This window comes from Bubalus kerabau, chromosome X, assembly GCF_029407905.1.
Source record: "Bubalus kerabau isolate K-KA32 ecotype Philippines breed swamp buffalo chromosome X, PCC_UOA_SB_1v2, whole genome shotgun sequence".
In the NCBI taxonomy this organism is placed as follows: domain Eukaryota; kingdom Metazoa; phylum Chordata; class Mammalia; order Artiodactyla; family Bovidae; genus Bubalus; species Bubalus kerabau.
In genome coordinates this window covers 164251282-164539639 of record NC_073647.1, presented here as the reverse complement: position 1 = coordinate 164539639, position 288358 = coordinate 164251282, and the positions used below count along the sequence as shown (strand labels likewise).

The window sequence follows — 288358 nt, the reverse complement described above, 5'->3', positions numbered from 1 at the left end:
GAGTTCTTTGAAAGGAATGATGCTAAAGCTGAAACTCCAGTACTTTGGCCACCTCATGCGAAGAGTTGACTCATTGGAGAAGACTCAGATGCTGGGAGGGATTGGGTACAGGAGGAGAAGGGGACGACAGAGGATGAGATGGCTGGATGGCATCACGGACTCGAAGGACCTGAGCCTGAGAGAACTCCAGGAGTTGGTGATGGACAGAGAGGCCTGGCGTGCTGAGATTCATGGGGTCGCAAAGAGTCGGACGCGACTGAGTGACTGAACTGAACTGAACTGATGGCTGATTAACAATGCTGTGATGGTTTCAGCTGAACAGCAAAGAGACTTAGCCAGACATACACGTGTCTCCGTACATCTACACGGATCCCTTCTCCTTGCCGCCTGTGTCTTCCTGCCCCACTTTATCCCTGAAAGGGGGTGGAGATTCTCCCAGACCCCATACAAACAGCTGAGTCTAAACTGGTCACTCTCAATCTGTGGGATTCTGCCTCGAGGGGACGCTTGCCAATGTCTGGGGGTCTTTCTGCTGCTCAGTACTTAGCAGGGAGAATGCTTCTGCCACGTGCTGGGTGGAGACCGGGGTCGGCACTCCACACCCCACAGGTCTAGGATGCCACCCCACATCAGAGAGTTGTCCGGTCTGCCATGCCTGGTCAGGCTTTCTCAGCCTCAGCCGCCTGGCGTCTGGGGCTGGACGAGTCTATGATGGGGGGTGTCCTGGGCCCTGTTTGGGGTGTGGAGGAGTGTCCCTGGGATCCCCCCACCGCACGCCAGGGGCAGCCCCTGCCCCCATCACTGCCACGGCCAGAATGTTTCCAGATGTTGTCATATGTCCCCTTGGAGGGTAAAGCCCTCCCAGTCTGTGAACCACAGCCAGAGGTGCATACGTGGATGGATGGGTGGATGGAGGGATAGACGGATGGATGGATGGATGATGGATGGATGATGGATGGATGGATGGATAGGTACATATATGGATCAATGGTTGGATCGATCGATGGATGAAGGTGGATGGATGATGGATGGATAGATCAATGGATGGATGGATGATGGGTGGATGGATGGATGGATACATGGATGGATGGATGGATTGATGGATGGATGGATGGATAGATGGATGGATGGATAGGTTAGGTTATGGATCAATGGATGGATCGATGGATGGATGATGGGTGGATGCATGGATGGATGGATAGATAGTTAGATGGATGGATAGGTACATATATGGATCAATGGTTGGATCGATGGATGGATGATAGATGGATGGATGATGGATGGATGGATGGATAGATGGATAGGTACATATATGGATCAATGGTTGGATTGATCAATGGATGATGGGTGGATGGATGATGGATGGATGATGGATGGATGGATGGATAGATGGATGGATGGATAGGTACATATATGGATCAATGGATGGATCGATGGTGGATGATGGGTGGATAGATGGATGGATGGATGGATGAATGGATAGATGGATGGATGGGTACATATAATGGATCAATGGATGGATCAATGGATGGATGATAGGTGGATGGATGATGGATGGATAGATCGATGGATGGATGGATGATGGGTGGATGATGGATGGATGGATGGATACATGGATGGATGGATGGATGGATGGATGGATGGATAGGTTAGGTTATGGATCGATGGATGGATGCATGGATGGATGGATAGATAGTTAGATGGATGGATAGGTACATATATGGATCAATAGTTGGATCGATGGATGGATGATAGATGGATGGATTATGGATGGATGGATAGATGGATGGATAGATGGATAGGTACATATATGGATCAATTGTTGGATCGATCAATGGATGATGGGTGGATGGATGGATAGATGGATGGATAGATGGATAGGTACATATATGGATCAATGGATGGATCGATGGTGGATGATGGGTGGATAGATGGATGGATGGATGGATGGATGGATGATAGATGGATGATGGATGGATGATGGATGGATGGATGGATGAATGGATAGATGGATGGATAGGTACATATAATGGATCAATGTATGGATCGATGGATGAATGATGGGTAGATGGATGGATGGATGGATACATGGATGGATGGATGGATAGATGGATGGATGGATGGATGGATGGATGGATGGAGAGGTAGATATATGGATCGATGGATGGATAGATAGGTGGAGAATGGATGGATAGATAGAATAAGTGGATAGATGGATTAGTAGATACTTAGACAGCCATGCTAGGTCAGGGTTTTCAGCCTCACTCTGATAGATGCATGGATAGATAGATGGATGGATAGACAGACAGATAATTAGACAGTCGTGCCTGCTCAGAGTTCCTCAGCCTTACTCTGATAGATGCGTGGATAGATGGATGGATGGACAGACAGACAGATAATTATAACAGTCATGGCTGCTCAGGGTTTCTCAGTCTCAGCAGGCTGACGCCCGGGGCTGAACGTGTCTCCCATTTAGGTGTCCTGTGTCCAGTGGGGTGTGCAGCAACACACCCAGTCAGCCCCCACCACACGCCAGGAGCACTTCCTCCCCTACCCCATCGCGGTCACAGCCAGAATGTTGTTTTATGTCCCTGGAGCGGGGTGGTGGGCAGGTCATCTCAGTTTCCAACCAGAGCCGGAAGTACATACACAGATGGATGGAGAGATGGCTGGATGGGCGGGGGGATAGACACGTACATAGACAGATAGGTAGATGGCCAGACGGCCAGACAGGTGATGTCTCTCGTGCTTGGTCAGGATTTCTCAGCCTCAGCACTGCTGAGACATGGGGGCTGGACCAGTCTCTGATGCGGGGCGTCCTGGGCACTGTGGGCTGTGGACCAGCATCCCTGATCACCCCCCACCACCCGCCGGGAGCATCTCTGCCCACCCCAAGTCATAACAATTGTCTTCAAGCATCAGCAAATGTCCATCAGGGAATAAAGTCACCCCATTTGGGGTGGTTCTAGTGGTAAAGAACCCTCCTGCCAGTGTAGGAGACTTAAAGAGACTCGGATTCGATCCCTGGGTCAGGAAGATCCCCTGGAGGAGGGCATGGCAACCCACGCCAGTATTCTTGCCTGGAGAATCCCATGGAAAGAGGAGCCTGGTGGGCTGCAGTCCATGGGGGTCGCAGAGTTGGACACGACTGAGCTACTCACAGTTTTTCTTTCTTTCTAGTCCAGATGCCTTTCTCTAAGCAGGGTCTTGGTGCAGTATTCATACAAGATTTTCTGAACAAAACAGGAACTGGCTCAGGAGGAATAAAAAGCAAAAACCCTTTGTAATTGGGTTATTAGGCAAAACTCCAGAGTAGAAACAGGTCATTAAAAGAACTCTGAGTATAGGTGACATTTCTTTCTCTGGAAACAGTCGTTTCAGGACCTTAATTCTTTCATGGTTGAGAAGTTTCAATATTAAGATGTTCCCGGATTACACACACTCTCCCCACAGCCACCTGCATGACCAGAATTTGTGATGAGCTCTCGGACGGGCATTTTCCTTTTACAGAAGTTTCTGTGCTGGGTTATGATGGTTGTTCAGTGGCTCAGTTGTGTCTGAATCTTTGCGACCCTATGGACTGCAGCACACCAGGCTTCCCTGTTCATCACCAACTCCTGGAGCTTGCTCAGACTCTTGTCCATCGAGTCGGTGATGCCATCCAACCATCTCATCCTCTGTGGTCCCCTTCTTCTTCTGCCTCCAGTCTTTCCCAGCATCAGGGTCTTTTCCAATGGGTCAGTTCTTCGCATCAGGTGGCCAAAGGATTGGAGTTTCATCTTCAGCATCAGTCCTTCCAATGAACACTCAGGACTGATCTCCTTTAGGATGGACTGGTTGGATCTCCTTGCAGTCCAAGGGGCTCTCAAGAATCTTCTCCAACACCACAGTTCAAAAGCATCAATTCTTTGGCCCTCAGCTTTCTTTATGGTCCAACTCTCATATCCATACGTGACTACTGGGAAAACCACAGCTTTGAGTAGACGGACCTTTGTCAGCAAATTGATATCCCTGCTTTTTAATATGCTGTCTAGGTTTGTTGTAGCTTTTCTTCCAAGAAGCAAGCGTCTTTTAATTCCATGGCTGCAGTCATCATCCACGGTGACCCTGTTACTTCGGATGGGAGGCTGGCCGCCTCCACAGCCCCTGGGAAAGGCATGAGTTTGCTATGTTTGATGACCATCATTATTCCATTTGCTGCTAAAGCTTGGTCGATGAACAGGCGTGAGTCCAGTCCTGGGAGGTGAGGTGCGGGGGGCGGTGGAAATTCCAGGTTTGATTCCTGACGACTCAGCACAAAGAACCGCTTAGGGGCTTGGACTTCACGGCCGTGGGATGCTGTTCGTATAAACTGAATCTCTGGTTGTGTCCTGTTCTGCACTGAAGTGTGTGTGGCCCCTAACTCCTCACTGCCCCCACCCCCAATAGGACCTCAGGTTGTGGTTCTATTAGGAGATGGGTCTTCATTTTATTGTTTTTTTAATTTGTTTTTAACTGGAATATAACTGCTTTCCAGTATTGTTGGTCTCTGCTAGCGTGAATCAGCCATGTGTACCCATATATCCCACCCCACTAGGTCATCACCGAGCCCTGAGCTGAGCTCCGTGTGCGATACCCTGGCCTCCCGCTGGTGATTTATTTTACCCGTGGTCGTGTGTATATGTCAATGCTACTCTCTCAGTTTGTCCCCCCCCCCTTCCCCCTCTGTGCCCACAAGTTTGTTCTCTACGTCTGCGTCTCTGTTCCTGCCCTGCAAACAGGTTCATCGGTATCATTTTTTTTTAGATTCCGCATATATGCGTTAATGTACGGTATTTGTTTTTCTCCTTCGGACTGACTTAACTCAGTATAACAGGCTGTCAGTTCATCCATCTCAGTTCAACTGAATCACACTCATTCCTTTTTATGACGGAGTAATATTCAATTGTGTATACACACCACCTCTTCCTTATCCATCCCTCTGTCCATGGATATCTTGGTTGCTTCCATGGGCTATTGTAAAACAGTGCAGGGCTGAACACTGGGGGTGCGTGCATCTTTTTGAATCCCAGAGCCATCATTTCTTTTTATTTTTGTAATTGTAGGATAATCGCTTCACTCTCATTTCTTGATGATCTGAGCAAATCTCTGAAGAAGCGGTCCGGGTTCACTCTATGTGGACGTCTGACGGTTATTCTGACAGTGGGTGTAGCTCTTTTCCGTGAATTCTAGCCGTTACTTTGATCTCAGCGTTTGCAAATCCCCACCCAGGAGCTGGTTGCTCGCGTTCTACAGATGGTCTAGGGTGTAGCTGTATATCCGCTCTGGGTCCTGTTTTCTACAACCACCTGGTTTTCCAGACAAAGCTTCTTCCCCTTCCCCGTTTCGGGTTCTGACTCTCGGCTGTTTTTGCAGACAGGCTGCCAAAGCATCCCCTGGCTGATGCTCCTTGGTTCTGTTTTCTTTGCGATGTAGGTTTAACCACCGCTGTGAACTGGCCGTGTGTGACCCTGAGCTGTCTCTCCCAGGCAGTGACTCACAACTCTGGCTTCCCTTAAGGGACCCCTGGCAGGTTTAAAAAAATCCTGATGGCAGGACCCAGCTCCAGATGCTCAGATATATTTGATCGGAGGTTTGCAGGGTGGCCAAAGGAATTCTAAATTTTCTGCATGGGGTGGTGAAGGGCAAACAGGAGCTGCTGAGGTGGGTGGGCGTTCCTCACTGTATGCTCTCTCCATCGTTGCTGGGGAGGGGTATACCCCCAGGACGCCCAAGGAATGAGAGTCTCTGCTGTCCGAGCCGCCTGTCATCCCGGCTTTACAGCTGCAAGGAGGCTCTGTCTCAGGGGACCCCCTCTGACAGACTTGACAAGGAAATGGGGCAAGAAGGTGATGTCATTAAAAAAAATTTTTTTTACATTGAAGTATGGATGGAGGAGCCTGGAAAGCTGCAGTCCATGGGGTCGCTGAGGGTCGGACACGACTGAGCGACTTCACTTTCACTTTTCACTTTCATGCATTGGAGAAGGAAATGGCAACCCACTCCAGTGTTCTTGCCTGCAGAATCCCAGGGACGGGGGAGCCTGGTAAGAGGCCGTCTATGGGGTCGCACAGGGTTGGACACGACTGAAGTGACTTAGCAGCAGCATGGTTGATTTGCAGTCTTGTGAGACTTTAAGGTGTACAGCAAAGTGGTAAAGTGTTAATTGTTCAGTCGTGTCCAACTCTTTGCGACCCCATGGACTGCAGCCCACCAGGCTCCTCTGTCCATGGGATTCTCCAGGCAAGAATACTGGAGTGGACTGCCGTTCTCTTCTCCAGGGGATATTCCCAACCCGGGGATTGAACCAGGTTCTCCGGCATTGCATGTGGAGACTGCTGAAGACGGACATGACTGAAGCGACTTAGCAGCAGCAGAAGCTGCCGCTGCAATTAAGACCTGGTGCAGTCCAATGGAGGAAAAAAAAAAAAGAATGCTGGAGTGGCTCGCCATGCCCTCCTCCAGGGGATCTTCGCAACCCAGGGATCGAGCCTTTGTCTCTTCGGCCTCCTGCACTGGCCAGCGTGTTCTTTACAACTACTGCCGCCTGGGAAGCCCTAAACGTACATTACAAGGTGTGAAACAGATAGCTAGTGGGAAGCTGCTCTAAAGAAGTCAGCTCAGGGCTCTGTGATGACCTAGAGGGGTGGATGGGGAGGTGGGAGGGAGGCTCCAGAGGGAGGGGGTGTATGTATACATATGGCTCATTCACTCCGCTGTACATCAGAAGCCAGCACAATATGTTAAAGCAACTACACTCCAATTAAATATTTAAAAATAAAGAAAGGATGGAGTTTGGATCCAAAAGGGGAAATAGGAAATCAGTCCCCTCTCTGTGGCTTCCCTGGTGGCTCAGATGGTAAAGAATCTGCCTGCAGTGCAGGAGACCAGGGTTTAATCCCGGAGTCGGGAAGACCCCCTGGAGAAGGGAAGGGCAACCCACTCCAGTATTCTTGTCTGGAGAATTCCATGGATTGAGGAGGGCTACAGTCCATGCAGGCTACAGTCCATGGGCTTGCAAAGAGTCAGACACGACTGAGCGAGTAACACTTTTTCATTTTCACCAGGCTTCAGATTAGAAGGTGCGGTTGACGGCATGAGTTGCTCACAGCTTTTTTTCTTCCTCCATGCCTTTGCCCTGATTCATTTTTTCACAAGAGGACCACACCTCTCTCCTCTGTGGACTTTGGAGTTTGCATCCATTTTGCTTTCTCTTTTGGAACGTCAGCAGAAAATGCTGCAATCCCAAATGGTTCGAGTTGTCCTCTGTAGACTACATTTCAAAAATATGTCCAAGATAGCCACTAGGTGCAAAAATAATAAAACCATGTGGAGCAGACATGAATTTAAACCATTGGATTCTGATTAGCCAGAGTCGGGAGAACCCAGCCTAGATCAGCCCAGCAGTCACTGCTTAAGAGACTCATAGGTCTGAAAAAATAACTCTTTATTGTGGTAGGGGTTTGAGATATAGGACTGTTTGTTACGCAGCATAGTCTAAGTCATACCTGACTGATACAGAAAATAAGAAACTTCTAGGCACGCAATGGGTCTCAGCACCACGTCTATTTTGTAAGGAAATCTCCTGCAAATGGTCTACACTCTAGACCATTCTCTATCCTGTTTTCAACAGGATGGGGGATCGAGATTCAGGGAAGTAGCTCATAGGCTTTTCTTTGTAATCAAATATACGGCAATGGGTATCTTCCCCTGGACATTTTCACATCTATTGTATGCATGATAAAATTTTAACACTCTGTTGCCAGTGATGGTTGGGTGCATGGGATAGGAATGGGTGTGTGTGTAAGAGTTTTAAGGCCAGTCCTCCCTTGACCCTCTCCTCTTCAGATATCATAACTACTGTGAACTTAGAATGTATCCTTCACGTGTGTGCCCTGCCATGGTCTTCATACATGTACTTATCCCTACAAGTAAAAGCCAGAATTTATTTCACAAAGAACCCACAGATACAGCAACCTGTTCTTTTATGCTCTGAGTGGTTTGGCTTAGTCGCTAAGTCATGTCCGACTCTGTGTGACCCCATGGACTGTAGCCCGCCAGGGTCCTCTGTCCATGGAATTCTCCAGGCAAGAATCCCGGAGTGGGTTGCCATTTCCTCCTCCAATAGGCTGACTAGATGTCACAAATAATAATTCAAAATCTTTTCCTGAAGCTGTTTCTATGATTCCCCGACACTTTACAAATGCCTGTTTGATAAATAGCGTTTTTATCAGCTGAAAGAAAAACAGACGAAAATTACCACAACATCCATTTTCGTGCAGGAAGTTTGAGGCATTTTGTGTCTACTTAACGGATGATAATTTTTCGACTCCAGAAGGAAGCCGTTTTCCAAAAAAGATGTTTTTCCTGCTGAAGTCAAACTTCCAGTAATTAAAACCAAACAAGTGACTTGATTTGGAGGCTGAGACCATCCAAGCTGTGTGCACACAGCTCTGTTTGTTTGTTTTTGGCTTTCTGGGTAGTTGGATGAAGGGAGGAAAAAAATGAGCCATTTCGAAAATAAATCCTGCAGCGTACATTTGTAATTAAGCTCTGAAGAAGGACTTGTGTAAATGTGAGCTAAACCGTAAACGCCTTAATAGAACCCAATTAGTTATGCATTTGGAAACTTTGGTTTTGTAAATGTGGAAATCTCTGTTTTGGTGATACGTCTGCTCAAAGAAACAGCATTTGAGTGCTGCTGCTCTGGGGTGGATGAAGCCAGTATGTCTGGGTGGAGAGAAGGGTGCTGGCTGATTCTGGAATTTTCTCTCCAACGCTGGCCCCAACTCCTTCTTAAAAGACATCTGATTTCTTTATCTTTTTCTGTGTTCCCCTCCCCTGAGCCCGTACCCCAGGACAGCTGTCTCTGTCTGCCCTCCAGGGCTGGTCCTTTGATGGGGATTGTATTATAAAAGTCAGGCAACCCAACCAGGACTATGGATTCTTTTGGGAGAAGATTCCTACCCCCTCCACGTGGGGGATGGGGGCTTGTCTTCTGGGGACTGTCTCATCCCTCCTAAGGGGAGACCACAAAACAAGATCGTCTTCTGGATTCTCTCAACCTAAGAGCATCTGGAAACCTTGCCTCCGAGGCTTACCCAGTGGCACTTCCTGAAACAGGTGTTACAGGAGAAGATCGGGCTCAGAAATGGATCAGGATTTTGTTTTAGCGACCCGTCCATGAGTTTCAAGGCATCTTCGTGGGCTGCTGCAAAGATGCTGTGTGCATTGTTGCCTTTCAGTCGCTCAGTGGTGTCCAACTCTTTGCAACCCCATGGACTGCAGCACGCCAGGCCTCCCTGTCCTTCACCGTCTCTGTCTATGGGAGTAGAGATGAAAGGCAGTGGGCAGAGGGAGTTGGGAGTTGTTGGAGAGCATAGATGAGATCACCTAGGAAAGAGACAGAGGTGGGGAGCTGGGCTGGAGACTGAAAGATGGAAGAATGTTCTTCTAAAGGAATGAAGACAATGAAAAGTCAGAGGAGCCTGGCTGTCCCAGAAAGACCGCTGAGGAGTTACAGGAGACAGAGATGAGAGATTAGAGCGAGGGGGTGTCTCAGAAGAAGGCGGACCTCGGTGGTCCCTGATCCACTGAGATTCACGTCGGAGGAGGGAAGGGAAAGCGGTCCAAGTTCATCAGAGGCAAAGCAGGAGCAGGCTTAGTGGACACAGAGGCTTTGTCTGTTGCTGTGCTGGGCGACAAATGAGTTCAAGTGTGTTGTTGTTCAGTGGGTAAAGTCGAGTCCAACTCTTTGTGACCTCATGGTCTACAGCACACCAGGCTTCCCTGTCCTTCACCATCTCCTGGAGTTTGCTCAGACTCATGTCCATCGAGTCAGTGATGCCATCCAAACGTCTCATCCTCTGTCGTTCCCTTCTCCTGCCCTCAATCTTTCCCAGCATCAGGGTCTTTTCCAACGAATAAGCTCTTCCTATCAGGTGTCCAAAGGATTGGAGCTCCAGCTCCAGCATCAGTCCCTCCAGTGAATATTCAGGACTGATCTCCTTCAGGATGGACTGGTTGGGTCTCCTTTCAGTCCAGGGGACTCTAAAGAGCCTTCTCCAACACCACAGTTCAAAAGCATCAATTCTTCGGCACTCAGCTTTCTTTATAGTCCAGCTCTCACATCCATACACGACCACTAGAAAAACCATAGCCTTGACTAGATGGACCTTTGTGGTCCAACTCTCACATCCATTCATGACACCTGGGAAAACCACAGCTTTGATTATATGGTCATGACTGCAAGTCTCTCAGTTCAAAATTCCGCACTCATGATCTCATAGTTTCCATAGGTAGGAAGCCTGAAAGGACGCTGTGTTCTTTGGTCAGGGTCTACTGAAGCTGTGTTGGTGATGGCAGCATGGTTTCAGGACCCTCGTCTAAGTCCAGTGGTTGTTGGCAGAATGCAGCTGCTTCCCACATTTTTTTGCATGGCCATTTCATCCTCAAAGCCAGCAACAGCCACACAAGACTTTCTTATGCTTTGAACTGCTGACTTTCTCTTCTCTGCTCTCAGTAGGTAGAGAGCTCTGAATGCCGTAGCTCCCGTGGCCCCATGGAGGGGGGCGGTGACCTGGGTCATCGAGGACAGCCTCGGTGGGGTTAGCAGGGAGGTGACCTTCATTACATCTGCAAAGGAGCTGATACTCCGAGGTGTGAGTGCAGACGGGAGGAAGTTCTGAGAAGAAGCACGTCCCCCTACTCCGTCAGAAAAGGGGTAAAGTTAGGAGGAAGTGCAGGGTGAGGCTGGAGGACAGCTGGAAGGAGAGAAAGGTAGGGAGATTCAGATGCGGAAGCAGGCAGGTGATGGGTGTGTTTTTTTTTTTTTTGGACGGGGTGTTCTCCAGTTGGGTTAATCTAGGCTGTGGGGCGAGGGGCCAGTGCCAGGGTGTGATCGGGCCATACTGCCTGGTCGCTGGTGGACCGTGGAGAAGTTCCTTAACCTCTCTGAGCCTCAGCTGCTCAGTATGCAGAGGAGGGTGAGGGAAGGAAGTGTCTCTCTTGGGTTTTGAGCCGGAAGTGAGGTATTACAGACACAACACATACAAGCGCATCCGGGGTATGGCAGGAGCTCGGGCAGTGCTGGCTGGGGATGCCCTGAGCGTCCCTGTTATTCTGCTCCCGGGAGGGTGATGATGCCCGTTGCAGGAGACGGGGAGGAGGACGAGGAGTCCTGCTTCCAGGGGAGGAAGGGGGACACAGCCTCCATGGTGGTGATAACGGTGACACGGCCACCGTGGGAGTCAAGTATTAATACACGGCCACCGTGAGCGTGTAATGCTGATACAGCCTCCATGATATCCAAACCATGTCCACTGTGAGAGTATGGTAGTCATGTAGCTACCGTGATGGCAATCATAACACAGTCCCCATGACAGCGGCGTGGTAATACAGCTCACATGCCAGTGATAATAATAGTAATACAGCTACCAGGATGGTGATGTAACAGGCTGGCTGCCATGTTGGAAGAGACCTTGATGCTGGCAAAGATTGAAGGCGGGAGGAGAGGGTGACAGAGGATAAGATGGTTGGATGGCATCACCGACTCAATGGACAGGAGTTGAGCAAACTCCGGGAGATGCTGAAGGACAGGGAAGCCTGGCGTGCTGCAGACCATGGGGTCACAGAGAGCCGAACACGACTGAGCAACTGAACAACAGCTTCAACCGTATTCTCACACTGGTGCTGCCGGCATAAGATTCCAACGGTGATCCAGCTCCCATGGGATGACCGCAGTAGACCTGCCACCCCGGGAGGAGGAGTGATAATACCGCTACCAGGAGCATAATGACAGGAATGAGTCAGCCGTCTCTGTGCCTCTGGTCCACTGCTGAGCCCTGGACCGTCTGAGGATGGTGAGCCTTGCGGGAGTCAGGAGCCAGCAAGGAGAGACTGTGACCCATCCTTGCAGAAGCCTGGAGAGCGGCAGGACACCAGCAGGGCTAGGCAGCCGTGTGTCCCCTGGTAGGCAGGGCTGCGGGCAGCAGGGGCCAAGCGGACATGGCTCCGGGCCCGTCCAGGGTCCACGCCTGGGGATACACTAGTCTGTGCTCCCCCGGGGTCACCCCCTGAGGTCGCTTCACGGCCGTGACTGTGGCCTGCTGCCTGTGAGCTGTCCACACCCACAGTGAGTCCTGAGGGTTGGTTCTCTCCCACTGTAACCGCCCTGTCTGTGCTCTTCACGCTGGGGTCCCCGGCCCAGGCTGGAGGCGAGGCGGGGGTGTGCAAAGATGCATCTCCTGGACGCTGTGCAGGGCCTCTCCTCAGTGCTTTGTGGTGAAGCCACTGACAAGGTCTGCAGAGTTGGTGCATTGTGTACATTGGTTTGGGCTTCCCACGTGGCAGTAATGGTAGAGAACCCACCTGCCCATGTAGGAAACGCAAGAGACACAGGTTCGATCCCTGGCTTGGGAAGATCCCCTGGAGGAGGAAATGGCAACCCACTCCAGCATTCTAGCCTGCAGACTCCAGTCTTCTTGCCTGCGGAATCCCATGGACAGAGGAGCCTGGCGGGCTACAGTCCATAGAGTTGCACAGAGTTGCACAAGACATAAGTGACTTAGCACGCTCATACAGGGGTTTAGGGAGATGTCACTGCTGTGCTTTTAACGCTGTAGTTCAATACAAAGATGGTACGTCCTCTGTTCCTTTTCTCCTGATAAAGTTTCTCCTGATAAAGTGGTTTCTGAGGCAGTAGAAGCTTACACCAGTCTGTCCTAAATGAAATCAACCTTAAATATTTACTGGAAGGACTGATCCTGAAGCTCCAATCCTTTGGCCACCTGATGGGAAGAGCTGACTCATTGGAAAAGACCCTGATGCTGGGAAAGATTGAAGGCAGGAGGCCAAGGGGACGACAGAGGATGAGATGGTTGGATGGCATCACCAACTCAACGGTCATGAGTTTGAGCAAGCTCTGGGAGATAGTGGAGGACAGACCATTAGACATGGTCTACATGCCGTGCTATAGACCGTGGGGTCACAAAGAGCTGGACACGACTTAGCGACTGTATAGCAACTGTAACAAGCTAATAGCCAGAAAAATCAAAACCATTTTTTATGGAAGAACAGTTGATACACAACATTAGGCTAGCTTCAGGTATACAGAAAAGTAGTTCTGTTATACACAGATATACAAATGTTTGGATCCATATGTCTTATTGATTACTGCATATGTGTAAGCTGAGTTGGGTCCAACTCTGTGCGACCCCATGGACTGCAGCCCACCAGGCTCCTCTGTCCATGGGCTTCTCCAGGCAGGAACACTGGAGTGGGTTGTCATGGCCTTATCCAGGGGATCTTCCTGACCCTGGGATCCAACTCATGTCTCCTGTGTCTCCTGCATTGGCAGGTGGATTCTTTACCATGAGCAGCACTTTATTACATGATATTGAATATTTTCCCCTGTGCTATTCAGCAGGTCCTTGTTGCTTATCTATTTTATGTATGATAGTGTGTGTGTGTTAATCCCAAATACGCAATTTATCCCTCACCCATCTTTTCCCTTTGGTAAACAGAAGTTGGTTTTCTGTGTCAAAGAGTCTGTTTCAGCTTTATAAATAAGTTTATTTGTATCTTTTTTTTTTGAGATTCCACAAATAAGTGACAACTTATGGTATTTGTGTTTCTCTGTCTGACTTATTTCGCGTAGTGTGATCATCGCTAGGTCCATCCGTGTTGTTGCAAATGGCATTATTTTGTTCTTTTTCATGGCCGAGTAGTATCCCACTGTCTGTGTGGACCACATCTTCTTAATCCATTCCTCTGTCGATGGACGTCTAGGTAGCTTCCACGTCCAGGCTATTTTGAATACTGCTGCTATGTGAATGGGGGTGCGTGTATTTTTTTTAATTATGATTTTGTTGGGAGTATATGTGTCCACGAGTGGGATTGCAGGATCATATGTCACTTACCATATTATTAAAGTTATTACAAAATCTCGTAAGCATTTTAAAGTCAGATGAAGGAACTCTTAATGCTGCTCATGGTGAAGGGAGCATCTTTCTTTGATGGATGACCGCAAGAAATGGACAAGATACAGACCGCAGGCATTGTAAAGCAGCTGTGTTGTTCAGCTGCTCAGTCGTATCCGACTCTTTACAACCCCATGGACTGTAGCCCGCCAGGCCCCTCTGTCCATGGGATTCTCCAGGCAAGAAGGCTGGAGTGGGTTGCCATGCCCTCCTCCAGGGGATCTTCCCGATCCAGGGATCAAACCCGGGTCTCCTGCATTGGCAGGTGGGTTCTTAAAACACTGGACCGCCAGGGAAGTTCTGCCACTCAAGTTTTAATGGAGGAATCCGTGTGCCGGGCACAGTTCTGACTCCAAGCAAGCAGTCCAGAAGTGATGATCTTGACCTTGTGGGTGATGAGTTCAGTTTTCTTGTAGCGTATTCTGCCAAATCCAGAGCGCTGTGGTCCTCATAGCCAACTGAACATCTGCATAGATTGTGTTTGTAAAATATGGCTCCAGGGCAGGGATCTTCCTGCTATTGTATTTATTGCTCAGGAACATAATTAAGAAACTTTTTGAACATGACATAAAGTCATCAGTGTGTTTGGCAGATTCATTGAGCCTTTAAAAAGGCTTGGACAGGAGATTTAATGCCTCAAGAAGCCACTTAAAAGGAAGAGTAATAGGTTCATTGTATCCATGCCACAGTATCTTAGGAAAGACGGTCAGCCTCAAAGTATACGTCACTGTCTGTTTAATAAAAATCAGGTTGCAGGGAGCACGCGAGGAAAAATACAAGTGCGTGAAAATTTGTAAGCAGCGGAAACGGCCAAAGTAGTTTTAGGATCATTTGCAGAGCAGAGCTAGAGGCGCAGATGTAGAGAACAAACGTATGGACACCAAGCGGGGAAGGGAAGGGCGGGATGAGTTGGGCGATTGGGATGGTCACAGATACGCTGCTGATGGGTGCCTGCGTGACTTCAGTCGTGTCTGACTCTTTGCGATCCCGTGGACTGCAGCCCGCCAGGCTCCTTGGTCTATGGGATCCTCCAGGCAAGAAGACTGGAGTGGGTTGCCGTTTTCTTCTCCAGGGGATCTTCCCAACCCAGGGATGGAACCCAGGTCTCCCGCAATGCAGGCGGATTCTTTACCAGCTGAGCCACCAGGGAAGCCCAAGAAAACTGGAATGGGTAGCCTATCCCTTCTCCAGCAGATCTTCCCAAGCCAGGAATTGAACAGGGGTCTCCTGCATGGCAAGTGGACTCATTACCAAGTGCGCTGTCAGGGAAGCCCCAAGGTCTTTATTAAATTTGTTACAATGTTGCTTCTGCTTTATGTTTTTATGTTTTGACCTTGCCGCACATGGGATTGTAGCTCCAAAACCAGACTTCAGACCCATAGCCCCTGCATCGGAAGGTCAAGTCTTAACCATTGGACTTTGAGGAAAGTGCCTACCGTGTACTTTTAAACCCTGGGATCTCTCTACTTCATTCTTGATGGTTTTTTTTACTCTTGCAGTTTTATCCACTGCCTCAAATTATGGCTGTGCACCTCAGATGGCCGCGTCTCTGATTTCTCTGGTTTCTGTTTTCAATTTCTGTTACGGGGCTGAAAACACCCAGGTCTGGATTATCTGCCCGTTGTTCCTCTTCAGGTCAATGCCAGTCCTGTGCTCCATACTTTTTCTCAGCAGAGAAGAAAATGCATTTGGTTTAAAAAAAAAATGCATCGTGACTTCAACATGTCTCTTGTACAGAAAACGTATTAATTGGAGTTATAAAGCTGCCAGTGCGGGCAGCTGAATTCCCCACCCCTCCATTGCTCAATTATTAACTGAAGCATACCTTTGTTTTTGCCAGGTTTGACAACAAAAACCATAGTTTTATTTAGTGGGATTTTAAAAATCAAGACGGGAGTAAATTACACAGCTAATGTCAGAGAAGTGAGCTAAGACATGACATTAAAAGGGTTCATTGAACTTCCCTGGGGGTCCAGTGGTTAAGACTTCAGCCATCCAATGCAGAGCGTGTGGGTTTGATCCCTGCTCAGGGAGCTGAGATCCCACACGCCGCCTCCTCGCCAAAAAATATAAAACAGAAGCAATATTGTAGCAAATTCAATAAAGACCTTAAAAAGAGTGCACATAAAAATCTTTAAAAAGAAGCAGGTTAAAAAATACAAGATGATTTCATTCTGCAATCGTGGGCTCATGACTCTGAAATCTCATGAATCATCTGAAATTTGGTGCAAAACTTTGTTTATTGCGAGTAAATATGCCAGCTCTCCAGGCATTGATGGTTTCCATTGAGGAGGGAAAGGTTCTTCACGAGTCATCTGTTACTATGATATGCTATACAGACTAAATGAGGATCTTTGCAGATTTCTCACGGAAGAATCTGATTCATTGTGCTGGACTGTGCTCAGTTGTGTCCGCCTCTTTGCGACTCCATGGACTGTAGCCCTGCCAGACTCCTCTGTCCATGGGATTCTCCAGGCAAGAATGCTGGAGTGGCTTGCCATTTCCTCCTCCAGGGGATCTTCCCCACCCAGGGATCGAGCCCGGGGTCTCTTGCATTGCAGGCATATTTTTACCATCTGAGCCCCCAGGGTGGGGGGCAATTAGGTGGGCTGGGATGGAAAGGTGGCTTAGGGTGGTCTGCCTACCCGCCTTGGGGGGGCCCATGGGCACCAAGGCCACCCTGCTTTTGCTCCCAGCTCCTCAGAAGTGGTCTTTTTGTATCTTATTGTTGATAATTGTCTCAACTGTGCATGCAGGCAGTTATTGTTAGTCCCTTATAGTTTCTCTGTATTTTTTTGCTGCAGACACTCTAGCAAAGTGTCCCAGGGTCCTAGTCTCTTTCACCGTGTGTGTGTGTGTGTGTGTGTGTGTGTGTGTGTGTGGTGTCTGACTCTCTGCAACCCCGTGGACTGCAGCCCACCAGGCTTCTCTGTCCCTGGGATTCTCCAGGCAAGAACACTGGAGTGGGTCGCCTTTTCCTTCTCTAGGGGATCTTCCCAACTCAGGGATCGAACCCGGGTCTCCCACTTTAACAGGCAGATTCTTTATCCCTGAGTCACCTGGAATGAGGCACAATGCCAGGAAGGGGCCTCACGGGTGTTGTATAGAGTCGGCTCTGGATACGACCGTGCTTATTCCCAGCTCTTGCTTACAGCTCACGGCTGGGTTTTCGTCCTCCTCACCCGGCGAGCTCGACATGTGGCGTGGCCCGTCCCTCAAACTGTGAGCACCAGTGTTGACGTTTTGGGGCCAAAAGACTCAAATGGTTTTCAGTTCGAATACAGATCACAGAAATGTGACCCATGCATGGCATTGCTCGCAGGGCATGTTCTTGTCCGAACGCATTCTATCTTGTCTCCACGGTGCTTTTCAGCTGCGTCCCGTGACTCAGCTTTTCAGGGTTACGTCGCGTTACATCGCTTTTTGGGTTTTATGCACTCCAGAATGAAGTCTGCCGCTTCTATTCCACAAACTGCCATATGGGACCTGCAGGGCCTGCTGATGGCTATAACCCGTGAAAGCGTTTCCTTGGAAAACTGATGCATTCGTGGGCTGGGGCTGCCATAAAATTACCCTGGATGGGGCGGCTAAGACAACAGACATTCACCCTCCTGCAGTCCTGGAGGCTGAGACCCCCAAGTGTGGGCAGGGCTGGTTCCTCCCGAGGCCTCTCTCCTGGGCGTGTGGACAGCTGTCCCCTCCCCGAGCCCTCACGTGGCCATCTCTCTGTGTCTGTACCCTGATTGCCTCTTTTTATATAAGGACCCCAGTCCTATGGGGTCAGGACATACCCTAATGCACAGAGGTTGTTTAAACTCGATGACCTGTGAGTTTCAATAAGTCCTAATTCCGAGGGATCAGGACCCATGGTGATGACCTCGTGTAACCTTCATCCGCTCTCCAAAGACGCTTATCTCCAAATACAGTCTCAGTGTGAGGTCCTGGGGGGTCGGGGCGTCAGCATGTGAGTTTCACGGGGACACAAGTCACTACATGGCAGGTGGAGTTTTACTACGACCGGGTGTAACGGTCCCCTCCCTGGGTGTGTATCCAGCCTCCTGTGTCTGCTTCTCGCTGCAGGTGCGCTGACCCTCACGTGCGTTCAGCGCTGAGCCTGAATTCCTTTCTGAGCCGCAGGCGTATCACCCGCACCAAAAGTGTTACCAGGATCCCAGTGAAACAACACGCCCGGCTCTTCCGTTGTTCTTACTAATCGGGCCTTTCTGTGGCAGAGGCCGCTCTGCTCTCCTGACTTGGTTTGCTGTTCGTGAGTGTTTGCGTCTGTCTTCACGTGATTTGAATATTCACAGGCTGCTCCTGGGTTATGGGGGAAGCAGGGGGCTCACTGGGGAAAATCAGGTTAGTCCCTGTTCCCGGACTTGCGAAGCCAGACTCACCTTATTCCATCTTGTTGTATAGTTGCTATCTTGACTCTCTGCAGCCCCGTGGACTGTAGCCCGCCAGGCTCCTCTGTCCATGGGGATTCTCCAGGCCAGAATACTGCAGTGGGTTGCCGTTCCCTCCTCCGGGGGAATCTTCCTGACCCAGGGGTTGAACTGGGGTCTCCTGCTTGGCAGGCGGGTTGTTTACCACCGAGTCACGTGGGAAGCCCCCATCTTTCACTACCATCTTCCTTGTTCTGAATCTCATGATTCACAATTGATCATCATTGGATTGTTGGGGCTTTTCATCCTTAGTATCCATTTAAGGATGAAAGACATTTGTGAGTATAGGCATCTTCAAAAGTGTCGAAAGTGAAAGTCACTCAGTCCTGTCCGCCTCTTTGCAACCCCATGGACTGTATAGCCCAACAGGCTCCTCTGTCCATGCGATTCTCCAGGCAAGAATACTGGAGTGGGCTGCCAGTTCTTCCCTGGTGGCTCAGCTGGTAAAGAATCTGCCTGCAACGCAGGAGACCTGGGTTCAATCCCTGGGTTGGGAAGATCCCGTGGAGAAGGGAAAGACTACCCACTCCAATATTCTGGCCTGGAGAATTCCGTGGACTGTACAGTCCATGGGATCGCAGAGAGTCGGACACGACTGAGCAACTTTCACCTTCACTTCAGTTTGTCCAGGGGATCTTCACAAACCAGGGATCGAACCTGGGTCTCCTGCATTGAAGGCAGATTCTTTACCACCTGAACCGCCTGGTAAGCTCTATATATTCACCTTAGAAAAATGGGAAAATATTATGTCATAAAGCCCAGTTTGTCTCTTCTTCCCACTTTCTGACTTAGTCACACAGTTTTGAAAGTTATGCACACGCAGTGTGTGTGTGTGTGTGTGTGTGTGTACAAGCTGTATGTGTCTAATTATGTAACTAATTTAAAATATATTTGTTTACTCACCTGTGCTGGGTCTTAGTTGTGGCATATGCTACCTTTTAATTGCACCATGCAAACTCTTCATTGAGACACGTGGGATATAGTTCCCCGACCAGGGATTGAACCTAGGCCCCCTGCATTGGGAGCTCAGAGTCCTAGCCATTGGACCACCCGGGAAGTCTTTGTATAAATAACAAAATATGTCATCTGTGTTTTATATTTCTGTACATCACATCATGTAGATGTGTGGTAAGACATTTCACATTATGTTGGGAGTTGTTGTCTTTAAAGAAACTGCAAAGTACGTTTGTATAATATTTGTTACAGGAGTAGAATGTATTGATTCACATTCGGAGTTTAATTCTTTTTTATGTCGTCAACTTCTTGGTCTCTCTTTGTTTCATTTATTTTCGGGGTATAATTCTTGACATTTATAGTTATTATGTGATATTGGCTATGTTCCCTGTCTTGTACAAAATGTCCTCAGAGCTTATTTTATAGAAAGTAGTTTCTATCTCTCAAGTCCGCTGCTGCTTTGAGATAGCCACTATTCTGTTGTATTTTTTCGGTGCTACATATAAGTGATATCATATGGTATTAATCATAGTCTTTCTGACTTAGTGCGAGAACCTCTAGGTCCGTCCATGTTTCTGTAGTTGGCATCCATTCATTCTTTTTTCTGGCTGAGTAATATTCCCTTGCACACACATATAGTCTTCTTTATCTGCTCCTTGTCGATGGATTTAGGTTGCTTCTGTGTCTTGGCCATTGTGAACAGAGCTGCTCTGAACATAAGGGTACATATATCTTTTCAGAGTTTTGTCCGGATGTGTGCCTTAGGCTGGGGCTGCTGGGTCGTATGATAACCCTGTTTTTCATTCTTTGAGGAACTTCCATAATGTTTTCCACGTTGGCTGCACCCACTGACATTCTCACCGGCAGTGTACGCATATTATGTGGTTTTTACAAGAAAATTAAAGAGCACCTAGTGAGTTTCTCTCAAACCTGCCATGTAACTTGCAAAGAATTGCTTTTCAGGATAGAATAGACTCTTCTTCACCTCTTGACAGGTGGGCATAACATGGCGATAGGGCAAAGAATCTGCCTGCCAATGCAGAAGACGAGAGAGATGGAGGTTTGATCCCTGGGTGGGGAAGATCCCCTGGAGGAGGAAATGGCAACGCACTCCAGTATTCTTGCCTGGAGAACCCCATAGACACAGGAGTGGGCTGCAGTCTGTGGGGTTGTAAAGAGTCAGATATAACCGCAAGCGACTTAGCATGCATAAAAATTATTCAACTGACATTTCTATTCCGTTCACTTGAGTTTTGAACAGTACATGCTGCTCGGGGTAATGAAAGCAATCATTCAAATCTTTTACCTGAAGTTATAAGCAGTGAGAAATTAAGGAGAGGCAGCTCAGTTTACTTTGCATGTGGACTTGTGTGCATTTTCTAACTAAAATAAGGGGATGTGACTGAACTCAGAACGCTCTGTGTCCAAGTACACTTTGGAAACTGCCCCGGGAAGAACGGACAAGGAGTAAAGACCTTCCGGTCCGTGTGCCTCGGCTCACATGGTTTCAACATTTGGTTTCCCGTGAGAAAGCTAGGGGACGGAAGAGAAAGCGCCAAGGTAAGGTCAATATGTGGAGACGGAGAAGAGGAGCACTTTATTCCCACAGCTGTGTGTTCTGTTTTTGAAGTCGGCTTGGTTTGCAACATTGTGTTACTTTCAGAGATACAGCAGAATGACTCAGTTACACCTACACAGATACATTCCTCTTCATATCCTCCTTGATTATGCTTTATCACAGGAATATTGCATATGGTTCTGTCTGCTACACGGCACGACCCTACTGTGTATCACTTATATTTATATCTGAATACAATAGTTTGTCTGATGGCTGTAATTTTTGACTTTCTATTTTGCATTGGGATATAGCCAGTTAACAGTGTTTTGATGGTTTCAGGTGGACGGCAAAGGCACTCAGCCATCCATATACACGTATCCCTTCTCCCCCAAACTCCCCTCCCAGCCAGGCTGCCGCGTGACACTGAGCAGAGTCCATCGAGCCGGTGATGCCATCCGACCATCTCATCCTCTGTCGTCCCCTTCTCCTCCTGCCTTCAATCTTTCCCAGCATCAGGGTCTTTTCTAACGAGTCAGCTCTTTGCATCAGGTGGCCAAAGTATTGGAGTTTTAGCTTCAGCATTAGTCCTTCCAATGAATATTCAGGACTGATCTCCTTTAGAATGGACTGGTGGGATCTCCTTGCAGTCCAAGGGCCTCTCAAGAGTCTTCTCCAACACCACAGTTCAAAAGCATCAATTCTTCGGCGCTCAGCCTTCTTCACAGTCCAACTCTCACATCCATACATGACCACAGGAAAAACCATAGCCTTGACTAGACGGACCTTTGTTGGCAAAGTAATGTCTCTGCTTTTCAATATGCTATCTAGGTTGGTCATAACTCTTCTTCCAAGGAGTAAGCATCTTTTAATTTTTTAAAAGAGTGGCCATTACGGGAGAAACACAAATCAAAACTACAGTGAGGTACCACCTCATACCATGGTCAGAATGGCCATCATCAAAAAGTGTCTGTTAAGTTCATGGCTGCAGTCACCATCTGCAGTGATTTTGAAGCCCAAGAAAATAAAGTCTCTCACTGTTTCTGTTATTTCCCCATCTATTTGGCATGAAGTGATGGGACCAGATGCCATGATCTTAGTTTTCTCAATCTTGACTTTTTTTTTTACAAGCTACTTAATTTATTTTTTAATATAAATTTATTAATTTTAATTGCAGGCTAATTACTTTACAATATTGTATTGGTTTTGCCATACATCAACTGGATGGGAAATACATGTACACCCGTGGCAGATTCATGTTGATGTATGAATGTTGACTTTTAAGCCAACTTTTTCACTCTCCTCTTTCACTTTCATCAAGAGGCTTTTTACTTCCTATTCACTTTCTGCCATAAGGGTGGTGTCATCTGCATATCTGAGGTTGTTGATATTTCTCCCGGCAATCTTGATTCCAGCTTGTGTTTCTTCCAGTCCAGCGTTTCTCATGATGTACTCTGCATATAAGTTAAATAAGCAGGGTGACAATATACAGCCTTGACGTACTCCTTTTCCTATTTGGAACCAGTCTGTTGTTCCATGTCCAGTTCTAACTGTTGCTTCCTGACCTGCATACAGATTTCTCAAGAGGCAGGTCAGGTGGTCTGGTATTCCCCTCTCTTTAAGAATTTTCCACAGTTTGTTATGATCCACACAGTCAAAGTCTTTGGTGTAGGCAATAAAGCAGAAATAGATGTTTTTCTGGAACTCTCTTGCTTTTCCTATGATCCAGCGGATGTTGGCAATTCGATTCCTGGTTCCTCAGCCTTTTCTAAATCTGGCCTGAACATCTGGAAGTTCTCAGTTCATGTACTGTTGAAGCCTGGCTTGGAGCATTTTCAGCATTACCTTGCTAGCGTTCTCCATTTTAAATATAGCGGTGTGTGCATCCGATGGCTGTATTTTCTCACAGAAATCTCTGAGAACTCACCCAGCGACGGCACCTCAGGTGATCCGTCCTCCTTGTTCAGATGGCCTCATTTCCTCTCCGGAGGCCGCGAGGCAGATGTCGGGGAGGATTAAAAATAAACGCAGTCACAGCGAGGCACCCCCACGGGAGCAGCTGGGACCTGCAGACAAAATGCACCCTGTGGGCTGGCTCCCCTGCCCCCGCCCCAGGCTGGGTTCTGCACCCCGGGAGGGAGGCAGCCCTGCTGGTCCGGGGAGAGGGGGCTTTGGGAGCAAGAGGGCAGGTGGGCTTCCAGCCTAGCTCAGCGCCTTCATGAGCCTTCACGTCCTGCTCCGAGTTTGACCCCAGATGGATGACTGACCCGGGGTGGGTAGTGCATGGGAGGGTTGGGGGGTGTTTTCATCCTAAAGCCTGTGCTCCAGGAGTGGTTCAGTGTTTCTTTGCAAACGGGGCTTTCTGTGGGCAGAGAATGGATACACGTGTGTGTTTGGCCAGTCCCTTTGCTGTTCACCTGAGACCTCACAGCGTTGTTAATTGGCTCTACCCCGATACAAAGTGTTTTTGCTGTTAAAAATAAGCTTCCTGTGAAGGGGTAGGAAGGTGTGGCAATCACAGTTAAGGTAACTCCAACAAATAGATTCTAGTGTCTTGACGGCAACGTGGTGGGCGTGGGGGAGGCAAAATTGGGGGGAGATAAAGGCAGGAAAATGGGGGGAAGGCAGGCAAAAGTGGGGGTCAAGGGAAGAAAATGTGGAGACAGGCGGGCAAAACGGGGGTGTTCCTGTTAGTCGCTCAGCCGTGTCTGACTCTCTGCGACCCCACGGACTGTAGCCTGCCAGACCCCTCTGTCCATGGGGATTCTCCAGGCAAGAATACTGGAGTGGGTGGCCACACCCTCCTCCAGGGGGTCTTCCCGACCCAGGGGCTGAGTCTGGGTCTCAAAATTGCAGAGGAGAAAGGCAGGCAAAAGGGAAAGTGTAGAGAGAGGCCCGTGTAGACACATCCAGGGTCGAGAGGGGAGGGGCCCGTGTGGACACTTCCAGGGTCAGGAGGGGCATCCATCCGGTCTCCCTACATACGTGTCACTGGCGGGAACGCGCAACCCCCACTTCCTGCCTGGAGCCCGTGACCCCACGGAGATGGGCAGTCAGTCTGGGTCAAGTGTGAGCCTGGCATCCGTGTGTTGCTTCTGCTTTTGAGCCACCCAGTTGAGGGCTGCTGGAGAGGTAAGAATATCAAAGAAGAGGAAGGAAGGCATCTCAACAAAAGATGAGAGGGACTTCCGTGGTGGTCCAGTGGTTGAAGACTTCAGCTTCCAGCGCAGGGGAAGCAAGTTCAATCCCTGGTCAGAGAGCTAACATGCTACATGCTGGGAGGTCAAGAACACTAGCCCCTAAGACAGAAGCAATATGGTAACAAATTCAGTAAAGGCTTTAGAAATGGTCCATGTCAAAAAGAAATTAAAAGAAAAAAAAAGAACAGACCCTAAAACATACGAAGCATCACCATTGATCCTCGGCCGGCACTGGGACCCAGAGCCGTCGAGGTCAGACAGCTAGTAAGGCCAGCTCTGTCTGTGTGGAGGGCAAATAGCAGATGCTTCAGATGGTTGGGAATTCCATCTGTCGAAATCCAGGGCAGGACCACTTGTCGCCTGTGGCAGAAATGCAGGAGTCTGTTCTAGTGCCCAGTGGGTTTGGTCAGAACGTGAGAGCCTCCGATATAAGCCCAGTGCTGTATTTTCTATCTTATCTGTTCTCCCGAAGTGAAAGTCATTCAGTTGTGTCCAACTCTTTGCGACCCCATGGACTGTGGAATTCTCCCAGCCAGAATACTGGAGTGGGTAGCCTTTCCCTTCTCCAGGGGATCTTCCCAACCCCAGGGATTGAACCCAAGTCTCCTGCATTGCAGGCAGATTCTTTACCAGCTGAGCCACCAGGGAAGCCCAAGAATACTGGAGTGGGTGGCCTATCCCTTGTCCAGGGGATCTTCCTGACTCAGGAATTGAACCACGGTCTCCTTCATTGCAGGTGGATTCTTTCCCAACTGAGCCAGTGACAAGTGTGTGTTTGAGGAGTGGGGGATTTCCCTCCTTGGAAAAAGTGGGGCAACTGAAGACAGGAACTGTTAGAATCCAAGGACTGCCTTAGGACGGGCAAAACACCAGATATTAGAAACAAGAGCTATGGGGTGAATCAGAGGTTTCGTGTGTGTTCATGCCATTATCCATTTCTCAGACGTGAGTCCACGTTTGAAAGTGAAAGTGTTAGTCGATAAGTTGTGTCTGACTCTGTGTGACCCCCTGGACTGCAGCCCACCAGGCTCCTCTGTCCATGGGATTCTCCAGGCAAGAGTGCTGGAGTGGGTTGCCATTTCCTTCTCTGGGGGATCTTCCCGACCCAGGGATCTTCCCGATCCACGTCTCCTGCACTGCAGGAGATTCTTTACTGTCTGAGCCACCAGGGAAGCCATGAGGGAGTCCACATTTGGGGACAGGCTACTGAGACTCTTTGCATTCAGGAAACGTGTGTGTAAGGGCAGGGGTTGTGTGATAAGAACAAACTTAAATCTACGCAGCAGTTGTTTCAATGAAGAGTTTACAGGTCAGTAGCTTAGCTTACAAAGATGAACTACATCACATCTCTTTGGCTTTTTCTCATGTTTGATGTGTTAACATTTGCAGAACATCTTTGTCAGCGATAATGGAGAGCCTTCTAAATTAAACTGGTGTTTATTGTGTCTAAAGTATTTGTAAATCATTAGCGTTGTTGTTCATTTGCTCAGTCGTGTCCGACTCTCTGGAACCCCATACTGCAGCACAATGGGCTTCCCTGTCCATCACCAACTCCCGGAGCTTACTCAAACTCATGTCCATCGAGTCGGTGATGCCATCCAACCAGCTCATCCTCTGTTGTCCCCTTCTCCTCCCACCTTCAATCTTTCCCAGCATCAGGGTCTTTTCAAATGAGTCCGCCGTTCTCATCAGGTGGCCAGAGGATTGCAGCTTCAGCTTCGGCATCAGTCCTTCCAGGGAACATTCAGGACTGATTTCCTTTAGGATGGACTTGGCCAGAGGATTGGAGCTTCACTTGATCGGTGAAACATACTATTTTGTTGTCTCCATTAGTGTTTCTTCAATTGTAGCAACTTGTCTAGCATCTGCAAGATAGAAGCATTTTAAGGCAGCTTCAGTTCCCTAAAATGTTTTAATATGCTGTCTTTTAGGTTCCCCACCAGGAACAAGTCATGCTTGGAATTTCTGTGGTGTGCTAGTCTTTCTTTGTTAATTGTCTTCTTCCTTCTTCCCTTCCTCTCTCCTTTCCTTCCTTCCCTCCCTTCTTTCCTTCCTTCCAGATAACCAGCATTTTTTTTTTTTTGCCTCACCAAGTTCAAATATGGGCAACTACCTATATCAAGAAAGTGGTGCTGAATGAATGCAAAGTAAAATAATTTTAGCCAGTAGAACTCTTCCCTGCTCTCACACAAGACCTTTGCTTTTGCACCTGCTGCTGCTGCTAAGTCGCTTCAGTTGTGTCCGACTCTGTGCGACCTCACAGAAGGCAGCCCACCAGGCTCCCCCGTCCCTGGGATTCTCCAGGCAAGAACACTGGAGTGGGTTGCCATTTCCTTCTCCAATGCTTGAGAGTGAAAAGTGCAAGTGAAGTCACTCAGTTGTGTCCAACCCTTAGCAACCCCATGGACTGCAGCCTATCAGGCTCGTCCGTCCATGGGATTTTCCAGGCAAGAGTACTGGTGGGGGGTGCCACTGCCTTCTCCAGGGGATCTTTCCAACCCAGGGATCGAATCCAGGTCTCCTGCATTGGCAGGCAGATTCTTTATTGTCTGAGCCACGAGGGAAACCCATAATACATATAAAATACATACAATTGGCGTATGATATGACATAACATATAATATATAACATAAAATTAAATAAACATCCTGTAACCACTTAAACTATGTCCATCCCATCTCAATAAAGCTGGAAAAAAAACCCAGAAACCATTGCTATTTCAAAAAAAAACCAAAAAAGCCAAGCAAAATATGGCATGGGCCCAAAGGTTCCTTCGGGTTTTGAACAAAACGTTTTGGTGGACCCAACGCCAACGAAAGCCCTGGTCCAGGCAGGGGTGACGTCCTTTCCCTGGGAGACCCTTGAGCTCCTCACGTGGGAGGAAACAACAGTCAAGTTTCTCGATGCTCACAGACCTGTGGGAAGGGCTCTGGTTTTTGCGACGTGAGCACCAGGGCTGTGGATTCCGTGAGAGGAGACCGTGGAGAAAAGCCGTCATCTAGGTGTGATGTCCCTGGTACACGCCGTCTACTTCTTAGTGGCGTGGCTTTCTGTCTGAATCCATGTCTTGGAGGAGAAGCTGTGCTTTCCAGTCTTGGACGCTGAGGCTAGATTTTTCTGAAGGAAACCAGCTGTCTGTTAAGCCTTGTTAAATGCCTCGACACGCCCGCCGGCAGAAACGAAGGAATAGTGATGGGTTATAGAAAACTTTGGTGGGAAATTAGTTATGACAATAATTGTGTCTGAGGATATGGGTCTAGATACCAGCTATGTCCCCTCTTTTTTCTTTTAAACTTTTTATTTTGTATTGGAGTGTAGCCTACTAACAATGCTGTGACCGTTTCAGGTGGACAGAAAGGGACTCAGGCAGAGACACACATGCATCCCTTCTCCCCCAGCTCCCGTCCATCCAGGCTGCCACCTGACACTGAGCAGAGCTCCCTGTGCTGGACAGCAGGGCCTTGCTGGTTCTCCATGTTAAACACAGCCGTGTGTCCACGTCCATCCCAGACTCCCCAACTATCCCTACCCCATCCTTTCCCCTGGTGACCCTAAGGTCATTACAGAGTATTGAGCAGAGTTCCTGGTGCTGGACAGCAGGTCCTTCCTTGTTGGTTCTCCATGTTAAATACAGCCGTGTGTCCACGTCCATCCCAGACTGTCTATCCCTTCTCCCAACCCCCAGCAACCATCAATTCCTTCTCAAAGTCTGTGAGTCTCTTTCTCTTTCTAAGTTGGTTCATTTGTATCTTTTTGGATTCCTCATGTAAGGGCCGTCATAGGATCCGCCTCCTTTCCGTGTGAGTCCCTGCGCTCGGTGTCGCCGCCTCTAGGTCCATCCGGGTTGCTGCAAGTGGCACTGTTTCATTCTTTTTTACGGCTGCGTGGAGAAGGCGATGGCACCCCACTCCAGTCCTCTTGCCTGGAAAATGCCACGGACAGAGGAGCCTGGTGGGCTGCAATCCATGGGGTCGCTGAGGGTAGGACACGGCTGAGCGACTTCCCGTTCACTTTTCACTTTCCTACATTGGAGAAGGCAATGGCAACCCACTCCAGTGTTCTTGCCTGGAGAATCCCAGGGACGGGGGAGCCTGGTGGGCTGCCGTCTATGGGGTCGCACAGGGTCGGACACGACGGAAGCGACTTAGCAGCAGCAGCAGCACAGTTGACATCATGGTGTGAAGTTGTGAGAGCTTAACATTGATCAAGGGTTAAGTAGTTCCGGCATGCAGGCTTGGCTGCCCCTTGGCATATGTGATCTTCCTGGACCGGGATTCGAACCTGTGTATCCTGTGTTGGCAGGCGGATTCTTAACCATTGGACCACCAGGGAAGCCCGACCGTAGGCTTCTAACCTTACATTTTCCTTTGTGCTCCAAAGGACCAATTTTGTCTCTTTGGCTGCCTCGGCACTCTCTATGAAAGTGCGAGTTTCCATCCTCCTGGGTCACTTTGCGGGTCTCTCCAACAGACAAGAACTGTTTTTCGGTTTCCATCGTCTGTGCTGAGCTGGTTTTAAGAGATCCTGAGAGTGACAGCTTTTAACAGACTCCTCGCTGACGCTGACGGGCTTGGATGTCGGCGATCAGCTGGCTTGCAGCATCTCTTGCCTTCAAAGCTGTCTCACCGAGAAGGCCCGATGCCCAGGGCGCCGGGCGACTCCAGAAAGCCTGCTAGGATCAGTCCCGGTTGCAGTGGAACGTTAATTAAAAGTCAGCCCTGATGGGCACACGTCTCGCTGTGTCCCATCCCCTCACGGAGGACGCTTTTAATCACGCGCGGTTCTGCCATATCCGCAGTGACCCATTTCACAGCATGTTGTCATCCTGCGAGCCGCCGTCTCTCCACCGGGTGGAAGGACTGAGTCATAAAATGTTCTGCAGTCGTGGAGAAGGTGTAGGCTTTTGACCTCTGAGAGCCTGGACTCCTACTTCAGGCTTTGCTGCCCCTCTTGGCTGGGGTGTCTTCTCGGAGACCCTCAGCATTGCTAAGCCCCAGTTTCCCCCCGTTTAGAATAGACCACCGTCATTAGCTTCAGGCTTGCAAAAAGGATTAAAATGAGGCTTCCCTGGTGGCTCCGAGGTGGAATCTGCCTTTCAATGCACGGGACACAGGTTCCAGCCCTAGGTATGAGAGGATCCATCACACGCCTTAGAGGAAGTGAGCCCATGCACCATGGCGATTTGTTTTTAATGTAAAATGTTTTTTTAAACTGAAGGGTATTGCCTTGCAGTATTGTGTGGGTTTCTGCCAAATGTCAACATGAATCAGACATAGGTTTACCCATGTCCCCTCCCTCTTGAACTTCCCTCCCACCTCCCACCCCATCGCACCCCTCTAGGTTGTCCCAGAGCCCCCGTTTGAGTTTCCCAAGTCACAGAGCAAATTCCCATTGGCTATCTGTTTTACATCAGTTCAGTCGCTCATTCGTGTCCGACTCTTTGTGACCCCATGGACTGCAGCACGCCAGGCATCCCTGTCCATCACCAGCTCCCAGAATTTACTCAAACTCATGTCCATTGCAGAGAAGGCAATGGCACCCCACTCCAGTACTCTTGCCTGGAAAATCCCATGGACGGAGGAGCCTGGTGGGCTGCAGTCCATGGGGGTGCTAAGAGTCGGACACGACTGAGCGACTTTACTTTCACTTTTCACTTTCATACATTGGAGAAGGAAATGGCAACCCACTGCAGTGTTCTTGCCTGGAGAATCCCAGGGACGGGGGAGACTGGCGTGCTGCGGTCCATGGGGTCACAAAGAGTTGGATACAACTGAATGACTGAACTAAACTGAACTGATGGTGATATATCCCCTTTTCTGGGGAAGATCCCCTGGAGGAGGGCATGGCAGCTCACTCCAGTATTCTTGCCTAGAGAATCCCATGGACAGAGGAGCCTGGTGGGCTACAGTCCATGGGGTCTCAAAGAGTCAGACATGACTGACTAAGCACAGCACAGCACGTGTGTGTGTGTGTGTGTGTGTGTATATTTGTGAATATATATTCTTTTTTTAGTTTTTTTCCCTTGTAGGTTATTATAAAATATTGGGTATAGTTCCCTGTGCTTTACAGTAGGTCCTTGCTGATTATTTTATACACAGTGAAAGTGAAAGTCACTCAGTCGTGTCTGACTCTTTGCGACCCCCATGGACTATACAGTCCATGGAATTCCCCAGGTCAGAACACTGGAGTGGGTAGCCTTTCCCTTCTCCAGGGGAATCTTCCCAACTCAGGGGCGAACTCAGGTCTCCTGCATTGCAGGTGGATTCATTTCCAGCTGAGCCACAAGGGAAGCCCAAGAAGACTGCAGTGGGTAGCCTACCCCTTCTCCAGCAGATCTGCCCAACTCAGGAATCTAATCACGGTCTCCTGCATTGCAGGCAGATTCTTGCCCAGCTGAGCCGTCAGGGAAGCCCTTATACAACGCAGTGTGCACCTATTAATCCCATAGTCCTTGTTCATCCTTTTTCTCTTTCTCTCTGGTAACCATAAGTCTGTTCTCTATGTGTGTGAGTCTATTTCTGATTTGTAAATGAGTCCATTTGTACCCTTCCCCCCCTTTTTTAGATTCCACATAGAATTGATAGCACGTGATATTTCTATTTCTCTGTCTGGCCTACTTCACCGAGTATCACCATCTCTGGGTTCATCCACATTGCTGCGAATGGCATGTCCCCGCTCTTCGTGGGTGAGTAATATTCCATCGTATGTGTGGGCCACATCTTCTTTACACGTTCATCTGTTAATGGACACTTAGGTTGCTTCCATGTCTTGGCTATTGTGAACAGTGCTGGTACATACACACTGATATACTGTATCTTTTCAGCTGTTTTTGTTTTCTTCGGATATATATGCAGGGGTGGAGGAGACTTGTGTTTTAGAAAATGTAGCACAGTTTTAGGTTGTCAGAAAGGTTGTGAAGATCATACAGACAATTCTTACAGTGTCCACAGCAGTTTGCCTCATGTTATTTACATCTTTTGAAAAAAATTTTATTAAATTAATTTCTTTGTAAAGGAAACAAAGATGAATAGTTTTAATGAAAAAACGTACAATTCAAAACAAAGATAGACCTCATAAACCACTGGACACCTAACAACAAAGAAACAAAGATACGTAAAGCCAAAAATCAGACGAAATATAAGGGAAAAGAAAAATATACATCATGATAGTGAGACATATTAACAGTTCTCTGAGAGTTCTTTATCACGTGCAGGAAAGTAAGAACAAGACCATCTTGAATGATCTCAATGATAATTAAGATGTATTTCTATGTGTATTTATTTATATTAACATTATGTCTGTGTTAGTTGCTCAACTGTGTTCCATCTTTGCTATCCTATGGACTGGACTATACAGTCCATGGAATTAGTCAACCCAGAATACTGGAGTGGGTAGCTGTTCCCTTCTCCAGGGGATCTTCCCAACCCAGGGATGGAACCCAGGTCTCCTGCATTGCAGGCAGACACTTTACCATCTGAGCCACCTAGAAAGCACAAGTTAATCTTATATCCTGCACAAATATATGGAAAATTTTGTACATCACATGTTATTAGATGTCTACAGGCTATTTAGAAAAACTGGCAGAAAGAAAGGCATCACTAAATTTCAAAAAGCAAAATTGTTTTTTTGTGTGTGTGTGATTCAGGTATATATAGGTATAATTTTTGGAATCGTTTTCCATTACAAGATACTACAAGGTTATTACAAGATACTAACTAGTCCCCTTTGCTACACGGTAAGCCTTTGTTGCTTGTTGCATATCTTTTCTTCCCCATGTCAGTTACATCTTATCTGAGCCCGGTACTGTCCTTACAATTCATGGACCAATATGGATACACGATCATTCACTCAAATCCATGCATTATTCAAAAGTCCTTCGTTTTCCCTAATGTCCTTTTTTTCTGTCCCAGGAACCCCATCCCAGCTCCCCTGTGACATTCAGTTTGCTTGTCTCTTTGGACTCCTCTGGGTTGTGGTGGTTTCTGACTGTCTTCACCTTTGATGACCTTGACATTCCTGGTTCTGAAGAGCATTTTCTCGGACGCCCCTGCGTTTGGGTTTGTGTGACGTTCTTCTCGGGGCTGGGCTGGAGTTACGGGTTTGGGGGAGGAAGGTCACAGAGACGAGGTCCCCTTCTCCTCGCATCATGTCCAGCGTGCAGCTGGCCGTGTGACTCATCACCACTGATCTCGACCTTGGTCATCTGCTCGTGGTGCGTCCACCAGCGTCTCCACCATCGGGTGTCTCTTTCTCCCCCTTGGCGAGGAAGTGACGTGATCCGGCCCAGCCTTCAGAAGTCAGGAGCTACACCCCATCTCCTTATGTCCTTGGGATTTACATAAATTATCGGGACTTCTTCTGCATGGAAATTCTCCGTGTGTTTCTTCACTCCATCTCCTTTATTTTTTCTTTGGAGGGTCACTGCTTTGGGTTTTCCTGGTGGCTTAGTGGTAAGTAATCTACTTGCCAATGCAGGAGACGGGGGTTTGATCCCCTAGAAGAGGAAATAGCCACCCACTCTAGCATCGTTGCCTGGAGAATCCCATGCACAGAGGAGCCTGGTGGGGCTACAGTCCGTGGGGGTCACACAGAGTCAGACACGACTAAGTGACTAAGCAAAATAATGGCTTTACAAGGTTGAGTTGGTTTCTGCTGTAGCCAACGTGACTCAGCCTGGTGTATACATGTTTCCCCTCCGTCTTGATCCACCCACCCATCTGTCTCCGCCCCCAGGTCATCACAGAGCCCCGAGCTGGGCTCCCTGAGCTTCGAAGCAGCTTCCCACTGGCCGTCTGTTTGACACGCGGTAATGTACAGGCGTCACGGCCACTCTCTCAGCTCATCGCTGCGTCTCAGCTCGTCGCGCCCTCTCCTTCCCCCGCCGCGTCCACAGCTCTGCGAGAATCCCAGCGCGCCTCCCGTTTCCATCCGTGCAGACTCACGCACGCACGTTCTGTTCTTTGCGTGACCGTGCGTCACTCCCTGCTGTGCCTGGCGCTCAGAAACCACGAGGCTCCAAAGACAGAACGGAGCGTCGCGGCCAGGCTGGAGGGAGTCCCCACGGCGAACCGCGGGCAGAGCGCGGCCCTGAAGGCGCCTGGCATCCCGGAGGCCGCGTTCTCCATGCGTTTCCCGAGGGAACGATGATGACACCCGTCTCGGGAGAGCAGCTGGATGTCTCCACCGAGAGCTTCACCGACCTCCTGGCGCTTGTCCACGACACCGGGGAAAAAAACGCAGATGGTGCTGACCTTTCAAGGTCGTCAACGGGCTCACTCAGTTCGAGGATCCGGGGTCGCATAGTCTGACGTGCGGTGCCAGGCAGCAGGCTTTTAATTCTCTCCTTAGATGCTTGCATGGCATCACCCACTCGATGGATGTCAGTTTGAGCAAGCTCCAGGAGTTGGTGATGGACAGGGAGGCCTGGCGTGCTGCGGTCCACGAGGCCTCAGAGTGTCAGACACGACGGAGCGACTGAACAACAGACAATTTTATGTCTCTGGAGGTTTTAATCGACCCACGGGCATCATGCTGGTACAGGGACATCTCAGCTCCTTCTTCCAAATGCCTTTTAAAGAAAATGATTTTATTGGAATGGAGTTGATTTATAATACTGTGTACGTGTATCGGTATGGATATATTCTTTTTCATATTGTTTTCCATTAGGCTTTATGATAGGATATTGAATATAGTTCCCCGTGCTGTACAGAAGGACCTTGTGGTTAATCCATTCTCTATATAGTGGCTTACATGTGCTAATCAAGACCTCCCAGTCCACTCCACCTTCTTCTTGTCAAAGGTGTCTGTTCTCTGTGGATCTGTTTCTCTTTTCTTAGTTAGTTTGTAACTTTTTAAAGATTCCACATATAAGTGATTGTTGTTCAGTCACTCAGTCGTGTCTGTTTGTGACCCCATGGACTGCAGCACGCCAGGCTTCCCTGTCTATGACCATCTCCCAGAGCTTGCTCAAATTCATGTTCATCGAGTCGGTGATGCCATCTAACCATCTCATCCTCTGTCATCCCCTTCTCCTCCTGCCCTCAATTTTTCTCTCAGCATCAGGGTCTCTTCCAGTGAGTCAGCTCTTCACATCAGGTGGCCAAAGACTGGAGCTTCAGCTTCAGCATCAGTCCTTTCAATGAATATTCAGGACCAATCTCCTTTAGGATGGACTGGTTGGATCTCCTTGCAGTCCAAGGGACTCCCCAGAGTCTTCTCCAACATCATAGTTCAAAAGGATGAATTCTTTGGTGCTCAGTCTTCTTTATGGTCCAACTCTTACATCCATACATGACCACTGGAAGAACCATAGCTTTAACTAGGTGGTCCTTTGCTGGCAAAGTGATGTCTCTGGTTTTTAATGCGATGTACACGTGTGTGTGTGTGTGTGTGTGTGTATGTGTGTAGGCTTCCCAGATGGTGCAGTGATAAAAGAGTTCGTCTGCCAATGCAGGAGGTGAAGGTTCAATGCTGACTTGAGAAGAGTCTCTGGAGCAGGAAATGGCAACCCTATACTTCTTAAGAATCTCTTCCAGTATAAATTATTACAAGATATTGAACAGAGTTTCCCGGGTTGTACAGTAGGTTCCTGCCATTAGTCTATTTTATACAAAGTAGTGTGTGCGTTACAAATTCCTGACTTACCCCTTCTTTCTCTTTTGATAATCGTAAGTTAATTTTCTGTCTCTGTGAGTCTGTGTGTGTTTCATGGATAAGGTCATTTATCTTCATTTTCAGATTCCCCATATAAGTGATACCATATGCTGCCTATCTTTCTGTGACTCACTCAGTACAACACTCTCTAGGTCCATCCGTGTTGCTGCTGATGGCATTATTTTATTCTTTTTTATGGCCGAGTAGTATTCCATTGTATATACATATCACATCTTCTTCATCCATTCATCTGTTGATGCACACTTAAGTTGCTTCCACGTCTGGCTAATTGTAAATAATGCTGCTATGAATATTGGGGGGTGGGTATGTGTACTTTTTTCCAAAAGTAATTCAGTGGTTTTTAGTATATTCACAAAATTATGGATCTCCCATGTTAAACACAGCAGTGTGTCCATGTCCATCACAAACCACCTAACTATCCCTTCCCCCATCCTTCCCCCTGGTGACCATAAGGTTATTACAGAGTATTGAGCAGAGTTCCCTGTGCTGTCCAGCAGGTCCTTGCTGGTTCCCCATGTTAAACACAGCCGTGTGGACATTTCATTCCTTTTATTGAAAGTGTTTCATGAGGTAATCATAGCACCTTTTACTAATCCATTCATCAGTGGTTGGGTATTTGGGTCATTTCTGTTTTTTCATTATTATGAGTCATGTGGCTATGAATATCCATGCACAGGTCTTTGTGTAGACACGTGTTCCTTTTTCTCGGGTACAGAAATAGACATGGAATTGCTGGGTCACACGGTAACTCTATGTTAAAACCTATGCCAAGTGGTTTTCCAGAGTGGTGCACAATTTTATATCCAGACAAGCACGACAAGGTTTCCAATGTCTCTCCCCCGTAATACTTGTTAATCCCTTTTGTTTATTATGGCCACTCTAGTGTGTGTGCAGGGCTATCTCATGGAGGCTGTGCATTTCCTTGGAGGTGAACGTCTTTTCGTTGGCTTATTGGCTATTCTTTGATCTGGGAAAATGCCCATTCCTATTGTTTGCCTACCTTAAATTGGACTATTTATGTTTTTCAAGGTGGTTTTGTTTTTTTTGTTTTTTTTTTTTTGATGTAAACCATTTTGAAAGTCTTTCTTGAATTTGTTACAATGTTGCCTCTGTTTTATGTTCTGGGTTTCTGGCCAGGAGGCACCTGGGATCTTCCCCACCAGGGGATTGAACCCGTGTCCCATACGTTGGCCAGAGGATTCTCCGGCACTGGACCCCCAGGGAAGCACTGCCTCTCTTGTTTAGAAAGGGCCTTTTTCACGTCACCATTATGCCCATCAGTAGTGTGGTCTTTCTGAAGAACAGTGTTTCAGCTGTATCAGGATCATGAAAAAGGTACAAAGTTAGTCCTGTGCTTTTCCCCCACTCTGCCAGTCTTCCACTATAATTTGAGAGATGACTTTGAAACATATGTATCACTTTGTATGGATGTGACAGCTGGACTATATCACTTTGTACCGCCATGAGAGTGGGACTATAAAGAAAGCTGAGCGCCGAAGAATTGATGCTTTTGAACTCTGGTGTTGGAGAAGACTCTTGAGAGTCCCTTGGACTGCAAGCAGATCTAACCAGTCCATCCTAAAGGAGATCAGTCCTGAATATTCATTGGAAGGACTGATGCTGAAGCTGAAACTCTAATACTTTGGGCACCTGATGTGAAGAGTTGACTCGCTGGAAAAGACCCTGATGCTGGGAGTGACTGGGGACAGGAGGAGAAGGGGACGACAGAGGATGAGATGGTTGGATGGCATCACCGACTCGATGGACATGAGTTTGCGTGAACTCCGGGAGTTGGTGATGGACAGGGAGGCCTGGCGTGCTGCAGTCCATGGGGTGGCAGAGTCGGACATGACTGAGTGACTGAACTGAACTGTATTATTTTTAATACCACCGACAAACACATTCTTCAGGGCATGGGGGCTTTAGCAGATCCTCTGTACAAATGGCTGTCTTTGGTTCCACCAGACGCCCGTCAAGCTTGTGGGGTCACTCACACGTTCCCGCGTCCACTCCTTCGACACAAAGCTAAGTCGCAAAACCAAAGCCCTTGCAGGGTCTGCTCCGGGGCCTCTCTCATCTCCACACCATCTGTGAGTACACCTCATCTTCCAGAACGTTCTCTTAAGCGCTCAACCCAGTTGCAAAGCTCTGATTGCTAATGATCAGGTTGTTCTTTTTTTATTTTTAAATAAGGGGAATTTGCTGTAGGGCCCAGGAAAGTCAAGCAGGGGCTCTGTATAAACCTAGAGGGGTGGGATGTGGTGGGAGATGGGAGGGAGGTTCAAAGGGGAGGGGATATATGTATACCTATGGCTGATTCATGTTGAGGTTTGACAGAAAACAGCAAAATTCTGTAAAGCAATTATCCTTCAATAAGAAAATAAAATTTTTAAAAAAAGAACATAAATGCAAAAAGGAAAGAAAACAATAAAAATCTGTAAAGCAAATTTCCTTTGATAAAAAAAAATAAAGAAAAAAAGAACATAAATGTAAAAAGAAAAAAAAATCAACGCGTTCTCTGGCAGGTGCTGAGGGGACGCAGTTTCACGTCCCCTTGTGGCTGCATTTTTTTTTTTTTTCCGTCTCGGGGAGCTCTGGGTTTCAGCTTTCGCCTCTCCCTGTCTGTCGGCTTCTTTATCTCTGCATGTGTCCCCGGCTCCGTCAGGTTCTGTCTGTCTGCTGGTCTCCGTATCTCCCTGTCTGACTGTGTCTCTGGATCCCTGTTTCTCTCTGTGTCTCTGACTGTGTGTCTGTCTCTCAGCTTCTCCGTCTCTCTTCTTCTGTGAGTGTCTCTGCTTCCCTCTCCGCAGATAACGGTCCCTGTACCTCTGTGCTTCCGTCTGTCACTCTGCTCACGCCTCGGTCTCTCTGCTTCTCTGTCTCTCTCTGCATCTCGCTCACTGCTGTTCTGTCTGACTCTTGCCTCCTCTGTCTGTCTCACTGTGTCCATCTCTGTTTCTCCCTCTCTGACCCTCTGTCTCTGTCACTGTCTGTGTCTCTCTCTGACTCTCTGTCTCTCTGCATCTCTTCTCCGTGTGTCTGTCTGCTTCTTTAACTCTCCGTCTGCCTGTCTGTCTCCCCCCATCTTTAGCTCTGCTCTTCGGCCCTCTCTGTCTTGCGAGATTACTCTTCTCTCATTCTGTCCCTCTGACTCTCTGTCTCTCCGCTTGCCTCCGTCATTCTGTTCATGCGTCTGTCTGTCTCTCTGCTTCTCTGTCTCTGCCGGCATCTGACTCACTGTCTCTGCATCTTGCTCACCTTCTGTCCCTCTGACTCTCTGTCTCTCCGCTCGCCTCTCTCCCCTCTGCTCTGTCTCTCCCCGATTCTCTCAATCGGTCTCGATGCCTCTGAGTCTCTGCTGCCTCTAGCCTCTCCTCTCTGCGTCTCTGTGTCTGGCTCTCCTCCTTTCTCTGTTTATCTTGCTCTCTCCGCTCTCCTGTCTGTCTGCCTCTCTGCATCTCTCTCTCTCTCTCTGGGTCTGTGGATGGCTCCTTTCTCTGCTGTGTCTCCTTGCTTCTGCGTCTCTGTCTCTGTCCCCGTCTCTCTGCTTCTCTCTGTGTCTGGCTCTCCTCCTCTCTCTGTTTATCTCGCTCTCTCCGCTCTGCTGTCTGTCTGTCTGCCTCTCTGCGTCTCTGTGTCTGGCTCTCCTCTTTCTCTCTATCTCGCTCTCTCTGCTCTCCTGTCTGTCTGCCTCTCTGCATCTCTGTCTCTGGGTCTGTGGATGGCTCCTTTCTCTGCTGTGTCTCCTTGCTTCTGCGTCTCTGTCTCTGTCCCCGTCTCTCTGCTTCTCTCTGTGTCTGGCTCTCCTCCTCTCTCTGTTTATCTCGCTCTCTCCGCTCTGCTGTCTGTCTGTCTGCCTCTCTACGTCTCTGTGTCTGGCTCTCCTCTCTCTCTCTATCTCGCTCTCTCTGCTCTCCTGTCTGTCTGCCTCTCTGCATCTCTGTCTCTGGGTCTGTGGATGGCTCCTTTCTCTGCTGTGTCTCCTTGCTTCTGCGTCTCTGTCTCTGTCTCTCTGCTTCTCTGTCTGTCTCTCTGCTCGCCTCTCTCCCCTCTGCTCCATCTCCCCCCGATTCCCTCGCTCTGTCTCGATGCCTCTGAGTCTCTGCTCCTGTTCCTCTAGCCTCTTTTCTGCCGTCTGCATCGCTGTCTCTGTCTCTCCTCGCCTCTCTGCGTCTCTGCCCCTCCCAGATCTCTCTCTGATGCTCAGTCTTCTCCATCTCTACGTCTCTCTCTCTCTCTGAGTCTTCCATCTCCCTCTCTCTGTGTCTCTCTCTGCACTCCGTGGTCTGTGTCTCGTGTCTGCTTTTGCTTCTGTCTTTCTCTCTGTCAGTCTCTGTCTCTGCTTCTCTGTCTCCATCACTCTCTGTGTCTCTCCGCATCTCTCTCTGTCTCCCCTGACGTCTGTCTATGCTTCTTTTCCATCTGACATTCTCCTGCCTCTCTGCCCTCTGTCTCTCTCAAATACTCTGCTGCCTCCCTCTCTGTCTCTCAGTCTGTCCCCCCCCCCCTCTCTCTGCCTCTCCCTGTGTCTCTGTGTGCTGTCTGTATGCCTGCCTGTCTCTGTCTTGCCGCTTGTGACTCTGTCTCTCTCTGTCTGTCTCTCATTTCCCTCACTCTCCGTTTCTCTTTCTGCTCCTCTGTTTGTCTGGGTTTCTGTCCTTCTCTCTCTGCCTCTCTCTGTCTCTCTCTTGTCTCCCTGACTCTCTGTTTCTCTTCCCACACCTCTGATTGTCTGAGTCTCTCTCTTGTCTCCCTGGTTCTCCGGGTCTCTCTCTCCTTCTCCGTCCGACTGCGTCTCTCCCACCTTTTCCTCCTATCTCTCCGCTTTGTCTCGCTGATGCTCTCTCCCCCCCTCTTGGGCTGTCTCTGTGTGTCTCTTAGTCTCTCTGCATCTCCCCCTGTGTCTCTGTCTCTCCTTCTCTCTCTGTGTCCATCGCTGCCTCTTTATCTTGGTTTCTCCCTGCCTCTCGGCAACTCTCTGTCCATCTGCCCGTGTCTCTGCCTCTGGCTCCTTCTGTCACTCTCTGTCTCTCCACTCCAACTTCTCCATCTCTCTATCTCTGCTTGCCTGTCTCTCAGCTTCTCTCTCTCTCTGCCTGTCTCCTCTCCCTGCCTCTCTGCCTCCCCCCGTCTCCTCCTCTGTCTGACTCTCTCTCTATATATATATCTGTGTGTCTGTATATAATTTATTTAGGCCTGTTCCCCTGATTCCTTCTGTCTCTGCTTTTCTCCATCTCTCTCTCTCTGCTTGTCTTTCTGTCTCTGCGTCTCTCTCTACTGCTCTACCCACCCGCCTCCGTCCGTCTCTTCTCTGCGTCTCCCTCTATTTCCCCTTCTCTTACTCTGCATTTCTCCACCTCTGTCTCTTGAGCTCTGCCTCTCTCTCACTGTCTCCGTCGCTCCTCCCATCTCTCTCTCACTGTCTCCGTCGCTCCTCCCATCTCTCTGTCTCTCACTGTCTCCGTCACTCCTCCCATCTCTGTCTCTGCCAGGCTCAGTCTCCGTGTGCGTCTGTCTGTCCTTGGCCTCCTTGTCTCTCTCCGTCTCTCTCTCTCTTCTCTCTCTCTCTCTCTCTCCAGACTTCTCTCTCTCTCCCCATGCCCCCCTGTCTCTGGTTCTCTGTCTCTCTCGACGCCGCGTCAGGACACACAGACCAGGCGGCATCTCTCAGCCCCCGACCCAGTCCCACCTGGGATACCTGTGCCCCATGGGGTGTCTGTCTGGGCCGCCTCTGCTGACAAATGCCCACGCCTGTACGTTCTCAGATGATGAAGCCCGTGTGAAGTCAGAGACGCTTGGAGAGAAAGGAGGATCTCACTGACAGAGGAGGGAACGCACAGTGATGGTAATATAACGTTGCAACTATATGGAGGCTGACATTTTTACGTGTTGTATGTATTTCTCTTGGAATCAGAGCATCTTTTAAGTTCACCCAGAGCGTACCCTACTAACTCGCATGATTTCTCTGGCCCCCTGTCTGTAATTATACAGTAAACCTCTCTCTGGTGGCTCAGATGGTGAAGCGTCTGCCTGCGATGCAGGGGACCCAGGTTTGATCCCTGGGTAGGGAAGATCCCCTAGAGAAGGAAATGGCAATCCACTCCAACGTTCCTGCCTGGAGAATCCCACGGACAGAGGAGCCGGCGGGCTACAGTCCATGGGGCCTCAACGACTCAGACACGACTGAGTGACTCACGCTTTCACTTTCACACACGCCCCTCATCACACTCCTATAAAAGCATCTTTTCAAAGGATTATGCTGAGCCTTCTGGACTTTTTTTCCAGTAGCATTTTCTGAAATGCTTTTTCCTTCTTAATCTCATTTTCTATGGGAGTGATTCAATCCCTGGTCTTGGAAAGACTGATTTGAGTTTTTGGCAGAGACCCAGATATCTTCTTAAAAGACGGAGCTGGCTTTGCTCACAGCCCTGTCAGAAGTCAGCCCACACCCAGCTCCTACTACATGTCTGATGAGCCTTCCTGGCTCCTTGGAAGGTCAAGGGCAGAACCATCTTCACATACTTCCCAGGTAGCTTTGGCATAAGCATCCTACCACCAAGGGCTCTGCTTGTCCGGTAACCTCAGCTCTGCGCCTTCTCCGAATTCCACGGATGAGTTCCGCGTCGCGGACAGAGTGCAGCTCAGCTCGGGGATGCTCAAGACAGTCCCTTCCAGGGCGGGGAGCAAAGGGAGCCCTACTGCAGAGTCGGTGGGAATGGAAATTGGTGCAGCCATGAGGCACAGAACAGCACGGAGGTTCCTTAAAAAAACTAAACAGAGAGGCACCACGTGACCCCACCATCCCACTCCTTGGCACAGACCCAGACGAAACCATGATTCAAAAAAAGATACACGCACCCCAGCTGTTCACAGGAGAGCTATTTACAATAGCCAGGACATGCAAAACAAGCTACGTGCCCATCAGCAGGTGAATGCAAGAGAGGTGGTCCATAAAGACAATGGAATATTACTCAGCCATAAAAAAGAATAGCAATAATCGCTTTGGCAGCACCATGCTGGATCTAGAGACTGTCACACTGAGTAAGACAAAGACAAAAGTGATGATGTTACTTATGTGTGGAATGCAGAATATGAGAGAGATTCTTACATGTGGAATGTAAAATATGAGACCAAGGAACTGACTCACAGGTCAGAAAAAGAGTCACAGGCACAGGAAAGACACTTCTGATTGTAAAGGGATAAATGAGGAGCTTGGGATTGACAGATTTAGTCTAGTATACATATACCAGATGGCCAACAAGGACCTACGGTACAGCTCAGGGCACTCTGCTCAATGCTATGTAACAACCTAAGTGGGAAAGGAATTTGAGACAGATTAGATACATATGTATACATCTAACTGAATCACTGGGCTGTCCATCTGAAACCAGCAACACTGTAAATCGACTCTGTTCAATAAAAAAGTTAAAAATAAGTAACAAACGCTGAGTAGATTACAGATTAATGTCCATGAGAAGATTCTTAGGTCTCTATGGACCTAGGGATGGTCATACTAACTGAAGTAAGCCAGACAGACAAATACCGTGTGATATGACTTACAAGTAGACTCTGAAAAAAAAAATGATACAAATGAACTTATTTACAAAACAGACTCAGAGACACAGAAAACAAGCTTGTGGTTATCAACAGGGAAGGATACATTAGGAAGCCGGGGTTAACAGATACAAACTACTCTATGTAAAGTAGATAAGCAACAAGGACTTTCTGCATAGCACAGGGAATGTATATTCAGTTCAGTTCAGTCACTCAGTTGTGTCCGACTCTTTGCGACCCCATGAATCGCAGCACGCCAGGCCTCCCTGTCCGTCACCAACTCCCAGAGTTCACTCAGACTCACGTCCATCGAGTCGGTGATGCCATCCAGCCATCTCATCCTCTGTCGTCCCCTTCTCCTCCTGCCCCCAATCCCTCCCAGCATCAGAGTCTTTTCCAATGAGTTAGCTCTTCGCATGAGGTGGCCAAAGTACTGGAGTTTCAGCTTTAGCATCATTCCTTCCAAAGAAATCCCAGGGCTGATCTCCTTCAGAATGACTGGTTGGATCTCCTTGCAGTCCAAGGGATTCTCAAGAGTCTTCTCCAACACCACAGTTCAAAAGCATCCATTCTTCGGCGCTCAGCTTTATTCACAGTCCAACTCTCACATCCATACATGACCATGGGAAAAACCATAGCCTTGACTAGATGGACCTTTGTTGACAAAGTAATGTCTCTGCTTTTGAATATGCTATCTAGGTTGGTCACAACTTTCCTTCCAAGGAGTAAGTGTCTTTTAATTTCATGGCTTCAACAGGAAAAGTAAATACACATTCCAAAAGCGGAGTGGATTACAGAGAAATGTTCATGGGCAGATTCTTATGTGTCCATGGACCTAGGGATGGTCACACTAAGTGACACAAGCCAGACAGAGAAAGACAAATACCATGTCATACCACTTATATGTGGAAATATAAGTGGAAAAGTAATACCCACGAACTTATTTGTGAAGCAGAAACAGACTTGGTGAAATAGCAAACAAACGCATGGTTACCAAAGTGGAAATGGGGAGGGATAACTGAGGAGTCTGAGATTAACCTACACACTCTACTCCAATCCTTTGGCCATGTGATGCGAAGAACTGACTCCTTGGAAAAGACCCTGATGCTGGGAAAGACTGAAGGCGGGAGGAGAAGGGGACGACAGAGGACGAGCTGGTTGGATGGTATCACCGACGCAATCCAGGAGTTGGTGATGGACAGGGAAGCCTGGCGTGCTGCAGTCCATGGGGTTGGGAAGAGTCGGACATGACTGAGCCACTGAACAAGAACATACATACACAATAAGCAATAAGGACCTGCTGTATAGCACAGCGAACTCTACTCAGTATCTTGTCATGACATATAATGGAAAAAAGAATCTGAAAAAATATATATATATGCATCTGTATTCCTGATTTACTTAGCTGTACACTTGAAACTAACCACGCTGTAAATTATGCTTCCATAAAAAAGGAAAATAAGGAATACCAGACTCTGGGTGGCCTGCAGAGGAACGTCCACCAGGAGTCTCCCCGTCTGTGAGCAGAGAGTGGACAGGGAGTCCAGGTGGTGGAGAGCGCGATGGAGACATCAAGTGTGCGTTCTCATCAGCTGCTCCGCCTTCTGTGTTCACCCCCATCCCTGCCCCACAGAGCTCACCTCGGGCAGGTGATGGTGGACCTCAGCCCCGCGGGAAGGCAGAGAGAGACAGTGAGGGGCGCCCCATCTCCCGGGTCGCCTGGGGGCCTGCACCTGAGACCGGGGTTCCCGTGGCTGACCGCCTCCCGCCCCCCGGAGCCTCGGACGTCCTGGGATGGGACGGACCCGCGCGCGCGTGCTGTGGTCCTGGGCGCTGGCCCGCAAGTGCTGGGCCCCGTGAGCCCTGAGCAGCCCGGGTCCTTCCCTGATGCTGTGTCCTTGGCTGTCCCGTCGGCGTGCCTTCTGCTGGCCGCTCACCTGGTTCACGCGCAAGCAGCAGCGTCTGTGAGTCAAGGGGTCAGGAGGCAGCAAGACGGAAGGCGCATAAAAGTTTGATTTCAGGGAGGTGGGCGTGCAGGGCTTGAGGAGGGGGAAGAATCGGGGTGGGGGGGATGTTCTTCCTTCCCTGCTGCACTGCGTTAGCCTCCTCATGCTGCAGTTCGGTACAAATGATACGGAGTGATGCCATAAATTGACTCATCAACTGATTCATCACTTTAGTTATCGATTCCCAAACGATGATGCAAAATGATATACATACAAAACTGATAACAATGATGTTTAAACGATAAGGCTCTTTAAACGACAAAAATGATTCTTAAAGGACAAGAAGGAATCAAAAATGACAAATTGGTAAGATGATTTTTAAACGATTTTAAAAATACAAAAAGAATAAAAGGAACTGGTAAGGGTAAGAACAACTTTCTAACACCATAGACAAAAATAAACTCAAAATGGATTAAAGATCTAAACCTAAGACCAGAAACTATAAAACTCCTAGAGGAGAACATAGGCAAAACACTCTCTGACATAAATCACAGCAGGATCCTCTATGACCCACCTCCCAAAGGAAATAAAAGCAAAAATAAACAAATGGGACCTAATTAAACTTAAAAGCTTTTGCACAACAAAGGAAACTATAAGCCAGGTGAAAAGACAGCCTTCAGAAAAGGAGAAAATAATAGCAAATGAAGCAACTGACAAAGAATTAATCTCAAAAATATACAAGCAGCTCCTGCAGCTCAATTCCAGAAAAATAAACAACTCAATCAAAAAACGGGCCAAAGAACTAAACAGACATTTCTCCAAAGAAGACATACAGATGGCTAACAAACACATGAAAAGATGCTCAACATTACTCATTATCAGAGAAATGCAAATCAAAACCACTATGAGGTACCATTTTTTAAATGATTTGAAATGACAATACAAAGATTAAAAGGAATTTTTAAGTGATAAAATGACTGAAAATGATTACAATGAGAAAAAGAGTGTAAAACGATTTTTAGATAGAAATAGGCATTAAAAAGAGATTTAATACGATAAAAATGACAAATGTGACCAAACGATGTTTAAAAAGTAATTTGAAATGATAATACAGCAAAGATGAAAAGGGATTTTTAAGTGATAAAATGACTTTGAAAAATGATTTTTAAATAATTAAAAATAATAAAAATGCCACACGGGGGGATATATGTACACCGTATGGCCGAGTCACGTTTTGCTGTACAGCAGGAACTGACACATATTAACAGAAGAGGGGAGACTGAGGGAACCGCGCGACATCATTTCATTCATATGAAGCTGAAAACTTGGAAACCTACGTGACCTGTTTAGGGCTCAATATGTAAGTCATCACAGTAGCTCAGGCAACATTTTTAAAACATAGCAGCATGAAGTAAAATCCTTACACATTATTAAGTGAAAGCAACAGAATAAGAAAGTCATGCTTACAAAGAAAAACTCCATATCTCTTATTTGTAAAATGTATATACTTCCCTCATTGTAACAGCATGTAAATAAAACCAAATACTAATTTTTTACTTACAAAATATTTTGAAAGGGTTGAGAAGCAGCAAATCTGCTCAATCCGTTTAGGCTTCAATAAACACGTGATCACAGTAGCTTAGGCAACACGTTTTAAAATCTAACGGCATAGACAGGAAAACCTAATGTATAATTAAGTTAAAGGAACAGAATCAGACATGCACGCTTAAAAAGAAAAAGTCTTGTCGTATTTCGTATCTGTAAAATGTATATGCTTTCTTCACTGTAGTAGAATATAAATAAAACCAGATACAAATTTTTTTAATTAAAAGATAAATCAATAAAAATGAGTAAATGATGCTAAAATTTATAATCATCCCCCCCAAAATAAAGCAAACAGAAATGATACTAAAATGGTTTTTAAGGGACCGCATTAGGCATTTTGCATCTTGTATTTCTGTGGACAGTGATATTCACATAATATTAATTTATTACATTGATTATTAATATAATTATTAATATCATATTAATAAATAATAAGCAATTACAGAGTAAACCCCCAAAAGAAGAGAAAATCACCCCCAGCTCAAGACTTACCTGCATTTCCTTTGCACAAGGAAAAAAACACAAGGAGAGGCCGGGGAAATTCACTCACAGGGGAATCTTACAGTTGCTTTTTGTTAACACATGGTAATGTATCTGTTTCAATGCCACGCTCTCAAACCGTCACAGCCTGTCCTTCTCCGAATCCACCAGAATTGAAAAAGACACATCTGTGCTTGAGCTCAGTCGCGTCTGACTCTGTGAGACCCCCCTGACTGTAGCCCCCACTGGACTCCTCTGTGCATGGAGATTCCCCAAGGCAAGCATACTGGACTGGGTTGCCATGCCCTCCTTCAGGGGATCTTCCCGACCCAGGGATCGAACCCAGGTCTTCTATCATTGCAGGGAAATTCTTTACCATTGGAGCCACCGGGGAAGCCGAAAAGAGAGACACGGATTGCAACGTTCAATGCACCTCTGTTTACATCAGCTGTGACGTGGAAGCAACTTTTCATTTCTGTACACTTGTCTTAATACAGCTGCCTTTGCTCATGGGTGCTAAGCGGATGGAGTTTGATGTCCCAGTGTGCTTGCCTTTTTTTTTTTTCTCCTCTTGGGTATATATCCAGGGCACATTTGATTTTTCTAGGAGCTCTGTGGATGGTCTTGGGCTGGGAGGTTTCCCAGGAGGCAGAATGTGGGCTGGGATTCAGTGGGCATTTGGGGAGGGGGCTGCAGACAGCCCAGGCAGCTCAGTGGGGCGGGTTAGACTTCACTGCTCAGGAAACGTGGCGTCCTGTAAAGCAAGTGGCAGCAGCTGGTCGTGGGGCCGGGGGACTCCTCGTCCACCTCCCCCGGGGGGCTGGTGGGCCTGGATTCCAGTCTGCACTGACTCCTGCTTCCACGGTGGCCAGTGGGCTTAAGGAACCGGAGGTGGCTTCAGTCACCAAGTTGATTGTCACTCACTCGTGTCTGCCTCTTTTCAGACCCCATGGACTGCAGCCCGCCAGGCCCCTCTGTCCATGGGGATTCTCCAGGCAAGGATACTGAAGTGGGTTGCCGTTTCCTCCTCCAGGGCATCTTCCCGGCCCAGGGATTGAACCCGGGTCTGTCACACTGCAGGCAGATTCTTTACCGACTGAGCCACTGAGGAAGCCCAGTCACCAAAGCCAGGGTCAAGTACAAACTGCCCCTTACCACAGACGCTGGCCGTCTAACTTCACAAGGATTAGATCAAGTGCTGCAGCTGTTGACCTTCCACACCCCCTGAAGGGACCTCAGGGCGGACAGCAGAAGGCCAGGTCCTCAGAGAGATATTTTCAGGAGCCCATTCTTTCCGAAGCCAGTTCTCATATCTCCTCCTACCTAGAGAAGCCCTGAAACCATTCATGGTGATAACTATTCCTCGGGACTAGAAGAAGTCCCTGTTCAGGGGCCACTTGTCGGGGTCCAGCCCCGGTGGATCCAGGGAAATTTGAAGGAGAGACAGCTTCGGCGATCAGGATACAATAGCTTTAATTAAATATTAATTAGAGATATAAAGAGTAATAGAATAAAGATAGCTCAGTAGGAAAATTTAGTGGAGAAAAGAGGCTGAATAACTTGGTTTATGTGGAAAGCTAATAAAATTCTAAGGCAAAGAATTTACGTCACCTACGTAGGCTGCAGGCGTCCTCCCATTCTCCCGAAGGAGAGGAGACACTAAGGCCTCCTCGGTCAGATCTTAGAAGCCCAGACATAATTAGTAGGCTTGACGAGCCTCCACGTTTCAGATGCAGATTCAGCCAAAAGGTGAGAGAAAAAACGACATGGGGAGACCAGTCTTTTGAGGAACTGATCCAATTTTTTATTTTTTCAGGGTCTGTTTTTATACACTGAGATGTTATACAAAAGTCACGCGGGGTCAACAGTCCTTTTATTAAAGTCAGGTGCTTTATACAAATGTATACAAAGGTCTTAGGGGTGTTACATCATCTTCTGGCCAGGGGACCTGCTGACAATTTATGACCCTCTCCTTGTGACAGCGGTCAGTCAACCAAAACACTTATTTCTCCAGGGGTGATTATTCTTAAAACAGACGCCACCTTCCGAAGGTACCAGATAAAGTTACATTCCTATAAGGTGGGGGTGTAGTGGGTTTTAATTAAAGAAAAAATTTGCTTAGCCTAAGGTCCAACGTGATTAATATCAAAGGTTAATACTTATTTTTTCCATATATTCATTAATGTGTATAAAGACAGGGGATGTAGAGACTTAACAGTAAACATTGGCTCAACAAATAAAAATCCCTTCACCGATACAATTTCTAATCAGCCCACTATACTTATACTAATAGTTTTCTAACTTCTCTAAAAAACCTGTTTTTAAAAGGTTTAACACATCTCGTGCCTCTCACGGTTGAGAGGCTGTGAACAATCACATGTGGCCAGACAAGCCTGTCAGGAAGGCTAGAGAACCTTCAGAGGAGTTTGTAGGTTAAAACACTCCTATCATGCCCAGAAATTATTATTAACTGGAGCTCTAAGTTAACTCCTTCTCCGAAAGAGGTGGTGGGGGACAGCCCCCCGTAAAGTCAGAGGTGTAGGTGAGAGCACAAAGTAGTAAAGTAGGCAGACTCTGGTTTTGCAGGTAGATACTGGAAAATTTCCAAGGGCACTCCTGAGGCTCGATCCCTCCTTTGCGTATGTCGAGCCTCCTTCCTCGTGACCTTTGCCATGAGCGGAGGTCCTCATGCTGGCTCCCGACAGTCGATGAGATCAGCAGAAACCTTTTTGCAAAATATTACCCCTTTGATTGCACAAACTCCCCATTTGGCTTCCCTGGTGGCTCAGATGGTAGAGAATCCACCTGCAATGCAGGAGACACGCGTTTGATCCCTGGGTTGGGAAGATCCCTTGGAGAAGGGCATGGCAACCCACTCCAGTCTTCTTGCCTGGAGAATCCCATGGACAGAGGAGCCTGGCGGGCTGCAGTCTAGGGGGTCGCAAAGAGTCCGACATGACAGAGTGACTAAACCACCCCCATTTACCAAAATCACATCTGTACTAACTTTCCCCCTCCCTGCCTCTTTGGAGCAGTTTCTCAGAGCTGTCTGAGGTGCTGTCTCCTGGGCTGCATGCCTCATTTCGTACCCAAATCGAACTTAACTCACAGCTCTCACGTTGCACTTGTTTTTTTTTTAAAGTCGACGCCAGGTCCTGGCAGCTGGGATCTGGGCGGTGAGGCTGGGGACGGGGCTGAGGGACACAGCAGGGCAGTGGACCTGAGAGGCATGAAGGCTCTGCAGACACGGGGAGGGCCTGGGCTGGCTCCTGCAGACAGCGGGTTCCCAGCGGGGTGGGTGAGCTTCCCACTGAGTTGCGGAATGAGGTCAGAGCTCAGCTGCGCGTGCCGGGCTCTGACAGTCCTGCATGGCTCTCTTGAGCTTGCTGCTATGGACAGCTTCAGTTCAGTTCAGTCCAGTAGCTCAGTCGTGTCTGACTCTCTGTGACCCCATGGACTGCAGCACGCCAGGCCTCCCTGTCCATCCCCAACTCCCGGAGCTTGCTCAAACTCACGTCCATCGGTCCAGGTCCCTTCAAAGTTCATATGTTGAAGCCCGAACCCCCAGAGCAGCTGTATGTGGGGCAAACAGTACATTCAGGTGAAAAGAGGGAATGCCTCCTACACTGTTGGAGGGGTTGTAATTGGTTGCAGCCACTATGGAGAACACAATGGAGGTTCTTTAAAAAACTGAAGACAGAACTACTGTGTGAGCCAGCCATCCCACTCCTGGGCAGGTACCCAGAGAAGAAGCATAATTTGAAAAGACACACACACCCTAGTGTTCATAGCAGCCAGGACATGGAAGCAACCCAAGTGTCCATCAACAGAGGGATGGAGAAAGAAGATGTGGTACATTGACACAATGGAATGTTACTCAGCCATGAAAAGGAGTGAATGCCATTTGCAGCAATGTGGATGGACCTAGAGATGATCATATGAAGTGAGGTCCAATAAGTCAGAGAGAGAAGCGGAAGTATTGCGTGACATCACTTATACGGGGAATCTAAGAAGAAATAGAGAAGGGAATGGCAACCCACTCCAGTATGCTTGCTTGGAGAACCCCATGGGCAGGGGAGCCCGGCGGGCTACAATTCATGGGGTCGCAAAGAGCTGATCACAACTTAGCAACTAAGCCATCACCAAGAACAAATAATACAGACGAACTTACAAAAAAGAAACAGACTCACAGACGTAGAATATGAACATATGGGGGTAAGGATGTGGGGAAGGGATAGTCACGGAGTTTGGGACAGACATGGACAAACGGCTGTATTTAACATGGAGAACCAGAAAGGACCTGCTGGACAGCACAGGGAACTCTGCTCAATCCTCTGTAATAACCTTATGGTTCCCAGGGGGGAAGGATGGGGGAAGGGATAGTTAGGGAGTTTGGGATGGACATGGACACACTGCTGTGTTTAACATGGAAACCCAGCAAGGACCTGCTGGACAGCACAGGGAACTCTGCTCAGTGTCACGTGGCAGCCTGGCTGGAGGGGAGTCTGGGCAGAATGGATCCATGTGTACATATGGCTGAGTCCCTTTGCTGTCCACTTGCAACTTTCACAACATTTTTTAAATCAGCTGTACCCTAATATAAAATAAAACATCCACATAAAAAATAAATACAAGGATTGTGCTCCATCTTCTGAAATTTTTTCCAGTAGCATTTTCTGCAATGCTATTCCCTTAATCCCATTTTCTTTGGGCAGGATTAAATCCTTGCTGTTTGCAAGACTAATTTGAATTTTTGGCATAAAGACCCAGATGTCTCTTTCTGGTCAACACTGAGCCGGCTCTGCACACAGCCCTTGCTAGGAGTCAACGCACAGCCAGCTCTCCAGGCATTTCTGATGAGCCGTTCTGGCCACTGGAAGGTCACTGACAGAACTGTTTCCATATATTTCCCAGCTGGCATTTTGCATAAACATCCTACAAACTGAGGGTTTTGTTTCTCCAACAACATCAGCTCTGCGCTTTCTCAGAATTTCAGGGCCATGTTCTGGGTCACAGATAGACTGCAGCTCGCCTTGGTGATATCAAGATGGTCCCTCCCAGGGTGTGGGGAGAAGGGAGTCCTCCTGCAGTGTTGTGGCAATCTAAACTGGTGCAGCCGTGATGGAGAAAACCATGAAGGTTCCTCCAAAAACTAAAAACGGAGCTACAATACGGCCCAGCAATCCCACTTCTGGGCATATTTCTGGAGAAAACTATGGTTCAAAAAGACACATGCACCCCTATTTTCACAGCAGCACTATTTGCAATAGCCAGGACATAGAAGTGACCTAAGTGTACACCAGTAGAGGAATGGATAAAGAAAATGTGGTGCATATATACCCAGTGGAATATTACACAGTCATAAAAAAGGACTAAACGGTGGCATTTGCAGCGATGTAGATGAGCCTAGACAGAGTCACAGTAAGTGAAGTAAGTCATACAGAGAAAGACAAATACACGTTATCACTCATGTAGAATCTAAACTAAGACAAATCTACAAAACAGAAGCAAGCTCGTAGATAGAGAGAACAAATATGATTACCAAAGGGGAAAGGGCTGAGGAAGAGGTAAATCAGGATTTGGGGATGAACAGAGACTTTATATAGTGGAATGAACACTGCTGTATATGAAATATGCAATCAACAAGGACCGACTGGGGTTCCTAGGGGTCCAGTGGTTAAGACTCCGCACGTCTACTTCAGGGCACTGGGGTTCCATCCCTGGGCAGGGAACTAAGATCCCACCCATTGACAGTGAGCAAAAATGTTTGTTGTTTCAGTAGCTAAGTCGTGTCCATCTCTTTTGTGACCCCATGGACTGTAGCCCCACTAGGCTCCTCCGTCCATGGGATTCTCCGGGCAAGAATACTGGAGTGGGTTGCCATGCCCTCCTCCAGGGGATCTTCCCGACCCAGGGATCAAACCTGAGTCTCTTATGTCTCCTGCACTGGCAGGCTGGTTCTTTACCACTGGCACCACCTGGGAAGCCACAGGGAACAACTATATTCAGTATTTTATAATAACGTGTAAGGGAAAATAATCTGCAAACAATTACTGAGTCCCTCTGCTGGACACATGGAACTAACACACTATTGCAAATCAACTATACTTCAATTGAAGAAAAGAACCTCTCCCTGGGACAGATACCACCGTCCAGCCCTGAGCCCTGAAAGGTGAAAGGGTTACTCACTCAGTTGTCTCTCTTTGTGGCCCCATGGACTGTATAGCCCACCAGGCTCCTCTGTCCATGGGATTCTCCAGGGAAGAATACTGGAGTGAGTTGCCCTCCTCCAGGGGGTCTTCCAGGCCCAGGGATTGAACCTGGGTCTACTGTATTGCAGGCAGATTCTTTGCTGTATAGTTAAAAAAAAAAAAAAAAAAAAAAAAAAAAGCCTGTCTCTGGAACAGAAACCACTCTCCAGCCCTGAGCCTTACTATCCCTGACAATCAGCATCTCGTTGTGTCAGAAAAATGCCCCGCGATGCTAGACTCACTCCTAGGATCACTGTTCCTCCTAGAGCTGTGTTTCCCAAGCCACATGCAAGGACTGTGAAATCCTGGCAGGGCAAGGCTGAAAGGCAGTGATGCCCCTGTGACATTGAGCTGTCCACGCCGACATCCAGCTGCACTCTGACGATGGCTGAACACTCACTTTCCCAGAAGGCTCTAAGACATGAGGGTCTGGAAGCTTTGATCTCATTTATCGGTGATGATCAATTTGGGATGAAGGATCAAAGAGGAAAGACCTCCCTTATTTGCTGGCTGGATCTGGGCCAGAGGTGGAAAGAGGTGCACTTTAGAATATATTGGGTTTTTACAAAATCCTGTGTTAAGAGCTGTCCCAGACATCTCTCACGATGAGCCAACACTTTCCAAATATGTATCCTTAGCGATTTCATCTGGTGCACCTTGATGGTTCTGGTCCAGGTCTGCCCTTGGAATCCACTGCTTTTATCCTTCCCGACATCGATCAAAAGCAAATCAGATTACAGAAATGGCTGAGCTGCCTGCAGAGTAGTTAGGATGCAGGGTTGGGCGTGTGTGCAGGAATGGGGAGGGGGACCGGGCAGTGGTTTACAAGGTCTGTGGAGCTTGAGGCTGCAGCAGGATTCGGGCTGGCAGGAGGAGAAGGCTGAAAAGAGCAGTGCTGGAAAATGGGGGGCATGTGATGTTGTCGCATGTAAAGGTCAGCCCGAGGAGCAGTCCAGGGCTGGTGTCAGTCCTCAGAAAGCAGGGTTCTTGCATTTCCCTGCTCCTACACCCTGAGTTATGGTCTGTATCCTTGTGGTCCAGGGGGTGGTTCCCCATTCCAGGGGGCAAGTAGGGAGAAGACGAGGAGAGGAAAGGGCACGCTGCGTCTGTCTTTGAAGGACGGCTTCTGGCACGTGGTACACGGATGGGAAGAGAGAGCCTTGCGTTGGGAAGGTCTGTGTGTGAATAACGATGTCAGCTCCGTGACCGTGAGCGAGGCTCCGCTTCTGTAACACGACGATGGTGTCGGTGGCGCTGGTGATGGTGATGACGGTGGAGGAGGTGACGGTGGACGTGATGACGCTGAGGATGGTGGTGGGGACGACGGTGAGCGCGGTGCTGGTGGCAACGTGGAGGGCGGCGGTGAGCCTGCTGGTGACGGTGGCGATCGTGATGTGAGTCATCACGGAGGTGACGATGCTGACGGACGCGACGGTGGCCACACTGATGGTGAACCTCGTGATGACGGCCGTGAAGGCGCGGATGGGCAGCGTGACGGGGATGAAGACGGTGAGCGTCATGACGACGACGAGCGTCATGACGACACAGACGTCGTGACGTCGTGACGTCATGACGGTGGGCGTCATGGCGGCGATGCTGAGGACGATGGCGGTGAGGATGAGGGCGGTGATAATGCTGATGCTGGTGAAAGCCATGGTGATGATACTGATGACGGTGAGGCCGGTGATGGTGATGACGTGGTGGTCGCGGTGGTAAACGTTGATGACGGTGATGAACGCGGCACAGCCACTATGCAGAAGAGTACAGAGCTTCTTCCAAACACGAAAAATCCATCAAGCCAGTCTGCTCCTGGACACACATGCAGAGGAAACGCTAATGCAAAACGATACACGCCCCCCGCTGCTCACTGCATCACTATTTACAACAGCCAGGACGTGGAAGCAACCCAAGTGTCCAGCGACAGATGATGGATCAAGGAGATGCGGTACATATACAAATGGAATATTACGCAGCCATAAAAAGGAAGGAAGCCATGCCATTTGCAGAAGCATGGCTGGACCCAGGGATGATCCTACTGACTGAGGTGAGTCAGAGGAAGGCAAATATATCACTTATATGTAGACTCTAAAAAGTAGTACAAGTGAGCTGACTTACAAAACACAAACGGACTCACAGACATAGAAACCAAACTTATGGTCCCCAGAGGGGCAGGAGGGGATGACTTTAGGAGGTTGGATTTAGCAGATGCACACTACTGTATGTAAAATAAACAAGGACCTACTAGTAAAGCACAGGGAACTATATTAATAATCGATAATGGAAAAGAACCAAAAAATATATGTATATATTCATGTATAGACGGAAGGCGGGAGGAGAAGGGGGATGACAGAGGATGAGACGGTTGGATGGCATTACCGACTTGATGGACATGAGTTTGAGCAAACTCTGAGAGTTGGTGATGGACAGGAAAGCCTGGCGTGCTGCGGTCTGAGGGGTGACAGAGTCGGACACAACTGAGCGACTGGACTGAGCTGATTCATGTGTAACTAAATCATTTTGCTGCACACCTGAGACTAATACAATATTGTAAGTCAACCATACTTCAATTAGGCCAGTGGGAGTTTGATATATGAAGCAGGGCACCCAAAGCTGGTGCTCTCAGACAACCTGGAAGGGTGGGGTGGGAAGGGAGATGGGGGAAGTTAGCAGGGAGGGGACATGTGTATGCCTATGGCCGATTCATACTGACATACGTCAAAAACCATCACAATACTATAAAGCCCTTATTGTAAAATTAAAAACTAAAAAAAAACTAGTCATAAAGTCAGACAGAGAAGAAGAAATATCACATAACATCCCTTATATGTGGACTCTAAAAACAAATGACACAAGTGAACTTACAAAACATAAAGAGACTCACAGAGTTATTAGAGAACGAACTTACGGTTGCCAGCGGGGAAAGACACGGTAAATGGATAGGGAGTCTGGGATGGACATGGACACACTGCTGTATTTAACTTGGAGAACCAGCAAGAACCTGCTGTTCAGCACAGGGGACTCTGCTCAATACTCTGCAATAACCTTATGGTCACCAGGGGGAAGGGTGGGGGAAGGGATAGTCAGGGAGTTTGGGATGGACATGGACACACTGCTGTATTTAACATGGAGAACCAGCAAGGCCCTGCTGTACAGCACAGGGGACTCTGCTCAATACTCTGCAATAACCTTATGGTCACCAGGGGGAAGGGTGGGGGAAGGGATAGTCAGGGAGTTTGGGATGGACGTGGACACACGGCTGTGTTTAACATGGAGAACCAGCAAGGACCTGCTGGACAGCACAGGAAGTCTGCTCTGCTGCTGCTGCTGCTGCTAAGTCGCTTCAGTCGTGTCCGACTCTGTGCATCCCCAGAGACGGCAGCCCACCAGGCTCCCCCGTCCCTGGGATTCTCCAGGCAAGAACACTGGAGTGGGTTGCCATTTTCTTCTCCAATGCATGAAAGTGAAAAGTGAAAGGGAAGTCGCTCAGTCGTGTCCGACTCCTAGCGACCCCATGGACTGCAGCCCACCAGGATCCTCCATCCATGGGATTTTCCAGGCAAGAGTACTGGAGTGGGGTGCCATCGCCTTCTCCAAAATCCTCTGTAATAACCTGATGGTTCCCAGGGGGAAGGATGGGGGAAGGGATAGTCAGGGAGTCTGGGATGGACATGGACACACGGCTGTGTTTAACATGGAGAACCAGCAAGGACCTGCTGTCCAGCACCAGGAACTGTGCTCAGTGCCACGTGGCAGCCTGGCTGGAGGGGAGTTTGGGGGAGGATGGCAGTCTGACACTGAGAGTGAAGTCGCTCAGTCGTGTCTGACTCTCTGCGGCCCCATGGACTGCAGCCCGCCAGGCTCCTCCATCCCTGGGACTCCAGGCCAGAATACTGCAGCGACTACCCATTTCCTTCTCCCCCGATACAAAATAAAAAGTTCAAAAAACAAAAACAAACCCCACTCCTCAGCAAAGGCTGACAAGTTCTGTTTCCCCAAACTCACGCTCACAGGAGACAGATTTGGTACCATTTTACCGCATATCCCGATGATCTCTGGCATCTGTTCATCACACCTTGGGGCTCCGGCAAGGGCTCATTTCTGTCTGCCCGGTGCCTGGCCGAGTGTCTGACGCCTACACCTCGCTCCCCAAAAGCCTTCAATGGTGCGATGGTGTCAGTGAGCCAGACCGCGGTGACGGGTGCCAAGGCGGAGAAGTGGAGATGGCAAACTGAGAAGACATGGAGTCATCGGGAACCAGAGAGGATCCACGGGAGAAGGAGAAGGCCAGACAAGCACACATACTCCCTTCGTATATGCGTGTGGCTCATCAAAGCCCCAGAGAGGGTGCTTCTCCCCACCCACCTCCATCTCCGGGATGCTCAAAGTACCAGCCTCTCTGCTCAGACGTCCTCTGTACGCAACACGGGCCATCCCCGTCTCCAGCATCATCATAGACTGTTCTCGACACAGCAGGTGGACGCATCCCGTCTCCACCGTCCTGCTTCCAGAAACTCAGCCTGGGTTGTGAGCTGCACGCAGGCTGGGACAAGGGGCTCTAGCAGAGTAGGTACGGAGGTCGTTTGCTGTTCGGTCAGCAAGTCGTGATCGACTCTTTGTGACTGCCGAGGGCTGAAGCACGCCGGGCTTCCCTGTCCCTTTGCTATCTCCCGGAATCGGCCCAAATATCACATCTGAGTCACTGGGAAAGACCCTGATGCTGGGAAAGATTACAGGCAGGAGAAGGGGGCGACAGAGGATGAGATGGCTGGATGGCATCACAGACTTGATGGGCGTGAACTTGGGCAAATTTGGGCAAAGTCCGAGGAGGTCACACAAGGATGGAAACTGGCCAAGGAGCGGGAGGAATTACCGAGCCAGCCCCGTCAAGGTGACTGGGGAGGGTAGTATCGTGGTGATGCTGTGAGAAACGGTGTAAACGAGTTCCCAGGGTGATCTGGGGGACAGGTGTGGGAGGTGGGGTATTTATACTCCTTGTGCATTTGCAGGGCTTCCCAGATGGTTCAGACGGTGAAGAATTTGCCTGCCAATGCTGGAGACCCAGGTTCCATCCCTGGGTCAGGAAGATCCCCTGGAGAAGGGCATGGCAACCCACTCCAGTAGTCTTCCCTAGAGAATCCCACAAACAGAGGAGCCTGGCCAGCTACAGTCCATGGGGTTGCAAAGAGTTGGACAGGACTGAGCCACTGAACAACACCGCACAAGTGCCCTAGTGACCGGTGGGGCTGTGGGGCTTTTGCAGACTCCCACCTGGTGACTCCAGTGGGTTTCAGCGATCAACAGAGCCCTCCAAGAAAGACACAGGGCTTGCACTGGAGGGCAGGTCTCTGCTCATGGAAATGGCAGGGGATTCCCAGAGGGTGAGAGCGGACCCCACCCGCCCGCAGCCTTAAGCTCCATCAGAGAAAGTCATGTGTCTCCACTGACCGTTTTCCCGAAGCAGAGCCTGGATTGAGGATCGAATGCAGGCAGGGGGAAGGGGCTCTCGTGCGGGGTGAGGGGGTCAGGAGGTCGGACAAAGGAGGAAACCAGGCAAGTCAAGGAGGGCGTAACGATCAAGCCAGCCACACCGAGGTGGCCGGGGTGTAACGTCGTTTCTACGTGGCATGCGCTGATTTCACGATCAAGCATCAGACCTGGGCTTTGATGGGATTGGAGCTTCCCAGGTGGCGCAAGTGGTAAATGAACCGCCTGCCAATGCAGGAGACTTAAGAGACGCGGGTTCCATCCCTGGGTCAGGAAGATCCCCTGGAGGAGGGCATGGCAGCCCACTCCAGTATTCTTGCCTGGAGACTCCCCTGGATGGAGGAGCCTGGTGGGGCTACCCTCTATGGGGTTGCAATGAGTTGGACATGACTGAAGCGACTTAGCATGCACAGATCAAATCTGGACTTGACACAGGCATTCAGTTCAAGAAGCTCTTGCAGGCTCCTACTGACGAGGCATATCGTAAGCTGCTCTAAACAGAACTCGGGTCCTACCACACCATCTGGTGAGAGAACCACCTTCATTCTCACGGAGAGCCCCTGAGACCGCCCGCCAACTGTGGTCCCAACTGCCTGCAGCTCTCGCAGTGAGGAACGCTTTATGTTCGAAAGACAAGTGATAAATCGATTAGAAAAGACGCTATGTAAACAGTGGTGCTGGAGAAGACTCTTGAGGGTCTCGTGGACAGCTAGGAGATCCAACCAGTCCATCCTGAAGGACATCAAGCCTGCATACTCATTGGATGGACTGATGCTGAAGCTGAAACTCCAATACTTTTGCCCCCTGATGCGAAGAGCTGACTCATTGGAAAAGACCCTGCTGCTGGGAAAGATTGAAGGCGGGAGAAGGGGATGACAGAGGATGAGATGGTTGGATGGCATCACAGACTCGATGGACATGAGTTTGACTCAACTCCTGGAGTTGGTGATGGACAGGGAGGCCTGGTGTGCTGCAGTCCACGGGGTCACAAAGAGTCGGACACGACTGAAGGACAGAACAAGAAAAATGTTAAGTCACAACTTTCAGGCTGTGCTTTTTTTGCTTGTTTCAGTTGACACTTCCTAAGAGGAATATTAGGGAATGAGCATAGAACGCAAAAGAAAAAGAGTTTTGTGCCTGCTGCAGGGTATGCGGGCTTCTCCCCTTGCTTTGTGTGGTAAGCACCCTCCAGCCGTCTTTTGGGCGTGGGTCCAGTGGGATCCAGGTAAGGGCTCCCCGTTTCCTTAGACTTAACGATTAACGTGTGCGGCTTGCACAGCTCTGGAGCCATCTGGAATCACAGCACCATTTCTCCGCCAGCTTCGAAATCCTGGTGAGGCTTTCTTGGAGAGGTTTGGAAACCATGCCCGAAAGGCTTCCAAAGCAAACCTGCCTGGACACGCCCGTCCCCCACACCTCCTGCTGCAAGCAGCTCCCAGGAAACACAGAGAACTCTGTATTCGGACTGTTCTGTTTCTCCTCACAAGCACTTAAATCACCAACGTATATTCTATTAGGCAGCTACGCCTGAGTTGTTGCTTAGTCGTGTCCAAGTCTTTGCGACCCTGCAAGGGTCCTCTGTCCGTGGAATTCTCCAGGCAAGAATACTGGAGTGGGTTGCCATTTCCTTCTCTAGGGGATCTTCCCAACCCGGGGATCAAATACGCGTCTCTTACATTGACAGACAGTTTTTTACCGCTGAGCCATTGGGAAACTCCTAGATTATGCATGTGTTTCTGTGAGATTTCTCTCTCCTAAGATGTCTAGGTGGGGTGTTTGTTTCCAGGGGCTTTTGTAATAAAACACCCCAAAGCTGGTAGTTTAAAACAGCAGGAAATGGCACTTCCTGATGGTCCAGGAGTTAACAGTTCACCTTTCAATGCAGGAGGTGCGACTTTGGGGAACTAAGATCTGACATGCCACGGAAGACAAAACAGCAGGAATTTATCCTATCTCAGTTTTGGAGCAAAGTGTGAAGTCATATATATTTATTCTCAGTTTTTGAAATCATATATATATATACTTATATGTTTTTATATAAATATAACCAAATGTATTCAATATACATATTTATAAGTGTCAGTTGCTCAGTCCTGTCTGACTCTCTGCAACCCCATGGACTGTAGCCCACCAGGCTCCTCTGTCCATGGGATTCTCCAGACAAGAATACTGGAGTGGATTTCCATGCTCTTCTCCAGGGCATCTTTCTGACCCAGGGATCGAACCCATGTCTCTTGCATTGGCAAGATTCTTTACCACTAGGCCACTGGGGAAACCCTATTATCCTATACAGCTAATATAATTTAATTTTCATGTGCCTTATTTTGGAAACTAGAGGAATAGGAAGTAGGATAAATATTAGGACTCTTCAGTTTATCTGTGCCAGGTACATGGGCTCAGAAGTCAGATCCGGCTGTGACCTGGCCCATATAAACCTAGATATATTTCCACGCAGCCCACCAAATTCTGATTTGTTTTTCCTGCTTTGAATTTGGTCATGGCTCTGTGCAATCAGCAGTCGACTGAAAAAAAAAAAGAATGCACAACTTCAAATTAGAAAATCTGTTTTATTTAATGACTTTGTTGTTGCAGTTCAGTCGCCAAATCGTATCTGACTTTTTTTTTGTTTTTTGTTTTTGTTTTTGTTTTTTCATATCTGACTCTTTACGACCCCATGGACTGCAGCACGCCAGGCCTCCCTGTCCATCACCAACTCCCGGAGTTTACTCAAACTCAAGTCCGTTGAGTTTGTGATGCCATCCAACCATCTCATCCTCTGTCATCCCCTTCTCCTCCCGCCTTCAATCTTTCCCAGCATCAGGGTCTTTTCCAGTGAGTCGGCTTTTTGCATCAGGTGGCCAAAGGATTGGAGTTTCCGCATCAGTCCTTCCAATGAATATTCACGATGGATTTCCTTTACGATGCACTGGTTTGATTTCCTTTGGTGACTTTACTGAGGACTATGGCCTAGGAAACAGCCTCTCAGAGAGCTTGGAGGGTCTGTCCCAAAGAGGCATGGGAGGGGCCAGAATGTATATGAAGTTTTGCAAAAACAGACAAACCTAAAACGCATGTAGTTGAAATCAAAAGATTACTATGCAGGTCACAAAATAGGAACATCTCTAGTGGATGAGTTTAGGGCTTTTCTGTGTCTGGGAAGCTGCAAGAGTCTGGGCTCATTGAAATCATTCCTTTGATGGGCACCTCAGCGCTCTGGGGCCAGCCTCCTGTTTTTCTCCACCCTGAGTCCCCCGAGGGTGCACCCTTGGGGGCGGCTGCAGGGGCTGAGATCCTGAGCCCTGCAGCTTCCTTTCTTTACTGAAAAGGCAGGTGGCCTTTGTCTGTCCACACAGCGAAGCCTCCTGCTTTGCTCTTCCATGCACCGCCGTTCAAAACCAATGCAACTGAAATAGTTCTGTGGGCTTCCCTGGTGGTGGAGTAGATAAGAACCTGTCTGCCAAGGCAGGGAAGGGACCCGGCTTCAATCCCTGGTCCGGGAAGATCCCACAGGCCTCGGAGCAACTAAGCCCATGTGCCACAACTACTGAGCCTATGCTCTAGAGCCCGAAAAAGCTGCAAACAGGAGAAGCCACCACAATGAAAAGCCCGTGCAAGACAACTCGAGAGGAGCCCACGCTCAACGCCAACGAGAGAAAGCCTGCACTCAGCAATGAAGACCCAACGCAGCCCCGCAAAGAAAGGAATGCAATACAGAAACCGTTCTGCAGAAACAGGAGTGGAGGACACACTGGAGCCCGCTGGCTGGTTGTCAATGGACTGGAGTGGCAGCTGGGTGCTATGAGGGGTTCTGTGTGCCTGGACCTTGAGAGTCGGTGGGAATCTGTCAACCTAAGCTAAGTGTCCCTCCTGGCTACCTTGCTCCTGGCTTTTCACGCTGCAATATGAGTACGTTTGAATAGCGTGAAAGCGTGAGTTGCTCAGTCACGTCTGACTCTTTGCAACCCCATGGACTGTAGCCCCACCAGGCTCCTCTGTCTGTGACCTCCTCCAGGGGATCTTCCTGACCCGGGGATTGAACCTGGGTCTCCTGCATTGCAGGCGGATTCTTTACCATCTGGGCCACCAGCATTTGAGTAGGAGTGAATAATTTTGTTGAAGCCTTGGGAGTCTGCACCCATGGGTCACGACGTTCTCTCATGTGGTGAATGAGCTTCTTGGGTCATGACAAGAAGCTAACGTCCCAGAAAGACACCCTGGCTGGCCACAACCTTCCCAAGTACCAGGCCTCCGGGTGTAGGGCCAACACCTTGCTTTGATGATACCCAAGGACTTACAGAAGCTCAGGTGATGAGGTCTTATAGAAACAAGAAATCAAGAGACTTGTTTGTGCCCAGTTTGGGTCCTGGTTTTCTAAATGTGTCTGGGCTTCCTTGGTGGCTCAGCCGGTAAAGAATCCACCTGCAATGTGGGAGACCCCGGTTCAGTCCCTGGGTTGGGAAGATCCCCTGGAGAAGGGAACGGCTACCCACTCCAGTATTGTGGCTTGGAGAATCCCATGGACTGGGGTCCAAAAAGAGTTGGACATGACTCGGCGACTTTCATATCCCTTTCTAAATGTAAAGATCTGTTTGTTGTTATTTAGTTACCAAGTCGTGTCTGACTGTGACCCCAGGGATTGCAGCTCACCGGGCTCCTCTGTCCACAGGATTCTCCAGGCAAGAATACTGGAGGGGGTTGCCATTTCCTTCTCAGGGAGATAGTCCTGACCCAGAGATCGAACCCACATCTCCTGCTTCCTGACGCAGAGTTTGAATGCACATCTCCTGCTTGGCAGGCGGATTCTTTACTGCTGAGCCATGAGGGAAGCCCAGAGGTCTATACGTTGATGGTATAAATGTAGTCCATGGACCAACATCACTGATCCCACCTGAGAGCTTGTTTGAAATGCGAAAACCTCAGTTCCACCCAGACCTGCTGGATGACGATCTGTATTTTCACAAGGTTCCAGGGGATCAAGTACCCAGTCAAGTTTGAGAAGCCTCAAAGTCTCTCATACCTTTTGCCCTGATTGTCCAAAAATAATCCACTGATGAAATGTATTTGTGCCCCAAAACGCACCAGGCTGTCATCATATTTTATCAGACTCTGTAAGGAAGGCTGAACCCTGTGTCCATGAGGATAAACAACAGGCAGTGAGGGGTGTACCTTGAAGCAGCTCGAAAATGCCAGGTAGATGAGGCAGAAAGGTGAGGAAATTCTACCTAACATTTAGCTTGGCAAGGAAACTTTAGTCAGTAAGGCAGACCCCTGTCGAGTGAGGAAGGCACAGCTGTGACGTTTCTGTTTGAGAGGTGTTAGCTCCTATCCCCAGGTAAGACTTTAGTCATTCTATCACGGGTCTCTCTTTCTTTCTGTCCCTGAATTGGGCGTAGATTCAGGCTGTGTGAAAGGCCTGTGATGGCTGGTTTTATTGGTAAATGTGGCTGAGCTTCAGTCCCCAGAGGCAATCAAACATAATTCTGGATGTTTCTGTGAGGTTTTGTTTTTTTTTTTTTTTTGGTACAAGATGAATATTTTACTCGGTGAGCTCTGAGTAAATCAGACTGCCCTCCCCGATGTGGGTGGGCCTCGTCTAGTCAGTTGAAGGCATCAATAGCCTAAGGGTTGACCTGCCCTGAGCAAAAAAAGGAATTCTGCCAGCAGATGGTCTCTGGGCTTCTTCAGCTGCAACATCAGCTCTTTCCTGGGGTCTTCAGCCTGCTGGCCTACCCTGAAGGTGATGGACTTGTCAGCTCCCACGACTGCGTGAGCTAATTCCTTAAAAATAAAGCTCTCTTTGGAAATTAAGCCTGAATATTCACTGGAAGGACTGATGATAAATCTGAAGCCCCAATACTTGAGCCACCTGATGCAAACAGTTGATTCATTGGAAAAGACCTTGATGCTGGGAAAGATTGAAGGCAGGAGGAGAAGGGGACGACAGAGGATGAGATGGTTAGATGGCATCACCGACTTGATGGACATAAGTTTGAGCAAGCTCTGGGAGTTGGTGATGGACGGGGAGGCCTGGCGTGCTGCGGTCCATGGGGTCACAAAGAGTTGGATGTGACTTAGAAATTGAACAACAATAGGTACAGATATAGACAGATGACTGATGGCAGGTAGATAATCGATACAGATAGGTAAACAGATGGAGGTATTGATATAGATGGACAGATGATTGATAGATATGGAGACAGATAATAGACATAGACAGATAGGTTGACAGAGATAGATGATAGGCAGATGGATGGATGGATGGATGACAGATATAGGTATAGGTACAGTTACAGATAGATGGTTAATAGGTAGATACTATATATACAGATAAAATTATACATATTGATATAGATGAATAGACAATTGATGGATAATAGAGATAGATGTAGACAGTTAATAGGTAGATGGATGATACATAGATGATTGACAGGTAGATAATAGACATGGATGGATAGATGGGCAGACAGATATGATGGATGGATGGGTAGATGGATATGATGGATGGATATATACACATGATGGATGGATGGATAGATGGATACGAGGGATGGATGGATGGATAGACAGATATGATGGATGGATAGATAGATATGATGGATGGATGGATAGATGGATATGATGGATGGATGGATGGATAGATAGACAGATACAATGGATGATGGATAGCCAAATAGATATGATTGATGGATGGATAGATATACAGACAGATATCACTGATGGATAGATGGATAGACAGACAGATAGATATGATTGATGGATGATGGATAGAGATATGATAGATAGATGGATAGATAGAATATAATGCATGCATGGATGGATAGAGATGATGGATGGATGGATAGATATGATGGATGGATGGATAGATATGACCGAAGGATGGATGGATGGATGGACAGACACACAGGTAGATAAGTAGATACCATGGGTGGATAGATAGATGGGGGGATGGATGGATCCTACCAACTGGTTCCCTGCAGAACCCTGGCAGATATAACACCCGCGTCCACCGCAGGCTGACATGAGGCAGTATACCTGAAGGGGTGACAGGTGACCCAACTGTCAGGATTCCAGCCCAGAACCACTCCCAGGTACAGCCAGAAACTCCACATCTATCACTTGGCAAGTTAGGACTAAAGGATTTTCCAGCTTAACACGGGCAATCAGCCACTGGGTGACAGAACGCCTGCCTTTTGCCCGAATTTCCTGTCTCTCTTTCCCCAGCTATTACTCTTCCCACACCCCTTCCTCCCCAACCCCAGACTCTTCCATGAATCCACCCCGAACCAATCTGAACTTCTTCAGATTCTTAACAGAGGGGACCAGTATTCCTTCCTGGAATACCCTCCAGCTCACGGCTGGCTATGTCCATGTCCCCTTCACGTGTTACATTAGATGTCTCCAGATGGCCTTTTCTGACCTCTGAGTGCAGGGGATTGATCTTGTAGACACCTGGACCCTTATTTCAAACATAAAAATCCATTGACTGATAATTCACTTCTCCAGAATTTTAAAGCAAGCAAAAGATAAGAACAAAATCAACCCACCGAAGATTCACTAGCCTTTTCAGGATGAAAGGTTGTTGTTGAATCACGCGAATACACCAGGATTCTTGGCTCCCGGAGGAGAAGAATTCAATCCGGGGCCAGAGACAAGGCCTGATTGCTCAGAGCTTTTGTGTAATAAAGTTTTATTAAAGTATAAAGGAGATAGAGAAAGCTTCTGACATAGGCATCAGAAGGGGGCAGAAAGAGTACCCCCCTGCTAGTCTTTAGCTGGATGTTATATAGTCACTAGCAGTCTGTTAATGAAAGAAAGGAATGTCTTAAAATTTAGAATGGCACCAAATGGTTTATCTTGGGCCATAAAATAATTAACTTGAATCTTAAAGAAGGGCAGACCACCATACAAATAGTTTCATTTACACAGATTAGGGGAACAATATCTGAGTATAACATACTGGTTTGTCAAGTAGGTTTTGGGCCAAGAGGCGGAACCGACTTGGAGACCGAGTTTGGGGTAAAGGCGTAGTACATTAGCATAGCTTAAGACAAACATTTCCATAAGAAAAAGCCATTGGTTATCTCTAGGCTCAAGAATAGCTAACTTCAGGAGAAACCAGGTGTCATTATGGCAACACAGTATTTTAAGAGAAACCTCTCTTTAAATTTGTATAGAGAAGGAAAAAAATATTGCTAGTTTGTTTCCTCCTGCCGCTTAAGAGAGATAAAAATGTCTGACACTTGCAGGCTATTTCCTCCATTTGGAGACCCCTGGCCTTCCTGCCTGTTACCCTCTCAAGGACAGGAAGAAAAAAAAAAAAAAAAACCCTAAATAGAATACCTGGGACGTCCCTGGTGGTCCAGCAGTGAGGGATCTGCCTTCTCTCTGGGGGCTCAGATGGTAAAGAAGCTGCCCACAATGGGGGAGACCTCGGTTTGATCCCTAAGTCAGCAAGATGCTCTGGAGGAGGGAAGATCCCCTGGAGGAGGGAACAGCAACCCATTCCAGCATTCCTGCCTGCAGAATCTCATGGACAGAGGAGCCTGGTGGGCTACAGTCCATGGGATCACAAGATTTTGGTAATGACTTAGCGACTAAAGCACCAACAAAGAAAAAGAAGGCCCGCCGATGTTTTCTCCTTATCCTTGATGTCTGACTTGTCTCACTTTTTCCAAGAACCCATCTTTCTCACAGATTAGAGGAAAAAGGAAATTGTAGAAGACCCGTGCAGGTTAATTTCGTGTTTCAACTTGAGAAGTCATGGGCAGCCTGGATGTTTGAGTTAAGTTAATTCTGAATGTGTGATACCTAAAGACATATGTCTCCCATCCCAGGGGGCTGTGGACAGGGGTCCAGGGCAAAGAAAGAGAAAGACATTACATTAGTAATCATACCGAATGCAACAACCTTGTCCTTTGGGGGTGGTGGAGGTTTAGTCGTTGACTCATGTTTGACCCTTGTGACCCCATGGGCTGTAGCCCACCAGGCTCCTCTGTCCAGGGAATTCTCCAGGCCACAATACTGGAGTGGGTGGCCATTTCCTTCTCCAGGGGATCTTCCTGACCCAGGGATCAAACCCATGTCTCCTGAATTGCAGGCAGTCTCCTGCATGGCAAGCAGATTCTTTTACCACTGAGTCATTGTCCTATTCAGGGCAAGTGATAATTGATCATTGTCTTCTGAATGTCCCCACTTTGCCTACATTGGAACACAAAGGGACAAGCTTTCTGATCCTACCTGTCTGGGGAAACGTGTATATATAATGAAATAGCATCAATATTTCAAAATGTGAAGCAGGTTATCCAGTGATTTCAAAAGACATCAAGACAGGTTGTCCAATGAGTAGATGCAAAATATAGTTCTACTGACTGTACTTTAATAGTTATGCCTTTTTAAGAAAAGATTTATTGTTTAAATTTTGGCTGTGGTGGGTCTTCATTTCTGCACAGGGGCTGTCTCTGGTTGCAGAAAAGGGGGGAGGGCTACTCTCCAGCTGAGGGGCATGGACATCTCATGGCGGTAACTTGCTGTGAAGCATGGGCTCCAGCCGTGTGGGCTTTAGTAGTTTTGCACGAGCTTAGCTGCGTTGTGGCAGGCGGGATCTAACTGGACCAGGGGTGGAAATCTGTGTCCCCTGCATTGCAGGGCAGATTCTTAACCACTGGATCACCAGGGAAAGTCCCAATAGTTATGTTTTTAATAAAGCTAAATAGACATAAAGTGCATTCGTACATGTGTCTATGTCTGTATGTACGTGTGGTGATGGGCACATATGTTTCTCTGTGTCTGTATGTGTTATACAAGAGACATCACTTTGCCGACAAAAGGTCCATCTAGTGAAAGCTATGGTCTTTCCAGTGGTCATGCACGGATGTCAGAGTTGGACCATAAAGAAGGCTGAGTGCCCAAGAATTGATGCTTTTGAACTGTGGTGCTGGAGAAGACTCTTGAGAGTCCATTGGACTGCACGGAGATCCAACCAGTCCATCCTAAAGCAAATCAGTCCTGAATATTCATTGGAAGGACTGATGCTGAAGTTGAAGGTCCACTACTTTGGCCACCTAAATGGAAGAACTGACTCATTTGAAAAGACCCTGATGCTGGGAACGACTGGCAGGAGGAAAAGGGGATGACAGAGGATGAGATGGTTGGATGGCATCACTGACTCAATGGACATGAGTTTGAGTAAACTCTGGGAGTTGGTGATGGACAGGTGTGCTGCAGTCCATGGGGTCACAAAGAGTCACACACGACTGAGTGACTGAACTGAACTCAAGCCTTTATCAAGTATAGTAGAAAAGCTTTTGCATATTACAGATAAATATGTATAATACGTGTGCTGCGATTCATGGGGTCACAAAGAGTCGGACACGACTGAGCGACTGAACTGAACTAAACTGATATGTTTTAGAAAACTTATAAATTTTTGCCTAAGTAAAAACTCATGACATTTAGATTCTACTCATTTGATTTAGTATGAATAGAATGCCAGATTTCTCATTAAAAAATAGCTCTGCAACAAGCAACAGAGGTTTAGTGTACAGCACAGGGAACTATAGGCAATATCTTATAATAATTTATGATGGAAAATAATTTCAAAAATAATATATGTGTGTATTTGTACACCTGAATCACCTGTCTGGGCACCTGAATCATTGTAAGTCAACTACACTTCAATAAAATCTATCTATTTTACAAAACAAACAGAAAAAAGCACAGCTTGGCTTGCCTGAAAATGGTGCTCCCCAAAGTCCCGTGACGGTCACAGCACCTGCCATCCCGGTGGAAACCAGAGATGGGATCTAAGTCATAACGACCTGCGCTGAGAAGATGCAAGCTCTGTCAGGGAGGCGGCCCCACAGAAGACACAGCGCCGGGCACAAAGCGATGGGGCTGTCGTGTGCCAGCCGGCACAGGTGGGACTGGGAATTCCACCCCTGGGCTGGTTGTACACGCCAGGTACCAAATGGGGATGCAAGTGGGTTTTCCGTTAAGTTCTGAAGACGAGCTCTGATCCCGGAGATGTTGTGACTACTGAGTTCCCAGCCTCCCGGATCCAATGCCTGATGCTCTGAGCTGAGCATCCTAAGAATGGAAATACAGTGCATGGAAGAAATGCCATGTGCTTGAATCCCGAAACCATACTCCAACTCCCCGATCTGTGGAAACGTCCATCTGCTGTGAAACCAGTCCCTGACGCCAAAAAAAGGTTGGGGACCTCGGCTTTAAAGCATCGTCAGGCCGAAAAGCTCCCCGGGGCTCAATAACTGCAGTCACTGTGGCCAGGACAGCCGTGCAGGGGTGAAGGAAGAAATTGCCAAGCTGTGCAGAGTCCCATCTGGACAAGAGTCCGGTCCTAATGAGAAACGGACTTTGGTGGCAAGGTGCCCCATGTTTAAACCGTCTTCTCAATGGTTTGTCACAATCCTTCCCTTCAAGTATGTGTTTCATGGCAAAGAAAAACTCTAGACTTTTCTCCTGGACAAACTCTAAATGTAGACCCACGTGTGTCATCTTGAAGGTGCATGTCTTTGGAGGTGACCTCTTGGCTTGTTCTTCCTGGAGATGATGGACCTCAGGGTGGAAAAATTTTTTTTTAATTTGTTTTTAATTGGAGGACAACTGCTTTACAGTGTTGTGTTTCTAGGAGAATTCTTTGAGGACAGGAAGAATACCCCCTCCTTTTGTGTGGCTTTGGGTTTTTCTGTGTATTTTGTGGAAAGTGTGTTTTTGTTCCTTATCTCTGGTGAGTCTGGCAAAGCACAGAGGATGCAGGGCTGAGCCTCTGCTGGGCACGAGCTGTGCGAGCGTGGACAGGTCCCGAAGCCGCTCAGGGGAGGCGACGGGTCACACAGTCACCGTGAGGCTCCACTGAGCTTGTGTGGGGAAACTTCTACAGCCAGACCCGACCCTCAGCACCATCTACATGGAGGACTGCTGTCAGTGATACTGGCGTGGAGACCACTGTACGAGCACAGAGACTACTGCAGCTGGTGCTAGAGTCACTGCTACAACCCTCAGCTTGACGACTACCACGGTAACGGTTACCGTGACGACCGCTGCTATGGCTGGTATCATCGTGACGACTGTTACAACGACTATGCCAACTGGTGCTAGAGCAATGACTACTACAACCGTCAGCTTTACGACTACAACGGTAACAGTTACCATGACGACCACTGCTATGGCTGGTACAAGAGTGACCAGTGTGACAATGAGTATGCCAACTAGTACAGTTACTACTACAACCGTCAGCTTTACTACTACCACGGTAACAGTTTCCATGACGACCACTGCTATGGCTGGTATCATCGTGACGACTGTTACAACTATGCCAACTGGTACTAGAGCAGTCACTACTACAACCGTCAGCTTTATGACTACCACGGTAAGAGTCACCATGACAACTACTGCTTTGGCTGGTATGATAGTGACGACTGTTACAACTATGCCAACTGGTGCTAGAGCAATGACTACTACAACCGTCAGCTTGACGACTACCACCGTAAGAGTTACCATGACGACCGCTGCTGTGGCTGGTATCACAGTGACGACTGTTACAAGTATGGCAACTGGTCCTAGTGTGATTCCTACCATCATTATTAGCTTTCCTACGACGAGTGTAACACTTGCAAGCACTGGTACCGGCGCTGGTGCAAGCAGTGCCGCTGCGACGTGCATGGCCAAGAGCACGGCTGTGAGCACTATTCCGAACACCGCTGGCACAGCTGTGCTCTTCAGCGCTGCATCGGTCGCTGCTGCCGCTGCCCTGCCACTCTTACTGCCACTCTACCGACCGCATAGTTTGTACTTCCGCAACTGCTACCACTGTCCTTCCCAGCAGGACCATTCCAATGGCAACAGTGGCTACAATTATGGCTCCTGCTACAACGTACGCTACAGCAAATGGCACTACAGGGAGCATAAGTATTCCAGACGCTACTGCACTAGACACGCCTTTCACAACTACTGTACTTTTCGCCACTGCTACACCTAAAGCTGCAACAATTAGCACGGCTCCAACTGTTACTATGCCCACTTGCATTACAACCACAGCTGCATCAATCGCTACTGCTGCAGAAGCCACTATGCCAACCACGACCACAATTGCGTTTACTCCTACACTTGTAACCATTACGATAACTAACGTGCGTATAAAAGCTACTAAAAATATTCCTCGTGCTGCAACGGTGCCAGCGTTGATTGTTGTGAAGCGGCTCAGTCGTGTCCGCCTCTTTGCAACCCCGTGGACTGTAGCCCACCAGGCTCCTCCGTCCATGGGATTTCCCAGGCAAGAGTACAGGACTTGGTGGCCACTTCCTTCTCCAGAGCATCTTCCCGACCCAGGGATGGAACCTGGGTCTCGTGCTTTGTAGGCAGACGCTTTCACCGTGTGAGCCACCAGGGAAGCGACACCTTTAGCACTAACACAATGACTACTACAGGCATTAGGCTTTCCACTACAATTGTAACGTCTACCACTAGGACCGCTACTGACAACATTATTGCTGCTACGATTGTGAGCACTGCTACAACGCTTCCCACAAAGCAGTTCATGGAATGCACACAAATGTTTAGTCACACGGACAAGCACACTCACCAGGAACTGACTCACCGATTCTAGACATGGCGTGTGAATTTAGTCTCTTGCCAATTTGGATCACACCACTTCCATTTTCGGTGTATCCACAAGGGCCGTCCATAAAGTCAAGGGACTCTCCCGAGTTTCTGAAATTATGAAAAGGATAAAAACATTTCAGTACAGGCATGGATGGTTGGAACGCTTTCCCAAACAGCTGTAATTTTTTTTTATTTTTGTAGCACATGCCAGTGAAGGGGATTTTAGTAAATACGGTAATGCTTATTATTTTTTTTAACTTATTTATTTGGTTGTGCTATGTCTTACTTGCAGCATGTGGAATCTAATCCCCTGACCGGGGATAAAACCTGGGCTCCCTGTATTGGGAGTGTGGAGCTTTACCCACTGGACCACCAAGCAAGTCTCCGAATACTTTCATTCTTAAAATGGATTTCAATTCCAAATTTTCATGTGAGAAGACCTGCCCCCTTTCTGTTGTTTTTACTGATCAAGTTGTGCCCAAGTCTTTGCAATCCCATGGACTACAGCCCGCCAGGCTCTTCTATCCACGGGATTCTCCAGGCAACAATACTGGACTGGGTTGCCATTTCTTTCTCCTGGGGGTCTTCCTGACCCAGGAACAGAACCCCCATCTCCTGCTTAGCAGGTAGACGCTTTACCACTGAGCCACCTGGGAAGTTCCATCCCACTTTTAAAGGCCACTAATTTACAGAGGAAAGTATCAAACACATAACGATCAACTTTTTTTGATTTTGTCCCTCAGAGAAGAATATGCAAACTATTTTCTCATCATTAGAAAATCCTATTAAAGATATTTTATCCCCGTTCTAGGGCTCGAAGGATCTGAAGGCAAGGATGACTTGGCTGTGACCTGATTATTGCAAAAATTTAGTAAATCATAATCTGTTTCGCTTACTGTTTTTTTGATATTTTTTGAAGTGTGGATTAAGAACCAAACCCTCTTTACTCTTTCTAACTGCTCTGTAGGCAAAAAATTTGCATAATGCAAAGAACGTTTGATTTAGGGCATAAATCTATCTGGCAGGATATTCATTTGTTTACTTGGAAGCTGGTTGCCTCTCCACACCCCAAGTCTGCAGCACTGGATGGTTGCTGACTGCAATACACTGCTGTTCACTCACTAAGTTATATCTGTGTCATTGTGACCCCGTGGCCTGCAGCACACCAGGCCTCCCTGTCCATCACCAACTCCCAGAGTTTACTCAAACTCATGTCCTTCGAGTCGGTGATGCCATCCACCCATCTCATCCTCTGTCGTCCCCTTCTCCTCTCGCCTTCAATCTCTCCCAGCATCAGGGTCTTTTTCCAAAGAGTTGGCTCTTCGCCTCAGGTGGCCAAAGGATTGGAGCTTCAGCTTCAACATCAGTCATCCCAATGAACACCCAGGACTGATTTCCTTTAGGATGGACTGCTTGGATCTCCTTGCAGTCCAAGGGACTCTCAAGAGTCTTCTCCAGCACCACAGTTCAAAAGCATCAATTCTTTGGCACTCAGTCTTCCTTATGGTCCAACTCTCACATTCATACATGACTACTGGGAAAACCACAGCTTTGATTATACGGACCTTTGTCAGCAAAGTGAGGTCTCTGCTTTTTAACACGCTGTCTCGGTTTGTCTTAGCTTTCCTTCCAAGGAGCAAGCGTCTTAATTTCATGGCTGCAGTCACCGTCCACAGTGATATTGGGTACAATATTGTGAATTGTATTAACTGTACTGAAAATTATTTGAACACTACTTTGGGGGTAAAAGATAATTCTACAGTACCTTCACTGTGGGCTTTTTAATAATGATTTTTTTTTTCCCCTCATCAATGCTTGGCAGTCCAATATCATTGTGTCATTGCTTGCAGCTGAGATGAAATGAAGCCAAACCAATATTGGTTCTTCTGCTACTCTTATCTTTCCATGAGCACTTGTAGAGTTTTTTTTTTTTTTAATCTTCTGGACAATGCTACCAGAACACATGTAGAATTGGTTTTCTTTCAAATTTTCACTGAGAGCTCAGCATGTAGTCATTTTTCTATTTCTTGGCTTGCAACACTCATCTTTCATCATTTCTACAGTTAGTGCTTCTGGTCGATATAGCCCAGATTCCTTTGTAGGAAATCCTGTTTCCAGTTTGGCTTTGGTGAGTGGTCTCAGTGTCTCTAAGTTGATGTTTTATCCCCCTAAGCATTTTGAACTCTCCTCTGCATGCTGGAAACATTTTTTTCCGCCTCAGTTTTCTATTTCACCAAAAATTGATTTCTCACCGTACAAAGTGCCTGCATTCACACTTTAAACTCTGAGGTTATGTTTCTCTATTTCATGCACACTATTGTATCTCTGCTTATTTCTCGGGATCAAATACCCCCAATTTTCTCTGAATCCCAAAGGTTTTTAAATCATATTTTTTGTTACAAAAACCTTTTCTTCTCATAGTTGTTATATACTCAGCTTACAGTGTTGTGTTGGTTTTGGATTTATAGCAACGTGACTCTGTTACACATATATTTTTCAGATTCTTTTCCCTTATACATTATTACAAGACACTGAATATAATTTCTTGTTCTATATAAAAAGACATTGTGAGTTGGCCAGTAGTGTCCAACCTTTGTGACCCCATGGACAGTAGCCATTCAAGGCTCCTCTGTCCATGGGATTCTCCAGGCAGCAATACTGGAGTGGGTTGCCATTCCCTTCTCCAGGGGATCTTCCCAACCCAGGGACCGAACCTGGGTCTCCTGCATTGCAGGCAGATTTATCATCTGAGCAACCAGGGAAGCCCCTATATTTATCGGTGTGTATTATCTATTTTACATATAGTAGTGTGTATATCGGAGAAGGCAATGGCACCCCACGCCAGTACTCTTGCCTGAGAAACCCCATGCACGGAGGAGCCTGGTAGGCTGCAGTCCATGGGGTCGCTAAGAGTCGGACACAACTGAGCGACTTCACTTTCACTTTTCACTTTCCTGCATTGGAGAAGGAAATGGCAACCCACTCCAGTGTTCTTGCCTGGAGAATCCCAGGGACGGGGACTCTGGTGGGCTGCCATCTATGGGGTCACCCAGAGTCGGACACGACTGAAGTGACTTAGCAGCAGCAGCAGCAGTGTGTATATGTCAATCCCAAACTCCGAATTTACCCCTTCCTCCTTTTTTCCTTCTTTTTCAATTATTCTTGTTTGTATTTTATTTGGTTTTGGGTCAGGAAGATCCCCGGCAGAACAGAATGGCCACCCACTCCAGTATTCCTGCCTGGAGCATCCCATGGACAGAGGAGCCTGGTGGGCTACAGTCCATGGGGTCGCAAGAGTCAGACATGACTGAGCGACTGACACTTCTTTTTGCTTTTCTACTTAGCAGTATGTATAGCAAAATGCCTTCTGTAATTTTGGTATCAGAGTGCCGCCTAGACCATTTATTTAAGGCATGGATGACATTGACTTCTCCCTCTTTGAAACCCTTATTAGAGATTTTAATTGGAGATTGAATGTGAAGGAGGGAGTCGCCGTCTTGATTAAAATGTGCTCTATGAAATCAGCCTTGGGGGATGGACTGTTACTCAGGGAGAGGAGAAGAAGGAAGACATCCTGGTGGGGGTGGGGGAGGGCGAGATTCTGCTTTGTAGAGGCGGGAGGCAGGTGAGACCAGTCACCCCCTCCCCCTCATCTGTCTAACAAACTGCTCATTTGACACGCAGGTCCTGGGAGGTGTAGACAGAGTCCCAGCAGGGACAGTTCCTGCTCCCAGGAAACCTCTATTGCAATAGGAGGAATCAGCAGTGAATAACAATAATAAGGGGCTTCCCTGGCAGCTCAGCAGTGAAGAATTCCCCTGCCAGTGTAAGAGACCTGGGTTTGATCCCTGGGTGGGGAAGATCCCCTGGAGGAGGGCATGGCAACCCGCTCCAGCATCCTTGCCTGGAGAATGCCATGGACAGAGGAGCCTGGTGGGGCTACCGTCCACATGGTCGCAAAGAGTCGGACACAACTCAGCAACTAAACAACAACAAAAAGAAATTAAGGGTAAGGAATGTGATGTGTGTATTAAGGAATTAAAAAGATGGTGAGCAAGGTCCCAGTGAATGGAAAAGTCAGGGGCGACCTAAGGGGGTGATATTCATCTTTAAAAATAATTTTTTTTTTAATTGGAGTATAATTGCTTTACAATGTGTTGGCTTCTGCTGAACAATGAAGTGAACAGCCGTACATGTACAGATACCCCTCCCTCCTAAGCCTCCCCCCGCCCCGTCCACCCCTCTAGGTCATCACAGAGCAGCGAGCTGAGCTCCCTGAGCTACGCAGCAGCTTCCCACTAGCTGTCGATTTTACACACGCTTGTGTATAGATGTGGAAACAAAGGAAACAGTGACAGACTTCATTTTCTTTGGCTCCAAAATCACTGCAGATGCTGACTGCACACATGAAATTAAAAAACACTTACTCTTGGATGAAAAGCTATGACAACCTAGATAGCATTTTAAAAAGCAGAGACATTACTTTGGCAACAAAGCTTCATCTAGTCAGAGCTATGGTTTTTCCAGTGGTCATGTATGGATGTGAGAGTTGGGCCATAAAGAAAGCTGAGCACCAAAGAATGGATGCTTTTGAACTGTGGTGTTGGAGAAGACTCTTGAGAGTCCCTTGGACTGCAAGGAGATCCAACCAGTCCATCCTAAAGGAAATCCTAAAGGTCCATCCTAAAGGTCCTGAATGTTCATTGGAAGGGCTGATGCTGAGGCTGAAACTCCAATACTTTGTCCACCTGATGCAAAGAACTGACTCATTGGAAAAGACCCTGATGCTGGGAAAGATTGAAGGGAGGAGGAGAAGGGGATGACAGAGGGTGAGATGGTTGGATGGCATCACCGACTCGATGGACATGACTTTGAGCAAGCTCCAGGAGATTGTGAAGGACTGGGAAGCCTGGTGTGCTGTGGTCCATGGGGTCGCAAAGAGTCGGACACGACTTAGCCACTGACCAACAACAAAAGGTAGGATGCCTAGGACACTTAAGGCTCTGGTCCACATGCACGATGGAGGCTGGGGCTCAGCTGTTGGCTGCCGTGGTGGTGAGAAGGGGACACACAGCAACTCTATGTGACGGTCAGAACTGGCGAGGCGTGGAAACGTATTGAATCTGGCGGACAAGGAAGAATCAAGCTTCCGTCTTGTTTTGACCAGCTGAACGATGCTATTTACAAGGATAGGAAAGGCTGCGTTGTACGGACCGAACGGTGTCCCTCACCTAAAATTCGTACATTGAAGCCCTTGACCCTCCGTGCAGTGGTGTTAGAAGCTGGGCGGTAATGAGATGTAGATGACCTCTTGAGGTGGGGCCCCCATGATCACCTTGGAGAAGGACATGGCAAACCCACTCCAGTATTCCTGCCTGGAGAATGCCATGAACAGAGGAGCCTGGTGGGCTACAGTCCAATGGGTCTTAAGAGTCTAACACAACAGAGACACTTCACACATACACACACATAAGGAGAGAAAGAGAGCACATCTCTCTTCTCTGCACCACGTGAGGACGTGGTGAGAAGGCAGCCACGTGTCTACCAGGAAGAGAGCCTGCCTCGGGACTTTATCAGCCCACGCTGTGATCTTGAACGTCCAGCTTCCAGAACTGTGAGTGCGTGAATTCCTGTCGTTTAGCCCGGTCTCTGACGTTTTGTTACAGCATCTGGAGCTAAGGCACCGAGTCTGGTGGACTTTTGCTGGTCTTGCCTCTTCCAAAGGCCACACAGTTGCCTTTGTTTTGGGGAACTAACCCTCTTTTTCTATGCAGAGCATTCTTCCGTCACCAATGATGTTAGTCACGGATGGGTTACAGTCAATGACTCCAGTTTTCTGACCAGCTTTTGGTCGGAAAATGGGATTGGGACCGTTTATTCCAATTTGTTGCCACTGTTTAGTCGCTACGTCTCTCTGATTCTTTTGCAACCCCACGGACTAGGCTGCCAGGCTCCTCTGTCCATGGAATTCTCCAGGCAACAATACTAGAGTGGATACCCATGCCCTTCTCCAAAGGGATCTTCCCAACCCAGGGATCGAACCTGGGTCTCCCGCACTGCAGTCAGGTTCTTTGCCATCTGAGACACCAGGGAAGCCCAAGAATCCTGGAGTGGGTAGCCTGTCCCTTCTCCAGGGGATCTTCCCGACGCAGGAACTGAACCGCGGCCTCTTGCATTGCAGGCGGATTCTTTACCAGCTGAACTATCAGGGACCCTCCCCCACCACAAAGGGGCTTTTTCTAAACCTGTTAAAATAATGCCACACGTGCTGGTGACCACTGGTGCCTGATGCTTCTGTTACATCGAGAAAAGAAGTGAGGATGAGGTGAATGGACCAGGTCAATCGACAGGATGGTCCCCGTCACCTGCAGACCCCACTCGTGTGAAGGCCGACTTGCTGAAGTTGTCTAATCACCACGTGGGTTCATCCAGGGAATCCCCCTGCATGTGAACTGCCGTATCTGAATGTTGAAGAGGCAACCTCCACTGTGAAATACCCCGGCTCTGAGACACACCAGAGATCTCAGCGGCGCTTAACCCTGAACCGCTTTCTGCAGCCTCATGAGACCCACGCCCAGGGTGGGGGAAGTGATCCTGCTTCTGCACTCACCTGCTGTCCTGTTATTTCAGCTGCACCCAGGCACGTGCTGCCTGATTCAGACAGGTTTGCAGGGTGAGAGCGTTAGATGTTTCCTACGGACCATTGGGTTGAAATCCAATAGTAGAGTTAGCAGAGTCGGTCGTGTTCGATATTTTAACCAGCTGTTAAGACCCATATTTTCCCCTGAAGGTCGAGCTTCTCTTCCACTTGGAAGAGAATTCTGCCTTCTAGCCGGCAGAATTCACCTTCTTTTAAATGTGGTGTGTGTGTGTATGTATATATTTATAGGAGACGTAAGAGACATGGGTTCAATCCCTGGGTAGGGAACATCCCCTGGAGAAGGAAATGGCAAGTTCCTTCTAGTTGGCAGAATTTACCTTCTTATAAATGTGCTGTGTGTGTGTATATATATATGTGTGTATGTGTGTATATGTGTGTGTGTATATATATGTGTGTGTGTGTGCATGTGTGTATATGTGTGTGTGTATATATATTTGTGTGTGTGTATGTGTGTGTGTGTGTGTATATCTATTTGTGTGTGTATATGTGTGTGTGCATGTGTGTTCGTATATATATGTGTGTGCATGTGTGTGTATATATATGTGTGTGTGTGTGTATATGTGTGTGTGTGTGTGTGTGTATATGTGTGTGTTTGTGTATATGTGTGTGTGTGTCTGTGCTGAGTTACTCAGTCGTGTTCGGCTCTCTGTGACCTCATGGACTGTAGCCCACTAGGCTCCTCCATCCATGGGATTTCCCAGGCAAGAATCCTGGAGTGAGTTTCCATTTCCTCCTCCAGGGGATCATCCTGACCCAGGGATGAAACCCATTTTTCCTGTAGCTTCTGCACTGGCAGGCAGATTCTTTCCCACGGAGCCATCTGGAAGCACCGAGTCTGTGTATAAATATAAGCATACAGACAGACAGACAATGGTGTATTATTTAGCCATAAGAAAAACATGAAACAGGGCCATTTGGAACATGGATAACCTTAGACAGTATTACAGTGAGTGAAGTAAGCCAGACAGCAAAAGACAAATATCATGTGGTATCACTTACATGTGGAACCTAAAATGACACAAGACGAACTTATGTACAAAACAGAAATAGATCCACCTACAGAAAAACAAACTTAGGGTTACCATGGACGGAGGAGCCTGGTGGGCTGCACTCCATGCGGTCGCTAAGAGTCGGACATGACTGAAGTGACTTAGCAGCAGCAGCAGGGTTACCAAAGGGGAAGCAGGGGAGGGAATAAATTAGGACTTTGGGATTAGCATACAGACACTACTGTACATAAAATAGACAAGCAAGAAGGACCTCCTGTGTGGCACAGTATCGAGTCAATCTTCTGCAACAAGGTAAAAGGGAAAAGACTCTTAGGATACACATTGTATGTATATATGTATGTGTGTGTGTACACACAGGCATAAGAGATGCAGGTTTGATCCCTGGGGTGGGGAAGAGCCCCTGGTGAAGGGCATGGCAGCCCACTCCAGGGTTCTTGCCTGGAGAATCGATGCACAAAGGAGTCTGGCGGGCTATGGTCCATGGGGTTGCGAAGCCCTGGACACAACTGACGATGACTTAGCAGGCATGCATATGTGTGTGTATATATACATATAAAGCTAAATCCCCTTGCCGTACACCTGGAACTAATACCACGCTGTCAATCAACTCTACCTCAATTAATAAAAAAAAAAAATAAAAACAACAACAAAGCATTAAAAAAAAAAGAAGAAGAAGCCATCATCCTTTAAAGGGCTTCTCTGATTAGGTCAGGCCCACCAGCACCCCTCTCCTTTGATGGGCTCAAGTTCACCCATTGCAACATGGTCACAGGGCAGGGGGTGGGGGCTGACACCCGCCGTGCTCACACTCCAAGGGAGGAGATTATACAGGGTGTGTGCACTGGGGAACAGAAATCTCGAGGCGGCTTCAGAATCCTGCCTACCACTGCTCCCTCGTACACAGCCTCTGCCTCCAGGGCCACAGCATGCCTCCTGGTGAACACACCTGAGATCTGACAGGGGCCTCATCAGATTTCCTGGGCAATTCCAGGTCCACTCACAGGGATATCCTGCCTGGTCTCTAAAGGGGTTCCACGGACTCAATGGGGAGGCAAGGTTGCACAGAGCAGTCGAATTTTGATGACATTGGATTGCTCTATGTTTGCAAAACAGTGCTTGCCTTGTGGCTCGGTGGGGCAAGGAATCCGTCTGAAGGGCAGGAGTCCCAGGCTCAATCCCTGGATCAGAAATATCCCCTGGACAAGGGCATGCATGGCAACTCACTCCAGGACTCTTGCCTGAAGAATCCAATGGACAGACCAGCCTGGTGGGCTATAGTCCATCGGCTCTCAAAGACTAAGTCTTTATTTTTTTTCCTCTCCAGACTAGGAGTTTTCAAAATATCCCTTATAACACAACACAAGTCTGTGTTAGGTTTAGAAAAGCATATCTCCTCGGTTTCTCCCCACTGTGGGCTCAAGAATTGACTCCCGACCATCTGCCCTGTTCCCCCCAAAACATACTCTTCCAATTATGAGGCCATTTTCTCTGCTTTCTCCCGAGAGGAAACAAGAGCCCGTCAATGCCTTTGGCCGACTGGCACGCGGAAATCCTTATTTACGCATCACAGCTTGGCAAGCTGCACGGGACTCAGTGGAAGCTGGCTGTACTGGCTTCTGCCCACCTGCTGGGCAGCCTCACGGAGGCTCTGAGGAACGTGGGGTCCCCTTAAGGCTGACTTTTCTAGGAGAGACTGAGTCTCTACCTTCCAGGAACTAGCCAGTGAGCTCCAAAGAACTTGGACAGCTTTATTGAGCCATTTTGATTCCCCTCCCCACTTCTGTAAAAAAAAAAAAAAACAAAAAAAACAAACTCACTGTGGTGAACCATTCATAAAATAAAATATATCATTTTCACCATTTAAAATCATACAGTTCAGTAGCATTAAGTACATTCACAGGGTTCTGGAACTCACGGCACCACCCATCTCCAGGACTCACTGTTCTCGGAAAACGGAAAGGGTTGTGGTTAAACTGTAGCCCCATAGCCCCCGTCAACCAGCATCATCTGTCCTTTAAATCTGACTTCTCCAGGGAGCACACGAGTGGAACCATATAGTATGTGCCCTCCTGCGTCTGGTTTATTTCACTGAGCATAATTCCGAGATGGCTCAGCAGTAAACAGCACGCCTGCCAATGCAGGAGGTGAGGGTTGGATCCCTGGGTCGGAAAGACCCCCTGGAGGAGGGCATGGCCACCCGCTCCAGTATTCTCGCCAGGAGAATCCCGTGGACAGAGGAGCCTGGCGGGCTGCAGTCCGTGGAGTCGCCGGGCTGGACACGACTGAGCGACTGAACAATCACAAAGTTCTCGAGGTTCGTCCACATCGTTAGCCTCTGCCGGAATTTCCTTCCTCTTTAAAAGTAAAACCCGCTCAGTCGTGTCCGACTCTTTCCAGTCCCACAGACTGTATGTAACCCGCCAGGCTCCTCTATCCATGGGATTCTGCAGGCAAGAATACTGGAGTGGGTGGTCGGGGTCTCCCACATTGCAAGCAAATTCTTTACCATCTGGGCTGAGTAATATTCCCTTTATGGGTGGACCACCTTTTCCTTATAAATTCATCCCTCCTTGGAATCTTGCTTTATTGGCACACTTCAGCAGTTGTGAACGGCGCCGCTATGAACACAGGTGTGCAAATCTTTCTATAAGACCCTGCTTTTTGTTTTACTGGAGGCTCAGTACGCTCTCTGCTTTGGGATGGAGTCGATATGGCTCAAAAGGAGAGCGTGGAGTTCGTATCTCCTCACAGGGCTCATCTCAGCACGCAGGCCCAGCTGCACCCCACTGCCCACAAGCTACACCACTGGACGCCTCAGGACAGACAACCAGCAAGACAGAACGATGTAAACCAAGACGGAATGACAGAAATGTGTTAAGATGGAAGAACATGGTCAAAACCTACAAGACCAAATGCATGAAGAGAAAATAGGTAATTTTCTACCTGAAAAAGCATTCACAGTACTGCTACTGAATTAACCAAAATCTCACAAATAGAATGGACGGGTTTCGGAGAACATATAAGAAATGTCTCACAAGGACCTAGAAGAAAGAAAGAAAAACAGTGATGAACAGCACAATAACTGAAGTGAAAAAATATACTGAGAGGAACCTACAGCGGAATAACTGAGGCAGAAGAACAGGTAAGTGAGCCGGAAGAGAGAAAGATTCTGTATTCTTGTCAGGAGTATATTCTTGTCCTCGGAACATTCTTCTGAGGAGCAGAATACAGAAAAAAGAATGAAGAGAAATGAGGAGAGCCTCAGAGACGCCCGGGACCACATTCAAACGCAGCAACACTCAAATGATAGGGGTCCCAGAAGGACGAGAGAAAGGGTCTGAGAACATACTTGAAGAAATTATGGTTGAAAGCTTCCCTAACATGAGAGAGGAAATAGCTACCGAAGTCCAGGAAGTGCTGAGTGGCCCACAGAGCATAAACCCAAAGAAAAACACGCTCAGACACACATTAATCGAACTAACAAAAATGAAGTTCAAAGAAAAAAAAATATTAAAAGCAGCAAGGGAAAAACAACCACATACAAAGCGATCTCCGTATGTTTATCAGCTGATTTTTCGGCAGAAGCTGTAGGCTAGAAGCGACTTGAAGGACGCATTTAAACTGATGAAAGGGAGTAACCGACAAGCAAGATGACCCCATCCAACAAGGGTCTCATTCAGATTCCACAGAGAAACAAAAAGCTTCATGGACAAGCAAAGGCAAAGAGAATGCAGCACCACCAAAGCAGCTTTATAAAACTCTACGATCCCATGACTCGATACAGTGCATGGGATTGTCCAGGCCAGAATACTGGAGTGGGGAGCCTTGCCCTTCTCTAGGCCATCTTCCCAACCCAGGCCTCCCGCATCGCAGGCGGATTCTTCACTAGCTGAGCCACCACGGAAGCCCATGTGTATATCCACACATCGCTAAGGGGAACAGGCATGCATATATATGCATATGTGAGTATGTGTGTGCATACATATATGTATATGTCTATATGTGTGTGTGTATCTCCAACAGTAACAGGCAACGTTCAAAGAAACAGCAGGGAAAGAGCAAGCTACTCCTGCAAGTATTGCAAAACTGCTCCAATTTAAATGCCCCCAAAAGGCAGAAGGTCCACCTTTAGGAAAACTTGGTCAACGCATCTCAGAGAAAAGGGTGACGACCAGCCAACACCCACGACAGAGCTCCTGCCTTGCGCCATCTTGAACCCTTCCAAGAGCTCCCCCCGAGCGCCATCTTAAATCCTTCCAAGAGCTCCCGCCTTGCGCCATCTTGAATCCATCCAACACCTTCCCCCTGCTGTGCGCCATCTTGAACCCGGGCAAGAGTTCTCCTCGTGGGCCATCTTCAATCCTTCCAAGAGCGCCCCCTGAGCGCCATCTTGAACCCTTCCAAGAGTTCCCCACCGTGCCCCATCTTGAATCCACCCAAGAGCTCCCCCCGTGCGCCATTTTGACTCCATCCAAGAGCTCCGCCCATGCACCATCTTCAATCAGTCCAAGAGCTTCCCCTGGTGCGCCATCTTGAACACTTCCAAGAGCTCCTCCCGTGCGCCATCTTAAACCCACCCAAGAGCTCCCCCCACTCGCCATCTTGATCCGTCCAAGAGCTTTACAGACAAGCAAATGCTAAGACAATTCAGCACCACCAAACCAGCTTTATAAAACTCTTTGCGACCCCCATGGACTGTAGTAGATTCTCCAGGCCAGAATACTGGAGTGGGTAGCCTTTCCCTTCTCCAGGGGATCTTCCCAACCCAGGGATCTAACCCAGGTCTCCCGCATTGCAGGAGGATGCTCTACCAGCTGAGCTGCAAGAGAAGCCCAAGAATGTTTTGTAAAAGAACAGATGCTGAAAGAAGTTCTCTATGCACAAAACACAAGAAAAAGATCTACAAAAACAAGCGCAAAACAATTAAGAAAACAGCAATGAGAACATACATATTGATAATTACCTTAAAGGTAAACGGATTAAATGCCCCAGCCTCAAGACACTAGACTGGCTGAATGGATACAAAAAAATGGATACAAAACATATATATGCTTCCTACAAGAGACTCATCTCAGAACTACAGACCAAAAGTGAGGAGATGGAAAAGATATTCCATACAAATGGAAATCAAAAGAAAGCCGCAGTAACAATACTTGTATCAGATAAAATAGACTTTAAAATCAACCCGATTACAAAAGAGAAGGAAGGGCGCTACATAATGATCAAGCAGTCATTCTAAGAAGAAGATATAATAGTTATAAATATTTATGCACCCAACATATGAGCATATGTTCAATATATAAAGCAAATGCTAACAGCCATAAAAGGGGAAGTCAACAGTAACACAATTATAGTGGGGGGACTTTAACATCCCATTTACACCAATGGACTCATCATTCAGGCAGAAAATAGAGAAATACAAGTGTTAAATGACGCAACAGACCCGACAGATTTAGTCAGTGTGAGTCAGTCAGTCATGTCCGGCTCTTTGCGATTCCATGGACTGTAGCCCACCAGGCTCGCCTGTCCATGGGACGTCCTGGGCAAGAATACTGGAGGGGGTTGCCATTTAGTTCTCCACAGACAGATTAATTGATATTTATAGACATTCCACCCGAAAGCAGCAGAAAATATTTTCTTCTCAAGTGCACAGAGAACATTCTGCAGGATAGATGGCATCTTAGGTCACAAATCAATGGTAAATTTAAGTAAACTGAAATCACATCAAGTATTTTTTCCAACCACAATCCTATGAGATTAGAAATCAATTACAGGGGGAAAATTATAAAAAACAGACACACATGGAGGCTAAATAATACTTAATAACAAAAAGATCATTGAAGAAATCAGAGGAAATTTAAAAAATACCTAGAAACAAATGACAACAAAACCATGATGACCCAAAACCTATGGGATGCAGCAAAAGCAGTTCTAAGAGTAAGTTTATAGCAATTCAGTCTCACCTCGAGGAACAGGGAAAACCTCACATAAACAATCTAACCTCAAACCTAAAGCTACTAGAAAGTGAAGAACAAACAAAATCCAAAGTTAGTAGACGGAAGAAATCATAAAGCCCAGAGTAGAAATAAATGAAATAGAGACAAAGGAAACAATAGCAAAGATCGATGGGACTAAAAGCTGGTTCTTTGAGAAGATAAACAGAATTAATAAACCCTTTAGCCAGACTCATCAAGAAAATAAAGGGAGAAGATTCAAATCAACAAAGTTAGAAATGCAAAGGGAGAAGTTACAACTGACACCACAGAAATACAAAGAATCACAACAGACGGCTGCAAACAACTGAATACCGATCCACTGGACAATGGGAAGGAGTGGGCCGATTCTCAGACAGGCACAGCTTGTACGAACACACCAATCATAAGAAATGAAATTATAACTGTTCTAAAAGAAACGAAAAAAAAAACCAAAACCTTGCAACAAAGGTACAGGACCTGATGGCTTCAGAGGCAAATTCTATCAAGCACTTAGAGAAGAGCTAACACCTATTTCTGCTTTATCGACTATGCCAAAGCCTTTGACTGTGTGGATCGCCACAAACTGTGGAAAATTCTTAAAGAGATGGGAATACCACACCACCCGACCTGCCTCTTGTGAAATGTGTATGCAGGTCAGGAAGCAACAGTTAGAACTGGACATGGAACAACAGACTGGTTCCAAACAGGAAAAGGAGGACGTCAAGGCTGTATATTGTCACCCTGCTTATTTAACTTATATGCACAGCACATCATGAGAAACTATGGGCTGGAAGACGCACAAGCTGGAATCAAGATTGCCGGGAGAAATATCAATAACCTCCGATATGCAGATGACACCACCCTATGGCAGAAAGTGAAGAAGAAGTAAAGAGCCTCTTTATGAAAGTGAAAGAGGAGAGTGAAAAAGCTGGCTTAAAGCTCAACATTCAAAAGCTGGCTTAAAGCTCAACATTCAGAAAACTAAGATCATGGCATCTGATCCCATCACTTCATGGGAAATAGATGGGCAAACAGTGGAAACAGTGGCAGACTTTATTTTGGGGGGCTCCAAAATCACTGCAGATGGTGATTGCAGCCATGAAATTAAAAGATGCTTGCTCCTTGGAAGAAAAGCTATGACCAACTTAGACAGCTTATTAAAAAGCAGACACATTACTTTGCCAACAAAGTATAATGATTATAATGACTTGTAATATGGAATTCTCCAGGCAAGAATACTCGAGTGGGTTGCCATGTCCTTCTCCAGGGGATCTTCCCGACCAGGAATTGAACCCGTAGTCTCTTAAGATCTCCTGTATTTGCATGCAGGTTCCTTACCACTATCGCCACCTGGGAAACCCCAACAATATATTAGTACCTGATATTAATACAACAATATTTTATTTATTAAGTTTAAATTAATAATTAATTGCTAATCAATTTTATTAATACAACAATCCTTTATGGTGTATTCCTCAATATGCAAGTTGACAGGAAATGCCAGGCTGGTTTGATTACAACCCAAATGGACTTTTCAGCTTCAATTAGGGATTGGAGAAGGGCATGGCAACCCACTCCAGTGTTCTTGCCTGGAGAATCCCCTGGGACAGAAGAGCCTGGTGGGCTGCAGTTCATGGGGTTGCAGAAAGTCAGACATGACTGAGTGACGAACACTTGGTGTAGGAGTTTTCTGCACGGATTTAATGACCTGGAAATGGGCCTCATCTCCTGTTTTTCTACTGCACTCAGACTCACATCGGCCATCAGCGGGAAGCTTCCCCTCCATGTGACGCCAGGGTGATGGGGAGCGGCTGTTTACAACCGTCTAGTGCTGTGCTGGGGGGGTGCAAACACAGAGCTGAGCCCCACAGCTCCCGGAAAATGAACCCTGTGTCCGCCAACCTCATTTACAACCAGAACAGCGTGCCAGCTGCCTACTGCAAGTTCCCTGAGTGCGAATGTGGTGCAGGCCGGCACAAACTTGTTTGCAGATTTTAAAAGGAAATGAGATGAAATGCAGAAAAACCCTGAAGAGCCCTAGACAGCTCTCCGGAACAGAATCTGAGCTGCAAAGCTCGGAGGAGGCAGCATATTAGCTTCAAGAGGGCTGTGTATTACATAGAGAACAAAGAATATTTGGATTTTTCCACATAGGAGCATAGATATGAAGGGCCCTTCAGAGAATGAATGAAATCCCATCAACCATTTGAAAAACAAAAAAGAAGAAATTCAGCCAATTTGTTAGAGCCATGTTTATACTCCCAGGAAACCACAAATCCCATAATAATACAGCTTGCATCTTTCACTAAGAAGTAACATTCCGTTAACTTATTTGCATAATTAAGACACATTGTTGGATCTGAAGAGATGAACCAGAAATCCAGAACTCTGGAATAAAAGTAGAACGTCCCAATCCACTGTACAGTCAGTGAAGTTTTTAACGGGTGAGTCCTCTTGCCCCAACGGTCTATATTATGAGATATACAGTTTACAAATATTTTTTCACCCATTCTGCAGAGATACAGAAAATGTCTCTTTGCTGTATTCACTGTTTCCCTTGCTATGCAGAAGTCGTTGTTTTTTTTTTTTTTAATTGGTGCAAACCCATTTGCGTATTTATTTGCTTCTGTTGCTAAAGTTTTCATATCCGTTCTGTGAACTCATTGCTGCTGCCTGTGTCAAGAAACTCTTTTAATGTGTTTTCAGTGTTTGAGGGTTTTCATATGGAGTGCTGAAGCTTTTACTGCATTTTGAGTTAATTACAAAAATTTTTTTTGTCATATACAGCTTGCTATATTCAAAATGGAGAACCAGCAAGGACCTGCTGGACAGCACAGGGAACTCTGCTCAATACTCTGTAATAACCTTATGGTCACCAGGGGGAAGGATGGGGGAAGGGATAGTCAGGGAGTTTGGGATGGACATGGACACACTGCTGTATTTAACATGGAGAACCAGCAAGGACCTGCTGGACAGCACAGGGAACTCTGCTCAGTGTCACGTGGCAGCCTGGATGGGAGGGGAGTTTGGGGGAGGATGGATACACGTGTATGTGTGGGTGAGTCCCTGTGCTGGCCACTAGAAGCTATCACTGTTTCAGTGATAGTTTGAAATTGGCTATGGAAAAGTGAAAGTCTCTCAGTCCTGTCTGACTCTTTGCGACTATACAGTCCATGGGATTCTCCAGGCCAGAAAACTGGAGTGGGTTGCCACGCCCTCCTCCAGGGGATCTTCCCCACCCAGGGGTTGAACCCATGTCTCCTGCATCGGCAGGCGGATTCTTTATCCGCTGAGCCACCTGGGTGCGCCGTCCCTCATCGATAGCTCACGGCTGACTGGGGAGCTGCAGGAATTCAGGAAGCACTTGGGGACACTCAGCAAGCCCGAGGCCACGGCCCGGTTGTCAGTCTGTTGTTTTAGTGCTTCCGTCTCCTTATCCTTCCGGGGAGGTTCTCAATTCTTCCCTGGAATTTATACTAACGTGTGAGTGTCTCTGTTTCCCCCTTTTCTCCTCTTTGCTTCTGTCTTCTCTCTCACTCACACACAACCTATAAAACATACAGACGAGCACACAGGGATGCTCACATATAGTTGATTTAAATGTTGTGATAGTTTCAGGCGTCCAGCAAAGTGATTCAGTTATACATGTTACTGTTCTAGTCATTAGGTCGTGTCCGACTCTTTTGTGACCCCCCCCTGGACTGTAGCCCGCCAGGCTCCTCTGTCCATGGGATTCTCCAGGCAAGGATACTTGGGTGGTTTGCCATTTCCCAACTCCAGGGGATCTTCCCGACCCACAGATTGAATCCACGTCTCCTGCATCAGCAGGTCGATTCTTTATCCACTGAGCCAACAGGCAAGCCCTCAGTTATAGATATATGTGCATATCTGTTTGTTTCTACAGTCGTTTCCATTATAGATTATTACACGATTCCCCTTCACTTTTGAACCTGGTCCTTGGGGGTCCCAGTCCTGGGTGGGGCGAGTCTCCTGTGAGCTCCCCCATCCAGATATGGGACTCGGGGGGAAGGGTCACAAATGCCCACCATGGCTTCCCAACGTCCTCAGAGCAAAATGCAGAGACCGCTGTCTCCTGACCCTCATGGGTCCTCCCGTCCCAGTCCTCTCTGACTTTAGCTGAGTGCTTGATGGTTTCTGTCTGTTTCGGGTTGTTTTATTTTCTGTTCCAAGCCCAGGATGGATTCCATGGACCCTGCAGTGGAAGCGTGGAGCCGTAACCATTGGACTGCCCGGGAAGTCTCTGTCTTTAAATCCTGAATGATACTCCACGGTGTGTACACACAGAACAGGGCGTGTTGATGAACGTTCCGGAGCTAAGAAGCCCTCAAGATCCCGGTGGGCGTCTGAGCTGGGACAGAAGACTTCCCTGGTGGCTCAGACGGTAAAGCATCTGTCCGCAGTGCGGGAGACCCGGGTTTGATCCCTGGGTCGGGAAGCTCCCCTGGAGAAGGAAACGGCAATCCACTCCAGTACTATTGCCTGGAAAATCCCATTGACAGAGGAGCCTGGTAGGCTACAGTCCATGGGGTTGCAAAGAGTCGGAGACGACTGAGCGACTTCACTTTCCCCTTTATCCAGCACATTCTTTCTGGAAGAGTCCCTCATCCTTCACTTCAATTGTCTGCCCTCACTTGCCTCTTTCTTCCCATTCAGAACTCAGACTACATACTTTTTTAAATAGGGAAGCCCCTTATCTATTCCCTATCTAGCTAGCTATCAGATCTACCGACTTGTCATATGTATCGATCCATCCATCTACCCACCCACCCCTCCATCCATCCATATGTATCTATCTATCCATCCATCCAGCCATCCACCACCTAAAGGAGATCAGTCCTGGGTGTTCATTGGAAGGACTGATGTTGAAGCTGAAACTCCAATCCTTTGGCCACCTGATGTGAAGAGCTGACTCATTGGAAGAGACCCTGATGCTGGGAGGGACTGGGGGCAGGAGGAGAAGGGGACGACAGAGGATGAGATGGCTGGATGGCATCACCGACTCGATGGACATGAGTTTGAGCAAACTCCGGGAGTTGGTGATGGACAGGGAGGCCTGGCGTGCTGCGTGCGGTCCACGGGGTCACAAAGAGTCGGACACGACTGAGCGGCTGAACTACAAGGATGTGCCCCCATCTGCAATCACACACAGAGCCACGCGGGGGCCACTTCCACAGTACAGCCTTGGCCCGCATCTGAGGGCCTGGAGAGACTTGGACTTGGCGTCGGATACACTGGCACTCTGGGCTGCTGGCAAATGACAGTGACATCCGGGTGAGAAGGGAAGGGGAACAGAGGCTGCTGTTCCAACATCAGTGGGTGTTTAAAATACGGAAGTGCATTTGCCAGGGGGGAGGGCGGGCATTTCTTCCTGAGGACCGGCAACTGCAGGCGTGGATAAGCTCCGTTATTACCGCCGATGCAGGGGTGAGGGGGTGCGAACTGCTGGGAGCGTGGGAAGCAGCGGGGGTGGTGGGGAACGCAGGGGAGGGCAGCATGCGCTGCCCAGATGAGCCCTGGTAGGACAACAGCCTTGCCGTGCAAGGGAGATCCTTTTCTGGAAGTCGGCCGACATTTTTCTAACATCGATCATCTCCGCTAAGTTGCACATACTGTGTAGCGCTGCGGGGGGGTGTCATTACAGATAATCGGCGGCCTCTGATGAGCTGAAGGTTTTGGAGGATGTCAATGGAAGATGAGATCATGGAAACGTGGTATCTGACTCTGAATGATACAAAATGCAGACTGCAGAGACAAGACGGCAACAAAGAGAGAGCTTTCGTTCGCATCGGAGATCCCGGTACCAAATCTAACTTTGCCAAACGAATGAGCGAATCTGGCTAGGTAAAGCAATGTTGGTTTTTTCCCCCTCTCCTAAGGATGTATGCTGTTGTTCAGTCGCTCAGTTGTGTCCGGCTCTGCGACCTCTGCTGGACTGCAGCACGCCAGGCCTCCCTGTCCATCACCATCTCCCGGAGCTTGCCCAAACTCATGTCCATGGAGACGGTGATGCCATCCAACCATCTCATCCTCTGTCATCCCCTTCTCCTGCCCTGAATTTTCCCAGCATCAGGGTCTTTTCCAGTGAGTCAGTTCTTCGCATCAGGTGGCCAAAGGATTGGAGTTTCAGCCTCAGCATCAGTCCTTCCAATGAACACCCAGGACTGATCCCCTTTAGGATGGTCTGGTTGGATCTCCTTGCAGTCCAAGGGACTCTCAAGAGTCTTCTCCAACAGCACAGTTCAAAAGCATCGATTCTTTGGCACTCGGCTTTCTTCATAGTCCAACTCTCACATCCATACATGACCACAGGAAAAACCACAGCCTTGACTAGACAGACCTTTGTTGGCCAAGTAATGTCTCTGCTTTTTAATATGCTGTCTAGGTCTGTTATAGCTTTTCTTCCAAGGAGCAAGTATCTTTTAATTTCATGGCTGCAGTCAGTATCTGCAGTGATTTTGGAGCCCAAGGAAATAAAATCTGTCACTTTTTCTATTGTTTCCCCATCTATTTGCCGTGAAGTGATGTGACTGGATATCTTGATCTTAATATTTTGCATGTTGAGAATTAAGCCAACTTTTAGCAAACGCAACTGTGTCATATTCAAGTCAACCCACTCATTAAAGGAAAAACTGTATATGGAATTAAAACCAATATACAGATTAGTCCAAGAAAGCAAAGTTAAAAATTTCACAACCAAGATTTTGGCAAACTCTCCATGACTCAGATTGTTTGAGGTACATCCATTATTTTTATATTCTCCTCCATTTCTCAAATCTGTCCACTCAAAAAAAAGCATCTTGAAGGCTTATCTGTGAACAACTAGGCATGATATTTGAGGATTTTTTTTTTCCTTTGTGGCTAATCTTATATTGAAAAGAATGTTCAAACTGCCTAAATCCAGTAACTTCAGATAAAGTGACGTTTAAATTAAAAAATGTTTTGCTAAGATCCGGGATTATGTTTTTGTGCTCCAACATCACCACAGATGGTGACTGCAGCCATGAAATTAAAAGACACTTGCTCCTTGGAAGAAAAGTTATGACCAACCTAGACAGCATATTAAAAAGCAGAGACATTACTTTGCCGACAAAGGTCCGTCTAGTCAAGGCTATGGTTTTTCCAGTAGTCATGTATGGATGCGAGACTTGGACTATAAAAAAAGCTGAGCACCAAAGAATTGATGCTTTTGAACTGTGGCAAATTCTTCTATCATTTTCTCCCCAGATCTTCAGTCAGTCAGTTCAGTCGCACAGTCCCGTCTGACTCTTGGCGACCCCATGGACTGCAACATGCCAGGCCTCTCTGTCCATCACCATCTCCCAGAGTTTACTCAAATTCATGTCCATCGAGTCAGTGATGCCATCCAACCATCTCATCCTCTGACGTCTCCTTCTCCTCCCGCCTTCAATCTCTCCCGGCATCAGGGTTTTTCCAATGAGCCAGCTCTTCCCATCAATTGGCCAAAGGATTGCAGTTTCAGCTTCAGCATCAGTCCTTCCAATGAACAGTCAGGACTGATTTCCTTTAGGATGGACTGGATGGATCTCCTTGCAGCCCAAGGGACTCTCAAGAGTCTTCTCCAGCATCAGGGCTCGAGATTCCCAATGGATGGAATCTTGGGCAAATGCCAGGCTCTGTACTTCTTAGTTTATTCAGCAGGAGACTCTCATGTGCTGAGTTACACTGTACCAGTTATCATGCAACGGGAATACACAGACATATGCATACAGACGCCCACATTCATGTACATAGCCGCACAGAGGCTCTGTTATTTTGCAGGATGCTTCTGCTACATTTCTTACTTTGTTGAATACACTCCTAAAGTGTATCCAGTTCAGAACGTCTAGAGAAAGTCAGTGGCGTGGAAAGTTGATGGTGTGGAAAGACCATGCCTCAATGAGTAAGACTCAAAGTCCAGTCTCTTTTCCTTCTTCTCTTTTTATTACTGTCTTTTTATGTTTGAAACTGTGTGAGTTATCAAAAACCACGCCCTTCTGCCCACAGAGCCTCTGTGTGTGTGTGTGTGTGTGTGTGTGTGTGAGTTGCTCAGTCATGCCTGACTCTCTGCGACCCCATGGACTGTAGCCCGTCAGGCTCCTCTGTCCATGGGATTCTCCAGGCAAGAACACTGGGGTGGGTTGCCATTTGCAGATTTATGTTAATATCCTAACAGGCAAAAGGAGAAGAAGGTGGCAGAGGATAAGACGGTTAGAGGGCATCACCAACTCAATGGACATGAGTTTGAGCAAACTCCAGGAGTTGGTGATGGACAGGGAAGCCTGGCGTGCCGCAGTCCATGGGGTCGCACAGAGTCGGACACGACTGAGCCACTGGACAACACCAATAACAGATCTGGAAGAAAACAGTTAAGTTTTAGGAACGCCTCTGAATGCGTTGAAAATGTTGGATCGTGGGTGATATTTCCAGTGGGTTTCTAATCAAATCCATAAAGTCTGCTTTGGCTGTTTGTTGGCAAGCTGCACATGATGCTTCCTCAGCAAGACGGGATGTTTGGAGGCTAAACCTGGGGATCTGTGTTATTCCTGAAGGATGTGTGAGTTTCACTTGGTCACATGTCATACTCACCCTAGCTTAAAGGCAGCCCTGGGCCAGAATGTATACACACTGATCTCAGCTTGCCTGGCGGGGTAGACTGCTAACCCGTTTCTGAGGTTTCATTCACCATCCTGTTATCCGTAAAATGTAGAGGCTGGACTCGGTCATGCTTCTGGTTCTTCTCAGATCCGTCATTCTTTTTCCCTTCCCTTCCTCCTTTTCTTTATTCTCAATAAACAGCATTGCACTCTTCTTAAATAGGTGCTAGCTATCAGGGCAATTGACCCTTAAGCATGCCTATATGCATGTCTTGGAGATGTTGCTAAAATGTGGATTCTGCTTGAGTAATTTGGGGTGCACGCATGGGTGCTTAGTCGCTCAGGCATGTCCGAGTCTTTGCGACCCCGTGGACTGTAACCCGCCAGGCTCCTCTGTCCATGGGATTCTTCAGGCAAGAACACTGGAGTGGGTCACCATGCCCTCCTCCAGGGGGGAATCTTCCTGACGGAGCGATTGAACCTGAGCCTCCTGCATCGGCAGGACAGTTCTTTACCACTGAGCCACTTGGGAAGCCCCCCCTGGACAACTGGGGCTCCACGCTTCTGGCAAGGCAACAGACGGCATGAGGCCAGGTTAACTGTTTCTTTTTACATTTCAGCTTCCTTTTTAAAAACGATTTAACTAATTTAATTCTTTCTGTAATCTTGTGAGACCATTTTTCAAGCGGAGAATGCCGTGACATCAGGTACCTTCACGCTGTTGCGGAAGCGTTCTTGGTGTTCGTGTTCAGAACATTTTTCATCCTCCCAAACTGAAACTTAAAAAAAAAAATTTTTTTTTAGATTAACTTTTTCATGGTGAATAAAAATAACACGTGATGGACAAAAACATATTCACAGGACAGGAAACTTTGGGTAGGGAAAGAATGCAATAATATTGTAATTGGGTAATAGGAGATACCACTAACATTACAGATACTTGCATCTTAAAAATCCTAGGTAGTACAAACAGCCTAGAAGGTGAATAAAACATGAGCTGTGTCTCACCTCAGCCAACGCCAAGCATGAGTCAGACTTTCTCTGTTGTTATGAAACACTCCAAAGTGGTTAAGACTCAGAATTCTTTGTCACAAATACTTTTCAAGGATGGCATAATCACTGCTAGAAATACGTTGTTTTTGCACACAATGCTTTTTACAGAGAGACTAAAATTTTCCGTTCACTAGAGCATCGCATCCCAAACTTTTCAGCCCCAGGGTCCACTTTCACGGGAGACCATTTTTCCACAGACCATGGCGGGGGTGAGTTCAGTTCAGTCGCTCAGTCGTGTCCGACTCTGCGGCCCCATGGGCTGCAGCACGGCAGGCTTCCCTGCCCATCACCAACTCCAGAGCTTGCCTAAAGCCATGTCCATGGAGTCGGTGATGCCATCCAACCATCTCATCCTCTGTCATCTCCTTCTCCTCCTGCCTTCAATCTTTCCCAGCATCAGGGTCTTTTCCAAGGAGTCAGTTCTTCGCATCAGGTGGCCAAAGTTTCAGCTTCAGCATCAGTCCTTCCAGTGAATATTCAGGCCTGATTTCCTTTAGGTGGTGGTGGGGGTGTGGGGATGGTTTCGGGATGATTCAAGCACACTACATTTCTTTTGCACTTTATTGCTAATCTAATGCTGCTGCTCTTCTGACAGGACATATTTGTCCCCAGCCTGGAGGTTGGGGACCCCTGCACGAGAGTCACTGGGGAACCCAAAATACTTCTCTTTGCCCTAACCCTCAAGAGATTTTAATTCAATGGCCAGGGAAGCTAATACAGGTATTGGGATTTTTGCAAGCTCTCTGGATTCTAAAGCCTCAGCCCAGTTTCAGAACGACTGCTTCTCGGGGTCAAGTGAGATTCTAAAACTCTCCCTGGGGTCATCTCATAAAACCCAGAGCCTAGAATTATTATTTTTTTTTTTCAAAAGCAAATGTATTTTCTGTTGTCTCTCCAGCAAGCAGGAATGAACAAATTCAGATGGCTTTGTGCTTGTCCGCAGTGAACGGCGTTTGCCAGCGACTGAATGACAACAAGGCAATTCGCTGTGTGCCTCTCGGGAGACTGAACCCCAAGCTGCTGCAGCTGCTGACCTTCGACACCCCAGGAAGGAGTTCACGGTGGAGAGAGGCACTCTGTGGCCCAGGGAACCTGGAGGAACAGGTCTTGGTGTTGTTCTTCAGTCTCTCAGTCGTGTCCAACTCTCTGCGACCCCCTGGACTGCAGCACGCCAGGCTTCCCTGTCCATCACTAACTCCCGGAGTTTGCTCAAACTCAAGCCCATCAAGTCCGTGATGGGCCTGGAAATTTATGCTCCATGTCCCGGAGGGTTGACTGTCTACGTAAATTACCTATCTGAGTTTCTTCTCCTTCAAGGAAGATTTATCTATTCTCCCCAATATGGATTTATCTAATCACTTATTTATGTTCTCAGAACGGTTATTTGTTTTATACTTTGGGTTACAATCCGACCTTCCTTTATTTATTCTGTTGCCGAAAAAACAAAGTATCCATCACGTCTCCCAAAACCCCACTGCACGTTGCTTAAGCCATTCTGGATTTTTACAGGGCAGGACTGTGATGGGGGAAAAAAAAGAGACAAGGGGGTAGATTTCCACAGTGTGGCCTCTATGCAGTGCTCCGTAATTAAAATAGGATGGGGCATTGTTTGTCATTTATACTGAAATAATAATAAGGAAAAAAAAATAAACCATGCTGTGACAAATTGAGTCAGTGGGAACACATCTGATAAACAGTATTATCATGGGAACTTTCTAACACTCAAGGTTAAGATGAGACTCTAAGGATGTTGGTGATGAAACAAAGATGTATAACAGAAATATCTCCAAGACATTGAAAAAAATTAGCTCTGGATGTATTAGCCAACCAAGAGTGAAAAAAAATTAAATAATAAGAATTAAAAACAAACAAACAAACAGGTTTTCTAACTCTTCTGCCTTGAGCTTTCTCTGATGACTGAATTCAGTTGCAAATTTACTGAAGACTGAGTTATTTTATAAGAAACTTCTTAACCTACCAGAAAAAAAAACCAACTCACTCTAAGAATCAGATTGGAATCTAGGTAAATAGAAACATATTTTCACGTTTGGTGGTTTAGTTGCTAAGTTGTGTTCGACTCTTTGCAACCCCATGGACTGTAGCCCGCCAGGCTCCTCTTCCCTGGGATCCTCCAGGCAAGGATATTACACTGGGTGGCCATGGCCTCCTCCAGCGGATCTTCCCGACCCAGGGATCGAACCCACGTGTCCTGCATTGCAGAAAGATTCTTTACTGACTGAGATACATTTTTTTTTTAATTGAAGTGTAGTTGATTTACAATATCATGTTCATTTCTGCTGAACAACATCAAAACAAACCATGCGGTCAAAAAACGTGCAGAAAACCTAAATAGACATTTCTTCAAAGAAGACACACAGATGGCCAAGAGGCACATGAGAAGATGTGGAACACCGGTGAACATTAGAGAAACGGAAATCAAAACTACAATGAGGTTATCACCTCACACCAGCCAGCATGGCCATCATCAAAAAATCTACAGACAGTAAACGCTGCAGAGGGTGTGGAGAAAAGGGGACGCTCCTACACTGTCGGTGGGAATGGAAATCGGGAAACCATTATGCAGAACGGTATGGAGATTCCTTAAAAAACTAAAAACAGGACTACGACGGGACTCTGCAATCCCACTCCTGGGCATACACCCGCCCAGAGAAAATCATGAGCCAGAAGGATACGTGCACCCCACGGTTCACTGCGGCACTGTTTACAACAGCCAGGACGTGGAAGCAACCTACGTGTCCATCAACAGAAGAACGGATAAAGAACATGTGGTACATTTACACAAGGGAATACTACGCGGCCACGAAAAGCCTGTAACCATGCCATTGGAAGCAGCATGGTTGGGCCTAGAAATGATCACACTAAATGAAGCAAGCCACAGAGAGAAGGAAAAATACCACGTGATGTCACTGATACGTGGAATCTACTTTTAGAAAAGGATACTAACGAACGATCTAAATGTGAAGGGAATCCAAAAAGGAGGGGGTCCGTGTGTCCATACAGCGGATTCACTTGGTTGTACAGCAGAAACTAACACAGCATAAAACATCTATACTCCAATAAATTTGTTTTTTAATGATACCAATGAACTTATTTGTGAAACAGAAAGACACTCACAGAGACAGAAAACAAACTTACGGTGACCAAAGGGGAGAGGGCAGAGGAGGGGAAAATTAGCAGTTTGTGATTAAAAGATACACACTATGCTTAGTCGCTCAATCGTGTCCAACTCTGAGACCCCACGGACTGTAGCCCGCCAGGCTCCTCTGTCCATGGGGATTCTCCAGGCAAGAATACTGGAGAGGGTTGCCATGCCCTCCTCCAGGGGATCTTCCCAACCCAGGGATGAAACCTAGGTCTCCTGCATTGCAGGGGGATCCTTTATAGTCTGAACCACCAGGCCTCCCTGTCCATCATCAACTCCCGGAGTTTACTCAAACTCATGTCCATCAAGTCAGTGACGCCATCCAACCATCTCATTCTCTGTCATCCCCTTCTCCTCCCGCCTTCAATCTTTTTCAGCCTCAAGGTCTTTTCCAATCAGTTACCTCTTTGAATCAAGCTCCAAAGGACTGGAGCTTCAGCTTTAGCATTAGTCCTTCCAATGAATACTCAGGACTGATTTCCTTTAGGACTGACTGGTTGGATCTCCTTGCAGTGCAAGGGACTCTCAAGAGTCTTCTCCAACAACACAGTCCAAAAGCATCCATTCTTCAGCACCTACTATTCTTTATGATCCAACTCTCACATCCATACATGACTACTGGGAAAACCATAGCTTTGACTAGATGGACGTTTGTTATTGCCCATGAGCATCTCTGCTGGATGAGATCAAAGGGTTGCTGGCATCATCAAAGGTCTTCTCTCTTTTAACAAGTTAGCCTTGGTTCCCAGTGATCTTCATGCATCTTCATTTCCATCCAAAGGAGGCGATGTGGAAAATGCTTTCCTGTCCGCAAAGGTCACTGGACACATGCCAAGCCCAGCTTTACTCAGGTTAGTGAGCAAAGGAGGAAATGGACACAGAATTCTTTCTGATGGTGGCCAGGGATGAAGGTGGGATCTGAAACCTCCAGACAAGAGCCACTGGTTGATGGGTGAAACCAGCAATGTCTGATTGAGCAAATCTAATCTAATCCTTTCCCGCCACCAAAAAAAAAGAAAAAATCACCAAGGAAGCAACAGTGACTGAAATACAACCAAGAATTATCTTTAGGAGTCAAGGCTCATAAAGCCTCATATTTTAAGATGATATTAAGATGATTTTAAGATAATTGTAAGATGATATTAAGACAAGCCTCATATTTTAAGATGATAAATGCAAAGAAAGGGTTTATTTTTAGAACAAAAAACTAGGGTAAGTTTCCTGGGAGATGTGCCGTGGGTACCAGCTTGGGGAAACGAACACCCCTAGCAACAAACATCGAGACTCCTGCACGCACATGTCCGGCCGGGCATGGAGAACAAACTCAGAACCAAATGCTTCGTCTCCAACCTCCACACTTGCGTGGATGATGAGACTCAACTCGCAAGGGCTTTGTCTCATCAGGGAGGCGTCGACCGACAGCTAAAATTACGGGTTTCCGCAGCCCCGGTGTTGTGCTCTATTTTTTTTTTTTTTTAGCTTCTGGGAGATGAGGGATAGGCGTGCATAAATTAACCCAAAGGTTCATGGCAGACAATAATTAGCCACGGGCTCAGTGGAAATAGTACGGGCCTGATGGCACGTGTCACAGAACATACAATTTTCTCTCCATCTAGTGCAGAGAACGCCTTGATTTACATTGCTCCTCCACTGTTGAGTCAATCATGATGAGACGCAAAATCTACCCCACCCCCCACAAAGAAGGAAAAAACAAAAAGGAAAAAACACAAAACAAGAAAAGCTGGGCGTTGATTACATGTCCAGACGCATACCTGTTTGCACGGCTACCTTTCATTATTTCCACATGATGGTGATTTCGGTCTCTGGGTTAAGTGATGGCGGGGAGGTGGACCTTCTTACTTCCAGGCTCTCCTTTAATACAAGAGCCCTGAAAAATGTGTAAAAGCGGTTTAGTCCCTGCAGGCTGAGCAGTTCTTGGATATGCTGATCAGTCTACGGGTTTCACTTGAAATTAATAAGAAAATGTGTCCACTGAGAACATTTGTTGTTCAGTCACTGAGTTGTGTGTGATTCTTTGAGACCCCATGGACTGCAGGATGCCAGGCTTCCCTGTCCTTCACTGTCTCCCGGAGCTTGCTCAAACTCATGTCCATTGAGTCAGTGATGCCATCCAACCATCTCATCCTCTGTCGTCCCCTTCTCCTCCCGCCCTCAATCTTTCCCAGCATCAGGGAAAGTGAGTCAGCTCTTCGCCTCAGGTGGCCAAAGTATTGGAGCTTCAGCTTCAGCATCAGTCCTCCCAGTGAATATTCGGGTTCATTTCCTTGAGGATGGTCTGGTTTGATCTCTTTGCTGTCCACGAGACTCTCAAGAGTCTTCTCCAGCACCATAGTTCGAAAGTATACATTCTTTGGCGCTCAGCTTTCTTTGCAAAGGCTATCAATAGCTTTCCCAGGTGGCTCAGATGGTAAAGAAGCTGCCTGCAATGCAAGAGACCCGGGTTTGATCCCTAAGTCATGACAATCCCCTGGGGGAGGGCCATGGCAACCCACTCCAGTGTTCTTGTCTGCAGAATCCCATGGACAGAGGAGCCTGTGAACTAGAGTCCATGGGGTCGCAAAGAGTCGGACACGGCTGAAATGACTTGGCACAACACTGCAGTGCCTAACATTAGGCTCGCCTTTCCGTGTGTATTCTTCTGATGGAGTGAACACTGCTATCTGCTGCATTGATTTTCATGTTATTTGCAACCATATTCATATCACTTTGGAGTCTCTTTGGCTTGTACTACTTTTTTTTTCCTTTTTTAAAATTTAAAGATACATTTGTATGGGGTATAACTGCTCTACGATGCTGTTAGGGTCTGCTGTGCAGCAGCGTGAATCAGCCATATGTCTACATAGATCCCCTCCCTCTGGAGCCTCCCTCCCCACACCCGGCCCTCTAGGTCATCACAGAGCCCCGAGCCGAGCTCCCTGTGCTACAGAGCAGCTTCCCACCAGCTGTCTGTTTCACACGACAGCCTATAGATCTCAGTGTGCTTTTTAAATCAAATTTCAGAATGATTCTGAGACGTCGCTCACAAAATTACTCGGAAGCATTCCTCCTCAACGCGGTCTCTGAATAATATAAATACCTCGAGAATGACTCGCAGGTTTCAGAGAACTTGGTTCGGAATTCTGTGACCTTGAACGTTCTTATACCGATAGCTCTTATTCAGCTTCTTCCTTAAAGCTGATATACGGACGCTTACTTTGTTTTTCTAGCTGTGCTAATGCATATTTTCCCTAGAAGCACCCCTTTTTATTCTATTTTTCAAAAATATTTGTATAAACCTCTGTCAGTCACACTGATTTTTGTGATGCGTGTACTGCTTTGGGGTTGATTGGGGGTTGATTTGGGGTATGTGCACTTGAATGTTCTTTTTCCTACGCTTTCTAGCAGTCTAAGTCTAAGTGGCTCTGATGGTAAAGAATCCACCTGTGATGCAGGAGACCCTGGTTTGATTCCTGAGTTGGGAAGATCCGCTGGAGAAGGGATAGGCTACCCACTCCAGTATTCTTGGGCTTCCCTGGTGGCTCAGCTGGTAAAGAATCTGCCTGCAATGCAGGAGACCCTGGTTCGATCCCTAACTCATGACAATCCCCTGAAGGAGGGCATGGCAACCCACTCCAGTATTCTTGGGCTTCCCTGGTGGCTCAGCTGGTAAAGAATCCGCCTGCAATGCAGGAGACCTGGGTTCAATCCCTGGGTTTGGAGGATCTGCTGGAGAAGGGAATGGCTACCCAGTCCAGTATTCTTGGTCTTCCCTGGTGGCTCAGCTGGTAAAGAATCCGCCTGCAATGCAGAGGACCCTGGTTTGATTCCTGGGTTGGGAAGATCTGCTGGAGAAGGGATAGGCTACCCACTTCAGTATTCTTGGGCTTCCCTGGTGGCTCAGCTGGTAAAGAATCTGCCTGCAATGTGGGAGACCTGGGTTCAATCCCTGGGTTTGGAAGATCTGCTGGAGAAGGGAACTGGCTACCCACTCCAGTATCCTGGCCTGGAGAATTCCATGGACTGTATAGTCCATGGGGTCGCAAAGAGTCAGACACAACTGGGCGACTCTCACTTCACTTTCTATATAGATCCATGATCTCAGTTATTCAATTCCTCTATTAGTAACTAAAAAGTTTCATTTATTACTTTCTTGAGATGGATGCTTCTCTTTATCCACTTCTCAATCGAATGCTTAATTCATTATTTTAAAAGTAAACTCATTCCAGAAAAGGTCAGTCCCCTCACCCCACCCTACTCCAAGAGTACTTTTTGCCAAACCCATAGAGTTCTGAAATGGTGATGAGTTTAAATCTTCTTCTTCCAAAAAGATACGTAAAAGAGAGTTTAAAACTATTCCGGTTGGAAACTAAGCTTCAAAAACATATACATGCAGCCCAAAGTTCATAGCAGAACTATGGACAATAGCCAAGACTCAGAAACAATGTAAGTGGCCAGTGAGAGATGAATGGATAAAGAAGAGGTGGTATAATACAATGGAATATTACTCGGTCATCAAAAAGAATGAGCCAGCATGGACGGACCTGGACAGTATTGTACCAAGTCAATCAGATAAAGAATGACAAGTGTATGACATTGCTCTTATGTAGAATCTTCAAAAAGCATACAAATGAACTCGTCTACAAATCAGAGCAATGGACGCTTATGGAATAGTTACGGAAAACTCCCCTACGCTGTTGGTGGGGAGGTAAGCTGGTGCAGCCACTGTGGAGAGCAGTATCGTGGCTCCTCAGAAAACAAAAATAGAGCTAACATATGACCCAGTAATCCCACTCCCGGGCATGTTCCCAGAGAAAACCATAATTCGTAAAGATACACGCGCCCCAGTGGTCCCAGCAGCGCTGTTCACAACAGCTGAGATGTGGAAGCAACCTAAGTGTTGGTCAACAGATGACTAGATAAAGAAGACATGCTACCTACACAGTGTGGAACGTTACTCGGCCATAAGGGAGGTTGGAACAGTGCCATTTGCAACTACGTGGACGGACCTAGCGACGATTTTGAAAGTGAAAGCCTTAGTCACTCTATCATGTTCGACTCTTTGCAACCCCACTTTGCAAAGGCATGGGCTTTAGCCCACCAGGCTCCTGTGTTCATGGAATTCTCCAGGGAAGAATACCGGAGTGGGTTGCCATGCCCTTCTCCAGGGAATCTTCCTGACCCGGGGGTTGAACCTGGGTCTCCTACATTTCAGGCAGATGCTTTACCACTGAGCCACCTGGGAAGTCACAGAGATGATCTTACTAACTGAAGAAAGTCAGACAGAGAAAGTCAAATGCCACATGATATCCCTTACTTGCGGAATCTAAAAATACGGTATAAATAAAGTTACCGACACAACGCAAGAGACCCAGGATGGATCCCTGTGTTAGGAAGATCCGTTAGAGAAAGAAATGACAAGCCACTGCAGCCTTGCCTGGAGAATGCCACAGACAGAGGAGCCGGGTGGGGTACAGCTCGTGGGGTCGCGACGAGTCAGACATGACTGAGCACACACACACACACAGAGAAATAGATTTACAGACGCAGAGAATAGATTTGTGGTTGCCAGAGGAGACAGCAGTGAAGGAAGGATGGATGGGAGTTTGGAGTTAGCTGATGCCAACAATTTTATACAGGATGGATAAAACACCAGGTCCTACTGCAGAGCTCAGGGAGCTAGACTCGATATCCTGGCATAAACCAGCATGGGAAGCAATGTTTTAAAAAAGAATGTATAGATGTGTGTACAACGGAAGGGCTTTGCTCTACAGCGGACCTTGGCACGGCATTGACCATCAACGGCACTTCAGTAAAAACATTCCAGTTGGACGATCGCGTTTCTTTGCGAATATTCTTGTTTTCAAATGTTGTCTTCATGACAGTATGGCCCCGAATACGGTTGACCTATTTATACCACTTGGAATTTTTTTTCCTTTCTGAGCTAATTGTTGATTTATCTATTTTTAACTGCAGGATAATGGCTGTACAATACCGTGTTGGTCTCTGCCATGTACCAGCACGAATCAGCCATAAATATACGCATGTTCCCCTCCCTCTTGAACTTCCCTCCACCTCCCTCCCCACCCCAATGCTCCAGGTTGTCTCAGATCACTGGTGTGAGTTCCCTGAGTCATAGAGCAGACACCCACTGGCATCTATTCTTATATACAGCAGCGTATATGTATCCATGCTTCTCTCTCCTTCTGTCCCGTAGCTCAGCTGGTAAAGAATCTGCCTGCAATGCGGGAGACACTGGTTTGATTCCTGGGTCAGGAAGATCCCCTGGAGAAGGGATAGGCTATCTACTCCAGTATTCTAAGGCTTCCCTAAGTGGCTCAGCTGGTAAAGAATCCACCTGCAATGCTGGGAGAACTGGGTTCGATCCCTGGGTTGCGAAGATTCCCCTGGAGAAGGGAAAGGCTACCCACTCCAGTTTTCTGGTCTGGAGAATTCCAAGGACTGTATAGTCCATGGGGTCATAAAGAGTCAGACACGACTGAGTGAGTTTCACTTTCACATTCTCCTCCTCCCACTGTGCCCACAAGTCTGGATCTCCATTCCTCTGCAAATGAACCGTATTATAGAGACTGACGTAAGTCAGAAAGATAGAACAAGGACCGGATATTAATGCATATATGTGGAATATAGCAAGATGGAACTGATAGTTTGAAAGGCCATTTCTGTTTTATGGATATGGACTTTGTTACACACCCATGAAATTTTCCTTCTGTTATATAACTTAAATCCTTAATTCCGATTTTCTTCTTGTTTTCTTAATCTGTCATGCTGCACTCGTTTAATATGCTTGCTATTTCTGGTAACATGGAAGGTTAACTCACTTGACCCAACATTCCTGCTGAAAGACACTGAAAAATGCTGGGTGCTTGTATTTGTAAAGATTCTCACTACAAGCATCTCAAGACTGACGGGATAACAGAGCGTCACGCCAGGATCTCGAAGGCTGCATAAACATGCAGAGCCCTGAACCCACTTTTTCTTCAGAGAATAGTCGGTGAACTGGTCAGACTTGAGCCACATGTTTGATGTGTCCTCTGATATCTCCCAAAACAGAAGACAAAGGTTTTCACGTCCTTGTTAAGGGCAGGAGTCTAGTGAGACATTTCCCTCCAATACTCTGGCCACCTGATGCAAAGAGCCGACTCACTGGAAAAGACCCTGACGCTGGGGGAGATTGAAGGCAGGAGGAGAAGGGGGCGACAGAGGATGAGATGGCTGGATGGCATCACCGACTCAACGGACATGGGTATGGGTGGACTGCGGGAGTTGGTGATGGACAGGGAGGCCTGGCGTGCTGCGGTTCATGGGGTCGCAGAGGGTCAGACATGACTGAACTGAATAATACTGAGAGGATATGTGTCTTTTTCACCTTTAGTCTCTTACAAGAGTCCAGGGGAGTTTTCCAGCAGCTATATGGTGGATGAGAACACAAGAGACTGAACACAGAAGCAGATATAGGAATCTAGCTGGACTTACAAGTATCCATTCTCCCCCAAACTCCCCTCCCGTCCAGGCTGCCACATGACATTGAGCAGAGTTCCCTGTGCTGTCCAGCAGGTCCTTGCTGGTTCTCCATGTTAAATACAGCAGTGTGTCCATGTCCATCCCAGACTCCCTGACTATCCTTTCCCCCATCCTTCCCCCTGGTGACCATAAGGTTATTACAGAGTATTGAGCAGAGTTCCCTGAGGTGTCCAGCAGGTCCTTGCTGGTTGTACTTGTTAAGTATAGCTATATTTCTTTCTTTTAAGCTAAGCAGTCTTGGTTGGCTCTCTCCTAGCTTCATACACACCCACACTCAATATATGTTCCTGAGGTACTGGTCTATGCTTCCTCAAGAGGTTCTCTGCTGCTGCTGCTGCTAAGTCGCCTCAGTCGTGTCCGACTCTGTGCGACCCCATAGACGGCAGCCCACCAGGCTCCCCCGTCCCTGGGATTCTCCAGGCAAGTACAATGGAGTGGGTTGCCATTGCCTTCTCTGAAAGGGGTTCTCAGCAGTGCTCAAAAAATGCTAGCCTTTAAGTTCACTCACTCCAACGATCCCATCAAAGGTCAGATTGCAAAGTGCTGAGCAGTATGGAATATTCTGAGTGTAACAGCTTCATCAGCCTGGTCCTAGGTCTTAGACAAATGTTTCAAACAGGGTTGCCGGCTTTAGCAAATTGAAACACAGGACTCATAGTTACATTTGAATTTCAGATTAAAAAAAACCAAATATGTGTTCTTTGGTATAAGTAAGTCACAACCATAGCATGGGACATACTCTTACTAAATAAACTATTTGTCTGAAATATTGTATGGGAGTACTCTTGCCTGGAAAATCCCATGGACGGAGGAGCCTGGAAAGCTGCAGTCCATGGGGTCATTGAGGGCGGACACGGCTGAGCGACTTCACTTTCACTTTTCACTTTCACGCATTGGAGAAGGAAATGGCAACCCACTCCAGCGTTCTTGCCTGCAGAATCCCAGGGACGGGGGAGCCTGGTGGGCGGCCGTCTATGGGGTCGCACAGAGTCAAACATGACTGAAGTGACTTAGCAGCAGCAACACTTACACTAAATAAACTATTTGTCTCAAATATTACATGGGACATGCTTATACTAAGTTAACTGTTTAAATGACTCAAATATTGCATGAGATGTACTTAGAGTAAATAAACTACTTGTGTCAAATATTGCATGGGATACTCCCACAGTAAATTAATTCTTTGTCTCAAATATCACATGAGACATACTTAATAAATTACTTGTCTCAAATATTGCACGGGACATGCTTATAACTAAATGAACTGGAGAAGGGGATCTTCCCAACTCAGGGATTGAACCCGGGTGTCCTGCACTGGCAGGCAGATTCTTTACCATCTGAGCCACCACAGAAGCCCACTCAATACACTGTCATGCATTGGAGAAGGAAATGGCAACCCACTCCAGTGTTCTTGCCTGGAGAATCCCAGGGACGGGGGAGCCTGGTGGGCTGCCGTCTCTGGGGTCGCACAGAGTCGGACACGACTGAAGTGACTTAGCAGCAGCATGTATTGTTTTTTATGCAATATTTGATATGTACTTATACTAAAAAAACTGTTATTTGTATAAAAAGTTCAGGGACTTCCCAGGTAGTCCCATGATTGATTCTACACTTCCCACGAAGGGAGCTTGAGCTTGATTCCTGGTCAGGGAACTGGATCCCGCATGCTGCAACTGAAGATTCCATGTGCAGCAATTAACACCAGCACAATAAATAAATGAACAAATAAATGAACAAATGTTTTTTTTTTTTCCATAAAATATAAAAACTAAAAAAATGCCAATTTAACTGGTGCCTCGTAATTTAAGGGGCTTCCCTGGTGGCTCAGTTGGTAAAGAATCTGCCTGCAATGTGGAAGACCTGGGTTTGATCCCTGGATCGGGAAGATCCCCTGGAGGAGGGCAAGGCAACCCACTCCAGTGTTGTTGCCTGGACAATCCCATAGACAGAGGAGCCCGGCAGGCTACAGTCCATGAAGTCACAAAGACTCAGAAACGACTGAGCGACTAACACTTAACTCTCAATGTAATGGGGCAATTCCACTTCCAAAGGCATAGCTTGATTCCTAGGAGCGGAAAAGAAAGGGACAAACACAGTTGGTGTCAACAAAATGCAAAATGTCCATACCGTGTGACCAACACGTCCTGTTAACTGGGTTTATTCTGAGCAAATAATACAATTATGAGGAGGAGGAAAGCACAAAGATGGAGACCACAGCACAGTTTTATAGGCGGCTGGATACAGAGCACGTCGCGTTTGATAAGACGCTAGGCTGTCAGCACAACTAATGGGGAAAGCCATACGAAAAATTTTCATGAATGAATATCAAATTAAATATTAGAACGCTATAATTACAAACACATTTGCACATCATAATTACTAAAGAAAAGACTCAGAATGGCGGGGCAATTAGATTGTGCGTGGGAGATGTTTTATTTTAATATTCACATTGCAATGATTGTATTAGGGTTCTCCAGAGAAAAGGAATGAACAGAATGTGCATGGGTATATATGTGTGTATACAGTATACCTATATATATGTGTGCATATAATGTATATATGTGCGTGTATATACAGTATATGTAGCTATACATATATATGTGTATATATATGCAGTACATGTATATGCATATACAGCATACGTATGTATACATATATATGTGTATATATAGTATGTGTGTGTATATGTACATATGCACACACATATACAGCATATGTGTGTATGTGTGTATGCATGTATATGCATATGTGTACACACACTATATGTATGTATACATATAGTGTATATGTAGTATGTGTGTATGTGTACATATGCACATGCACACACAGCAGACATGTGTATATGTGTGTGTATGCATATGTGTACACACAGTATATGTATGTATATGTGTATGTGTATATATAGGATGTGTGTGTGTATATGTACACACACTTGCATATACAGCACACGTGTGTATATGTGTGCATATGCATATGTGTACACAGCATATGTATATGTGTATATGTTTATATACAGTACAAGCATATGTGTATGTGTGAATATACAGTATATGTATGTATGTGTGTGTATATACACATGTATGTATGTGTGTGTGTGTGTGTGTGCAGTATATCATGTATGTGTGTATATGTATCTATACAGTATATGTATATATACATAAGTGTATGTGCAGTGTTTGTATGTCTGTATACATGTACATGTGTGTATACATATGTGTGTACATGTGTGTATATATGTGTTTGTGTGTGTTTATATATGCATGCGTACATGCTAAGTTGCTTCAGCTGTTTTGACTCTTTGCAACCCGTTGTAGCCCACTGGGCTCCTCAGTCTGTGGGATTCTTCAGGCAAGAATACTGGAATGGGTTCCCATGGCCTCCTTCAGGGGGATCTTTCCTACCCAGGGATCAAACCTACATCTCTTATATCTCCTGTATTGGTGGGCAAATTCTTTACCACCTGGGAAGCCCCTGTATAAAGACCCTGATGCTCAGCAAGATTGAAGGCAGAAGGAGAAGAGGGCGACAGAGGATATGGCTGGATGGCATCACCAACTCAATGGACATGGACTTGGGCAAACTCTGGGAGATGGTGAAGGACTGGGAAGCCTGGTGTGCTGCAGTCCATGGGGTTGCAAAGAGTCAGACATGACTGGGCGACTGAACAACAACAATATATATATATGTGTGTGTGTGTGTGCGTGTGTGTGTGTGTGTGTGTATAGAGACAGATTTTTTTAAGAAATTGACTCATGCAATTACATGCAGTTACAGAAGCTGGCAAGTCCAAAATCTGCAGAGTAGATCAGAAGCTGGAGACCCAGGAAGGAGATGACATTTCAACTCAAGTCCAAAGGACATCTGCTTACAAATTCCACCTTTCTCTGGGGAGAGCACTCTTTTCTTCTATTCACGCCTTCAACCGATTTGACCAGGCCCATCCACGTTATGGAGGGGCAATCTGCTCTACTCAAAGTCCAACAATTTAAAGGTTAATCTCGTCCATTAAACACCGCCACAGAAACATCCAGAATAGTGTCTGACCACATAGCCAGACACGATGGTCAAGACAAGTAGACACAAAATTAGCACAAGTACCAGGGCTAAAATGAAATACTTAAAAATAAAAAAGCAAGAGTGAATGTAAGGTGGGAAACTGGAAGTAGCCAGAATAAACTTTTTACTTTTTTTATTTTGGGGGGAGGGATTTCCCTGGTGGTCCAGTGACTAAGACTCCCTGCTCCAAATGCCGAGGGCTCGGGTTTGATCCCAGGTCAGGGAACCGGATCCCACATGCTGCAACTGAGAATTAGCTTCCATAATTAAAGACCCCCACATGGTACAACTAAAGATAGCCTTAAGTCATGTTAAATAAGACCATGAAAAAGGAGATCCTTGATGAAAACCCAGACTCAACTGTGTATGATCTGGTGTTCTGAGCCTCATAGCTGATTAGCAAAAACATCATCATCATCACCAACATCATGCGAACATCGTGGCCATTATTGTGTGAGAAACATCAACATCTTCATGCTGTTATCACCATCCCATCATCATCGCCACCATCATCATCATCAAGTCACCGTCAACACCATCATCAGTCACGTCACCATCATCCTGTCATCATCCGCACCATCACCTTCATCCCGTCGTCCCCAAGACCATCATCACCATCACCTGACATCATCACCACTACTGTGACATCATCACCACTGTTGTGACATCATCACCACTGTTGTGACATCATCACCACTATTGTGACATCATCACCACTACTGCGTCATCTCCGCCATCACCTTCATCCTCTATCCCCATCCCCATCACCACCACCATCAGCACCACCGCCATTATCCACGAGGTTCTGAATCCCCGTGGCGAGTCGTCAGAGCCTTTTCAACTGGCCTGAAAGGACTGTTTTCCTCTTTTCTTCATCCCAGAAGGACAGTCATCTGACGGATGTTTTCCTCCGGGCGGTGGAGCATCCTCGGTGGCCTGAAAACAAGGAAAACTGATGATCGCATGTCCTTGTGAGGCAGCCTCTAAGTGGCCTCAAAACAAATCGGTCTGGCTTGAGCCTCCTACGTGATTTTTGTGCAGTTTCACCTCCCTACCCTCATTTGTCGTGTGTCACCGCGTGGTTCCTTAGGAATCAATTAACGGAAATTGAAGACAATAAGGTCTCTTTCTGTCCTTTACGTTCCCTTCAACAGATATTGGTTTCTGTCTGGAGGAACTGACTGTCCTGAATAAGCAGAGGCAGAGAAATGTTCATTTCTGTTACTTTGCTCTTCTGAGAAAAATGACAGGCACGAGCCATCTCTGGTGTGGCCACATTGAAGGCAAAATACTCTTGTGGCCCCATGCACTAATTTTTAAACAATAGCTTTAGAAGTAGGGCTTCCCTGGTATCTCAGCTGGTAAAGAATCCACCTGCAATGCAGGAGACCCGGGTTTGATTCCTGGATCAGGAAGATCCCCTGGAGAAGGGATAGGCTATCCATTCTAGTCTTCTTGGGCTTCCCTGGTGGCTCAGCTGGTAAAGAACCTGCCTGCAATGCGGGAGACCTGGGTTTGATCCCTGGGTTGGGAAGATCCCCTGGAGAAGGGAAAGGCTCCCCACTCCAGAAGTAGGGTGTGCCTCTGTGACACTGAATTCAAATAGAAGTCAGAGAAAGTGTCTGCCCAAACTATGCAAGGAAAACGTGCTGGGCAAAAGTGTTGGAAGAGAAATTTAAAAACAATGCTATTTGGCAAAACTAATACAGTTATGTAAAGTTTAAAAATAAAATAAAATTAAAAAAAATAATAAAAAAATAAAAACAATGCTGTTGCTTAGATCAGACATGGTTGCTCAGATAAGACGTGGCTGCTCAGATCAGACACGGTTGCTCAGATCAGACGTGGTTGCTCAGATCAGACGTGGTTGCTCAGACCAGACATGGTTGCTCAGATCAGACATGGCTGCATGGGACTCAAGTCTACCCATGCCCACGGGACCCATGGAGGAGCAACAGAAAATCAAGGGGTCCAAATATGTCAGTATTTGAGCTGCTGTGGCAGATGGTTGCTCTGCAGCCTCATTAATGAGGGCTGGACAGGGTACTGTTGGCCAAGCTAGACCCCAAGACCCAAATGTTAGTGAACCTGGAAGGACAGCAAGGGACTCAACAAGGCCGGCCAGAGACTCCATGGGTTCAAACTGCTATTCAAGCAGACGAATGGCCCAGACTGCCAAGGTGACATGGCCAGCTGTCTGTCCAAGGTGGATGGAGCCTGGAGAAAACCTCGGGCAGGAAAACTTCAGAAAATGAGGCGAGAGGCTTGTGCCATTGGAACGAGCCATCATCCACACACCCAACCACTCACCATCCATTCATCTATTTATCTATCCATTCATTCATTCACCATCATTCACTTACGCATCCATCCACAAATCCATCCATCCATCCATCCATCCACTCACCCAACCATCCCTCACCATCCATTCATCTACGTATCCATCCATTCATCTATTTATCCATCATTTATTTATCCATTCACTTATGCATCCATCCACAAATCTATCTAAGCATCTAAACATCCATCCACCCAACCACTCACCATCCATTCATCTGTTTATCCGTGCATTCATTCATCCATCCATTCACCATCCATTCACTTACACATCCATCCACAAATCCATCTAACAATCCATCCATGCACCCATCCACCCACCCAACCACTCACCATCCATTTATCTATTTATCCATCCATTCATTCATCCATTCACTTATGCATCCATCCACAAATCCATCTAAGCCTCTAACCATCCATCCATCCACCCACCCAGCTACTCACCATCCATTCATCTATTTATCCATCTGTTCATTCATCCATTCATCATCCATTAACTTATGCTCCCATCCACAAATTCATCTAACCATCCATCCACCCACCATCCATTCATCTACCTATCCATTCATTCATCTATTTATCCATCATTCATTCATCCATTCATTTATGCATCCATCCACAACTCCAGTGTTCTTGCCTGGAGAATCCCAGGGACGGCGGAGCCTGGTGGGCTGCCATCTCTGGGGTCGCACAGAGTTGGACACAACTGAAATGCCTTAGCAGCAGCAGCAAATCCATCTAAGCATCTAAACATCCATCCATCCACCCAACCACTCACCATCCATTCATCTATTTATCCATGCATTCATTCGTCTATCCATTCACCATCCATTCAGTTATGCATCCATCCACAAATCCATCTAACCATCCATCCATGCATGTATCCACCCACCCATTCCCTCACCATCTATTCATCTATGTATCCATCCATTCATCCATCCATCCATTCATCATCCATTCACTTACACATCCATCCACAAATCCATCTAACCATCCATCCACCCATCTGTCCATTCGCCCTGCACCCATCTCCATATCCATTCACCACGCATCTATCTATTCATTCACCCATTGATTCACCCAGCCATCCACCCACTGATCCATCATCCATCCACTTGGACATTCATCTACTAATCCATCCATCCATCCATCCATCCATCCATTTAACAAGCAAGCATGACATATGAGAAGCTTCCCCAGCCTTGGGGCCTCAAAGGCATAAAGGTGCAGTCATCAGCAGAACTCCAGGCTCCCAGTCAAGGCTGAGGCTCCAAGAAGAAAGAGCCTGGAGACACAGGGGAAGGAGATGAGCTTGAGCGAGTCGAAGCCTAGGCTGTAGCAATCTCTCGCTGCAGAGGAACAAAGGATCACAAGGACTGGGATGGACCGCATCGTCGAGCTCAACCCAGCCTCCGGCGATCGGCACCAAGGCACCTCCTTCTCAGGCAGCCTCTTGGGAATGCGGACAACATTTGACCTTCTCCACAAAGGTGTTGCTTCAGAAAGGGCTTCCTCCACGGGGAGCTTTCAAACTCACTCGTGGTTTTTCCAGGACTCATTGGAAAAGACCCTGAGGCTGGGAAAGACTGAGGACAAGCGAAGAAGAGGGCAACAGAGGTTGAGATGGTTGGATGGCGTCACTGATTCATAGACATGAGTTCGAGCAAACTCCGGGAGACAGTGAAAACTCAGAGAGATATTTACTGAGGGGAAAAATTAGCTCTGTGATTTGAGCTGTTAGGATGCAATCTCTGTGATCCAAAGCTCTCTGGAATGAGTAATTGCCAACCGTCAGGCTTGGATAAGGGCAGGGTCAGAAAGGGAGAAGAGACATGTCTGGCTGACTCTCTTTGTCCATAAATGTTTACGTAGAAGGGGACAAGGAAAAATAAACTGTTTCTCACTTTCCAGGTGGCTCAGCGGGTAAAGAATCTGCCTGCCAAAAAGGAGATGAGGGTTCGATTCCTGGGTCAGTAAGATCCCCTGGAGAAGGAAATGTCTATCCACTCCAGTATTTATGCCTGGAGAACCCCATGGTCAGAGGAGCCTGGCGGGCTGCAGACTATGGGGTCGCAAAGAGCTGGACATGACCGAGTGATTGACAGTGCACACGCGGTCAGGGGTTGGGGGTGGGCTTCCCAGGTGGCTCACTGGTTCAGAATCTGCCTACCCATGCAGGAGATGCAGGTTTGATCCCTGGGTCGGGAAGATCCCCTGGAGAAGGAAATGGCAACCCACTCCAATATTCCTGCCTGGAGAATCCCAGGGACAGAGGAGCCTGGCAGGCTACAGTCCATAGACTCACAAGAGAGCTGGACTCGACTTAGTGACTGAAGCACAACACAGGCTAGGGAGAGTGTGAAAAAGCTCCATCAATCTAGGAAAGGATGCGAGAAACATTAGTAGCTTCTCCCATGCTTCCTTCTAAAAACGGTGTTTCAGATGGGGCTATCGCAAGACATCTTCGCTGTACAACCTTGACGGCACAAAACGTCAGGGTGCCTGAGAATTAAAGCAGTGAGATCCACAGCTTCGTAGGTGCTCTGTGATGACCTAGTGGAGTGGGATGGAGGGGCGGGAGGGAGGCTCAAGAGGGAGGGGGTATATGTATACGTACGGCTGAATCACTGAGGAAGGCTTTCTATTAAAATAGTCCAACTCTCACAGACGTATCCAAAATCACTGCAGATGGCGACTGCAGCCGTGAAATTAAAAGACGCTTGCTCCTTGGAAGAAAAGCTATCACCAACTTAGACAGCATATTAAAAAGCAGAGACTTTACATTGCCAACAAAAGTTCATCTAGTCAAGGCTATGGTTTTTCAGTGGTCATGTATGGATGTGAGAGTTGGACTGTAAAGAAAGCTGAGTGCTGAAGAATTGGTGCTCTTGAACTGTGGTGCTGGAGAAGACTCTTGAGAGTCCCTTGGACTGCAAGGAGATTAAACCAGTCCGTGCTAAAGGAGATCAGTCCTGAATATTCATTGGAAGGACTGATACGGAAGCTGAAACTGCAATCCTTTGGGAAGAACTGACACACTGGAAAAGACCCTGATGCTGGGAAAGACTGAAGGCGGGAGGAGAAGGGGACGACAGAGGACGAGATGGTTGGATGGCATCATTGATTCGATGGACAGGAGTTTGACCAAGATCGGGAGTTGGTGATAGACAGGGAGGCCTGGCATGCTGCAGTCCATGGGGATGCAAAGAGTCGGATACAACTGAGTGGCTGAACTGAACTGGTCGCTGAATCACTTTGCAGTACAGCAGAAACTAATGCAACATTGTAAATCAATTGTACTTCAATTTACAAAAGAAACCCCTGAAATCTATGCTCATCTCTCACCCCAGGGATGTAACCAGCCATCTGTTGAATGCAAACCAAGAGTCTGCCCAGAACTGCTTAATTGCAGAGCTGGGGAACACCCAAAAGTCTGATTAACGGAACCTGGCTCAGTTCTACTGCAGGCAGATGGAAACATGACTGAGACTTAATAAGCGGGAATCCGGTTAATCGTATTTTCCCGGGTGTGTAGAGAGACTGAGCTAATTAGAGAAGAAGCCGTCGGCTTCAGTGAACCCTGCCCAGAGTGTGCAGTGGACAATGGAACAGGCATCTGATGGGTGCTGGTAGGTGGTGGACACAACTCACCATCCTCAGAGTCTCATGTTAATGAGAGGGTTAATTCCTAGGCAGGTTGATGAGAAGTCCGGACTCCCTGAGGAGGAGGAGGAGGAGGAGGAGGCGGAGGAGGAGGAGGTAGGGGACTGGGGATCTTGAAAAAGAGACAGGGGTCTGGAATTCTCAAAGAGGAGGAAAGGACAAACCTGTTTTTCTCTCTGCATTCCTTAGCCTACATTCCTTGGCATCACCAACTTGATGGACATGCGTTTGAGCAAACTCCGGGAGTTGGTGATGGACAGGGAGGCCCGGCGTCCATGGGGTCGCAAGGAATCAGACACGATTGAGCGACTGGACTGAACTGAACTTCCTTAGTCTTAGTCACATAAGTTTTTTTTTTTTTCTTTGATGATTATACAACAAAACAACTCAGCTTAAACTCTGTACTGGGGATTATATAAAAACAATGTATCCTGCTTGAGGACAGTTTCTCCTTCTGACTAAACCTGATATCTTAAAATGTATATTATGGGAGTGGGTCTGGTAAGATCTTTCTATTGTTAAGTTCTAACCCTGCTTCCTTAAAATGTAAATTGTGGGACTGGGTCTAGTAAGATCTTTACAACCTTGAGACATGCTTTTGATTTATTATATAACCAATTTGAAAAGTGTATAGCTCCCTTGCTTAGATTAGGGAGGGGGCACGCTCTGTCTTCCTTCTGACGTCTCTGTCAGAAGCTTTCTCTGATCGTTTTCACTGTGATAAAACTTCTGCCACACAAGAGCCCTTGAGTGGTCAAGCCTGGTCCCTGGTCCCGAAGCTAAATCTTGTTCTTCAGAGATCACGAATCCAATACCATGCACTGTAAGCTATCATTAATACATGCAGAACCAAAGTAGAATCATCCGTTGATAGGGGCTTCCGTGCTGGTCCAGTGGCTAAGACTCCGCCTTGCAATGCAAGGGATGCAGGTTCGATCCGTGCTGCGGGAACATCCCACATGCGGTGGGGGCAGCTGAGCCCGCCAGCCACAGCTGTTGACCTGAGCTCTGGAGCCTGGGTCTGCAAGAACAGAAGCCACCAAAACGAGAAGCTTGTGCACCAAAGCCAGAGAGGAGGCCCTGCTCACCACAACCAGAGGGGAGGCTCCACTCACCGCAACCACAGAAAGCCCACACACAGCACCAAGGACTCAGCACAGACAAAAATAAATGTTTTTAAAAAACCACCAATTATAACAAATCTAGCCTTTTTGTGTGGGGTGTGTTTATAATGGAAGAGACAGTATATGCTTCATTGAAAGTGAAAGTCGCTCAGTCGTGTCCGACCCTTTGTGACCCCATGGACTACACAGTCCATGGAATTCTCCAGGCCAGAATACCGGAGTGGGTAGACTTTCCCTTCTCCAGGGGATCTTCCCAACCCAGGGATCGAACCCAGGTCTCCCGCATTGCAGGCGGATTCTTTATCAGCTGAGCCACCAGGGAAGCCCCTTGTACATGGGAGGTGTCTTCAAATTTGCTGTGAACCAAAATCAGCTCTCAAACATAAAGTCTGTTTAAAAGATAAGTAACAAATGGCATTAAGGACAAAAAAGCATGCATAATATCATATATATTAGTATTTGTATATGTACAAATAGTGTATCAATAATATCTATAAAAGTATCTATAATATCTATGCTATATACATATATAATAGTATAGAATATAAATCTTATATTAATATATAGCATAGTACATACTGGGTTTCCCTGACAGCTCAGCTGGTAAACAATCCACCTGCAATGCAGGAGACCCTGGTTCGATTCCTGGGTCAGGAAGATTCCCTGGAGAAGGGATAGGCGACCCACTCCAGTATTCTTGGGCTTCCATGGTGGCTCAGCTGGTAAAGAATCCACCTGCAATCCGCAGACCTGGGTTTGATCCCTGGGTGGGGAAGATCCCCGCAGGAGGGCATGGCAACCCACTCCAGTGCTCTTGCCTGGAGAACCCCATGGACAGAGGAGCCTGGTGGGCTACAGTCCACAGGGTCGCAAAGAGTCACACAAGACTGAGCGACTGAAGACCACACAGCACATCGTGTACACCACTCTCATGGCAGAAAGGTAACAGGAGTTAAAGAGCCTCTTGATGAGAGTGAGAGAGGAGAATGAAAAAGCTGGCCTGAAATTCAACATTAAGAAACCTAAGATCGTGGCATCCAGTCCCATCACTTCATGGCAAATAGATGCGGAAGCAGTAAAAGCAGTGAGACCTTTATTTTTTGGGCTCCCAAATCGCTATGGATGGTGCTGGCAGCCATGAAATCAAAAGACGCTTGCTCGTTGGAAGAAGAGCTATGACAAACCTAGACAGATTATTAAAAAGCACAGACATCACTTTGCCAACAAAGGTCTGTCTAGTCAAAGTTATGGTTTTTCTAGTAGTCATGTATGGATGTGAGAGCTGGACCGTGAAGAAGGCTGAGCACCGAAAAACTGATGCTTTGGAACTATGGTGTTGGAGAAGACTCTTGAGAATCCCTTGGACAGCAAGGAGATCCAACCAGTCAGTGATAAAGGAAATCAGTCCTGAATATTCATCGGAAGGACTGATGCTGGAACTCCAATCCTTTGGCCACCTGATGCGAAGAGCCGATGTACTAGAAAAGACCCTGATGCTGGGAAAGAATGAAGGCAGGAGGAGATGGGGATGACAGAGGATGAGATGGTTGGATGGCATCACCGACTCAATGGACACGGGTTTGAGCAAGCTCCAGGAGATGGTGATGGACAGGGAGGCCGGGTGTGCTGCAGTCCGTGGGGTCACAAGGAGTCGGATATGGCTTAGCTGAGCAACACTGAAGAACATCAACGAGTCCACCCCAGACTCCCGAACTATGCTTCCTCCCACCCATCCCCATTAGTAGCCACAAGTTCTTTCTCTAAGTCTGTGAGTCTGTTTCTGTTTTGTAAATAAGCTCCTTTGTACCATTTCTTTTTAGATTCTGCATATAAGTCATAGGAGCTCTGGGAGTCGGTAATGGACGGGCAGGCCTGGCGTGCTGCAGTTCACGGGGTCACAAAGACTCAGACACGACTGAACTAACTGACCGATACGGTGTTTGTCTTTCTGTCTCTACCCTAGTTCCCTCAGCATGACGATCTCCAGGTCCATCCACATTGCTGCAGATCAAATGCTGGTTTTTTTTTAATGTGTGTGTCTCGAGTGTCTCTTGACTCCCGCCATCAGAATGGGGGCACAAGAGAGCCTTCCGAGCTTCCATGGCAACCACAACATGTCATCTTCACTCAGCATCCTCTGGTCTCCCCAGGGAATTGGGGGGGGGTGGTCCATCAGCCACAAGAACCTGGCTGCCAAGGATGATTAACAGGCTGAGCGTGCCAGCCTCCACGTAGCCAGGTCCTGCCAAGAACCATAAGGCAGAGCCTGAAGGAGGCAGATGTATCTGATCTGGCAAGAGAGCATGGAGGACATTAAAATTAACCTTGGGCCAGTCCTGGCAAGAATTAATTGCTTGTGACTGCGAGATTCCTGTCCGTGCCAGAGGCTCGCAACCAAGCAGGACACATCACGGCTCTGAGCTTTGGCCGATCCATTCCCTCCATGGACATTTGTGCAAATCTTGCTGTTTTTTTTTTTTTTTTTTTTGTCTGGTCAACATGAAGGATCTTAGTTCCCTGACCTGGGATCGAATCGACATCCCCTGCATTGCAAGGGGAAGTATTATTCACTGGACCACCAGGCAAGTCACTGCAAATTTTTCCACGCGCAAGAAAAAGTAAGCTTCAAGAACATCTCCAGTCATGTCCAGCGGTCTGCAACCCCATGGACTTTAGCCTGCTACGCTCGTCTGTCCATGGGTTTCTCCTGGCAAGAATACTGGAGTGGGTTGCCATGCCCTTCTCCAGGGGATCTTCCTGACCCAGGGATCGAACCTGGGTCTCTTGCATTGCAAGGCACATTCTTTTTCAACTGAGCCACCAGGGAAGCACACTCAATTCGTGAGGAAGGCCAAGAATGTAGCTCTGTTTGTAGGATCATGGAAGAAAAGTCTAAATAGAAAATGCCAGCAAGACGCCAAACGTACAGAAGATTTAAACAGATGTTTCTCCAAACAAGACATACAGAGACAGACAACAGACACATGAAAAGATGCTCAACATTGCACATGATATACAAGCAACTCCTACAGCTCAACTCCAGAAAAATAAATGACCCAATCAAAAAATGGGCCAAAGAACTAAATAGACATTTCTCCAAAGAAGACATACAGATGGCTAACAAACACATGAAAAGATGCTCAACATCAGTCATTATCAGAGGAATGCAAATTAAAACCACAATGAGGTACCATTTCACGCCAGTCAGAATGGCTGCGATCCAAAAGTCTACAAGCAATAAATGCTGGAGAGGGTGTGGAGAAAAGGGAACCCTCTTCCACTGTTGGTGGGAATGCAAACTAGTACAGCCACTATGGAGAACAGTGTGGAGATTCCTTAAAAAACTGGAAATAGACCTGCCTTATGATCCAGCAACCCCACTGCTGGGCATACACACCGAGGAAACCAGAAGGGAAAGAGACACGTGTACCCCAATGTTCATCGCAGCACTGTTTATAATAGCCAGGACATGGAAGCAACCTAGATGTCCGTCAGCAGATGAATGGATAAGCAAGCTGTGGTACATATACACAATGGAGTATTACTCAGCCATTAAAAAGAATACATTTGAATCAGTTCTAATGAGGTGGATGAAACTGGAGCCTATTATACAGAGTGAAGTAAGCCAGAAAGAAAAACACCAATACAGTATACTAACACATATATACAACGGAATATTACTGAGTCATGAAAAAGAATGAGATAAAACACGAAATCCGGCAACACAGATGGACTTAGAGGTTGTCATACTAAGTGAGTTAAGTCGGACAGAGAAAGATAAATATCATATGATACCACTTATATGGGGAATCTAAAAAAAAAAAAAGGATACAAATGAACTTATTCATGAAACAGAAATAGACTCCTAGACATAGAGAACAAATTTATGATGACCAAATTGGGGAAAGGAAGAAAGATAAGTTAGGAGCTTGGGATGAAAATGCACACACTTCTGGGTATATAGTAGATAAACAGCAAGGACCTACTGCACAGCAGAAGACTCGGTGCTCAGTAATAACCTATGTATGTAACTGACTCGCTTTGCTATACACCTGGAACTAACAACATTGTTCATCAACTGTGTGTGTGCTCAGACGCTCAGTCATGTCTGACTCTTTGCGACCCCATGGACTGCAGCCCACCAGGCTCCTCTGTCCATGGGGATTCTCCAGTCCAGAGTATTGGAGTGGGTTGCCATTTCCTTCTCCAGGGTATCTTCCCCACCCAGGGATCGAACCCACATCTGCCAAATTGCAGGCAAATTCTTTACCACCTGAGCCACCAGAGATGCCCAAGAATACTAGAGTGGGTAGCCTATCTCTTCTCCAGGGGATCTTCCCGACCCAGGGACAGAACCCACGTCTCCCGCATTGCAGGCAGGTTCTTTCCTGTCTGCGCCCCCAGGGAAGCCCTCATTGAGTATACACTCCAATATAAAAATTAAAACTTTTTAAAGATGCCAAATGAGGCAGTGGGAAGCTTTTTCGTATTTCGTTCAAGTGTGATTTCTGCCTAGCTTACGTCTGTCTCCTCCTCACCTCTCAGGTGAATGAATTCTGTGTTCCTTGCCCTCCTGTTCACTTTCCGGGGCTCCCTTCCCATTTCTGGGTCCTGACTGCCTAGGGACCATCAACTCGCTCTGCCTCTGGGGGTCCTGAGGTTTCTGAACATCTCATGCAATGGACTCACACGGAGTGCTGCTCTTTGGTTTGCTGGGTTTTAAAATATCATTTATTTATTTATTGGCCATAACGTGTAGCTTGTGGGATCTTGCTTCCCAGACCAGGGATTGAACCAGAGCCCTTGGCAAATGAACTCGTAGAGTCCTAACCCTTGGCTTCCCGGGAAGTCCCACGTGGAGTCTTTTTTTTTTTTTTTTTTGGCTCCTCAGCTCTGAGTAGATATTCCCAGGAGGCTCAGCGGTAAAGAATGTGCCTACCAAATCAAGAGACCCTAGGTTCAGTCCCTGGGTTGGGAAGATCCCCTGGAGGAGGAATGGCAACCCACTCCAGTATTCTTGTCTGCAGAATCTCATGGACAGAGGAGCCTGGAGGGCTAGAGTCCATTGGGTTGCAAAGAGTCGGACACGAGTGAACACACTCAGACACATCTGAGTAGATACAGTTAAAGGACTCCACAGATGGACAGGAATCCAGCCATTTTCTAATTGAACCTCTGGGGCTTCCCTGGTAGCTCAGTTTGTAAAGAATCCACCTGCAATGCAGGAGACCTGGCTTCAATCCCTGAGTTGGGAAGATTCCCTGGAGAAGGAAATGCAACCCGCTCCAGTTTCCTTGCCTGGATAATCGCATGGACAGAGGAGCCTGGTGGGCTACAAGTCCATGGGGGTCGCAAAGAGTCAGGCACAACTGAGCGACCAAGCTCAGCACAGCACAGTTGAACCTCCACGCTCTGCAGAGATGGAGAAATCCGTGCACTGCTTTGAGGAAACAACTCTGACCTTGAAAAATGAAAGTTTTGTTGAAGAGCCTGGGGTGAGGGGGATGAGAGACGAGATGTCAAGAAGCAGAGCTGGGCAGCCGCCCGGGCTGCAAACACGTGGGGGCTGAGAGGTGCCAAGTTCGGAGCGGATGAACTGCTTCTATTCCGATGTGAAATTTCTGAGTTCGCAAATCCGATTACTGAATGTGGAGTAAAAACCCTTTTCCGTTTTCTGCCTTTAACGTAAGAGTGAGGGATGCTCAGTGAGACGACTCTGCAAAACGCAGGCTGTGCTGTTCCGATCTTCCCCTCTGGGTTTTGCGTGTGTCTCTGTTTTTGCTTTGCCAACAAAGGTCCGTCTAGTCAAGGATATGGTTTTTCCAGGAGTCATGTATGGATGTGAGAGTTGGACTGTGAAGAAAGCTGAGCACCAAAGAATGGATGCTTTTGAACTGTGGTGTTGGAGAAGACTCTTGAGCGTCCCGTGGAGTGCAAGGAGATCCAAGCAGGCCATCCTAAAGGAGATCAGTCCTGAATATTCACTGGAAGGACTGATGCTGAAGCTGAAGCTCCAATACTCTGACCACCTGATGTGAAGAGCTCCTTCACTGGAAAAGACCCTGATGCTGGAAAGATTGAAGGCGGGAGGAGAAGGGGGTGACAGAGGCTAAGATGGTTGGATGGCATCACTGACTCGATGGACATGATTTTGGGTAGACTCTGGGAGTTGGTGATGGACAGGGAAGCCTGGCGTGCTGCAGTCCGTGGGGTCTCAAAGCGTCAGACGTGACTGAGCAAGTGGACGACAACATATACGTTGCAGTAAATTTTTTCCAACTTACTCTAGCTCAAATAGGGTCAGTTCTCTATTACTGAGCACCTCTTACACACTTTTTCCTGTAAAGTGCACGAACAAAAGCCCATTGATTGCACAAAGCAATCTGCTGTCAGAGAAGGTCTCCACCCCTAGAAACGAATGTCCCCCAGGAACCTCCACTCTAAAGGGCACAGAAGCAAGTTCGCGGGTAAATATCCTAGAATGTCACCGTGCTTCTGATTTCATCTCTGAGGTGTCAACTGAGGCTCTGGGACTTAGGCTGCGTAGCACAGAAAAATTACAGTTTTTCCACAAGAATATAAAATCCATCTCTCTAAGGGAACCACGTACACAGATGAAGGATTTCAGGACATTTCTGTTTGGAGATAACCGGGCTGGCTCGTTTCACTGTGGACATAAAACCCTTTTTCTTGGAAACTGCCTGGCAGAAAGCTGCTTCATAGACCCAGAGACTGTTGGCATATTTATGATATTCTATTTCCCCAGGAACAGGGCTGTTCAATTTGTGTCCAAAAGTTCCTAAGACCGTGTGGGTACAACCAGATGCTATCCATCTTGTTTATTATTATTTTTTTTACTTAAAAATTTTTTTCTTTAGTTTTTACTTTATATTGGAGTACGGTTGATATTGCCATCCCTGGGGGCTCAGTCGGTAAAGAATCTGCCTGCAATGCAGGAGACGCAGGTTCCATCCATCGTTTGAGAAGATCCCCTGGAGGAGGGCATGGCAACCCACCCCAGTCTTCTTGCCTGGAGAATCCCATGGACAGAGGAGCCTGGTGGGCTACAGTCCACGGGGTCACAGAGAGGCGGATGCGATTAAGCAGCTAACACTTGAAGATCGTAGTTGATTTACAATGTTTCCATAGTTTCAGGTATAGAGCAAAGTCATTCAGTTACATGTATATCTATACTCTTTCAAATTCTTTTCCCATTTAGGTTGTTACATAATATTGAGCAGGGTTCCCTGTGGTGTTCAGTTCAGTTCAGGTCAGTTGCTCAGTCGTGTGGGACTCTTTGTGACCCCATGAATCGCAGCACGCCAGGCCTCCCTGTCCATCACCAACTCCCGGAGTTCACTCGAACTCACGTACATGGAGTCGGTGATGCCATCCAGCCATCTCATCCTCTGTCGTCCCCTTCTCCTCCTGCCCCCAATCGCTCCCAGCATCAGAGTCTTTTCCAATGAGTCAAGTCTTCACATCGGGTGGCCAAAGTACTGGAGTTTCAGCTTCAGCATCAGTCCTTCCAAAGAAATTCCAGGGCTGATCTCCTTCAGAATGGACTGGTTGGATCTCCTTGCAGTCCAAGGGACTGTCAAGAGTCTTCTCCAACATCACAATTCAAAAGCATCAATTCTTCTGCACTCAGCTTTCTTCACAGTCCAACTGACCACAGGAAAAACCATAGCCTTGACTAGACGGAGTTAGGTCCTTGTTAATGATCTATCTTGTATGGAGTGGTGTGCGCATGTTAACCCCAAACTCCTTGTCTATTCCTCCCCCCCGGTTTCCCATTTGCTAACCATGAGGCTGTTTGCTGTGCCTGCAAGTCTGTTTCCGTTTTGTAAATAAGTTCCTTTACACAGAATGTCATCTGATTTCCCTGTAGACAGGGAACACTGGATGACAGTGGACGGGTTTGAATGTTTTCAAAAATCAAAAAAACAAGGCATAAGAAAGCCTTTATTCAAAGTCATGGATCATTTCAGAAACTCTCCTTTTTAAATCATTATTTTTGTAAAAAATTTTATTGACGTACAGTTGATTTGCATTGTTGTTAATTTCTGTTAATAAGCAAAGTGAGTTGTGTGTGTATTGGAAGGACTGAAATACATTCATGTATTTCAATTTATATATATTGGAAATATATATACATAAATATATATGTATATATGTCCTTTTTCAGGGAAGCCCATGAATACATATATATATCCCCTGGAGAAGGAAATGGCAACCCACTCCAGTATGCTTGCCTAGGAAATCCCACAGACAGAGGAGCCTGGGAAAGTACAGTTCATGCAGTTGCAAAGAGTTGGATACGACTAACACCTTCACTGCGTTTTCATGTTCTTTTCCACTGTGGTTCATCACAGGATACTGAACGCAGTTCCCTGGGCTCCACAGTAGAACCTTGTTGTTTAAGCATCGTGTATACAGTGGTGGTTGTTTAGTTGCCAAGTCGTGTCTGACGTTGCGACCGTGTGGACTGCAGCCCGCCAGGCTCCTCTGTCCGTGGGACTGTCCAGGCAAGAACACTGGAGCGGGTGCCATTTCCTTCTCCATCCTGTATATATTAGCTTGCATTGCATTATTTTTTTAATTGAAGTAGCATTTACTCGCAATATAGAAATTCTTCTTTTAATGACTTCTCAAACAACCACAGTAAGCAGAGAGATTAAAAAAAAAGTACACATCTGCCGGACTTGCAGCAACCACGATAATGTGAGTCCGATACTTAAATTATCTATCTGTCTATCTGTGTGACCCCATGGAGTACAGCCCACCCTGCTCCTCTGTCATGGGATTCTCCAGGGCAGAACACTGGAGTGAGCAGACATTCCCTTCTCCAGGGGATCTTCCCGACCCAGGGACTGAAGCCGGGTCTCCCACACTGCAGGTGGATTCTTTACCAGCTGAGCCACCAGGGAAACCGTCTATCTATCTATGATTTGTCTTTTCATTTACCTGTTATCCAATCTATCTATCCATCTACCATTTATCTATTCATTTGTCTATCACCCAGCCATCCATCTAACTGCCCATCCATCCATTGTATCCATCAATCATCGATTCACCTTATCTATTTATTTAGAATTTATGTATCTTTATCCATCTAGCATTTATCTAAGATCTATTCATCTATCTGCCATCTATGTATCTGTATCCATCCACCCATCTAATTGTCCATCCATCCATTGTATCTATCAAACATCTTCACCTCATCTATTATCTATATATCTACATTATCTACATATCTATATCTATCTCTATATTTTCCATTCACTTATCCATCATCTAGTCTATCAATATATTTATCTATCACATATCTATCAATGTTTCTATCTACCTACCTATCTATATTCATTTCCCTAATCACCTATCAATCTTTCTATCTATAATCTTACAGAAAAACCTGAACAAACTTTGTAGCCAACTCAATATCTATCATCTGTCCATCCATCTATACATCTATCTATCCATCTAATCTATCCAACCATCTATCTATACATCTACCCATCCATCCATCCTATCCATCCATCCATCCATTTATCCATCTATCTATATCCATCTATCCATCCATCCATCCATCCATCCACCCATCCATCCACCCATCTATCCATCCATCCATCAATCTAATCCATCCATCCATTCATCTATCCTTTTATCTAATCCATCCATCCATTTATCCATCTAACTATACCATCTATCCATCTATCCCTCCATCCACCCATCCATCCACCCATCTATCCATCCATCCATCAATCTAATCCATCCATCCATTCATCTATCCTTTTATCTAATCTATCCATCCATTTATCCATCTAACTATATCCATCTATCCATCTATCCCTCCATCCACCCATCTACCCATCTATCTATCCATCCATCCATCCATCTACAACCATCTATCCATCAACCATCTATCTATATCCATCCACCCACATATCCATCCATCCATCTAATCCATCCATCCATCTATCCATCTATTTATATCCATCTACCTAATCCATCCATCCATCTATAACCATCTATCCATCAATCCGTCTATCTATATCCATCCACCCACACATCCATCCATCCATCCATCTATGTATATCCATATATCCATCCATCCGTCTATCCATCTATCTATACATCTACCCATCCATCCATCCAATCCATCCATCCATTCATCTATCCTTTTATCTAATCCATCCATTTATCCATCCATCTATATCCATCTATCCATCCATCCATCCATCCCTCCATCCACCCATCCATCCATCCATCCATCTATAACCATCTATCCATCAATCCATCTATCTATATCCATTCACCCACCCATCCATCTAATCCATCCATCCATCCACCCATCTATGTATATCCATCTATCTAACCATCCATCCAGTTATCCATCTATCTAATCCATCCATCCATCTACCTATATCCATCTATCCACCCACCCATCCATCAATCTATCCACCTATCTTTCTATCTCTAGCTGTGGTTCTCAACCAGGGATGACTTTGCCAACAGGGGACATATGATGACATCCAGAGACACTTCTGGTTGTCACAGTTGGGGTGGGGGGGTGTTGTCTGTGGCACGTGGTGGGTGGAAACCAGGGCTGCTGCTCCCCACCCCAAGTGCACGAGACAACCCGCAGCCCAGGGTCATCCAGCCGCAGATGAGAGGGGGGTGAGGCTGACAAACCCAGGTCTAGAAGATGAAGCCATCTTAAAAGACGCAATTTCTGATGTAGAAGCAGCAGGCTGGCAGACAGCCTGCCGACAATCCGGGCTCCTGCACAGAACCACCTCGGAATCTGCCTGTCAGTCTCGCTTCCTTAGCATCACTCAGCCCTCCAGGGAATGCACTGTTTGCCAGGTTCCTGGGACTGGCTCACGGTCGTGTCTCATCCAACAGGGTCTTTGCAGGACCCTGACTTTTACCAAAATTCCTCCATTCCCCTGATGCTGAGAAAGGCTTCAGGCAAAAGGAGAAGAGGGCAGCAGAGGATGAGATGGTTGGACAGCATCACCAACTTGATGGACATGATTTTGAGCAAACTCTGGGAGATGGTGAAAGACAGGGAGGCCTGGCATGCTGCAGTCCATGGGGCCGCAAAGAGCCGGACATGACTGAGCAACTGACCAACCAACCAGCAACCATTTAAAAACTCATCTCACAGATGACCTCAGGATGTAATAAGCCTCTGTTCCCCGGGGTTGAGAGGGAAACATCAGAGAGAGGCAGAGATCTTAAGAGTTCCCCTAAGGAAATGGCAACCCACTCCAGTATTCTTCCCTGGAGAATCCCACAGACAGAGGAGGCTGGAGAGCTACAGTCCATGGGGTCACAGAGTCAGACACAACTGAGGTGCCGTTGCACGCACGTCCCCACCAGGCAACCAAGAGACCCAACACGGAAAAGCCGGTGATGCAGACAGAAAAAGATGATAAAGCCGCACAGGGGTACCCACACGTGGGCAAGCTTCCACCTACAGCTACCTCATCTACAACCCTTCTGTCTCATTCCAAGGAAAGCATCTCTTTTTTCCTTTTCCTTCTCTGTGCTCTAGTTCATCCTTCACACGGACAAACACATGGACCCAGGATGACTTGCAGAATTTCCTAAGGACCCGACTGGCATCTCCGCCCGGGGATGCTGGCTCGAAGCATCAATTACTAATGTGGTCTGCGGTGCAGCCCTGGAGCTGGGGGGGGGGGGGGCACTCGGAGTGCTCGGCGGGCGGCTGTGCCCTTGACCGCAGGCTAACCCTCTCCACCCTCCTCGCCGTCGGGTACTTTAAAGTAGGAAGCGAAGTCTCCCTGTGAAGGTAACTAAATTAATTTCCAAGGGACGGGCGGAGATCCCAGTGCAGCTGTTATTAAATGGGTAGGAATTTGAAATGAATAGCTGAAGTGGAGACAGAGGACTTGATTGCGAAGAGAGGGAGAGACCAGGTCAGCAAAGGGAGGTTCAGAGGAGGCAAAAAAAAAAAAAAAAAAGAGAGAGACAGACAGAGAGGGACCAATTTGCAACGACCAACTAAATAAAGGTTGCAGTTGCCTCTGTGTCTGTGTGTGTGGTTTAACTGGAGGAGAATTGCTTTGCAATGTTGTGTTGCTTTCTGCTGTATAATAACGTGAGTCTGCTGAAGGGGTGTGTGTGTGTGTGTGTGTGTGTGTGTTTTAACTGGAGGAGAATTGCTTTGCAATGTTGTGTTGGTTTCTGCTGCACACCAATGTGAGTCTGCGGAAGGCATACACAAATCCCCTCCCTCTTGAACCATGCCCCCTCCACCCCCCACATCGTCCCTCAGCATCACTCATTATTCGAGAAATGCAAAGCAAAACCTCACTGACCTAGCTGCTCACAAAGGTCAGAATAGCCATCATCGAAAAGCCTACAAACAATAAATGCTGGAGAGGCTGTGGAGAAACGGGCACCCTCCTACACTCTGGGTGTGAATGTAACTTGGTTCACTCACTATGGAGAACAGTAGAGATATTCCTTCAAAAGCTAGTAATCAAATGACCATATGACCCAGCAATCCCACTACCGGGCATATACCCTGGGGAAACCATAATTCAAAGACACCTGCACAGCGCTATTCACAGCAGGTAGGACATGGAAGGGGGAACACAATAGCACCCCACCCCAGTACTCTTGCCTGGAAAATCCCATGGGTGGAGGAGCCTGGTGGGCTGCAGTCCATGGGGTCGCGAAGAGTCGGACACGACTGAGTGACTTCACTTTCACTTTTCACTTTCATGCATTGGAGAAGGAAATGGCAACCCACTCCAGTGTTCTTGCCTGGAGAATCCCAGGGACGGGGGAGCCTGGTGGGCTGCCGTCTATGGGGTCGCACAGAGTCGGACACGACTGAGGCGACTTAGCAACAGCAGCAGCAGCAGGACATGGAAAAGAACCTGATGCTGGGAAAGACGGAGGGCAGAAGGAGAAGGGGGCGACGGAGGACGAGATGGCTGGATGGCATCACTGGCTCAAAGGACACGAGTTTGAGCAGACTCTGGGAGCTGGTGAAGGACAGGGAAGCCTGGCGTGCTGCAGTCCATGGAGCTGCAAGGAGTCGGATACGACTGAGCAACTAAACAGGCATAAAGGACATGGAAGCAATGTAGATGTCCACTGACCGAGGAATGGATAAAGAAGCTGTGGCAGATGTATACAACGGAGTATTACTCAGCCATGAAAAAGGCACGGGTTTGCATCGGCTCTAGTGAGGTGGATGAACCTGTGTGTGTTTTGACTGATTTCAATGCTGGGCTTCAGGAAGAAAGAGCAAGAAGTTCAGAAGTCGTAGGAGCTGTCCAGCATCAGGAGAGACGGACGACTGCTTTTCCATGCTCCGCAAAGATTGGCATGGCACGGGGTCAGTGAGTGCTGGCGGCCTGCTGGAACCGTGCCGACACACGACACGGAGGCTGTCTTAAGATTCTGCGTGCGAGACATCTGAAAGAGATCACGCAGGGCTAAGATAGAGGTGTCGGCAGGACTTGGCGGGGAGGAATCTATTTCTGGGTCTCTTTCGGCTTCTGGACTTGCATCTGTGGTTCCTGGCTTCTTCCTCCAAAAAGGAGGGTACCATCTTGAATCCTCTCTTCTGTCATCTGCTTGCTTGCCTCCCTGCCTATCTGATCCTATTCCTCCCTCAGATCAAAACCTTTATGACTGAGGCTTCACTGGTGGTCCAGTGCTTAGGAATCCGCCTTCCACTGCAGGGGACATGGGTGAGACACGTGGTCAGGGAACTAAGATCTCATATGCCTCGGGGCAATAAAGCCTGACCCCCCAAGCAGCGAAAGATCCTGCCTGCCACAACCGAGACCCAGGGCAGCCCAAAATAAAGACATATTAAAATTTTTAAAAAACCTTAATAAATATTAAATTTTAAAAAAGCTTTATGATTACAGGGCTTCCCTGGTGGCTCAGACGGTAAAGAATCCGCCTGCAATTGCGGGAGACCTGGGTTTGACACCTGGGTTGGGAAGATCTCCTGGAGTAGGGAAAGGGTATTCACTCCAGTATTCTTGGGCTTCCATGGTGGCTCAGTCAGTAAAGAATCCACCTGCAATGCGGGAGACCTGGGTTCAATCCCTGGGTAGGGAAGATCCCCTGCTGTTTAACTCGCTAAGTCTGACTTTTTTGCAACCCCTGGGACTGTAGCCCACCAGGCTCCTCCATCCATGGGATTCTCCAGGCAAGAATACTGGAGTGGGTTGCCATTTCCTTCTCCAGGGGATCTTCCCAACCCTGGGATCAAACCTGGGTCTCCTGCATGGGAGGCGGATTCTTTACTGCCTGGGCCATGAGACCGGCAAAATTTCGATCCACCACCCCCACGGTGACTGCAGAGGACCTGGGAGAATACAAGAATCAGCCATCCATGACCTCCACCTTTCCTGAAGGTGAACAAGGAAACAGGCTTGGCCCCAGACAGCCGAGGTGCATTTGAAAGGAGTGAATTCGGTGAGCCCACAGGGTGCACCTTCCCTTACCTAGAATCCTCAGTTCCTTCACTGATATCTGATCTTCGCTGTGCAGACCGCCTACTCCCTTTGTTGCAAACTTGTATACAGCCTGACTCCCCCTCCCGCCTCCTTGGAGCGGTTTTCTCAGAGCTACTGAGATGCTGTCTCCCGGGCTCCGAGTCCTCAACATGCCCACCCAATAAAACACCTCTGATATCAGGTGGTGACTGTATTTTTTGGTCGACAGCATCAACCAATTTCAACACACGTCTTGCTGACTTGTTGGCTTCCCTGATAGCTCAGTTGGTAAAGAATCTGCCTGCAATGCTGAGACCCTGGTTCGATTCCTGGGTTGGGAAGATCTGCTGGAGAAGGGATAGGCTACCCGCTCCAGTATTCTTGGGCTTCCCTGGTGGCTCAGCTGGTAAAAAATCTGCCTGCAATGCGGGAGACCTGGGTTGGGAAGATCTGCTGGAGAAGGGAAAGGCTACCCACTCCAGTATTCCTGCCTGGAGAGTGCCATGGACAGAGGAGCCTGGCGGGCTGCAGTCCATGGGTTTGCAAAAGACTCACAGATGACTGAGTCACTGAGCGTGAGTGAGAATGAAAGGGGACGTGGGGTAGCTTTTGCTTCATTTCTAGAATGTCTACAATTCTTAATAACGTTGTAAATGAGCCGACTCTGTGGGTCCTTCCCTGGGCAGAACACTCCCTGCCTCACGGCCTCCTCCTTCCTATTGTTTAGAAGAAAGCTTTCGCCTCCTAGGACTTCGCGGAGTGCCAAAGAATAAACTGAATCAGAGAAGTGAGCAAAAGCAGAAACAAAGAGAAACAGTCAAAGAAGGCCAAGGGCAATCAGCTCAGCCACTAAACAAACCCAAGGGCCTCCAGCTCTTCCTCAAGGGCTGGAGGGTAGGAAAAGAGTCAACGGAGACCAAGGGCTATCAGCTTAGCCTTTAAGCAAAGCCAAGGACCTCCACTTCCTCCTCAAGGGCTGGACGGGAGGGAAAGAGTCAACGGAGACCAAATGCAAATAGTTTAGCCATTAAGCAAAGCCAAGGACCTCCAGTTCCTCCTCAAGGGCTGGAGGTAATATTCTGAGCCAAGTCCTTTGAGCTGTATTGCAGACAGTGAAGCCCCCAGGAGGCAGAAGAAGTTAACCGTGTGCCCTGCCCACCAGCACGGGGACCCCAGACGGCTGGAAGCAGAAGGCGGGTGATGCTGCCTCCGCATGACATCACCACCAGGCAATCAGAAGATGGTCCAGCAGTTGATCACACACCCTGGGACCCTCTGCCACGCTCTGTCTAAAAAAAAGCGATTCCCAGAAGGTCTTCAGGGACCTGGAAATGAACCTGAAATGGACTCTTCCAGGTGTTCAGATCTTCTGACCATGAGCTGCTTGTCTGTTTACTTGGACCTACATGGGGTGCCTTGCAGAGAAACCCACCTCTCTCTGCTTCTCTCTCTTTCTGCATCCATCTTTACCTCTCTGTCTGCTTCTCTCAACAAAGGTCCATCTAGTCAAAGCTATGGTTTTTCCAGGAGTCACGTACGGATGTGAGAGTTGGACTGTCAAGAAAGCTGAGTGCCCAAGAATGGATGCTTTTGAACTGTGGTGTTGGAGAAGGCTCTTGAGAGTCCCTTGGACTTCAAGGAGATCCAACCAGTCCATCCTAAAGGAGACCAGTCCTAGGTGTTCATGGGAAGGACTGATGCTGAAGATGAAACTCCAATACTCTGGCCACCTGATGTGAAGAGCTGACTCATTTGAAAAGACTCTGATGCTGGGAAAGATTGAGGGCAGGAGGAGAAGGGGATGACAGAGGATGAGATGGTTGGATGGCATCACCTACTCGATGGACATGAGTTTGAGCAAACTCCGGGAGGTGGCGATGGACAGGGAGGCCTGGCGTGCTGCAGGCCATGGGGTGGCAAAGAGTTGGACACGACTGAGCGAGTGAACTGAACTAAAACGAACTGTTTGTCTCTCTCTGTCTGCTTCTATCTCTTTATGCTTCTCTCTGTCTATGTTTCTCTCTGTCTCCTTCCCTTTTCCTCCTCCCCTCCTGCCCACATAGGTCCAGAGCGGAGCTGGAAGTGGTACCACGACACCGCGATCCCAGAGAAGGCAAGGGTCTCACTGCTGCTTGGCACTGGCAGGACTCCTTGCTTGGATCCTCTTAACATCCCGTCTCTGTCCACGCCATTGGGCCAGGTACCGGCTCCATCCAGCTGCTGAGGCTGTGTCTCGGGGAGGGGCCCCCAGACCAGGCAGGCGGGCAGGCAGGTGTGGGGGGGAACGGATGTTCTGAGACGCACGTCCACCAGCTTCTCCCCGCTCCCAGACCCTGAGTGCTCTCAGAAAGGGTAGCCGGGGACACCTCTGCCTGAGAAGTAAACAACAGAGCTCAAGGGCTGGGATGGATCTCAGCGGCTGTTATTTATTACTTTTTTAAAAAATTTCATCTGGAACACACGGATAACTCACTTGGAATTTTAATGTGTATCCCAGCTCTGCTGTTCTAAAAGCTAGTCGCACACGGCTTTGAACGGTTTAGTCTTTGGCGTGGGGCCTCGGGGTCCACAAAGGACCCTGATCTCCAGGGGACCCTGGCAATGTCTGGGGGCATTGGGACACAGACACCCAGCATCTGGGGTGTTACCACGGTGGTGGGGCTCCCGGCGTGTGGTGGGGGCTGACCAGAGACGCTGCCCCATCCCCACGGTGCCCAGGACACCCCACAGCAGAGTCCAGCCCCAGACGTCAGTAGGGCTGAGGCTGAGAAAGCTTGACTTAGCTTAAGAGACGCAGTCTGTCTCTGTCTACGTATCCATCACCGATCCCTTATCTATCCATCATCTAGCACCTATTTTTATTTTCTGTTTTCATCCTTCCTTCTACTAGTGCCACCTGGGAAGCCCAGGAGATGCGGGCTCCATTCCTGGGTCGGGAAGATCCCCTGGAGACAGAAATGGCAACCCACTCCAGTATTGGAGTATTCTCCAGGATTGTGAGAAATCCAAAGTGCAGGCATCTGGCCACTTGGTCCTGTTTCCGGGCCACGTCCTGACGTCCCTCTGCAGATTCGCGAACCTCTCAGACACATCATTCGCGGGTGTGACCCACGGGGGCTCCGGCCACCGCCTTCCAAGCGGAGAGTTGCCAAGTGCACCGCCTGGTGATGCTTTTGGTCGTTTTCCTCGAGAAACAATTTTGGGTCTCTAACGTGACCACGTGCCATTTTCCCCAGCACCCCAGGCAGGTCCTGAAAGCGAATCCCATGCTTCTGACAGCTTCTGGCGTTCTCTGAATCACCGCGGACAGTTTCATAACTCCTTCCAGCCCGCGGCCAGCAAGCACACCATCACTCATGCACTGCCTCTGAGGTCCTTCATCGTCTCGGAAATAGACTGCTGCATTTCATTCTGCTTTGGTACTTGTAAAACCCTGCACAGAAAGAATTTCAAAGACTGGCAGGAAATGATAGAAGCCAACGGGGTCTGGGCTTCCCAGGTGGCTCAGCATGTTAAACAACCTGCCTGTCAATGCAGGAAAAGAGGGTTCAATCTCCGGGTCAGGAAGATCCCCTAGAGGAGGAAATGACAACCCACTCCAGCATTCTTGCCTGGAGAATCCCATGGACAGAGGAACCTGGTGAGCTACAGTCCACGAGGTCGCAGAGAGTCAGACATGACTGAAGCAACCAAGCAACAGAGTCTGTTTCTTTCTATTATGAAGGTTGTTGGAACTCTTCCTATTTTCGCTCCTTCCTCCCCTTCAGAGATGGAGTTTTGAAAGGAAGCAGGGTTTCCACTACAAGGGAGCATTAAAGCCTGCTTGACTTTGCCAAGGACACCTTGCGTGCTCAGTTACTCCGTCGTGCTCAACTCTTGAGACCCCATGGACTGCAGCCCACCAGGCTCCTCTGTCCATTGGATTCTCCAGGCAAGAATACTGGAGTGAGTTGCCATTCCCTTCTCCAGGGGATCTTCCTGACCCAGGGATGGAATCCAGGTCTCCCACATTGGCAGGCAGATTTTTACCACTGAGCCACTAGGGAAGCCCACAAGTGACCATTTTATGGTTTCTTCCCCTCAGGATATCCTTGAATGAAAAATTCTCAATGCATCTACACATGTGGCAGCATGGTAGACCAGAAGTCCCGAAGGGTCCTTGAAGGACAATTTAAGCCCATTCTGGGTAAATGCATTCCTGAACTCACAACAGTAAGATGATTATCTGTAATCCTATGCACTTGGGGATTTTTAAAAACCCATTTCAGTTACCCATGAGGGAAAAGAGGAGCCATACAAATAAGACTGTATCTGTGAGACCCACCCAAGTGTCAGAAATGAGGACACTGTGACCAGAAACATGAAAAGTCAAAAATTCAGGGCAGGTGTCAAACACGGGAAGTTTGACATGACCTCCTAGGAGGAAGGCGAAGAATTATAAAGAAAAAAGGGAAGAAATAGATGCAGTTGATATCACCAGAAGTTGTAAGTTAGCAATAAATGCAAAGAGTGCTAGAAGTTAGTGAACCTCAGAAAATGCTTCGTTGAAAGTGAAAGTCGCTCAGTTGTGTCCAACTCTTTGCGACCTCACGGACTATACAGTCCATGGCATTCTCCAGGCCAGAATACTGGAGTGAGGAGCCTTTCCCTTCTCCGGGGCATCTTCCCAACCCAGGGATCAAACCCCTGCATTGCAGGCAGATTCTTTACCAACTCAGCCACCAGGGAAGCCTAAGAATACTGGAGTGGGTAGCCTATCCCTTCTCCAGGGGATCTTCCAGACCCAGGAATCAAACTGGGGTCTCCTGCATTGCAGGCGGATTCTTTACCAACTGAGCTATCAGCGAAGCCCTAAAAACAAAGGTTGCTAAGGTGAGTTATAGTCCTGTGCCATGACTCGCTTCACTGAAGAGAGCCTCAGACACTGGAGAGTTCTCAAGCTTTTTACTACACATGCACACTCCCCTACCACACATGCAGAGACCCAGGACATTGTTATGTCTGGGATAATGTTTATGCTCTTGTGGCCTTTGTTAAACAAATTCCTAGGATAGCGGTACCCAGACAACACCACACACACAACTTCAACAGGTTTCTTAAATGACAAATTTAGTGACTATAGAGCCTGGAAGGAAAACCATGCCTGGCATGGATTTGCCCCTAAGCGTCCCTCAGACAGAATGCATAGGTCTCGCTGTCCATTCAGCAAACCTGGGTATAGACAGGGCACATGTTAGCAGCATCAGTTGATGGAAGAAGAGTCAGCAAGACAGTCACCAAAAAGCTTAATGACGGCACTCAGTGTGAGACCTGACCCATCCTGAGGACCAGGCCACTTGGGAAACAGGCATGGCGCTACCTCCCTGACCCGCCCCGTGGGTCTTCTGAGGAGCTACCCCAATCAGCCTCCCAAACCTTCCAGCCTTGGAGGGAGCCTGGTGCTATTGTTGTATTTCCTAAAAGCCAAGGTGAGAGGTGTTTATGAAATAGACACCCTCAACATTCAGTTGGTATCAAGACAGAGGAACTGGGTCACATTTGACACAGACCTGCATTTGCAGAGCTCACTTCCATGAAAAGTGCCTCTTATCACATCCAGTACATCCCCAGTTTCTGGGCATTGGGACTTTATATCCTTGGGGCTATTACTCATCCCACCCTAGATGGCTAGCTCCTTTAGGACAAGAGCTCTGTGGCACTCAACAGTGAGCTCCATCTGGTGTTTGCTCAGAGCCTGGCTGGGTAGCCCTACTCTACACACGGTCGCTGGAAGGATGGATGGATGGATGTGTGAGTGGATGGATGGATAGATCAGCAGTTGATTTATGGATGGATGGATGTGGGGCTGGATGGATGAAGGATGGATGGATGAAAACATGGAAGGATGCTGGATGGATGGATGGATGAAAGCATGGACGGATGAATAGGTGAAAGGATGGATGGGTGAATGGACACATAGATGGATGGACTGGTAGATGGATAGATGGGAGGACAGATGGATGGATGGAAGGATGGATGGATAGGTGGGTGGGTGGATGGGTGGATGGATGGATGGATGGATGGAGAGATAGATGATGGATGGATGGTTTGATGCATGGATGGATGGGTGGGTGGATGGATGGATGGATAGGTGGGTGGGTGGATGGATGGATGGATAGGTGGGTGGGTGGATGGATAGATGGATAGATGGATGGGTGGATGGATGGAGAGATAGATGATGGATGGATTGATGGGTGGATGGATGGATGGATGGGTGGATGGATGGAGAGATAGATGATGGGTGGATGGATGGGTGGATGGACAGATGGATGAATGGAGAGAGATGGATGGATGGATGGGTAGATGGATAGATGAAGGATGGATAGATGAAAGGTTGGATGGATGAATGGACACAGATGGATGGGTAGATGGATGGATAGGTGGGTGGGTGGATGGATAGATGGATAGATGGATGGGTGGATGGATGGAGAGATAGATGATGGATGGATGGATAGATGGGTGGATGGATGGAGAGATAGATGATGCATGGATGGATGGGTGGATGGACAGATGGATGAATGGAGAGAGATGGATGGATGGGTAGATGGATAGATGAAGGATGGATAGATGGGTGGATGGATGGATGGATGGATGGGTGGATGGTGGATAGATGGGTGGATAGATGGGTGGATAGATGGGTGGGTGGATGGATGGATGGGTGGATAGATGGGTGGGTGGATGGATAGATGGATGGATGGATGGGTGGATGCATGGGTGGATGGATGGAAAGATAGATGATGGATGGATGGATGGAGAGATAGATGATGGGTGGATGGATGGATGGATGGGTGGATGGATGGAGAGATACATAATGGATGGATGGATGGATGGATGGATGGGTGGATGGATGGATGGATAGGTGGGTGGGTGGATGGATAGATGGATGGATGGATAGGTGGATGGATGGATTGATGGATGGAGAGATAGATGATGGGTGGATGGGTGGAGAGATAGATGATGGATGGATGGATGGATGGATAGATGGGTGGATGGATGGATGGATAGGTGGGTGGGTGGATGGATAGATGGATGGATGGATGGGTGGATGGATGGATTGGTGGATGGAGAGATAGATGATGGGTGGATGGATGGATGGGTGGATGGGTGGATGGATGGATGGATAGATGGGTGGATGGATGGATGGATGGATAGGTGGGTGGGTGGATGGATAGATGGATGGATGGATGGGTGGATGGATGGAGAGATAGATGATGGATGGATGGATGAAAGCATGGATGGATGAATAGGTGAAAGGATGGATGGGTGAATGGACACATAGATGGATGGACTGGTAGATGGATAGATGGGAGGACAGATGGATGGATGGAAGGATGGATGGATAGGTGGGTGGGTGGATGGGTGGATGGAGAGATAGATGATGGATGGATGGTTTGATGCATGGATGGATGGGTGGGTGGATGGATGGATGGATAGGTGGGTGGGTGGATGGATAGATGGATAGGTGGATGGGTGGATGGATGGAGAGATAGATGATGGATGGATGGATGGGTGGATGGACAGATGGATGAATGGAGAGAGATGGATGGATGGGTAGATGGATAGATGAAGGATGGATAGATGAAAGGTTGGATGGATGAATGGACACATGGATGGATGGGTGGATGGATTGAGAGACAGATGATGGATGGACGGATGCATGGATGGATGGATGAGGCGGCCATTCCCATTGGTGAGCAGAACTCACTGATGCTACATGGAAGGGATAAACAAGCAGCCTTACTGACGAATGCACACACTGTGGGTCCACCTACTGAATCATTTTGCCCAGGGGCAAAAGGTCCTCCATCCCTGTGCGTGTCCACACCACCCCCTCCCAGGCTCCCCGAACACCACTGCCAGGCTCAAACCCAGAATCCCAGTGCTCATGATGCCTCGGATTCAGCCGTACTCACCCGATGGTGCACAGGACCTCTCCAGGTGCTGGACAGTATCTCTGAGCTCTGAGGAATGTTCCACAGCCAGGTGTGGAGGGAACACGGTAACTTCTCCAGAACCAAGTTCTCTCTCCCCGTGGTGAACAAGGGCTTCCCAGGTGGCTGAGGGGTATAGAATCTGCCTGCCAGTGCAGGAGACGTGGGTTAGATTTCCTAGGGTCAGGAAGATCCCCTGGAGAAGAGACTGGCTATCCACACTCCAGTATTCGTGCCTGGAGAATCCCATGGACAGAGGAGCCTGGAGGGCTACAGTCCACGGGGTTGCAAAGAGCCAGACATGACTGAGTGACTGAGCACGCACACCCGCCTGCCCAGTGGATGAATGACATAAAGGCAGTCGTGAGATGAGACGGGGCCATCTGAGGCCAGGGTCCTGCAACGTTCCACTTGACCTTGGAGCCTCTCTTTGCTCAAGGATTATGGAATGTCCCAGGGATTCTCAAGAGACTCAGCAAGAACAAGAACTCAGAAAGCTTGTTCTCTCAATGACAAAGGATGGCAGCTTGGCCAGCTTCCCCATCCTGAGCCTGTACTTAGGAACCACCTTTGTGATGATGGGGAAGAGTAGCTGGCGCTTGCAGACGATGACCTCAAGCCACGCAATGACTCTCTGGTGACAGACAAACCTCAAAGGCTGGGGTCTTCCTTTAAGTCAAGATTCTACTTCTTGGAACATCATTCTGGCTGTTTGGAAATATCAGATGAGGCATGTCTCCATCTTGGTTTCAACACAGGAAGTAATCCTAGTTCTCAAACAGGACAGTCATGGCTACAGGACTTAGCAGAATATCTGAGCAGTTCTGGGAGGTGCCAGCGTTCAGGGCTGAAAGCTGCATCTCTGTGGGTCTCAAACTTGTCTGAGCAAGACGATGGCTTGAGGAGGTCTAATAAATGCTGATGCCCCGAGGGATGAGTTTGGGAATTCTGTTGAAGGCGAGGCTGAGCGTTAATTGTTTTCAGAGGCTCCCCTAGTGTGCACCCAAAACCCTCTAGCCTTACCAGACCTTATCATCATTCAGTCTCCAAGTCATGTCCGACTCTTTGTGACTCCATGGACTGCAACATGCCAGGCTTCCCTATCCCTCGCTATCTCCTGGAGCTTGCCCAAGTTCATGTCCGCCGAATCGGTGATGCCATCCAACCCTCTCATCCTCTGTCGCTCTCTTCTCCTCCTGCCCTCAATCTTTCCCAGCATCAGGATCTCTTCCAATGAGTCGACTCTTCACATCAGGTGGCCAAAGTATTGGAGCTTCAGCTTCAGTCCTTCCAATGAGTATTCGGGACTGGACCTTGGGGACAGTCTTCACAACCCAGGACAGGCTTGAGCACATGGATGGTTTGATGGTGGAGAGGATGCACTGGGGGTGGGGGTGTCCCTATTGGCTGTAGACTTGCTTCTCTTTCTTGAGGTTGGAAGGAATGTGAGCAAAGAAGGCTATAGCATTTGCAGTTCCGGTACCAAATGAAACTGTGTATTCCTTGTTTTCATTTCATTAAGAACTTTAAGATGCTGGTCACAGGGCATTAAGGCAACAGACATTCTTATGAACCTATGGTCCTGTGTAGCTACATGGGTCAGTCAACCAGGAAAGCAACTCTGAGTATGTATACAGGAAGCTGTGATCTCCATGGTTTTCCAGGTCATCAGAGAAGGAACGAATGTCTTCTGAGTTTTCAAGCTTTATGGTTCATGTAGGATGTAGTGGATTGAATACTGTCTACCAAAAATTATGAGCACGTCTTAGTCCCTATTATTGGTGGATATGACTGTTGGCAAAAGGGTCTTGGCAGATGTAACTAATGCGGGATCTAGAGCTGAAGAGATCATTCTTGACTATCCAGATAGAAGTGAAGGGTCTGAGATGAGATTCCTCCTGGATGAGGGTGGCTCTAAACCCTGGGACACGGTCCTTATAAGACACAGAAGAGGAAAGACATGGACACAGAGGAGAAGCCACGTGGAGATGGAGGCGGAGATGGGAGGGAGGCGGCCACCAGCCCAGGGACAGATGCCTGGAGCCCCCGGAAGCTGGAAGAGGCAGGGAGGACCCTCCCTTGGAGCCTCTGCAGGGAGCTCAGCCTTGGGACACCATGACCATTTGAGGACCGTCTCCAGGGCTGGGGGAGGATGGATGTCTGTTGTTTTTAGCCACCCGTTTGGGGTCCTTAGTTACAGCTGCCCCAGGACCCTCGTGTAGATAGCACAAGAGCGAGCTGGGTGAATCAGCAGGGTCGTCCACGGGGACCACGGGCCCCCATCACACAGAGATCCGAGCGATGAGTCACTGGGACCCCCCAATCATCTTGTGGGTTCACATGGTGATTGCCACTCCCGCAGCAGGGAAGAAGGAGGTCGGGGATCTCTGACCCTTGGCTTCCACTGTCTCTATGACCTCTGCCTGCTCTCTTCCTGGTGCTGGTCCCCGGTCCCCGGGAGACTCCTTGTCACACCACGGCTCTCATGGGAAGGGTGTCAGGATGTCTCTTATCCAAGGAGACGTCCTGCAGAGTCAGGGCACCTACAGAAGTCTCTGGCTTGTTCCTTTCGGGCCACCACGTGGATAGTCCTGTGAGCTCATGTCTCAGCTCTGCCAACCACAGCCGCACACGGGCGAGACGGTGAGGACCCCAAATGCACACGTCCTCGTCTCCTGCTCGTTTACACTAACGCCGCCTGGTCCCGCGACACCGAATCCGTTGCATCCTGTTCATCTGTAATGAAAACACGGTCTCTGGAGTTAGACACACCTCAGGGTCCCACCCAAGGGCCACCAGGACCTTGAAACGAGGTCAGACATTGAGTCTTTGGGGGGCAATTTCCCACCCACTTGATGGATTTACAGTTCTCCCCACGGCACACAGGGGGACGAGACCCGGTGTCCACATACTACGCACCTTGGATAAGTCTGACCGTCCTCCCTTTTTGTAAATAAAGTTTTATTAGAACACAGCCACACATGTTAGAATTGTGTCTGTAGCTCCTTGTGTGTTGTATGGAAGAGCTGAATAGTTGTAAGAGAAAACATATAGCCCTGCCATAGGAAGATATCTATTAACTGGTCATTTACATAAAAAGTTGGCTCTCCTGGAATGCTATCTATCTGAATATCATCACTCATGAATATCTATCCATCCATCCATTATATCTACCTATCCACCCACCCATCCATCATCTGTATCATCCATCCAGCATATCTATCCATCCACCCATCCATCACATCTATCATCAACCCTGAATATCTGTCTATCCATCCATCCTATCTCTCTGTCTGTCCGTCCATCCGTACATCCATCCACCCACCATGTCTATCATCAATCTTGAATATCTATCATGTGTATCTGTCTATGCAACCATCATATCTATCCATCCATCCATCCATCACACCTATCATCAATCCTGAATATCTATCCATCCATTCTATATATCTATCTATCCATTCATCATATCTATCCATCCATCCATCCATCCATTCATCACAGCTGTCTATCATCAATCCTGAATATCTACCCATCCATCCTGTCTGTTCATCCATCCATCCATCCATGTCTATCATCAGTCCTGAATATCATCATATCTGTCTACCCAGCTATCATATCTACCCATCCATCCATCTATCCATCATACCTATCATCAATCCTGAATATCTATTTATCCATCTGTCCTATCCATATATCTATCCAACCATCATATGTACCCATCCATCCATCACACCTATAATCCTAACATCTATTTATCCATCCATTCTATCCATGTATGTATCCAACCATCACATCTGTCTATCCATCCATCTACCCATCATGTCCATCAATCCTGAATATCTATCCTATCTCTCTATCTATCCAACCATCATATCTATCCATCCATTACACCTATCATCAATCCAGAATACCCATCCATCCATTCTATCTATATATCTATCTACCCAACCATCTTATCTAACCATCCATCCATCTATCCATCCATCATCTCCATCATAAGTCCTGAATATCTATCATATATATCCATCCATCTAGCATATCTATCTATCCTGAATATCTATCAATCAATTGGTGTATCAGTCTACCTATCTCTATAATGTATCTATCTTTCTATCCATCTCTTTCCATCTATCATTGTATATGTCTACCTAAATATCATCTAGCCAGCATCTATCTACTTATCCATCTGTCTAAATATCATGCCTAAAATGTATCTATCTACCTACCTATCCATCTATCTACTTAAACCGTTACAGGTACCTGATACTCTTTTAGAACAGAGAGCTGAATGAATGAACAGATGAACCGATGAGTAAATGATGTCCATGAAAGGCTCTTGCACTATATCTTAGAACACAAATCTCTAGAATCTTTTCCTGTCTTTTGCTTCTAAAGAGAAGCAGAGCTACCGAGGAGAGGTGGAAGCAAAGCCCCCATGAGCACGCCATTCTCCACGCAGAGGCGACAAGCAGATAGGGGAATGAAAACGCACCCTCCCCGGGAGGGTACCATTCGCAGCCGTGCTCCTATACCAGGGGCCATGTGTGTGATGAGGATGTGGCGAGTTTCTGGGGACAGTGTCAGGACAGCTGCGTCCTGTGACTCCAAGCTGTGCCGGGGACCCCTGTGCAGCGCCACAACACCCAACACCGTGTGCCCAGAAGACCCATCAGCAGAAATAAAGTTTGGGCAGCGTCCCTGCAGCCCCATCCACGCTGAAGAAGCAGGTACTAGATGCCAAGACACAGCTTCGGCATCTTTGCTTAGAAGCTGATTTGTTTCACGTTGAACACCTCCGCCGAGAAACACACTCTGCCCCAGAGGCAGGAGACCGAGAGAGAATCCATTCTTGGTTGTCTTGAGTTTTCCCAAGTGAGAGCTGTGGTGTTCCTTCATGGTTTCATTAAGTGACCGTTGAATAAACACTTTGTCCCAGAAAAATGAACCCTCCTTCACTGCTGGTGAGAATGTGAGTGGTGCACACTCTGTGGAGAACAGGACGGAGGTTTCACAAAAAATTAAAAAGAAGAGTTGCCGTATGATCTAGCAATCCCACTTCTGGTTGTATATCCAGAAGAGAGGGAAACTCCAACTCGAAAAGATACATGGACCCCACGGATCACACCAGCGCTATTTACAACAGCCAAAACGTGGAAGCAACCTAAGCGCCCATCGACAGGTGCTCAGCCATGAAAAGGAATAAAATAATGACATTGAGAGCAACACGCATGAACCCAGAGATTATCACACTAAGTGAAGTAAATCAGACCCAGAAAGACAAGTACCGTATGCTAATCACTTCTATGTGAAAGCTGAAAAAACAAAACATGATACAAATGAATTTATTTACAAAACAGAAGGAGACTCACAGATATAGAGATCAGACTTGTGGTTGGCAGAGAGGAGAAGGTGGGGAAGGAATACTTTTAGACATTTGGAATTAACACATGCAGACTACTGTATCTGTACAGCACAGGGAGTTCGATTCAATATCTCGTAATAACCAGTAACGGAAAAGAATCTGAAAAAGAATATGTGTGTATATATAGGGTTGGGCAAAAAGTTCCCTTGGGTCTTTTCATGATGTCTTCAGTTCAGTTCATTCACTCAGTCGTGTCCGAATCTGTGACCCCATGGACTGCAGCGCTTCCCTGTCCATCACCAACTGTGGGAGCTTGCTCAAACTCATGTCCATCGAGTCAATGGTGCCATCCGACCAGCTGGTGATGCCATCCAACCATAACATCTTACGGAACCTCAAACAAACGTTCTGGCCCACCCAAGGTATTTATAACTGAAATACTTTGCTGTACACCTGAAAACTAACACCATATTGCAAATTAAGTATAGTTAAAGAAAACGTTTAAAAAAATAAACACTGCATTCTGGAAGCACGCTCTATCATCTTATACTCGTGAAGTATAAACCCGACTCTGGAAGAGCTGCTGGTTGCAACCCCAATGCCTACTGTGCTGGAAGCCCGACGTCAGGTCTGGGGCCTCCATAGCATTCCATCTGTCGAGGGAATATGGCTAGCTAACCAGCGCTCACTGGTCTTGAAATCCAGGGTGCGGTCTGGCAGGAAACACATACAGTCATTTTGTTAGGATCCCACGCGTCCGAAGTCTCCACGCTAGACTCTGAGAACCCAAGAGCCGTTCTCAGAGACAGGATCGAGCCTTCCTTGACCTGACTGGTGGGCATGGGTCCAGGCAAGAGTCCACCACCCTGTATGAGATGTTCATATGGGTCAACAACTGTGTAAGTTTCTCGTATCAAATCACGATCGTGGTATTGGTGTTCTGTTTGTCTTTTTAGCTGCTGTGTCTGGCTTTTTGCAACCCCATGGACTGTAGCCCGCCAGGCTCCTCTGTTCATGGGATTCTCCAGGTAAGAAGACTAGAGTGGATTGCCATGCCCTTCTCCAGGGGATCGTCCTGACTCAGGGACTGAACCCCGGTCTCCTACAATGGCAGACAGCTTCTGAGCCACCAAGGAAGCCTTTTGGTGTTTTTTAAAAAACGGAAATTTATTCTCAGTTTTTTTATAATTTATTTATTTCACATTAAAATAATTTTTCTTTTGGCTGCACCATGTAGCATGTGGGATCTTAGTTCCCTGATCAGGGATCAAACCCACATCCCTGGCACTGGAAGCCTGGAGTCTGAACCACTGGACCACCAGCAGGAAGTCCATTGTCTCTCACTTCTGCAGATGCAGGGCTGAGCTCCCTGCAGAGGCTCCAGGGGAGGGTTCTTCCTGCCTCTTCTGGCTTCTGGAGGCTCTGGGTGTCCGTCCCTGGGCTGGTGCCCGCCTCCCTCCCGTCTCTGCCTCCGTCTCCACGTGGCTTCTCCTCTGTGTCCATGTCTCTCCTCTTCTGTGTCTTACAAGGACCCTGTCCCTGGGGTTTAGGGCCACCCCTATCCAAGAGGAACCTCATCTCAGACCCTTCACTTCACCACATCTACAGGGACCCTATATTCACATAAGGCCCCATTTCTAGGCTCCACCCATCAGAACCCACTATCCTTCAGGAATGTTTTCAGGCTAATGCAGCCTTCTCATTGATTGGCTTAAAACCTTAGGAATCCATCCTCTCCCAGTCCTGACAACCAACCATCCATCGTCCCCCAGTCCTGGAGACCAGACGTCTGAGGTCAAGGGGTCCCAGGGCTGAGCTCCCTCCAGAGTCTCCAGGGGAGGGTCCTTCCCACCTCTCCCAGCTTCTGGGGGCTCCAGGCGTCCGTCCCTGGGCTGGTGGCCACCTCCCTCTCGTCTCTGCCTCCATAGTCCCATAACCCCCTCCTCTTCCATAATCAAATCTCCCTCTACCTATCTCTGATAAACAACCTCATGAGCACATTGGTAAGCAAGAACAACTTCCTATCTGAAGACCTTCATTATTATTGGCAATGATTCTTGTCCCAAATACAAACACATCTGTACATTCCCAGGTGACAAAGTGGTAAAGAATCTGCCTGCCAATGCAAGAGACATAAGAGACTGGGTTCAATCCCTGTGCTGGGAAGGCCCCCTGGAGAAGGAAATGGCAACCCACTCTAGTATTCTTGCCTAGAGACTGCCCATGGATAGAGGAGCATGGGGGGCTACAGTCCAGGGGGTCGCAAAGAGTCAGACATGACTGAGCGACTAAAAAATGACAACCATATTCTGGTTTGAAGGATAACCCACATCCTCTGGTATAACCCATACTCCAGGAGAGGGACATGCACATATTAACAGATGATGAACGCAAGGGCAGAGAGCAGGAGAGAGGTTTCGTGTGCCCACTGAAGGGTGAGTGGACAGCAAAGCTGCCATTCTATGACCGAGACCCTAAAAGGTGGTGGAGGTGGTCCAGACGCCCACATCCTGTCCACATCTGCATCCTAGAGAGCCCCATGGGGACTGTGTCCCGGGCTCCCCTGGTATCACGTGTCCTACAGAATTACCTACCTCTCAGAAGATGGTCCTTCCATGAGTCGTGGGGTGAGAGCCCTGGTGGGAGCCTTGGGGGCCACACATTAGCCCCTAGGAGCCGGTCCTCCTGAAGACAGTGCAGGGTCAATGACCCTTGATCAAGGCAGTAAAGAAGGAAGGCTCAAAGCATCTGCCTTTCTGGGAGCCAGGAATCAGAGACGCATTTCTGGCACGATTCGTGTGTGAGAGAGAAGGGAACGCAGGACATCCTCGAAGCTTCCAGACTTCCCTTGAAAGTGTGTGTTTCACCCAAAACGTGTCTATCTATCCCAGGGTCCCACAGCGCCTCTGCGCTTTAAGGAAGGAACACCGCCCATGAGGCTTGCAGGATTTAATGACTCAGAGTACCCAGTACAACTGGACACTTAGTGGGGGATCACAGGATTCATGGCTGAGAACCACACCAGCTCAGGGGTCCGCTCAGCATTCCCTCTTTCCCGTGAGTTCCCACCCGGGTCCCGACGGGAGACCCTGGGGGGATACAGAGCCCGGAGGGTCGGGGGGATGAGGGTGATGGAGAGACGCGGTCCAGCACAAACAGACCTGCGAGGTTGGTGCCGACCGTGGTGCTCCCCGTCAGATCATGCTCTTCCCGGCAGACTGCTCCCGCCGAAGGTCTCCCGGGTCACATCGACAATGCCCGTCAGCTGGCAGCTTCTGGCCCAGAGCTGCCGCTGAAGCTCTGGGTCGTACGTGGCCTCCAGAGACCGGGTCTCCTTCTCGTTGTAGAGATAGCGGCCACCGAGACCTTCCAGGTCCGGGGTGACCGCGGCGTAGACGGAAGTCCAGGCTCCCTCGTCTGGGGTCTGCAGGAAGAAGGAATGCAGACGAAGATGCTAACTGTCAGAGCAGGGACACGGGGGTCTCGGGAGCCCACAGATGTCGAGAAGGAGACACAGGGCCCCTTACCGGGGCCCATCGACTCATCAACTCAAGCCTGCCTGGCCAAGGCTGGGGGAGCTGGCACTCCATGACCTCGTGATGGTGCACCCTTGTGGGTTGCATTTCCATGTTGTTCTTGTGCATTTCCACACACACGTACAAAGGGCCCCCCTTCCTCTGGACGACCCAAAGGAAGCAGCCTCTAAAGAGAAGGCTGGATGCATCTCAAGAGAGCGGAGCCCTGTGGCTACAATGAGAAGGTCTTTTTTGATGGAGGTGACTCACTCCAGGGCTGAGACAAAGTGCGGGTTCTGGGCACAGACCCTGAGTTTAAATACTCAGGTCTCCAGTTCTTTTTCTTGTTAATTCATTTTATTGAAGTATAGTTGATTTACGAGGCTTCCCAGGAGGTACTAGTGGTAAAGAACCTGCCGGCCAATGTGGGAGACTAGAAGAGATGCAGGTTTGATCCCTGGGTTGGGAAGATGCCCTGCAGAAGGGCATGGCTACCCACTCTAGTGGGCTATACCAAGTCCTGTATCCTTGCCTGGAGAATCCCATGGACAGAGGAGCCTGTGAGGTTACAGTCCGTGGGGTCGTAAGGAGTTGGACCCACCTGAAGTGACTTAGCATGCATGCAGAGTTGATTTACAAGGTTGGGTTAATTCCTGCCACGCAGGGCAGGCTCTATGAAACCAGAATACCAGCTCACTGGGTCAAAGCAGATGGCGGTTCAGCCTCGGGGTTGAACACGTGCTATCTAGCAATTTTAGAGGAAACATCCAGACAGCGGAGACGTTCTTGCTTTCCAAGCAGGGGAGGAGATACGGTACGAGAACCGGAAAGTCTGAAAAGGAGCTTGAAAGGCATTAGGGTGACGGGAGAAAAGTGGATGCTGGGTGGAAGGCAGAAGGTTGGAATGTAACACATGCTGAGCTGCTGGGCTTAGGGCTGGTGCCTGGCATGATCACTGGATTAGAAGATGTGATGTGTTCTTGGTCAAATGGATTGATGTGGAGCGCTGCACTTCCCATGGCAAAAACATGGTTCAATCAGCTCCTGGAGTGAGCCTGCTTCCTAAGTCGGTCATTCTCTGGGCTGAGATCCCAGGGGTCTGTGCCCAGAACCCCCACTTTGTCTCGCCCCTGGAGTGAGTCACCCCCACGGGAAAGACCCTCTTTAATATAGCCACAGGGCTCCGCTGTCTTGAGAGGCATCCACTCTTGTCTTTAGAGGCTGCCTCCTTTGGGTCGTCCAGCGGGCATTGTCTGGGGAGGAAGGGGTCCACTTCCCCTACACCTCGAAAATCCTCTTATCTGGGTAACAGTCCTTGTGATCAGCATGTCCAACGGAACACAAGGACGGCTGTTTTAGGAGATGGTGCCTGTGCTGTGCTGGACATGAACTTGGGATGCACACTTTGCCAGAAACTCAGGCACAGTCAGGAGGGACGAGATATCATGGGATTCTGTCTGGTGATGTGACTCCCAAGCACAAACATACTACACCCTCATGCATACACACTCACATATACCCAGGCACAGACATTCACGGGCACACACACACACCCATGCACACACAGATATTCACATGCTCACACACTCACACGCACACACACCCCCATGCACACAAATGCATCTATATGGACACACAAATATTCACATGCACACACATATACCACCAGGCACACACATGCATTCATACACACACATATATTCACATGCACACACACGCATATGGACGCACAAATATACACATGCACAGAAAGATATACTCAATGCACACACACCCAAGTACACACATGTATTCACATGCACACACAAATATTCACAGGCACACACACTCACAGCACACACACCCATGCAGACAAATGCATTTATGAGCACAGGCACACACACCCAGGCACACACATTCACATGGATACACATACCCTCAGGCACACACATGCATTTACACAGATGCACACAGACTCATACGCACACACACCCGTGCACACAAATGCACTTATATGCATGCAAACGCACCCAGGCACACACATTCACAAGGCTGCACATACATACACCCAGGCAGACACACGCATTTACATGGATACACAAATATTCACATGCATACACACACACACATTCACATGCATACCTTCACACACACACACATACCCCCAGGCACACACATGCATTTAGATTCACAAATACAAATATTCACATGCACACAGATATATACTCAATGCACACACACATTCCCCCAGGCACACACTTGCATTTTCACACACGTGCAACTATTCATATGCACACACATACAAAACACACAAGCATTTACATACAGACACACACATTCACATCAACACACATATAACTCTGGGAGTTGGTGATGGACAGGGAGGCCTGGCGTGCTGCAATTCATGGGGTTGCAGAGTTGGACACGACTGATCGACTGAACTGAACTGATGCCCTCATGTACACATGTTCACACACACACAACATTCACCCAAGGTGGTCTTGACCATCCAGAGAGTTCTCTGACATAGAAAAGGGACATTTTTTTGAAAAGGAGCCATTCTCGGCGCGCACACACCTCATGGAGGATTAATCACATCCACTTATCCCACTTAAGCACATGACAGATGCCGGGCTAAAAACAGCCGCCCTCGATCACCTACAGAACATTTCCAGGCCTTGGGCGGATGACAGAGAGGAAGGAAATGAGATTTCATTTGTAATGTTTTAATTCCCAAATGTTTTGACAGGTCATGAAATGGACGGTTTTATGCATTTCTTCTTCCCTGCATCTGACGTCACAGTCCTAAGTCTCAGCCACGAGGATCGTGAGACATCATGCCTGCCTGAAAGGAAGGAGGTCTGAGACGCTGAGAGTCACCCATGTCACCAGAAAGAAGGCAGAACGCTGACGAGTTAATACTTTTGAATTGTAGTGCTGGAGCTGGAGAAGACTCTTGAGAGTCCCTTGGACTGCAAAGAAATCCAACCAGTCCCTCCTAAAGGAAATCAGTCCTGAATATTCATTGGGAGGACTGATGCCAAAGCTGAAACTCCAATACTTTGGCCACCTGATGCGGAGAACGGACTCATTGGAAAAGACCCTGATGCTGGGAAAGATTGAAGGCAGGAGGAGAAGGGGGCGACAGAGGATGAGATGGTTGGATGGCATCACCGATTCAATGGACATGAATTTCAGCAAACTCCAGGAGACGGAGAAGGACAGGAAAGCCTGGCGTGCTGCAGCCCATGGGGTCATCAACAGCCAGACGTGACTGAGCAACTGTATGAGAACAACAATATTTTTGTGGCCCCGAATACCAAGAAAGATAGTTTAGGTAAGAGCTCCCGGGCACCTGGAGCTCATAACAGGAAGGGGCATTGGGTCGATGGCTGGGTACACATGCATGGAAAAAAGAAACCAAAATAAAAAGCAAAGAGAGCAGAGGGTGGGATTGAAACTGTGCTCAACAGAGCTGGGAGCTGTGTGCTGCAGAGAAAGATGAATGTGTTATAATTACATAATTACACAGCCCTCTGCAGCATTGGAAACGCTTTCCCACATATTATGTCAGTGCCGCTCACAACAATCTTAGGAGATGCCATTATCCAGAATTAAGAAATTACAAAGGTGAGGGGCACAGTAGAGGGAGGGCAAGGGAGCAGCAGGGTGCACAGGATGGCCAGATCTTGGTTCTTCCAGAGACCCCAACCCTCCCCACCATCCTCCTGAATCAGGATGGGCATGTCCCCCAAGCTCATGGCCTGACAAGTCCCTTGCGTCTCTGCCGGAATCTCTGAAAGCTGCACTTTCTGTGTGTTCCTCTGAGTTGCGGACACACGCTCTCAGCAGCCCAGCTGGCACTGGAGGCGGAGACCCCATGGACACACCTCAGGGTCAAACCATCTTTCCTTCTCACCTGCCTGGTACCCCATTTCCCAGACAGGCATCAATGCACAGCCTGGTGTTCCTGAGTCAGAAACCCCAAATGACTCCTGAGACTTCCTTGTTTCACCTTCCAAGGTCAATGAGTCAAGACATTATGATGTGCTCTCTGGAATGGTCTTTTTTTTTTTCATACTTATATATTTGGCCTTCCCCATGGCTCAGTGCTAAAGAATCCACCTGCCAATGCAGGAGACATGGGCTCAATCCCTGGGTCAGGAAGATGCCCTTGAAAAAGAAATGGCAACCCACTCCCATATTCTTGCCTGGAGAATCCCATGGACAGAGGAGCCTGGCGGGCTACAGTCCACGGGGTAGCGAAGAGTCGGACATGACTGAGTGACTGAGTGCATGCATGCCTCTGTGCATGCACACACACACATTTATTTATTTATCTGTGCCAGGTCTTATTTGTGGCACGGGGCATCTTTTGTTTTGGCACATGAATTAGGCTGTGGTATGTGAAATATAATTGCCTGACCAGGGAGGGATGGAACCCAGGGACCCTGCACTAGGAGTGTGGAATCTTAGCCACTGGACCACCAGGGAAGTCCTGGAGTTGTCCTCAAAACAATCTCCTTCTGTCTCTCTCCACACTTTCAATGGCCTCTAACCAGACCCTGGGTTCACCCCCTGTGGATCATGCCCTCTGGTCCATGGGATGCTCTGTGGGCTGTGCTCCATGGATGCTCTATAGTCTGTGGCCCATGGCATGCTCCATGGACTGTGGCCCATGGGATGCTCTGTAGACTGTGGTCCATGGGATTCTCTACATGCTGCGGCCCATGGGATGCTCCGTGGGCTGTGGTCCGTGGGCTGCTCCGTGGGCTGTGGCCTTTGGGTTGCTCTGTGGGCTGTGGCCCTAGGGAAGCTCTGTGGACTGTGGCCCATGGGATGCTCTGTAGAATGTGGTCCGAATTCTCTACAGGCTGCAGCCCATGGGATGCTCTGTAGGCTGTGGTCCATGGGATGGTCCAGAGGCTGGAAGCATCTGATTCTACATCACTGTTGACATCGAGCATCTGGCATCTCTGGATAGGATGCAGCCCCCAAAATCTAAGACACTCACTGCAAGTGGGCAATGACAAGCTTGGGCTTGGGCCAATGACAAGCTCCCGTGTCCAGTCTGGAGCTGGAACCAGGTGTCCTGAGGAGACTTGAGAAAGGGGGAACTGAGGTCATTTTGAAGGGGTCTGGGGTTCGGATGGGGACCCAGTGAGAAGGGGTCAGTGACAGTATGACCACCCCCATTTTGAGCTATTTCTGCATCACCAATGGTCCGAGCCTAACTCAGGCTCCTTGGACCCTTGGATTGTTCTTCAGTCACTCAGTTGTTTCCGACTCTTTGTGACCCCATGGGCTGCAGCATGCCAGGCTCCCCTGTCCTTCACGGTCTCCCGGAGTTTACTCCTGTCCATTGAGTCGATGATGCCATCCAACCACCTCATCCTCTGTCGCCCCCTTCTCCTCCCGCCTTCGATCCTTCCCAGCATCAGGGTCTTTTCCAATGAGTTGGCTCTTCACATGAGGTGGCCAAAGTATTGGAGCTTCAGCATCAGTCCTTCCAGTGAACATTCATGCTTGATTTCCTTTAGGACGGACTGGTTGGATCTCCTTGCAGTCCAAGGGACTCTCAAGAGTCTTCTCCAGCACCACAGTTCAAAAGCATCAAATCTTTGGCTCTCAGCCTCCTTTGTGGTCCAAGCTCAACCTTCAGCTCAGCTCCGAGGGCTGCCCTGTCTGCGTTCTGCCCTGAACACAAGAGCAGATCATCACCACCATATTCCTCCTCTTAGGGCTCGAGAGAATGGCTGAGGAAGCAACAGAGTCAGGAGCAGGGGAGTTCCTGCCTGGTACAGTCATGGGACATGCCTCCTCCATGCTTTATTAAATGTCTTCAGAGCTCTGTGCATAGGGCGTGCGTGAGACATCACCCAGCTGCAGGCACTGATGGATGGAACGGTCTCGATTCGCTCGTGGAAAGAACCATTTAAGGGCTTCCCTGGTGTCTCGGTGGTAAATAATCCACCTGCCAATGCAGGATATTCATGTTCCATCTCCGGTCTGGGATGATCCCGCATGCCACAGAGCGACTAAGCTACCGCAACTACTGAACCTGTGTCTCAGAGCCTGTGCTCGGCAGTAACAGAAGCCACCACCTTGAGAAGCCCTCAAGAACCGCAACTAGAGAGTTACCCCGCTCTGTGCAGCTGCAGAAAAGTCCACACAGGAATGAAGACCCAGCACGGCCAATAAATAAAGAAAACTGTTTTTTTTAAAAAAAACAATTAGGTATCTCATCTTCACAAATGTATCAACCTGTCATTTTTTTTCTCAAGGGAAAAACTGCCGTGCTCCGGAAACTGGCTCTGAACTTGGAATCAAGTCCACCGTTTTTGGTAAGGTGCAGAATAGAGGTTTCAGAGTGGTGTACCAGGAAGTCCTCTACACGCAAACTCTCAAGTTGCAAACTCGCAAAGATGTGACGGTGCGTTCCATCAACATGAGCGACCCCGCAGCTCGCCCTCCGCCTACTGTTGCTGACAATTCCTCAGCTCTGCCGTCTCCCATCCCCTCTCCCTGCTCAGTCAGTAACTCTTCTTGCCTGATTCCGTCGATGCCAGCCCCTGTGTGCCAGCCATTGCCCTGGACGACTGTACTTTTCACGGTACTGCACTGTGAGATTGAAAATGTTTATCTTGTGTTTGCTTTTTGTGCATTCTTTGTGAGAAAAGTACTATACACCTAAGACAATACAGAACTGTACAGCCGATGGGGTTAGTTGGGTACCCAGGCTAACTCTGTTGGACTCACAAATAGGACTTACGCACGTGCTCCTGGAATGGAACTCGTTTGTACGTAGGGGACGGACTAAAAAGAATGTCACTAAATGATGTCAAGGGACACAAAGACACGTTAATCCTACGGACTCCCCCCACTGCCCAGGGATCAAGGGCACAGCCTTGGGAGAATTCACACAAGTCATATATACACACATCCATCTAAGGAAGTAATTCGTATAATGTATGGTTGCGTGCATGCTCAGCTGTGTCTGACTCTCTATGTGACCCCACAGACTGCGGCCCACCAGGCTCCTCTGTCCACGTGATTCTCCAGGCAAGAATAATAGAGTGGGTTCCCATTTCCTTCTCCTGGGGATCTTCGTGACCCACGGTTTGAATCTGCGTCTCTTGCATTGCAGACAGATTCTTTACCATCTGAGCCACCAGGGAACCTTAAATATATACATATGTCCATGTGCTAAGCCAGTTTAGTCGTGTCTGACTCTTTGAGACTGTATGGACCACAGCCCACCAGGCTCCTCTGTCCATGGGATTCTCCAGGCAAGAACACTGGAGTGGGTTGCCATTTCCTTCTCCAGGGGATCTCCCCAACTTAGGGATCAAACCCAAGTCTCCTGCATTGGCTGGTGGATTTTTTAATCACTGTGCCACGTGCGAAGGCCCTTTTCCATGTACATATGTATATTTATGCATGTGTCTGTAGATACAGATACAGATAAATATTAGTATATCTATTTTTCAGTTTCTCCGTCTCCAAAATATTTTCCTCCTATGTTCTAATATCATTGGTTATGACTCTCCAATATTACTTCTTTGTATTTTCTTGAAACACAAAATACAGTGGAAAAGAGTATCGGCAACATGCGTAAAAGACGCAAATCAGCAGTCAGAATAAACACACAGGGCTGAGTCCAAAAGGGAAAGCCTAATATTTATAACAGCCACATCCATGGGGACAGCCTGGATATCGGCAGATGAATGGATAAAGAAGATGTGGTGCATGTATACAAATGGAATATTAGTCAGCCACGAAAAAGAACGCGATCACGCCATTTGCACCAACATGGATATCCATCACCAGATGAATGGATAAAGATGCGGTGCATGTATACACATGGAAAATTAGTCACCCACAAAAAAGAAAGAGATCATGCCATTTGCAGCAACATGGATGGACCTAGACAGCGTCATACTAGGTGAGGTAAGCCAGAGAAAGACAAAAAGCCTAAGATATCACATATATGTGGGATCTTAAAAAAAGGGTACTGTTGCAGACATAGAAAACTAATGGTTGCTAGGGCGTAAAGGAGCATGGGATGAGTTGGGAGATGGACATTGACGTGTACACACTAGTATATATAAGATGGGTAACTACAAAGGACCCAGTGTATGGCACAGGGAACTCCACTCGATATTCTGCAACGACCTAGATGGCCAAACAATCTAAAGAGAGAGTGGACACACACATATTCACAAATAGTTCACCTTGTCATACTCCTGAAACTAACTCAATGCTGTAAATCAACTCACAGCTCCAAAATTTTAATAAATACATAAAATTTTATAAAAAAAAAAAAAGAAGAGAAAGGCTAAACATCACCAACTCACTGGACCTGAGTTTGAGCAAAGTCCAGGAGACGGTGACGGGCAGGGAAGCCTGGCGTGTTGCCATTCCTTAGGGTCACGACGAGTCAGACACGGCTCAGTGACTAAACGACAACAAAAGCTAACACCGCCTAGAGAAAAGGGGAAACGGGACAACCGGACGTTTCTAAAAAGGCAACGTTCAGACACCAAGTAATCCCTCGGAGACTATTGAACCACAGGATATTGCGGAAAATGCTAATTAAAACACAGCAAACCCCATTTCCTGCTCCAGGATGCAAGCGTCCAGCAGTTCACTCAACTTGGCAAAGACTCCCTAGTCCATCGCTTAATGCGCATGAAGAAGATGCAAACCATCTGGAAACAGTGAGAGACTTTATTCTCTTGGGCTCCAAAATCCCTGCAGATGGTGACTGCAGCCATGAAATTAAAAGACTCTTGCTCCTTGGAAGGAAAGCTATGACCAACCTAGACAGCATATTAAAAACAGAGACATTACTTTGCCAACAAAGGTCCATCTAGTCAAAGCTATGGTTATTTCTAATGTATTGATTTGAGAGTTGGACTATAAAGAAAGCTGAGCACCGAAGAATGGATGCTTTTGAACTGTGGTGTCTTCTCAAGGAGAAGACTCTTGAGAGTCCCTTAGACTGCAAGGAGATCCAACCAGTCCATCCTAGAGGAAATCAGTCCTGAATATTCATTGGAAGGACTGATGTTGAAGGTGAAACTCCAACCCTTTGGCCACCTGATGCAAAGAACTGACTCATTGGAAAAGACCCTGATGCTGGCAAAGATTGAAGGCAGGAGAAGGGGCGACAGAGGATGAGACAGTTGGATGGCATCACTGACTTTAAATGGACATGAGTTTGAGAAAGCTCTGCGAGTTGGTGAAGGACGGTGAAGGACAGGGAAGCCTGGCGTGCTGCAGTCCATGGGGTCGCAGAGAGTCAGACACGATTGAGCAAATGAAAAACAAAATCGTGTTGAATTCTCAGCACTCAGACTGTACACTGGAGAAACTGTCTTTTAAAACCAAATGGAATTCCCAGGCAGCGTTGACATAGGAGGCCCTTCTAGTCTTAGAATGCCACTGCCTTTGATGTTCCCAACAGAAAGTGAGAAATGGCGGTCTGCGGAAGACCGAACCTGCAGGGAACAGCAAAAAACCAGAAAGAACCCACATATTCTTACCCCAGAGAAAGGATCTGAGCCACATCATATGTGCGGGTGGATGAGTTCACAAGGACAGGAGTGAATAATGCACTTTGACATACATCAACGTGGGCAGCTCTCAACATTTAATACTACGTGCAGTGTGATAAAGTGTGACCTCCCCCAAGAGACAGATCTAAGTGTGTGAATGCACGCGTGCTGAGTCGATTCAGCCCTGTCTGACTCTTTGCGACCCCATGGACTGTGGCCCCGCCAGGCTCCTCTGTTCATGGGAGTCTCCAGGCAAGAACGCTGGAGTGGGGTTGCCATGCCCTCCTCCAGGGGATCTTCCAGATTCAGGGATGAACCCCCATCTCCTACACTGCAGGCAGAGCCACCTGGGGAAGCCCCGAAACACCCGGCGCTGGTGATGAATTCAGTCTCCAGCCCCCCTCTCCCTGGAGGTCAGAGGGTTAAGCCTGAAAAGTCCCACCCCTTAATGGCCAGTTGGTTGCCTTGGCAACCAGCCCCCCCCCACCCTAGGGCAAGTTCCAAAGGTCACACATTTACATAGCAAGGGGAGCCTTTCAGGATCTCAGCACTTGGGAAATTTCAAGGGTTTTAGGAGGTCTGAGCCAGAAAAGGGGACAAAGAAAAAAAAAAACCAAATACATACACTTCTTATCATAGACCACAAGATCGCAACCATCAAGAAAGATGTGAGCAAAATGAAAGACTGCTTGCTTTCAGACAGAAAACAGCAGCATCTGAAATCTCAACGTTCTCTAAAGTAAGTTAAAAATTCCCCCTCCTGTTAGATTTGTTCAGATGAGATGATTATAGTATAGTCATATTATTATATGACTATATACATATTACTGTATCACTATAATCATATAAGCATCCAGTCATATATACTTATAAGTAAGTATACTGATACTTATATAGTCATATAACATATTATAGCATATTATAGTCATATAAGTATAGTATACTATAGTCAAGGCTATGGTTTTTCCCGTAGTCATGTATGGATGTGAGAGTTGGACTATAAAGAAAACTGAGCACCCAAGAATTGATGCTTTTGAACTGTGGTGTTGCACAAGACTGTTGAGAGTTTCTTGGACTGCAAGGAGATCCAACCAGTCCATCCTAAAGGAAATCAGTCCTAAATATTCACTGGAAGGACTGATGCTGAAGCTGAAACTCCAATCCTTTGACCACCTGATGGGAAGAGCTGACTCATTTGAAAAGACCCTGATACTGGGAAAGATTGAAGGCGGGAGGAGAAGGGGACGACAGAGGATGACATGGTTGGATGGCATCACTGACTCGATGGACATGAGTCTGAGTGAACTCCGAGAGTTGGTGATGGACAGGGAGGCCTGGTGTGCTGCAGTCCATGGGGTCACAGAGTCGGACACGACGGAGCAACTGAACAACAACAATAAGATACCAGTTGTAAAAACCTAACCATCACCTGAACATAGAAATACGAGCAAATGATTAAACAGAAGGAGACCTCTTCATCCTAAATGGGTTTTTTTCCCTATTTGTAAAAATCATCTAAAAGGTGGTTTAGAAATATAATCTGGTCAGTCAAGAAGCGCTCAACTCAAAAAAAATAAATGCACAATGTGAGAGCTGGCAGTTAAGCTTTCTTTCGGTCAAAATGAGGACTGCAGGCAGCAGACAGCACTTCAGATAGCTCTGAGAGACTGCTCCAAAGAGCCAAGAGGGGGAAGGTCGGTATATAAGTGATTTTGTTGAAGGGGAAGTGCGTGCTGTCAAACACGTATTATTCTACGAAAGGTTTCTGCTGGTCACGGGGAGCGGTCACCACCATGCAGGATTTTAGGTGCTTTTCTAGGTATGAGGAGACGAAATAATCGGGCTCATGAAATGGGCTCCTGAAAATACCTGGCCATCTGAAGACCTGTCGTGCCGGTCCTTTGCGGAGCACAGATGTCTCCTGTCTGGTGTCCACGCTGAGCCCCCTTCAGGGAATGTGGAAGGTGTGGAGCTGTATCAGAGCTTGATTGAATCCTTGCAGAGGTGGACACAAGATGCCCGTGGCAACTGCCAGTGTGTTGTTGAGAAAGGGTAATACCAGAGACTTCGGCTTCCCTGGTGGCTCAGCGGTAAAGAATCCGCATGCAGTGCAAGAGACGCTTCAAACCCTGGTTTGGGAAGATCCCCTGGAGGAGGGCGTGGCAACCCACTCCAGTATTTTTGCCTGGAGAATCCACATGGACAGAGGAGCCCGGCGGGCTACAGTCCACAGGGTCACAAAGAGTCCGACACAGCTGAGCGACATAGCACAGCACCCACGTCTCATTCACAAGAGGAAATGAGACTTTAAATGGAAGCAGAGAGGGGAACCGGGTGATACAGGAGAGGTGGGTTTTGATGTCCCGGTGATGGACATGTGATCACACCTGCTGTTGGCTGCTTGCTGGGGACAGTCGCCTCTGCTTGTTCACATCTGCCAGAATCTGGGTTCCGGGGGTGGTCCCGGAATTCCGGACCGAGGGGAACCCGGAGGCGGAGAACTGGCGACAATCACGGCTGTGGACGGTGTCCACCCCGCCCCTCCAGGGCTCTGGCCATCACGGTTGCTAATCTCTGAGATCCCACAGAGAGGACGAAATGAATTCTGCATACCTGCCAAGTACTGTGGAGGTGGGTGATTTACCCAACTCCCATCGGGGAGTCAGCACCTCCCACGGAAAAGATCACGGCTAGAGGAGCGATGTAATTCCAGCAAGAAGACAATCTGACGGGTAACAGCAACAAAATGCAGACTTCCACAAACTGCATTTGGGCTACGGACACCGTTCCACATCAGCACGCGTGTGTGGTGGGAGGTTGGGGTCCACATTTTCCATGTCTGTGTCCTGAAGCCTAGGGGCTTGGTGGCTCACTTGGTAGAGGATCTGCCTGCCATGCAGGAGACCCAGGTTCGATCCCCGGCGTGGGGAAGATCCCCTGGAGGAGGAAATGGCAACCACCTCCAATATTCCTGCCTGGAGAATCCCACGGACAGAGGAGCCTGGCAGGCTACAATCCATGGGGTCGCAAAGAGTCGGACACGACTGAGCGTCTAACACACAGAGCGCATCCTCTAGCTAAACAAACTCCTTCTCGAGAATTTATCCTAAAGAGAAAATCACACGAAGATCCCAACAGACATCTCTCCAAAGAAAGACATACAGACGGCCCTCGGGTCCACGAAAAGATGCTCAACATCGCTGGTTATTAAAGAAACGCAAATCAAAACTCCAATGAGCGGACACCTCACACTGGTCAGATGGAAATGAAGTGAAAGTCGCTCAGCTGTGTCCAACTCTTTGTGACCCCATGAACATACAGTGCATGGAATTCTCCAGGCCAGAATAGTGGAATGGGTAGCCTTTCCCTTCTCCAGAGGCTCCTCCTGACCCAGGGATCTAACCCAGGTCTCCTGCATTGCAGGCGGATTCTGTACGAGCTGATTCTTTACCAGAATGGTATGGAAATTCCTTAAAAAAAAAAAAAAAAAAAAAACCTAAAAATAGATCTACCATCTGACCCTGCAATCTTACTGCTAGGAATATATATGAAGAAAGCCATGCTTAGAAAAGATACCTGCAACTCAACCTTCACAGCAGTTTTGGTGGGAATGTATACTTGGGTAGGCACTATGGAAAACGGTATGGAAGGTTCTCAAAAAACTAGAAACAGATACAATCTGCTTCATACGATCCTGTGATCCGGCTACTGGGGGATATACCTGGAGAAAATGATAATTAGAAAAGACACGCGCCCCCCAGCGTTCATCGCAGCAATATTTACAATCACCGAGACATGGAAGCAACCTCAGTATCCATCAACAAATGAACGGAGAAAGAAGACGTGGAGCCTGGAAACGGTAACAGCGTCATCGAGGAGGGTAAAGCCAGATCTGCCTGCGGACCGTAGCAACACCCCCAGCGTCACGGCCTTTACCTTGAAGACCCACCAGCCAAGGAGCTTCTTGACGAGCCGGGTGCCCCAGAAGACGTGTCTGTAGAGGTCGGTGTCCACCACGCCGGGGTCGGCCACGTTGGCGGTCACGGGCATGCCCCGGGCGGTCAGCAGCGCCTGCAGGTGGTAGGTGAACAGCACCAGGGCCAGCTTGCTCTGGGCGTAGGCTGCATGCGCTGAGTAGTAGGTACTGCAGGAGCAAAGAGGAGAGGCTGTGAGACCCGCGCGTCTGGACGTTGACGCTGCCCTTGCCCAGCCATGGACAACAGCGCCAGGCACGGGTTGAGGGCACCTAGAGAAGTGCCCGAGGTCAAGCGGGCTGTGCTAAGTCGCTCAGTCGTGTCCGACTCTTTGCAACCCCGTGGGCTGCACCCCACCAGGCTCCTCCGTCCGTGGGATTCTCCAGGTAAGAAGACTGGAGTGGGTTGCCATGCCCTCCTCCAGGAGATCTTGCCCAACCCAGGCATCGAACCCAGGTCTCCTGCACTGCAGACAGATTCTTTACTGAATGAGTCACCAGGGGAGCCCACGTGTGTTACCTGCACTGTGGAGATCTCCTGGGATGCTACAGGGTGGATACTAGGGTGGATATTTCACCTAATATAGGGTCAGGGAACTGGCTGCTTTAGATCCAGAGGCTCCTGGCAGCAGTTGCTATGGGGCTTGGTCAGTTCCAGAGATGTTTGTCCTGTGATTCCGGAGCAGGGCTCCACACCTGTGACCTTGCTGTAGGGCTCCACACCACTTTTTTTTTTCTCCTTGGAATGTTCAATGCTTGGGGAAGATGCTATGACGGATGTACTCCTCTAGTGCACAATGACCACTTCCATCCACTCCTTTTTTGGCTTCCTACCATCAGGGACTATTTTATGAGGTTGGACGTGGGCAGCACTTAATGAAAACCACAGGGCTTTTCTCTGGCGGTCCAGACTGGTGAAGACTTCTTCACCTTCCAATGCAAGAGGTGTGGCTTTGATCCCTGGTCAGGGAGCTAAGATCCCACACGCCTTGTGGCCAAAATACCAAAGCATAAAACAAGCAATATGGCATTAATAAGAAATTCAATAAAGACTTAAAAAACAGTCCCCATCAAAAAAAATTATTTAAATAAATAAATGAAAACATAATGGTTGGTCACTTACACCTATCCTTTCCCAGAAAGTAGCATTCCTGGAATGTAGAAAAGAATTCACTGCAGAGAAACTATCACTCCAGGCAAACTAACTGTGGTGTATTCAGTTCAGTTCAGTCCAGTCGCTCAGTCGTGTCCGACTCTTTGCCACCCCATGAATCGCAGCACGCCAGGCCTCCCTGTCCATCACCAACTCCCGGAGTTCACTCAAAGTCAGGTCCATCAAGTCGGTGATGCCATCCAGCCATCTCACCCTCTGTCATCCCCTTCTCCTCCTGCCCCCAATCCCTCCCAGCATCAGAGTCTTTTAGCTAGCAATTTTATGCATAGCTACAGAGCCTGCGTAAAATGAAGAGCTCGTTAATATCTCTACTGGGGACTTTCCTGGCAGTCCAGTGGCTAAGAATCTACCTGCCAACGCAGGGGCTGTGTTTGATCCCCGGTCAGGGAGACAACATCCCACATGCCTCACGGTTAGAAAAACCAATACATAGGAGACAATGGTGTAAAGCAATTACATTCCAATGAAATTTAAAAGAATAAATAACAAGGACCAGTTTTGAGGCTTTCATCCTTTTTTTTTTGTCATCAACAATAAATCTACAAATAAAAAACCCAGGTGATTTGTGCTTAAAAAGAAAAGCTAGCAGTTGAAATTGTGAAAGGAACATTAAAATGTGAGAATTCAACTATCCACAAAAAAAGAACAGAAGCTACATTGTAACACATTCAATATCGACTTCAGAAATAGCCCACGTGGAAAAAAACAAAAACAAGTCTGAAACATAAAGAAAACCAAGGAAGTCTTCCTGGCAAAATACTTCACGTCTGATGCATTGGGGATCGGTCATTGTCTTCACGTCCGTAGCTCTTTTTGTGTAATTTTGTGGATATGAATGCAGCCCCACTTGTGTTCCTTCTTCTGGTTCAACGTGCCCCAGAGTCTACATTATTCTACATTTTCAACTCCAGTGGTGAGTCTAACATTCGGAGACAATCCATCCACAGAATTCACCCTTGTGGGAACTTAAGGCAGTCAAAGATGAAAAAGAAAGAAATCCATCCTGACATGAGAAGCAAAAAAAAAAAAAAAAAAAGCACTTGCTGGAATTCAATGCCTCTTATGCACAAAGGCTCTTACTAAACAGGAATTGAAAATTGCATTAAATGAACTAAATGGACTCAATGATTCAGAAAAGCAAAATCGGGAAACATGACCGAGGAAGAGCACACAAGAGGGGAAAATATGAGAAAAGGGAAATATTTAAATGTAGAAAACAGGACAAGCAATGATAAGACTGAGAAATGAAGTCACGTAAGCGTCACTGACTACTGAGGCTTTCTGGAAAAAAAAAAAAAAAACCACCTCAAGCTGTTTTGTAAATTGCACACGTGGGCTCTCGGCTGTCAGAATGTGATAACCTCGCGAACACCCTCGGGGACTCCGTCCCACCTCCTGCCGTTTCCCCGGGCAGCAACTTTCTTCCTTGTCAGCAGGCCCCCACGGCGGCGCGGGCAGCCAGCCGCTTGTCACAAGAGGCCACGTGCAGACTCGGAGGTTCTGCCAGGGGGGCCCTGCAATTTAAGCTGGAGAATAAGCCCCAAGCCCTTTGTCTCAGCGATGAGTAAAAGGGCAGGTCGGCCAAGGGTGACGCAGGACGAGCTTTGGCAGAACATTTGCCAGAGGAACTCCAAACACATCTTTTGTTGGAGGGAGTAACGGAGACGATAATACAGCAGAGTTCCAAGCACAAATTCCCTCCCCCGGATCCATGACAACCCCCCAATTATAGTTAAGATGCCTGTTTCTGGCAAGTTGTTCCTCTCTCTTCCCAGCAGGGGAGGAGAAAGCTCCAGGAATGAGGGGGTTATTAAGTACAGGGAGGTAAAGGCTCAACTTTGCTGTTGGCATTGGACCGTTTCAACAGCACACACATCCGTTTGCTCCTGAATCAACAGGGCTGTTTGGGAGAGAAGGACAGTCGTGAAGTTAAGAAAGAAGAGAAGACGCCGGAAATGTCCAGGTTCCTTAAAGGAAAACTGATCCATTGACAGAATTATGGCTTTCCTCTATGGAGACTCCTATGGAGGTTCTTTAAAAAAACAAAAAATAAAACTAAGCTATGCCTAGCAACCCCACTCCTGAGTATATGTCCTGAGAAAAAGCACCCTTCAAAAATGCACGTGCATACCAATGTTCACTGAGGCACTATCAACAATAACCGGGACCTGGAAGCAACCTAGACGCCCATCAGCAGGTGAATGCATAAAGAGAATGACGTAATACGTGCATGGAATATTACTAAGCCATAAAGAAGGGAAGACATTGGGTCATTTCTCACGATGTCGATGGACCCAGAGTATCTGTCACACAGATTGCAGTGAGTCAGAAAGGGAAAGACAATTACTGTATATTAATGCATGTATAGGGAATTTGGACAGAGAAGGCAATGGCAACCCACTGCAACACTCTTGCCTGGCAAATCCCATGGGCGGAGGAGCCTTGTGGGCTGCAGTCCATGGGGTCGCTAAGAGTTGGACACAACTGAGTGACTTCCCTTTCACTTTTCACTTTCATGCATTGGAGAAGGAAATGGCAACCCACTCCAGCGTTCTTGCCTGAAGAATCCCAGAGATGGGGGAGCCTTGGCGGGCTGCCGTCTCTGGGGTCGCACAGAGTCGGACACGACTGAAGCAACTTAGCAGCAGCAGCAGCAGGGAATTTGGAAAACTGGTTCTGACGATCCTATTTGCAGGGCAGGAATACAGACAATGATGTAGAGACAGGCATGCAGACATGGGGTCTTGTGGGGGGAGCAGAGGGTGGGACGAACTGAGAGAGTAGCGCTTACATCTATCCACCACCACGCTAGCTAGTGGGGAGCTGCTGTATAGCACAGGGAGCTCAGCCCTGTGGTCTGTGATGACCTAATGGGGCGGGATGAGGGGTGCAAAGGAACGTCAAGAGGGAAGGGATTATGTGTATACACATAGCTGATTCACTTCATTGCACAGCAGAAACTAACACAACATTATAAGGCATTCATACTCCAGTGAAAAAATAAATATGCTAAAACTTTTTGAAAAGAAGAGTTATGGTTCTCTACAAGAGCATGGACAAGAGACAATGGGAAAAGTCAATACTTTTCTCTAAAGGAGTTTTTTTTTAAAGAAGAAAAACGCGAGTACAAGTAATTTCAGGAGTGGTTCCCTGGTGCTTTGAAAGATAAAGAAACATCCACAGTGGAAACGGAGAAGCATCAGAGCTGAGATACCAGAGGGCAGGATTCCCATTAGAGTTTCTAAGTAAAGCCCCGAGGGACAGCAGACACCCTAGGTATTGAAAACAATGAAGAGATGATTACAAGGTTAACAGCCAGCAGGCAGCCAAAGAGAAAGTAAACCTACAGACTAAAGCAGAAGATATTCATACAATGTCTACACAAGTTGCTCTGAAACATGAGGCTTTTGCTAAGTGCCCTTTGTAATACACGGTCTCAAAACCTAGAACTGAAACCATAAATATACCTTTGTTTTCAGTAAACAGTAACTTATTAATATAACTACCTCATAAATCATTTGAAGGCCAATCGAAAAGAGAAGTAGAGATATTACTGTGGTAGCCTTTTTGTTGGAAAGGAAAAAAAAAAATGTTTCTTCCATACTTTTATGTTCTGTAACGAGGGCATGCAAATTAAAGCAACAACGGTCAGATTAACAAGAGAAACACACGAATTTCACAGGTATGGGGGATTTCATAGAAAAGAAATGCCAAAGACTTGGGAAGTCCTCACTTCTCAGAAGTTTCTGTTTTTAGTTAGATAAGGGAAGCTCCAGAAAGGCATCTGTCTGCATCTGTCACTTCACAATGGCCTTCAGCTCAAAATAATCTGTATATCAAAGTGGCACATATGAGTTGGCATGTTCAGATCCCTGTCACTTTCTCTACCTTAAAGCCAAGAGAAGGAAAGGTGAAGGATTGTATTTTAAACACAATCCTCGCAAATCTGTGTACTGAACCAAAGACGCGATAATTCTCTAAAGGGTTGGTTCTTGATGAAGAACCTAGGAAAGCATTCCTTAGAGATGGGAAATCTTATCCTAAATTGCAGCAGCGTGGTTTTCTCGGTGGAGAAGAGGACACTGGGCTTTGATTCCCGCGTTTCATGTAAGCGTTTCATGTAAGCGGTGTTTACAAGGCTGAGTGTTATGTTTGGTCTGGGTCTGGCACTGAACTCAGAGCCAGTCTAAGACCACTGCACTAAGGATACTGAGTCACCCGAGACCAGGTGCTAAGTGGACACAGTGACGAAGGGCATCCATTGCCAGCAAGACGCCAGGAATGGAGTAGATCATACATTTGCACTAAAAAAAAAAAAAAAGAGTTTTTCAAGTTCTCGTCAGAGAAAAAATAGGTACTGTCTAACGGGCTTCCCCCGTGGCTCAGTGGTAAAGAATCTGCCTGTGATGCAGGAGGCATGGGTTCGATCCCTGAGTCCGGAAGCTCCCCCGGAGGAGCGAACGGCAACCCACTCCACTGTTCTTGCCTGGAGAATCCCATGGACAGAGGAGCCTGGTGGGCTACACTCTTTGGGGTCATAGAGAGTCGGACACGCCTGAAGGACTAAACAACATCAACAACATAAAATAAGCTGCAGAAACGGCACCAGAGGACTTCCCTGGTGGTCCAGTCATTAAGACTTTACCTCCCAGCATAACGGGTGTGAGTTTGATCCCTGGTCAGGGAACTAAGATCCCTGCATGTGGCAGGGCGTGTCCAGAAAGTAAAAAAGTAAAATAAGGAACGAGGATATGTTTTACAGCATGAGGAATATAGCCAATATCAGACAATAAATACAACACAATTTTTAATTTATATACTATATATTAATATAGAAATTATTCTATATATACTATATATTAATATGGAAATAGGAAATATATTTCCCATTATATATTGGAAATGGTAAATTTATATACTATATATTAATATGGAAATGGAAATTATTATATATATACTATATATTAATATGGAAATGGAAATTATTATATATATACTATATATTAATATGGAAATGGGAAATGTATATATACTATATATTAATATATATATGCTACATATTATATGGAAATGGGAAATATATATATACTATATATTAATACAGAAATGGGAAATTAATACCCACTCCAGTATTCTTGCCTGGAGAATCCCACGGATGGAGGAGCCTGGTGGGCTACGGTCCATGAGGTCACAAAGAGTCCTGACCAACTAACACACATGCAAATGATGATATGAATATGATAATACATGTGACTATGCAAGTATAATTATGCTTATACATACAATTATATAAATATTAACACAATTATTTAAGTTAAATAAGTTTAACTGTCCAAGTTTAAAAGTTATATATTCAATATATTTAACAATTATATGTTTAATATATATTATATAATATATGCAATATTATACAATATTACATTTACATGTTATTACATAAATATAGTAAATATAAATATATTAAGATTAGCTATATATTAGCTATATACTTATATAAATGTTGTTGTATATATAAGTTAATATATGTCATATATAATGATATAATACTGGTTGGGTTGCCATTTCCCTCCTCCAGAGGATCTTCCCAACCCAGGGATCAAACCCAGTCTCTCATATCGTAGGCAGATTCTTTACCATCTGAGCCACCAGGGAAGCTCCATATATTAAATGTATACCATATATGATTATATATAACAACATATAATATGTGTCTGTAGAAGCCTTTCCCTGCTCCAGAGGATCTTCCCAGACCCAGGCACCAAACCGGGGTCTCCTGCGCTGCAGGCGGATTCTTTCCCAGCTGAGCCACCAGGGAAGCCCTGATAAGCCATCACGGAAAAGAATAAAAGAGTAGAGAAGGGATATATGTGTATAGAGAAGTCACTTTGCTCCAAGGCGGAAATTACAACACTGAACATCAGCTATGCCTCATAGACTAAATTTGAACAATGTTTCACGGTTTTCTCACGTGTTGAGAATATAATAGGGTTTGCCTCAAAGCGTAAATATAAATAGTCTGATATGTAGACAGTGCTTACATGTGTGACCGCAAAACAGCAAACAGTCCCTAACCTGGGCAGATCTCACTTTCCTGCAGGTCAGCGATATTGGGTTTTCATGCACACTGAAGGTCTGGGTGAGCTCCGTGTGGAGTAAATCTACTGGCGCCTTGTTTAAAAACAGCGTCTGTCCACCTCATGTCTCTGTCACATTTCTGTCATTCTCACCGCATCCTTTTTTTAAATTTGACAGAATTTTTATTTCACAGTGTCCTAATCCCGAATAGAAGTGAAGGGCCAGTTGAAAATGGTGCTCTGAAGTTCTGACATCACACTTAACAGCTGTGAGTTGCTAGGTTATAAGCAAGGTGTACACGAGATCAGAGATCAGATCAGATCAGTCGCTCAGTCGTGTCCGACTCTTTGCGACCCCATGAATCGCAGCACGCCAGGCCTCCCTGTCCATCACCAACCCAGAGTTCACTCAGACTCACGTCCATCGAGTCAGTGATGCCATCCAGCCGTGTCATCCTCTGTCGTCCCCTTTTCCTCCTGCCCCCAATCCCTCGCAACATCAGAGTCTTTTCCAATGAGTCAACTCTTCGCATGAGCTGGCCAAAGTACTGGAGTTTCAGCTTTAGCATCATTCCTTCCAAAGAAATCCCAGGGCTGATCTCCTTCAGAATGGACTGGTTGGATCTCCTTGCAGTCCAAGGGACTGTCAACAGTCTTCTCCAACACCACAGTTCAAAAGCATCAATTCTTTGGCACTCAGCCTTCTTCACATTCCAACTCTCACATCCATACATGACTACTGGAAAAACCAAAGCCTTGACTAGACGGACCTTTGTCGGCAAAGTAATGTCTCTGCTTTTGAATGTGCTATCTAGGTTGGTCATAACTTTCCTTCCAAGGAGTAAGCGTCTTTCAATTTCATGGCTGCAGTCACCATCTGTAGTGATTTTGGAGCCCAGAAAAATAAAGTCTGACACTGTTTCCACTGTTTCCCCATCTATTTCCCATGAAGTGATGGGACCGGATGCAACAGTCTTCGTTTTCTGAATGTTGAGCTTCGTTTTCTGAATGTACACGAGATGGAAACAAGTAATATAAAAAGTGTAGGCAGCCAGGAGATTCGTATTATCATTCCTTCAGGGACAGATTTCCAGCCGAATCTAAATTAAAGGCCTGCTTTCTCACAGTCTTTTAAATGTTTGCGTGATACTCATATTTGTTACGTTGAGCTATAATGAGTGACCTTGGATGTGAGTACTGCAAAAAGGCTGTGACTTTCATGCAGAGTGAAGTCAGAAAGAGAAAAACAAATACTGTGTATTAACACTTAGGTGAAACGTAGAGAAACGGTAGGTTTCCAGTAGCTAAGTCAGGTCTGACTTTTTGCGACCCCACAGACTGCAGCCCGCCAGGCTCCGCTGTCCATGGGATTCTCCGGGCAAGAGTAGTCGAGTAGGTTGCCATTCCCTTCTCCAGGGAGAGAAATGGTATAGACGCTCTTATTTGCAAAACAGAAAGACACGCAGACCTAGAGGACAAACATATGGACACCAAAGGGGGATGTCCGGGTGGGATGAATTGAGGGACAGCGATTGATACATATGCACGGTTGATACTATGCATAAAATATAGACAACTAGAGAAGTACTGACCACACAAGAACTCTTACAAACAGATTACAGGTCGCTGAGATGAGATGGCTGGATGGCATCATGGACTCGACGGACATGAGTTTGACCAAGCTCCGGGAGTTGGTGATGGACAGGGAGGCCTGGCGTGCTGCAGTCCATGACGAAGCACAGAGTCGGACACGACTGAGCGACTGAACTGAACTGAACACTCAAGGCTCAGAGGACGGTTGGCATTCTTCAGCAATAAAGGATTTTTTTTAATGAAGGTCCGTACCCTGTTATTTTAGGCACAATGCTATTTATTGCACATCTAAGAAATTACAGGCTAGAGTAAGCATCCCTTTCAGATGTAGTAGAAAGAAAAGCCAACTTGTGCGCCTCGCTTTCATGCGATATGTGCTTTATGGCTGCGGTCTGGAACCAAAACGCACAGCCTCTCCCAGGTCTGCCTGTGTTGGTCGCTGCAGATTTTTGCCATGAGGGAGGCTGAGCTGCAGACCAGGAGGTGGGAAGCGACGTTGCCTGGGGCAAGCGGTGACAGGTCGCCTCGCCTCCCCGACTCACCTGCTCTGGAGGTCGTCCAGGTTCAGCTCCCCCACGTAGTGCGTGGCCGAGGACACGGTCACCACCCGGGCGCTGCGGCCAGGGGCGCCCGACTCCCGCAGGGCGTCCAGGAGGAGGTTGGTCAGTAGGAAGTGCCCCAGATAGTTGACGCCGAAGTGCTCCTCAAAGCCGTCCTCCGTGGTCCTCTGGGGCACCATCATCACGCCGGCTGGGGACAAAGGGGGCCTCAGGACAGTCAGAAAGGAGTGGGGGTGGTGTGGGGAGAGATGAGATTCTACGCTGCCCCCTAGACAATGGGGAAGCCACCAAGCTCCAGGACAGTGACTCTGGTCCTAACTGCCAGCACCCCCTCCTGCCTCAGTGTCCAGCCCTGTCCACGGCAAATAGATGAGGGGAAAGTGGAAGCAGTGACAGACTTTTTTTCCTTGGGCTCCAAAATCACCAAGGACGGTGACTGCAGCCACAAAACTGAAAGACGCTTGCTCCTTGGAAGGAAAGTTATGGGCAACCTAGACGGCATTTTGAAAAGCAGAGACATCGCTATGCAGGCAAAGGTCCATGAAGTCAAAGCTATGGTTTTTCCAGTAGTCATGTATGGATGTGAGGGTTGGACCATAAAGAAAGCTGAGCGCCGAAGAATTGATGCTTTTGAACTGTGGTGTTGGAGAAGACTCTTGGGAGTCCCTTGGACTGCAAGGAGATCCAACCGGTCCATCCTAAAGGAGATCAGTCCTGAAGATTCATTGGAAGGACTGAAGCTGAAGCTCCAATACTGTGGCCACCTCATGTGCAGAGCTGACTCATTGGAAAAGACCCTGATGCTGGGAAAGATTGAAGGCGAGAGGAGAAGGGGACGACGGAGGATGAGATGGTTGGATGGCATGGCCGACTCAATGGACATGGGTTTGAGTGAACTCTGGGAGCTGGTGATGGACAAGGAGGCCTGGCGTGCTGCGGTTCATGGGGTCGCAGAGTCGGATGGAACACAGCCACTGAACAACGGCAATAAAATTCACAATCAATGCAACGCACTTGGGTCTTCCCGAAACCATCACCACCCCCTCTGCCTTCAGTCTCCGGAAAATTGGCTTCTGTGAAATTTGTCCCTGGTGCCAAACAGGTTGGGGACCACTCATACAGCACCTAAAATCACATGAACAAAATATTGGGTTTCCAAAGAGACTGCTTAGGTTTCCTGTAAGATCTTCCAGAAAATCTCAAAAGAATGTTTTGGCCAACCCAACAGATTGGGAGTTTGGGGCTGACATACACGCACAGCTATATTTAAAATAAAATGTGCTTTAACCTGTGCTGAGTTGCTCAGTCACCTCTGACTATTTCTCGGCAGCCCACCAGGCTCCTCTGTCCATGGGATTTCTCCAGGCAAGAGTACGGGAGTGGGTTGCCATTCCCTTCTCCAGGGGAATGTTTCCACCCAAGGGATTGAACCTGCATCTCCTGCATTGGCAGGCAGAATCTTCGCCACCTGAAGGTGACAAGTGAAAGTGAACGTCGATCAGTCGTCTCTGACTTTACGACCCCATGGACTATACAGTCAGTGGGATTCTCCAGGCCACAATACTGGAGTGGGGAGCCTTTCCCTTCTCCAGGGGACCTTCCCAACCCAGGGATCAAACCCAGGCCTCCTGCATTGCAGGCGGATTCTTTACCAGCTGAGCCACAAGGGGAGCCCTGAGAAGCCCCTTAAAATAAAATGCCTTTTAAATATTAAAAAAAAAAAGTCAAGGGGCTTGGCAAAGTTCACACCAGTAAATTACAGACTTAGAACCAACGTCCGTTATTTTAAGACTACATCCACTGATCCTCTTTCTTCCCAAGACCTCTATGTAAACAAAACAGGTTTCCTCCACTAGAGACATTTTCTGCACAGTGCTCAGGTATCTAAACGTGTGTGGTTCTGAAATGAGAAACTTTGCTATGAGTTTCACATATCAACAGAGTTTGCTGTTACTATATGATGTTAAGCTCAAAGATGTTTTAAAATGTTGTCCTGCATTAAACTGTAGTCTATAAAAAGTAACATATATACAATAGAATGTCTAATGAATGTGTGTTCAGTCATGTCCAAGTCTTTGCAACCCCATGGACTACAGCCCCACCAGGCTCCTCTGTCCATGGGATTCTCCAGGCAAGAGTACGGGAGTGGGTTGTCATGCCCTCCTCCAGGGGATCTTCCAGACTGAGGGATCGACCGGGGTCTCCTGCATCAAAGGCAGATTCATAATCCAGCGAGCCACCTGGAAAGCCCACCATGGAATATTCTAAGGCACTTCAGTCGTGTCCGACTCTGTGCGACCCCATAGACGGCAGCCCGCCAGGCTCCCCCGTCCCTGGGATTCTGCAGGCAAGAACACTGGAGTGGGTTGCCATTTCCTTCTCCAATGCATGAAAAGTGCAAAGTGAAAGTGAACTTGCTCAGTCGTGTCCAACTCTATGCGACCCCATAGACAGCAGCCTACCAGGCTCCTCTGTCTGGAGTGGGTTTACTCAGCCATAAAAAGGAATAAAATTGTGTCAGTTGCAGAGATGTGGATGGACCTAGAGTCTGTCATACAAAGCGAAGTAAGTCACGAAAACAAGTACCCTACATTCACGCATGTATGCGAAATCTAGAAAAACGGTTCAGAGGAACCTAATTTCAGAGCAGTAATAGAGATGCATACGCAGAGAACAGTTTGGGGGACGCTTGGGGAAGGAGAGGGTGGGAAGAATAGAAGAGAAAAGGGCCGGCGTAAAGGACTGATATACACATGACCATGTGTGAAGCAGACAGCTAGTGGGAAGCTCTGTATAGCCCAGGGAGCTCAGCTCAGGGCTCTGTGATGACCTAGAGGGGTGGGTGGGGGCTGGGAGGGAGGCTCACGAGGGAGGGGATATATGTAAGGGGATATATGTGTACGTCTAGCTCATTTGGGCTTCCCTGGGGGCTCAGCTGGTAAAAAATCTGCCTGCAATGCAGGAGACCTGGGTTCCATCCCTGGTTTGGAAAGATGCGCCTAGAGAAGGGAAAGTCTACCCACTCCAGTATCCTTGCCTGGAGAATCCCATGGACAGAGGAGCCTGGCGGGCTGCAGTCCACGGGGTCGCAAAGAGTCGGACACGACTGAGTGACTGAACCCAGCACACGGCTGGTTCGCTTCATTGTACGGCAGAAACAAAGACAACGTTGGAAAATCAATTATAGCCCAACAAAAAAATTTTTAAGAATACACCAAACTCGCAGTGGATATCTGTTTTACATGTGATGAGGAGTAAGGTGTATGATAAGAACGTTTCTGAAGAGTGTGTCGGGGATGCCCTTCAGAAGCTGTCTGGAAGAATCCAGGCAGAGGTGAGGCATCTTGGAGACAATGTGGACAGTTCCCTGGAGATAAGTTCCCTTGATGTCGAAGGTGGACGGGATGAAGCTGCGTTCAATAAGCTGTGTGCGTGCCCGCAGCAGGGAGGGTGCTCAGCGTATGACAGACTCGTACATTCCGGGGGCACGCGGCTCATGTGAGGCTGGTCGGGAAAGGACCCAGGGCTCCGGGCAGAGGGACAGCCAGCCTGCTCACTGTGGACACGCGTTCCCTCGGGAGACAGAGTCTACAGCACATTTCCTGAGTCGCGGTGGCCTCCCGAACTCTGCCGTCTTGAGTGGAACTTGGCGGTGGTGATAAGGTCGTAGAGCGTCCGAGGGCATGCTCAGAAAAGACCCCATCTTTCAGAATTCTGTCTCTCGGGGCAGAGCTAGCCTCCCGAGAGAAGGCTGGCACTCCTAAGACCTCTGTTCTGGCGCAGAGACCGCACGTGGGGATCTCGTCAACCAGCCCAGCGGAGGCCAGGAGCCAGGCAGGACTAACTTCATGCCTGGAGAAGACTCTTGAGAGTCCCTTGGACTGCAAAGAGAGCATACCAGTCCATCCTAAAGGAAATCAACCCTGAGTATTCAGTGGGAGGACTGATGCTTAAGCTGAAGCTCCAATACTTTGGCTACCTGATGCAAAGAACTGAGTCATTTGAAAAGACCCTGATGCTGGGAAAGATTGAAGGCAGGAGGAGAAGGGGCTGACAGAGGATGAGACGGTTGGATGGCATCACCAGCTCGATGGACATGAGTTTGAGCAAGCTCCAGAAGTTGATGATGGACAGGGAGGCCTGGTGTGCTGCAGTCCATGGGGTTGAAAAGAGTCGGACACGACTGAGTGACTGAACAATGGCAACAACTTCATACCACAGGAGAAAGCCACTCTGGACATGAGACCCTTGTGGAACATTCAGATAACAGCAGCTCCAGGTGCAACCCCATGGGAGGACCAGAGGGACAGTGGTCCAAAATGCAGGCAAAGGCCTGTGCTTATTTCAATATATCTGTATGCTTGCTTGCTCACTCGTGTCCAATTCTCTGAGGCCCCATGGACTGTAGCCCACCAAGTTCTTTTTGTCCATGGGATTTTCCAGCCACGAATACCGGAGCAGGCTGCTAGCAGCGTTAATTACAACAGGCAAGACGTGGAAATAACCTGTGTCCACTGACAGTGAATGGATATGGAAGATGTGGGGGGGGGTTGTGTGTGTGTGTGTGTGTGTGTGTGTGTATTCCCTCATTCCTTTTTTATGAATGAGTGATATTCCATTTGACTGAGTAATATTCCATATATTCCATGGGCTTCCCTGGTGGCTCAGCTGGTACAGAATCCACCTGCAATGTGGGAGACCATATGTATACATTTATACACATACATATATATATATATATATAATAGAATATTACTCAGCCACGAAAAAGAATGAAATAACGCCATTTGCAGCAACATGGCTGGACCCCAGAGATGATCATACCAAGCTAAGTAAGCTATAAACAGAAAGACGAATACCACGTTGTTTCACTTATATGTCAAATCTAAAATCTCCATCTCTAATCCAGCATTCCCACGCCTGGGCATATATCTAGAGAAAATCATTTCAAAAGACACATGCACCCCAATGCTCACTGCAGACAAGACAGGGAAGCAACCTCAGTGTCTATCGACAGATGAATGGATATAGAAGATGTGGACATAGATACAACAGGATATTGAGTGAGTGAGTGAAAGTCGCTCAGTCGTGTCCGACTCTCTGCGACCCCATGGGCTATGCAGTCCATGAGATTCTCCAGGCCAGAATAATCGAGTGGGCCCTTTCCCTTCTCCAGGGGATCTTCCCAACACAGGGATGGAACCCTGGTCTACAACATTGCAGGTGGATTCTTTACCAGCTGAGCCACCAGGGAAGCCCATTACTCGGAATATTACTCAGTCAAATGGAATATCACTCAGTCACAAAAAAGGAATGAAATAATCCCATATGCTGCAACACAGATGGACTTGAAGGTATTATGCTACCAGAAATAAGTCAGAGAAAGATAAAATACTGCATCATATCACTTACATGTGGAATCTTAAAAATACCACAAAGTAGTGAATATAACCAAAAAGAAACAGACTCAGACGTACAAGGAGCAAACTGGTGGTGACCGCCAGAAGAGAAGGAAGGGGTGGGGGCAAGAAGCGGGGAGAGGGTTAAGAGGTACAAACCAGTATGTATTAGTATAAAATTCCCTCATAGCTCAGCTGGTAAAGAACCCGCCTGCAATGCAAGAGACCCCAGTTCGATTCCTGGGTTGGGAAAATCCACTGGAGAAGGGATAGGCTACCCACTCCAGTATTCTTGGGCTTCCCTGGTGGCTCAGCTGGTAAAGAACCCGCCTGCAATGCAGGAGACCCCAGTTCAATTCCTGGGTCGGGAAAATCCGCTGGAGAAGGGATAGGCTACCCACCCCAGTATTATTGGGCTTCCCTGGTGGCTCAGCTGGTAAAGAATTCGCCTGCAAAGCAAGAGACCTGGATTCAACCACTGGGTTAGGAAGATCTCCCTGGAGAAGGGAAAGGCTACCCACTCCAGTCTTCTGGCCGGGAGAATTCCATGGACTATATGGTCCATGGGGTCGCAGAGAGTCAGACACAGCTGAGCGACTTTCACTTCATTTCACATTAGTATAAAATAAAGTACAAGGATATATTTCACAGCACAGGGAACACAGCCAACATTTTATAATAACTATCCATGGACTATAAGTTTACCAATTGTGAATCACTACCCTCTACGTTGCGGCTCAGCTGGTAAAGAGTCGGCCTGCAATGCAGGACACCCGCGTACAATCCCTGGGTCAGGAAGATCCCCTGGAGGAGGAAATGGCAACCCACCCCAGTGTTCCTGCCTGGGGAATCCTACGGACAGAGGAGCCTGGCAGGCTACAGTCCATGGGGTCAGAAAGAGTCAGAAACAGTTGAGGGACCAACAGTTTCACTTTCATACTGTACACCTGCAACATACAACATTGTACACCCATTGTACTTCATAAAAGATGATTATTAACAAGGAAGCAGGTATTTATGAACCCGCTGGGCTGTGCTGTGCTTAGTCACTCATTCGTGTCTGACTCTTTGTGACCCCGTGGACTGCAGCCCGCCAGGCTCCTCTGTCCACGGGATTCTCCAGGCAAGAATTCTGGAGTGGGTTGCCATTTCCTCCTCCAGGGGATCTTCCCGACCCAGGGATCGAACCTGCATCTCCTGCTTGGCAGGTGGATTCTTGCCCACGGAGCCACCAGGGAAGCCCTTTGCTGTATCAGCATCCATTGGAAAGCACGCCACCTCGTGGAACAGGGGCGCTGGAAGGGGACACAGGGGTCGGCAGGAATTGCGGGTTGAATTTGAAGGTGTCTCCAGCGCTTCAGCCTGTGGAGCTGAGGACAAGGTTATAAAAAAGCTGGTGCTGCTTCTCACACCCTCAAGATGCTCTTGGGGGACTTCCATCGTGGTCCAGTGGTTAGGAATCCGCGCTTGCAATGCAGGGGGTCTGGGTTCCATCCCTGTTGACGAAGCTGAGGGGAAAATGGTCTTTGATTTCTTGGATACTGGCAGCAGAGAAACCACCCAGGAGAGTGTGGACAGCCAGACCTCGGCCCAGCTGATGGGCTCTGGAGCTAACGCTACTGGACAGACCCACTGGACTCATCCGTGTTCTTTTTTTTTTTGGCTGGGGCACTTGCGGTCAGGTACACGGTGATCTGAGCGGAAGGACACCCCCCTGAGCCATCTCCTTAAGGCTGGACCTATTCACTCAGTCCGTTCGGATTATGTGTTTCCCAGCGATCACGGACGAGACAGGTCCCGTGCAGCCCGAGGGCCGTGCCAGCTTGGATGGCCTCCGCACACAAACTCTGCTGACAGATTCGAGCAGAAACTCTCTGACTCCAGTCGACAGCGAGGAGGCTCCGGGCACAGGGGGAGTTCAAGGTGACCTGGGAAATCTTCAAGGGTCATCTGAGCAAGCCCTGGGCAAGAGCATTGAGGGCAGAAATATATTTTTACAGCGGTGGCCCGGGCATCGCTGGCGTGCCTACAGCCCCACACCCCACCGTGTTCCAGACGTGTCGGATCATCTGGGGATTCATCCACCGGGGGAGCCAGCTGCAGACGGCAGCACCCTGGATGCTGGGCTCAAAACTCCCAGGGTCCCCACTCATGACTAAAGCCATGATTAACTGAGCTGCCGTCTGGCTTTCCAGGTGGTTCAGTAGTTAGGAACCCGCCTGCAAATGCAGCAGACATAAAAGACGTGGATTTTATGCCTGGATCAGGAAGATCCCCTGGAGAAGGAAATGGCAACCCACTCCAGTATTCCTGCCTGGAGAATCCCATGGACAGAGGAGCCTGGCGGGCTACAGTCCGTGGGGTCACACAGAGTCGGACACGACTGAGCGACTTCACACACACACACACACACACACACACATATACACACACAAACGCTATAAATGGAGAGAAAGCGTTTGACTGGAGTCAGGACCAGGGGGGTGACCGTGACCCCAGATCCTCATCACACAAGCAGGACCCAGGGGGTGGGGGGCTGAGTGACCCCAGGGTTGGGGGGTAGTGGACACACGGTCTTACTGTGGACCAGGGAAAATGTAGACGTTCAAAGAGCAAATGACGGTGATCAGAATCTACCTTAAGTCAATGGGGAAAACATTAACGAGAGCGCCGTGTGGATGGGTCCACAGCTCAGTGCATCCACCGTGCTCCCCATAACATCATCTGCCTGTCACCACGGAGGGAAGACCACCGTGCCTGCCCCATGCCCCAGGAGCAGGGCAGACATGCTTCTCCAACCAGCAGCTATTCTTGGCTGGAAGCACCTCCCAGCCTCTGATGTATGTACACCCAGGATGCCTGGGGTCAGCGGGATAGGAAACACCCAGCTCTGTGCACAGCTTTTGCATTGCACAATTTATATGAGCCGAGACGTGGATGCAACCTAAATGTTGCAGAAAAATGGATAAAGAAGGTGTGGTACATATATACAGTGGAATATTACTCGGCCATGAAAAAGAATGACATATGCTTTTTGCAGCAACACGGACGGACCTAGAGATTATCGTATTAAGTGAAGTAAGTCAGACAGAGGAAGACAAATATCATGTGGTATCAGTTATACATGGAATCTAAAAACATGGTCAAATGAACCTATTTACAAAACAAAGTCACAGATGTAGAGAACAAGACCATGATTACCAAAGCTGAAAGATCCAACCAGTCCATCCTAAAAGAAATCAGTCCTGAATATTCGTTGGAAGGACTGATGCTGAAGCTCCAATCCTTTGGCCACCTGATGAGAAGAGCTGACTCACTGGAAAAGACCCTGATGCTGGGAAAGATTGAAGGCAGGAGGAGGGGACGACAGAGGATGAGATGGTTGGATGGCATCACCGACTCAATGGATAGGAGTTTGAGCAAACTCTGGGAGGTGGTGAAGGACAGGGAAGCCTGACGTGCTGCAGTCCATGGGGTCACACAGAGTCGGACACGACTGAGCGACTGAACAACGACAACATTTGGGAACTTGCTCCCCAAGAATTGGACCCCAGTCCCCGCTTTCCTGACTGCTCTGGACACCAAGGTCCCCCGGGGCCAGTGCCTGGAAGGCCAGCTCTAACGGTCCTTGGTCCGCGAGCTGATTTACGCTATGAGTTCCTAAACTAATGAAAATCTACAGTGAAAACTGGGTTACTGTGTATCTGGCCAGGCAAGCCATCGCTGTTCTTTCTCAGGGTTATCACTGACACATTTATTTGGCGGGGGGAACACATATTTTTTACTAATGCTTGATGTTGGGAGATTCATCTGGGAGAGTGATGGGACGTATTTCTACAAGGACAAACCATAAATTCTGAGCGGTGAGCACAAACCTGTCCATGTTCTGCCATGAGGATGGGAAATGAGATCCATCAAATTTGGATGGGAATAAATGATAAATATTGACCAGCTCTGCAGGACACCCACTATTAATCATTCTCGGGGTGGACAAAGCCCCAGCCTCGATCACAAGTTCCCCTACCGGCGGAGCAAGGCAGTCTCCTTCCATTTGCGTCATGCTAATGGATGCACAGATATTCCCCAACTGGATTGCCGAACACCTGCAAAATCCTGATTGCTCTCTTTAATAATAAATTTTAGGGACTTTCCTGGCACTGTGGGCTTCCCTGGTGGCTCAGTTTGTAAAGAATCTGCCTGCAATGCAGGAGACCTGGGTTCCATCCCTGGGTTGAAAAGATTCCACTGGAGAAGGGAAAGGCTACCCACTCCAGTATTCTTGGGCTTCTCTAGTAGCTCAGCTGGTAAAAAATCCGCCTGCAACGCGAGAGACCCGAGTTTGATCCCTGGGTCGGGAAGATTCCCCTGGAGAAGGGAAAGGTTACCCACTCCAGTATTTTGGCCTGGAGAATTCCACGGACTGTATAGTCCATGCGAGTCACAAAGAGTCGGACATGACTGAACGACTTTCACTCACCACTTTCATGGACATAATTTACAGCTTCAGAACATAACTGCTTTCTTTAGAACATGAGACTTTCCTCTGACAGATACTGCAGAAGCAATAATGTAACAAATTCAAGAAAGACTAGAAAAGTGATCTCCATCAAGAATGCTAATAAAAAAAATAATAATAAATGTTAAACATGCAAAGCTAGCGAGGACCACCAGCTAGCCATGACCCTCGGACAGCTTTCCCGTGGGACGCAGCTGGGGGTGTTCTCCATGAGACCTGATGCCTGGGGTGGTTTAACAGGAGTTGGTCCTACAAACACAAGCTCCACCCACCTTTTTTAAAATTTCATTTATTTATTTTTTGCTGCACAGGGTTTCTGCTGCTACTTGGCTCTCTCTCGCGACAGTGAGTGGGGGTTACTCTCTAGCTGCAGTGCTGAGGCTTATCATTGCGGATCACAGGCTCTAGGGCGTCAGGGCTTCAGTACTGGTAACACACGGGCTTAGTGGCTCCAGGGCGTGTCAAATTTTTCCCAGACCAGGGATCAAACCTGTGTGCTCAGCACTGGGTTCAGGGTGAGGGGGATCGTTAACCACTGGACCACCAGGGGAGTCTGAATCCAACCCCTTTGAACCAATCGCCTTGTGAGGAGGAGTTGCTATCCCAGAGGAGGGTCCCGGGCAAATAGCTTTGGTTAACTCAGCAGATGCTATTAAACAGCATCAGTACCATGGACAGGGCCTTGGTCCCAGAACTCAGGAAATGGGTTTGCAGGTGCTGACTCAGAATATTCCCAGTATCGTTCCCTTTAGAGTTGTGGTTTGACCTAAATGTCCATCGGCAGAGGAACAGATACATGACATGGGGTACATATGTGCATTGGAGTATTACTCAGCCGTGAAAAGGGATGAAAGAAAGCCATTGGTAGTAACAAGCATGAACCTCCAGATCGTCATACTGGGTGAAGTTAGTCAGACAGAGAAGGAGAAACAGCATATGATATCCCTTATATGCAGAGTCTAAAGAGAAATGATACAATTGAACTTAGTCATGAAGCAGAAACAGACTCACAGGTATAGAGGAGGAGGAAATGGCAACACACTCCAGGGTTCTTGCCTGGAGAATTCCCCGGACAGAGGAGCCTGGTGGGCTGCAGTCCATGGGTCCACAAATAGTCACACACGATTGACCAGCTAACACACACACACACACACACACACACACACACACACAGGCTTAAAGAAAAAATTTATGGTTACTGGGAGGAAGGATATGCGAAAAGGATAGTTAGGAAGTTTGGGATGGGCATGCACATACCGCTATACTTAAAAGGGAAAGAGGGAACACTTCCAAACTCATTCTATGAGGCCACCATCACGCTGATACCAAAACCAGACAAAGACCTCACAAAAAAAGAAAATTACAGGCCAGTGTCACTGATGAACTGCAATCCAAAATTCCTCCACAAAATTGTAGTGAACAGAATCCAAGAACACGTTAAAAGGATCATACACCATCACCACAATCCTAGGGGAGAAAGGAAGGAAGGTAGCGGAAGACAGCGAAGCCTGGCATGCTGCAGTCCACAGGGTCACAAAGAGTCAGACTTGACTGTCCATGGGATTCTCCAGGCAACAACACTGGAGTGGGTTGCCATTTCCTCCTCCAGGGGATCTTCCCAACCCAGGGACCGAACCCACGTCTCCTGCACTGCACACAGATTCTTTACCGTCTGAGCCACCAGGGAAGCCCTGAGCACACTTTACATCATTTTAAAGCAACACCCTAAAATTGATTATCCTGATAGCGAAGGCCAAACGCATCAGTGGAACACAGCTTTGGCAATAAACTGAAACTATATTTCCATGGTAATCCCGCTTTCCCCAGGGACTGCCAGAGCTCCTGTCTGTGCCTGAATTAACCTCTGAAGTTCACCAGACCTCACCATTATTTTTCCAATTTATTGTTTCAGTTCAGTTCAGTTGCTCAGTCGTTCCTGATTCTTTGCGACCCCATGGACTTCAACACACCAGGCTTCCCTGTCTGTCACCAACTCCTGGAGCTTGCTCAAACTCACGTCCATTGAGTCGGTGATGCCATCCAACCATCTCATCCTCTGTCGCCCGCTTGTCCTCCCGCCTTCAATCTCTCCCAGCATCAGGGTCTTTTCCAATGAGTCCATTCTTCCCATTAGGTGGCCAAAGCATTGGAGCTTCAGCTTCAGCATCAGTCCTTCCAATGAATATTCAGGACTGATTTCCTTTAGGATGGACTGGTTGGATCTCCTTGCAGTCCAAGGGACTCTCAAGAGTCTTCTCCAACACCACAGTTCAAAAGCATCAATTCTCCTGAGCTCAGCTTTCTTTACAGTCCAACTCTCACATCCATACATGACCACTGGAGAAACCATAGCTTCAAGTAGACGGACCTTTGTTGGCAAAAACATTTATCGTTTACTTGGAGGAAAATTACTTTACGATGCTGCTTTTTTTTCTGTAAACACCGTGAATCAGCCATAAATATACATTCAGCCCTCCTGAGCCTCCCTCCACCCCACGCCATTCCACCCTCTCGATCATCAGCCTCTTATTCAGAGTGAAGAATTGGGGACGTATCACTCAGTCACGAAAAGGAATGAAACTGACTCAGCTGTAGGGATGTGGATGAACCTAGAGTCTGTTACACAGAGTAAAGGAAGTCTGAAGGAGTGAAATAAACATCATATATGAACACATATATATGGGCTCTATAAAAACGGTACTGATGAACCTATTTGTAGGGAAGACACAGAGGTGCAGACGCGAAGAACAGCCTTGCATCACTCACCATTATTCACCAGGACGTGGAGGGGCAGTTTCTTCATTTTGAACGTCTGGACGAACTGCCGGATAGACCTCATGGACGCCAGGTCGCAATACAGAAACTCCACTGGAGGAAGACAAAGAAGGTAGGTCACCTTTAAATTCACCACACACGCTACAATCCATCAGCGTTCACTCGGAAGGGACATGTTAGGATACTCTGGAGTACAGACAGAGGAAGCTGTGTGTGCCATGTCACCCAGCCCCTGAGAACAAGGGAGGGCACGTTTTCAACGCTTTCCCTAAAAAACCCTAACAAAGGGAGCCTGCATAAGGGGTGGGCGTAGTCCAGGATGAGTTACTCAGCACGGTCACCATCCTGCGAATAGTGGGTGAGCCCTCCGCTGGAATACACCCTGGGAAGGTGAGGATGCATTTGAAAAGTCGAAGTGTTAGCCGCTCAGTCCTGTCCTGCTCTACGCGACCCCGTGGACTGTAGCTCACCAGGCTTCCTGTCTCCATGGGGATGTTCCAGGAGACCCCGGTTTGATCCCTGAGTCTGGAAGACCCCCTGGAGAAGGGCATGGCAACCCACTCCAGTATTCTTGCCTGGAGAATCCCCACGGACAGAGGAAGCCTGGTGAGCTACAGTCCACATGGTCGCAAAGAGCAGGACCCATCTCCTGCATTTCAGGCAGACTCTTTACTGTATGCATTTAGAAATTTAAAAAACATAAATAAAAATCAATAATTGCTGTATGTCGGCTGAGCCCAGGGGTTTAAAAAAAAAAAAAGGCAATATTAGGCACTTACCTTTTGCATGTTTCCTTTTTTAACATTTTTTAAAAATGTGGGCCATCTTTTAAAGTCTTTATGACCTTGTTACAATACCGTTTCTGGTTTATGCTTTGGCTTTTTGGCCAAGAGGCACGTGGGATCTTACCTCCCCAACCAGGGATGAAACCCCTACCCCTTGCCTTGTAAAGCAGAAGTCCCTTGCATGTTTCTTAAATGCATTTTTTGGGTTTTTTTTTTTGCTCTTTTGATTCTGTTCTCCATGGCAGCAGGCTGTGGCAGATTGGGGAAGACGGAGCTTTGCCGCAGGGAGTTGGGAATTTCTGCTCTAGAAGTCGGTGCCATCTGCACAGGAATTCCCAACACGCTGTTCTAACTTCCCCCTGAAACACTCCCAAGAATGTTTAAAAAAAAAAAAAAAAGAGGAAAACCCACACGATTGCTAATAACTACAACCGATGGTAAAAAAAAAAAAAAAAGAAAAAAAGGATGTGTGGACCCACACACTCAGCTTCCAGTCCTGTCCAACTCTCTGCAACCCCATGGACTGCGGCCCGCCAGGCTCCTCCGTCCATGGGATTCTCCGGGCAAGAGTACTGGAGTGGCGTGCCATGCCCTACCCCAGGGGATCTTCCTGACTCGGGGATCAAACTCGAGTCTCCTGAGTGTGCTGCATGGGCAGGCAGGTTCTTTACCACTAGCGCCTCGTGGGAAGCCCCAAAAGGACCATAATTGACAAGCAACACGGGGACTGATGCTTCGTGTTGAGAGCACTGCCTTGTGAGCGGGTCACTGCATCCTGCTTTCTTTCTACCCGCTGGTTTGAATCTTTTCATTTTTTATAGCCGTGCCGCACAGCTTGCAAGATCTTAGTTCCTCAACCAGGAATGGAATGAGGGCCCTGGCAGTGAAAGTGCTAAGTCCTAACCACTGGACTGCCCGGAAATTCCTTACGCCCAGTCTCATCATCAGCACCAGTTTCCACATCCACTCAGGAGCTGCCCCCGTCTCTCACCTCTACAACAGCGTCACTGGAAGGAGTGGGGGATCCTGCACGGGGGATCTGTCGTTCAGTCGCTCAGTCGTGTCCGACTCTCTGCGACCCCATGGACTGCAGCACGCCAGGCCTGCCTGTCCTCCACTGTCTGCCGGAGCTTGCTCGTACTCATGTCCATCGCGTAGGTGATGCCATCCAACCATCTCATCCTCTGTCATCCCCTTCTCCTCCCGCCTGCAATCTTTCCCAGCATCGGGGTCTTTTCCAGTGAGGAAGAGGAGCCCCTAAATCAAGTCCTGCTGCTGGGGAGGGCAGACTGCTCCCCGCAGACCAGAATGCTTGAAGAGCTCCGTCTTTGAGAAGAGCAGTACAGAAGACAGGTTACACAGTGTGACCCCTGCCTCCATCCAGCAGAGGCAGCAGGACTGACCACTGAGAGGGCAAGGCACTCACGGGTGTTAGGGGTTCACCTAACATGCAGCTAGGGGTTGCATACCCGCAACGATGGACACAGTGAGAGGCGCTGGAGTAGCTGACACAGCAGGGCTCTTGGCGGGGAGGAGGAAACAACAGGTGACAGTTTAACAATATTTTTGCCTTTTGTTTATTTGGTTGAAAGTGAAGTCGCTCAGTTGTGTCCGACTCTTTGCGACCCCACGGACTGTAGCCTACCAGGCTCCTCTGTCCATGGGATTCTCCAGGCAAGGAGACTGGAGTGGGTTGCCATTTCCTTCTCCAATTATGTATTTGGTTACTGTGGGTCTTACTTGCAGCACACAGGATCTTTAAGTTGTGGGCGTGGGGCATCTAGCTCCCCCATCAGGGACTGAACCCAAGCCCCTTGCATTGGACACTCAGAGTCTTAAGCACTGGACTACCAGGGAAGCCCTGTAGCTGACATTTTTCACTTGACCTCGGGTGCCATTAACCTAACCTTTCATTTCTAGCTACATGATTATAGAGAAATAAAGGCTGCCATGCTCTGAGAATATTCAGGGCACCCCCTGATGCTGCTGCTGCTGCTAAGTCACTTCAGTTGTGTCCAAATCTGTGCGACCCCATAGATGGCATCCTACCAGGCTCCTCTGTCTCTGGGATTCTCCAGGCAAGAATACGGGAGCAGGTTGCCATTTCCTTCTCCAATGCATGAAAGTGAAAAGTCAAAGTGAAGTCACTCAGTCGTGTCTGACTCTTAGTGACCTCATGGACTGCAGCCCTCCGTCCCCTAGGGGACAAGAAATAGAACATCTGTCATGCAGGCGGCTGGAACACAGAAGGTATACCAGTTGTCTGGGTAGCAAAAAAAGCCAGAAACTCAGATAACAGGTAGGGGGTGAAGTTTGAAAGAGTTAAGAGTTAAGCCAAGGGTCTGATCCTGATGCAGGAAAGAGTGAGACTGAATGGCAAGGGGCCGGTCATGATACAAAACCAAGATGGTAGCCTCCCAATGGGAGACCACGTTGAAGGCAGGATACAGGAAGATTCTTCTGTAAGCTCATGATGGAGTTTTTAAAGGCAGGGATTAAAAGTTAAAAGGCTGAAAAGTGTCAGGGTAACAAGGAAACACCGGAGAGCTGGCCCTATCGAGACAACAAGGAGGTGCTTCAGGGCTAAATATCAATGGGATACCAATGGGACAATGCGGATCGTTACCTGTGGGTCCAGTGTTCAGGCAACGCGAAGGCGTGATACAGACGTAGAGAACATGTGTGTGGACACCAAGGTAGGGAGAGAAGGTGGGAAGAATTCGCAAGATTTGGATTGAAACATACGCACTATTGATACTCTGTGTGAAATAGATAAGTAACAAGCACGACTGTATACCTCAGGGAAGTCTACTCAATGCTCTGTAAAGACCTAAATGGGGAGGGAAGCCAAAAAGGGACGCTCTGTGTATACATACGGCTGACACCTTGCTGCACAGCAGAAGCCCACAGAATGTTGTGAAGCAGCTATAGCCCAACAAAGATCAATAAAAAATGTTGAAGCCATGATGGTTATAGTTAAGCAGCGAAATCCTCTGCTGCCATTTCTTCATCAGAAGGTTTCCAACAATGCAACATCACAGGCTCTTTGTCAAAACCCATTAGAAACGCAGGAAGAGGTGGGCAGAACCGAAACGGTTCTGGGAGAACACCATGTATATCTTTGAGCATCTGAGGAATCGACAGATTAAAAAAAAAAAAAACAAGGACCCAGAGAAGACTGTGGATAATACATCTGACAAGGTTGGGAATACAAATTAGCACACAGGGATGAGTCTATGATAGGAAGAAGATTTTAAAATGATAGGTGTGTACTTCTAACCAAATGAATAATAGGCTCGATTTACAAGTAAAATAGGAACATCTCAAGGAAATGAGTACTTTAATCGGGAAAAGGACTGTCTGTTACGATCTAATCAAGCAAATTAGGGCTAATCAGGCCAACGAATATGGGATAAATAGGAAAAAAAATTCATGAAGGAAAGACACAGAAAAAACAGGGGAGGGCATCAGACGGTATTTTATCAAATCCTTTCCTACTTTCAAAAACCAGACAACCCCACCTCCAAACTGACTGACTTAGAACACAGGGGGTGGAGGGGAGCCTGAACTGATTCTCCTTATGACGTGTGCATGTTTCTGATACAAAAAGCTGCCAAGAAATCGCATCAGAGGATCTCACTGCTGTTCAGTTGTTAAGACTTCACCTTCCAAAGCAAAAGGTGCAGCTTCGACCCCTGCTTGGGGAGCCAAGATCCCATATGCCTTGCAACCGAAGAAATGAAAACATAAAACAGAAGGAGTATTGTAACAAATTCAATAAAGACTTTTAAAATGGGGGGAGGGAAAGACAATGAAAAAAAAAAAAACACCAGAATGGGAAGAGAGAGCTCACATTAATAACTACAGAGGAAAAAAGAAAACCTTGAATGAAAAGGCAAATTAAAACGTTTCCACTGGGATAAAAAGAACAGTGAAAAGTGGAAGTCAATGTGTTCGTTGCTCAGTCATGTCCGACTCTTGGTGACCCCATGGACTGTAGCCCCCCAGACTCCTCTATGGGATGGATTCTCCAGGGAAGAATACTGGAGTGGGTTTCCATGTCCTCCTCCAGGGGATCTTCCCGACCCAGGGATCGAACGTGCGTCTACTGAGTCTCCTGCATTGGCAGGCAGGTTCTTTACCACTGAGCCGCCTGGGAAAACCTCTCTTACAACGTCCCTCTGTGCCCACCTGAGCCTCAAGCTTATCCCTATCAAGCAAAGACCGGGTCCTCAGAATCACACAGACTGCTCGCTGCAGAGCGATATGGTCAGGACACACGCGTCGACCTCCAGGAAAGTTCATTCCTGTAAGGCTCCCACTTCCTCACCGCCCCGCAGAGCCATCTCAGGAAGGCGTTACAGTAAAGCTCAAGCCCTAGAGCCTCAAGCATAAAACCACCACCACCACCAAAATGGCAACCCACTCCAGTATCCTTGCCCGGAGAATCCCATGGACAGAGGAGCCTGGACGGCTACAGTTCACTGGGGTCGCAGAGAGTCGGGCACGACTGAGTGACTGAGCACACATATAGTATTCCACTATGGGCTTTGCACGTGGCTCGGGGGTAACGAATCCGCCTGCCAATGCAGGAGATGTGGGTTCGATCGCTGGGTGGGGACGATCCCCTGGAGGAGAGAATGGCAACTCACACCAGTATCCTTGCCTGGAGAATCCCATGGACAGAGGAGCCTGGTGGGCTACAGTCCATGGGGTCACAGAGACTCAAACACGACTCACCAATTAAACAACCACCATCACCCAAAAAGCCAACAGCACAGGTAAAAAAAAAACGTTGGTAAAAGCTGCTAACATCTGTGCAACTTTCAGATTACAGACCATTCAAATGTTTCTGACCCCCAAGTGTGTTTGGAAGATGAAATTAAAACGAGAACATTCTCGACTGACGCTAACTGACCCCAAGGCACCTAACAGATGTCCCCAAAGCACTTCACAACTAAAGAGAAAAGAGTGACATTGGACTGACTCAGAAGACAGCCGCTTAGGAGGCAATCAGAGTCATGCTTGGAAACAGTGATGTTTAAAGAGCTTCAAAAGCAATTCCTACTCCCGGGAGGTAAATGGTTCTCCTGGGGATCTTATTTACTTCTTCCATCGACAGGGCAGGGCCAAAAGAAGCTTCCGCCCAGCGCAGATGATCAGAGCCCCTAATTAGCGTGGGTTTAATGTGTTCCCCCCACTGTGTCTGGATGACAACACCCAAATGAAGTCAGCACGGCCCCACCGTCAACCCTGGTGAGCTTGCATGCGGAATCACGGGGGAAATGCAAATTTAACTGCCTTGACGTATCACCTCGCACCTGTCAGAGCGGCTACGCTCAAAAAGCAGGAAGAGGGTGGAGAGAAGGGAAGCCGCCTACGCTGCGGGTGGGATACACATGGGCGCACCCACTACGGAGAACAGCATGGAGCTTCCGTAAGAAGCTAAAAATGGAGGGACCCGGATGACCCTGTAATCCCACTCCTGGGTGTTTATCCAGAGAAAACGCAAAAGGAAACGTGCATCCCAGAGTCCATGGTAGCACTGTTTACGATAGCCGAGATGTGAAACAACCCATCGTCAGATGAATGCACAAAGAAGATGTGGTACGTAAATAAAACGGGGTACTGCTCTTCTTTACTCGCTGCTGCTGAGTCGCTTCAGTCGTGTCCGACTCTGTGCGACCCCATAGATGGCAGCCCACCAGGCTCCCCCGTCCCTGGGACTCTCCAGGCAAGAACACTGGAGCAGGTTGCCATGTCCTTCTCCAATGCGTGAAAGTGAAAAGTGGAAGTGAAGCCGCTCAGCGACCCCAGGGACTGCAGCCTTCCAACCAGGCTCCTCCGTCCATGGGGTTCTCCAGGCAAGAACGCTGGAGTGCGGTGCCACCTCTGACCCTATGAACTGTAGCCCGCCAGGCTATTCTATTCATGGGATTGTCCAGGCCAGAACACTGGAGTGGGTTCCCATTACATACTCCAGGGGATCTTCTCAACCCAGGGATCCAACCTGCATCTCTTGCAGGCAGACTCTTTATCACTGAGCCACCTGGGAAGCCAGCGGTGGAATATTACACAGCCATAAAAAAGAATGAAATAATACCAGTTGCAGCAACATGGATGGACCCAGAGATGATCATAGTAAGACACACAGAGAAAGACAAATACCATATGATATCACTCATATGTGGCATCTGGTTTTTTTGAAATATACAAATGAACTTATTTTCAAAACAGAAAGAGACTCACAGATATAGAAGACAAACTTATGGTTACCAAAGGAGAAAGTGGAGATGGGATACACTAGGAATTTGGGATGCACACTAATATTGTTGTTTAATCACTCAGTTCACTCCAACTCTTTGCGACCCCATGGACTGCAGGACGCCAGGCCTCCCTGTCCATCACCAGCTCCTGGAGCTTGCTCAAATTCATGTCCATCAAGTCGGTGATGCCATCCAACCATCTTATCCTCTGTCGTCCCCTTCTCCTCTCGCCTTCACTCAAGAATCCCGTGAACAATATATATCGTCCTCTAAATTAAATATACTAGATAACCAACAAGGACTTACTGTATAGCACAGGAAACTCTACTCAACATGCTGTGATAACCGACCTGGGAAAAGACTGGAATGAAGCCCTCTAAATAGCTCAGTATTTATAAAAATGCTTAGGGCATCAGGCAAAGTTGTAGAACTCCATGGCCTCATAAACAGTGTCTATGGTCCACCACAGCTTCACTTTTAGAAAGTTCTCGGGTGGCTGGAGTTGGGATCGATTCAATAAAAGGTTTTCATGTTTCTACATTATCCAAGAACAGGAACTGGAGAAGGAAATGGCAACCCACTCTGGTACTCTTGCCTGGAGAATCCCATGGACAGGGGAGCCTGGTGGGCTGCAGTCCATGGGGTCGCAGAGAGTCGGACACGCCCGAGTGAGTAACGCACAAGAACAGGGAGGTTTGTGGTTCGTTTTGTCTCCGGCTACACTCGTCCCTCCAGTAACAGACAGGAGACACCCAAGGCGTGTGTTACTCACTGTTCTTTTTTTATTTTTAAAAAAATTTTATTGGGGTATAGTTGATTTGCAATGCTGTTGTTCCATTCATTTTTTTTTTAATATAACTTTATATTTTGGCCACGCCACGTGGCTTGCAGAAGTTTAGTTATCTGACCAGGGATCAAACCCGTGCGCCTGGAGTGGAAGCACAGATTCTTAACAACTGGACTGCCAGGGAAGTCTGTCCATTCTATTGTAAAGAATATTTGTTTTCAAAAAAAAAAAAAAAGGCAAGGAAGGGAGACAGGGAAGAAAGAAGACAGGAGACAGGAGACAGGAGAGGGAGATGTATCATTATTGTGTTTTTCCTGCAAACAAGAACCCCCTGGGTTTGGATTCTTTTTAATACAGAAGAATTCTTTTCATCCAGTCACATTTTGGTGACGGCGATTGCGGAGGAGGGTGCCAGTGTTTTCTGTCTGTTCATTCACCTTGTTTTTGTTTTATCAAATAAACTAGTAAAAAATAAATTACTATTTTTTTTTTTGAGATGGTCCTGTGATTCTCCTCTTTTCCTCCGTGGATTTTGTCAAATGAAAATGTCTCTGGCCGTATCAATAAACAAGAGATGTCAAAGACATCGGCGGCGAGGTCTGGCCTCCAGACGTGAAGGAGGGCTCCCGAAGCTGTGATCCAGAAGGTGTTCCCTCCCCGGACAGTGAGTGCTGAGGTCCGCGAGGACACAAGAATCAGACATCTATCTCTCCTTAAGGTGAACAACAAAATGAGTTTGACCCCAGACAACCGAGGTGCATAGGAAAGGAGTGAATTCAGTGACCCCAGAGGCTTGCATCCTCCCCTGCGTAGAATGCTCAATTCCTTCCCTGATATCTGATCTTTGCTCTTCAGACCGCCTGCTCCCTTTGTTGCAAACTTGTATAAAGCCTGATGCCCCCTCCCGCCTCCTTGGAGCAGATTTCTCAGAGCTACGGAGATGCTGTTCCCGGGCTCAGAGTCCTCAACATGCCACCCAATAAAACACCTCTCTGCTTTCAGGGGTGACTGCGCTTTCTTTAATCGACAGTCTGGTTTGCGTGTGTTGAAGCATCTCTGTGACTCTGGCATGAATCCAGCGCAGCACTGGTCCACCATCTTTTTGATGTGATCTTGGATTCAGTGTGCTGGTATCTGGTTGAGAATCTTTGCATCTATACTCATCAAAAATATAGGTGTGATGGGAAAAGACCCCGATGCTGGGAAAGACAGAAGGCAGGAGAAGGGGACGACAGAGGATGATATGGTTGGATGGCATCACTGACTCGATGGACCTGAGTTTGAGTAAGCTCTGGGAGTTGGTGAAGGACAGGGAGGCCTAGCATGCTGCAGTCCATGGGGTCGCAAAGAGTCGGACACGACTGAGTGGCTGAAAAATAACAACAATACTCATCAAAGATGTTAGCCTGCAATTTTCTCTTCTGGCAGTATCTCAAGACTTTTCCTGGGCTCCAAAATCACTGCAGATGGTGACCAAAGCCGTGATACTAAGAGACACTTGCTCCTTGGAAGGAAAGCTATGACTAACCTAGACAGCATATTGAAAAGCAGACACACCACTTTGATAACTAAGGTCCATCTAGTCAAGGCTATGGTTTTTCCAGTAGTCACGTATAGATGTGAGAGCTGGACCATAAAGAAAGCTGAGTGCCGAAGAATGGATGCTTTTGAACTGTGGTGTTGGATAAGACTCTTGAGAATCCCTTGGACTGCAAGGAGATCCAACATGTCCGTCCTAAAGGAAATCAGTCCTGAATATTCATTGGAAGGACTGATGCTGAAGCTGAAACTCCAATACTTTGGCCACCTGATGCCAAGAACTGACTCACTGGAGAAGATCCTGATGCTGGGAAAGATTGAAGGCGAGAGGAGAAGGGGATGACAGAGGATGAGATGGTTGGATGGCATCACCGACTCGATGGACATGGGTTTGAGTAAACTCCGGGAGTTGGTGATGGACACGGAGGCCTGGCGTGCTGCAGTCCATGGGGTCGCAAAGAGTCGGACACGACTGAGCGACTGAAAAGCAACAAGACCATTCCTTGAAGGAAGTGAGCACAGTTCTTGTCTCTTCAGCCAGTATGTGCCCTGTGGAGGGAAAGAAGGGAACGCCCCCACTTTCTCCTGCTCCAAACCCCGGCCCCCCAGCGCCCCAGTCCTCATCGGACGCCTCCCCGCCGCCTCCATGAGCAGAGCCCGAAGCTGCAATCACGACTGAGGTCTCAGCATTCTCTCGGTAATGACTATCATCTTACTGGGAATGCCACAGTGATTTTCTGCACCATTTCCCTCCCGCGGTCGTAAAGAACACATTACGGATTTGGCAGAACCTGTTCATCAAGGCTGTTAAACCTCCCCAAAGAACAAGCAGCATCAAGATGGAAAAATGTGCTTTCATCTTCTCTGGATGTCTGCGGTTCTGCTTTTAAATGGACTTTAAAAAAAAAAAAAGAAAAGTCTCCGGCTCTTTGCGACCCCACAGTCCATGGAATTCTCCAAGCCAGAATACTGAAGTGGGTAGCCTTTCCCTTCTCCAGGGACATTTTCCAAACCCAGGGATCAAACCCAGGTCTCCCGCATTGCAGGTGGATTCTTTACCAGCTGAGCCACTAGGGAAGCCCTTTAATTAATTATTTTAATTGGAGGATAATTACAATATTCAAACAGTGGATTTTTTTTTTTTTTTTTAGGCAGACAGTTGCCTTCCACAATTCTTTCTTTGCCCTCACTGTTTTGGGGTTTTTGTTTTGTTTTTTTTTTAAGAGATAGTTTCGTTCTGCATAACATCACAGAGACATGCCCACAGATGACAGACAAGTCTGGACATACAGCGACACATACATTGTTCAGTAAACGAGGCCTCCTGTGCTGGGCCACACGGAACACAGTCCTGTCGTCCAAGCGTGCTTACTCACGGAAGCCCTGCTTCCTTCTCCTCGGAGACTAAGACACCAGGAAGACAGAGCATCAGTGAGACCGAATCCTTTCTTACGACCAAGCCACAAACACTCAGGGCTTTCCAGGTGGCTCAGATGGTAAAGGATCTGCCTGGAAGTCAGGAGACCCTGGGGTTCCCTGGGTTCGATCCCTGGGTCGGGAAGAGGGAGGAGGAAATGGCAACCCACTCCAGCCTCCCAGCCTGCAGAATCCCACGGATAGAGGAGCCTGGTAGGGCTACAGTCCATGGCGACTCAAAGAGCCAGACACGATTTAGACACGACTTTGTTGACTCGAACGATAACCACCACCACCAACACTTCAAAAACTAAAAGATAGAGATATTTTGTTAGAGTAATGAATTTTTTTTTTTGCCTTGAAGTGTATGGGAGTTTAGTTCTCCAACCAGTGGGGATCAAACCCATGCAGTTGGCACTGGGAGCAAGGAGTCTTAACCCCTGGACCTCCAGCGAACTTCCAGACTTATGAGTATTTGAAAAGCGAAAACAGAGCTGAGATGGTTGGATGGCATCACTGACTCGATGGACATGAGTTTGAGCAAGCTCCAGCAGTTGGTGATGGACAAAGACGACTGGCGTCCTGCATTCCATGGGGTCTCAAAGAGTCAGACATGACTGAACGGAATTAAAAAGCAAAAAATATGTATATTTCAGGACATTAATTGAAATAGCAAATATATGTATATTTATATCAGGGTATTCAAAGAACTCCATGACTGGCCTAGAAACTCCAGAAGGACTTCAACTTTAGACTCCAGGAGGGCTAAGACCTCGAGCCCAGAGACCTTCCGGCATGTACTCATTAGCCACGAACGGTGGTCCCTCGGAAGTCCACAAGATCCAGGGGAGGTGTGCACCCCCACGGTGGCTGGAGGGGGTAAACTGGCCTCTTTGCCGAGGGACTTGAGTACCTAGGGTCACACCAGCATCAGCGTAACAGCTATGAAGACCTCCTGGGGGTCCAGTGGCTAAGACTCCACACTCCTAGTGCAGGGGGCCTGGGTTCCATCCCTGGCCCGGGAACTAGATCGCACGTGCTGCAGTGAAGAACCAGCCCAGCCAAATAAGTAAATATTAAAAAAAAAAAAAAAAAAAAAGGCATAAAGAAAGACAGCAGGACAGAAGAGACACACCACTGATGTCGACAAAGTTGGCCAAGCAAACGGGCAGATCCCGTCTGCTCTGACACAGGTGATCGTCCTGATGGGGTGGGAAGTGGGACCCCTGCTTCAGTTCCCCCAGCTGCCGAGGGCAGGTCCAGTCCCACCAACACTCTTGTCCCCCCGCTCCGCCGTTCCTCCGTCCTATGGAGTCTTGCGTGCATCTCTAGATTCCTCTGCGGGCGTCAGGGACTGACTGCTGTCAGCTCTGAGCTGGGGTTCTGCAAGCACTTGTGTGTCTGAAGGCATATCCCTGATGCGTCCGTGGAGAGACGTGTAGTCCACGGGCAGCTACTCCTCTGCCATCTTGTTCCCCCCTCGGGCGGATTCCTTCTGCTGGCAGAAAACCCCACCAGGATCTCTCCGATTTGTGCATTTCTTGCTCCATGAGGCACTGACCACCCTTTGTTTTGAATTTCCATTTCAAGCATTCATCTAGCAAAACACCTCGAAGATGGAGCTACCATCTTACTCCAGACCAACAAAACAAACCAAAAAAAAAAAAAAAAAAGAGGTCGCCTTATTCATTACTTCTCCTCAGATGCAACCAACATCACACAGTACCCTGGAAAAAAAATGTTCTCTTGAGACCTCCCTGGCGGTTCAGCGGTTAGGACTGGACCTGCCAATGCAGGGAGTAGGAGGTTCAATCCCTGGGCAGGGAGTTGAGATCCCACCTGCCTCCTGGCCAAAAAGAAAAAAATCAAGACACAAAACAGAAGCAATATTGAAACAAATTCAATAACAACTTTAAAAGTGGTCCAGATCAAAAAAATATTCTTTAACCACATCAAAAAAAAAAAAAATCTGAAAAAGAAAAGAAGTGCTCTCTCATTTAGGAAAATAAAAGTCTTAGTTTCTAGAAATTAATTTGCAATAAGTCCTTCTTTTATAAAAGTCTTCCCTGGTGGCTCAGATGGTAAAAATCTACCTGCAATGCAGGAGACATAGGTTCGTCCCTGGGTTGGGAAGACCCTGTAGAGGAGGAAATCGCAACCCACTCTAGAAAGGCATCTAGAAAGGTCTCGGTGCTAAATGTGAATTGTCATCACTTATCTGTGCAGTCAAAGGTACGGTTTTTCCAGTAGTCAGGTATGGATGTGAGAGTTGGACTATAAAGAAAGCTGAGCACTGAAGAATGGATGCTTCTGAACTGTGGTGTTGGAGAAGACTCTTGAGAGTCCCTTGGAGTGCAAGGAGATCCAACTAGTCAATCCTAAAGGAAATCAGTCCTGAATATTCATTGGAAGGACTGATGCTAAAGCTGAAACTCCAATACTTTCGCCTCCTGATGCGAAGAGCTGACTCATTTGAAAACACCTTGATGCTGAGAAAGATTTAGGGCAGGAGGAGAAGGGGGCGACAGAGGATGGTTGGATGGCATCACCGACTCAATGGACACGAGTTTGAGCAAACCCTGGGAGTTGGTGATGGACAGGGAGGCCTGGTGCGCTGCAGTCCATGGGGTCCCAAAGAGTTGGACACAACGGAGCGACTCTGAACAACCACAAATGAAGCTCTCTGCTGACCAGCAGGGAGTGCCAGACTCACGCGGCTTCTTTTTAGAAGTGCTTCCGTCAGTCTGACTGGAGGACAGACCTCACACCCCTCCTCCCCAGCTGCAGCCATGCCTTGAACACAAGGCTGGGAGCAAGCCGGCTCTCTAGGCTGTCCCGGTGAGTTCAGCGGACGCGACCCTGAAGCCATCCACGTTGTGTTTAAAGACGGGTCCCAGCCGCAGGGTTAAGTAACCGCATATGTGCCAAACCCGAGGCAGAGCTGGCCGTCCACTGCCCGCCTTTTTCCCCCCAGGGCCTCGGGTCTCTCCCGCAACCTGGCCGTGCGCCCATGGGTCCCTGACGGCTCCTTCCACTCATCATATTTTTCCTTAGAGCCTGCCTGTGCAGCTGCCTGCAATTTCAACCTAACGACAATCCATGCAGGGCCTCCCGGGGACTGCCGCTGACGGTGGAAGCAAGCGTCGCCACATCCATCCACCCACCCTGTCAACGCTCAGGTGCACGCTTGGAAAAAAGGAAAAAAAAATTACATTGGAATAAACATCACCTCCTGTCTCCTGCAGTCACGACCCCAGGAAATCATGTTTGAAAGGGCTTCAGGGCAAAGAAATCCCATCAAGATGGATTTTTCAGGGAATTTCTCGGGAGTTCCGTGGCTAAGACTCTGAGCTCCCAATGCAGGGGAGCCAAGTTCGATACCTGGTCAGGGAACTGCATCCCACATACTACAGCTAAACATCTCCCATGTCGTGGGTAAAGAAATGTGTAGAAACTTTGTGACCCAGTGCAGCCAAATAATTAAATAAATACATATGAAGAGCTGACTCATTGGAAAAGACCCTGATGCTGGGAAAGATTGAAGGCAGGAGGAGAAGGGGACGACAGAGGATGAGATGGTTGGATGGCATGATCGACTCAATGGACATGAGTTTGGGTGAACTCCAGGAGTTGGTCATGGACAGGGAGGCCTGGTGTGCTGCGGTTCATGGGGTCGCAATGAGTTGGACACGACTGAGCGACTGAACTGATATATATATATATTTTTTTTCATTCCATTTACTGAAGAGAAATGACAGCATCCATCTACAAAAAAAGACTAGTGCAAAAAACGTTCACAACGGCTTAAAAAGCCAAAGTGAAAGTGCAAGCTTTAATCGCTTAGTCGTGTCTGACTCTTGTGACCCCATGGACTGTAGCCCGCCAGGCTCCTCTGTCCATGGGATTCTCCAGACAAGGATACTGCAGTGGGTTGCCATTTCCTCCTACAAGGGATCTTCCTGACCCAGGGATCGAACCCACGTCTCCTGCATTAGCAGGCGGATTCTTTACTTGCTGAGCCACCTGGGAAGCTGCTGCCAGGTATTTTGGGGGCCCCCTATCTAGGGCAGGAATTGTCCAAGGCACTGGGGTCCAGGTATCACGTGGGGGTCACTCAGAGCCACCTCAGGCAACCTCGGATACCGCAGGACAATGAGCTCCTCCAAAGACCACAGGCTCACGGTGAAGGCATTGAGGAATCCGGAAGAAAATTCACCACCAGACCACCGATGGACCATAGCTCCCATGATGCCTTTGGGTCTCTCATCTCAAGCGCCATGATGATTTCCGCCCAGCTCCCATGATGCCTTTGGGTCGCTCATCTCAAGTGCCATGATGCTTTCCACCCAGCTCCCATGATGCCTTTGGGTCTCTCATCTCAAGTGCCATGATGCTTTCCACCCAGCTCCCATGATGCCTTTGGGTCGCTCATCCCAAGTGCCATGATGCTTTCCACCCAGCTCCCATGATGCCTTTGGATCTCTCATCTCAAGTGCCATGATGCTTTCCACCCAGCTCCCATGATGCCTTTGGGTCGCTCATCCCAAGCGCCATGATGCTTTCCACCCAGCTCCCATGATGCCTTTGGGTCTCTCATCTCAAGCACCATGATGCTTTCCACCCAGCTCCCATGATGCCTTTGGGTCGCTCATCCCAAGCGCCATGATGCTTTCCACCCAGCTCCCATGATGCCTTTGGATCTCTCATCTCAAGTGCCATGATGCTTTCCACCCAGCTCCCATGATGCCTTTGGGTCGCTCATCCCAAGCGCCATGATGCTTTCCAGCCAGCTCCCATGATGCCTTTGGGTCTCTCATCCCAAGCGCCATGATGCTTTCCACCCAGCTCCCATTATGCCTTTGGATCTCTCATCTCAAGTGCCATGATGCTTTCCACCCAGCTCCCATGATGCCTTTGGGTCGCTCATCCGAAGCGCCATGATGCTTTCCACCCAGCTCCCATGATGCCTTTGGATCTCTCATCTCAAGTGCCATGATGCTTTCCACCCAGCTCCCATGATGCCTTTGGATCTCTCATCTCAAGTGCCATGATGCTTTCCACCCAGCTCCCATGATGCCTTTGGGTCTCTCATCTCAAGTGCCATGATGCTTTCCACCCAGCTCCCATGATGCCTTTGGGTCGCTCATCCCAAGCGCCATGATGCTTTCCAGCCAGCTCCCATGATGCCTTTGGATCTCTCATCTCAAGCGCCATGATGCTTTCCACCCAGCTCCCATGATGCCTTTGGATCTCTCATCTCAAGTGCCATGATGCTTTCCACCCAGCTCCCATTATGCCTTTGGATCTCTCATCTCAAGTGCCATGATGCTTTCCACCCAGCTCCCATGATGCCTTTGGGTCTCTCATCCCAAGCGCTATGATGGTTTCCACCCAGCTCCCATGATGCCTTTGGGTCTCTCATCTCAAGCACCATGATGCTTTCCACCCAGCTCCCATGATGCCTTTGGGTCTCTCATCCCAAGCGCCATGATGCTTTCCAGCCAGCTCCCATGATGCCTTTGGATCTCTCATCTCAAGTGCCATGATGCTTTCCAGCCAGCTCCCATGATGCCTTTGGGTCTCTCATCTCAAGCACCATGATGCTTTCCAGCCAGCTCCCATGATGCCTTTGGGTCTCTCATCCCAAGCGCCATGATGCTTTCCACCCAGCTCCCATGATGCCTTTGGATCTCTCATCTCAAGCGCCATGATGCTTTCCACCCAGCTCCCATGATGCCTTTGGGTCGCTCATCCCAAGCGCCATGATGCTTTCCAGCCAGCTCCCATGATGCCTTTGGGTCTCTCATCCCAAGCACCATGATGCTTTCCACCCAGCTCCCATGATGCCTTTGGGTCTCTCATCTCAAGCGCCATGATGCTTTCCACCCAGCTCCCATGATGCCTTTGGGTCTCTCATCCCAAGCGCCATGATGCTTTCCACCCAGCTCCCATGATGCCTTTGGATCTCTCATCTCAAGCGCCATGATGCTTTCCACCCAGCTCCCATGATGCCTTTGGGTCGCTCATCCCAAGCGCCATGATGCTTTCCAGCCAGCTCCCATGATGCCTTTGGGTCGCTCATCCCAAGCACCATGATGCTTTCCACCCAGCTCCCATGATGCCTTTGGGTCTCTCATCTCAAGCGCCATGATGCTTTCCAGCCAGCTCCCATGATGCCTTTGGGTCTCTCATCCCAGGCGCCATGATGGTTTCCACCCAGCTCCCCCAGTCGGCAGCCCTAAGGCCGACCTGAGACTCAATGACGAACCTACAGCCAGCAAGACAGCAGTGGGGACAGTGACGCTTGTGGAGTCTAGCTCAGACCACTGGCTGGGGATTACGGGTGTGGGTGCCCCCCTCAGCTTGCCAGGGTCACCATCCGTTACGAGGATGGACAGGGAGATACGCAGACATACCCCCCTACCTTTAGAAAACCACTGGGTTGGCGGAGAAGTTCGTTTGGGGTTTTCCGTAAGTTGTAAGTGAAGTAACTTTTTGGCAGACCCAATACTTCGAGCTTCCCTGGTGGCTATGTGGTAAAGTATCCGCCTATCAATGCAAGAGACACATATTCGATCCCTGGGTCAGGAAGATCCCCTGGAGAAGGACATGGCAACCCACTTCAGTACTCTTACTGGCTTCTCTGCTGGCTCAGATGGTAAAGAATCTGCCTGCAATGCAGCAGACTGAGGTTCGATCCCTGGATCAGAAAGATCCCCTGGAGCAGGAAATGGCAACCCACTCCAGTATTCTTGCCTGGAGAATCCCATGGACAGAGGAGCCTGGTGGGCCACAGTCCACGGGGTCGCAAAGAGTTGGACACGACGTAGTGACTAAACAAATACTTAGAGACGCTCCTGAAAAGTATTCTCCACCTGGCCTGCTTTGAGTGTCCTGGCTACTGTTTGGATCATTGAAAAGAAGCCTGTGGTGTGACAGATCATTGACACCATCGCCCGCTTGTTACGTAAACAGAGCGCAGGGACACCAATTCTTCACAGTTAAACGCTTTGGTGACATTAACATGACCTTCAAATTCTAGACCCCAAGGAAGCGTCTTTTAGTTTGTGTGTGTGTGTGTGTGTGTGTGGTGTGTGTTCTGGGATGTCATTCTTATAACCCACTAAGCAAATGCTTCAGATTCACCTCATAAACAATGTCCTTGGTCACAGGAATGGGTGATAGGAATGGATAAAGAAGATGTGGTAACGCACATGCGACGGAATAGTACACAGCCATGAGAAGGGATGGGGCCATTTGTAGCTGCATGGGTGGACCTAGAGATGATCACGCTAAAGTCAACGCGACAGAGAAGACAAGTATCATATGATAATTTACATGTGGAATTTATATGTAGATAAATATCACGTGATAAATGTATACATGGATATTTAAATATGGCGTGTAAACTATCACACAAATGGACCTATCTATTAAACAGAGAGATTCACAGTCACACTCAGAGCTGTGGTTGCCAAAAAAGGAGGTGGCGGGTGGAGGAGGGAGGGATTGGGAGTTTGGGGTTATCAGAGGCAAACGATTATATACAGGATAGATAAACACAAGAGAATACTGCACTGAAGAGGGAACTATAGTCAATAATCTGAGATAAATCATAATGGGAAAGAATGTGAAAAACAATGTGTGTGTGTATATATATATATGACTGAATCGCTTTGCTGTACACCAGAAATAAACACACTTGTTGAAGCCAACGACAAACCCAGTCAAAACAGAGAGAAAAGGCAGAGCCAACCCAAAGGCAAGAGGCAGCGTCTGTACAACTGGCCAAGAGGGCACCATGTTGCTTCCTGAAGTGTTGATCGGGAGGTCAACCAGAAAGGAGGCAAGGAAAGCTTGGATGTCACCTAGAGGAAGGAGGAAGGGACACAGTCCGGGGCGCTCTAAATGTCTCTGGTGGGGGACTTCCCTGGCAGTCCAGTGCTTAGGACTTTGCCTTCCAACGCAGCGGGGTGTGGGTTCAGTCCGTGATCAGGGAGTTAAGATCCTACACACCTTGCCGCCAAAACTAAAACAAAACATAAAACAGTAACAAGGACTTGCCTGGTGGGCCAGTGGATAAGAATCCGCCTGCCAACGCAGGGGACAAGGGTTCCATCCCTGGTCTGGGAAGATCTCACATGCTGCGGAGAAGCTAAGCCCGAGTACTAGAAGTACTGAGCCCAAAGGACGTCAAGCTGATGACGGAGCAGACAGCGGGGCACAGCAGATGGGAGGAGAGGCTTGAGAGATGGCCAGAAGTGGGCTTGCAGTCCACGCCTCTACCCTAGGTGGCCGGACCCCTTCGTCTCAGACAGCCTTGGTTTTCTCATCTGTGAGATGGAGCTTAGGATCACACCTACCGTCGGGATGTTGTATGGATAAGCCATGCAACATTCTCAGCATCACATCCAACATATGCTACATACCCAGTAATCACTTGATTCATACCACAAAGGTCCATCTAGTCAAAGCTATGCTTCTTTCAGCAGTCATGCATGGATGTGAGAGTTGGACTGTGAAGAAGGCTGAGCGCCGAAGAACTGATGCTTTTGAGCTGTGCTGTTGGAGAAGACTCTTGAGAGTCCCTTGGACTGCAAGGAGATCCAACCAGTCCATCCTAAAGGAAACCAGTCCTGGGTGTTCATTGAAAGGACTGATGCTGAAGCTCCAGTACTATGGCCACCTGATGCAGAGTCGACTCCCTGGAAAAGACCCTGATGCTGGGCAAGATTGAAGGCGGGAGGAGAAGCGGGGCAGGAGAGGACGACATGGTTGGATGGCATCAGTGACTCAATGGACATGAGTTTCAGCAAATTCCGGGACATAGCAGAGGACAGGGAAGCCTGGCGTGGTGCAGTCCATGGGGTCCCCAAAGGGTCAGACACGACTGAACAACTTCATTCATGGTGCAAGTCCTGTTTTCATTACATAGGAGGGCAACAGGCTCCTAAAAGAGGTGAGAAAGGCATTGCAGAAGGACAGGGAGGAAAAGAACAGACAGATGGACTGAACAGCTAACTCCAGGCCCCAGGGAGTGAGTAAGTCGTGAGAAACCCAAGATGCGAAGAAAAACTGCTCTGGAGAAACGTGTCAGGACGGGAAAAGACAGGCCAGAACGTGTGCAGTGATATTTTCCTAGAGCTTTTAAAATTAGGTTTCTAATTGGCCAAATCAGACCTTGATTTGGGTGATAGTGTGGGCAGATAACCCGCCCTGTGCCAGCCAGGATTCCGGGTAAACAGACCCTGCCAGACACTTGGAGCTTCTCACGAGAGCAGATTAGAGACGGCTGCAGTGTGAATATGAATCAAAAACTCTGTTGGCCTCCGGCTTCTCCTTTCAGGGACATGACCACCCCCTGGTACCAGCCCACCCCAGTCCAGCCCCAAATCATCAGACTCCCAATTTCATACGGTAGCAAAAGTACGTCAAGTTTTTTCCTTCAAATTCTAGCCAGATTATTCAATAGGGGCTTCCCTGGTGGCTCAACCGCCTGCAATGCACGAGACCCTGGTTTGATCCCTAGGTCAGGAAGATCCCCTAGAGGAGGAAATGGCAACCCACTCCAGTCTTCTTGCCTGGAGAATCCCATGGACAGAGGAGCCTGGCGGGCTACAGTCCAGGGGGTCACAAAGAGTCAGACACGACTGAAGTGACTTAGCAGGCACACTTGTAGGGTTTTCTATTAACTCAGATTGCCACAGACCTCTTAGCATCTGGAAGGCTGCCATACATCATTTTAAAGGCAATTGCTTCCATCAATATCTACTGACCTCATAACTCTTCTGCATTCAGTATTAAATAGAGTCACTTAAATTGAACTCCATTCGATTAATAGGCTGGGGCTTCCCACATAGCTCAGTCAGTAAAGAAGCCGCCTGCAATGCTGGACTCTGCCTGAAAACGAGGAGACCCGGGTTTGATCCCTGAGTCAGGAAGATGCCCTGGAGGAGGGCATGGCAACCCACTCCAGTGTTCTTGCCTGGAGAATCCCATGGACAGACGAGCCTGGCGGGCTGTAGTCCATGGGGTCACAAAGAGTCGGACATGACTGAGCAACTAAAAACTAAACCCAGATTAATTGGCTATTGGGTGCTTACGGTCCCATTGCAAACCATGCCCACCAAAACGCATACCTCCTGACATGAAGACCCCATAGCTCCTTCTATGCAAACCCACAAAAGCAAAGTGTAGCCTCGCTCTTAAATGAAGCCTTCATTATGCATACACAAGCTCACGCACAAGCAATATCATTCGATTCCGAGAGACGAGGAGGTTTTTAATTGTAGGTAATTTGATATAATTATCTTCAATTCACTACGTGCAAAGAAGCGTGCATGCTAAGTCACTTTAGTCGTGTCTGAGTCTTCAAGATCCCAGGACTGTAGCCCACCAGGCTCCTCTGTCCCTGGGATTCTCCAGGCAAGAATACTGGAGTGTGCGACCCAGGGACTGAACAGGCATTGAACCCACACCTCTTAAGTGTCGTGCGTTGGAAGGTGGGTTCTTAACCACTAGTGAAACCTGGAAAGCCTCATAAGAGCCACACAAAATTTACTTTTACATTTTTTTAGAAACACAATTTTTAAAAAATTCTGGGAGGGAGGGCGGTATTCTTTCCGAGAGGAGTTTTATTCTATTTCTTTATTTTGGCTGGGGGGGGCATGTGAAATGTTAGTTTACTGACTGGGAATAGAACCCATTCCACCTGCATTGGAAGCACAGAGTCTTAACCACTGGACCACCAGAGAGATCTTGCTTTTTATATATATATATATATATATATATATATATATATATACTTTTTTTTTTTTTTTTTGGCAAATCAAAAAGAAGAGCTAGGTTTCCCAGGCAGCACACTGGTTTCCCCGGCAAAGGAGATGCACTATTTTAAGAGAATTTAAAACAGACTGTGAGATGCTCGAGCATTGGGGTCTAGAGTCCTTGCGCCTTCAGCTGGAGATGGTGACATTCAGTGACATTCAATGAGCTGGAGAGAAAAGCCTTAGCGTCACTTGGAAGCTGCAGCGTGACTCCCCCGCGTGAATGTCTAATGAAGGTCTGGACAACGGCTGCTGTTTTTCACTCATGAATGTTTAATGCGTATGTGATGTTTCCCTAGGCTCAGGGAAACTCCCTCCTCCCTCAGAAGCAGGGAGGTGATGGCCAAGCAAGATTCCCTAGGCCTGAAGCTCCAGCTTTCAACATGGACCGGGAGAGGGTTGTGCAATGATGCTGACGATCCGCGGTGGCCTTCCAGGTCCTCGACAGGCCCAGTGGCAAGTGGACAATAATAAGCCACGGTCGAGGGACTCCCCTGGTGGTCCAGAGGCTAAGACTCCAAGCTCCCCATGGAGGGGGTGCGGGTTCGCTCCCTGGTCAGGAAACTGGATCCCAAAGGCTGCTACTAACAGGCTGCATACAGCAACGAAGACTGAAGATGCTCCCCGAAACAAGTAGGACCCGTGAAGCCAAATTAATTATTTTTTAAAGTGAGCGACGGTTTACGTAGACAAAACCACGTGTCCCGTGGAGTTGGGCCAGGACAAACCTGCAGCCGTCTGAAAGGAGCCATCACGGCTTCTCTGTGGGTGGCACGGTCACACAGACCACAGCGGACCCTCAAACGGTCTGCGTTTTGCTGCAACACCCAGAGCCCTGTCTGTGCTTAGTGGCTCAGTCGTGTCTGACTCTTTGTGACCCCAAGGACTGTAGCGCACCAGGGGGATTCTCCACGCAAGAATACTGGAGTGGGTCACCATGCCCTTCTCCAGGGGATCTTCCCAACCCGAGGATCAAACCCAGATCTCCTGCATCGCAGGCAGATGCTTTACCATCTGAGCCACCAGGGAAGCCCTGTCTACAACAATGTTTTTATTTAGCTACTATGTTCTTACCAGGATCGGCAAGATCCCCTGGAGAAGGGAAAGGCTACCCACTCCAGTATGCTGGCCTGGAGAATTCCATGGACTGTACAATCCATGGGGTCACAAAGACTCGGACACGACTGAGCGACTTTCACTTCTTGCTTCCGTGGCGGCTCAGACAGTAAAGAATCCACCTGCAATGCAAGAAACCCGGGTTAGATCCCTGGGTCTGGGAAGATCCCCTGGAGGAGGGCATGGCAACCCACTGCAGTATTCTGGCCTGGAGAATACCATGGACAGAGGAGCCTGGTGGGCTACAGTCCACAGGGTCTCAAACAGTCAGACATGACTGAGTGACTAAGTCACAAACTCATAAAGTGACTATAAGACAGTGAGAGTGAAAGTTGCTCAGTCACGTCTGACTCTTTGAGACCCCGAGGACTGCAGCCCGCCAGGCTCCTCTGTCTATGGGACTCTCCAGGCACGAATACTAGAGTGGGTTGCCATTTCCTTCTCCAGGGGATCTTTCCAACCCAGGAATCAAACCCATGTCTCCTGCATTGGCAGGCAGATTCGTTACCAACTGAGCCACAGGGAAGCCCCATTGGTTAAGGATACTTCAGTTTTCAACAAATGGTTAAAACGTTAAGATAATGAGCAACCCCAAGGAAATGAACCGCAGAATAGAAGAATGGAAAACTAGGGAAAGATTCGGTGCAACAGAAAAAGTCCCGTGATACAGACTCAAATATGCAATAATAAGAGCTACTACAGACTGTAAACACTATTTTTAAAGGCCCATACATCTAGCAACCACATCCTGGTGAACCGATTGTGCATTAAAAAGAGACTGAGTTCTCCAAGCATCCGCGGAGCAGACGGCAGGCCATCTCACAAAGGGAAAATCAAATACGGTCAAGACGCTGCTTCCACGCTGTTAGGTTTCGGTGAATAGAGAAGCAACATCAACAAGAGTCTTGAATCACAAGCGGTTCTGCAAATACTTGAAGATCCAGGTGGCGGATCATGCAGGCAGGAGAGCAAGAGATAGCGTCAGATAACTTCAGGAATCAGGAAATAAAAACAGGTCAGCGTTTGTTTCCCAGAAACTGTAATGAGACGTGTGGCTCAAACTCCCTGGGACTCCCAGGCCAACCAAAAAAACTCAGCCTCACTAGAGGATTAAGAGGAATCAATCACTGTGTATAAAAGAAAAAAGCTTTAAAGACTCTGCCTGCAATGCTGGAGAGCTGGGTTCGATCCCTAGGTGAGGAAGATCCCCTGGAGGAGGGCATGGCAACCCACTCCTGTATTCTTGTCTGGAGAATCCCATGGACAGAGGAGCCTGGGGGCTACAGTCCAGCGGGTTGAAAGGAATCGGACACGACTGAGCACTCAACGCTACTCCATCTCTTTATTTCCATCTTACAAAGTGTCTGTTGAAGAAACAGGGTCTTTTTCCCTCATATAACTCTGCAGTCTGAGTGTACACCCATGACATCCATTAGGGGTTATATATTAGACTCTCCCATGGTCTTTGGAACTGTGGTGCTGGAGAAGACTCTTGAGAGTCCCTTGGATTGCGAGGAGATCAAACCAGTCCATCCTAAAGGAAATCAGTCCTGAATATTCACTGGAAGGACTGATGCGGAAGCTCCAGTTCCAACTGATGCAAAGAGTTGACTCACTGCATAAGGCCCTGATGCTGGGAAAGACTGAGGGCAGGAAGAGAAGGGGATGACAGATGATGAGATGGTCGGATGGCATCACCAACTCAATGTACATGAGTCTGAGTAAACTCCGGGAGTTGGTGATGGACAGGGAGGCCTGTGGTCCATGCGGTCGCACATGAGTTAGCAACTTAGCACACAGTGCAGAGTGGTTATACTCCAATTAAAAATTAATTTTAAACTAGAAGCATCTATAGTCAGGATACCGGGCTCCTTGGCTTGTCTATGAGAAGGATGGAGCTGAAATCTGGGGATGGATTTAGTGATTATAACGACAAGACCAGTGATTAAAACCCCTCCCCGCCGAGTCCCACATGCTAGAAGAAAATCTATCTTCAGTTGGTGCAAACACACGACTTAGAGGAGACCCTTTTCATACAGATTTTAAGAGAACTTTTCAGAAGACCGCTGGAGACGCTAACAGAGGTGATCACGACAGCTGAAGACATGTATGCATTGCAGAGTCTGCTAGTGTTGACAAAGGTCTTACAAAGACCCTCATCTGTGATTTATCAAGGACTTTAAAAAACGTTTCCATTTTTACTGAACTCTCAATGAGGCACAAAAGCTGCCCAAATCTCAACAGGGATCTGGAGATATCAGTCGCTAGATTGTGTCCAATTCTTTGCAAACCCATGGACTGTAACCCACCAGGCGCATCTGTCCATGGGGTTCTCCAGGCAAGAAGACTGGAGTGGGTTGCCATGCCCTCCTCCAGGGGATCTTCCCGACCCAGGGATGGAACCCACATCTCCTGCACTGGCAGGTGGATCCTTTACCGTCTGAGCCCCACGGGAAGCCCAAAGGAGGAGGTGGCCTTGGGGATACACCACACGCTCCACCCTGTCTTCTTGGTGGCGTCCCGGGCTCACTCCTGAGCAGATCAGGGGACGGTTCCTGAACTACAGAGACGAGCTGGGATTCCTACTTTTGAATGACGGGACGGCAAGAACCATTTTCGTCAAACACACCAGCTTTAATCAGGATGCTGGAAATGGTTTGCCAGCGGCAAAGCACTTCATTTTCTTCCTTTCAAAACTAAATTACAGGGTGGGATGGCACTTTTGTGAATTCAGGGCATCTCGGTCTTCCTTCAATTAGTGCGTAATTTCCTTCCCTGGGAGACATCTCGGATTCACAACACGGGCACCAGTTCGCCATGCTTCCTGGGACCCCATATCCCAGAGGCCAGGATTACAGGAGTACAGATACTGGTGGTCATTCCAGCATATTCTTTTTTTTTATTTATTTTTTATTGAAAGATAGTTGCCTTACAGAATTTTGCTGTTTTCTGTCAAACCTCAACATGAATCAGCCATAGGTATACATATATCCCCTCCCTTTTGAAACTCCCTCCCGTCTCCCTCCCCATCACACCCCTCTAGGTTGACACAGAGCCCCTGTTTGGGTGTCCAGAGCCATAGAGCAAATTCCCCTTGGCTCTGTATTTGACATATGGTGATAGAAGTTTCCATGTTACTCTCCCCATACATCTCACCTTCTCCTTCCCTCTCCCCAGGCCCCTAAGTCTATTCTCTGTGTGTTTCTCCACTGTTGCCCTGGAAATAGATTCTTCAGTACCATTTTTCTAGATTCCATATAGATGTGTTAGAATACAGTATGTATCTTTCTCTTTCTGACTCACTTCACTGTCTATAATAGGTTCTAGGTTCATCCACCTTATTAGAATTCAAAGGCATTCCTTTTCATGGCTGAGTAATATTCCACTGTGCATATGAACCACAACTTCTTTCTCCCTTCACGTGTCGATGGGCATCTAGGTCGTGTCCATGTTCCAGCTACCGTAAATAGTGCTGCAACGAACAATGAGATACACGTGTCGCTTTCAATTTTGGTTTCCTCGGGGTATATGCCTGGGAGCGGGATTGCTCGGTCATACGGTGGTTTTATTCCTAGTGTTTTAAGCCATCTCCATAGCGTCTTCCATAGTGGCTGGATCAATTTACATTCCCACCAAGAGTGCAAGAGCGTGCCCTTTTTCTCCACACCCCCGGCAAATTCTTGATGCCCTTTGGGAAAGAGCTTAAGAATACTCGCTGTGGGGCTTTGCTTGCATCAGCATGAATCTCCAAAATCCGTCCCCAGAGTCAAAGAAGGAAAAGTTAGGGGTAGACAGGGGAAGGGAGGACTTTGAAAAGACAATTAGGGAACATATGCTTCTGAAGAATCGATGCTTTTGAACTGTGGTGTTGGAGAAAACTCTTGACAGTCCCTTGGACGGCAAGGAGATCAAACCAGTGAATTCTAAAGGAGATCAGTCCTGAATATTCACTGGAAGCACTGATGCAGAAGCTGACACGTCACATCCTTTGGCCACCTGATGTGAAGTAAAAGTGTGGGGTGTCCAGACTTCTGGACTCATGTCTCCTTGCCAGAAAGTCACCGAGGAATGACTAAGGCAAGAGAACACAGAAGACAGAGAGAGTGCTGCCAGCCAACCTCCTCCACCGCAAATGCCTCACCCTCAACATGCCTCACTCAACACAGGCGTCGCTCCCGACCTCCTGGAAGCTTCTCCACCACCAGCGACCATGACTCACCGTGCTGAACGTCCAGCACTTCCCATGCCATCTGTCTCCACAATCCTCCCCTGCCCGCTATGTGTGCCCTAATCACTCAACAAGGCTCTGACTCATCCTTCATTCCGGAATATTTCATCATTGCTACCGCCTGTCTGCTCGCAGTCTGGGCAGTTGCGATGCATGTCTCCAGCTTTGTAGGAACCCAGCTCTGTTCTCTTCTCCAGGAGCATACTGGGCACCTACCAACCTGGGGAGTTCATCTTTCAGTGTCATATCTTTCTGCCTTTTCATACTGTTTATGGGGTTCTCAAGGCAAGAATGCCGAAATGATTTGCCATTGCCTTCTCCAGTGGACCACATTTTGTCAGAACTCTTCACCATGACCCGTCCGTCTTGAGTGGCCCTACGTGGCATGGCTCATAGTTTCAATTGAGTTACAGAAGGCTGTGGTCCATGTGATCAGTTTGATTAGTTTTCTGTGATTGTGGTTTTCAATTCTGTCTGCCCTCCAAGGGGTAAGGGTAAGAGATTTATGGAAGCTTCCTGACAGCATATTAAAAAGCAGAGACATTACCTTGCAAACAAAGGTCCATCTACTCAAAGCTACGGTTTTCCCAGTAGTCACATATGGATATTAGAGTTGGACCATAAAGAAAGCTGAGCACCAAGAATTGATGCTTTTGAACTGTGGTGTTGGAGAAGACTCTTGAGAGTCCCTTGGACTGCAAGGAGATCCAACCAGCCCATCCTAAAGGAAATCAGTCCTGAATGTTCATTGTAAGGACTGAGGCTGAAGCTGAAACTCCAATTCTTTGGCCACCTGATGGGAAGAGCTGACTCATTGGAAAAGACCCCGATGCTGGGAAATATTGAAGGTGGGAGGAGAAGGGGGCAACAGAGGATGAGATGGTTGGATGGCGTCACTGACTCAATGGACATGAGTTTGAGCAAGCTCCAGGAGTTGGTGAAGGACAGAGAGGCCTGGTGCGCTGCAGTCCATGGGGTCACAAAGAGTCAAACACCACTGAGCAGCTAAACTGAACTGAGCTCTACTCTGGACATCATGACAACCGTAGTGTCTGTGTTTCATGAAACAGCGCTCAGCCATGGTGCGTCCTGTTTAGGGTGGAGCCGGGGCGTCTGGTGGGGACACTCTAGGTGCCTATGCCCACTGCAGCCCCACCACTGACTACCTGGGGGCGTCCTGGGCTCCTGGGCATCTCAATACCTTCATTTCCTCATCTGTGAACTACGGATCACAGATGCGCCTGCCGCAAAGAATACCTGTGGAGTGAAATGGCTCCCATCGTGAGATACTAGCAACAGAGCCTGGGAGGTAAGAAGCTCTCGGGACTTATTAGTTTGTGTGTGTGTGTGATAAAGTGGTACACAATGTAAAATTCACCATTTTAAAATGATTTATTTAAACTGGAAACTAATCAAATGTATGTCAATGGATGGCTGGGTGGGTGGGTGGGTGGATGGATATATGGATGAATGGATGAATAGATGGATAGTGGATGGATGGATGGGTAGGTGGATGGATGAGTGGATGGATGGATGGATGAGTGGATGGATGGATGGATGGGTGGATGGATGCGTGGATGGATGCATGCATGCATGCATGGGTGGGTGGATGGATAGATGGATGTATGATGGATGGATGGATGAATAGATGGATGGATGGCTGGATGGGTGGGTGGATGGGTGGGTGGATGGATGAATGGATGATGGATGGATGGATGTGTAGATAGATGAATGGATGATGGATGGATGGATAAATAGATGGATGCATGGATGGATGCACGCGTGCATGGGTGGGTGTACAGACAGATGCATGCCTGGGTGGATGGATGGATGGATGGATGACAGAGGATGGATGGGTGGATGGATGGATCATGGATAAACACAGCATCCATCCACTAAGTGGAATATTACGCAGCTGTGAAAAGAAGTAAAGTTCTGACTCAGGGTACAACATGGATGGACCCTGAATGCACGATGGTCAGTGAGAGAAGCAGACACAGAAGGACACACGGTGTGCCCTTCCATTGATAGGAAACATCCAGAACAGGCAAATCCACAGAGACAGGAAGCAGATTCAAGGCTGCTAACATCATGAGCGTCTAGATTAACGGAGAGTGACTGCTGGTGAGCACAGACGTTTCTTCCTAGTGCCGTGAACATACTCTGAAATCAAACAGTGCTGATGGTAATGCAACTCTGTGAACCTACTGAAGACGACTAAATTGTATGCTTTAAGGGCTGATGTTTATCATATAGGATTAGATCTCAATAAAGCTGCATCAAAAATTGTCCTTTTAAAAACTGTTACATTTTTAATACTTTGGTGACATTTAGCACCATGACAGTTCTGTACAACCCACACTTCAACATAGCTCCACAACATTTTTGTCATCTCCAAATGAAACCACTAGTCCTATAGGTATTACCGTGTATTCCTTCCTCTCTCCCCATTCTTACTAATCGATGATCTGTCTCCATGGAGCTGCCTGATCCGGACATTTCCTGTCAATGGAATCAATGTGTGTCCTTCTGTTTCTGCTTGTCTCTCTGAGCATCATGTGTTCAAGGTCCATCCACATTGTAGGCTATGTCAGAGCTTCACTCCTTTCATTCCATGGTATGGACTCCATTCTGCTTCTCCATCCATCCACCCACCTATCCATTCATCCATCCATGCATCTATCCATCATCCATCCATCCACCATCCACTCATCCATCATCCACCTATCCATTCATCCATCCATCCACCCAACCATCCATCTATCCATCCATCCACCATCCATCCACCCATCTATACATTGATCCACCCAGCCATCCATCCACCTATCCATTCATCCATCCATGTATCTATCCAACATCCATCCACCCATCCACTATCCATTTATCCATCTATCCATCCACCATCTACTTTTCCAATCATCCACCCACCCATCCATTCATCCATACTTCCATCCACCCATCCTTCCATCCACCTATCCATTCATCCATCCATGCATCCATCCATCCACCATCCACCCATCCATCTATCCATCCATTCATTCATCCATCCATGCATCCACCCACCCACCCATCTGTCCATCCATCTATCCATCATCTATCCATCCACCATCCACTCATGCACCCATACATCTAATTCATCATCCATCCATCCATGTATCCACCCATCCACTCATCTATCCATCCATCCATTATCCATCCATCCATCTACCTACCTATCCATTCATTTATTCATCCATCCATCCACTCATCCATCCATCCATCTATTCATCATTGATCTATCCCATCCATCTACCCACCATCCACTCATTCATCCACCATCCACTCATTCATCCAAACATCTAATTCGTCATCCATCCATCCATTCATCCATCTATTCTTCATCTATCCTATCCATCCATCCATCCAACCATCCACCCACCCATCCATCCATCCATCCACCCATCCATCCATTCACTCATCCATCCATCCATCCATCCATCCATTTATCCATTATTCATCCATCTATCCACCATCCACCCATCCACCCACTCATCCATCCATCCACCCACCCAGCCATACACCCATCCATCCATTCATCCATCCATGTACTCATCCACTTGCCTCCTCCAGTCCCTGGCAACCACGAACCCACTTCCTGTCTCTGTGGATTTGCCTGTTCTGGACGTTTCCCATCAATGCAGTCACACACCGTGTGTCCTTCTGTGTCTGCCTCTCTCTCTGAGCATCACGTGTTCAGGGTCCACCCACATCGTAGCCTGTGTCGGAGCTTCACTCCTTTTCATTCCACTGTGTGGACCACATTCTGTGTATCCACCCATCCCCGGATGGATGCTCGAATTGCTTCCATCTTTAGGCGATTCTGAGCAGCACTGCTGTGAACAGTCAGGCACAAGTTTTCCTGTGGACACCTGCTTTCAGTTCTCTTGTGTAAATACCAAGAGATGCTCAAATGGTAACATATGTTCAACTCTTCTGTTGATGTGTTAACTCACTTGTTTAACTTGTAGAAGAACCAGCTTCTGCGATCGCTTTGACAATCTCCTTTAGCTTGGGGACTCCTGAAACCCGTCTTCCTCTCCATTCACACTCAAATCCACATGCACGCAGAATGTTCACTGCCTCTGCCGGGATTTCACTGAACTCAAACAGCACACTCTCGATGCTCAGACACCAACCTGCCCAGGATGCCATGGGGCAACGCCTCATCATACCAAACCCCAAGCTCTGTCTTTACAGCAAACCCCAGAGATTATGCACACACCTGGGGATACTTTGCTCAGCAGGAAAGTTCATTTTTCTTTTTTTTTTTTCCCCCCAAATACCCCTTGTCATGGCTCAGACAGTACAGAATCCACCTGCATTGCAGGAGACCCGGGTTCAACCCGAGGCAGGAAGATCCCCTGGAGGAAGGCATGGCAACCCACTCCAGTATTCTTCCCTGGAGAATCCCATGGACAGAGGAGCCTGGTGGGCTACAGTCCACGGAGTCACAAAGAGATGGACACGACTGAGTGACTTTCACTTTCACTTTTCATTCTCAAACAGCGTGGGGCTTCTGTCTGGGAAGCTAACAACCCCAACTGTGTTCCTCTTCCAAGGTTATGTACTTTTCTGCGGTGAAGATGTTGTAGAAAGAGAAGAGATGCTGCCTAGAACAAGCTTATCACAGCACAAACAGTGAAAGAAATAAGAGGGGAGAGAGACTCAACCCCAGCAATGTCGTTTACATAAATTCCACGAGGAAGCGGATCCCATTTTCTATTGCCTCCTGCTCCTGCTTATTCGCTCAGTCATGTCCGACTCTCTGCGACCCCAGGAGTGTAGCCCACCAGGCTCCTCTGTCCATGGGATCCTCCAGGCAAGAACAGTGGGGTGGATTTCCATTTCGTCCTCCAGGGGATCCTCCCAACCCAGGGATGGAACCCAGGTCTGCTGCACTGCAGTCGGATTCTTTACCATCTGAGCCGCCAGGGAAGCCCTCGTGCTTTCCCTTTTTCTTGGTGAGAACACTGAGAATATGAGCAAATAAAATCCGAAATGTCATGATGCAGTTGACTTCACACACATGGTCCTGTCTGGTGGGGTATTGGGTCTGCAGACATTTGTGTCTGGGGGAACACTTGTGTCTGGGGGACACTGGTGTCTGGGGGCACTGGTGTCTGGGTTTACTGTGTCTGGGAGGCACTTAAGTCTGGGGGACACTTCTATCTGGGGGGACACTTGTATCTGGGAGCATTTGTGTCTGGGGGACACTGGTATCTGGGGGGATATTTGTGTCTGGGGTCTCTGGTGTCTGGGGACACTTGTGTCTGGGAGCATTTGTGTCTGGGGGGACACTTAACTCTGGGGTGCACTTGTATCTGGGGGACACTCGTGTCTGTGGACACTCGTGTCTGGGGGACCCTGGTATCTGTGGACACCTGTGCCCTGGGGGGCACACACAGCCGGCAGGGCATGGCAGCGCAGCAAACCTCCATCCCCAGCCCCCAGGGAGGCCTGCGCTTCCTTCTGCTCCGTGTGCAAAGACAGCGCCCCCACCTCGGGCAGTCCACCCGCTCCTTGCTCACTGCAGCCCCGGGAGGTGGACCCAGGGCTGAGGATGGATTCTGCGGGGAGAGGCTGTGCGTGGAAACATCTCCCTCACCTCCGTCCACATCACCCTCCGTGGCACCTCTCGAGAAAGCACCTCCTCTATTTCCAAGGAGAAAGGATGTGAGAGAAGTCCATGAGGTTCTCAGGTTCAAGGTCACCTCACAACCCTGCCAAGAGGTCAGCGGGTCTATGTCCATATTTAGCTTCAACCTCAAGTTTAGACGGTGGAGTTAACTCAGTCCGAGCTTCTCAGAACTTCACCAACTGCTGGCGCCTGGGGAGACCCTCCCTCCTTTCCTTCCTGACTTCCATCCGTGCCTCTTCCTTCCAACACTAAACCCCATGCCACTTGGTCCCCTAACCACAGCCATCGCTCTCATATTTGACATCCAACCTTCCTTTCCACTCTCCTTATCCCTGTTTTCCGCACGCTAGCGTGTCAGTCATGACTGACTCTCTGCGACCCCGTGGACTGTAGCCTGCCAGGCTCCTCTGTCCATGAGGATTGTCCAGGCAAGAACACTGGAGTGGGTTGCCATTCCCTTCTCTAGGGGATCTTCCCCACCCAGGGATGGAGCCCACGTCTCCCACATCGCAGGCAGATTCATTACCACTGCACCACCCGGGAAGCCATCCGTGTTATGTGAACAGTCAGGTCTCAATTCCTATCAGTGGTCCAGAACCACAGCCTGCCTTCTTCATCCGCCTTCCTTCCCCCATGCCTTCTACTTGCTGGACGTACTTCCCCAATTTACGTTTTGATCTCCACCCTCTGGACCTGTCAATAGCGTCAAGGTTGAGAAACCCTTTGTCTCAAGCAATCAGGATCTCAGCCGGACCAGCCATGCAAACCAGAGAGTTATGTTGGCCTCCTTAGAAACACCTACCGTTATGACTCATGCACCCTGTATAAGTTTGGGCAAAGGGGTTTTCGGTGGGCACCTCAAGCTGCAAAGGCACACAGCTCACCCACCACCAAGAACTTTTAGCTGTTCTTCAGTCTCCAAGTCGTGTCCGACTCTTTGCATGCAACCCCATTGACCGCAGCACGCCGGGCTTCCCTGTCCTTCAGGGTCTCTTGGATTTGACGCAAACTCATGCCCACTGGGGCTTTCCCAGTGGCTCAGGTGGTAAAGGATCTACCTGCAATGCAGGAGACTGCAGACCAGGGTTCAATCCCCGGGTTGGGAAGATTCCCCAGGAAGGCGTGGCAACCCACTCCAGTATTTTTGCCTGGAGAATCCAATGGACAGAGGAGCCTGGTGGGCTACAGTCCATGGGGGTCACAAAGAGTCAGACACAACTGAGCGACAAAAATGTCCATTGAGTTGGTGATGCCATCCAACCGTCTCATCCTCTGTCGTCCCCTTCTCCTCCCGCCCTCAATCTTTCCCACATCAGGGTCTTTTCCAATGAGTCAGCTGTTCGTATCAGGTGGCCAAAGGACTGATCTCAAACAATAAGTCCCGATGTTGTTTTAAAAATAAAAATGAGAGCAATCTTGCTAGCAAGATCAGCTGAATCCCTTTCTTACTCTGCTCTTGTCTGAAAGGGAGGTGCAGCCTGTGTCTGTCGGCCACCCAAGTGACCTTGTCAACCGTCCTGAGCACCATGACGGATTGCAATTCCACAAATTCCACAAGCGTCAGCAACATCCTGAGATACGCCCAGGGCACCCTGGGAGCTCTGCAATGAACGAACGGCAGGTGATGATACTGCAAAGTCACCATCAGCTTGGACTTGCATCTCCTCATTGAGACGCACCATCATTCTCCATCAGCTGAGCCCTTGGTGACTCAGAACCTGAGGACCCCGCATCTTTCCTTGGAGCCCTGGACTGCTTCCCTGCATGCATTTCCAAGTCTGCCCTCTTCAAATCCCACAGGACACCCAATGGATTTTCTGGACCCAAGCCCTCATCAGAGACATTTCAGGATGGGGGTGACCCTCAGACTTGACTCACAAGAGTCAGGTCCACATTTTCTCCCACTGCATACAAGTCCAGAGCATGGTCTGCAAGAGCTCCAGCAAACAAGGACCCCAGAGGTGGGCTGAGTGAGCCAAAGCTGGAAAGCAGACAGCCACTCCGGCGCCTCTGACTAACTGGTAGCACTTGAAACAAGGTGATGCATCTACAGGAGACGCCCAAGGTCTCTTAGCCAAGCTCTGCCTGTTTTTAAACTCACTCAAGACTAGCATGTGGACTTAATGAACTGACACACTTTCGAAAAGCACTCGGGGCTCCCCTGGGGGCTCAGATGGCAAAGAATCTGCCTACAGTGCAGGAGATGTGGGTTCGATCCCTGGGTGGGGAAGATCCCCTGATGAAGGGCGTGGCAACCCACTCCAGCATTCTTGCCTGGAGAATCCGTGGACAGAGGAGCCTGGTGGGCTACAGTCCATGGGGTTGCAAACAGTGGGACATGACAACCGAGTAACTAATGCACACGACATTTCTGCAAATGTCTTGACGTTTTTGCCAAAGTCTGGCTTACAAGGAAGACAGCCCAATCCTCCTATCGATGTCTGCATTCCATCTGTGGCCATATGGCGTTTCTATCGAAGAAAAGGCAAGCTCACAGAGACGTGTCGCTGGAAAACGGAGGGCTGTTTGGAGAGCTTTCCTAGACAACTGCAGATTATCTTTGGCAGTATCTCCCCCCCACCTTCAAAGCAACAGGGGTCTTTGCATGATAACCAACTGCAGTGGGGAACTGGACCCATCAACGTGCTCAGGCACTCAGTCGTGTCCGACTCTCTGCCACCCCGTGGGCTGTAGCCCCCCAGGCTCCTCTGTCCGTGGGGATTCCCCAGGCAAGGACACTGGAGTGGGTTGCCATGCCCTCTTCCAGGGGACCTTCCTGATGGAGGGATTGAACCCGCGTCTCCTCAATTGGCAGGTGAAATTTTTAGCCCGAGCGCCACCTGGGAAGCCCTCCGTAGAATTTCATTATTCTGCCCATCTTGGATTGACTGGTACAGAGAAGTCTGCAGAATGAATCACGTGTCCATGGAAATAGCATCGCAGAGGGAAATACAGTGGACCCCGTGCGAGACCACGCAGGGCCACTACCCCACGTTCCACGGACATGTCCTTCCTTCAGCCTGAGAGCTGGTCCCCATAACACTCCTGAGACAGGCAACCTTCCACCCTCCTCCACACTTCAGAGAATCCCGAGGGCCACCAAGCTCTTAGGACAGACTTAGGATTTCCACAAACTGGGTGCAGACGGACAAATCTCAGCAGGCGTGATCCTGAACCCAGAGTGATTTAAGGAATCGTGAGCTCCCGGGACCATTCTAGACAGTCAGGTCCGAGGTGGGAAGTGAGTAGACCCTGGTTGCCCCAACAGCCAAGCCTGAGAGGAAGACTGGGGGTCCCATGACAGCCCTCCCGTCTACCAGCATCCACCCTGGATCGGGGTCTCTTCACCCAACGCCGTTCTCAGCATCACAGACCAGCTTGACTATCCCCTTGGAATCTCCAGGACATCTCGCGTGCCTGCCGTCACCAACCGTAGACCAGAAAAGCATGAATTCCTAAACACGAGGAAGGGATTTCCCTGGTGGTCCAGTGGTGAAGACTCCAGGCTCCCAAAGCAGGGGGCCCTGGGTTCGATGCCTGGTCAGGGAACTATACCCCACATGCTGCAACGAAGAGTCCACACGGGGGGCTTCCCTGGGGGTCTGGTGGGTAAGAATCCCGCCTCGAAAGGCAGGAGACACAGGGTCTCCATCCACAGTCCAGGCAGATCAAATGTGGCAAGGAGCAAGTAAAGGGGTGATGCAGAAAGTACTAAGCCCGTGAGCCCATGCTCTGCAACTCGACAAGCCACCGCGATGAGAAGCCGGGCCCCACTAGTGAGAGCGGCCCGCCTCGACGACAGAGAGCTCGCGGGCAGCCGCCAGGAAGTGAACGCAGCCGAGAGGCCGTCACCGGCCACGACGAAAGCGCTCACACGCCACATCCAAGACCCAGCACGGCCGCATAAATAAACACATACATGAAAACATTAAAATACAAAAAAAAAAAACAACACAGTTACGATAATCCAGTAAAACTGTATTTCTACGTGCCATAAGGAGATTATAATTATTCTCAACATAGGAGGGGAATCTGGAGTTTCATCACGCGATCCCACAGGTCTTTGCCAACATCCTGGGTCATTTTCACATCTGATTCTTTCGCCCCATCGTTTGTTGGGGTTGTTCAAACGCTCAGTCGTATCCGGCTCCTGGCGACCCCACGGACTGCAGCACGCCAGGCTTCCCTGTCCATCACCATCACCCAGAGTTTGGCAGAGCCTCCAAATGGCCACCCGCTCCAGCATTCTTTGCCCGGAGAATCCCATGGACAGAGGAGCCTGGTGGGCTACAGTCCATGGGGTCACAAAGAGTTGGACACGATTGAGCACTCACTCACTCACTCCTGCATTGCAGGCAGATTCTTTACCGTCTGAGCAAACGAGAGAACCCATCTTATCTTTTGTAGCACGTGGCAAAGTACAGAGGGACTCGGAGTAAAACAGTACCCAAAAGAGCTGAGATCGGAGGTTTGCTGAAGAGGCTCGAGAGAACCCGTCTTATCTTTTGTAGCACGTAGCAAAGTACAGAGGGACTCGGAGTAAAACAGTACCCAAAAGAGCTGAGATCGGAGGTTTGCTGAAGAGGCTCGTGACCCCGCTTCTGGTTCGAATGGGGCCGCTTTCAAAGACTCCCAGGCTGTGCCCGAACTCTGCATCAAGGTGACCCAGGAGGGGATGACCGGACTCGCCCTAGAGACACCCAGAAACCGCTGACACCGGGAGCCCAGTTTTCACAGCACAGCTTCCTTCGGCGGAGAGATGCTACCTCCTTAGATAATGAGTTTTAAATGCAAGCACCAGCGGGGAAATGGAAAGTAAGAACAGGAAAGGGACACCTTTCTCTTCTAGGCTCTCGATGAATGGGAGATGAAAAGCTTTTAAGGCATGCAAAACTACTTTTGAAATTGGTCTTATCGTTGTTTGGTCTTATTTGAAATTGGTCTTATTTGTCCTTGTTCAGTCGCTCAGTCATGTCTGACTCTTTGCAACCCCACGGACTGCAGCTCACCAGGCTTCCCTGTCCTTCACTATCTCCTGGAGTTGGCCCATGTCCATTGAGTTGGTGATGCCATCCAACCATCTCATCCCCTGTCGTCCCCTTCTCCTCCCGCCTTCAATCTTTCCCAGTGTCAGGGTCTTTTCCAATGAGTCAGCTCTTGGCATCAGGTGGCCAAAGAATTGGAGTTCCAGCTTAAGCATCAATCCTTCCAGTGAATATTCAGGGTTGATTTCCTAGCAGGGTTTTTTTTTTTCTAGCAGGGTTTTTTTTTTCTGTGTAATAATAGAATCACCAAGAGGGATATATACAGTAGCAGAATGGTTTCTGAAATGTTTCATTTCTCACACACATACACACAAAAGATCTGAAATTTATGTGGCAAAATGCGGATATTTGATAAACCTGCATGTCGGGTCCCCAGCCTTTCTTTATACGCTTCTCTGTATCTTTTGTACCCGTGTGCGCTCAGCTGCTTCAGCCGCCTCCGACTCCTGGCGACCCCATCTTTTGTATGCATGAAGTATTTTATAATAGAATTATTTTAAAGGCACATTGAAATTCAAATCGCTGCTACAAAATGAACAGGCTAATTTGTCCGGATCAAACGCTTGACGTGAATTTACAGGCAGAGCTCGTTTTACTGGGCTTCGAAAACGCTATGATTTCTTGTTTAGAAAAACCTGAAGGCTCGGGGCAACTCTGCATCGAGCAAGGCGTCTATGCATGCTGTGTCTTCGACGGCATTGCTCACTTCCTGTCTCTGGGTCCCATTTTGGTCATGCTCGAAATATCTGAAACTTTTTCATCATGACTCAATTTCTGACGGTGTCTGTGACCCTTGATGTCACGCCTGTGACTCCCTGAAGGCTCAAAGATGGAGAGCCACTTTTCAGCAACAAAGTATTTTGAATGAATGAATGAATGTTGGTTGCTGTGATATGATGGCATGATACACTTGCATGCCTGCATGCTAAGTTGCTTCCATCATGTCCACCTGTCTGCGACCCCGTGGACTGTGGCCCACCAGGCTCCTCTGTCCTTGGGATTCTCCAGGGAAGAACACTGGAGGGGGCGGCCATGGCCTCCTCCAGGGGAGCTTCCTGACCCAGGGATGGAACCCAGGTCTCCTGCGTGGCAGATTCTTTACCACTGACCCACCGGGGAGGCTTCATCATACACTTAATAGACCGCAGTCTACTGCAAACATTACTCTTACAGGCACTGGGAAGCCAAAACATTTGTGTGATTCCATTTAGAGTCAAGGACGGGGAGGCCTGGCGTGCTACAGTCCACGGGGTCGCAAAGAGGCAGACACGACCGAGCGACCGAACAACAACAGTTTATTGCGGAGAGGTCTGGAAACCGAACCCACAGCATTATTACCAAGGTCTGCCTGCAGTCTCTAAGGGTAATTTGAGAAGTCAGACCGAGAAAGACATATATGTCGCTTATACGTGGAAGCTACAACATCATGCAAACGAATGACTCTATGAAAACAGAGAGTGACTCGAAGACATAGAGAGCAGCCGGCTGGCTGCCAAGTGGGAGAAGTGCAGGACTGGGACTGTGAGGCAATCCACGTTAGGATATTTTGCTCCATCTTCCTTTTTTTTTTTTTTTAGTTACTCATGAAATGGAAACGAAACTATAATGTATAGGATGGATAAACAAGGTCCTCCTGGTTTGCACGGGGAACTCTTTTCGCTATCCTGTGATACACCACTATGCAAGAGAATACAAAAAGAATATAAATATATATAACTGAATCACGTTGGTGTACTGCCGAAATTAACACAACACTATAAATCAACTCTACTTCCATAAATGAAATTTTTCCAAAAAAAAGAATAATTTGACGGGCATGTTGCCTCTGTGTAAACTAAAACCCCGTGGAAGCTTTCCGCTTTGCATTGGGTCTAACTGTCTTCTGTTGAGGCATAACCCACCATCGCTTTCGAGAGACTCCACCAACCTCCTGAGTGGGGAACATTTCACTTTCCAATGAGTTTATCAGAATCTGAGTCAGCCGTTCCTAAATCCTCCAGCTTTCCAGCTGAAGAGAAGGTGGTTAAACTTGTTTTGAACAAGAAAAATGAATCCTGTCTGAGGGTGAACGTTGCCTCTGTGAGAATTGCAAGCAGAGGGTGGTGGGTTTGAGCCAAAAGATTATACAGAAGAGGCAAAGAAAGAAAAAAAAAAAAAAAAGAAATGAGGAAATGAACTGCCCTTTAGAAGAATTTCATTTTACTATGGTTTCATTTCACTTTTATAAAGATTTCCGCTTTCAGTTTTTATTAAACCATTCTAACAAACAGTTTATTTTTATGAAACTTCAATTTACTAAAAAAAAAAAAAAAGGCAATAAATCAAGGTCTGTGTGTAAATTCACGGAAGCATTTGTTGTTGTTCAGTCGCTCAGTCGTGTCCGACTCTCAGCGACCCCATGGACCGCAGCACGCCAGGCCTCCCTGTCCTTCAGCAGTCCCATTCTAGGGAACACTAGAGCCTTAGAAGCAGCAGCTCGCCATCAGCTCTAGGGACCCTACCTCCACTGTCTCATCTAACCCTAATCACCACCGCCGCCCCCGACAAAGGTCCTAACACCAACTGGAAGGGTCACAGTTTCCAGCTATGAACATTGATGATGCACACACATGCAATCCATAACACTCTATGCTGCTGGAAAACTAAAGGCAAATACCCTCAATCCCTTTGTGTGTTCCAGAAACCGCTGTGCTTCAGAGAACCTCTATCCCTCCATCACTTACTCCCTGCATCCCTCAGCCAAGATTCAGAGTGCTGGGCCTTAGTTGCTGAGTCGTGTCCATCTCTTTGCGACCGCGTGGATCGCAGCCCGCCAGGCTCCTCTGTCCGTGGGATTCTCCAGGCAAGGATACGGGAGTGGGTTGCCATGCCCTCCTCCAGGGGGTCTTCCCGACCCAGGGATCGAACCCGGGTCTCCCACGCTGCAGGCGGATTGTTTACTCTCTGAGTCACCAGGGAAGCCCATGTGGTCTGGGCATGTTATACTTCTAAAATGCATTTCTGGGCTTCAAGTTTGAGAGACTGCATGAGGGGAGGGAAAAAAAAAATAAATGAAAGCTATTTCTCCCGCAGAGCGCCGCCATTTCCCATAATCGCATCCTGCTTCTCTCCATCTATTTCTACTTGTCTGGAAAACCCCAGCTACGTCCCTACTTTCTTTTCCGTCCCCCCCTCCTACCCCCGCAGGGACCGGCCTCGGCTATTGTGCACTCTTTGTCTGTCTGTTTGATTTTCGGTTTGTTATTTCATCTTGGTCCAGGAAGCGCAGGGCTCCGTGGCTTTTCAAAGAATCCGCAGGGTTCCCCGGACACAGAATTGGCCTCACTGTAGTTTTGTTATTTTCTTCTTTTACTCAGCTGCCCAGGGCTGTGACTGGCAGTGTTTTCACCAAAACACAAATAAAAAGGGCAATTTTCCCAGGGTCTCATTTTTTCCTGTAGAAAAAAAGAGTCCTGGCTCCTTCTACACAGGCGCCCATAAACCAGGTGGAAAGATGGAATTAGGTGACTCATGCCAACACCGAGATTCTGTGGAGCTGCGGGGCTGAAGGCAGTGTGTATTGGAGGCTTAGTAAGCTGTAGAGTGTGTGTGTGTGTGTGTGTGTGTGTGCGTGTGTGTATGTGTCTCTGCTCTTGACAATAACCAAAGCACAAAAGGGAATTGTCAGTTTGCGTGTGTGTGTGTGTGTGTCTTTCTCTGCTCTTAACAATAACTAAGGCACTAAAGTGAATTGTCAGAAGGCAGGATGCCAGCCCAGCGTCACCTGCAAGGCTGGGGTCTGTCATGTAAACAAGATGCTGTGTTGGCTATAAATATGATGGCCACGGAGAAAGGCTTGCACCCCACAACTGCCGATGAGAGCTGTCTAATGTCCACCCTGGTTCTTCTCTGCTAGCTCAGCCGATAAAGAATCCGCCTGCAATGCAGGAGACGTAAGTTCGATCCCTGAGTCGGGAAGATCCCCTGGAGGAGGGCATGGCAAGCCACTCCAGTACCCTTGCCTGGAGAATCCCAGGGACAGAGGAGCTTGGCGGGCTATAGTCCATGGCATTGCAAAGAGCTGGACACGACAGACCCTTTCACTTTAACAACCTATAATGGAAAAGAATATGTGTATATAAATGTATAAATGAATCACTTTGCTGTACAGCTGAAACTAACAACACCGTTAAATCAACTATAGGTTAATAGTAAATAAAAAATCTCTCATATGTCAACCTCCAGCTTTCAATGTACACCCCTCCCCGCCCCTTGCCCCCTGCTAACCGCAGGTTTCTTTTCCATGTCTGTGAGTGAGTTTCTGTTTTGCACACATGGTTATATGTATCACTTTTTTTAAGATGCTGCAAAAAAGGCAATATAAACACCACTAATACTGTATGTAAAACACATCACCAGGGACTGCCCTGGTTGCCTACTGGTTAAGACTCCTCGTCACCAATGCAGGTGACGGGGGTTCGACCTTGGTTGGGGAACTAAGAGCCCACATGCCTTGCAGCCAGACCAAAAAAAACCAAAACACTATGGATAACAACAAGGACCTGCTGTCCAGCACAGGGAACTCTGCTCAATACTCTGTAATAACCTTAAGGTCACCAGGGGGAAGGATGGGGAAGGGATAGTCAGGGAGTTTGGGATGGACATGGACACACTGCTGTGTTTAACATGGAGAACCAGCAAGGACCTGCTGGACAGCACAGGGAACTCTGCTCAATCCTCTGTAATAAGCAAAACGGGAAAAGGATTTGAAAAAGAACAGGTCCATGTATATGTGTAACTGAGTCACTTCAACACACTGTTAATCAACGCTACTCCAAGGTAAAATCAATAATTTAAAAAAATAAAGTAATGCATGGAAGACTATTAGAACAGTACCTGACACCTTGTAAACACTTAATAAATGGAAGTTGCTGATGTTAATTTTCTTTTTGGCAGAATTAGAAATGGGAGAAATTTCAGTAACAAGGCAGAGCTTATTTGAAAAATTTTAAGCAATTATTCAGACATGTTTCAGATTTTCGCACTCATTATTCACTTAGTCAGCAGAGCTCTTACGGAGTCTCTAGTCGTTGGAACTATTCTGACTTCTTGAGGCGAGCTGCCATGTCATCAATTTAATCCCATCAACATAGGATCACTACAATAATATTGCTTTACCTAGTTGAATTTCTTTAATTGTATCTTATAAGTCTTAACTGTATCACATAAACTGACTCTTTCCTACCCCATGGACTGCAGCACGCCAGGCCTCCCTGTCCTTCACTATCTCCCAGAACTTATTCAAACTCACATCCATCGAGTTGGTGATGCCATCCAACCATCTCATCCTCTGTCGCCCTCTTGTCCTCCCGCCTTCAATCTTTCCCAGCATCAGGGTCTTTTCCAATGAATCAGCTCTTCCCATCATGTGGCCAAAGTATTGGAGCTTCAGCTTCAACATCAGTCCTTCCAATGAACACTCAGGACTGATTTCTTTTAGGATGGACGGGTTGGATCTCCTTGCACTTCAAAGGACTCTCAAGAGTCTTCTCCAGCAACACAGTTTGAAAGTATCAAACATTTACAAAGGGAAAAAAAAATATCTGAGCCTGCCGGAATGGCCCTGGAACGGTGCCGACCTCCTTGAAAGACCATCATAAAGAGACCAATGGGATGACGCAGGACTGTGTGGAACTGCACCGTGGAGAACACTTTCCTGGAGCAGGGATTTATTTCCAAGCATAAAGTGAGCAACACAGGAACTGGTGCTAGGGGGCGGGGTGGGGGTGGGCAGTTCGCTAGCCTGTGCTGTTTCTTAGAACAAGCTTTGACGTTCCCCATCCGGCTGTCAAAGGCAATCTCTGATACTACCCCCATCGGTGAGCAGAAGAATATAAAGCAGAATCTTGCAAGACAGAAAAGCGCTCTTGGGCTGAATAAAAACGATGCCGGTCACCTCCACCCCGCGTGTGTCCTGCGTCGCTAACTCATGTCCAAAACTCTGCCATCCCATGGACTGTAGCCCACCAGGCTCCTCTGCCCATGGGATGCTCCAGGCAAGAATACCAGAGTGGGTTGCCATGCCCTCCTCTAGGGGATCTTCCCGACCCAGGGATCGAACCTGTGTCTCCTGCCTCTCTCGCATTGGCAGGTGGATTCTTCACCACTGAGCCAACCTGGGAAGCCCAACCACCTCCAGGCACTTCCTTAAATCAACTTCAGAGAAATCGGCATTGCAAAGCTATATGAATCCGGAGGAATATTTGCAGAATAAAAGCAATTAGACCCATTATGAGGCTAATTAGCTGAGAAAGCACAGCGTGATCCCCTCCAAGCAAGGCAGGCTGGAACCCACAACCGGAAAGTCTGTCTTTCCTCTTGGTTTTGAGATCACAGGTGGACGTCCCTTCGAATCCAGCGGCCCCTAACCCTCCAGGTTTCGTGGATGAGGATTTTTCCATGGACCAGGCTTAAGGGAGATGGTTTGGGGATGACTCAATCAAATGACACTTGTCATAGGCGTTGTTGCGAATATTATTATCTCGACTAAAAAAAAAAAAAACGAACAGTGTGAGTTACCTTTTATTTGGGGGTAAAACAAGAACTGTAGCCCAGGAGACAACACCTCAGGCAGCTCTGAGAGACTGCTCCAGAGGGGGCGTGGGCAGGGTCAGGATATAAGATTTTGGTGAAGGAGGCATTCATGCCATCAAGCACTGACTTTACAAAAGGTTTCCTGCTAGTAACTGAGTAGCTGACGTCACCATGAAGGGATTTAGTGCCTTTCCAGATAAATGGCAACCCACTCCAGTGTTCTCGCCTGGAGAATCCCAGGGACGGGGAAGCCTGCTGGGCTGCCGTCTATGGCCTCGCACCGAGTCGGACACGACTGAAGCGACTTAGCAGCAGCAGATATGACTTTAATGGCAGAAAGCAAAGCGGAACTAAAGAGCCTGTTGATGAAGGTGAAAGAGGAGACTGAAAAAGCTGGTTTAAAATTTATCATTCAAAAAACTAAGATCATGCAATCCGATCCCATCATTGCATGGCAAATAGATGGGAAGACAATGGAATCAGCAACAATGTTTATTTTCTTGGGCTCCAAAATCACTGTGGATGGTGACTGCAGCCATGAAATTAAAGGATGCTTGCTCCTTGGAAGGAAAGCTATGACCAACCTAGACAGCATATTCAAAAGCAGAGACATCAATTTGCCAACAAAGGCCTATACAGTCAAAGCTATGGTTTTTCCAGTAGTCACGGACCATCAAGAAGGCTGAGCACAGAAGAATTGATGCTTCTGAGTTGTGGTGCTGGAGAAGACTCTTGAGAGTCCCTTGGACTGCAAGGAGATCCAACCAGTCCATCCTAAAGGAAATCAGTCCTGGGTGTTTACTGGAAGGACTGATGCTGAAGCTGAAACTCCAGTACTTTGGCCACCTCATGCGAAGAGTTGACTCATTGGAAAAGACTCTGATGCTGGGAGAGATTGAGGGCAGGAGGAGAATGGGACGACAGAGGATGAGCTGGCTGGATGGCATCACGGACTCAATGGACATGAGTTTGAGTGAACTCCGGGAGTTGGTGATGGACAGGGAGGCCTGGCGTGCTGCAGTCCATGGGGTCACAAAGAATCGAACACAACTGAGCCACTGAACAACAACAAGAAATATATGAGACAGATGACCAGCAAGGTCCTCCTATACAGCACAAGGAAGAATATTCAATATTCTGAAATAACCTACAATGTAAAAGAATCTGAGAAAGTATCTATGCATACATATAAGAAGCTACAACCTGAAGCTAACACAACATTGTAAACCAGCTATCCTTCCTTTAAAAAAAAGAAATAAGACGAGATAACAATAAAATCAGATGAAACAGAAGAGAATGAAGATCTCGCAGCGAAACCACAGAGAACTCTGGCAGGCATGAGCGATCAGACCTCCCAGCACGTTCGTCCTGAAATCACCTTTCCAGGTTTCGTGCAGAGCCGGCTGTGATCGATTGGGGTAAGTGAGATGCTGGAGGGGAATTTGAACAGATTAACTGTTCTTGTTTTGGAAAATCATCAAGATACACAGAGGCCGTGCAGGTGGCAGGATGTGGGATGGATGTAGGCAGATTTCTGTGTCCAGGGAAAAACAGGTTGAAAACCCAGCTTTCCAAACCACCGATCAACCAGGCACGAAGACGGGCTGCAGGTAAGGGTACTCAGCCCTTAGCTTTCCCGGGGGCTCAGTGGTGAAGAATCCGCCTGCCGATGCAGGGAATGCAAGTTCGAATCCCTGGGTCGGGAAGACCCCCTGGAGGAGGAAATGGCAACCCACTCCAGAATTCTAGCCTAGAGAATCCGACGGACAGAGGAGCCTGGCGGGCTACAGTCCATGGGGCTGAAAGACTGTCAGATGTGCCTGAGCAACTACACAACCATGATCAACAAGTCATCCTCTGTCTTAACCACTTCGGCCTCCATGTCTGTTCAAGAAAGCTCATCCAAACCATCATTCTCTTTCTTCAGCTTCTCTGTACAAACCTGGCAAAGCTAAGAACCTAAAGAACTCAAAATAAAGTGACCTAAGTGTCCATCCACAGATGAATGGATAGGGAAGGCATGGTGCATATGTACAAGGGAATATTACTCAGCCATCAGAAAGAGCCACATAATGGCATTTGCAGTAACATAGATGGACCTGGATATTATCATACTGAGAGAAGGAAGTCAGAGAAAGACAAATGTCATATAATATTACTTAAATGTCGGTTTTTAAAATATTACACAAATGAACCTATTTACAAAAAAAAAGAAGCATAGTCACAGACTTAGAAAACAAACTTAAGGTTACCAAAGGGGAAAATGGGAAGGCATAAATTAGGAGGTTGGGTTAAAATACAGAAACTACAATATATAAAACAGATCATCAACAAAGACCTCCTGTATAGCACCAGTTAACTCTACTCAATATTCCGTGATAGAATTAACACTGAAAAAAAAAAAAAATTCTGTAATACCCTAAATGGGAAAAGAATTTGAAAAAGAATAGATATATACATTCAGATTCATACATTCAGTATAACTGAATCACTCTGCTATATACCTGAAAATCACACAATATTGTGAATCAGCTGTGGAAGTGAAAGCTGCTCAGTCGTGTGTGACTCCTTGGGACCCCATGGACACAACACTGGAGTGGGGAGCCTTTCCCTTCTCCAGGGCATCTTCCCAACCCAGGGATCGAACTCAGGTCTCCTGCATTTCAGGCAGATTCTTTACCAGCTGAGCCACCAGGGAAGCCCAACAATACTGGAGTGGGTAGCCTTTCCCTTCTCCAGGGGATCTTCCCGACCCACGGATCGAACCCAGGTCTCCTGCATTGCAGGCGGAGTCTTTACCAGCTGAGCTACAAGTGAATCGGCTATACTGTTAATATAAAATACAAATGTTCAAAAAACATGTTAGAATAAAAATATAAACAGAATAATCACTGCATCTATTTACAAATAGATATCTACAAGTACCATGTATAGATACAATTTAAATACCTATTTATACTTAATAGATACCTATTTGCCTTGAATAGATATTATTATCTATAGATAGATACAAGTAAAAAGAGAAATATATAGATACATACACACGGAAACTCACAGATACACACACACAGACACACTTTCATTAAATTGAATTTTCAATTTTCGCCCTGATAACATTCTAAAACAAAAATGTCTTCAACCGTAATGAAAATTAAGTCTGTTATTTTACAAAAACATCATCAGAATATGTGAGCTCACTGCCGAAGGCAGAAGGAGGGGAAGGCAGGGAGAGAATTATCTGTAAATCTGAAAAAACAGTTCTCCGTCACTGGCGGAGGCAGAGGAGCCGTGTTGCCCCGCGTACCTGGTGACAGACACAGGCTGTGTCTCCATCAAGTTTATATCAGTGCCCAGAATCAACGGCATACGGAATTTGGGAAGGTGCAATCCTTTGGCCACCTGACGTCGAGAGCTGACTCATGGGCCCTGATGCTGGGAAAGATTGAGGGTGGAAGGAGAAGGGGACGACAGAGGATGAGATGGCTGGATGGCATCACGGACTTGATGGACGTGAGTTTGAGCAAGCTCCTGGAGTTGGTGATGGACAGGGAGGCCTGGCGGGCTGCAGTCCACGGGGTCGCAAAGAGTCGGACACGACTGAGCAACTGAACTGAACTATAGCTGATTCACGTTGCTGAATGGCAGAAACCATGACAGTATTGTAAAGCAATTATCCTCCCATAAACACGTGTTTTAAATAAAATAAATAAAAGCCACAGAAATAGCAGGCGAAGACTGGATGTGAAGGATCTGGGGAGTAATAAGTGAAAGCAAAACCCGCATCAATGTCGTTCCCACCACGGCACTTCCCATTCTGCGGGTGTGAGGGGTGAGTCACAGAGCATCTCTGCGGTACCCAAGACAAAGCCCAGGTCTGCAGGTCCCCATGGCCGGAGGGATGCAGGCAGACGTGCAGGGTGACAGGACCTCTGTCAAGTTCCCGCCTGACGGGTGCACGACTCGGTTAAGCGTCTGATTGCCGTAAACCTGGAGTTGGTTGCAGGCGGGTGACGCCTGCCCAGCGCCGTGAACGAGCCAGTCTTCTCTTTATTTTCAAGGTTTTACTTCGTACTGGAGTATAGCCTGGGCCGGGAAGCCTGGCGTGCTGCAGTCCATGGGGTCGCAAAGAGTCGGACACGACTAAGCGACTGAACTGAATAGGTGATGAACAGCGTTGTGATGCTTTGAGGAGGACAGCCGGGGACTCAGCCGCCCATACACGTGGACCCCTTCTCCCGCAAACTCCCCTCCCGTCCAGGCTGCCACGTGACACGGAGCAGAGTTCCCTGTGCTGTCCAGCAGCTCCTTGTTGGTTCTCCATGTTAAATACAGCATTGTGTCCATGTCCATCCCAGACTCCCTGACTATCCCTTCCCCCATCCTTTCCCCTGGTGACCATAAGGTTATTACAGAGTATTGAGCAGAGTTCCCTGTGCTGGACAGCAGGTCCTTGCTGGTTCTCCATGTTAAATACAGCAGTGTGTCCATGTCCATCCCAAACTCCCTGACCATCCCTGCCCCCATCCTTCCCCTTGACACCCATAAGATCCTTCTCTAAGTCTGTGACTCTGGTTCTGTTTTGTAAGTAAGTTCATTTGGGCAAGTCAGTCTGATGCGGAAGCATAACCCCGTTTCTGTACGGCCACACTGCCTTCAAAGCATTGCCTTCAAAGGCGAAATGTGGCCCAGAGGATGTAGAAAAAGGTTGTCCATGGGCCCTCCCGGGCTCATTGGGCCGAATTAAAACATTCAAGGGGCTTCCCTGGTGCCTCAGCGGTTGCGCGTCCACCTGCCAATGCAGGAGACGCTGGGTCAATGCCCCATCCGGGAAGATCCCACAGGAAGCAGGGCAACTAAGGCCGTGTACCACAAGAAGTGAGTCTGTGCTCTTCAGCCCGGGAGCCACAACTCCTGACACCCTCAACAGGCAGTGAGAAGCCGTGCGCCACGGCTACAGAGGAGCCCTGTTCGCCCACAGCTAGGGAGCAGCCCATGCAACGGTGAAGACCCAGCACAGCAGACAGTAAAATAAATATACAATAAAAAAGTATATATTGCTGCACTCGCCCTCTGCAACGGTCCACACTCTGTGCAGCGCACTTCGCTCTGCATCTGAGTAAATTTACTTTTTACAGATCACTTTGTCTCTCCCTGAATTCTTTCTGTGATGAGACATCAAGAACCTGAGCTGCATTAGCTCCTGAAAGCAGGTAACCGGGGGTTTGGGCTGGGTTTGAGTTCCAACCACGTGGGCTCAAGTCCCAGTCTGCGGTAAACGGATTCACTTTGATGTCTCTCTGGAAAAAAAAACAAACACTTAAGTTTCCTTAACGTAGGTCTCTTCATTAACCTAGTATTGAGTGTGAAAAAATTTGGAGCCCCACAAAATAAAGTCTGACACTGTTTCCACTGTTTCCCCATCTATTTGCCATGAAGTGATGGGACCAGATGCCATCATCTTAGTTTCTGAATGTTGAGCTTTAAGCCAACGTTTTCACTCTTCTCTTTCACTTTCATCAAGAGGCTTTTTAGTTCCTCTTCACTTTCTGCCATAAGGGTGGTGTCATCTGCATATCTTAGGTTATTGATATTTCTCCCGGCAATCTTGATTCCAGCTTGTGCTTCCTCCAGCCCAGCGTTTCTCATGATGTGCTCTGCATAGCTAGGAGGCTTTAAAAAAATTTTTTTTTTAATTCAGAAACACAACCTCTAAGCCCTGGAGAACTGTTCTCAAGTTCCATCAGCCATGGTCTCTGCCTGGCTGAGCACGGCCACTGAATACAGGCAGGTGTAGGGTCTGCGGGCTGGAGGGTGGGGTCAGCCATGGAGGGAGAGTAGGAAGGACACCGGTGGATGGGACCGGCTTCCTGAGACTCCCAGGACAGCGGGACAGCAGAGAAGAGTCTCCAATGACACGGGAGACAATTCAGGAGGGCAAGACGTCTCCTTTGAAAAGCTGACCTCACGATTTCTCCCGAGAATGCGTCAGTCGTTAGCTCTGCCCGTACCACGGCACCAATAACCCTGAATCAAGCCATCATTGAAGTGGTGCTCGCCCTAGGATGCACGCAAGCAAAGTCGCTCAGTAGCGTCCGACTCTTTGCAACCTCTTGGACGGTAGCCCTCCAGGCTGCTCTGTGTGTGGATTTTCCAGGAGAGAAGAATGCTGTGAGTTTATATTCCCTCCTCCAGGGGATCTTTCCGACCCAGGGATGGAACCTGTGTCTCCTGCATTGGCAGGGAAGTCCTTGCCACCGAGCCTCCTAAGAAGATGGGATTCCCTGGTGGCTCAGTTGGTAAAGAGTCTGCCTGCAACGTGGCAGACCCGCGTTCGATCCCTGGGTGGGGAAGACCCCCTGCAAAAGGGAATGGCAATCCACTCCAGTATTCTTGCCTGGAAAATCCCATGCACGGAGGAGCCTGGTGGGGGCTACAGTCCATGGGGTCGCAAAGAGTCACACACGACTGAGCGACTTCACTTTCTTTCTTTTCTCCTAAGAAGCCCACGTGTACTAGAAACGTGACTCAGTGATGTGGACAAAGTTTCTTTCCCTGTAGAACAGTTTCCACGCGGCTGGGAAGGGACGCCAGACAGGACGTATTTTCTAATCAGAATTCATGTTGTTCAGATTTGGACAAAATAGGACTCGGAAAAGAATAAAAAGAGAAGAGCGACCATGCCTCCCTGAATTTGTCTCTGCAAGCTTCAGATGGTTCTTTACCGAACAGACCAAAGAAGAAATTGATTCTTTTTTTCTGCCTTACATTTCCTGGGAGGAAATGTCCTGTCTCAGTAACCATGTATCCACATGAAGAAGTTATCTGGGGTGCAATTGATTTCATCGAGAAAGGGCTTTCAAGAGAAGCTTTTTATATCCTGCAAATTCCAGCCTTGAGATGGACGGAGGGATACGGTTACAAGTGCAGCTGTAAAATAAGAAAATTGAGAAGTAAAGGAGGGGTTTCTTCTTTTATATTATCCTGAAAGGCGTATTTTAATCAACACACACCATATCCAACGGCCACAGTTGACTAGAAATAAGTCTGATAAATGCTTTATGCAAAAGCAAGGCTGAAATGCCACGAAGGTGAGAGGAGATCAAATTTCTCAGCAGCAAGCTCCTCATCCAGGGACAAAGGTTTCAACGAACAGAAGACGAACATGAATTAATTCATTCTGGGGGGTATCGGAGGAAAAGCTGGTTCTCGCAGTTGAACAAAAGTTGCAAAATTTCAGCTCAGGAGAGAAGACGGGAAAATTAAGGAAGTGCTGTGTGCAAGGTCAAACAGACAGCTGCAATCAGCTCCTGCTGATGTCGCTTCTGACAATTAAATTAAGCATGTCACCACACAGGACACCGTGAATCCACTGAATTAATGAGTCTCTGGCATAACGCAGTGGAAAAAGCAAATTGTGGAGGACAGACACAAATCAGATCGAATCAGCAGCTAGCCCGGCATCCCCGGGGAGCCCATTCATGTCTCTGGGCATCACCTCCAGAATTAACTGATTTTACGTGATGATAAGTGCGGTGGACAAGAGAGCCGTAATGATCATCATTTATATCAGCATCACCATGTCATCATTACCGCTATTCCCACCGCCACCAGGAGCAGCAACAGCACCATCCCCATTGCCATCCCCATCATGCCCATCATGCCCATCATCTCCATCATCCCCATCACTTTCGCTCTGTCATGAGCACCATCATCCTCAGTCCACGGGGTCAGAAAGAGTCAGACACGACTGAGCACCTAAAACTTTCATTTTCCTTACCCTCTTAGATTAGGCAAGCACTTCTGTTTCTCATTCGAATGTTCTTTTTTTTGACAATCTTATGGAAAAAGAATGGGCTTTCCTAAAACTTGATACCTCATATTGTTAAAGGCTACGTGGTTACGGAAATTAAATGAAATCCAAGAAAAAGGTAAAGATTGTAAATTCGGTGAAAGTGAAAATGAAGTGTCTCAGTCGTGTCTGACTCTTTGTGACCCCACAGAATGTAGCCTGCAAGGCTCCTCTGTCCATGGGATTCTCCAGGCAAGAATACTGGAATAGGGTACCATGCCCTCGTCCAGGGCATCTTCCCCACCATCAAACCCATGTCTCTTTTACCACTAGAGCTCCCACGCTCCTCTGCTGCTGCTGCTGCTAAATCACGTCAGTCGTGTCTGATTCTGTGCGACCCCACAGATGGCAGCCTACCAGGCTCCCCATCCCTAGGATTCTCCAGGCAAGAACACTGGAGTGGGTTGCCATTTCCTTCTCCAATGCATGAAAGTGAAAAGTGAAGTCGCTCAGTCGTGTCCGACTCCCCATGACCCCATCATGGACTGCAGCCTACCAGGCTCCTCCACCTATGGGATTCTCCAGGCTCCTCTAGTGATGCCCTAACAGTGGAAATCCTACAGGACTTGTCCTCTGGGTCTGGCTTATTTCATTCATCATCATGACTTCGAGCTTCACCCACGCAGAAGCAGGTGTCAGAATTCCCTTCCTCGTTATGGCTGATTCCCTTGTACGCATGGACCCACGTTTCATTTACTGTCTCATCCATGGATGATATTTTTTGAAGGGACCCACCACCACCACCATGTAACCCATAAAGCGTCTCTCTGAATTTAGCAGTGTTAGTCGCTCAGCTCTTGGCAACCCCATGGACTGTAGCCCGTCAGGCTCCTCTGTCCGTGGGGTTCTCCAGGTAACAATACTGGAGCAGTTTGCCACTTCCTTCCCTGGAACTTAGGATCCACTCAAATGCATCAGCCTCCCGCACACACCCAGAATTTGCTGAGCGCCAAAGAATTGATGATTGTGAACTATGGTTCTGGAGAAGACTCTTGAGAGTCCCTTGGACTGACAGGAGATCAAACCAGTCTATCCTAAAGGAGATCAGTCCTGAATATTCGTTGGGAGGACTGATGCTGAAGCTGAAACTCCAGTATTTGGCCACCTGATGCAAAGAGCTGACTCATTGCAAAAGACCCTGATGCTGGGAAAGATTGAAGGTGGGAGGAGAAGGGGGTGACAGAGGATGAGATGGTTGGATGGCATCACTGACTCGATGCATATCAATTTGAACAAGTTCTGGGAGATGGTGATGGACAAGGAGGCCTGGCGTGCTGCAGTCCATGGGGCTGCAAAGAGCCAGACACGATTAGAGACTGAACAACCCCTAAAGGCATCTTAACATAATCTCGAGCTCCATTTTACGAGCAGGTGATCGTGCAATTTGCTCCAAACGGGAGACATCTTTCTGTAGGGAGGGTTTCCAAGGACAAGTCCAGCCCAGAAAACCCATGACGGGCATCATTTAGATATGGCTTGCCATCCCAGGCTGCCACGTGGACTCCTTCGGAAGGTCTCCAACGTGGATGCCTTTAAAGGCACATCAATCAAGCACTCGAAATGAGAACCCTCCGAGGGCACGTCAGGGCAGGCGTCTGACAGGCACGCGCCCGCGCCTAGGACACGGATCAGGCTGATGGCCAAGGCAGCGATGCACCAACCCTGGAAACCCCACGCCCCGCCCTCCCTGTCCACGCCCCGGCTTATCCGCAGGCACGGAGCGGAGGGCTGATGCCAATATGAGGCTGGGACAACGGGAGAGCTGAATCCTCTCCCGAGTGTAAGCCAGCGAGTCCTAGAAGGCAGATTGCAGGCGAGGAGGGCGGTTCAGGACACGCACAGGTGGGCGGCCCGTTGCCCAGACACAGAGACCAGCCCACAGGGAGCTCCAAGACGGAGGTGTGGCAACGCCTGCCTCTGAGCACGTGGCATCCTTGCCGGACCCCTTCCGGCCGGCTGGCTTCACCCAGAGGGCGAACCATGGCCCAGAAGAATCGCTCCATGTGGAACACACAGCTGGAGGGGGTCCACTCGGAACCAGATTCCTGGAGACCTTTTCCGGGGACCTGCATTCAATCCCTTTGGACTCCTCCTCCTGCCTTTCAGAAGCTGTCTTTGGGCTTCTGAGCTCTCAATGTTGCTTAGTCACTAAGTCGCGTCTGATTCTTTGCAACCCCATGGACTGTGGCCCACCGGGCTCCTCTGTCCATGGGATTCTCCAAGGCCAGAATACTGGAGCGGGTTGCCATTTCCCTTCTCCAGGGGATCTTCCCGACCCAGGGATCGAACCTGCGTCTCCTGCATTGCAGGCGGGCATCATTAGCACCGCCTAGAAAGCCCACACACCACTATATAGAGAAGAGATACACAGCAAGGACCTATTACATAGCACAGGGAATTCTACTCAGTATTCTCTCAGAAACCAACATGGGGCAAGAACCTGAAAAGAAATACATGTATATGAATCACTGAGTTGCTGGGTTGTATCGCTGAAACTAACTTGATAATCTTTAATTCTAAAACATTTTAAAAAAAAGAATATGAGGAAAGGTGTGAAATTGATCAGGAAGACCCTCTTGATGGTGAAACATGTAGAACAGTGACGCAAAGCAAGACACGACTTCTTCCTTTTCAAATCAAAGGACAGGAGACTTCCCTGGTGGTCCAGCAGCTAAGAGTCCGAACTCCCCAAGCTGGGGGCCCGGGTTCCATCCCTGGTCGGGGAACTAGAATCCCACACGCTGCAAGAAAAGCTCCCGCACGCTTCAGCGAGGGTCCAAGATTCCGTGGGCCCCAACTAAGATCCGCAGGGACAAACAAGAAATATTAAAAAAACAAAACAAAGCACAGAAACTGGGATTTGCGACCAGGGAATTCCACCATGGCTTGTGTGAGTCACCAGTGAAATGCGCAAAAGCAACGCTGACCTTCCTGGGTCTCCATTGAAGACTATGTCACTCATCTATTTCCATTTGAGTCCCTCTGAATAATAGCAAACCATTTTCCTGTTTGTTTTCTAGCGCTAGGGGTTTTATTGGTATTTTAGGGGTGGCTCTGGTTTTTTTTCCCTTGGTAAATTGGCACAACTGTTTGCTCCGAATGAGAGAGCTTTTCTCAGCATGTAATTACTCAAAACCAGTATCTATTTCCACTTGGGTTCATTTGAACATTGTTAAGTCATTTTCCTGTTTGTTTTGTGGAGTTGGGTTTTTTTCATTGGTATTGTGGGGTGGCCTGGGCTTGTTTTTTTTGTTTTTTTTGTTTTTGGTAAATTAGCATGACTATTTGGAGAAGGGAATGGCACCCCACTCCAGTACTCTTGCCTGGAAAATCCCATGAGCGGAGGAGCCTGGTAGGCTGCAGTCCATGAGGTCGCTAAAAGTCGGACACAACTGAGCGACTTCACTTTCACTTTTCACTTTCATGCATTGGAGACAGAAATGGCAACCCACTCCAGTGTTGCTGCCTGGAGAATCCCAGGGACGGGGGAGCCTGGTGGGCTGCCATCTATGGGGTCACACAGAGTCGGACACGACTGAAACAACTTAGCAGCAGCATAACTATTTGTTCCAAATAAGAGAGGTTTTATTAGCATGTAATTACTGAAGACCAATATCCATTTAGGCTTCCCTCATAGCTCAGTTGGTAAAGAATCTGCCTGCAATGCAGGAGACCCTGGTTCAATTCCTGGGTCAAGAAGGTCCCCTGGAGAAGGGATAGGGTACCCACTCCAGGATTGTTGGGCTTCCCTGGTGGCTCAGCTGGTAAAGAATCCTCCTGCAATGCGGGAGACCTGGCTTCAATCCCTGGGTTGAGAAGATGCCCTGGAGAAGGGAGAGGCTACCCACTCCAGTATTCTGGCCTGGAGAATCCCATACAGAGCATGGGGTCGCAAAGAGTCGGACACAACTGACCGACTTTCACTTTGGTACCTACTTCCGTTTGGATTCCTTTGAACACTCTTAGTGGCATTTTGCTGTTTGCTTATCTCATGTTGGGGGTTTATTGGTATTTTGTGGTGGCATGGGTTTGTCTTTTTTCTTTTTTCTGGTAAGCTGTTGTTGTTCAGCCACTCAGTCATGTCCGACTCTCTGCGACACCATGGACTGCAGCACTCCAGGCCTCCCTGTCCATCACCAACTCCCGGAGTTCACTCAAACTCACGTCCATCGAGTCGGTGATGCCATCCAGCCATCTCATCCTCTGTCGCCCCCTTCTCCTCCCACCTTCAATCTCTCCCGGCATCAGGGTCTTTTCAAATGCGGGGGACAGAGGTTCAATCCCTCATCTGGGATGATCCCACGTGCCGTGGGAGACAACTAAGCCCGGGAACCACAACTTCTAGAGCCTGTGCTCCAAAACAACAGAAGGCAGCGCAGAAGAAGCCAGAACTCGGCAACTAGAGAGGAGCCTCGACCCGCCACAACCAGAGAAAAACCCGGAGCAGCAGCAAAGACCCAGCACGGCCAAAAAACATGAATAAATAAATAACATTATTAAAAAAAAAACAAGAAGCGGAAGGAGGCAGATGCAGCTGCCGGTAGGCACATCCAAAGAGTCCTGAGTGGACACGGGCCTCGGAGGACCCTGGGGATGGACAAGGAATGAAAACATGGCCCCATCTCACCAGGAACACTCTCCCTCATGGGGGGTACCGTGCTTGCTGCCGCCTTGCACCGGCCAAGGAGGACCAGAGGCCCTCAGAGAGACGCTCCAGAGCAGAGACATGGCCCCCTCCCCGAAGCTGCTTCCATCAGCCCCACCAGGAACCCAGAGCAAAGCAGAAGCGCCATCTGTCCGGGGGAGGCCAGTCAGGTACCTTGGTCGTTGAGCGTGTCCTCTTTTATCCTGCTCACAGCCTCCTGGGCTTTGCTGTCGTTATTTCCGGCTAGAAGGGAAAGAAAGACACACGACTCAGAGGAAGAAAACCGCTCCACGTGAAACAGTGTTTTCTCGAGACGGTGAACAGCAAAGCCTACCAAGTGTCTGCTTCCATTTCTGCTGCTGGGACTCGGCCAACAGCTCAAAGCAACTGTGCCTGATTCAGTGTATCCGCTGAAGATACACTTTATCCAGCCTGCATTGGCCAAAAGCATGCTTGTCTGGGGGGCTTCCCTGGTGGCTCAAAGAATCCGCCTGCAATGCAGGAGCTAAGATGCCCCAGAGAAGGGTGAGGCAACCCACTCCAGTGTCCTTGCCTGGAGAATCCAATGGACAGAGGAGCTGGGCGGGCTACGGTCCATGGTGTTGCAGAGAATCGGACACGACTGAGCGACTGAGCACACACATACACACACACACCCGTATGCATTTCTGGGGCATCCTACTTTTCATTGATTCCACACACGCGTGTCAGCTTCTGGCATGAGAACCATGGTGAGGCCAAGAAGACTATGGGCCTCAAACTGTCCCAGGCCATGTCCCACAGGACACAGAACTTTCAAAGCCCTTGTGGTCCAGGGAACCCCTCCACTCATGGGTGGCTGGAGCTGTGAAAAGCATCATGAGGGAATGCGTGCAGCCCAGTGGCAAGGACTCCACACGTTCGCTGCCTGCGTTCAATCCCTGCTGGGGGGAATCTAAGATCCCGCAAGCCACTGTGCGGCCAACCAGAAAAATACACAAAACAGATCAAAGGAAAGGGTTAGTCGCTCCGTCGTGTCCGACTCTCTGCGACCCCGTGGACTGTAGCCCCGCCAGGCTTCCCTGTCCTTCAGCATCTCCCAGAGTGTTGGGACCAGGCGTGAGGACCTCCACCCATGGCAAAGGGCATGAGGAAGGAGGCTCGACATACTCAAAGGCGGGATCGAGCCTCAGGAGTCCCCCTGGAAATTCTCGAGCATCCACCCCCAAAACCAGAGTCTGCCTGCTTTACTACTTTGTGCTCTCACCTACACCTCTGACTTTACGGGGGGCTGTCCCCCACCACCTCTTTCAAAGAAGGAGTTAACTTAGAGCTCCAGTTAATAAAAACTCCTGGGCGTGACAAGAGTGTTTTAACCTACAAACTCCTCTGAAGGTTCTCTAGCCTGCCTGACAGGCTTGTCCGGCCACATGTGATTGCTCGCAGCCTCCCAACCGTGAGAGGCACGAGATGCTTTAAACCTTCTATAAACAGGTTCCTTAGAAAAGTTAGAAAGCATTAGTATAAGTATAGTGGGCTGATTAGAAATTGTATTGGTGAAGGGTTTTTCATTTGTTGAGCCAATGTTTGTTGCTAAGTCTCCACATCCCCTGCCCTTACACACATTAATGAATATATAGAAGAAATAAGTATTAACCTTTGATATTAATCACGTTAGACCTTAGGCTAAGTAAATTCTTTCCTTAATTAAAACCCACTACACCCTCACCCTATAGGAATGTAACTTTATCTGGTAGCTTCGGAAGGTGGAGTCTTTTTTAAGAATAATCACCCCTGGAGAAATAAGTGTCCTGGTTGACTGACCGCTGTCAGAAGGAGAAGTTCATAAATTGTCAGCAGGCCCCCTGGCCAGAAGATGATGTAACACCCTTAAGACCTCTGTATACATTTGTATGGAGCACCTGACTTTGATAAAAGTCAGGACTGCTGACCCCACGTGACTTTTGCATAACATCTCAGTGTATAAAAGTAGACCATGGAAAATAAAGAATTGGGATCAGTTCCTCGAAAGACTGGTCTCCCCATGTCGCTCTCTCTCTCAAACTCTGGCTGAGTCTCCATCTGGAGCGCGGAACCCGCCATGCTTACTAATTATGCCTGGGCTTCTAAGATCCGACCGGGGAGGCTTCAGTGTCTCCTCTCCTTCGGGAGAACGGAAGGATGCCTGCGGCCTACGTAAGTGGTGCAAACTTCTTGTCTTGAAGTTTTATTGGTTTCCCACGTAAACCAAGCTACTCAGCCTCTTTTCTCCACTGAATCTTCCTACTGAGCTATCCTCATTCTATTACTCTTTACATCTCTAATTAATATCTAATTGAAGCTATTGTATCCTGATCCTCGCCAATGCCGTCCCCGCTTTGAACTCTCAGGATCAGCCGGGGCTGGACCCCGGCACCAGAGTTTCTGCAAATTCCCGTCCCTTGGGTCGGTGATGCCATCCAACCATCTCATCCTCTGTCACCCCCTTCTCTTCCTGCCCTCAATCTTTCCCAGCATCAGGGTGGTGAACTCAGGGAAAACAGAAATAGTTTTAGCTCCAGCTGGAGACAGAGAAGTGAACAGTGGCAGAGGACACCTTTGGGGGAGGTGAACAAAAAGGGATTTAGAGACCACCGCCACCCCTGGAGAAGTTCAAAGCCGTGGACATCAAGATGACGCAGCTGCAAAAGGGATTTGCACCTCAGCCGCCTTAAAGAAATCATGGTTGTGTGGTTATGACCGGTTTGCTCAGAGATTCTTCCTGCAAGCGGGAGCCAGGGGCACGAGGGGAAAGAACGCATGTCTTCCATCTCTAAACACTGGACACATCAAAGACCACCACCTCTGAGAAAGAGAATTCATGGCTGAGTGGGGGATGTGGGCATGCATGAGCTTGCTTCTGAAATCGGTGAGATTTTTTTTAAGTGTATTTATTTTAAATGAAACAAAGATGAATATTTTTAACAATAAAAGAGACAACGTAAGGAAGACAGACATCATAAACCATTTAGACACCTTAACAGCAAAGAAACCAAGACACATAAAGCAAAAATCAGAAGTAATGGACAGCAAAGGAAAAAATAAATCATCATAGTGAGACGTGCTATTAAAATGTCATCTGCTGCCAGGCTGCCTGGCAGGGTCAGGCCACATTGGCATTGAGAGCTGGTATAGCAAAGGTTCCAGTGAAGGAAGAAAGAAGCCCCGAGTTCCTAAAAAACACACAGGGGGTCCTGAGAAACCTGGGGTGGGGAGGGGGCAGGCAGTGGACCCGCAGCGCAGACTAGACACAGGGAAACGCACGTGCCCCCGGCAACGGAGAGCTCACTCAGAGATCAGGCAGCCACGGCAGGCAGCGTATGCCAGTGCCTGTATGTGCAAGCTAAAAAAAACACAAATGATACAAAGGAACTTAATTACAAAAGAGACACGGACTGGAAGATGTAGAAAACAAACTCACTGTTACCAAAAAGGAACGGGGTGGGGAGAGAGAAATTAGCAGCCTGGAATCGGTATGTATTAACTGTGATATATAAAAGAGATAACCAGCAAGGACCTGCTGTCCAGCACAGGGAACTCTGCTCAATACTCTGTAACAACCTTATGGTTCCCAGGGGGAAGGATGGGGGAGTGATAGTCAGGACGTCTGGGATGGACATGGACACACTGCTGTGTATAACATGGAGAACCAGCAAGGACCTGCTGGACAGCACCGGGAACTCTGCTCAGTGTCAGGTGGCAGCCTGGCTGGAGGGGAGTTTGGGGGAGAACGTGTCTACGTATATGTACGGCTGAGCCCCTTTGCTGTCCACCTGAGACCATCCCAGCACTGTTAATCCGCTGTACCCCAATAAAAAATATTTTTGGTGTTTAAAAAAAAAAGTGTAAAAAAAAAAATTAAAACACGATACAAATGAACTTATTTGCAAAACAGAAATAGACTCAGACATAGAGAACAAACTTACGGTTAGCAAAGGGGAACGCTCAGGAGGGGTAAATTAGGAGTTTGTGACAAACATAGAGACACGACTATATTTAAAGCAGATACACAGCAAGGACCTACTGCCCGGCACAGGGAACTAAATGCAATACCTTGCAATAGCTTATCCTGGGAGAAGAGTCTGATAAAAGAATATGCAAATGCACAAATACAACTCTATGACTGCTGTACAGCTGAATCTAAGACGACACTGTGTATCAGCTATGTATGTGTATGTATTAACGTGCTTCAGTCGTGCCTGACTCTCTGCGACCCCATGGACTGTAGCCCTCCAGGCTCCTCTGTCCATGGGATTCTCCAGGCAAGAATACTGGACTGGGTTGCCACGCCCTTCTCCATGGGATCTTCCCGAGCCAGGGATCGAACGCGGGTCTCCTGCATTGCAGGCGGGTTCTCTACGGTCTGAGCCACCAGGGAAGCCCATGCCTGACCTTAGACAGTTGCTAATGTTGCGTCTACATCTACTGGGGATCCACTGGCATATCCGAAAACACTCCCCTAAAGGAAGCAGGTCACAGACACGGTGGGTCTGCCTTGCCGTCAAGCTCTGTTCCGTCGCGGTTAAGTTTTTGTATAAAACAAAGCAAGGGTTCAATGGCACCAAGTCATGGGGGAAGGGCAAACTCCCACGTTCAGATTTGCTCTGGGAAGGATGAACCCTGCTCACCAGATTGTAAAGGTCTGCAGGAAGGAAGGAAAGTACCACTTGTTAGGAACGGAGGAGCCTGGTAGGCTGCAGTCCATGGGGTCGCTAAGAGTTGGACACGACTGAGCAACTTCACTTTCTCTTTTCAGTTTCATGCACTGGAGAAGGAAATGGCAACCCACTCCAGTGTTCTTGCCTGGAGAATCCCAGGGACGGGGGATCCTGGTGGGCTGCCATCTATGGGGTCGCACAGAGTCGGACGCGACTGAAGCGACTTAGCAGCAGCAGCAGCAGCAGGAAGGAAGGAGAGTACCACTTGTTAGGAAAAAAAAAAAGATATTGACCCAAATTAGGGCCAGTGAACAATGGTTTAGCCCAAAGCTAAACCTGGTTCATCTCCTGCTGTAAAAAAAAATAAGTTTTATTGGAACATACGCCCTGCTCATCGCTAGTTAGTCCTAAAGGAGATCAGTCCTGAATGGTCATGGAAGGACTGATGCTGAAGCTGAAACTCCAATACTTTGGCCACCTGGTGCGAAGAACTGACTCATTTGAAAAGACCCCGATGCTGGGAAAGGTTGAAGGCAGGAGGAGAAGGGGACGACAGAGGATGAGATGGTTGGATGGCATCACCAACTCGATGGACATGAGTTTGGACAAGCTCCAGGAGATGGTGAAGGACAGGGAAGGACTTGCTTTACTGCAGTCCGTGGGGTTGCAAAGAGTCAGACATGACTGAACAGCCAACAGTTGAAAGAGGTAAAACCAGACCTATAGCACAATTTTTATCAAAACGGACACCATAAGAACAATTAATTAAATGCAGAGGATGTCCAGAAAAATGTGATCAATACTATATTTTGTTTTGTTTTTTTTCAAAGCTAATGTCCCTGTATCTTTTTTTCCAGCTGATTTAAACAACGGCAATATTCACAAATGTAAATTGAATTGACTTAAAGTGTCTCCACTTTCCTAGCAGAAGAAAGTCCCTTCATTTCGCAAGTTGATTTAGGGACCAACTGATCTGATCTGATAAGCCACTAGGGCTTTATGGGCTTCCCTGGTGGCTCAGAGGTTAAAGCGTCTGCCTCCAGTGTGGGAAACCTGGGTTCGATCCCTGGGTTGGGAAGATCCCCTGGAGAAGGAAATGGCAACCCACTCCAGTACTCTTGCCTGAAGCATCCCATGGACGGAGGAGCTTGGTGGGCTATAGTCCACGGGGTCGCAAAGAGGCGGACACGACTGAGCGACTTCCCATTCCCTTTCATGAGCCACTAGAAAGCTTCAGAAAGAAGGGGTCAGGGCACAGAGACACACACAGGGACAGCCACATGAGGACTCGGGGAGGAGACGGCCGTCCACGCGCCCAGCAGAGAGGCCTCGGGAGGAACCAGGCCTGCCCACACCTGGCTCTCAGCTCCAGCCTCCAGGACTGCGGGAGGGTGAATGTGCACAGTTTCACCTATCCAGTCTGTGCTGTAATTTGTTATGACAGGTTTGGGAGGCTAACCCACACTTATTGTCATTTATTGCAGTGAGTCACACAGGTAAAAAAAAAAAATATGATCCACATTAAAGGAGAAGCTAGACTCCTATCCAAAAAGAAAGAAAGAGTATCACAATCTCCTGTCTGTTTCAGCTTTTCAGGGTGACCGTTACCGCCTTCTGCACCTGCTGGCTCTGTTGGTTAGTTATTAAGTCGGCCCCTGGACCGTAGCCCACCAGGCTCTTCTGTCCATGGGGTTTCCCAGTTGACAATACTAGACTGGGTTGCAATTTCCTCCTCCCAGGGGTCTTCTAGACCCAGGGATCAAACCCTGGTCTCTCACATTGGCGGGATGGTTCTTTACCACTGAGTCACCTGGGAAGCCCATAGTGGAATACGCTGTTCAGTCACTAAGTCGTGTCGGACTCTTCGAGACCTCAGGGACTGCAGCCCACCAGGCTCCTCTGTCCGTGGGATTCTCCAGGCAAGAACACTGCAGTGGGTTGCCATGCTCTCTTCCAGGGCATCTTCCCGACCCAGGGATCAAACCCAGGTTCCTTGTGTCTCCTACATTGGCAGGCGGATTCTTTTACCACTGGGCCTCCTGGGAAACCCCCCTGGATCTGTAACCACACCAAGATCTGCATCACGCAGAGGCAGACGACGGCGTATCTCCCAGGCACTCTAACACATAAGGTCCTGAACAAAGGGACATCACCTATGATGACGTGCATGCCCAGCTTCGCCAGGTGCTTGGCGGTCGAGTATCCGATGCCATCGGTCCCTCCGGTCACTATGGCAACACGTTCGGGTTGCGGAGAGAAGACTGCGGACGAAGAAAGAAAGAAAAAAAGAAAACAAGGGTTAGAAGCGGAGCACGTGTCGGTCCTAATGAAGTCACAAAAGAGGGCGGGATGCCAACAGGAGCTGTGGTTTGATACCTGTGGTTTTGTTCCTGTGAGTTATTTACAGGCTCAGGATGGGAGAGGGTAACACAGGACCGTCGCCCTGACTGATGACTGCCTGGGCTTGCCGGGGGCCCTAGGGGTAAAGCAGCCGTCGACAAGGGTTCTATCCCTGACTCCAGACCCCCTGGAGGAGGAAATGGCAACCCACTGCAGTATTCTTGCCTGGAGAATCCCACGGACAGAGGAGCCTGGTGGGCTACAGTCCACGGGGTCTACAAAGAGTCGGACACGACTGCGCGGCAGAGCACACTTGCACTGTGACAGCCTGGTGTACACACCTCACAAAGCCTTGCTCAACCCCCACAGACACCTCCGCAAGAATGAACGGTGCCAACGTGATGTGCAGAAAGGGTGAGATGAGGGGTGTAGCCCAGGACCCTGGGTGGGGAGTCCTGAATGAATTCTCTCGGGCCAGGCTGTCTGTGTTGTGAATTGGAGGTCTTACACACAGCGGTTGATGTTTCGACCTAAAGCTTGCTGTGTCCGATTCACGGGCAGAGAGAACACACGTGGGGTGGTCTAGAGCGGGGAGGGGGGGGCAGGGGAGGGAAGGGCTGGTCGCTTGGGGTTAGAGAATGCAAACTGTTATATATCGGATGGGGCAACAACAAGTTCCTACTATACAGAGCAGGGGACAGTATTCAATACCCTGTAATAACCATCATGGAACAGGGTATTTAACAAGGTGTGTGTGTGTGTGTGTGTGTGTGTGTGTGGATTATATATATATGGGGCTTCCCTAGTGGCTCAGATGGTAAAGAATCTGCCTGCAATACAGGAGACCCGGGTTCGATCCCTCGGTCGAGAAGATCCCCTGGAGGAGGGCATGGCAACCCACTCCAGGATTCTTGCCTGGAGAATCCTGTGGACAGAGGAGCCTGGAGGGCTACAGTCCATGGGAGGGGGGTGGGTGCAGGTGGATGGAGGCCCAGAGTCTGGGAGCCCCTGCCAGGAAGGGGTAGGGCTGAGTCCTGGACAGACGGGTCACTTTGCATCTGAGCGGTAGGCTTCTAGGTGAGTGAGTTGCTATATGTAGGAAGTGGCTGGTCCTAGGAGGTTTACTATAGGATCAACGCCTGTCAGTTCAGTTCAGTCACTCAGTCGTGTCTGACTCTTTGCAATGCCATGGACCGCAGCACGCCAGGCCTCCCTGTCCATCACCAACTCCCGGAGTCCACCCAAACTCATGTGCATGGAGTCGCTGAAGCCATCCAACCATCTCATCCTGTGTCGTCTCCTTCTCCTCCCACCTTCAATCTTTCCCAGCATAAGGGTCTTTTCAAATGAGTCAGCTCTTCGCATCAGGGGACCAAAGGAGCTTCACCTTCAGCATCAGTCCTGCCAATGAACACCCAGGACTGATCTCCTCTAGGATGGGCTGGTCTCACTGATTTCCTTTAGGATCAACGTAGCAAACATGAATTTGGTATCTTCCCTGTCTCCTGTATTTTATTTTACAAAATTCCTTTTCTCCAGCAAAGTACACTTGATTTACGATATTTTTATAAGTTTCAGCGATACAACAGAGTCACCATTTTTAAAAGCTATACTCCATTTCTATGCATGTTTATCACTACGTCATGTCCGACTCTTTGCGACCCCATGGACGGCAGCCCACCAGGCTCCTCCATCCACGGGATTCTCCAGGCAAGAGTACCAGAGTCGGTTGCCATTTCCTCCTCCAGGGGAGCTTCCCAACCCAGGGATCAAACCTATGTCTCCTGCATTGCAGGCAGATTCTTTACCACTGATCCACCAGAGAAGCCATAATAAATACGGTTAGGACATCTAAATAGAGGCTTTGAAAACATAAAATTAGATCCATAACTCCTAAGACACATCTAAATAAACTCCAAGAGGAAAAAAACTAAACACTGAAAATATTCAAAGAATGCAAAAATGTACCTTTAACCTCAGACCAGGAAACTCTTTGCTAATTCTAAGGCAAAACACCAATTTCACTCCAAAAAAAAAAAAAAAATTGTATACTGTTGACCAAAAAAAAAACCACCAAGGGATTTCCCTGGTGATCCAGTGCTTAAGAACCTGTGCTTCCATTCCAGGGAACAAAGGTTCAGTCCTTGGTCAGAGAACTAAGATCCCACATGCCTGGCAGCATGGCCCCCCAAAATTAATTATTTAAAATAAATGTGTACAAAAACAGCATAAGCAAAGTCAGACAGAAACAATGAACTGGGACAAAGTCTGCAACTCTCGTCGCATTCAAAGAAGTATTTTCCTAAAATGCAAAGAGTTCTGAAAAGCCAAGAAATAAAAGTCTCTACAGGGAAGAAGGACAAAAGCATCTGTTGACATAAAAACATATTTAAGAAACTTCCCTGGTGGTCCACTGATTAAGACTTCACCTTCCAATACAGAGGTTGTGGGTTTGATCCCTGGTCAGGGGGCTAAGATTCCGCCTTAGGGTCAAGACCCCAAAACTTAACTTAGAAACAATACTGCAACAGATTCAACAAAGATTTAAAAACAAAAACTTGTGACCGCGCGCCATGGACTGCAGCCACCAGGCTCCTCTGTCCATGGGATTCTCCAGGCAAGAATACTGGAGTGGGTCGCCTCCTCCAGGGGATCTTCCTGACCCAGGGATCACACTCATGTCTCTTACATCTCCTGCACTGCAGACATGTTCTTTAATGCTTGAACCATCGGGGAAGCCCCAGAAACAATACTGTAACAAAATCAGTAAACACTTAAAAAAAGCTTAAGACAGAAACAATCTTATAACACAGAGAATGAAGTGAAATGAAAGTCGCTCAGTTGTATCTGACTCTTTGCGACCCCATGGACTGACTATATAGTCCATTGAATTCTCCAGGTCAGAATACTGGAGTGGGTAGCCTTTCCCTTCTCCATGGGAATCTTCCCAACCCCAGGGATCAAACCCAGGTCTCCCTCATTGCAGGCGGATTCTTTACCGTCTGAGCCATCAGGGAAGCCCTAGAATACTGGAGTGGGTAGCCTTTTCCAGGGGATCTTCCCAACCCAGGAATTGAACTGGGGTCTCCTGCACTGCAGTAGGATTCTTTACCAACTGAGCTATCAGGGAAGCCCAAAACAAATACAGTAAAGGCTTTAAAACAATAAAAATATATTTTAAAAATTTAAATGCTTAAAAAATAACAAACAAACAAAAACATATTGAAATGGCCCTTCAAATCACAGGACCAACTTTACACCCAGTGAGGGATGTGTTAATAGCTAACGAAAACCGCAAGATACCATCTGACCCAGCAGGTTGGTGAGAGTTCAAAACATCACGTTCTCCGGTGTGGCCACGGGGACAACGCTCTGACCCACAAAGTGGATAGGAGTGCAAAACGGCTCGGTCCCCGTCGGGGAAAACTCTGTAGTATCTACCCCAATTACATGTGATTCTATCGTTTGATCTCACAAAGTCACTTCCAGGAATCGGCTGTGAAGAGGCCAGGTCAGGTGCCAACTCAGAGCTCTTTGCAACAGCGCTGTGTCTCCATGCAGAAACCATGTATCAGCCAGCTGCCGTTGTAGTCCTTTGCTCTCCAAGTCGTGTCTGACTCTCTGTGACCCCACGGACCATCGTGAATTTACAAAGATTAAACCTTATGCATTCTTGCAAGAGCTTTGTATTTTTAAACTCCCTTTTTGAGGTCTTTGACCCATTGAGAGTTGATGTAAGGGTCTATTCATAATAGTGGAGTATGCGGTATTCTGTTTAGTCGCTCAGTCGTGTCTGATTCTATGCAACCCCGTGGACTGTAGCCGGCCAGGCTCCTCTGTCCATGGGTTTCTGTAGGTTTGTGTCCGACTCTTGTGACCCCGTGGATGGCAGCCTGCCAGGCTCCTCTGTCCATGGGATTCTCCAGGCCAGAATCCTGGAGTGGGGTGCCATGCCCTCCTCCAGGAGAGCGTCTTGACGCAGGGATCGCACCCGAGTCTTATGTCTCCAGTGCTCTGTAAATTCAGGATGCTAACCTGACCCCAACCGCGCCAGCTGCCCATCCCAGACAAGCGTACCAGCCGCCCTGTCAAAGCTCTCACCTGCTCGTCTAATTCTAAAACCATTCAGTTTTGCAGCCTCCTGGTCCGACACTGCAAGAGGCAACTACTTGCCCCAGGGTTTGGGTCTGGACGGCCAGGCGCTCATGAAGAAAGGCAACCACAGGTTCCCCGGTGGCTTGGAGGTAAAGGACTGGCCGGGCCAAGGCAGGAGACACGGGTTCCAGCCCTGATCTGGGGACGATCTCACACACCACGGCAGCATCAACTGTCCTCCAGGGCCCGGAACCCGCAACTCCTGAAGCCCGTGTTCCGCAAACTGCGAAGTCACCGCAATGATAAGTCCACACACTCCAACTAGACACCAGCCCCCTCTCTCTGCAACGAGAGAACGCCCACGTGTAGCAACCAAGACCCAGCAGAGCCAAAAGTAAACAATCAATAAAAAGCAATTAAAAAAAAAAAAGGCAGCTCAGATCTTGGCAAACGAACGATTGGCAAAGGCACAGCGTTTGCAGGGCGAGCCGAGCGCTCCCTTGCGAGCTATGTTTAGACACGCCACGGTCATGCTTCTGTCTAAGTCGGAGGGCTGACCTCACGGCTTGGGGATGGGCAGCAGCTTGGGAAAATAGCAGCATGACAGGGCTCCGTACGCCGAGCTCGCGACACGTGAGAGCCTCCCCTAAAGTCACGGGGAAGAACAAATCTGACTCCGTCTCTTGTCGCTCAGTCGTGTCTGACTCCTTGCGACCTCGTGGACTGCAGCACGCCAGGCTTCCCTATCCTTCACCACCTCCTCCTGGAGCTTGCTCAAAATCATCTGTATTGGATCTTTCTTTTACTTTAACCTTTGTACTCTTTTGCTTTGCGTTACAAATGTTGCCCATAGCCTGTAATAGGGACAGTTCACTCTCAGGTTCTGATCTTTAAGGGCGTGACCCTTTTCCCCTCACAGAGAGATTTAAAAAGTTGCAGAAGAGAGAATAACCTTTGTTTGGTTGCAGATTTATAGTAACATTGTAGACAGGATAGTTCATTGTTAGGTTCTGACCTTTAAGGGTATCACATTCATAGATGAAAAGTTGCAGAATAGAAAATAACATTTGTCTTCTTGGAGGGTCATCAGTTCAGTTCAGTCCTCAGTCCAGTGGGATCTAACACCAAAAACACATTCTCAGTCTCAGATCTTTAGGAGTATAACCCTTTTCCATTCACAGAGACATTTAAAAAGTTGCAGAATAGAGAATAACCTTTGTCTGCTTGGAGGCTTAGAGTAACATTATAAATAGACAGGATAGTCCATTCTCAAGGCTCTGACCTTTAAGGGGACAACGTTCTTCCATTCACAGGGAGATAAGAGGTTGCAGAACAGAGAAAAACACTTGTGTTGTTGGAGGTTAAGATGAGCATCGCGAGGGACACGGATTGCAGAACCAAGAAGTCTGCAGCCACTAACCTCACCCCCTCGCTCACCTGGCCCTTAACAAGGCTTTGCTGAAACATCAGGAGGCTCAGGATTTGAGGGCAAAAGACACCTGTCTCCTTGCATGAGCCTGCAGTAAAGCTTTCCCTGCTCCAAACTCCCAACATTTCGGCTTGTTCATCTGTACTGCACTGAGCAGACAGACTTGTATTAAGTAACAGAAGAGGAAGGTGTGTGTGTAATTCACTCATAAAAACAGCAGAAGATGTGGTGACGCTGGTTGTTTTTTCGCGAATGATGAGAAAAAAACAACAACAACCAGGAAAGCAAGGACAGCTTCTTTAAGCAAGACGCAGACACTGTGCAGGAAATAATCTATCACTCGGACCATGAAAAGACGGCTTCATCCCAGGGAGCCAAAAGTGCCTCAGAAGACAGCAAAAGGAAAAACAGAAACGGTGCCATGTGGGAAGAAGGTCACGTTCTTTGTCTACAAAGAGTTCTTGCAAAATAATCTGAAAACATTTAACAACTCTCTGGAAAAGCGAAAAGAAGGAAACAAACAAGAAATTCACCGGGACCGAAAAAGACACAGATGTAGACAAGGATGTTGGAACTGGCTCAGTCCTGTCTAACTCTCTGTGACCCCGTGGGCTGTAGCCCACCAGGCTCCTCTGTCCATGGGATTCTCCAGGCAAGAATCCTGGAGTGGGTTGCCATGCCCTCCTCCAGGGGGTCTTTTCCGACCCAGGGATCGAACCCGAGGCTCCTGCACTGCAGGGAGATTCTTTACCACTGAGAACCATGATGGGGAATTTTCAAACCCACACGCACACATAAATCGCAAGTATCACACAGACACAGGAGTGAACACAAGTTAGGGCAGGAGATGCGGCCGAAAGCACTGCATTGCATCAAGTCAGCCTGCTGGTCTGGGATATGGTACCTGTAACCGTCATGATACAAGAGGGCTCCTCTCGCGGAAAAACAGGAGCACATTGCTCCATTATATTCTTTATAATTGTACCTGAATCTAAAACTATCTCAAACTAGCAGCTTTTATTTACGTGCGTATTTTGGCTGCTACTCCCAGCCTGCAGCTCCCCAACCAGGGATCGAACCTGAGGTCCCGGCAGTGAGAGCACCAAGTTCTAACGGCTGGTCCGCCCGCCAGGGGAGTCCCAGGAACTTTTTGTAAAAAGCCTAAACTCATGCCTTCAAGAAAAAAAAAAAGAATATAGCCTTCTTAAAGTACAAAGCAAGGAGATCCAACCTGTCCATCCTAAAGGAAATCAGTCCTGAATATTCATTGGAAGGACTGATGCTAAAGCTGAAACTCCAATCCTTTGGCCACCTGATGCGAAGAACTGACTCACTGGAAAAGACCCTGATGCTGGGAAAGATTGAAGGCGGGAGGAGAAGGGGGCAACAGAGGATGAGATGGTTGGATGGCATCACCGACTCAATGGATGTGAGTTTGAGCAAGCTCCAGGAGATGGAGGCTGAGGTCCATGGAGTCAAAAGGAGTCAGACATGACTGAGCCACTGAACTGAACTGAACTGAACTGAACTGACAGTATAAAGCGAAACGGGGCTTCCCTGGTGGCTCAGCGGTAAAGAATCCGCCTTGCAACACAGGAGACACGGGTTCAGTCCCTGGTCCAGGAGGATCCCACATGCCAGGGAGTAACTAAGCCCAGTGAACCACAACTCCTGAGGCTGAGATCTAGAGCCTGGGAGCCAAACTCCTGAAGCTTGCGTGCCCTGGAGCCCAGGCTCTGCAACAAGAGAAGCCCCCACGTGAGAAGCCCCCGCTCGCCTCAACTAGACAAAAAGCCCACGTGTAGCGACAAAGACCCAGTGCTACCAAAAATAAATACACAAATACATGAAATTAAAAAAAAAAACAACCACCTCAAAACAAAGAACTCTGCCATCTTGGCCCCTGTCCAGCTATGTTGAAATGACCCGAGCTTTGTGGCCACTTTTAGAATTGGGGGCCTACTGCATGCCTGGTCCCTTTTTTATCAGATACCGGCGGCTGGACGCCCGGCCGAGGCTCCTCGCTGTCATGAGACAGAAGTGGGCGCCAGGTACAGGGGTTTTGATAGCCCAGGGCAGCGGCAACACCGTCTCCCCTCTGTTATCTATGAGGTTCCTGGACTTTGATTTATGTTCCGCGTTTCCTATCTTCTGCAGACACGTGTAAGCCGCTGTGAATTCTCTGTGAGAGCACGTGGGTCGCCTATTCACTGCTTCACCCCTTAAATCTTTGCTCCTGTGCTCTCCTGGGAGACAACAGAAGTCTGCTAGGAGAGCATCGGGGAAAGAGAAATCCACGCCACAGTGAGTGACTGGTTCACAACTGCGTAAACGGCTACTATATTAAAGGGAGGAGGGAGAGGGGAGGACGGAAGGGGAGAGAGAGAGGAAAAAGAAAGAGGAAAAAAGGAGAAAATGGAGAAAGAGGTAAAGTAAGAAAGGGAGAGAGGAGGAAAGAAAGGGCGGGAGAAAGGAAGAGACTATAAAGTTAGCGAGGAGGTACAGAAATCAGAACCAACACAAGGTTGATGCGAACGTAAGCTGGAGTGGCCACTTTGGCAAAGAGTCTGACAGGTGGCTCTTCAAGAGGTTAAACATGGAGAGACAAGAGCCCAGCTGCGCCACACCGAGGTGTCAGTCTATCCCGGAGAAAGGAAACCATGCATCTGCTCACACACGCATGATGAAGCTAGATTCAGAGGAGCTTGATTCACAACAGCCAGAAAAGTGAGAACAGCCCAAGTGTTGACGGACTGATGGATGGATGTTGGATGGATGGATGGGTGGGTGGGTGGATGAATGATAGATGGATGATGGATGATGGATGGATAATGAATGGATGGATGATGGATGGATGGATGGGTGGGTGGATGGATGGATGGACAGACGGATGATAGATGATGGATGGATGGATGATGGATAGGTCGATGGATGGATGGATGAATGGATGGATGGATGGTGTATGATGGATGGATGGTGTATGAGGGATGGATGGATGGATGAATGGATGATGGATGGATGGGTGGATGGATGATGGGTGGATGGGTGGATGGATGATGGGTGGATGGATGGGTGGATGGATGATGGGTGGATGGTTGGTTGATGGATGAATGGATGGATGGATGGTTGGTTGATGGATGAATGGATGGATGGATGGTTGGTTGATGGATGAATGGATGGATGGATGGATAGATGGATGGATGATAAGATAGTATATGGTGGATGGGTGGGTGGATGACGGGTGGATGGGTGGATGGTGGATGATGGATAGATGGATAGATGGATGATGCATTGATGGATGGATAGATGGTTGGATGAGTGGCTGGATAATGGGTGGATGGATGATAGCTAGATGGATGATGGATGAGTAGATGGGTGGATGATGGATAGATAGATGGATGGATGAGTGGGTGGATGGTGGGTGGATGGGTGATAAATGGTGTATTATGGATGGATGGATGGATGGGTGGATGGATGATGGATGGATGGTTGGTTGATGGATGAATGGATGGATGGAGAATAGATGGATGGATGATAAGATAGTATGATGGATGGATGGTTAAACAGCATGAGGCCCATCCACACGGTGGAATACGACACAGCCATGAAAATGAGTGAAGCTCTGACACAGGCTACCATGTAGATGGAAACCCCAAACACACGATGTTCAGAGACAGAAATCACATGCGAAAGGCCATATATTTCATGATCCAATTTATACAAAATGCAGAAATAGGCAAACATATGGAGACAGAGTGTGTACACTGGTGTTTTCCAGGGGCCGGGGAGGAGGGAGACGAGTGAGGAACAGCAGGTAGTAGGTACAGGAATCTTTTTGTGGTTGCTGTTGTTTAGTTGCTAAGTCGTTTCCGACTCTTTCACGGCCCCGTGGACTGCAGCCCCACCAGGCTCCTCCACCCATGAGATTTCCCAGGCAATGACACTGGAGTGGGTGGCCATTTCCTCCTCCAGGGGAATCTTCCTGACCCAGGGATCGAACCTGCGTCTCCTGCATTGCCAGGAGGATTCCTTACCACTGAGCCATGTGGGAAGGAGGTGATAAAAAGAAGTTCAAAAATGACATAGGGGTGGTGCTTGTCCAACTCTGCAAATACCCTAAGAACCCCTGAATTGTGCCATAGAAAGGGTGCATTGTATGGTGACTACAGTCTCAGTTTAAAATGGGGGAAACGCTGTGTTTAACCATGAATAATGGGGGCTGAGTGGTACTTGGAAGTTCTGGCTTTCTTCTCAGAGACGAATAATAACCTACACTACCCACCTTTTCCTGCTGCTGTTACCAACACTGTCCACTTTACTATGCATGTGGTATGGTGTGCTTGGCCACTCAGACATGTCTGACTCTTTGCAACCCCATAGACTGTAGCCCACCAGGCTCCTCTGTCCGTGGGGACTCTCCAGGCAGGAATACTAGAGTGGGCTGCCAGTCCTGTCTCACGAGTCCTCAAAATTGAGAGGAAATAATGTTAAAGTGATGCGTGTCTGCCCTTCTAACTCAACTGGCTGCAGGATTCTGTTTTCCCGAAACACAGCATCACTGAGAAAGGCTGTGTTGGTAAACCACGACAATTAAGAAGCTTACGTGTCTCACTAGTGAGAATCTTCTGATAGACGCACCATGAGAAGCGGACTTGAAGGATAAAGTGTCCAGTTCGGACACTGTACCCGCCTGTGACCCATCTTGTGACCACAGAAGAGGAACACGACACTCATTCATTCCGGGGACAGACTGATCTCCAGGCCTTAAGGCGGGAGAGCAAAGCGGGGGCGGAGATGGGAAGGCTTAGGACACAGTTAGGTCACATCATCTATCCATCAGCCCTCAAAGGAGGCTGGCAGAAAAGGAAACAGCCCACAGAGTTGTCCGGACCTTATGTTAAAAAGTTCCTTCGTCCTCAAACATCTCTACCCATGCCCTGATTTCGTCCTTTCTCGTGAGTGAGTAATATTCCATTGTATGTATGTACCACAGTCTTATCCATTCATCTGTTGATGGCCAGCTAGGTTGTTTCTATGTCCTGGCTATTGTAACACAGGGGTGCTGTGAGCACTGGGGCGCGTGTATCTTTTTAAATGAGGGTATTGTCTGGCTGTGTGCCTAGGAGTGAGACTGCGGAATCACACGGTAATAATGTGTTTAGCTTTCTAAGGAACCTCCATGCTCTTGAGCCTACATCAATTGACATTGCCACCGACGGTGGAGTAGGGCTCCCTTCTCTCCACACCCTCTCCAGCATTTATTGGGTGTAGATTTTTTTGATGGTGGCCATTCTGACCAGTGGTACCTCATGGTCATTTTGAGGTGAATTTCAGTTCATTGTATAGCAGACATTAACACAACGTACTGAAGCAAGTATACCCCAATTTAAAAAATAATAAGATTAAATTGAATATTTAAAAAAACAATTTAAGTTACTCAGTGCTGTGAGCAGTGGTCTGAGGAATGAGAGTGTCAATGTGTTACACATGTCACATTTTCCAGTGAATTTTGCCAACAGACCCACGTCTCCCTGGTCACCCCGAGGACAAGGCTCATTGATCTCCACCCCCATCTTCCAAAAGAACAGAGGACAAGAGAAAAACAGTGTCAGTGGGGGTGTCTACAGGAAAATTCTGCAACCTCCCTAGCTGTATGCCACGTAACACCAAAGGAATAGTCTTCACAGCCAAGAACACTCTTCAGAATTCTTTTGTAATGAATACATCTCAGGCATATTTTTTAAACCCTAAATAAGCCCAAGTCCTCAGGATATTCCAAGTGATCAGGAAACTTGCTTTGGGGGGAACACAACCATAAGCTGAAGGACCAAATGGCAGGGCCCCCAGAAAATTTTACTGAACTACACGATTTAATGGGTGGATTATTTGTCAGTTATCCTAACAGAAGTCAACACTACACATTCATTGGAAGGACTGATGTTGAAGCTGAAGTTGCAATATTTTGGCCATTGGATGCAAAGAGCCGACTCATTGGAAAAGACCCTGATGCTGGGAAAGATGGAAGGCGGGAGGAGAAGGGGGCGACACAGGATGAGATGGCTGGATGGCATCACCGACGTGACAGACATGAGTTTGGGTGAACTCCGGGAGATGGTGATGGACAGGGAGGCCTGGCATTCTGTGATTCATGGGGTCGTAAAGAGTCAGACACAACTGAGCGACTGAACACACATGCATTCACGGCTGACAGGGACTCAGCTTCTGTGATACTGGCATCTCTAATTGGCTTTCTTGTAGTACAACCTATGCACATAAAGTATGTACTACTTATAGGTCTCTCCAGAGACACACATCAAGAGCACACACAGAGAGCAAGGCAGAGAGAGACACAGACATGTCTGGATGTGAGAGCTGGGCCATAAAGAACACTGAGCACCAAAGAATGGATGCTTTGGAACTGTGGTGTTGGAGAAGACTCTTGAGAGTCCCTTGGACTGCAAGGAGATCCAACCAGTCCATTCTGAAGGAGATCAGTCCTGGGTGTTCATTGGAAGGACTGATGCTGAAGCTGAAACTCCAATACCTTGGCCACCTCATGCGAAGAGTTGACTCATTGGAAAAGACCCTGATGCTGGGAGGGATTGGGGGCAGGAGGAGAAGGGGACAACAGAGGATGAGATGGCTGGCTGGCATCACCGACTTAATGCACATGAGTCTGAGTGAACTCTGGGAGTTGGTGACGGACAGGGAGGCCTGGTGTGCTGTGATTCATGGGGTCACAAAGAGTCGGACACAACTGAGGGACTTCACTTTCACTTTCACTTAGGGAACCGCAGTCTTTTTTCAAATTGACATCATCAACTGATAAGATGAGGCCCACCCACATTATGGCAGATAATCCAGTTAACTCAAAGTCTACTAACTTCAATTTTTTAATGTGGGGCCATTTTTATAGTGTTTATTGAATTTGTTACAATACTGCTTCTGTTTTTGTTTTTTTTTTTTTTTTTTTGGGGGGGCGGTGGTGGTTTGTTGCAACGAGGCAAATACTGGTTGCTATATCAAAGTTACTGAAACTAGGTGCTTTAAACCACAGGCGTGATTCTCAGAGTCCTGCCCACTGTGGGTCTGAGATCACAGAGTAGATTAGTTGCCAAGAGGCAAAGCTCTCCTCCTGGTCCGTACATCTGCACACTTGCTGTATCCTCGTGTGATGGAGAGATAGCTCTGATTTCTCTTCCCCCCCTCACAAGGCCACTCATCCCATCATGGGGACCCCACCCTCATGGCTTCATCTAACCCTCATCACCTCCCAAAGATTCCCCTCCACATCCCAGCACATCCCCTTCGGGGGCCAGGGTTTCCACATATGAATTCCAGGGGGATACAGAGACTCAGTCCACAGCAAGCTCACACCGTCTCAGCTGGAGGTGTGGACCTCGGAAGGCTGGAGGTGAAGGAGGAAAGGCAAGGCTGGGGGCTACCTGGTAGGGCTTCTCTTGAGCCGTCAGCAGATCCCTACCTACTTGCTGTCACCCCTGACTGTGGCTGTGCTCCTCCCGTTATCCCACCTTCCCAGCCCCGATACACACCAACCCCCACTAGGGTGATCAGGTCAAAACCAGGCAGGGATACCACCAGCGCTTCCCAGGGACGTCTGTCCTGCAAGACGCCAGGCACACAGCCTCGCCACTGGCTCGGGCACCACACCCACACCCTCTCTGGGATCCCAGGCCGGGTTCTTTCCCGAGGCCAAGCACGCTGTGGCAGCCTGGGCAGGTCTGACCACACCCCTGGGGCTGGCCACCAGGGACCCAGGCGTGAGATCCTAGACGTGAGCGGAAAAGGAGGTGACCCAGTTACTGCTTCCCAGAGCTGGTCCTCACACATGACACTCTGCCGCCTGGAGACCCTGATCTGGGAACAACCTGGAGACCCCCATCATCTGAGCCCCACCTGGAGACCCCCACCATCTGAGCCCCCCCTGGAGATCTCTCATCATCTGAGCCCCATCTGGAGACCCTCATCATCTGAGCCCCACCTGGAGACCCTCGTCATCTGAGCCCCATCTGGAGACTCTCCGTCATCTGAGCCCCCCTGAGACCTTCATCATCTGAGCCCCCCTTGGAGATCCCCATCTGAGCCCCACCTGGAGACCCTCATCATCTGAGCCACACCTGGAGACCCTCACCATCTGAGCCCCACCTGGAGACCCCCACCATCTGAGCCCCACATGGAGACCCCCATCATCTGAGCCCCACCTGGAGACCCTCATCATCTGAGCCCCACCTGGAGACTCCCATCATCTGAGCCCCCTTGGAGACCCCCACCATCTGAGCCCTACCTGGAGACCCCCACCATCTGAGCCCCCTTGGAGACCCCCACCATCTGAGCCCCACCTGGAGACCCCCACCATCTGAGCCCCACATGGAGACCCCATCATCTGAGTCCCACCTGGAGACCCTCATCATCTGAGACCCTGATCTGGGAACAACCTGGAGAACCTCATCATCTAAGCACCATGCAGAGACTGTCCTCTCTGAGCCTCACCTGAAGACCTTCATCATCTGAGCTCCCCTGGAAACCTTCATCATCTGAGCCCCACCTGGACACCCCCATCATCTGAGCCCCACCTGGAACCTCCAACATCTGACTCCCGCCTGGACACACGCATCATCTGAGCCCACCTGGAGATCCCCATCATCTGAGCCCCACCTGGAACCTCCAACATCTGACTCCCACCTGGACACCCGCATCATCTGAGCCCACCTGGAGACCCTCATCATCTGAGCCCCACCCTGAGACCCCCATCATCTGAGCCCCACCTGGAACCTCCATCATCTGACTCCCACCTGGACACCCTCATCATCTGAGCCCACCTGGAGACTCCCATCATCTGAGTCCCACCTAGAGACCCTCATCATCTGAGTCTCACCTGGAGACTCCCACCATCTGAGCATCCCCTGGAGATCCCTCATCATCTGAGCTCCCCCTGGAGACCCCCATCTGAGCTTCACCACCCACAGCCCAGGAGACTCTCCATCATCTGAGCCCCACCTGCAGACCCTCATCATCTCACTCCCACCTGGAGACCCTCATCATCTGAGCCCACCTGGAGACCCTCATCATCTGAGTCCCCCCTGGAGACCCTCATCATCTGAGCCCTACCTGACACCCTCATCATCTGAGCCTCACCTGGAGACCCTCATCATCTGCGTCCCACCTGGAGACCCCCATCATCCGAGCCCCACCTGTAGACCCCCATGATCCGAGCCCCACCTGGAGACCCCCATCATCCGAGCCCCACCTGGAGACCCCATCATCTGAGCCCCACCTGGAGACCCCCATCATCCGAGCCCCACCTGGAGACCCTCATTATCTGAGCCCCTCTGGAGACTCTCTGTCATCTGAGCCCTCCTGGAAACCCCCTTCATCTGAGCCCTTCTGGAGACTCTCTGTCATCTAAGCCTACCTGGAGACCTTCATCATCTGAGCCCCACCTGGAGACCCTCATCATCTGAGCCCCTCTGGAGACCCTCATCATCTGAGCCCTCCTGGAAACCCCCATCATCTGAGCCCCTCTGGAGACTCTCTGTTATCTGAGCCCACCTGAAGACCTTCATCATCCGACCCCCACCTGGAGACCCTCATCATCTGAGTCCCACACCTGGAGACCCCCATCATCTGAGCCTCACCTGAAGACCCCCATCTGAGCTTCACCACCCACAGCCCAGGGATGGGGTCCTCCTCTGAGACCCCATGCTCCCCCAGGCAGACCCACGTCCACTCAACCCCACTGTACAGAGCCCTGCCTTAGCGTCCACTTTGGACTACGGCTCCAGGGTCTGTTGTCTTGGCTCCGAGGGGTGCTCCCTGCTCTCTGGCCAACTCCGTGTGAAAGAGGGGATGCCACACCAGCCTAGGAGACAGGGGACTGGGTACTGAGCTCAGAGGGGTTGACACCCACCCCCCAGCTCCTCTGGGTGAGAAGCTTGAAATGTCGAGCGCTCAGCGGTTCCCAGGCACACAAGCAGAGTGCACTATAGGAACCCCATGGTTCCTGCCAAACCATCTTATGCAGCAGGAAATGTGTAAACTCATGACAAGTGAACCAAGGACAGCTTCCCTTTAAGGAGAAATGTATGGCTTCATTCAATTTCCTGCAGAGAAAATCAAAGCTGCTCAACGTGCCTTTAACCGTTCAAGTACAGGATGGATGGATGGATGGTGGAGATGGTGAGATAGAGAGACAGATGAATGGATAGACAGATGTAGATAGATGTCCATCCACAGATGGAAAGATGGACAAACTCAGAGGCAGAGGGACAGACAGGGAGGTAAAGACAGATAGAGGGATGGAGGGAAATAAATATAGAGATGACAACACAAAGTACATCTGTGTGTTGGTCGCTCAGCCGTGTCCGACTCTCTGCGACCCCATGGGCTGTAGCCCACCAGGCTCCTCCGTCCATGGGATTCCCCAGGCAACATTACTACAGGGGGTTGCCATTTGCTATTCTAAAGCAGCTACATATGATGAATAGCTAATAAGGACCTACTGTATAGCACAGGGAACTCTATTCATACCCTGTAAAAACCTATATGGGCAAAGAATTTTAACAAAAAGAGTGGTTATGTGTGTGTGTTGTCTATCAGTCATGCCCACCTCTGTGCAACCCCATGGGCTGTAGCCCGCCAGGCTCCTCTGTCCAGAAATTCCAGGCCAGAATACTGCAGTGGGTAGCCATTCCCTTCCCCAGGGGATCTTCCCTGACCCAGAGATTGAACCTGGATCTCCAGCGTGGTAGGCAGATTCTTTACCATCTGAGCCACCAGGAAAGCCATCAAGGAAGAAAATACACAGATACACATAGAAGATAAATTAACAATAAATATATAAATGATATATTGGCATTGGATGGCATCACCGACTCCATGGACATGAGTCTGAGCAAACTCCAGAAGATGGTCAAGGATACGGAAGCCTGGCGTGCTGCAGTCCATGGGGTCAGAGAGTCAGACACGACTGAGTGACTAAACAGCAATAACAATACAGATGACAAGTAACAGATACATAGAAAGATGATAGACACCAAGAGAGATATGATAAACTGACAGATCACAGATACAGACACAAAATGACATAGATGACACAGATATCATACAAATGATAAAAAAGTAAATAGATGTTCAATCAGATACATAGACACAAAAATACATAGATGATACAGATATTAGATACAAATGACAAAAAGGTAAATAGATGTTCAATAAATAGAAAAGAGACATATGCATCAGTTCAGTTCAGTTCAGTGGCTCACTACTCGTGTCTGACTCTTTGCGACCCCATGGACCGCAGCATGCCAGGCCTTCCTGTCCATCACCAACTCCTAGAGCTTGCTCAAACTCATGTCCATCAAGTCGGTGATGCCATCCAACCATCTCATCTTCTGTTGCCCCCTTCTCCTCCTGCCCTCAATCTTTCCCAGCATCAGGGTCTTTTCCAATGAGTGAGCTCTTCGCATGAGGTGGCCAAAGCATTGGAGTTTCAGCTTCAACATCAGTCCTTCCAATGAATAGATGAAAGATAATAGATGCATAGATTTACTAGTAAGTAGATGATAAGCAAGAGGAGAAGGGACGACAGAGGATGAGAGGGCTGGACGGCATCACAGACACCATGGATGTGAGTCTGAGTGAACTCTGGGAGTTGGTGATGGACAGGGAGGCCTGGCGTGCTGCGATTCATGGGGTTGCAGAGAGTCAGACACGACTGAGTGACTCAACTGAACTGAGATGATAAAAGTGTGCATAGACAGATGTGTAATACATAGATGATAAATAATTGACTATAAAAAATACATAGAATATAAAGGTGCACATATTCATATGTATAAATATGTACACTTATGTTTATATATGTTTATAATTATGTTCTTTTGAGCAAGCTCCAGGAGTTGGTGATGGACAGGGAACCCTGGCGTGCCGCAGCTCACAGGGTCGCAAAGAGTCAGACACGACTGAGCAACTGAACTGAACTGATAATTATATTTTATACATTTGTATCATGAAATGACAGTATCTCCTGTCACGGCAATAAACAAGAACGATGTCTGGCCTCCAAATGTGAATGAAAGTGTGTTAGTCACTCAGTCTGTCTGTTTGCAACCCCATGGACTGTAGCCCACCAGGCTCCTCTGTCCATGGGATCTTCCAGGCAAGAACACTGGAGTGGGTTGCCATGCCTTCCTCCAGGGGATCTTCCCCACCCAGGGATCGAACCCGCGTCTCTGAAGTCTCCTGCATTGGCAGGCAGGTTCTTTCCCACTAGCACCACCCGGAAGTGTCACCAGATAGCAAGCAGGAGACGCCTCACACTCACACGGGACCACAGGGTCGCAGCCGCCAGAGCTCAGAAGGTGGCCAACGGCGCCCCACCGTGTACAGGTCCCAGCCATGCGTCTGCGGATGTGAGAGGCACGGAAGGGCTTGTGTGTCCGAGCAGAGCTGCAAAGCCAGTCCTGGGGCCCAAAACAGCTGCAGAACATGCAGCATCGTGTCTGAATTCTGTGTAATTTATAAGATACGGACCCACGGGGCTGCACATTCCCAAGGAGAAGGATTCTAGTTAAGCGTCAGCGTTGGTCCGCCCTGCTCCGGGAACCCAGGAACACGAGCTGTCGGAGCAACGGCTGTAGTGATTTCAGAAGCTTGTAGACGCCCCACCTTTCCAGAGGTTCAGGTCCTGCTCACAGGGCGCCCGAGACCGAGACCATCAGGGTCTCTTTCCAAATCCGCCCAGCACTGCCCCCCTTCCCGAGTGGAGGTGAGAGCGGAACTCCGAAGGTAGCCTGAGTTAGGGAAGTCCCAACATCGTTTGGAATTCAAAGAAACAATCAAGGAAGAAGTAACTGCTGAAATGGGCTTTGCTGATGGCTCAGTGGTAAAGAACCTGTCTGCCGATGCAGGAAACATGGGTTGGATCCCTGGGCTGCGAAGATCCCCTGGAGAAGGGAATGGCAACCCACTCCAGTATTCTGGTCTGGAGAATCCCCTGGAACGAGGAGCCTGGCTGGCTATAGTCCATGGGATCGCAGAGTCGGACACGACTGAGCGACTCACACACAGATGCTTAAACTCGCATCAGAGAGGAAGAAGTTACCTATTTGATCACGAGCCCTCAGACCTACCGGTGCCCGAGGGCGTGTAACATCAACCCCAGTGACCCCACCCTGTCACCTCACCCTCAGTCAGAGGCCCGTGCACGAGCCGACCGCAGACCCCAGAACGTCCCTCCACCACCTGGCCTTTCAAGATGCTTTCCTGGGGCGTCCCTGGTGGCTCAGCAGTAAAGAGGCCACCTGCCATAAAAATGCAAGAGACAACAGGTTTGATCCCTGACCCGGGAGGGTCCCTTGGAGCAACTAAAGCCTATGGGCCACAACTGCTGAGCCCAGGGGCTGCGACTACTGAAGCCTGTGCACACACCCTAGAGCCCGCGGTCCACAAGAGAAGAGGAGAGGGTAACAGGCGGGACGGCCAGGGCTCTCCAGACGGAGGAAATAGGCTGCAAGTCTCGGACGTTTTTTCTCTCTCTCTTAAGTGGCAAGAGGAGACAGACTACATGTGTCAGCCTTTTTCCCTTCTCTGTACAAAATTAAAAGGTTTAAAATTCGGTGTTGCCATGATGACACCTGGTTCCACCTGAACTTAACTTTTCTCAAACCTTGAGCTAACCAATGCATTTTCTTAGGGAAATGTTTGTCTTAAGCTATGTGAATGAACTATTAGACTCTGATTTCTTCAAGTCGGTTCTGCCTAGGATTCAGAACCGTATGATAAGGGCTCAGCAAACCAGTATGTTTTATTCACACATTGTTCTCCTAATCTATGTTAATGAAACTATCTAAGTGCTTGGAAACCTGCCCTTCTTCATGATTCAGGTCAACCGTTTAATGGCCCGGGATGACTCACCTGGTGCCAACGTTACCTCAAAATGTGGGTTGCGGGTGAGGGGCCTGGTGCCACTCTCTGAGTTTTGAGACAGCTCGTTTCTCTAATTAGCAGACTGCTAGTAGCTGTATAAGATCCAGCTAAAGACTAGCAGGGGGGCACTCTCTCTGCCCCCTTCTGATGTCTATGTCAGATGCTTTCTCTATCTCTTTATACTTTAATAAAACTGTATTACACAAAAGCTCTGAGCAGTCAGGCCTCGCCACTGGCCCCAGATTGAATTCCTCTCCTCTGGAGGCCAAGAATCCCAGCGTCTTTCACAGCTCAGCAGCAACCTTTCAAAGAGAAGCCACAGCAATGAGCCTCCAAACCACGGGTAGAGCAGAGCCCGCTCACCGCCTGCAGAAGCACCCTCTGTGCCGCAAAGAAGACCCAGTGCAGCCAGACATTAATAAATAAATTAAAATTAAAAAAATTTAAAACGCTTTGCCAAAATCCAGCAGGGAGTTCACAGTCTTTTGAGCATACACTGACCATCCTCCTTGCCTGGGGCCTCCAATAAACACTACACTTTCTTCACTACGACCTGGGGTCTGCAGACTCACTTAACTGCGTGTAGGGGGAAAAGACTCAGGTTTGGTTCAGTGACAGTTAAAGCCTTGCTGCCCAAAGCAACTGGAAAGGAAAGCTCTCCCCTTGCTTGGAAAGACTGCCGACAGAGAACGCATAACCTGGTGAGCTCGGCTCAACTTGAGGGAAAGGACGTTGGAGGGACCTGAATCAGACCTCAACTGACGTGGGCTCAGCCCAGTGGCTTTTTGACTGAGCTGTGCTTACAAGCCACGGGACCTTTCTGGTGGCTCCAATGGTAAAAGAATCTGCTTACAACACAGGAGGCCTGGGTTTGATCCCTGGGTCGGGAAGATTCCCATTGGAGAAGGGCATGGCAACCCGCTCCAGTGTTCTTGCCTGCAGAATGCCATGGACAGACAAGCCTGGTGGGCTACAGTCCGTGGGGTTGCAGGCAGTTGGACACAACTGAGCAACTAATGCTATTACTACTTCTAGGAGCCCACAGACGGCCCCCGGCCGGATGGTTAAGCATCGGCGTACAGGACAGAATTAAGGGTCAGAGGGAGCAGGCTACATGGACGCAGAAACAAGATGTGTCTGGACACAGACGCAGGCTGCTTCTCCAACCAGATGAACTGCACAGACTCAGATTTTTGTCCCAGAAAAGAAGGAAAACGGCAGAAAAAGCTCATGCTGGGGGAGGAAGGGGAAGCTCCGGGCCTTGGGGCTTACCACCCTTCTTGGTCAGATGGCGAGTATGTTTATCAATGCATTTCATGTTTCTCAACAACAGAAACACGATCAAAAAGAAGAGGAAGACCCTCTCACACTAGTTGATGGGAATATAAATGGATGCGGCCACCACAGAGAACAGTACACGAGTTCCTCAAAAAAAAAACCTAAAAATAGAGCTACCATATCGTCCTGCAATCCCACTCCTGGGCATATATATCTGGAGGAAACTATAATTCTAAAAGATACATGCGTCCCAATGTTCACTGAAGCTCTTATCACAATAGCCAAGACATGGAAGCAATGTCCATCCGTAGAGGAAGGGATAAAAAAGAGGCAGTACTTATTATGTGCAATGGAACATTACTCAGCCGTGAAAAGGAATGAAATAATACACACTTGCAGCCAAGACGGACGAACCTAGAGACGATCGATCACATTGAGTGAACCAGATCAGAAAGACAAATACCATATGGAATCATTTACACGTGAAATCTAAAAAACGATACAAATGAACTGAGTTACCAGACAGAAATAGACGTAGGAAACAAACTTTTGGTTCCCACAGGGGACAGAGGAGCAGGGACACATGAGGAATTTGGGACTAACAGATACATGCTACTGTATATAGAATAAGAAACAAGGAGCTACCATATAGCACAGGGGACTAAATTCAGTATCTTGCGATAACCTATAGTGGGAAGGAATATGGACATATGGATAGATGATAGGTCAGTTCAGTTCAGTCGCTCAGTCGTGTCCGACTCTTTGCGACCCCATGAATCGCAGCACGCCAGGCCTCCCTGTCCATCACCAACTCCCGGAGTTCACTCAGACTCACGTCCATCAAGTCGGTGATGCCATCCAGCCATCTCATCCTCTGTCGTCCCCTTCTCCTCCTGCCCCCAATCCCTCCCAGCGTCAGGGTCTTTTCCAATGAGTCAACTCTTTGCATGAGGTGGCCAAAGCACACACACACACAATGGAATATTACTCAGCCATAAACAAGAACAAATCTTTTGTGATCTGTGACAACACAGATGGACTCGGAGGGTATTACATGTAGTGAAATACATCACAAACAGAGAAATAGCATGTTACCACCTGTATCCAGAATCTAAAACATTTAATGAATAAATATATCAAAAAGAAACAGACTCCCAGATGCAGAGAAGTAACTAGTGATTACCACTGGGGGAAGGGTACCGGGGAGGGTCAGGATGTGGGGAGGGGCTTAAGAGATAGAAACTACTACATTAAGAGATACAATGTGTCCGACTCTTTAGGACTCCAAGGACTATACCCTCTGTGGGATTCTCCAGGCCAGAATACTGCAGTAGGTAGCCGTTCCCTTCTCCAGGGGAGCTTCCCAACCCAGGGATTGAACTCAGGTCTCCTGCATTGTGGGCGGATTCTTTACGAGCTGAGCGTCCAGGGAAGCCCATCCGAAAAGCAGCACAAAGCTGTGAAAACCCACCGCGTTCTCCGCACGCTCAGCCGTTTGCTTCCCCGAGCCTCGGTGAGAAGCAGCCGTGTCCCTCGGACCCAAAATGACATCAATAGGGATCAAGGGAGCATGGAGACTTGATCAAGACTCAAAACGTGAATGCCCGCCCCTTCCCACCCCCCGCAAGTAACACACCCCCACTCCACCGGGGGAAGGACAGGAAGAGAAAGTAGAGGGGATGAGCTGAGGCGGTCCTCCAGGCAAGCCGGATGGACAGCCCCCCGTTCTCTGTCCAGAGGCTGGCCACGTGGTAAGATGCTACCACGCGACTCCCCTGATCCCCGGCAGGGGGACCACTCAGGGAAGACCTCCCTGCCCTCTCCCCACCAGATCACAACTGTTGTGACCACCTCGCTTTACAAGGACTTCAAGACAACAGCTCCTGGGGCTCCCCAGCTACCTCCACCCAGGTCGTCCACCTGCAAATCAGCCCGACATCCAACGACCAGGGGCTGGGAGCACATCCTCAGCCCCTTCACTAAAAAAAAACATGTACAACCGTCATCTACGCTTCCTTTCAGCCCAGTCCTGCCATCCTCCTAGGGGCTGCTCGGAATAAAGGGAACAGTACCCTTCCGCACACCAGGAAAAAAAAAAGGAACATCTGAGAATCGTGACGTCATTGTGACTTTACTGAGCATGGAACAAACACCACTTAGACGAAGCAGAGAATCAGGATTTTGACGACAGGACCTGAGCACAAAACACGCTCCATTTCCTGGAAGCAGAGTCCCGGGCAGACCCAGATAAGACACGTGCGTGACAGTTAGTGGCCATGTCTTTACGAGAAGTTCTGGATGCCGGCAATGACCTCTTATCTGAGACATTTACGGACACGTTCCACTATCGTGTTCGATGGAGAAAGCTCTGAAAGTGGCAGGTTTTCATGACTGGAAAATGGCCTAGTTAAGCTCAAAACGTCTGTGCAGAAAAAATTTGATGTCTGACGTGGCATCCCTGAACCACCGTGGAATAGAGGCAACCCATAAAACACAGAAAAGGAAAAACAGGAGGGATGCTAACCTCCAAGGCTGTTTCTGGGGTAGCTTGCTTTCTTAAAAGAAAGGAGAGCGAGGGAGGGAGCAGGGAAAGATAGGAGGAGATGGAAAAACCCTGGATGCCCTGGTGGTACACATGGTCCATCGTCACTGTGTCAAGGCTCAGGACGGACATGGACACACTGCTGTGTTTAACGTGGAGAACCAGCAAGGACCTGCTGGACAGCACAGGAAACTCTGCTCAATACTCTGTAATAACCTTATTACAGGGAGAAGGATGGGGGAAGGGATAGTCAGGGAGTCTGGGATGGACATGGACACACTGCTGTATTTAACATGGAGAACCAGCAAGGACCTGCTGTCCAGCACAGAGAACTCAGCTCAATGTCATGTGGCAGCCTGGGTGGAGGGGAGTTTGGGGGAGAATGGATACATGTGTATGTGTGGCTGAGTCTCTTTGCTGTCCACCTGAAACTGTCCAACATTGTTAATTGGCTATTGTTGTTGTAGAGTTGCTCAGTCATCTCTCTCTGTGACCCCATGGGACTGTGGCCCCACCAGGCTCCTCTGTCCATGGGATTCTCCAGGCAAGAATATTGGAGTGGGCTGCCATTTCCTCCTGCAGTGGATCTTCCCAACCCAGGGATTGAACCCAGGTCTCCTGCCTTGGCAGGCAGGTTCTTTACCACAGAGGCCCCTGGGAAGCATCTTTTAAGCATCGGGGACGCGCGAACACCACCTGGAGAACACAAGAGCTAGAGAACCTGGCAAGGACCGTGAATTCGGGCAAGGGCGGGGAGGCAAAAAAAACAACAACACTCGTGGGTGGCAGAAAACAAACCACACCCAATATTTCTTCTTCGGCTTTTTTATAAGCGATGGCACTACGGGTTCAAGGGTAACATGTTCCATCACGCCTTGAAAACAGGGCGGGTGGCTAAAGCGTGTCTCCAGGTTCCCTGGTAATTGACAAGGTAGTCGTGTTCCTTTACGGACCGACGGGGCTAACAGCCGCGGATGGTGCCCGGGGCAGGGGTGGGGCGTGCAAATGGTGCTCACGGGGAGGTGGGCTTTGGGGAACACGGAAGGGGCTTTCGTCCTCAGCAGCCCCGATTTCCATTTGTTTCTGATTCACCCCAAACCCTCCCTGGCGTGAGGACATGGACACTACAGGTACGGAATTAACAGAGGGAGTCAGAACACCCCCGCCGGCCATGCTAGCGTCGGGGGCGTTGATGATTTGTAATCCGATGGGCGGACGCCTCCGGTTTTTACAAGTCATTTCTTTCCCCGTTCCTGGAATACAAGGGGGTTCCCCACCACAGCCGCCGCCCCCCGCAGAGCAAACACTTGTTTTCACCAGGTTTGCACCACTCAAGAGCCTCCTCTTTCTTCTCTGTGGACCATGCAGAGTTCATCTCAGTCCTCTGGGGCCACCCAGAGTCCGTCTCTCTTGGCTGAGACACCCAGAGTCTGTCTGTCTTCTCTGTGGACCACCCAGAGTACGTTTTTGTCCTCTGGGGCCACCCAGAGTATGTCTCTCTTGTCTGAGACACCCAGAGTCCGTCTCCCTTCTCTGGACCACCCCGAGTCTGCGTCTCCCCTCTGGGGCACGCACACACACACACACCCCCCCACAAAGATCCGTGTCTCTCTTCTGCTCGATTCCCGCATTCCCAGCAGCAGTGCGCCCTTCCGCGCTGGGGTGGCGGGGCCGTTAGTCCCAACAGCCGAGCATCCAGAAGGGTACCGCCCCGCAGCGCGCGGCTGTGCACCCGCCCCCGCCCTGGCGGTGCGAGCCAGCCCCAGCCCCGGCTACACGAAGCTGCCGTCCCTGACGCCGAAGAAGCCGGCGTGGGCCGCCTCGCCGGGCGCGAAGGCCTGCTCGTGGTCCAGGCCCCACTCGCCCTCGTCTTCGTCCTCCAGCTCGGCGTCGGCGCCGCCACGCGCGTTCTCGTACAGGAAGACCTGCTCGTCCACGTGCGCGGGGGCCAGGCGGTTGCGCTTGGCGCTCACCACGGTGGCGCACGAGCCGAAGAGGCGCTCGGGGCCGACGCGCGTGGCCGCCACGGCCCAGTACTTCTGGAGCACCTTGGGCAGCACGGGGAACAGCGCCAGGCGGTCCGACCACCACTTGAGCGGGTCCTCGTTGAGTCCCAGGGGCTTCTGCGACTTGAAGTTGCTGAGCTCCTCCACCACCTGGGCGTGCCACTCCTCCTGGTCCTCCACGCCCCCGGTGGGGCAGAAGATCTCGGCCAGCATGTCGTTGATGACGCTGGCTGGAGGCGGGGTGGGCGAGGGCGCCGGCTTCTTGGCCGGCGGCGGCTCCTCGGGCGGGGCGGCCGCCTTGTCCTCGGAAGCGCGGTAGGCGCCCTCTTTGACCTTCTCCAGGAGGCCCTTGGCCTCTTCCAGCACGCGGTTCTCCACCTGCTGCCGCTCGAAGGTGGAGAGGAACGGCAGCCTCTTGTAGCGCGGGTCCAGGAAGGTGGCCACGTTGAGGAACAGGTCGATCTCGGGGCTCTCCTGGTAGGTCTTGGCGAGCTCCTTGGCGATCACCTCCTTGGCCATGCTGATCTCCTTGGGGTCCGTCTCCTTGGGGTTGAGCGTCGTGTTCAGCAGCATGTGCAGCAGCGGCTTGACCATGCTGATGGTGGGGTACTTGGAGGCCGACAGCATCTCGGCCACCTGCTGGAAGGGCTGCAGCAGCTGCACCAGGCCCTCGATGGTGGCCCACTCGGCGGCCTCCAGCATGAGGTGGTGGTTGTTGGTGTCTTCCAGCAGGACCCCGGCCACGGCGAACTGCTGCTCCTTGAGCCGCCGCAGCATGGCCAGCGTGCTGCCCCACCAGGCCACGCGGTTGCTCACCAGCATGCACGGGGCCGCGTTCTGCTGTCTCTGCTTTTCGTGGAGCATGACCATGGCCACGGACGACTGCTGGAAGTAGGCCACCAGCTTGGCGCAGCGGCCCAGCAGCGCGCCCAGCTTGGGCAGCCGGAAGGCCTGGCGGATGGCCGCGTCGAAGGTATGGCCCAGGCACGGCATGTGCACCGGGATGTCCAGCAGCGAGCAGGCCTGGGCCAGGTCCTTGCCGCGGTCCGTGGTGGCGCCGAAGACCTTGGCGTGGACGCCCCACTCGATGAACGCCTCATAGAGGACGCGCGTGATGGTCTCGGCCGCGTTCTCCTCGGGCACCTCGAAGGTCTTGAGGCAGCGGGAGCCCACCGCCAGCCCGTGGGGGGCCGCGCGGCCCAGGAAGTGCGCCGAGAGCGTCACGTAGGTGCGGTTCTGGGTCTGGCTGCGCCACAGGTCGGTGGAGACGCCGCACCAGGCGGCGTCCGCCAGCTCCTTGAGCACCGCCTCGCGCACGGCGCCGTAGCGCTCGGGGATGGCCTTGCCGCAGAAGAACTTGCGGCTCGGCAGCTCGTAGCGTGGCTCGGCGGCCTTCAGCAGCGCCCTGAACGTGGGCTCGTCGACGATGGAGGCCGGGTAGAGGCCCTCGCAGATGAGGCCCATGACGGCGGTGGTCAGCTCCTGCTGCTTGCGGCTCTCGTGGCCATGCGCGCCGGCCTTGGCGACCACCGTCTCAGGCGTGCCGCCGGGCTGCGCGGGGTCCGGCTTCAGCTTGGAGAAGGCGCTGGCGAAGGCCTCGCGCATCTGTTCCGTGTTGCTCTTGACGAACTCACAGAACTCGTCGGGGTGGTTCTTCTCCAGGTGGTAGGACAGGTTGGAGGTGTTGCCCGAGTAGGCGATCTGGGCCATGCAGATGCGACAGTAGATCTTCTTCCACTGAAGGATGCAGCCCTCGGCGTTCGTGTCAAAGCCGAAGTAGCGCCACACTTTGCTCTTGGCGCGCGGGTGCGCCACCAGCTTGAGGTCGCTCTGCCCGCCCTCCAGGCTCTTGCACTCCATCGCGCCGCCCCCGGCTGGGCCTCCGCTCATTCGGGACGACCTGCCGAGAAGCAGCAGAACAAAGAGCGTGAGAAGACGGCCCGGCTCCGCCCGGCCAGCCGGCGGGCGGGGGGAGCAGGGTGGCTCTGGAAACGAGGGCGCACGGAGGTGGGGACCACCCCGAGGCCTCCGCTCCAGCTGGTGGCAAAGCAGCAAGGGCTCAGTCTGAAAAGCGAGCAGCTGTTCCATCCAGGTGCGTCGGAGACATGCATTTATTGATTGCCTTTTTTTTTTTTTAGTGTTTCCATCCTCTTTGGAATCCTCATGACAGCTCTTTCATCACCTGAGCTGGTGTATTACGTCCTGTTTTGGGAAATAAACCAGCCCCGCAAATAAGCAGGCAAGCAGGTGGGTCTGTTCCCCAGGCAGACCCCACGGTTCCCAAACACCCCCTTGCCAGGCCAAGAGGACCCACGTCCCCCACTCCTAAAGACTCCTGGTCAGGACGCAGGTGTGTCAAAGGCCACCAAGAAAACTGGCTCAGATAAGAGCAGCACATGTGGGGGTTGTCAAGCAGGCACCGTGCGTCCCTTGTGGCTCACCTGGTAAAGAATCCGCCTGCAATGCAGTAGACCCCTGGCTGCATGCCTGGGTTTGGAAGATCCCCTAGAGAAGGGATAGGCTACCCACTGCAGTATTCTTGAGCTTCCCTGGTAGCTCAACTGGTAAAGAACCTGCCTGCAATGCAGGTGGGGAAGATCCCCTGGAGAAGGGATAGGCTACCCACTCCAGTATTCTTGGGCTTCCCTGGTGACTCAGACGGTAAAGAATCCGCCTGCAATGCAGGAGACCTGGGTTCGATCCCTGGGTTGGGAAGATCCCCTGGAGGGGGGCACGGCAACCCACTCCAGTGTTCTAGCCTGGACAATCCCCATGGACAGAGGAGTCCGGCAGGCTGATGTCCATGGGGTCGCGAAGAGTCAGACACAACTGAGTGACTTAGCACGCACGAGCAGACACCAGGCTGGCAGACCAGCATTCAAGTTTTTTTTTTTTTCCAAATTTTACGTTTTTCAGTGATGCCTTTTTGCCCACAATGAGGTATCACCTCACCCCGTCACAATGGCTTTCATGAAAAAAAAAAAAAAACACAAGTAACAAATGTTGACAAGGATGTGGAGAAAAGGGACCCCTTCCTAGACTGTTGGTGGGGATGTGAACTGGCGCAGCCGCTGTGGAGAACAGTACGGAAGTTCTTTTAGAAACTAAAATCAGCTACCATACGATCCTGCCGTCCCATTCCTGGGCATAATATGCAGACAAAACTACAATTCAAAAAGATACATGCACTTCAGTGTTCATTCCAACACTATTCAAAATAGCCAAGACACGGAAGCAACCTAAGTGTCCATCAACAGAGGAATGGATAAAGAGGTGGTACGTGTATACCATGGAATACTACTCAGCCACAAAAAGGAATTAACGGATGGTACTTGCTGCAACATGGATGGACCTAGAGATTATCGTACTGAGTGAAGTTAAGAAAGTGGAAGACAAATGGCGATCCAATAAGAAAATATTAAAAACTAGTGAATATGCGGACTTTGCTGGTGGTCCCAGTGGCTAAGACTCCAAGCTTCCAATGCAGGGGGCCTGGCTTCCATCCTTGGTCAGGGAACTGGATCGCACATGTCACAGCTGAAGATTCTGCATATTCCAACAAAGACACAAAGTAGCCAAATACATACATGTATATATATATACACACACATATACGAAACTAGTGAAGATAACAAAACAGAAGCACACTCACCGATCTACAGAACTGACTCATTGGAAAATCGTTCCTGATGCAGGGAAAGACGGAGGGCAGGAGGAGAAGGGGACAACAGAGGGTGAGATGGTGGGATGGCATCACCGACTCAATGGATATAAGTTTAAGCAAGCTCCAGGAGATGGTGAAGGATGGGGAAGCCTGGCGTGCTGCAGTCTATGAGGTCGCAGAGTCAGGCATTACTGAACAACAGTGGCATCAATGATAATGAAAAAATTAGAGCACTTTTGTACTTCGCAGGCTCTATTTTTCTCCCCAGGGGCATCTGGGAATGGATGTCAGACTGGGGCAGGAAGGGAATTCTCCATCCCTGGAATGTCTCAGAATGCCCCCCGCCTTGTGGCCACAAACACCTGGACAGTGAGAAGCCAACCAGCCGTGGTGCAGCGTCCCTGGGCTCTCAGAGCTCAGGTCCCCAGGCTCCCACTGCTGGCGATGCTCACGCGTTCGGCTCCGTGGAGCTGCCAGTCAGAGGGCCAAGACCCCCGAAAGGCTAGCTGAGTTTTCTTAAGAGGTGTCAGGGGAAGGACCTCCCCGGTCGGCCAGTGCTTACGGCTCCATGCTCCCAGGGGGAGCTTGTTAGTCACATACTTTATAGATGGCCGCTCCACAGCTATTTTATGCATGGCAGGGGGCACGGGAGGATCCCTGCACGCGCAACTAGGATCCTGCATGTGGTCCAAAACATACAAACAAAAAAAGACTATATCAAGAAAAGAACTGAAGGTGTCTGTTACTCACAGACATAGAAAACGTATGGCTACCAAAGCGGAAGGAGGAGAGATAAATTAGGAGTTTGGGATTAACAGATACACACAACTATATATAAAATAGATAACTAACGAGGACCTATGTACCATATGTAATAGGAAACTATATTCATTACGAGCGTCCCTGGTGGCTCAGCTGGTAAAGAATCTGCCTGCAATGTGGGAGACCTGGGTTCGATCCCTGGGTTAGGAAGATTCCCCTGGAGAAGGGAAAGGTTACCCACTCCAGTCTTCTGGCCTGGAGAATCCCATGGACTGTATAAGTCCATGGGGTCGCAAAGAGTCCGACACGACTGAGCGACTCTCACTTTCTGACTATAAACTAGATGACCGACAGGGACCTAGTTACTGTATATAACAGGAAACCACATTCATTATACGATTATATACCCAGATAACTATATAATACACTACTATCATCTTGCTGTAAAGGAAAAGAATATGAATATATATGTGTGTGCCCAACTGAATCACTTTGCTGTGCGCCTGAAACTAACACAGCCCTGGAAATCAAACATCAATTTGTTAAAAAATTCTTTAATTAAAACAAATTTAAAAACGTGTCTATTAAATCTGCAAGCCTTCAATCTCCTGTTGTCGTTTGCTCGCTCATTCGTGTCCGACTCTCTGCGACCCCATGGACCGCAGCACGCCAGGCTTCCCTGTCCTTCCCCGTCTCCCGGCCTTTGCTCAGTCTACTGTGCAGCACTCACAGTTAAATCACACACTGCAGCCACCAGGCATTTTCTGAGTGGGGGGCAAATATTCAAAACTCAGGAACGACAGTGGGCTTAAAATCACCCTCCACTGAAAATTCATGTCCTCCCAAAACCTCAGAAGAGGACATTACATGGAAATAAGTTCTCTGCAGCTGTGATGGAGTGAAGGTCCGAGATGAGGTCCTCCTGGATGGGGGTGGCCCTAAACCCAGGGACAGGGTCCTTATAAGACACAGAAGAGGGGAGACGCGGACGCAGAGGAGCAGCCAGGTGGAGACTGGGGCAGAGACGGGAGGGAGGCGGATACCAGCCCAGGGACGGATGCCTGGAGCCCCCCAGAAGCTGGGAGAGGCGGGAAGGACCCTCCCCTGGAGCCTCTGCAGGGAGCCCAGCCCTGGGACACCTGGCCTTCAGACGTCTGGTCCCCAGGAAGAGACAGGATGCCTTCGTGTGATTTCAAATGCTTTGCTCGGGCCAGAGAGCTCAGAGGTGGGGCCCCGGGGGTGGCGATCCAACAAGGCCAGGATGTGTAGAGAAAGAAGGGACCCCAGGATCACAGCTCCTGCAGATGGACTGAGTGGAGGGGCGCCTGGGCATGGGAAAGGCCGTCCCCTAAAGCGAGGGGAACCTCGCAGCAGGCACCACAGCTGGGCTCTGGAATGGAGCTCTTCCGTCCTACATAGGCAATGCAATTCAGTCTCATCAGAGTTTCCTACTACGTGGTCGTCGTGATGCCAACCACGACGAACGATCGGTGCTGTTGGGCTGAAGGCAGCCTGAGGTCCGTGGTCCTGCAGGAAGCATCGTGACAAAGCCACAGCTTAAGGAGGCACCGCCCGTGGGGGGGGGTCTCCCCCTTGCAGTTTCACAACCAATGGGCAAATGATGGCAGGATTCCCCGAGGCCCCCTAGGGAGACGGGGACACAGGAAGGCAGTTTGTTTGTTTTTCCACTCTGCTTTTAATCGGCCTTTCTCTGAGGTCAACCAGGCTGAGCATCTTTTCAAGTTTATCTGTTGGCCACCTGTCTGTCTTCTTGGAAGAAATGTCAACTCAAAATGTCCACTGAGGTCCTCTGGCTATTTTTAAGTGGGTTGCATGCTACGTCGCTTCAGTCATGTCCAACTCTCTGCAACCCCACGGACTGTAGCCCACCAGGCTCCTCTGTCCATGGGGATTCTCCAGGCAAGAAGACTAGAGTGGGTTGCTATTTCCTCCTCCAGGGGAATCTTCCCGACCCAGGGATCGAACCCAGGTCTCGTGTATCTCCTGCCCTGCAGACAGATTCTTTACCCCTGAGCCACCTGGGAAGCCCGTCATCAGTCCCATTATTTGTAAACACTTTCTCCCTTTCCACTGGCTGTCCTTCTGTTTTGTCCCAGGTTCCCTTTACTGTGCAGAAAGCTTTTACGTTTAATTCGGTCCCATTTGGTTATTTCTGCTTTTATTTCCCTTGCCGCAAGACACAGGACCAAAAAGGTACTGCTAAGAATTAAGTCAAATTACTCTCTTCCTGTGTTTTCTCCTACGAGTCTCATGGTTTCCAGAGTCTTACGTTTGGGGCTTTAATCCGTTTTGAGTTTTGGGGGGTTTGTGCTTTTTTCTGGCTGCCCTGGGTCTTCACTGCCACATGAAAGCTTTTTCTAGTCGTGAGTGGTAGCTGCTGTCCAGCTGAGGCACGTGCGCTGACATGCTACACGGCGAGATCCCCAGACCAGGGATCGAACTGCTGTCCCCCCACGTGGCAAGGCAGATTCTTAACCGCTGGCCCATCAGCGAAGCCCCTAGAGTTTATGTCTGCATATGGCGTTAGCGCGTATTCCGCTTCCCTTCTTTTCTCTGGAGCTGTCCAGTCATGTGTGATGGGTTGGAGCGTATACACTGACCACAGCGGGACACAGCGAGACTTGCATGGTCCATGGCCGCTTTCAGAGTCGGGAATGAAGGTTCTGTCCAAGCAGCCTCCACGCCAAGCGGGCAACCCTAGCATCTCTCAGAGGCGGGGGGAGTGCGGGAACCATCGCCAAGATGCTACCCGGGGCCTGGGGAGGTCTTGCCTTTGCTCACAGCAGTGGCACCGGCCAGATCGTCCACAAACATAATGACCATGTCCCAAGAAAAAGGATGAAGTCAGCGAGTGGAGGGCCAGCATCACTCTGCTCCACCGGGACTTCCAGAAGCTGGCAAGGACCAAAAACAGCCACTATGCTCCCTGATTTGGTATTTGTTTTGGGAGAACATAGTTGTTTTTTTGTTGGGTGGAAAAAAAAAATTACTGGGAATAACATATAAGGAGCTTGTTAGTTTTTGTTAGGTTGAAAAAAATGTTACTAGGGCTTCTGATTTTTCGCTGGGTAAAAAAAAAAAGTGTTACTGGGAATAACATGTAAGCGGTTTGTTATTTTTCGATGGGTAAAAGGAAGAAAAATTAAAGTGTTGGGCTTTCCAGGTGGCTCAGTGGTAACGAACCCACCTGCTAATATGCAGGAGACGTGGGATGGATCCCTGGGTCAGGAAGATGCCCTGGAGGAGGAAACGGCAGCCCACTCCAGGATTCTTGCCTGGAGAATCCCACGGACAGAGGAGCCTGGCGGGCTACAGTCCACGGGGTCACAGAGACTTGGTTATGACTCAGCAACAACAACAAAGAAATGTTACTGGGAATCACATGTAAGTGTCTTGTTAATGTGATCTGAAATACACGTTGTAGATTTCCGTGTTGACCATTTAAAGTTCTTTTTTCATTTTTTGCATGTGAATGTCGGCTGCTCATTCCTTTGCAAGATGGACTCTATAATGTGCTAGAATAATAAAGGAGTTCTCAGGGCTGGCAATGTTACAGTAGCTGTTGAGTCGTTCTATCTTTCTCCTACATTTCAAAAAAAAAACAACAAAAAAACTGTGGCCCCTCCCTGGGAGAAAACTGTATTTCCCGATAAAAGATAAAAAACATAACCACAATACCATGACCACAGCTAAGCAACTGTGACAAGAATTTCTCAACATCATCGAAAAAAAAATTTTCAGTTTTAACTTTATTAACATGGAACTGAATAGGATCGATACAGACAAGCAAAAGCCACACAAACCAAAGCTCTTGGGGGAGGGGGGAGTCCTCATTTCTTTTTAAGACTAAAAAAGAGCCAAAGATCAACCAAACTATGGTTTTGCCTCCCTGGAGCAACAGCTCCCAACTATTCATATGTACGCAAAACCAACCAGATGTTACTTCCTCTTGACAGACTTTTTAAAAAATCCTACAGTTTGAAAACTAGAATCCGCCCTAAAATGGCTTTGTAAATGGGCCAGCTGACCTCTGTTCTTGAGCTGGACAGTCAGTCCATCATCAGAAGTCCATTTTCCAGACCAAAGTCCATTTTCCAGATCAGAAGGCCTGACTCCTTTTGCAACAGAACTTTTTTTTTTTTTTTTTTTTGTGGTTATTGTTCATCATGGAAATTTTTTTCATCAAGTTTAAAAAAAAAAAAAATTGGGGGGGCCATGTCTGATGCATGGAGAGCGGAGTTCCCCAACCACAGATGGAACATGAGCCCCCTGCAGTGGAAGCAAGGAGCCTTAACCACGGGGCCCCCAAGGGAGTCCCTGAAACAGAATTCTTACGGGAAAATCTGCATGGTACCTTTATTTTCTTGGGCTCCAAAATCACCACAAACAGTGACTGCAGCCATGAAATTAAGAGACTCTTGCTCCTTGAAAGAAAAGCTATGACAAACCCAGAGTGTGTATTAAAAAGCAGAGACATCACTTTGCTGACAAAGGTCCGTCTGGTCAAAGCAATGGTTTGACTAAAGAATTGATGCTTTTGAACTGTGGTGTTGGAGAGGACTCTTGAGAGTCCCTTGGACAGCAGGGAGATCCAACCAGTCCATCCTAAAGGAAATCAATCCTGAGTAGTCATTGGAAGGACTGATGTTGAAGCTGAAACTCCAATACTTTGACCACCTGATGCAAAGAACTGACTCATGGGAAGAGACCCTGATGCTGGGAAAGATTGAAGGCGGGAGGAGAAGGGGACGACAGAGGATGAGATGGTTGGATGGCATCACTGACTCAATGGACACGAGTTTGAATAAACTCCGGGAGTTGGTGATGGACAGGGAGGTCTGGTGTGCTGTGGTCCATGGGACTGCAGACTCGGACATGACTTAGCAACTGAACAAGTTGTAACAGACAATGACCATAGAGAATGTGGAAGTCAGACTCTATTAGAGGAATTCTTCATTTGCCCACATAGGTCTCTAGACACACATAGACCTCCAATCGCCATGAGTTTCTCACGCTCTTGTCTCTAGTAATACATTTTAAGAAAAGGTCCCCTTCAGGAGTCAGCTCCTTTTTCAAACATCTTCTTCCACCTTTTCACAGAATCCACGGGCACTCACACGGCACGCCTGCCCCAGCGGATAAAATGTGCAGGACCATGCACAATTCCAAAGGGAGGGTCATAAACATGGGAGAGCAACCTCCATCTTGTCGCACTCACGCCGGTAGAAGTTATTCAAGTGCAATGAATATGTGCTGTGAGTTTTCCCCCACGAAAAAAGACGAGAAACAGCTCACCTCCAGAAAACTCCACATTTGCCCAAGTAAGCCACCGTCGAGGGGCTGAGATGATCCACAGACAGATTCACCCGATATTCAATACCTGACGTGGAAACATTAGCAACTACCATAAGCAAGGAAGTTTTAAGCCTGATGTGTGATCTGACTTCTCCGGGTGGGTGATCAGAGACCAGAGCAGGAACCGAGACATAGGGACAGAGAATGGGCTTGTGAACATATAGTGGGGGAAGGAGACGGTGGGATGAATTGAGAGAGCGGAGTTGTTATATATACACACACGACCATGCGTAAAACAGACAGCTAGTGGGAAGCTGCTCTGTAGCACAGGGAGCTCAGCTCAGGGCCCTGTGATGACCTAGAGGGGTGGATGGGGGTGGAGGGAGGCTCAAGAGGGAGCGGATGTATGTAAACCTATAGCTGATTCAAGCTGGCTTAAAACTCAACACTCAGAAAAACTAAGATCATGGCATCCGGTCCCATCACTTCATGGCAAATAGATGGGGAAACCGTGGAAACAGTGGCTGACTATTTTTCTGGGCTCCAAAATCACTGCAGATGGTGACCGCAGCTGTGAAATTAAAAGACGCTTACTCTTTAGAAGAAAAGTTATGACCAACCTAGACAGTGTATTAAAAAGTACAGATATTACTTGGCCAACAAAGGTCCGTCTAGTCAAGGCTATGATTTTTCCAGTCGTCATGTATGGATGTGAAAGCTGGACTGTAAAGCTGAGCACCAAAGAATGGATGCTTTTGAACCGTGGTGTTGGAGAAGACTTGAGAGTCCCTTGGACTGCAAGGAGATCCAACGAGTCCATTCTAAAGGAAATCAGTCCTGAATGTTCACTGCAAAGACTGATGCTGAAGCTGAAACTCCAATACTCTGGCCACCTGATGCGAAGAACTGACTCACTGGAAAAGACCCTGATGCTGGGAGGGACTGGGGGCAGCAGAAGAAGGGGATGACAGAGGATGCGATGGTTGGATGGCATCACTGACTCGATGGACATGAGTTTGAGCAAGCTCCAGGAGTTGGTGATGGACAGGGAGGCCTGGCGTGCTGCAGTCCATGGGGTCGCAAACAGTCGGACACGACTGAGCGCACTGAACTATAGCTGATTCACATTGTTTTACATCAAAAACCAACACAACACTGTAAAGCAATTATCATTCAATTAACAATATTAAAAAAAAAAAGACCTTTCACAACCAAATGCACTTCAGCAATCATTGCTGTGGTTTGTCGTTATCATTTAAAATATGTAAATAAGAAAGTGTTTCTGTCACTGAGACCATGCTTGCTCCACTCTCCACACCACAGGCCACTGAATCCGAGAGACAAACTGTTGAGGCAAGAAAGAGACTTTAATCAGGGAGCCTGCAGACCGAGAAGATGGCAGGCTAGCACCTCAAAGCAAGCATCTTACTGGGGTCTGGATGCCAGGTTCTTATATAGATCTGAGAGGAAAAAGCCATGTGGAACTGAAGTCAAAAGGCTGCGTCGAGAGGGAGCGACAGTGTGGAAATCACGTGAAAGGGTCTTCAGTCTTGCAAAACATCTCCCACGAAATGTCCAGCCTTCTAAGCGCTGTGTTAAACTCATCTATTCACAGGTGGACAAGGACAAACTCTCTCTCCAGAGCTAAATAAATGCACTTTAAGTGAAAGTCGCTTATTCGTTTAGGACTCTTTGCGACCCCATGGACTGTACAGTCCATGGAATTCTCCAGGCCAGAATACTGGAGTGGGTAGCCTTTCCCTTCTCCAGGACATCTTCCCAACCCAGGGATGGAACCCAGCTCTCCAGCTCTGCAGGTGGATTCTTTATCAGCTGAGCCACCCGGGAAGCCCCAAAAAGGCACTTTACTTGACAAACAGAGAGGCAGGGTCCTCCAGGCAAGCCACTGAGTACGATTATAATAATAAAGGGGCTTCCCTGGTGGCTCAGACGGTAAAGAATCTCCCTGCAATGCAGGAGACCTGGGTTTGATCCCTGGGTCAAGAAGATGCCCTGGAGAAGGGAATGGCAACCACTCCAGTATTCTTGCCTAGAAAATCCCATGGGCAGAGGTGCCTGGTGGGCCACAGTCCATTGGGGTCACAAAGAGTCAGACAGGACTGAGCGACCTTCTTTTTTTTTTCTTTATAATAATAAAAAGCAAGTCAAAGAAACAGCTTCCAACATGGAGTCAGAATTGGTGACTTCCTCCCTGTAACATTTCTACATTATTTGATACTTTGTACACATTTATATAGACTATACATACTATTAAAAAAGAAAACATCTGATGTCTAAAGGCAGAAAACCAGGACTCCCCTGGTGGTCCAATGATAAAGACTTGGCTGGTTCAATACGGGGTTCAATCCTGGGTGGGGTTGCTAAGATCTGTTATGACTCAGTGACCAAAAGACCCAGAAACATAAAAACAGAAGCAACAGTGCAACCAATTCAATAAAGACAAAACAAAACAAAAAACCCAGCTATTGTGCATGTGCACTGGGCCTCTGGGTTACAGTTTATGTAGCTGCATATCTGGGCAAGGTTCAATGTCTGGCCCGCCAGGATCCTCAGTCTGTGGGATTCTCCAGGCAAGAATACTGGAGTGGGTGGCCATTCCCCTCTGCAGGGGATCTTCCCCTCCGGGATAGAACCCTGGTCTCCTGCACTCTGCAGGCAGACTGTTCACTGTCTGAGCCACCAGGGAAGCCCACAACCTCCCCTGCTGCTGCTGCTAAGTCGCGTCAGCCGTGGCCGACTCTGTGCGACCCCACAGACGGCAGCCCATCAGGCTCCCCCGTCCCTGGGATTCTCCAGGCAAGAACACTGGAGTGGGTTGCCATTTCCTCCTCCAATGCATGAAAGTGACAAGTGAAAGGGAAGTCGCTCAGTCGTATCCCACTCCTAGCGACCCCATGGACTGCAGCCCACCAGGCTCCTCCGTCCATGGGATTCTCCAGGCAGGAGTACTGGAGTGGGGTGCCATGGCCTTCTCCACCCCTGGGTGCTCTGCAATTTCGGGCCAGTTTGGGGCAAACACAGGACTGCTCTGCACAGTCCTTCACTGTTGACAAGTCAGCCCAGACGTCAAAGCTGTCCTCTGCCTTCCACTGCAGTCTTTTCCAGTCACGCTTGATGTGCTTTTTTAAAAAGCACCAAAATGCAGTTGATCAGAAAACTAAACGCTTAGCTCACATAAACCTGGGAAGATTTATCTCCCTGGGTGAAGACCCAGGGAGGGGAGAAAAAGAAGTCCTTGTGCTCAGAGCTGCAGGTGTGCAAGGCCTGGGCCCTGCAGGGCCTTCCTGGGGGTGCTGCAGGCACAGGGACACATTTGCACAAGCATAGTAACAGCCTCTCTGTTTTTCCACCCCAATCTCCCGGGGGTGGTCAGGGGCGTTACCCACAGGCTGCCCGGGGGGAGGGGGGTGTGGGGGTGCTATGCCAACACCCCGAAAACACAGTTGGACTTAAGAATCTCTCTTACGCCAGACGATAAAGAGAGTCGTTACAAGGTAACAGGGCACCACGCTTCCCAGAGAATACTTTGTTTTCACCTAAAAAAATGGACATGTCATTTACGGCTCAAAGACCCTAGAGTTCTTTTTGATATCCTGCAAGTCAAGAGCAGACAGAAACAACACCGGTTTCCTCGATCGAAGTCCTGAGAACACCGAGGTGGCCAGACAGCCAGAGACCACCGCCGCCCCCCAGATTGGTAGGGAAGGGAGGTGGGGGGGGTCCCCTAATATGCGTGAAGACGCGAATGGGTCCCCGCACCGCCAAGTTTGGGCCCCGAGGCTCCGTGCAGGTGGTGCAGGCCAGAGAAACCGGCGGCCACTAAACGGGAACTCCCCTCTCTAGGGCTCCTAGAAGCCCTACAAGCCGCCCCAGGCCCCTTGGCGCGCCCCAGCCCCCGCCCCAGCTCCCCAGTCCCTGCAAACCCGGGCAGGCCCCGTTCTACTGGAGCCTGCGCGGGGCCGGGATGTCGGGCGCCCCCCGCCTCCCTCCGGGACGCGGGTCTGCAGAGCGCAGGGACCCGGGCGGGGGGGGCTCCCGCCGTGGTTGGGGCGCGCACGGATGCCCTGGAGAGACCCCAGCCCCCGGGGCGCTGGGGAGGGTGCGCCTTCCCCCAAGCCAACCCCTCAGGCCGCCCGGCCCGGCTTCCGGGAGCGCCCGACGCGGCGCCTACGAACCTGCGACCCCCAGGCCAGGGCGCGGGGGACCCCCTGGCTACCCCGGCCCCCGGGGCGCGCGGAGCGGGCAGGGCTGTGGGGAGGGCGCGCCTCCTCCCACCGCCAAGGCCGCTCGGCCCTGCTTCCGGGAGCGCCCGACGCGCCCGCCTCCCCGCGCCCCTTCCCAGCTCCGCCCCAAACCTCGGGGTCCTCTCCACGGGCGGAGGGCGCGCCCCGGGCCCGGCAGCGCGGTCCCCAGCCAGCCCCACGCCGCAGCCCCGCCCGGCCCCGGCCCCTGGCCGCCTCCCCGGCCGCTGACCTGGCTCCACGAAGCCCCGGACGCAGCGGCGCAGCAGCTGCGCCACGATCAGCGCCGCGCCCACCGCGTACACCCGCAGGGCCGCCCGCGCCGCGGACAAAGGCGACATGGCTGCCCCGCCGCCGCCGCTTCCGCGCCGCCCGCCGGACTCGGAGCCCCGGGCCGGACGGCGGAAACGCGCCCGCGGCGGCCCGCCCCGCGCCGCGCCCGCGCCCCGCCCCCCGCGCGCGCCCCCGACTCCCGCCTCGCGCGCGCCTCAGCCCCTCCTGTGCGCGCGCCCGCGCCCCGCCCCCCGCGCGCCCCCAGCCCCTCCTGCGCGCGCCCCCGACTCCCGCCGCGCGCGCGCCTCAGCCCCTCCTGTGCGCGCCCCCGCGCCCCGCCCCCCGCGCGCCCCCAGCCCCTCCTGCGCGTGCCCCGACTGCCGCCTCGTGCCCGCGCGCGCGCTCCCAGCGCTTCCTGCGCGCGCCCCCGACTCCCGCCTCGCGCGCGCCTCAGCCCCTCCTGTGCGCGCCCCCGCCCCCCGCCCCCCCGCGCGCCCCCAGCGCCTCCTGCGCGTGCCCCGGACTCCGGCTCCGCGCGCACCCCCAGCCCCTCCCGGAACCCCGTCCGACCCCTGGGGGCGAGCACCCCCGCCACGAACGGGGACCCCGGAACTCTGCCCCCCGCCGTGGATCATAGACCCAAAGGACCCCTGACCAGACCCCGGGATCCCCCCGCGGATCATAGACCCCAGGGACCCCCACCCGGACTCCAGGACCACCACAGCCCCCAGGATCATGGACCCCAGGGACCCCCTCCCAGAACCGGGGACACCCCCCCCCCATCATAGACCCCAGGGACCCCCACCCGGACTCCAGGACCACCACAGGCCCCAGGATCATGGATCCCAAGGACCCCTTCCCAGACCCGGGGACCCCCACTCCCAGATCATAAACCCCAGGGACTCCTGACCGGACCCTGGGACCCCTCTCCAATCATGGAACCCAAGGACCCCAGTCCAGGCCAGAGACCCCCTCATACATGTCCACTGTCTGGATCACAGTCCCCAGTCACACACACACACACACACACACACACACACACACACACACACTCTGTCTGGACCATAGTCCCCAAGGACACACATATACACCGACGTCCCC

The 288358-nt window shown here is 48.6% G+C and overlaps 2 protein-coding genes and 1 non-coding gene across 6 annotated transcripts; 1 reads left to right on the top strand and 2 right to left on the bottom strand.

Moving 5' to 3' along the window:
* Positions 1 to 138325: 138325 nt before the first annotated feature.
* Positions 138326 to 287349, bottom strand: DHRSX (dehydrogenase/reductase X-linked). 4 transcript variants are annotated; one of them, XM_055563114.1, is made up of 8 exons: positions 287217 to 287349; positions 247497 to 247604; positions 240842 to 240910; positions 183907 to 184008; positions 171208 to 171415; positions 161788 to 161995; positions 147959 to 148221; positions 138326 to 142168 (listed from the first exon to the last, which is right to left on the bottom strand). In XM_055563114.1, exons 1-7 carry the CDS (start codon positions 287323 to 287325, stop codon positions 147997 to 147999), a joined length of 1029 nt encoding a protein of 342 aa, XP_055419089.1. In that variant the 5' UTR covers positions 287326 to 287349; the 3' UTR covers positions 138326 to 142168; positions 147959 to 147996. The 4 variants fall into 4 exon arrangements, with proteins under 4 accessions (XP_055419089.1, XP_055419090.1, XP_055419088.1 ...); XM_055563115.1 differs by lacking the exon at positions 138326 to 142168 and adding an exon at positions 144768 to 145663; XM_055563113.1 differs by lacking the exon at positions 138326 to 142168 and having other exon boundaries at positions 145689 to 148221.
* On the bottom strand, positions 270545 to 287348 carry ZBED1 (zinc finger BED-type containing 1). Its single transcript, XM_055563112.1, has 2 exons — positions 287217 to 287348; positions 270545 to 274880 (listed from the first exon to the last, which is right to left on the bottom strand). The coding sequence occupies exon 2, from the start codon at positions 274868 to 274870 to the stop codon at positions 272747 to 272749; it is 2124 nt and encodes a 707-aa protein (XP_055419087.1). The 5' UTR covers positions 274871 to 274880; positions 287217 to 287348; the 3' UTR covers positions 270545 to 272746.
* LOC129640507 (small nucleolar RNA U109) lies at positions 280890 to 281018 on the top strand. Its single transcript, XR_008708874.1, has one exon. It is a non-coding gene; the product is annotated as a small nucleolar RNA U109 (small nucleolar RNA).
* Positions 287350 to 288358: the final 1009 nt, after the last annotated feature.

What these genes read in the sequence shown, in the direction of transcription:
- ZBED1 (XM_055563112.1), bottom strand. Translation starts at nt 274,870, where the DNA reads ATGAGCGGAGGCCCAGCCGGGGGCGGCGCGATGGAGTGCAAGAGCCTG.
- DHRSX (XM_055563114.1), bottom strand. Translation starts at nt 287,325, where the DNA reads ATGTCGCCTTTGTCCGCGGCGCGGGCGGCCCTGCGGGTGTACGCGGTG. An exon ending in CCGGGGCTTCGTGGAGCCAG is followed by an intron (nt 247,605 to 287,216) that starts GTCAGCGGCCGG and finishes CTTCGTCCGCAG; the next exon opens with TCTTCTCTCCGCAACCCGAA. An exon ending in GGGCATGCACGTCATCATAG is followed by an intron (nt 240,911 to 247,496) that starts GTGATGTCCCTT and finishes TTTCCCTTCTAG; the next exon opens with CCGGAAATAACGACAGCAAA.